Here is a 277,183-nt window from a genome sequence, read left to right as displayed (position 1 = left end):
AGCGGCTGAAACACTGAAGCGTAATTACCATCTGACTGGGAGGCTTCTCAAAGGATTGTTCGTTTTAAACACAACAAGATGTGCACATTCATCACGCAGTCATATCGGCAACATGGGAAAAACAAAGCAAAACGTTCTCATTACTGTCAGGGTCCACATGTTTGTTATCGTAAAAAAAAAAAAACTTGGGATGCTCACTCACAAAACAGATTTTTTTAGGTGCTGTAGACCCAGGCAAGACTCTTGAGTCACCAATCTAATGCTCTCAGTTTCATTTGGTGCTCACCTCTCTTCATGTAACATGCCGACTCGGACTTATGTGGTGGCGTTGCCAGCTTGTCACACCCATTACAAGATGCAAACTGAAACTCCACAGGATGCACCATCTTCACTTAAAGCAGGTTTGAAATGAGAATTTATGAAACAGAAACCCGTCGCGGTCTGTTTGATATGCCACTCATGCAGTATCAAAAGGTAGGTGTGCATTTTAAAACCATTAATGTGCTCCATTTTAGAGCTACTGTCTGAGAGTGTGACGGCCACTATAATCTTGGAATAGCCTCCAGCTGTTTTCACCATCATTAATGCTGAGTCATGTGGTGGTCAGGACAGTCTTTCTTTTAGACCGGCCTGCCTACCTAAAGACCGGTCATTATCTTAGAAAAAAGCAAGCAACTCTCATCTTTGTCGTTAGAGTGGTGGTATTTCACACACCATTTACAATCATTTCACTAAACAAAAGTTCCAGTTATGTGCTGGAGCCACTTGAGTTGGGACATTCCAGACGCCCGGTCCCTGACTGCAGCAGATAACGGATGAAAAGCAAACCATGATGTAGAGCCGAATGAGTTAGTTAACTGAAAATCTAAAGAACAAAGTTTCTCTGTTTTCTTTCTGTCCAAAAACCAGCTGGAAAGTGATGTGAGTGTGGTGTGTGCAGTGTCCGAGGTGTTTACTGGAGACGGGAGGCAGATGCGTCAGTCCAAGAGAAGTTGGGTCACTCCCAGCAACTTTCTGGATTCACTTTTCCTGCTTTGGTATGAGAAAGGAAAAATGTCTTTGTGCAAAAGAAAGAAAAATGATCCATCGCCTCACATTTTCTTGGGTTAGTCCAGGCCGCTGTAGATCATGGGTGAGATCATTAATAGTCCCTATATTTGTTTTAAGGAAACATGACCTAAACGGTTTTAGACAACCTCTTATCTGACGCCTGTTTTTGAGGCAAAATAATCCCATTTTGTCTCACAGTCAATCTCATTCAATCTTCCTGAGCTTGAATATTTGGACGTTCCTTTGTGCTTCCCCTGTTCCTACCTGCCAAGCAGCACACAGTGGTTTTTGCCCTCCTGTGAGGCTCTCCACGTGTCCTTCATACTGGTATTCTTGATAGCGTGCAGGTAGACACCGCAAACCAGGCCACAGCATACATGGATGTGCCATGGTTGAAGGACTGCAGTACTGCAGCTGTGTGGGGAGCAAACCTAGTGATGCTCCATGAAACAGTGTCATTCTTTTCGGAAGTCAAAGTTGACAAAGTTGTGAGAAAGTTCGTTGATCAAATCATGCCATTCTCACTCCTTCAAGTGACTTTTGCATCCTGTGTTGATACAGAAGTCAGCACACAACTGTGACAGATTAGGCCTGATCTCACCTGCAGTCTACATTTGGCCTGCTAACCTACTGACAGCCCTACTATACTGTATATACCAAGTGACATCTACTTTGAAGGAGTAATGAAGTAGTTTCTGATTGTCCTAACTTTCCCTTCACATTAGAGGGGCAAGTGTTTTCTCCCAACACCTACAGTATGCATCAACATGCAACATGGGAGGAATAATATCTGGAAATAATACTGTATCATGAAGCCTCATGAAATCTATCAGTAACTATTACTACAGTACTTGAAGCTATGACCAATGTTGAGGGTGTCTCTTCGTGTCTCCAATTGTTGCACTACAGCTAGTGAACTTCATCTTCATATTGAGATGATCCTTGTTCCCCCTATTTTGGAGTCTTAATACCTTGATAGACCTTATATATATATATATATATATATATATATATATATATATATATATATATATATATATATATATATATATATATATATATATATATATACTTTTTTTAAATTCACGAAATGAGAGATATATTATGATAGTCAATGCAAGTTAACATGAGGCTTATTTTCCATTAAAATGTGTGCTCTTATATCACTTGTTTGTGGATGCATGGTCCCAGACAATCTCTCTCAAGGCAGAACTCCCATTGCCTCTACCTGAAGCCTGATGTAGACATGAATTCCAGCTGCTCTGGCAACTAGAACCATCCACGTCCAGTCCCATGAAATGAACTTCTGGTTGGACTGAAGTTCAAACTCAGGCCTTCGTGGTTGAAAGAAGACGACATGAAAGTTGAAAGTTGGCTCAATGAGGGCAGATTCTGACAGCTCAGAATGCCTCTGTCGTGTATGACTGCAGTGCAATGTATAACCACAGACCTTTGTGGGAACACAACGCTTAGCACCTGGGCCAAAGCCTTCCAGCCACGACTTGCTTGTACAAGAATCCCATGGGAATCTGGCTGCCTCAGAGAAAGTGCTACTGGTCTGAAATGTGTTTGTAATCACTTTTAACGGAAGGGTTTTGATGTCAGGAATGAAGGCCCAGTTGTTTTGCATTGATTAAGACGTTTAAAAAACACACTTTTGATCACACATTGTCTTTATTCATCAAGCCATGCTTTTCAGTCATGATCCAGAAACTATAAAGAAGGGCCTTGTCAGGCTGCTATTGACGGCGCGGCAACGTGGCGTCATGCGGTGATAAGGCCTGTCTTTCTTGTCCAGCTGCGAGCATAAAGCGAGGCTTTGTAACCACAGCGATAATCAAAGCACACATTTTTGATCACATTATCGATAACATAGCGTCCGTTGCTCAGAACTTGTCCCCGCTAATGCACATGAAATCAGCGTAGCTGGAGGGAAGCGAAGTGGAGGACACGAGAGGAGGCTCAGATGGAGTTCATTACAGAGTTGGGAATGACAGTGGTCGAGGAGGGAGTTCACAGCAGGGTTCACCCAAAGCAAAGTTTGGCAGTCTGCTGTTAAGCTGCTGACCCCTTACAGCGGCATCAGATAAGCCGCTGAGGATGAACGACCCTTTCCAGTGGTGAAGTCGTCCCACTCCCAAACATTTCAGGACCACCACGGAGAGAAAACGAGACGGCGCAAGTGACGGATGCGTGTTAGTCACCGCTCACTCTCAATTAGCCTCAGAATTTCTGTTCCATTCTTCCACTTGCTGGATTCCAGTAAGTAAGCGGACAATACGCGATGCTAATTATGGGCAACTTTCTGGTTGTTTGCTCGTGGCCAGTTCAAGTTCCTCAAGTACATGATTCACCTTTCTGGCCGTTGTGTACTTGATGAATTTAATGTTCCACTTTGGAAGCCCACGACTGCAGTAGATGAAACTGTATCTGGAATGTGCCCGCACCATGTGATTAGAGGCGTTTGTTTGGCTGACTTTCCGCCAGGCCTGGGCCTCCACCACCTCATCACAGCAGCAACGGAGGCCATAATAATCAAAATCATTGCTCCCTTCCAAACCGGGAATAATGACCACCATGTTTTCACTGCGCAAAATTATTTTGGTTGTCAGAAAATATAGGTTTGACTATCACTATAATCTGAACTGAATCAAAAGTTTGGAGGGATTATTTGGATTGGAATTGGTTAGTTCCTTTGCCTTTTTTTGTTTTGTTTTTAGGCCTGGAGAAGTTGATCGTGCACGTATACTGAAGCCCTTTCACACAGGCTCAGGTGAAACTAAGATAAGCAAACGTACAGCTTGGCACAGGTGATGGTCAGATCCTCTCTGGTAACGGTTTAAACCTGTTTGGATGACACAAAATCATAACGCTCAATGATCTTTCTAAATGACTTTTAGTTGAAGACATGGGCGTCAGAGAACGTTCTTCAAGCTCCACCGCAAAAGAGAACATTTAATCATCCGCTCTGAAGCTCATTCTGCTGATAAAGTCCAGAGAGAGAAAGAGGGACCATATGTCACATCAGTTTTAAATTAGCTTCCTGTGTGTTTTATGAATCGATTTTAGTTTTGTTTTTTTTTAATTGGCTTACAAACCTCTTAATGGTCTTAGTCATCGTTATTTATCTGAAACATATTTTTTCTCATATCAGCCCTTGTAGACCTTCTGGTCCTGAAGTAACCGTCTCTTTGCAGTTCCGTACAAGCCGCCTGTAGCTATAGAGGTGGTCCCTTTCCAGTGGGAGCGGCTGCCTAAGGAGCTGATGTTTGAAATGCAAAACCGAAAAATCCTTTCAATTTTTATGGAAATGTGTTTTTTTTATTTGTGTCCTTCATTCTTGTGATTCTCAGCAATTATCTGTAAAAATAACTCAAAATGGATGAACAACAATTCAGTTCAACTACGCTTTTTTTAAGGAAATAATTTTGCCAATGTCCTTAATGACCATCATCATATAGCCGCAAACCATTTAAAATTTTGTCCCTCTCCTTGGAGGAATTGAGATCATTGCTAATAAAGATATTTGAAATGCTAATCGCAGAATTGAATTATGAATTTGAAAAAGATGCAGAGCATGATTGGGCACCTGGTCAAAAGTTTGTGTCAAGTTCCGTTTTGTACATGCTTTTCGTTTGTTGTGGTATTTCCTGTGTTTGTTCTCCCTTTCTTTTGCTTGACAGGTAATGACATCCTACTGGAACCATTCACCATGATCAGTGCACCTGTGAGCCTTTATAAGCTTCTTGGTTCTAGTCTCTGGTGTCACGTCGCTCATGCTCTTACGCTGGTAAACTTTTCTTGATGTCCTCGTATTCTCCCGTGTGTTGCCTGGCGCTTTTTTTTTTTACTATGAGTGTGTTTTTGAACATCTTCTGTTTCCTCCTCAGTTGTTCATCCAAGTTCCTCTTTGTGGTGACACCCTTGAATCCTCCTTCTTGGCCATCTTTGTTTTATTGCTTGTTTTATTGTTAAATTTCCTCTCACATCTCTGAGTTCACCTGTCCTCAGTCTCGACAAGCTTTTGGGTCCAGGCCTTTGAGGGCTCTTGAGTGCTTTTTCAAATCATGCTTGTTCTTAATTCTCATGAATTCATACTCATCTATCTCTTTTTATGAACGTAATTGTGTTATTGCTGTAAAATATTTTTAAAACCTTTTAATTACTCCATAAGTGTTCCTTCAAATAAGCCAGCCCTCACAGTGCTTGGTGGTGTTGGCATCCTCAGAAGGCAAAAGACTAAAATCCTTCAAAAACCAACAACATATCACAAGATACACGATTGTCTTTAAATGCCACAAAATAAAACCAAAGGTGCAATTCACTAAAAATAGGGTGCCGTATTAAATCCCAAGAAAATATGCACCAATGCGGTCAGGTGTATAACAGAAGAGTCAGAAGAGTCAAACTTAACCCCCACCCCACGGGGTGCTCTCCATACGGGCCCTGGCATCTGGTTGCTGATGAGGTTTTCGTCGTTGTGGTAATGAACATTATAAAAGTTCGGAGATGTAAGTGCACACGGAGTCTTCCCTGTCCCTTTTTCAACTGTTACGATTTATGCGTATTGCGTTTTATTTGTGGGAAAACTGTGTTGTGTACTGAGAACAATTTACAGGGCATCATTCAACCAATCGGGAGGAATCTCAACTATGTGGTGTAATGGTGGATGGAGAAGTGGCTCGGATTCAGACTCGCCTCAAACCTCATTTGCTCCTAGCTCTGCGCTGGTACTAACTTGATAACAATCTTTTTGCAGCCTGTTACACACAGACTTCGTCTCCTCTTGACTCTAGCTCATCAGACTTTCGGGCCCTGCGTGGGTTCCTCACCTCAACAATCTGCATCCACTTACCGTTGTTTGATGGTTTGATGGTTTGATGTTGGAGGCATTTTGCCCATGTCCAGGCTGTATATCGTATTTGTGCCTCAATGGTTGTTGCTGGTGATGCATTGGAAAGCTCTTCTACATGGTCAGGGTCAGATAAATATAAATCCAAATGACTTTGCCCATCTCTGTTGCCAGCCGGAGCTGTTCAACTGCTGCCAGTGCAACTTCGTCCAGACTCCTGCTTCTTGTCAAATGAAATCAGATACATCTTTACATCTGATTGTGTTGCATTTGTGTCCAACCCTGCATATTTGTCTGAGATACTTCTGAGCCAGTGTTGTTCAGTCTGGGTGGAGATGGCAGACGTGTGTTGACATTTCAGCGTTGTGTAACAGCACTGACCCTATTCTAGTCAGGGAAGGTGGCTCTGTTTTAGGCCGATGACCACTGAAGATAAGGGCCGCTACACAACAATGAAGGCCCGTTCGGCTGCCTCTGCCTTTGATTTGGAACTTGTGCCTCAAACCAGAGGTCAATGGAGCAATGGAAACGTAGCAACTGACCCTGTTGCTCTAGAATCAATCTTGAGTCACAGGGAAGAAAAGCCTCCAGATAAAGAGTAATGACCTACTTGGAGGGACTTATTTGCATCTCAGTGATATACAATCTTCATATCTTTACCTTCTTTGGTTAGTTAGACTTATATGTAGGTCTCCTGAAATAAAGTTTGGTTGATATAGAATATCAACAAACGTAAGAAATGAAATGTTGAGTAAATCACTTTAGTCAGTTTAACCACCGCTTGCAAGATGAACTGCTGTGGTGCCGAGTTCCAACAGTGTCCAGAACGCTGAATCCCCGCTGGAGTCACTCTGCGTGCCATCACACATTTTCCATATTTCTATCTCTTCGCTTCTCTCCTGACAGCCACCTAACAACAAAGGAATTTCTCCAGATGTGTCTATGGATGTGTGTTTGTCACGCTGCAGCTGTTGGCTCAGTCCTGCAACTTATCGCTGTGCGCGCGTGTCATGGTGTGTGTGAGCGTGTCAGTCAGCTGGTGTCCCAGGGTGAGGAAACACAATGGTGATCGGTGGGGGGAGTTAAAAGTTCACTTTCGGCATTCCATGACATATTACGCCTCAGAGCCTGGGGACTCGTGTTGTCTTCGGCCGAGTCGCACCGGTACCTTTAAATGAAAGTGTCAGTGAAAGCTGTTTATTTTGGACTGTCTGAATTGTACATTTTTTTAGGACTCTTTCACCACTAGATAGTGATGTTAAATAACTAGTTCATATACATGCACATATGTTTGTACCTCCATCTCTGTGGGGTCCGCTCATTGACATAATGCTTGCACAAGCCTCTCACAATAAATGTAACCATCCAAATGGGTAAAGTTGACCAGGACGACTTATTTTGAAGTCTTCATCCTCAAATTGGGGCTTGGAATTGTGGGGTCCAGCCTAAAGGTCCCCCTCAAGGCATAAGGTTCTCAGAAGGTCAAGAATTTGTCCCGACAAGTGAGAATAAACCAGCAACACTTCCACACACACAACCTTCCATAATGGAGCGTAAACAGAAAATGCTGTGCTGAAAATCTGGGAGCAACATCCTTCTTGATATCAACTCTCGCACCAGTATGCTCACTCACGTTCCTACCATGTGCCATTTGCTTCAGTCAGCAAAAACACCTGTATATGTTTTTGATTATCTGAACTGCACGTGTGGTTACAGGCATAACTAATGCTTAGCTAGTGATTTGCATTCATCGATTTGCTACAAGACTCCATTGTATGAAATGAGACGTTTAAATGAGAAGTTTAAAGCAGGAGGGGGGCACATAACAAATTGGTTCCAAAATAAATGGAGGTGTTATGCCAGATAAAATACAGACAAGCACTTGATCTTCTTCCCCACTGCCTCCATCTGTGTCAGAGGAAGAAGAGGGCCTTTGTGAGCTGTTTGTGTAACCCTGTAAACCAACATGGGAAGTCTGTGGGTTTCTCTCTCTGTGTGAGTGTCCTTCTACAGCGTGACCAATTCCTGGAAACACACCTACTTGTGGGGACCGTATGCATCTGTGGGCACCCTTTGCCGGCCCCCACAAGTTTAAGCCTCAATTTGAGGAGTGACACATCAAAAATAAGTAGATCATTGTCATTGAATTAAAGTTTGGTTTAGGTCCTGGTTAAGGTTTGCTATTTGTTTTGGGTGGTTTAGTTTAGGGTGAAACGTGTGTGTGCAGTCTTTTTCAGAGGATGAGAACACGAAACTGATGACAACCGAAGAACAGTAAAGCTCTTTATTCGTCTAAATAAAACGTAAAAAAAAACAAAGGATGTCATTCATTCATTTCATTTTTTTTTTTCAAGAATTCTCATACTCATCTCAGAATGTTATGGTGAAATCCCCTAGATGGGACCGTATTTCCTCAGACGGCGCCACAGTCAAATTACCTCAATGTCTGCTGACATCTACAGGACACACACGGCTACTACAATTATTATCAATGACAGCGACTGGTGTGGTAAGATTAATGGGTAATTTTTTTTTTTTTTTTGCATCGTAACTTGAACAAACAGAAGTAAGGAAACGTCAATTAAGAATGATTAACCATCAAACCATAATTTGACATTCATATTTTCCCATATCAATTGTTCTGTCTTACTTTTTACAAAGCCAAAACTGCGTTGTTGGGTCGCTGGGCTGAGCACGTGGACGCGTCTGTGGGTTTGATCCAACCACTCCAACGGCGTATGTTATTGCTCTGATGTAAACACAGATGGCAATGTTGGTATACAATTTTATGTATTTATGTTACATCCCCAGAGACACAGTTACGTTGTGGTCAGTGCTGCAGCCACGCAGCAGCAATTTGGGTTAGAATCCTTGAGTTGTGTGCAAATCTGAGTCCTGTCTGAGGTTTGTGAGGACTCCCTGTGCCTGCATGGCCTTCTTCTGGTTATAATGCTAGGCTTGAACAATATCGTCCACATGCATGCAGCATCTAATGATGTTGCTGGAGACAGTCTCTGCAAAAGTGTCAATCACAGCACCGTCATCTGGTTCTGCTGGACAGTTATCTGCGACTGTGGCCAGCGAGTGCATCAGCTGCTTCATGAGCTCCGGCTGCTGGGCATCAGCACCGGGGTTCTCCAGGTCTTTAGGGGTGGATGGAGGAGGTGAGGGTACAAATTCCTTTGCCAGGCCTCCCTTTAACTTCCTCACAAAGCTGTCTCTGCTCGTCTCCCGCTCATGCAGCAACGGAGTGCAAGGAGGGGCGTCGGGGTAGTCGAGGGAGCCAACAAGAGGAGGATCAGGCCTTGGCTGTGTCTTGCTCACATCCATTTTGGAGGAGCGGGAATGGCACTCTGCAGTGTGATCCCTTGTGTTTAGGGACTGGCAGGCTTCACTCAGGGACAGAGCGACCACAGCTGACGCGAGCTCATCTGCGAAGATCATCTGGTTCGCCCTGAATCTGGACACTGGATGGTTCCCTTCAGCCTCCATTATTTCACTTGCGAACCCTTGTATTATACTGTCAGTCAAAGCATGGGCAAACGCCTCAACAGTTATTATGTTGAGCATATAGTCTTGGTTTACATCAGCAGTGGACTCTGGCAGCCTTGCTTCCATGCTCTGTGTTGCGATGGATCTCTGCCAGGACAGAAAGAGTCACATGGATAAAGGGCAAAAGAAACAGAGAATCTATATTCAGAGCTGCTTCATACCACAGGATTCATGACAGTAGAGGGCAGTGAGATTAAATGTTTCTGGGCTCTGTAATTGGAGAATATGAGTTCGCTGGTCTGGTGGTCGTAGAGCATTTGACAGTCACCTCGCATATGTGCCACGACTTTGTGTGTTACACAAAATATTGGACTGGAAAAATTGAAAATTCAATTTAAACAAATGTAAATTTATGTACTTGGTTGGATGGTGGTGAATACAAAAATGGTATACTTTGCATAACATATCAGAGGATGATGCAGAGCTATGGAAAAGAGAAATTGAATAATATGAGGAAAGTTTCGCATCTGAAACTGCTTTGAGTGACACATAGATCTAATATGACTTAAAATTCAAGAGTGTCACATGTCCAAAAGAAGCACTCCAAATTTCATTGCGTGTATTGTCTGACAATCATAGCAGTCAGAAATGAAGAAGTTTCAACATCTAGAAATCCAATTACCTTATTGAAAACCGAGCTTTTCAAAGGATGTCATCATCACTGCAATGTAACTGCAAAAGCGCAGAATTGTTGAAATACGTCATATTTTGCAGTGTCATATTCTGAAGGATCTAATATGCCACCGATGCAAAGATATGTCCACAATAGGATGAATTTAATAAGATCTTCAGGGTGGGGTTACAGTTCCTGAGTCAATTTGGAGACCAAAGACAAGACATGAGACTGGCTGGTTTCAACAACTGGCCTTCTTCAAGAACAAAGCTAGGAATGAACCTCTGCTTCAGTCAAATATTGGATCAAAACTCAACATGAACTTACATGGTCCTAGAGTTGCTCCGTGGTGAAATGGCTGTGAATAAACACACGGAAATATAGTCTCATGTTTCTCACTTCCTGTGCAAGTGAAACTGACTGAAGCAGGAAGTGCATCAGCGTCAGTTTGTGCAGGTATTCACTCATTTCAGTGACAGATTAAGGCCAGTTGTGATATGTATACACACACATATACATATCCAGACCCAGATCTGAGTTGAGTTTTACAACACCAACTTGAAATGCTGTTTTTTCCCCCAAGATTTCTATCACAAACCGCTCACATCTGCTTTTTGTCTTGGATTTGGAGAGCTGGGTGGGGAGATGAAATAAAAGACTCATATTGAGATGATATCTCCTGAAAGACTTTATTAAAATCAAGATTGCTCTGTGTGAACTGTTGGAAGCTGCACTTGCTGCCGACTTCAAATAGTGTGGACAGAATGATGTAAATCCGTTAAATGGCCAAGTGTCCTGTGGCCCTTGTGATGGGCCTGAGGACACTTTCAAAGAGGATTTGGAACACAGACATGTTTTCAGGATGTTCTCTCAGAACATCTGCTGGACATGCAGCTGGATCCTTTGTGGTGCCATTGTGACTTGCTGGCAATGATGTCTTTCAATCTCATCATACCAATGTTTTTTATGATCTAGCTTTCTGGACTTGGGGCTCACTGCTAGTCATTGTTAAATCTGCTTTTATTATAATACATCATCTTGTATTTTCGAGAACAAGAGCCAAAACAGACTTTCCTTGACCAATACTTACCTCGCAAATGATATTGTTTTTCACATATTCACGAACAATCAAGTCAGTTTATGCGTTACATTGCAGCATGCAATTACTCTAGAGATATGAAGTAATGGAGTAGTCTTTCAGGGATTGCTTTGGTTTTTGGTGTTGGTTAATGTATTTGGGGATGTATGCCCGTCTAAACAATGAGCACAATGTCTTGCAGTTCATTTGACAAAGCTACAGTCATATAAACCCATTGAAATACATACATTGTATGTTACATTTAGCATGCAAATGACACATTTAAATTGTGATAGTACGACATTAACCACACCTGTCTAATCTGCAATCCTTATGAGAAGAAAACAAGGGCAATGTGTCCAAACATTCATATATAATCCGATCACTCCAGTCATCACAGTGTTTAGTAGTACACGGAGTTTCCCTTTTATTGCGTCAAACGACGCAAACTGAAGGGAAACGCCAATGAACGACCGAGCGACGCTTCAGTTTGAAAAGAGCACGCTGCTTTGTTGTTGGGGAGGAACATCAAAGCCGTCAAGTCACTTTTCTGTTGGATTTTAAAAACGTCTCACAAAACGCCTGAGCCGTTGATTAATATACCGAACAAATTCGGCGGGCGGGCTATCTTTTGTTCGCAAACATAAAACCAATCTAAAAAGTTATATTTTTATTTACAACACTCTACAGAGCATGTAAAGCAAAACGAAAGATTTTCAAACGCGAATGTGACCGTAAAAAAAGTTTAACCATTTGCTTTACTTGTAACTGGTGTGTGCTGGTATATAAATCAAACAACTCCGCAACAGCGGCATCCTGCGCTGCTCTCTGATTGGTCCGTGTGGCTCAAAATGGGACCAATGAGGTGGAGGCGCGACCCATTTGAAACTGAAGCGTGTATCGCTGGTGTCCAAGCGACCCTCTCGCGCGTGTCTCAGACGGAATATTTGCCTCCAACTTTGTGAACCGTCGTTCTTGTTTAATCGGTGGATCTAACCAAAATAAAGCAGGTAAGCGACCCATCCCGTTCTTTTATCGTACAGTCGGTTTTCACGTGTGACCCTCACGAGGATGCACCGTTGTAACTTGGCAACACGGATTCATTTAATACAGTACACTCTCCATCTCCTTTGGTAGATTTACTCTGAGTTGACAAAGCCATGCCTTTACCGAAGGGAAGGAAGGCTATTGCAGCCAGCCTGAGCAGACTGCCTAAACTGAACTCAGCCGAAACTCTGGTACGACTGCAACCGCGCTCGCATCGCTTTTATTCAGTTTTATAGATGTGTGTGTGTGTGCATGTGTGATGTTAACTCAACAGCCTTTGTTGCTGTTGCAGGAGGAAAGTGCACAAGTCAAACGGTCGACCTCGCCTTCGAATGGCGCCCCTAAGAAGAGGACTGCATTCATAGACATCACTAATGTAAGTTTGGATTTTGTGGAATTATTCATGTCAACTGCATGTACGTGTAGGCTAAATGTTTATAATATTTATACAATATTTATGTTTTAAAGTCGGTGGATAATATATGCTCTTTTTTGCTCATGAATTGTTGTTCTTAAACGACAATTCATGATTGTTCATGGCTCTTGCACAATGTGCTGCAGAAGAATACATTTACAATACAACTTTAAAGGTGGCTGAAAAAGTCAGAACACTTCAGTTGACTCAATTCAACGTTTCAAACTCAGCCTCGGCTTTGTTGTCTTCCAAGGTCAAAAGGGTCTTCAGTTAAATTTCACATTAGGAAGCTACAGGCTTTTGCATTGAGGGCCACATTTTGTCAGGCATGCTGTTTGTTGGTTTCTAAAAGCTGTAGTGTTAGGTGTGATGACTCCTGCAAGTGGCAGGGTGTTGTCCTGAGCTCATTGTCTTTCTGATCACTATGGAGGGGCTTTAACACTTGTAAATAGAGCCTTGTTTTCTATGAAAGTGATGTACATCATACATAACAATGTTCCCTGGGGCCGTAGGGAAACACTCAGTTGGTGCCTTCATGCTGTCTCTTAATGTTTTGAAGCGTATTAAAAAGGATAGACGTTTAATATTAAGCTGATATTTATCATACATATGATGTTTAGGTTTATTTTAGGCTGCTTGGATTAAATTCAAGATGTCATTTAACCTGCATTGCCATCTAATCCTGTGATTCGGACACAGATAAAATCTCTGGTCCCCTGCTGTGTTTAGGTTTTGTTTTTATCATGCTGATGTTTGCAGGCTCACAAAGTGCAGTTCAGCATTCCAGGCAAGAAGAAGGTGGGTGTGAAGAAGCAGTCGAGGAAGGCCAACTCCACTTCTGTGACGACGAAGAATCAGGAAAATCTTCAAAGGTAAGAGCTGCCAAAATTCTCTACTGATAATAGGAGATTGACTCCATCGTATGGGCCTTTCACACGATAGGTGGCATCCTTGTTGTTTTAGTTTAAACGCGAGTGGACTTGCAACATTCAGACATTCACAGTGCCAAAATAGCCCATGTCTTGTTGCTGAGATGTGGCGAGGCTACCATCACACCCTCTCTTGAACGTGCCCACCGTCGGCAGCTTGGTCGCTGGGTGTTAAAACCAGCCTTCAATTGCCATGTAAACCCTTTCATTTTATGAACGGACCCTTATTTAATGAACGTTACATGAAGTGAAATGGTTTTGTCTGAGTCAGTTGGCTCATTTTTATTGACGTTTCCCCTCTAAACAATGTCCACAGAAAACCTTTGACAGTACTAGTTCAACTTTCCAGATGTATTAAGATTGGATCGCCTTTATGAGACCCACAGTGGGGAAACTCAACCTGTCACATCAGCTGATGACAAAGACGGCAAACGCCAAAGCATCAGCATTTAAAAAAAAGTCACGAGCTATCAAACGACACACATAAATACCCATAAAGTCCAATGTAGCTGCAAATGGTAATTGGGTTGCTCTTCTCCACAGGTCTTCTTCTGTCAGCTCAGAGGAAACTCAGGAGCCAGAAACTGTTGAACAGTCCAGTGAGGCCCAGGAAGAGCCGCTGAAGGACGAGGTTGCTGTAGCAGAAGAACTCACAGCTCCCTCCACGCCCACTGCTCGCGAGGTGCCCTCCCACCTGAAGAAACAACCCGTGAGTTGAATCATGAGTCCTTAATGTCTGTGTAAGACCTTACGAGCGTTTGTTTTTTCTTTGTTCCGGAAGATTCCAGCTGAGTTTGACATCGACTCTGAGAACCAAGACGACTGTTTTCTCTGTCCGGAGTACGCAAAGGAAATATTTGACTATCTCAAAGAACGAGAAGTGAGCGGAAACAAAACGCAGGTTTATTTTGGAGCCGTGTCATCATTTCTTTCTCTGCTTTCTTCTGCAGGAAAAGTTCATCCTCAGTGACTACATGTCCCAACAGCCCACCTTGAACCCAGAGATGAGGGCGATTCTGATCGACTGGCTTGTTGAAGTTCAGGTGAGACTCATTTTATATATTTATTTTAAGCCACTTGCGTGAATTCATTTGAATTTTTTGTCTGACAAGATTTTTCTTATTGTATATTTAGGAGAACTTTGAGCTGTACCACGAGACTCTCTACATGGCTGTAAAAATGATAGACCACTTCCTGTCTAAGACCCCAATCCACAGGGAAATGCTGCAGCTCGTCGGCTCCACTGCGATGCTCATTGCCTCGAAGTTCGAGGTACAAAACTTGACACTGAAATAACAGACTGAAATGGTCTGGCAGTTGGAACCGTGATTGTATGCTTGCTGATTTATTTTCCTTCCAGGAGCGCAACCCTCCGTGTCTGGACGACTTTCTCTACATTTGTGACGATGCTTATAAGAGGGAGGAGCTCATCGCCATGGAGGCCAAGATCCTCCAGACACTGTCCTTTGACATCAACATTCCCGTCGCCTACTCCTTCCTTAGACGCTATGCCAAGGTTGGGCAGTCAAACATGGCCGTTTAACACATGCCTCCTTCAGTTATAACGTGTCTTCAAGTGAGCGCAGTCAGGGTTGGGTTCTCGGCAGGAGTTTTCATCTGTGCAGGGTGGTCTGGTGCCATCGCCCGACCCCCATCGATGTGTACAGTTACGACGTTAGTACGTAGTGAAGCCTGTGGGTGGTATTGTAATATAGTAGTGACAAATGAAGAGGATGGTGTCGTACTCCGCTTTTTGTTGTGGACAACAGCGGTGATACTTGAGCCTGTTTTGGGAGACCCACATCTCAGGGCGCTATAGTCTGTTCTAACGAAATATTTGAGCGTATTCTAGTGCATGTGGAAAACTTTATTATCAGCTCAATTTTTGCATGACACTAATCATTTAGCACCACAAGTGATGCATGTGTGTATATATAGATCTCTCTCTCGCACTCTCGCAGCCCTGACACGCTGTGGTACTTGTATGTGTTCTGAGTTAAAAGTGGGGATGAAGGCAGAAGGATGCTTTCAGACATCTGTCTGACTCGGAAATGCACAATTGGTTTTATTCAATCTTTTACATGCATGAAGAGGCACAAAACGCCCCAAATAACAAGAAGGAAATAGGAATTTTTGCACAATGTGGGACCTGTCACTCAACGTGTCTTGTGTCTACAGTGTTTAAATGCCGCGATGGACACGCTGACGCTCGCCCGCTTCTACTGTGAGATGAGCCTGATGGACATGGATCTGGTCATCGAAAGAGGCTCGCTGTTGGCATCAGCCTGCTTGCTGATGGCGATAGTTGCCAAAGACCTGGGAGGATGGGTATGTTATTTGACTGACAATATCTAAGCAAACTTTTTATGCCTTCCTGCTCAAGTGCTGCGGTTCCATGTCATAAATGTTAAATCCAATCTTCAGCTGTCAGCCGCCTCTGCCCTGGATGAAGCTGCAATTGGATTTGGCAGTCCATTATTTAGAGATGGCTTTTTGATTTATCCAGCAGGGATTCCAAATAATTTGATCAAAAATGACTTATATTAGCGGGTGGCATGCGTGTTGTCTGGAACTCGAGTTGACAGGGTTGGTATTTCATTGCTATTGTCGTTACACTCTCCCTAAGTATCCCCTCTGCTCGACTTTATATCAGTTTGTATTGAATTGCAGATGTTAAAGTGGCATAGTGTAGTTCATGAATATGTTTTTGGCGGCTCTGCCAGCAAAAGAGTAATTGCAAACTGTTAATGCTATCTTGGTTCCCATCCCACGTTTATCCCAGGGCAAAACGGCTAAAAAATGCAATCTCAAATTGCAATATACACTGTCGAGCATATAGTTGCAAAGGGAACTTTCCTCACCCAGTGAGGAAAGCCATGATCCAGCGACGCACAAGTTATGAGAACTGAATCTCACTCAAATCTGCAGCCGTCCTCACCCGGCCCGTCTCTTTACATGTCTGCAACTCGAGTTCCGCGAGCAACAGACATCAGTCATTGTGGTGTTTTAGGCCTGCTCTGTGAAAAACGTGCAGAAAAAAACTCTGATGCGTTATGTGCTATCCGTCTGTCCAGATTACAAGAGAGTTCATCTGTAAGAAGCAAATATTTTTCTGATGTGTGTGGTGTGGTGGCTCACATTTAAGCCATGGCAGGGCTTAAACCATCATTTATATGGAGCGAAAACCCTTTAGAGTTATCAAGACGAAGGTGCAGCAATCCAAACATGAGATCAAACGTCTGCTTGTACTTTTATTTCAAGTTGACAGTGAAGTCTGACGTCACAGCAAGAGACTAGTTATCTTATAGAAGTTGAAGAATGAATGCCAGGATGTTGAAATGCTGCCGATGACACAGCAGTCCAAACTGCTGTTAATACAGGCGAGTTCACCATAAAGTTCAAATGTTCTTGTACATTATTTCAGCTACTTGAGGCAAGAGAAAACAGAAATACTTGGGAGCATCAGGTTTCATACGTCATCAGTTACATCAACACCTGTATGTCAAGCTCAACATGGCAAATGACGTGCAGACAGCCGTCTCAATAGTGTCACTGGACAGATGAAGATGGTGAGGGAAAGGATGACTTTGAAAAGAGCTGGACCTTTTTCAATATTAATCCTGCCGTCTTGTGCTCCAGTCACCCATCCTGCAGTTCCACACCGGATACCAGCCGACAGATTTGATTCCAGTCGTCCGGAAGCTCCATAAGATGTTGTCTGCGCCCCCTGATTCAAAACTGAAGGCCATCAGAGGCAAATATTCTCACCGGTAAGGTGTTGGAGATCACACTTTGGGGTGGAAAATTCATGACCACCTCTAAATTTCACTTTCCAATATTCGATCTTTCAGGGTGTTTTTCGAGGTGGCTTCACTGCCGCTGGTGGACCTGGAGGTTTTGGAGAAGGTGTTGTCTCAGTGAAAGGCCTGGTCCTTTGTATGTGTATATATATGTGTTTATACATCTAATATTTATAAATATTTTGTCTGTCTTATCATGTTTTAAATGATTGTTGTGGATGTTGAGTGGGGCGTTGACATTTAGTTAAAATATTTTCAATTCAGTTTATTTTTATAGACACAGAACATTTTTCCAAGAAAAAAAGAAATGTTATTGGAATAATAGCGTTTATGCCGAGGATGGCTGCTGTTTTAGTTCTATGTCAGCACACATTTGAAGGCTCCATGATCTGGTCATCTGCATGGCACGTCGCACAATGTTTAGTCCAAATATGCGTAGGAGAACTGAGTTGCTGTGGCATTTTATCAGGTTCCGTTCTCTTAAAATAAAGATGTCTTTTATCAAAATCTCGCCCAATTGGTGACTGTTCTTTTTCTGCCGCTTGCCGATGTAATAACGTTGTGCAGTCACTAGAGGTCAGTAGTGTTTTCTCGCATTGTCCGGTTCGCGGGGCGGACTTGTTCATCCTCTTATTCAAATTGTCTGCGCAGTATAATGTGCTGGAGATTCATCTGACAAGATGAAACCACTTGCTATATATATATTGTAGATATGTTTTCACTGACAAGTTGGACAACAACGCACATCGTGTTAAGCCATTTTGCCCCGTACGATTTGACACAACCTGCTGAATGACAGTGAAAACGAATTGCAAGTAGCCAAAGAAATACAGTTGCTCCAGGTGAAACTGAGATGAAGGCTCGGAAGCAAGATGGCTCAGTTCAATATGATTTGTACACAATCCATATGTGCAATTCATACTGAATGCTGATGGAACCTGCACATCCGTACATCATTGCGCAGATATTTTGTGTTGCCCACATGCTTATTTCTCATGTACCATAATCATTACACTTGAACGTTTGTCATTTCTATTAAGAAACGGGATTTTTTTAGTTATATCTATCATCTTCTGTATGCTGGTTTTTTTTTTTTTTTTTTTTTAATTTATAAAACAATTTTGATGTGTTCATGATTGTACGCATTTTTGCACTTTCTGCTCCATGTAACCAAACTTTCTGTCTGCAAAGCGATCTTTAAGTTACGCCAACAATCGTTCTCAACATGTTTCAATTTAAGCTGCTGCAGTTTTGCCAACATGAAAAAGAACGTCCTGAAAGGGAAATGACAAAGATAAAATCTGCAACATGAAAGGTATCTTTGTGGTGAACCATTTCTTTCTAACAATTCAATTCACATCATGGTTTAAGGATGCCAATGAAACTCAAGGACGATCTTGGTTCATTTATAACAATACGATTTGATACGATTCAGTGGCCTGACATCGATTCAGTAGCTTTTGAGACAAAGTTTTAACTTGTGAAAGTGAAAGACTTGTGCAGCTCATCCTCCCTAGATTCCTGTTGTTTCTTATAAGGGAATAAAGTATAAATGAATTCTGGACACAACTCTGTCAACAAATGCATCTTAGTGCAACCAGGTTGGATGTGAATTCAAACTGAATCCATACTGTAATGTACTGCACTTTACTGTTTATGTGCAGCTCTCTGCATCTTCAACCTGAGTCTGCAGAGAGTCCCTTTGCTGAGGGAAAGCATCCAGCTCCAAATAGACCACGTCCCAGCACCCTCAACCACTACAGACTGATGGCGCTAAAGTGCCGTCTAATGAAGTCCATGGAGAGGCTGGTCCTGTTAGGTCTTCACTCCGTGGCCACTTTAACAATGGACCCACAGCGAACTGTGCTTTCGCCTATCCCGTTCATGCTTTCAGTTCCTCTCTGAGGAACCGGACCTTGCAATTGTTGGCTGTGTCAGTGAGGAGTACAGGGGTGCTATGAACTCCTTCGTCGAGTGGTGCGCGGATACACCCATTTCCAACTGTGGATATTGTCGTCCCGGACAATAAACTGAACTGTGCCAGAAGAACACTGAGGCTGTATACAAGAAGGGCCATATTCAACTCTTCTTTCCTGAGGAGGTTCTTGACATAACATGCGAGGTTAAGCCTCAATTTGAGGATAAAGACCTCAGAATCACTGGTCATTATAATTGGGTTTCAGTTTGGTTCACAGTCCTGGTTAAGGTGAGCCATTTGTTTTGGATGGCGAGGTTTAGGGTGAGAGGCTGGGGAAAGGGTTATGGCAATGTGAAACCTCACAATGTCCCCACAGGGGTACAAATACAAACATGCATGTGTGTGGGGTAGGAAATGATGAACTGATGAGGTTTCATGAAACAGTGTCCTTATTTTCAGGGTTCAGTAGGTGGCGCTCTTGGTTTAAAAGCCATGTGACATTTCATTAAAATGGCAGTTCAAGTTTTGAGAGAGTGCCATCTAGAGGGCTATGAAGATGTGGCCACTGCCTCTTCAGTCCATCAACAGCAGGAGGGTGACGTCTGCACGATGAGAGCCATGTTTGAGCAACAGTTCATCGACGCCTGAGAGTTGGTGCCTCAGCACAGAAGGTCAATTTATGAATGGTGACAATCCCCACATTTTGGCAGATCATCTCCACATTCTAATCCTACACTTGCAAATACAGAAGCTACTTTAAACAGCCAAGATGGAATGCTCCAAGGCTGCAGTGTTGAAGGCTTCCTCTTGACTGTCGAATTTAGAAAATGAGTGGAGGATTGGATGGAGAGAGGGGTTGTTGTGGAGGATTTAGTTTGACCACAGAACTCTCTCATCTGTGATGTCTAACCACTTGAAGCCAGGAGACTCCCTGCCTATGACTGCTGGTTCACTGGACCGGCGTGTTAACAAAATAAAAGTGTCATCCAATCTGTGCCGGACAAACACTCCCCCATTTGATGTACCTCTGATTCCATTCCACCTGTTATAGCAGCTCCAGGCTCTCTCAGGGGGACATTATGTGGTCGGGCTCTTGTTTACTGCCTAGATGATGAGCCGACTCTCGCTGACTTTGAGTGTCACCACATTTGTATTGATCGATAAACTCACCGGTGGAAATCTCTAAATCTCAAAGTGCTGCCAAAGTGGCTTGAGGTCTCGAAATCGATTTTTGTTTTCCATCTGCGTGAGCTCGGATGTGTTTGGCCAGGAGGGAAGAAGAGGCTGTTTTTTTTAGCTTCTTTTTTAAGAGGTTCTGTGCGCGCCATGCTGACCAGTGTTCAGTAGACATGCTTGGTTGATTTGACATCTGAACAGTAAAACAGAGATTAAGTTTTGTCATTGTGTTTTCCTTCGTGGTGTGTTTGTAATGTTTTCCTGTGACAGCAGACTACAGCAGTTCTGTTCTCTGCTGGCTGTGGACGCTATTCATGCTGCAGTGAATATATATATATATATTTATCTGGGGCCTCATTTAGCCTGCTCCTTCCTGCAGCACCGCAAAAAGTGTATGTTGTCATTGCATGGAATTTAGGCTTTGTGGTGAATAATCCTGATCGAAATTTAGGGAGTGCATTAATGACCTATTAAGTACTTGATAAATGTGTGTGTTGGCTGCAATTAGTCAGTTATGAATCATTATTAGTAGAAGCTGAGGCAGCTTGATGATATTCTGCCCCAGTATGTAACTAAGAGTTCACGCTAAACAACACTGAAATGACTGATCATAATATAATAATGTAGGGTATAATAATGGGGAAGGAGTTTATTATTATTATTATTATTATTATAGATTAAAAAAGTAAAACAATAGACAAATCGCACAACTTAAGATGGAACTCATGCATTACAAACAGCTAAGAAAAAATCTGTCTTATACGGGACTGTAGGCAAAATGACAAGTTTTTTTAAGTTGTTCACGACACTCTAACCAGTTATAAAGGCGACCACTTGTCCAATGTTTCCTCTTCCGTAATCATATCTTACATTCTCATGGAGTAGTTATGCATCATCAAAAGTTTTGAACGTTCACAGTTCAATGTTATAATCTTAATAAATTGAAGAATGATTTTAATCACCGAAAGAAGCTCAAACAAACCAAAAATGGACATGGACAACATTATACATAGGTAGCGCTCTCTAGTGGACACTTCAGCCAGTCCTTCAGTCAGGATCATCTCCCTTGAGTAACTCTCAACTGTTCCCAACTGGTGTGCTGAGCTCCTCTGTGATGCGTGAGCAGCAGGTTGTCCATATCTTTTCATCTTCACCTGGAGCAGCACAGCATTAAAAAAATGCACTTACTTGAAGCATGCTAAGATAGAAGAAGCCACTCATCTTTTTGATGATAACCATGACAGGTTAATAGGAATGTGTATAATTGCATGCAATGAGAGTGACCGAAACAAAGAAAAGAAGAGGCTGAAATTCCTCTTTTAATGGAGGGCTGGAATGACATAGGAACCTAATCATCGTCTAACATTACCTTCATTTCAAATGGCTACTGCCGTATAGTTTGGAGTCACTTCTACGGATCATATTAAAAGGAATATAAAATTCAATCTCTGACTTGCAGACCAACACACACAGAGACAGGTTTATATATCTATCTTTGTGGGGACCTCTCATCGCTGCAGTGCTTTTCCTGGCCTCTAATCCTAAACCTAACCATCCAAAACAAAGGGCTAAAATTAAACAGGACTCTGAACCAAAACTTAAACCCAATTATAATGACTTGTTTTTTGAATACGTCATCCTCAAACTGAGGCTTAACCTTGTGGTGAGGAGGTGGTTTCTCCAAAATTGGTCCTCACTTGCATAGATAAGCTTAAACACACACATACACACACACATGTTTGTGTTTCTATCCTTGTGTGGACACTGTGAGGTTTCTCATTTGCCGTAATGCTTTCCCCAGCCTCTCACTCTCAACCTAACAAATGACTAACCTTAACCAGGACCCTGAACCAAACTTAAACCTAATTATAATGACCCAGTTATTTTGAAGTTTTTGTCGTGAAAATTGAGGCTTAACCTCGTGGGGACCATCCAAATGTCCCCACAATGTCATGTGGTCCTCACAAGGACTGTGTTTTGCCAAGAATGGATCCCCACAAAGTCGGATTAACAAGCCCACGCTCACACACATTCCAGGAATTGTTCAGCCGGGCTACATTGTTGCAGAACTTGCGCTGGGATGCCTCTTGGTTCACTACCTTCTTGTTTACCTGTGCAGTCAGAGTAATTGATCGCCGGTGCAGCCAGTGCGTCAGGTCGGTGTCCATGTGTGCTTTCAGCTCACTGACAGCTAGGAATCTCAATAACTCTGTTTAAACAATGATGGGGAGATGGTGCCCACTGGGCTGAGCCAGTTGAGTGCAATCTCCATGCGAGCTATTGACCAGCGGGAGTCTAGGAAACAAGTCTTCAGTCTGTTCTGTCTGGTAATATGTTTTCAATCTAGACTCAAATGATTCCCAATGACAACCAGGTTTTACGGAGTGACATGCTTTGTTGAAGAATTAAAGACATTAAAAGAAAAACAGTGAATACATTCATACAATTATGAAACCTGTCTGTTCTTAGACCATGTACAATACTGTAGTTTCACTGTGGTATGTGAACTGCATTACTCTGCACACCCACTGATAATGCTGTGGATATGGTATGAGGGATTTGTTAAATGTATTTATTTTCCCTGCAGAAAGTTACAAAGGTGAACCAAAGTATGTGGAGGAGTTGGGAAAGTGGACTGTTGTGACCCATACTCAGGAACAAGTCAGCCTCCTGCGTTGCGTGTTGCCACACAGGTGTTTCAGTGGAGTAAAAAAGTGTAGCCTTCCAGGCGGGGAGAGCGTGAGGCCCAGGATGCTCTCTTCACTGAAGTACATTGGCTGTCAGTTGCTATTTATAACTCCATATGTGGCTGTCCTAATACTGACATCACCATGACTGAAATGCACCACTGTTAGTGGGGCTTTAAATAGCAATTGACACATTGAAACGTGGAACAAAAGGAGGACCAACCACTTTCCCATCAGTCAATACAAGTAACATCTGACTTACGACCTGCTCAACTTACGTCCACCTGTACAATCACGGCCAGCAGATGCGTTGTAGCAGCCCGGCAACGTGCACGACAGCTACGGCTGCACAGCATCTCACTCTCACACAGCGATCTACCACTACAGTTGTACCTATGTCCCTCGTGTCGGCTATTTTGAATGGCATTCGACTTACGCCCAATCTGATTTACCACCGGTTGGACGGAACGCATCCCGGTCGTAAGTCGGATGTTACTTGTGTACAACTTTGAGGGTAGCTTGGTTTCTGAAAAGGGTTTGCTTGGACTACAAGAGTAAACATGCATTTATCTGACTCAAACGGAGTGTTGTCCACTGTAGTAGTCTGGCTTGGTTTGATTTGGTTCACTCAAATGAAAGATGTGCACGATTCCTTTGTGCGATTCGCTTGTGACACATCCACAAGCCACTGCTGGTTGGACGGGAGAGAATATGCTGTCCCAACTCAATCAGAAGCCATTGATGTTTGCAGGTGTTACTGAACAGTCAACCATGAGCGTCCACTGGCTGCTTTATTTTAAATTTGACTGTGCTTGCTTTGACTGTCATTTATTCTTGGTCAGGCTCAACCTTCAACACCAACGCTGCCTATTACATCAGCACAGAGGTGTTAAACCTCAACTGTACTTGTAAAACATCTATAAGGTCTGTAAATGTAAGTTAGCATATTATTACCAGAAAAGACATTGTTCTTACTCAATAATGCTTTGAAAACAATTTAGGCCACCTCTCAGGAATTTCCCAATTAACTGCATTTAAAAACTACAGAGACAGTATCAAAACTTGAAGCAACTCAAATCAAGTACAATTGTGGAAAAAAAACTTTTTCGCATTTCAAAAAGTGTGGCTGCTTTTACAGACACAAATTAATAATAATCACATATTTTTTTGTTTATTTACAAGAACAACTAACAAAACCACGTTGTTTGCGGATATTAATAAAATGTAATACCTAATATTTTTATTATAAATAATAATTCTAGCCTGATTCGTTGCTCCTGCTCGTGGTCACAAGCTTCGTGCCGTGACTGATATATGTCGCTTCTACCATGTCGGTGGTGTGGAATTCAGTGTCTTGAACAATAAAGCTATCGCCTCCCTGCGTGACGGTTGAATATCACTGAAAGAGGCTCGGGAATCTTAATCCTGGAGCTGAAATGTTCTGCCTGTTAGAGATAAGCCAACACCAAAACAGAAATACTGCCCTGGCTGTGTTAAAAGCCAGCGAGCAACATGTCAAGCTGAGGTGGAATCATCGATTGTCAGGATGGGAATTCTTTCTGCCAGCAATAAAAACAAGATAAAGAAGCAAATTTTTTGTGTATATTGTTCCACATATTCACGCCAAGTTCATGGTAGCTATGGAAAAATTGGCAAGTGAGAATAGTGATCATGAATTAAAAGAGATGAAGATGAGCAATGGTGAGTTAGTGTTTGTGTGTATGGTATTGTACATGACATAAGTCATGTGGTAAGTTATACGACTTTGTCTTCAGGTTGGTGATAAATGATCCATCATAAGTGTAAATTTGTGAATGTTTTCATCACTATCCATGCAGCGTTCCAGCTTATACGCTCATGTAAAACCATCCTCAGCGAGCAGTTTAGAGTCAGACCGGCTGTTTCCTTTGTCCATGTTGGAGCCTAACATTCAGTTAAGTCAGCAGTGCAAGAAGAAGCCGTATGCTGCACAATGTGTGAACATCAATGGAAAGCCACACTCAGATGCTGGGACATGACACGCATTGTCAATTGCTCTGCTAATGAGCCAGAGATACTTCGGGCGGAACTTCATATATTTGGGCTCATAAATAGCTCTCGAGCTCAGTTTTGTCGATCCACAAATGCATCCCTAAGATGAGGAATGAAAGAGTGTTTTAAATGATCAGAACACTAAGAGCGATTTAAAGATTATGGGGAATCTAATGTAACATGAAAGTGCTTAAGAAAAAAATGTCAACAGCTCTATTCTTCTGTATCAAACAATGCCACGTGTTTGTGTTTAAAGGAAGTATGGAAGTACTCTGTTAGGGACTCTGTTGCACATTGTACTTTACATTCTATTTATTTATGTTTAAATGCCATCATGGTCATTTTTAGGCCTAAAATAACTTGAAACGGACAAATCTAATCAGGTGATTTTTTTGGTAAAATATCCTTCTATAACCCACCACAAAAAACCCCCCAAAAAACTGAAAAACATTGACTGTATTGAGGAAGTAATGGGTGCACCGCGATGTGACTCAGGATAACTGTATTTATGACCCTGTCCATGACAGTGAAGCACAAATAATTTGATGATACCTGATCGGACTTGACAAATGGCTGCGAATATGTAATGGAAAAACAAGCTGGATTCATGGCCTGCTCAGGAAAATAATGTGTGGAATTTTCCAGCAACCGAACACTACAGTTGGTTGGTTTTCATGATGTACCAGCAGAGAACACTTAAAGTCAACTTCAAGTGAACAAATGGACCAAGAGAAACCTAATTGGGTTCTGTCCGACTGTTCTGTCAGAGTGTAGCCTATTAAGTCGCCACTAAAATAAGATGTTCGCAGACAGACATGAGTGAATTATCATCTCCAGTCTTTTTCATACTTGCTCATTTTCCCAAGTAACATAATGTTGCATAATCTTCTAGCAAGGATAAAGAAGCAGAGAGAAGAGCAGACACACAGACGCAGAATAAGCCTCACCCCAGATAAAACAAAAGAGCCAGTGTAAATGTCTTTCTTCGAAATTCCAGTAGGGAAACAAGCTGTTTGCAAGCTTGGGCAAAGTACATTATTTTAAGTATTTGAATGGTGAAGAATGCTGTCACTGGTGGGCGATGGAGAGAATCTACTTTTCACAATTTGAAATGTTAAGATGAATTCATGCAAATGTCAGCCTTTTGTTGTGAAATGTCAAGTTTTAAGCTCAGAGTCAAGGAGAGCCTTTGCTGTAGTCCTTTCAAGAGCAACCATGTTGTTAGATTGAAAGGCTTTGGTGAGCATTTTAATAGAGATAGGAGCCGATGGACCAACTTCTGTTCTATGTCTTTTAATTTTGCTGTCAAGTTCTGTGACAGCAAGGAAGTGCGGCGGTGTCCAACACAAAGTGCAGAACCCAGTTAAAGTTGTGTTTTGCACTAACTCTAAACACTGAACTGAACAGTTTATCCCTAGCACCAGTCAATGCAGCAGAAATATCCTTGCACCCTTAACATATTGGAGGCAAAATGTATCTTCAAGAATGCTGTTCCACAAGACAAGACAGACTGTCCACAGTAACATTCATTGTTGACATTTAGAATTGTTTGCTTGTTTTCACTATTGACAGGCTGTAGAGGCTTCATGAAACAGTGTCGCACTAGATGGCTCTCTGATCTCGAACAACTAGGTTGTAATGAAACCTCATATCATTCTTAAACTGAGAGTGCCACCTACTGATAAAGCCTCACCAGGCCAACACTAGTGGCCACTATGAGGCCTGGAAGCTGAGATAACCTTGAGATATATTTCGGTTGGAAGTTTTGTTGCTTGTAAAAGTGCACTATGACTTTAAAAGGGGCTTCAATACAGTGCCAAATGGACTCGTGTTGCCTGGAGCGCCAATAGTTATTGTGGTTTGATGTTGAGTCAGTGTGTAAGAAGCTGATTAAAAAGTCTCCACCGTATGAGGACTACTTTGTCCTTACACACCTTGGCTGGAAATGTCCTGCATGGAGAAGGGGAATTCACTGGTTCCACTCACCACCATGTCCAAGATCCATGCTCTCCAATGGCGCTCTGAAGATGTCAGCCTGAGGAAGCAGTGACAGGAAGAGAAAGCTGTTCTCCAGACACTTTTAGAAAGCGTTTCAGAGAGGCCAAGCGAGGCCATTTGGCCAGTCCAGACGTTTGGCAAGATATTACTAAAGGGAACATTTAAGCTTCTGGCTGCTTTAAAGAAAAAGAGAAGAAAAGCTCTCATGTTAAGCAACCAATCAATGTGACAGACAGGCAGGGACTCTGCAATCACAACAGTTTGCTTCCGAGGGGCGTGAACGCAAACAGGCTGGAAGGAAACACTTGCAGAGGCAGAAGTGTTCTGTGCATACAAATATCCGGATTAATGAGGCTGTCAGTCAAGCAATAAAGATAATGCTGAAGTTGAGTGTAGGTCTGAGCCTTGAAGGATGCCCAACTTACCCTACTCTCAGTGCCATTAACATGAGAAGGCAGATGGAGTTTGTGTTGTAATAGCAGACGTTCCTGAGGCGTTGTCTCCTCATCTGCTGAAGCCGAGTAAATAAAGCCAAATTTGCTTGCAGTCCTGCGTGATGTATGTGTAGAGAACAAGATATCATTGACTATGAGATTTTAAAGCAAGAGTTCTACCAGATTAAAACTGAAAAACAATGTACAAAACTGCCAAAAACAGAAGAAAAGCTTGCATTATTAGTTAAATGGAACCAATATACTCTCCAAAACATGACAGAAGGTGAGTTCCTGTTGCTCTTATTTTCTTGCTAATGAACATTTCTACGAAGAGCCATTTCATTATTGGGCTTCCTGTAATTAGTTTAATTTTTCCACTGAGAAAGCGACTGTCGCATCGCTGAATATTACAGACTTTGCTGACATTGTAGGATTTAGTTCCTTTGAAGCAAATGTAATATATCTGGCTCTAATACATAATAGTCCCAAGACGTCCCAGTGGAACTCATCACCGGATGATACGTACGCGCATCTAAGTCGGTTTCTCCTCGACTCAACTCATTTCCATGGCCCCCAGTGAGTCTTAAAACATATATCCTTGGACAGTCCCTCTCATCTCCACAACTGCTCTGTGACTCTCCTCTCAGCAAGAGAGAAGCTGGCACTTGCACTTGCTTGCTGCAGCCACCATCATCTCATCTTAAGAGGCTGTACATGTGTGCACAATTTTTTATGTTATGGTATGTCATAGAACACGTGTGCAGCGTGTTATATTTTATTCACCTTGGATATCCAAAGTACTCTCTCAACGTCAGATGCAATCTCTCTAACTTACTTTATAATTTGCTCGGGTGCCTCTGTTGGACTTGTAATATTTATAAGAACCGACTCAAGTGGCTTTAAGCCATTGCTTGAATGCAAGCTAGAAAATAAGCTTCCCTTCTTTCCAAATACATGTAGTAGTGATGATCTTATGAGGTTCATGAAACATTTTCACTTTCAGAGCTCCAGAGAGTAGCGACATTTGCCCCACAAAGCTTCAACCCATCACGACCAAGAAGTATATTCTGGTTCTACTTCACTTTACTCACTTGAGTGTCACTCCAAATGCCAGGAAACTGACCTCTATTTGTGCACAGAAGTTTGGATGAAAGGGCATTGATTTAATATTTTCCCACCATCAGCTGTAATTTTGAATGTCACAGACTAACAAGTGCCATTAATTCAAGCTCAAGCTGTTATCAGTGACCGCCAAATGTGGATCACGCCTCCCCGCCTTCCTTCCATTCCAAATACAGAGAGCAATTACCTTACTGCGCTCACACAAAACCCAGACTCCATTGCAATTGAGTTGGGGGACAGTTTGTTAGTGGGATAAATAATTCAAAAAGACAGGCTGAAAATGGAGGCTGGAATGCACAATAACATTCTTCATTTGTGCGACTTCTTGTTTTGTTAATCAAAAAAACTTTGCAGAAATAATACTGTAATATTGCCAACAGAAGATGTCTGGCCTCTGAGCAGGCTGCCAGTCTGACTGCAAGTTCAGTGTCTAAATAATGTTTATGCTTCTGTTACACCTGCAATTTGCAATGCAATGTCCCCGTGACACCAGTGAGCTTGCAGTTAAAACATTGAACAACTATAGCGGTTCGTCTTGGACACACAAGAGGAGGCATCTGAAACACCACATGTGAGCATAGCATCAATAGCCTGGCTGCTCTTCGCATGGTTAAAGAGGTCGTCAATGTTATTGACCAGACACAAGTACAAGCTGAGTTAAATGAGCCGACAACTGCCACTGTGTGAATCCAAAGACGCCCTGCAGCAGAGAAAGTTCGACACATGGAGGCTGAGTGTGAATCACTGGGCTGAGACTATCGCCGTGGCTTTAATGCCGCTCTAGAACGCGTTTATTATTTATGTATTCATAACATCAATATATTCCTGGTGAATATTTTCATTCTTCTATCTTGAAGCAGATTTGCTGCTCACATAAAGGGATGTGTGGCTTTTCCAGGATGAGGGGACAGTGCTGCATTTCAAAGGCAGATTCAAAGAAACAAAATGTAGTGGCTTTTGTTTTCTTTATTTCTTTGGAGATTTTGTAAATCATTGAGGACGTTTGCTGATGCTAAAACATGTCCTCCTCCTCATTTGCCAGCTATCACCCGGTGGCGATAGCAGTCCTGCTCTGCCTCCTGTCCCCGTCGTGCTGTCAAATTACTTACGGTTTGTCAGAAGCAGTAAATTGTTTTCTGCTCTTGTTCACTGCCCTCTGCCTCTTGAAATAAAAGAGACTCTGCTTTTCCTGCTGCCCCCTTGTGTCCACATTCTGGCTCAGTGCTTTGTGATGAAGCGTCATGAAACAAAGTCTTCATTGTCAGATCTTGGGCGGTAGCACTTTGTTTGAAACGTGTATGGTATTTGTATATTTTGGCGGAATTGGCGATTGCAGATATGAAATAAAACAGAATCGTACAACAAGAAATGTACAACAATCCATTTTATTTAAAGTCATACAAAATCCATTAAATATATTAAATTAATATATATTCCTGTTGCTATTTCATGTACAAATTATTGCAAAAAAAACAAAAAACAAAACAAAATAAAACAAATCACAATAATTGAACATAAAATGTGTAGGGATCAAACAAATAAGCAGTATATTTAAATTGACTATGAATATTGCAAATAACTGTCAAAAATGAGGTGTAATATGTCGATCTACCTAAGGACAAGCTGCACATGTGAAACATTTATGTCTTGAATGCATAGCACAACTCTGCAGACTGACTCAAGGAGAATTCATCTGACATTGATCTGGAAGCTGCAGGTTTTGAGGCCTCAGGAACAACTGAAACATCATGTAGTTTTACCACCACATCAAATGGAAATAATAAAATAGTGGGGAAGACTTGTCTTGCTCCAACCGATTGCCAGTGGCACCTTTGACCGAAAGGGTCTCGTGCCTCGCTTCATTTGTAATTTTGAATCTGAAATATCACCATCTCAGTTTTTGTTTTTCATTGTAATCAGTGCGCTGTCATCTGTCAGACATATTTTTAGTTGTACTTGTTTAGATTGATACAGACAACTTAAAAAATCAAAACAATATCACACAATACACAAACATATTCATAGAACTCAAGTATTGCAATATTAGAGAGTATCAATATTTTCTTACACCGCTACTGTTCAGCATGTTCCAGTTACCATAGTCAGCAGTCGACCAGGCTTGCGGCAGCCATTGTGAGCGTGGTTGGCATTGTAGTTTGCATATACAGCATGAACATTTAAAGTGACTCAGCAGAAACACTTCTATATGCATGTGTGAAACAATAACTAAATAAAAATAGCCAGAAGTCAAACATACACAATAGAACAGGGACTCTACTCATTACTGACCCTGAGCAGCCATGTTGGACTGCACACTTGGGATGGTGAGAATTCACAAATTCACGAAGAAGGTAGCAAAGCTGGCGGCTTCCAGCTGCACAAACATGCTGCAGTGCAGCAGCAACTTTATTTAAAAACAGAAGAAAATGGTGTTCAACACAAAAATATATTGATAAGACGATTCATAGTAATATCTACTAAATAGTAATACTACTAAATAGCTACTATTTCTAAAGTAAAATAGTTTCAATTTCAGCGGCTATTGAGAGCAACCATTTAAAAACCTTTTATCTCTGAGGGACATCAGAGAGCTATAGGGAGTATGACTCATGGCTAACTATCGAGTATGTACAGTGTAATGAGCACAAAATAAATCTCAGGATTTAACAAAAGAAATCTGCAACCAACCTGATCTGAACACGACAAACAAGCTGTGGAGTCGTACATCTGTCTGAGAAGTCTGTGAAATAGTTGAAATCCAAAGGAGTTTAAATGCAATCATAGTTCCTCGCTTGTTTTTAGTCCAAGGGAGGAAAATGACTCAATAAAACTCTCAGCGCTTGACTGACTTCACTGACTCATGCCGCACTTCACCCGCCCTCCTTCGCACTCTGATCACATCTGGACTCAGCTCCATTAATATTCTCCTCCTGGTCCATTCGATTGTGATTGCGTCAAACAACCTCTGTCATTGCAGCTCGGCTCAAAAGCACAGCTTTCCTCGGATGCAAATGTAATCACTTATGAAAGTTTAACTTTTGATTATAAAAACGGAGTGTTTTTTACGTCTTTCTTAAGGCTTCATCTACAGGTCAAACTCATTTACTTCAAAGAACACTAACCAGCTGGGCATCAATGAAGTCAGACAAATAGTACCTCGGTCCTCGACCACAATCCGTTCCAGATGGCCGTTCGAGAAGCGATTTGTTCGAAATATGAATCGATTTTTCCCATGACAATGAATGGAAAAAGAAATAATGCGTTCCAAGCCTCAAAATAGTCTTTTGTAGGAGTGAATGTAGAGTGTCTGCTGCAGGTGCGCTGTTCGTTTATGTGTGTGGCCGCTGCATGTGGGAGGGGTTGCAGAGTGAGTGACGTCTCTCCAGAAGTGAAGAGGTGCCCGGTGCGTGTCCAGCTCTGAATGTGCGCTTCTGTGCAGTTTGGCTGTGACAAAGTCATAAATCTAGTAAGGCTCTGTCCCAGACTCGCCTCATCCCTGTCCCAGCTCCAGCCCACAACAGGACATCAAACCCTCGAGAGCAAGCACCTCCCCTGTGACACTCTACCACGCTCCAGTGCAGAGACAGGAAAGGTTTTACACCACAATATGAAGAACAAACAGTCAGTAAATGTAGCTAACAGGACACGTCTGCATACAGAGGCTGAGTTATAGACAATAAAAAAGCGTGTCAGTGGTCAGCTGATCGGTCCGGCTTTTTTTTGGGGGTGTTCGAGTTCTGGATTTTCTTTTGAAATCCAAAGAAAAAAAAATCTCGAAATTTTTGTTAGAATCCCAATTTTTTCGAAGACGTTCGAAAACCGAGGTACCACTGTATATGATCTGTTTGCTGAATTACCTGGTGGTAACCACAAAGGAGATAAAAAAATCTGTACTATATTTCTAGTGAAATGTGTTGAATTAGGTCAAATTTTGTTCCCATTTTTGTCTTCCACGTAAGGGCAACTTTAGTATTGGCTCCGGCAATTACAGCCATGATATCAATATTAGGATATTTCCGTGATATTGGTTTGTCTGCATTCAAAATAACTTTTTTGGATGGATTTTCAATGATTTTGAATGATTTAATTTTGTGATGTAGGAATTTTTCAAGGGACTTCTTAACACTGGGGACAATTTTCTCCATGTGTACCACTGGGCATTTGGATCCAGGATTCTCTTTTTTGAAAGATACTACGTCATTGGAGGATTGTGTTTTATTGCCATGTTTTCCACTTATTTTAGTCGCAACCAATCCAACAACACCGATTACATAACCTTCACCACTCGTTTCTAAGACGGTATGGTGTTTAAAAACAAACTCGCTGGAAACTTGCAGAAGAAAGGTCAATTGAAAAGAGCACGTAAACAAAAACAGTTATGAAGTGTAGAAGACTGCAATGAGCAGATGGTGTTTAATTGGAGGGGGTCATGTGACACATGCATGTATAAGGAAAAACATTCCTGTGGATAGTAAACTGCTAAATGTTAGACAATCGGGAGCATTTCCAGGGCTGTGCTGAAAGCTGTTAATGGATGAGATAGAAGAGACAGAAAGAAGAAGTATCGCATGGGTATTTTTAGAGTGTGGCCGATCACTGGAATAGTTGTGGCTGGAATGCAAATGCAGGACATTGGCCCTGGATGGTGGGTTAGTCTGGGCGACACCAGCGGAGGTGCTCTTATCAGCAGGCGGTGGGTGCGAACAGAGGCACACTGCCTGCATAGGCAAGGAAAGGAGTGGACTTGGCAATTATAAGATACAATCTTTTAGACTTCTGGTCACAATCGTTTGGCTTAGTAAGCACAGGCACGCTTCCACAAATGCATAATCAACCATGACAAAAAATGTAATTGGATTTGTCCAAACGAACCGTAGGTATGAGTAGTTATCATAAAGGTGGTTATCTTTTATGTTAGAACCTGAAAAGAAAACTTGTGTTCGTAATTCAAGCTTAAATGTTTCAGAACTCTGACCTCAAATGAATTCCGCCATTGTACATATCGACATTTTTGTGATCAATAACTGTTCATTGGCCTTCACTGTAGATCATGTGCATCACTTTTCGGTCCCGTTTAAACAACTGGATCCTCAAACCAATCGTGAACTTGCTACTATAACAGTCTGCTTTTAGACAGCAGTCTCACTGCTCGCCTGGGTTTTCTGGAGACGTCTGTGATCAGAAGCAACAGCAGTGTTCTGTCACGGGGAGTAAGAGTGTTTGTCTGCCAACTTCACTTTCACAGTACTCTATAAAATGACATATGTCTGCAAAAACTTTCTCTAAGAGTGGACAGCTTTGACATATCTCCCTTCCACTTAACGTCTCCATAGTGGAAGCAGCAGTTGGTTTTCTGGCTGGGATTACAGACACTGGCACTAGAATAAAGTGTATTTGCACATCCACTCGTAATTTTCTTTTTTAAATTTCAGGCAAAGTGGTGCAAATTTGAGTACAATGAACAAAACAATGCTTCATCATTTTTTAAAACGTTTTACTTTTTTTTTTCATGAATATCCAATAAAAAAAATGGTCACACCATAACAATTTACCCATTCATAAATAAATGACTTTATCGTCAGCAAAGTCCATCAAGAACAACCAAGATACATTGCAGCTATATTACTAATCTGTCAGATCAGATTGGAATTGAAAAATCAAAAATAATGTAATGTAAATCATCAGCTTTTTTATCATCATGTTGTATCAAGAATACAAATCTGATTTTAGCAATATGTTACTAGGCGAGCAGAATGACCTTCGTGAGCCTCTTATTCATACCATAAATATTACTACTATAACATTAGTGACACTGGTCACCAATTCCGCAAGGACTGACACTCACATTCTCTGCCACACATTTTGCAAATAGGATTTTTATATGTTCTATTTCACAACTATTATGTTGTATTTAATACTTTTGTTATATGAAGATGACTTTGATCTCACCATTCTGAGAGGATGTTGCTACATTTTTGCCTCACAGCTTTAGAAAATAGCTTACAAATATGGCGATTGATACAGAGAGTGGCCTTTGGTCGAGTCTTAGCTGCAGCACTGTATCTCACTGGATGCTTCAGAAGTATTCCCACTGTTTCTTTCATCTTGTTCGATAACAGGTGCACCTTTTATTCCAATGTAAATTACAAACTCTGATATAATGCATCACCTCCAGCCAACATTTCTTTCGTTAATTGCTTCTTTTAAATTCATCATTGGCTGTTGTTTTTGCTCATTACTGACAGGATGCAGAGCCACTGCAGCATGACGACGGTTAGCTACACACATCTGGAAGCCTCCTACGTTTCATTTACCAGAAGAAGCCTCAGGTAATAAAACCTGAGGAAAAAGAAGCGAACACAAATATACTTCTGGATACATTTGTTATTGACTTTTAGAGGCGAAGCGCAATCAGATTAAGCAAGTGGCAGGCTATTTCATGCCGATTCATGCCGCACCAATGAGAAAATGGAAACAGTTTTCTATATATCGGCTGCAAGCAAGGAATGAGCAGCTCAGAGTCATTTGCACAGGCAGTGGTGGAGGTGTCGACTGTTGGAGTCCAACGTCTGGCTTGAATGCTTGCAATGATTTTTGACACTGCTCAGTGAGAGGTTGTTGAAAATGATAAAACTTCCTGCTGACCACGTGTCCTTCACTCTTGTTTTGTATTTCTGCAGTGCCTCATCATTCAATAGTAATGTTTGCTGTTATGGTTTTAACACCTATAAAAGCAAGGGGCCAGCTGCTGTCTCTGTGCATCTGGGACAAGATTGATCGAACATTTAAAACTGTTATCTCTCCATCAGTCTTCAGTCTCAACTCGTATTTAGTAAAACCATTTCAGTCATCAATTATTCAAAAATCAGTGGACCCTGTAGGGTTAACACTGCCATGAGTAGCAGACATGAATTCTAAGTAGGACTTAGTTCAGCTAGAAACCCACATCTCTCTCCTCACTGCACTGTTGTTTACGTCCACGTTGCCAGCAGCCTGACACGTGAGCTGTGCACATGCTGAAAATGTGACATACAATGACAAAAGAATAGAGATTAAAAAAAATCTTTATTGTAAATCAACAGATAAAATATAATTCTTGACAAAGACAGACAGAAGAAAGATTGGACTTTAGAACTGATGATGCAAACTGGGTGCACATTTTCCTTGTTTGTGATGCAAGAGTTCAGACTCCAGCAACGTTGCCTTTGGTTAATCTCACTTGGCAGACATTGAGTAAACCAGTAAGTGAGTAACCAATGACTTGCTTCACTCTGCTCTTTACTAAGGGAAAGTAAAACGTCTGTGTGCTGAAATGGTTTTGTCCAGTCATTGTTTTAGCCTCGCACACAAGGCAAACCTTTCCTTCAGGTGTGTGCTCTTCTTCATGGTCTTCTTCGCAACCATGACCATAACACCCACGTCTTTAACACTGTGGCCGAGTGGATCAGCCTCTTCAAAGCTTTCACCAGAGCCTGCAGCTTAAAGACAAACCAGATCCAGATGGGTTGACGAAGAGGTTAAACAATCTGTTAGCAAATTTGTGTTGTGAAGTTGTTTGACATTTTTCCCTGACTAATGTTTCAATGTTTAATAAAATGCTTAACAGAGTCAAAATGTTGCATAAACAACTAGAAACTTGAACCTTGATCGAACGTTATGTTGGGAATTTACTTCGAAAAAAGCAATCTGACTGCTGACTACTCCCTTAAAAGTAGAAAGTTACTTTACTTATTGTTTGAAATTAATAGTAACTTAGTTTACAAGTTCTATTTAGCATCTGCAGACAACTTTGAGGTTGTTTTTGATTGATTTTTACCTTCATATCTAAGCTGGGAAACTGTTTCCCTGGGTATTTTTTTCTGCACAATCTCAATGTGAGTGTACAGTCAGTATTTTATTTTTCACATATTGTAGAAACACATTGGACTTTACAGGCAACAAACAACAAATCTGAGCATGAAAACAAAGTCAAAGTATTAACCTTTAGAATAAATTACAATGCAAAAGTCAAGACTCACTTTCACAAACTTCAACTAATTTAGATATCAATACAGGAAATGTCAATGGTTTTTAATTTAATATTTATTTTTTTGAAGAACTACTTTAAAAAAAAAACAAAAAAACATTCAAGGCAGTCCACTACAAGACACTGGTGTACAAAGCCTCAGTGTGTCACGTCTCCGATTGGCCACCTGGAGGCAGTAGCTACACTTCAGTGATTGCTGCTGTGACTCTGGAGTCTCTGCGCACCGTGGCACAGACAGGCTTTTTTTGCTTTCTTTCTTTAACTGGCCATTTCTGCGCATCCGTGGACCCTGTAGGGTTAACGCTGTCATGAGTAGCAGACATGAATTCTAAGTAGGAACTAGGTTCAGCTAGAAACCCACATCTCTCTCCTCACTCCACTGTTGTTTACGTCCACGTTGCCAGCAGCCTGACACATGAGCTGTCCACATCCTGAAAACGTGACTGACATGTCCTGCACATGACGTCAAGCCTGAAGACACAGTAGAAGAAGGCAAATATAAATATCTTGCTTCTGGAAAATAATAAAAATAGTAACGCACAGTCAGGTGTGTTGTGTGTATTTATAAGTAACGTGTTACTGGCATCACCGGGTTCACATTTTCAAACCAAAAAAAATGGAAGAGAACATTTGTTATTGCACCTGAGGTCCGAGCTCACACTGTTTGCTGCAGCTGAGCTCTGTGGCCTTTCATCTTCAGTATTTTTGGCCTCTCAAAGCCATTAACACTCAAGCAACTTTTAGCTGAGGCTATGTGCAATTTTGTTTATTTATGTCTGGCAATTTTCCCTCAATCCATTAACTCAAACATACACTTTGTGTCGTCTAGCTAGTGTTCTGTGTCTTCAGTCAACATGATATAGGTTGTGTGTGTGACTGATAACTGAGCAAGACTTTGCTCGCAGAAACAACACAGCTGAAAGTGATTCACATAAATTGACCAGAAACACCCACAAGAACTCCCACCAGCAGGTGCATCATGGAGATGGACCAGAAATGAAGACTGACAATATGACAAATGTATTCCAACTAACAAACAGAGTGGCAGGGTGACTCAGTCGTTGATGCATCATGGTGAGCTCTGCATCTATGTGTGCGTGTGATGCTAGTTTTCAAAGCCAGCAGTGGTTTCTGACCCTTGATCTGCTTATCTCCGATCAACCCCGAGTATTGCTTCCACAGCACGTGTACTGTAGTGAGCAGCTGCATGTGTGTGTGTGCATGTTTTAGATATCTGGGTTCCAGTCGTCACCTTTATATGTGGTGTCCTGATTTCCTTGTATGTATGACATGACAGTACTTTTTCTCTGCGATTACTGTCGTCTCAGTTTCTCTCAATTTACCAGTGCAATATCATCACAATTTTGTTCATGAATTCATTGTAGAAGTACACAGTGGTCGGCATCTCTCGATAATCATCAGCTTTGGACAACTTTTTCATGAAACCTCTCATAATTTTACAACCAAGAGAACAGTCTGATGGACATGGCATGACGTCATGAAGCGTCATCATGATGCTCCTTCAGGCCCATCGCAAAATCAAACCGAGTAAACAAATAAACAGTAAACTCAATTCACCGCTCAACTTACACACTACCTGAAGCTGTGGGTAGTGGTCGAAAGTAAAGAGGAATTTTCCCCCGCACCATGACTGCACTCCCCCATAGTGATGAGGTGAGGAGCTGTGTCATCTGGGGACAGACTCATAGTAGATCTGCTGCTCTTCTGCATTGAGAGAAGTCAGTTGAAGTGGCTAGGGTATCTTTACAGGCTGCCTCCTGGACGCTTCTCTGATGCTGTCCTGGGCCTGACCCAGTGCAGGTAAGAAGCAAAAAATGAATGACAAAAGAAATGAACAAAATCCTCCTCCCAAAACACTGCTGAACTGCCAAGCAAAAAGTGTGCAAATGATGCTGTCCTGCTCCAATGTTGCGTGCTATATTTGCTTCATGCCCATGTTGGTAACGTGGCCTCTCAGTTGTATACTCAGCCTTTTTGTAGCCCGTGTAACATGTATCCATGAGCAAGCTCTGTTTTTTGCATGCTTTCTGTTTCTTTCCTAGTTCCCTTCGTTCAGCCACGTGTGAGTCAGACCACCACCTGCTTGTTTGTTTGCTCTGATTCTTTATTTTCTGTGCTGTGCCATGGTTCTGACTTTATCTTCTGTTCTAGTTCATATATGATTGCCTTGCGTATTCTGATATGAGTCTACTTTCCGTTTTCAGAGTTCTTCCTCTGTACTGTTTGTCTCTTTCTCTCCTGGTTCGGTGATCCCCCGCTACTCCTTTCTGTCTTTGTTGCTGTATTTATTGTGCTAATAAACTGATAACATCCCTCCAGCAAACTTCACACACTTGGGTTCTGTTTCACTTGACTAGTCACAGGATAAATGAGGAAACCTGCAAACCACCGATCATTTATTTCAGCGATACAACAGTATATTGTTTTATGAAGTCACGATTTTGGGGCTTTTTTCTCCAGTCGATTTAACTGTCGTCATGTGACCTAAGTAATTGAAATTGAAGGTGAAATCTGTAAATTCAAACAAATCTACTAAACCAAAGTCTATTTGCAAGCTACCTTGCTCTTATCTGACATGGCCCTTTCATCCATATCTGTCTCAAACCTATTGTCTTTTTTGGTCAATGACAAACCAATGCTATTGAAAATATTGCAAAACTATAAACGGAGTGTCAAAGCCAATTGCTGAATGAAGGAATTCTGATTGTTGCCTAGGGGGACAACAACTGAAGCAAATTTTACAAAAAGATTTGTTGAATTATTGGCACGATCATTAAATTGACAGCTAATAAATCATGCTAATGTCACATGAAACCGAACAGAGCCGTGTGTGCTGTTTGTCACCAACATGTAATGTAGCATTGTGTAGTGCAGTGTATGGTTATCACCTACAAACCAAATACCATGTGTTTGTGGGAGATCTCATGGGCAGATAATGCAGCACAATAAAGTCTTACCGAGTCATTAGGGTAACCAGATCATTCTACAACTCATTCAACCAATATTTATGTCTCAGTTCCAATGTTTCTTATGATGCTGGAAAGCTTTTATTCCCCAGTGACTTGTCGTGTCGGTATCAGTATCAACAGAATAGACCAAGACATTGCACCGTACGACTGATGAAATATTTGCTTTTAAGTTTACATACACTGTCCTCACTTTCAGACTCCACGAGTCCTCCTTTAAACAACTGAGACACTTCAGCCCACAGGTTTGTCAAACTCTGATCTGCAAAACTCAAACAAAAGTTAACGTAGGTCGAGATTTCCCTTCAAACAATCGGTCCGTCTCTTCAAGGGAGACGGAAACAATGATTGTTCATGCAGAAAGTGAGCGCATTAAAAAAAAGATTAGTAGGATGCACCCACTCCCAAAAAAAGAAACTGAAGACACAAAACTGACATGTTATAAAATAAGATGAAATGTAAATCATCAAACAGCATTTAAAATTCCATTGTACATGTTTATTGGATCAACTGTAACAAAGGTGACTTGAACACTATAACCTTGTGTGTAATGGGTCTGAGTGCAGCTGTCCTGCAGAAAAAAAAGCAATATTGAACTTAAAGTTAAAGTGTTTAAATCATTTTCAACTTGTTTTTCTCACATCAGTCTTGTCTGCTCCTCGCCGTTGTACACCCTCTACATGCAGCGTGTGACACCGACAACATATCCGCTCACTCCAATGGTCCTCAACATTAATGTTGAGGACCATCACCGTGGGCAGTCCGTCAAGAAAAAGAGAGATGGAGGTTGGGGTTAGGTAAGGCATGGGATGGCGCTCCTTTCGTTCTACATGTAACAATGTGTCAGTAGCTATGTAAAGCCCCACAAACAGCTGTGTGTTTCAGTCACAGTGACTTCCTGACCACACTGCACTGTCAGTAAGAAGGACATCCACATACTGTATGGACTTATACAAAATAATGGAAACACCTTAAAGCTAAAAAACCTTTAAAGTGTTTCCATTATTTTGTCCAACCCCTGTATATAACAAGTGACAGCCAATGTGATTCAGTAAAAAAAGTTTCCAAACGAGCGATCCACATCTCCCGGTGTGAAACGTCACACGGAAAGCTCACGTTTTGAAGCGCAAAATCCTCTCTCAAAGGTAACAGGGAAACTGTTACACAGACACAGAGGTACACAGAACCAGCTCCAAATCTCCAAAATAAGTCAGGCTTTTCACTTTTTCACTTTTCAGGCATCATCCAAAGTGCAAGAGCGTTACAAACCACTTCACTGATCGACTTTCCACAAAAATCTTACTAGCATGATGTAACATTGGACGTTGAAACGACAGTAAAGTCTTTTGCCTCCATCGACTCCTTAATGTTATTTGCTGCTCACTTCAAATTCAAGTTTGATTATATATAATGGAAATACATTAACGTCCAAACAGACCCCTTCCTCCATTCAGCTATGGTGATGCAACAACCTCTTTCAGGCTTGACTTGTCATCAAATCCTTGGCTGAACCACTTTCATGTGTTAAAGCTCAAAATAGCAGCATGCTCATCGACCATATATATATATATATATGACTCATAAATAAAATGATTTTCAGACTGCTGTGAAAACCAGAAGTAGTAGAAGTAGTTCTGACTCTGGACAAAAGGTCAGTGAACCTCAGTGGAGTCCAAAGCAACGCAATGCCTGATATAATGAAATCAGAGCTGCTGTTGGGAACTACTTTTTGAAATGAATGGTAAAGTACCTCCCTGAACTCGGCTGTGGAGTGAAGGTCTGATGAGGCTTTGTGCAACAGAGACCCCATTTTCAGGAAATCACAAGCTGGTGCATTCTGTTTCACTGAAATGGTAGTTCAAATCTAAAGAGATTTCAGAGCAGAGAGTCGCATCTGAGGACACTGTTTCATGAAGCCTCATAAGCCCATTATTTTCTGCAGCTCCTCTCACATTATTCTAACCATGCTACCTGCTCATCTTTAGTACACCAGGCAGTTGTTTTTGTAGTCCATGATCTCTCACTGTTAGTTCATTGGTGCAAACCTTTAACACGTCACTGTCATCCCACCCATGTTTCACCTTTGCAGGTAGTCGAGGTCTTTCTCTCTGTCAGTGTCTCCTCCACTTCCACTCTGGTGATAAAGAATCGACTTTCTGCCCAGGCCTGACTCGCTCCTATGTACACCACACCCATTCAAACCTCCACTGTATCACTGGCCAGTATCAGACCTCGAGTTCTTCTATCTCAGACCTCTTCACCTCACGTAAAAGCCTTCAGCTCTAACAGATGAGAAGGCTGACTTTCTTTTGAGAAAAACGCCCCAAGATGACTCATTCGCATCAAAGATGGAGCTAAAATATCCGTCGACTGTCTTCTCTTAAATAACTCCATGTCTCAATTGATCCACCTGTGCTCCAGATCTCCAGGTAGCATCTCTGACTGTGGTCAGAAGACATGATTTTATACTTTAAATTCAGCCACACACAGATTGTATGTATGAAATCTGATGGGCCACACACACGTTGTGTCAGATGCTACTGAGAGGACAGCAGTGCACCCGAGGGTTGGGCCTCCCAGGAAGGGAACTCACTGGAGACAATGTGTGGATGCACTCAAGTGTAAATGAGAGATTGAGTTACCACCAAGACAGGAAGGCCGAGGATAAATGTGACGGTTTGGGCTCAAGAGCCAGAGCTCGTTCAAGTCAGCATTCACATGACTTTTCTTGAGAGGAAGTAACAATGACTTTTTGCAACACGGATGAATGAATGATGCTCTGAAAAGAGGGTACATTAACACCGGGTTTTTTGACAATGCTTCATCATGTGCTCATGCCACCTCAGCGAGGGAAAATTTCCTATTGAATAGGCTCATGTTAGTTTTGAAGAGATCACAGAGAGGCAAAAGGAGATGAGGAAGACAACAATGATGTTCATGGATGTCATGAAGGAGGACATGAAGAAGGACAGGTGTGAGGAGGAAGGATGATCTTGACAGGGTTAAGTGGAGGAGAGTTAGTTCGATATATAATGTAGAGGTCATAAAGGTTAATTGATGCATACCAAATGAATATCACAACAAAGTCACTCACAGGTGACGATAAAAGGTATATTTTGTATCACTGGCGCTTTGACACTCGTATAATCTAGTGTTAGAAAGAGGTGGTTTGAAGTGTCAGCCGTCTTTGACTCATGCAGACACAATTAATCGAATGAATCACAGACATAAATCTCATATGACAGAAAGTGTGTCCTTCACGGTAGCGCACCAATACATGACATCTCCTCTGGCTTGCCATTGACTTCAACGCCTGTTGCTTCTCAACAAACCTTCCTCCTTATGTTTTTGTCTTTGAGCGGATGCGTGATGGTTGCCGGTCTGGAATTGCTCAAACTACATCCTGTTCATGCGGCGGATGTCACCTTCCATTTGTCTTCTCCTGTGCTTCTCCTTGTTTTTGTCATTCGAGTTTATTGTGATGAAAATACGCACTGTTTGTCGTCCTCTCATGTGTTTAGTTCCTCTTGCCTCCAGCGATGATGACAATGAAATGAACCACACTCTAAATGAATGAAATCGGAGGTAAGCTGCAGCACTGCTGTTCCGAGTCAAAATATAAAGTATAAAAAAAATCAATCTAGACTACAAGACAAGAGCGTATTAAAAGCCATCCGATGTGAATATGAATGAGATACATCACATCCTGGTGCAGCAAATCATTTTTGTTTTTCCTCAAACTGGCTCCTCGCAGCAGCGTGGAATGTGACAGATTGTAATCATCCAAAGACATTTCCCACTTTGGGGAGATAAATCACAATGCAGTCCTAGCAGCAACCTGCCTTCTCGGTCTGCAGTGTGGGCGTGTCTGCAGGTCGGCAGCCTCACGAGGCGAGTGTGACTGGAATTTAGAGGCCTGTGGTGGAACACTGTTTTATCCCCCATTTAGCATAATCACCATCACCACGAGAATATTGCCAGTGAGACAGAGCGGAAGGCAGGTGAGGGAGAGCGGCAGTAAGGTTTGACATGAATGGCTTGGAATGTAATGATGGGCAGATGAAGCATCATGAAACAGTGTCCTTGCTTTCAGAGCTCTGTAGGTGGTCCTCTTGGTTTTAAAATCATCTGAGGTTTCCTTGAAATGGTTGTTCAGATCCAAAGATATTGAAGCAGAGGGTGCCATCTACTGCGCTCTGAAAATGAGGACACCCCTTCATGAGAGGCTCATAATCCCATCACTAGTAATCTGTTTTTCATAAAAGCAACAGCATCTGTCGAATTCTAAGAATGCTGTGGCTCTCTAGCAAATGAGTTCCTTACTCTACTGTCCAAGCAAACAACTTGCACTGCTCAAAGGCACACAAGTAGGTCCTGCCTGTTCATCTGTCTGTTCCAACACACCCTCACTCCCATGGTGTCTTATATTGACGTTGGGAAAGTGGACGACAAAGGCAGCCTTCGGTGTAGCATTTTGACACGTTTGGTTTCCAAATGAAGAACATTCCATCATAAAAAAGAATAGAGGTTGCAGTTAGGTAAGCAATGGGATGTTGTACCACTCATTCTATGTGAATCAAGATGTCTACTGCTAGTTAAAGCCTGTCAAACGGCCGTGCAACATATCACTAAGGAGAAAAGCAACATACAGAAAGGGCTTATAAATAGCAACTGATATCCAGTATGAGTCCCCTCCACCCTCCAAGTGCTTCTTCCTTGGGCTCTGCGTTGTGGGACTCCACTCTTATGCCGTGGGAGTGAGGATGTCTGTTCGCCAAGTAACACAGATGAACAGATTTCATTTTTTATGTTTAACGTTGGCAATGGAATAAAGACCATACTACATTTGCTATATTGCCGGTGCCCAAGACGACCATCTTTGAAGGATTTGTCACTGGAGCGTGAGCTACATGTCTGCTAACTTTCTCCTTTGTTCACAGCAGAGATCTTAGCAAGCTGACATGTTGCTATCTTCATGAGGAAGGGCATTATGTCTTCATGTGTTGCTAACATGGCTCACAAACAAACCGTATAAAATGGTTCATATTTCACGTTATATGTAATTCTCTGCTACTCTGAATAAAAGCTGTGAAGTCAGTCTGTTAATTACTCTACTTCTGGTTGTGTTTTTGTGTCTCTGAGTATTTGTTGCCTCTTTGCTCAAGTCTCTTTTGTTTATTTTAGAAATGTGGTCTTTTTCTCTTCGCATTTTCTGAAGGTAAAATAATCTCTAAAAGGACACAAACCCTGAGCACAATAAAACTGGTGTGTGTGTGCGTGTGCGTTTATATGAAGAGGGAGACTGAGCTCAAATCCAAATGCAGTTTGACACCAAATCATCTCTTGGGTCACTTGTGCTTCAGCACTCCGTTTTCTCTTCATTCAACCTTTGAGCTGAACATCAATCAGTTCATCCATTGTTAATAGAGTTTTTCTTCAGGCCAGTTCAAATCCACAGAAGCCCTCAAAGACACTGTTCCCATCTCTGGACATTCAGCTGCAGTGTGTGTGTGACAGGCTGCTGACACACTCGTATGCCAGCTCTCCTGACTAGAAAAGGGATGTTTATTGAAAAGACGACAAGAAGGCGGAGTTCATTGTTAGGTTCTGCGTCACATTTTTATCTCATTCCAGCATAAATCTTGACTTTTTAGTTTAAAGGAAAAAAATGAAAAAAACAAAAACAAAAACAGACTGATATAATAAGACTCAAATTTCCAATATTATTGAAAACTTTTTTATTATTATGATTATTGTTTTTATTTTAAAATCCTGAGATTGTTGCAAACAAATGCTTAGTTTATTTATGTCATTAATGCCTCTACAACAATGAGCAAATTAAAGAAGCAAAAATCAATATATCGCTCTCAGCAACAAAAAACATACACACCTACAAATGCTTTTTATTCTTCAACCACATGTTGATGTATGACTTGGATTAGAATACATATCTGGAAAAAAGGAAATTGCCAGTTTATGATAAAGCTTGTCTTTGAAGGTAGAAAAGGGGAAGCAGGCTGAAATGAACCGTTTTCCCTCCGTTCCACTTCGATCGCGATATAATAAGATTGTGTATGAGAAAAGTACTTCTGTTGCTGTACTCTCTTTTTTTTTCGCCACAGATCCGTTAATAAGCTCCTTCCATATATACCTCAATGTGAACCTCAGTGAATCTGAACACACACAGTCTCCAAATCCCCTGTATTTCCAACACACTTGTTTCACTGAAGCGGATCAATACATCAATCTTCATGTCTGCACACACCGTCTGTGTGCTTGATTGATTCCACAAGGATCTTAACAGCGTCTCTTGCCGGCGGCATGAGACACATTCACTGAAGTGTCTGATAGACAGACGCGCTGACAGAAGACTGGTGCTGCCATTTTTACATCAAGATGTGGCCATCGGTCTCCTCCCGTCACGCCGCGCTCATTCAGCTGATTCCTATGGATCAGTATGATGGGACACAAAATGGTGATGACATGCAATATTGATACACATATATCTCTTAACAACTGGATAAAAACCTCATGTGGCAACCTCATTTCACAACCACTTGTATCAAATGAGCTGGGATGTCTTCTGCAACGCACCATCTTTGATCTTAAATTCGTGGTACATCATTTCTATTCAGCTGATTTTTATTTTGACATTAAGTGTTAAATCAAATAAAACTTGTTGTAGGGGAGAAAGAAGCATGGAGATTTGACTGAGTGGCAACCCGATTTTTTTTTATTCAGCATAAAGTGAGGTCCACTCTAAAGACGAATGTGTCAAGCGCTAAGTAATGATTTGTGTTATTGAGGTTACAGCGGATTTTGTTGATATATTTCTAATACTAACAGCACCTCTGCTGGTTCACATGTTCCACTGTCCCCAGTTTGTATCTGTTAGGATGAAGGAAAGAAAACAAACATCACACCTACAGCCGTTTGTTTGCATCCCTGGTTCCGTCCATTCATAAGCCAGTCTCCATTCATCCTCATTTCAGGCCAGCAAATTGACATCTCACACCAAACAGGGTTTGAAAAAAGATACATTTTCATCTTCCCCTGTCTCCATCGAGTCCAAACTGTTCCCAGAAGAAAACAAGCCGTCTTCATTTTCATGCGTTTCTTCTACACTCTCCTCTTGGGCAAAACAATGACATTAAAGTTCACAGATCAGGACAAAACTTGCAGATTCATCGAGAGTCAAATATAATTCAGGCCAGGACGGAAACAAAAGCCACACAACATTGTGCCAAGAATTAAATATTTGACGAAATTGGCGCTAAAAGCTGGACTCCAGCTTCACTCTCTCAGCACTGGGTGATTCAGTGAATGTGTTTACCTTCATTTTTAAAGGTGAAATCAGAAAAAGATGGAGCTGAATCTGCAGAGTATTTTTTTTCAAATGAAGGAAGCCTTTAATAAGGCTTGTTGTCCTTTTTTTTTGACAGAATGTTTTAGCTTGATCTTAGGAGCATGCTGATCCATGATCCAAGTGCATATTATGCATAACTCTGCCTCAAGCTACAAGGGCTGTCAAAGATTTGGCACGTTGTTCTATTTGGCTCTGAATGAATTGTTTTGTCCGAGCCAATGATGACGAAAGCGGTGCCCAGTGTGTGTTTAATCTTTGGGCGCAGCGACAGTGCTACTTGTAGGAATGATTCACAGCCGGGTAAAAATAGCCTGAGCCAAAGAAAATTGTTAAAACTTGCAGTAATATTTCCCATGCAGTGCACTTGAGCCCCTGAATTCCTAACATCTACATGCACTTGGTTTGTGGCGTGAAACTCACCGTCTGCCTGCTGACGTTTGTAAGAAGGCAGTTTGTCCCAGCAAACAAGCAAGGTTTAATGCATGGGCAATTTCATTTGCCCTGTTATCAGAATTTACCGTTGTGTTTCAGAACATTCTCCTCCACGGGCCTTTTGCTGAGCAAGCAGACTAAATAAATGTTCACGTGCCTCCACTTCAATCTTACTCAGTTGCCAGCTGCTCTATTCGATTACGGCATGTGCAGAATGGTGGTTAGCTGCTGGCAAGTCTAATATATATGTTTTATTTATCCTTAAATTACTCAGTTTGGCCTAGAGTGTCACTGACTGGTTAAATCTGTGGCTGGAATAATTGTAACTATGGCGAACATCAATGCAGAAATTGTACTCATTTTTAATGTCATTGGTAAAGATGTTTCACACAAAAAATCATATTCATATTCAGGGACTTTATTGTATTGCTCTCTTAGGAGCCACAAAGCATCCAGGAGAGTGTCTTAAAATAATGTAAGCAGGACTGACCCAAGCAACCAGCAGTCTGAATCCAGCTTGTGGTTGCAGTTATTTAAAAAAAAAAAAAAAAAAAAAAAACACCAGTTGACACTCATGAATTGTAAACTTTCCATGTGTTGAGTGAAATGCATTCATGACATCAGGTTGACTGTGTGAAAACATGGTTATTAAAGGGTTTTCTTTCAAACATTTGTTTGATTCTGGGGGAAATTCAGTCTAGATCTTACATGAGAGACACAGGCAGCTTGAGTGAGAGTGGAGCTCGTCCTGTGCATTTGGAGTCCCAAACTGTTGAAGGATGTTTTAGTGTCAGAAAAATGAAAGTGTTTGTTTGCTGGGAGAAATGACGGTGGAGGGATGCATCATGGACAGGATGCAGGTGCACAACTGCCTGACTTGCAAGTTTGTCTTGATTTGGAACCAGCAGCAGCGTTTCGTATGAAAAACTGAGCACAGAGCAAGCAAGCTGGAGCCAAGCCAATATCGCACCGCTGGATCTAAGCTACTGAGGAAAGGATTATCAGTCTCTGACCGTTTAGCTGTTTATGATGAAGAACCCCAGAACCCTCGTGGTGCTACTTAACTGAACAAAACCACACGACTGACGATGCCATCAAATGTGGCCACCCTGAAGCATGTGCTTTCACTTTCTGTCTCTCACTTTAGGATTTTGGACTTTATAGTACGTAGCAGGTGTCCTGACAAATGAATGTCTTCAGAGTCAAGGTTTTCACAGCTTTCATTTCCGCTTGCTGTGACTTCATGGCTTTATCTTTCTGCGGGAAGGTTTTGGTTTCAACATTCAGTGGTTGCATTGATACACAGCGACTAACATCAAGTCCCCCACAGGCTGCAAGAGCTGAGAAGTAATATGAAAACTAGACCACCTACAGACTATGTCCAGATCATGACCGATAAAGATTTCTCTTCTAGTGCTCAAGCTTTTCCCTTTGATAGGCTGGCATGGGCAGATAATACATTTCAAGATCAATCTAGAAAATCCTTGTGTTGCCAGTCAGTGATGAAGGAGGGCAAGTTCTGTACTTTGAAGCTAACCTCGGAGATAAAAAAAAAACTAAAATAAGTCAATCAAAATTAATAATTAAAAAGTACAGTCATATTGGATTCTGTCTACATTTTTAAATGATATTCACACACTATGCAATGAATATGAGACGTGCAACAGTTTTGGAAGTTTTGGTCCCTGACTGAGTTTAACACCTGGCTCAGACTTTCATTAGTCTGGTAAAGTTCGGACTTTCAAAATGTATATATATGTAACATATATGCTATATGTAACTGCTTAGTCTTACTACTGGAGAAAAATATCTCGGACGACCGGGATAATGCAGGAAATGGCTCGTGTAACCGAATAGCTTGACTCGGACCGGACTGGGTGATGTCCAGCTACACAAGCTTAAGCTACGCAGTGGAAGTAAACAAACTCCGAGAGGGATCATGGTCTAATGGTGTCTAATAACGTTCCATACATACTTCAAGAAGTCATCTGTGTAACCAGATGTGCTGTGTGTGTGTTCCTCAGTATGAGCCCATGTTAGCGGTGAACACATAACAAACTGGTATCTACTGTGTTTTGTAACTCATGGCGATGCTGATATGCAGATGTGCAGATTTGTCGTTGACTTCCTTCACTCAGGTCATTTTTATCATTTGTTCTCACTGGAAGATTATCGATGTGATTTGTTGGTTTAGATGAGACAACGTCACCTCTATGTTAGCATGGTTGCTAAGTGAGTCGACGACGTTCAAAAGTGAGACTCGGCATCTATAATTTTGGTAAGACATAGACAACACAATATTCAGAACATACTAACCGGTTGGACAGAAGAGCTCACGGCGCCACTCCTTGTCACGGAGGTCAGCTACTCACAGCTCAATTGCCTCTCCACTGCATGTAAACTGGGAGAACATGACCCAATTGGACGCATCAAACTTATTTGAGCCATTGCTATTGTCGGGCAACTCTCTTCATGTAACTGCTGTCACTAAACATCAAATCCAGGAGAACAAAAATCTAAATAAGTGGAAGCAATGACATCAGAAAGAGACTCCATTGAGAACTCTTGGCTAATAATAAAATAGAAGGAGCACTACTGCATGCTGTTGCCTAATACAACTCTGAAGCAAGCCATTATTCTCACAAGAGTCAAGACAAGAGTCAGGTCAGGTCGTATGGGTTCATTTTGAGGAAGTCACCTGTTACTTCTATTTAGAAGTTTTCAGGTGGTGAAAATCCTGGTGTGCATGAGCGTTGGCCTACAAGAGGAGCTCGCTCAAGTGGCTGAAAAGGACATTGACAAATCTTGTTCCTGTGATCAAAAAAAAAAAGTATTGTGAATAATATATTAATATATATATTAATAATATATATTAATAATAATATATATACATTAATAATATATATATTAAACATATATATTAAACATATTATAAATATACAGTGGTACCTCGGTTTTCAAACGTCCCAGAATTCGAACAAATCAGAGTTCGAACAATTTTGAGATTTTTTTGCTATTGTGTATAACGCAGCCTCTGTATGCAGACGTGCCCCTGACTGTTTTTTCTTCATATTAAGGTGTAAAACCTTTCCTGTCTCCGCACTGGTACGTGGTAGAGTGTCACAGGGGAGCCTCCGAGACAGGAGCGCTCACTCCAGGGTTTGATGTCCTGTTGTCGGCTGGAGCTCGGACAGGGATGAGGCGAGTCTGGGACTGTGCAGTTTGGCTGTGACAGTTTGTCACAGCCAAACTGCACAGAAGCGCACATTCAGAGCTGGACACGCACCGGGCACCTCTTCACTTCTGGAGAGACGTCACTCACTCGGCAACCCCTCCCACATGCAGCGGCCACACACATAGAGGAACAGCGCAGACACTCTACATTCACTCCTACAAAAGCCTATTTGAAGGCTTGGAACGCATTCTTTCTTTTTTCATTCATTGCAATGGGAAAAATCGATTCAGATTTCGAACAAACCACTTCTCGAATGGCCGTCTGGGACAGATTGTGGTCGAGAACCGAGCTACCACTGTATCTATCACAGTGTTGGTGAAACATTGTCCAGCATACTGTGATAACTTGGCACTGTCTTTGCTCAAAATATTTTTGTCCAAGGTCTCAGGCTTCTCTTCTACTTTTCAAAGGTCATCAGGGCTGATTCATCTACTTGACAGATGGTTGAGCAGGAATCAGGTGCTGGAGGAGGCAGAAGCAGGTGCACTGGCTGATGGAGGGTTGCAACAGATGTAGTCATTCTTTTCTGTGACTTTGATATATTGTCCAAACATTCTATCCTGAACACAGTCATCCTGCTGCAATCCCTCTACAGCCATGTCATTTAGTACGAGACATCACAATAATATTTGTTCCTCTGTTTGTTGGATGATTATTAGCAGTAGTAGAGGTGGCAGCAGTGGTTTGATCAAACAGTAGTATCATTGTACAAATAAGAAGGTTCAAAGGTTTCTTGTTCTGTTTTGCTGATAACTAATAGCTCAAGCTGTTTCTACAGGTCCTTCATGATGATGCTGTGTTACTTTCAACCTGGAGTGAGAGACAGAAAACACATCACCAGATTCCTCTGAAATAGGCTGAAATCGACTCGGTGTTTCTATCTGGCCACCACATTAGCATAAATTAACTAAAAAGGGAAAACAAGTATAGACACTCATTGTGGAATAAGAATGTTATGGCACCTTGAACAATTTCACCCTGCACTTGACTAAATGCAGCACAGAAATCAATGGAGCACAGTTAATGGGCCGGCTCCGGTCTATTTTGACGTTCAAGGTCATGCGTTTGTGGGTGAGATAAGTGGCAATGGGAATAAAAGGACGGCCTGAAATGGGTCTTTAGGCGGCGTTTTTGTAGTGCGAGGATGGAGTTGGAAACCATTATTAGTAAGAAGATTTTATGTAACGCACTTAAATCATGATCCCGGCAGAGTTATGGACACAAACACTGTCAGACACATGCCGGGAGTGATCGCTGCACAAATCGCATTTACATTTATCAGTGCTTTTGAGACATTTTTCTTTGGTACTATTTTGTGGAAGATTTGTAGTTTAATTTATGAAACACATACATCTTCAGTTAAGTTATAACTGTATAAAGGAGTTATAAGAACTATCAAGACAACACAATTATTGTCATTTAGCAGGTGCTTTTATTTTATTTTATTTTATTTTATTTCAGCACTTTATTCCAAAGCACTTTCCTAGTTGGTGGGATCCCCACTGACCATGGCAATAAATTTGATTCTGATTCTGATTCTGATTTAATCTCATCCTTTAATTCACTGCAAGAACAAACCTCAACACATCTGTGGGTCATTTCAACTCATAATCGATAGTCTTCTTTCCAAGAAAGAGCCCAAACAATATGATTCTCCACCTTCAGCCTGGTAAAGCTGAATCCTGTCCCTGGCTGCTTGGTCACATGTTCATCCGATTTGCATCGTCTTTCACAGACACCACTGAAAGACTGAAGTTATGAGTGGCAAGTATCCGCTGAGAGAAGAACATTGGGGTCATTTGGGAAGCAAATGCGTCTTTGCGCGATGCTGAAGGCCACATTTCGCATCAGTGTGACATGCAAAAAGCCTCTTGACATCTGTCAATATATGATGCTTTAGGAGGGAGAACATATTGGAAAATATGGCAGCTTCTGGATTGAGGGAGACCAAAAAATCTGTGAAAATGTGAAAAATGAGATGATCTTCTCATAATGTAGAATAGGGACAAAAACCAAGGATGGCTTACGGCTGAGCATTGTTGAGAAAAGACATGGTTCTTGCTTTAAAACAGAGGGATGTATGTCAAATATATAGCATGCTTCAGTTTTGCTCCTCTTCCCTTGATTCCAGTTTTCTCAGACTTTGCCAGGCAGCCAACCGCATGAAAAATCTTTGGAATCCGGAAATTGCTTCGGCTAAAGCAGAGAGAGGAAAATACTGTTCTTCCCTTCAATGCACCATCCTCATTAAAGTGTGAGTTTACCGACATATGAATCTTCCTTTGCCATCAGGAACTCGATAGCCCTCAAAAAGGTTAATTTGATTTTGTCCCACTGTATTCATTCCAGAGGGGTATAAAAAGAATCTATAATGATTGAGTCTAATGTATCTGTGGGTACTTGACTGTAAAGGGCAGGAAAGGATTATGATGGAAAATAGGCAATAGGAAGGAAACTGGAGAAAACTGGGGGTGTGTGGAGGTGGAGGAGGACAAGATAAAGGCCCTGGCCGTTTGTTTTTTTTTTAAATCAACAGTTCCTTCATTCACATTTGTTGCAACAAGATTTATTTCATGCACTTTTTCTACAGCCTCTACAACAAGCAAACCCAGTCCACTGCTCACAGTACCTCTACTTTGCTTGCCACATGGTGTTAATTGTCTTTTTTTCAATGAAATATTCCACTTTGATATCACTATTTCAAACGGTTGTAGCTTGAAAATGATGAGATGATCCAAAGTTTGGGATGTAGTAACTTCACTCTCCAACATCCCTTGTCACTACGGCTGGGTGGGTGGTTTTCAAATCACTATTTACCCCAAAACATGCCCACAAATGTTGCTCAGTATGAAGTCACGGGTGCCGGCCATCTGCATGTGTGACGTGGGAATAGTATCAGGCCTCATATTTGCAACCTATTTAAATGCCGCACTGCTGTCCGTTGCCACTTTTTGCACATTAGAGGTGTAATGTGAGCTTTCGATCCTCTGCCTCGACTGTCGCGTCTCTGCTGCATATACCTCGTCTTCTTTCATCCGTGACCAACAGTAAATGTACACAGAAGGCAATGTGGATCGATTTTCCCCACTTGCATCAATGTAATTGGCTTGTCTTTTTTCTCATGTTTGGTCAGACATGGAGGACTGGCTCGAGCGTTCGGAGCTAATTAATGGCTAGTCATGGCGCCCCAGGTGAAACCAGTTGACGTGGTTCTGCTGTCGCCATTAATAAAGTGTATGTATCAGAAGGCTTCTGAATGACCTGGGTCAGATGTTTTGGGGTGCTCGCTCTCGACCCCTCCAAGACTGGAGCGCGCACTCCAGGGTTTGATGTACTGTTGTCGACTGGAGCTCGGACAGAGATGATGTGAGTCTCGGACAGAGCGTTACTTGGTTTATGTCTGTCACACTGTATCCAAGTTACAGTGTGGTGACACTGAGACTTCGCCATCGATCTCACCCACGTCTGGAGAAACTGCTAGGTATGATTCTGCCAACTTCATGGAACAAATGTCAGAATACAGAGGGGACTTTGCTGCCTGCAATAATTCTTTCATTTCCTGTCAGTGGAGTGCATCCTGAGCATGTCAGATGTCTCCATTGGTTTGGATTGGATCAGATCAGCGATCAACACATGATTTAACCCCTTGGGTGCATCATTTTTACAAGCCCAGCAGCAAATTATGGAGGCTGATATAGCTCCTACTCTAAGCAAGCAGATAGTGGACTTGTGTTATTTTAACCAACTGTTATTTTGAGCAACATTTGTGGGACTATCAATGTTTTGGAGTACAGACAGAATACTGAAAACCGAAGACATGGTGGCGGAGATGAGGGAGGATATATTACGTACTAAGCAGCGTGCAAGAGAACAAATTTGACTGACTCAGATCTGAAGAGGAATACTCACATTTTTGCACTTGTACAGTTCGGCAGACGGCAGCGCTGATTCCGTGTGTGGTGACACAGAGACAGTCCATCAGACTAGAAGGGCTTATGAGGCTTCATGAAACAGAGTTCTCTTTTCCTTTTTCTAGTCTTCGGATCCGAACAACCACCTCATTGAGACCTCATATGATATTTAGACAGAGAATGCCACCTGCGGAGCTCTGAAATTGAGGACACTTTCATGAAGTCTCATCAGCCCATCACTACTTAGCGCTCTTGCTTGTTGCCTGTCCTCACAAGGTTTAGAGGGTTACATTCTTTGTAAAAGTAGTTTATTATCATAGGGTATATGTTTGGTTCAGAGTCCTGGTTAATGTTAACCATTTGTTTTGGATGGTTAAGTTAAGGTACGTGTTTGAGTATGTGTTTGAATCTTCCCTTTACATCATTTTCGTCAAGCATGTCGTGTGTGTTTTTATGAGGAATGCTGCAGAGTGAAAATAAAGTTTGATTAATTCAATCGAGACATCCTCCTTGTAGCAGTTCTCAAACTATGACTTTGATGATTTTCCTCTGCTGTTTCCGGCATGGTGGTACCAATGCATCCCTGATGAATCAACACTTAGGGAAGATGGCTGTTTATTTCATTGTTGGTTTCCATTGGCAGCAGTTGTGCTCTGTCCTTAAATACTGATGACTTTTAGGTGCCGGTTGTGAGCCACGACAAGTCTGAGGTACGACATATGGGGTGGTGACAAGGTGAATTAATGCATCTATGCAGTTGCAGGGAATAAAGCTCAAGCTCCAATCAGTATGTCACAAATCTGCTGCTGGTGCAGTTCTAAAATGGCCCAGTTGCTGAAGCTGGGGTTTTCCAAATGAAGTCATAAAAGTCTGTACCTTAAATCTCTGAGGTGTTTTTCTAAAATACATGCATTAGTCAAAGTAATATAAAATCAGTTGTTACAAAATGAATAAAACTAAGCTTCTCTGTCTGCGTGCATTTTGTTTTTGTGGCATTTGTAAGCACAAGAAAGTAGAAAGCAGATGTTACTGAGTTGTTTGATCGATAAATGCTGTTCTGCACCAACGGCAAAAAGCAAACCGACACTGGCGTCAGGTCAGTTCGCTGAAAATCTATAAGCAAGCACCTTTTTACAGTCATTTGAATGGTCAGGAAATGAGAACAATCTCCAGGCGTGTTACGAAACTATAGCAGTAAAAGCCTGACCTTGCAAATTTTGTTTTGTCGTAGCGATTGAAAAATATTGATTCAGATAAATAAACATGACATTTAGAATCTAATGTTTGGGACCAGCACTATTTCTCAGCAGTCAACAGTTCAGACTGACAGTCTGTCAGCTTGAAGTCGTGTTGGCATTAACATGTGACTCAAAATTCCCCGTCGCACCTTGATAGTCACCCTGTATTTACATGATCCCTCCAGTTCCATCTCAGTCACCATCAATCCTTATAAATCCTGCTCTTCCACAATTGGCACCCACTTCCTGTGGTGCGTGTTCTACACACACCTGAACCAGTTCCACTTGAACACACACATACAGTAGCTTTCCTTCTTCAGTGGTGCATTCAAATTTGTTTCATTCTTTATAATGAAATTGTTTGCCATGGAGGCCATTGCAGACCTCTTTCTCCCTATTGTTACTTTTGATTTGGTTGAGTACTTGTTTTTGGTGTCACACAGCTCATTGGTAGGTGACACTGGTGATAAAATTAAAGGTACGGTTGCATATGGTTTCCTGCTTCTGTTTTATGCCATATAATCCATTTCAAAGCCCGACTGCAACCAACTAATTCAAAGCCATTAAAAACAAAAAGAAATACACCCTGTAAGTCTCAAAATAACAAGATAACAAGCAAAGAGTCTTTACTCATCCTATAATATACAGAAAGATATGACTTCAAACAAAATTCATCTTCATTGTTTTGACCCATTATTCTGACCTGTGAATGAGCAGTGAGAAGCAGCTGGTGGATTAATGCTGCACAGTGCTGGAGGTGTGGCTTCAGGGGAGAATCTGAAGAAAAGGGCAAAATACATTGAAACCACGTATTTTGTTTTGAAATAAAGGTCCGTTATATCACACTTACATAGTTCAAGTGCACAATTCATTTTGGTGATCATTTTGATTTACTGTTTTTTATGTCATGCTTACACTACAACATTAAATCTTTTTCCACTTATTCCAGGTTATTTTTTCTTTTCAGTATTAGACCAACGTAGGGAGGCTCTTTGTTGTCATCAGTTTTTTTTCCTTTTGTTTTTATTTATTTATTTATTTCTCATTTTTTGAGCCCTCATGAGAGCCACAACATATGATGTGGCCCCTGAGGAAATTTAACCGCCCACCCCTGACATAGACATATTAAATGAAATGCATTTGGTTAAATCTTAATAGATAACAAAAGCAACCAACAGGAACACAAAATGAGGATATATATCGGAGTTTGCTTCTACTCAAAAATCAAGGCTTCGGGAAGGCTTTGAACCCACACGAGTATAACTTGTGTTACCATGAAGGATTAGACCAAAAGAGCATGAAAACAATTCAGTAGTCGCCTCTTTGGAGAAAAGAGAATAGATGGAAAGTGGCAAAGCATCAGCTGGTCCAGTGAACCAGGGTTTCAGCAGGTGATGGTTCGGTGAGTCCAGCACTCTGGATTGTGAGGTTGAGGGGAGACAACACAGGTGCCAGTCTGAGAAAATAAACACAGCATAAAGACGGTGCATGCAAGAGCCTGTAAAGACGCATGGTTTGTGTAGTACCGGTTTCTGATTCAGTGAGATGAACCATCAAGTGCAGACTGGCCTCGCAAAGATCGACCACTTCTGTAAATCATGAGGACTCAGTGACGGGGCCACTTTGCTGATCACCCTGTCAAGCATCATTTGAAAAGGCTTAATTTATCATCAAGGCAATGGCAGCTGAAAGTCCGCTGGGCAGATACCAACAGATATTGGTGACATAGGCAGGAATTTAATTCACACAGCCATTATTAGTGGCTGCTGGAAAATTCAATTTAACCACTTATATTGCAAGGGCCACAATGCCCTGCAACAGTTGGTGGCTCTTACAACAGTGAACAGTTATCTGAAATTGCTAGTCCTGCTTTACTTCATTGTTTCGTCACATAATATGAACGCATCTATTATGTGACGTCGCAGCTCTGACACATTTCCTTTCAGAATAATAGCCTTTGCTCAGAGATGATCAACCACATGAAAGTCTTCATATTAACAACTATGGGAGTGTTATTTGCCCTTTCAAACACTGACTTTAATAATGGAGATGGGACACAGAATACCTGCAAGTTGGGAAACAAAACAAAACTAAACCCACCCGACCAAATCAAAGATGGATGCAGAGAAAGAGAAAGAAAAAGAAATGCATCCCATCATTTTCTTTTACCGCAGGCTGGTTTAACGGGTCAGCAGCCAGAGGAAACGGCCCAGTCTGTTGTTGATGCCAAGGAACAGCAGTCCACTCTGAACCCCTTCCAGATGACCAGTCCTCACCCAATGTCTCAGGGAGAGGACGAAAAGCATTAACTATTTGTATCTGCAATGTTCTCTGTTGATTATTAACATGTAAATTGCCAATCACTTATTGATTTATGGATTATTTACATCATTTATTATCTATATTTGTGTGACTATGCGATGTGGGACCGCTTTGTGTTTTATGTTTGCTGTTGTTCTGTGTGCGTCTTCGTTGTTTGCTGTCTGTCTTTGATATTTTCATACTCTTTGCTGATGCTGCTGTGGCCCGTTGTGACCCGTCCACACGCAGATGAATCCGGTTGTATCCGCCCCGCCTCTCTCATTGCTGGACCAGTGAGCAGACCAACTGAACAACTGTGTGGGGAAAGGCTTTCTCCGTCATCTGAGTGGGATATTGCGCCCGAAATGCGCCTGTAATATCAACATACTTGTACCAACACGACTCCCAGTCCACAGATTCCATAGCCTTCGTGGTCCGCAGTAAAAGCTCCACCTCATTGTTCGTCCACACCAAGAAGTCAGTCGCTGCTTTCACCATAGTTTCTGATGTTTGTTTACAGGGTGCTCGCTTTAAAGCACGTGCATTCTTCTGTGTTGAATGAGAGTGCGTTACAGCGCTTTACAGCGCCCCCTGTGGCTAGGCATATGTAACACTTCGCTTGAGCACCATAGCATCAGCGTATCTGTGTGGAGCCAGAAACGACTCCGCCATTACGGAGAACTAGCTTGAAAACGGCACAATGACTGGATTAGAAAATGTGCGGGTCCGCGTGGATGGGGTCTGAATTTTGTTCCCACTGTGGGACGAATAAAACACATCTCAATCTAAATCACAAACTTTGAGATTTGACTCAGATCTTTCCTGTGTTGGACAGAACCTGCACAGGACAATTCACTCTTTGCCACGTGAGAACAGGGCTCACAGACTTAGATGACACCATTTTTTGTGTCTAAAATCAGCTGCTCTTCTTCTCAAACCTTATTTTTCAACTGTATATGGTGCAGTTTATTCCACCCAGAATACTCAGTGTTGTGATCATGCCATTACGTGTTTTTCAGCATCAATAAATATTTGCATGACGTACAATCACGCAGAAGAAGATGTATCTGATGGAAGTTATTCAGAATCTCTTAAAACCCAACGACCGGTAAGCTACTTTCAACAACTAAAACATCTCTATTTTCAGTCGCTAACATGAGCCCTCTTCTCCTCCGCTGATCTCCTACTTCTCTCGCACTCCTCTTTACAGAAATAGCTGCATTTACTTTGAAGAGGTAGATGACACCACCTGCTCGGACGTCAAAATAGTCCACCGATACTTCTGACTTATGTAAGATGAGTTATTGCGGGCGACACTGAAGATAGGTCGCCATCGTCTTCGGCAGCAAACCATGCTGCAACTTCATCCTAATTCAATAATTTACTTTACTCGGATTAATGTTTAATACCTTTACCAGCCTCTTGCTCTGTAGCCTCAGCAAGCTACAGCTAACTGAAGTGAAGTTAAAGAGCAGGTGGCAGGAATATGAATGAGAAAACTGATGGAAGCGCTTGGAGCCATCAAAACGACACGCTCCAATGTCCAGAGGATGAACCAGCTTTGCTCATCACTCATCCTTAATAGCACCTCTTCATTGGTTTATGGCCTCCTTACCCGATTACATCCTCGTCTGTATATGGCGGACCACACAAACCCCTCCATTAACTTCCAATGCTCTCCTTCACGGAGCGTCCCTCCTGTCCTCAGACGACTTCACTGGCCATTGTCAAAGTGGTGTAAAGACATACTCCTCAGTGTGACACTGAAGTTGGACTCGGTATTACTACAATGAGTTCGTACCTGCTAAATATAGCACCTTATATAAATGATCACCAGTTATTATATATTCCAGCTGACATGAAAATGTCTTTTGCCATCGGGAAATGCTGTGGCTGACGGATCATGAGACTCAACTGAAAGGCTAATGCATGTCTCACAACTGTCCTATCGACCTTCTCTTTCACTCTAGCTTCTTATTTTTTGTTCTGATTCTTATTCTTATTCTTGTGGAATATCTATTCATAAGACTCAACGTGATCTGAAATAATAAACGTAATAGTTTTCATGAGAGAGCAGAGCAGTATTACTGTGTAATACTTACTGTGTAATAACACTGCAGCATTACACTGTAGTACTCTGTTTTAGTGGTCCGAGCACATAGCAGAGGTTCGTAAGATTGCAGGTTCATGGTCCTCGCAATACTTTGAAATTAAAGGCATTTTACCCAGAGTTCATCTGAAATATTCAACTAACAACAAGGTCAGCCAACTGACCTTACAAAAATTATTGTAATCTACATGGATGACAATGAGAAAAAGAAAATGGCTCCAGAAAGTGGAATTTTCTCCAAAAAGCTTCTGTCACAGCTTCAGATAAACCCTGACTGTGGCCTCTCTTCTTTGCCTTCTTTGACCTCTGTCCATTATCTACTTTATATACATAAGCTTAGTCGTTTTTAATACACAGACTCCCTGAACTGTTCCTCCTGCTTCGCTCTCATTTAAACACATCTCGGTTCTACTGACCTTCGCTCCTCTTCTCTCCAGCTTGTTCGTCCACATCTCACTCACAACTCACTACATCATTGGCTTATCATTCATGGAGACGACTCACTAGCGGTTTGTGTCTGCCCAGATATGCCAGCATGTATTTGTTTGTACATCTGCATGTGCACGCTCTTGCTAACATTCCAGTGTTTTAAGTGAGTGGAATTTCCTCAGTCCATCATCAGTTTCTATACTATTTGAATATAAATTCCACAAATATATATTTGAAATATACAGATTCACATACCACGGTTGTCCTGAATGACATTTTGTTTCGACCTGGACATACTGTGTATGATGTGAAGTAGTTTGAGGAGTCAGTTTTGAGGCTGACTCCTGCGCACACTACAAGATCCCCATCACATACACTTAGTGTTGATGGAGGGATGACATTTAAAAGGGCGCAAAGAAAAGAACAGGAAAGATTGGATGGAATCAGAGCAAGCAAAATCCATTTGGATACCACGATGGTGACCTGATGCTTGAGGGGGCATGACGCTTGGATGCTGGGGTAGAAATTGCAATTGCACCTTCAGAGAGAGTCTCAGTGTGACACAGCTCTTTTATTCACAATGCCACTGGATAACTTGAAAAGCCATTGTCCTGCAGTCTCATTATTTTAGTGCATTTCCCGCCTTTATTGAGTAGTCTGGGTACTTGTTTGTGCTTGTAATGATACAATTATTATAGTGCAGGCTAGGTCCTACGCTCCATTTTAAATTCACTTCTCGATAACAGTCAAGAAGGCCACTTAAGTTCACTGACAAGCTTATTAAGTTAATATTGAGGGAAAAGAAAAAAAAAGTTTTTAAAAAATAGCTAAAAGAAAACATTTTTCCAGTGTTAAAATATTCTCAAAATGCTTCTGTTCTTCAGTTTATATATTTTTTTAACAATGTTGCTCGCTGAAGCCCATCTCTATTATGATACCTGAAATCATATTTTACCAGCTCATCTTTACAAAACAGTTTGGACTGATTTTTTTTTAAAACCATCTCTTGTTTCCTGCAACAGAATCACATTCTTAAGGCTGGAGATGACTCCAAATTGCAGCGATCATGTTGTAAAGATTTCAGGAAAGGTAATTATCAGCCGAGCTTTGAAGTGCAGCATTATCCCAAACACTGGCCATCTCCATGTGGTCTCAAGGGAAGAGGAGCACTCACAAGCACTCGGCAGACACACACACACACACACAGACACAAGATATATTCAATTGTGCTCAACAGCTACTTGTTTTCATGACACAATGATGCTTTTATGAAGATTGACAAAGGCCTTTTACTACTCTAGTAGATGTTTACATTTTGAGGTTGAACACTTTGTATGTATTTATGTTATATTCAGGGGTGGGATTCAATTAAAAATATATTTTTTAATCTAGTTAATTAGAGAATTTGTGATGAATTAATCTCAATTAATGGCAGTTTAATGGTATAAGAATATTTGCCAGAAGAAGCCACATTTTTCAATTTGAATGAATTTGGTATATTACTGAATCAAATGATGGAGCCGTACATACATTTAAACAACAAAATATTGTTTATTTTGCATCAGTTTGACAATAGCACAATAAATCACGATGGTGGCTATATTCAAGTTTCTATATCACCTTATTTAAACTAAAGCTCTTTTAACGTCTTGAAAATATTTTTATAAGAATTTCAATTTATAAGAATTTCAAGTACATTCAGAGTAGTGGAAACCCTGGTCGTTGTGTAGTGAAAAACATCGCTGAACCAAAGCAAACGGAATCTTTTGTTTGCTTTGGTTCAGGGATTCCTCCATGTTTGTTGTTGTTGTTATCATCCTAGCTGCCACGTGTCTTGTGCATCAGTGTGATCAGTGGACCAGGAAGGCTCCGTGTTGTATGGAGAGCAAACTGTTAAATTAAATTAAATTAAATTTTGTTGTAGTTAATTAATTGTAATAATGTTGTAATTAATTGATCATAATTAACACATTAAAGTCCCACCACCAGTTACACCAGGAAGCACTTTAAAGCTTTTTTAACTTTAAGGTGTTTCCATTATGTTGTCCAACCCCTGTATATTATTTCCTCCACTACAGAGTTTATGTGAAAACTCTGTATGTTTTCAAAACTACAGGGACATTTGTGGTTGCGTACATTGTGTACATTACAAATTTAACTTTATGGAGGTTCGTCTTTACTGTGGGTAAATATTTTCCGGAGATATGTGAAAGAGTGTTTTTCACTGTGGAAGAGAGGCTCGTGGAATTATCTTTACATGTGTTGCATCAGGTAATTTGAAGCCCGATGTAATTTCTTCTTCACACAAGCAGGTGGTGGACAACTGTAACTTCATTGAGCAACATTTGCGGCGTGTTGCTAACATGGTGCGAGTGGAGTTATATATATGTATACATATTGTTGATCATCTTAAAACGGCAGGTGTTTCATTTTAATTGTAACCCGTTGCTATTCAAAGGAAACACACTGCCGCTCCAACCAAGTAAGGACACCAAGTCATCATGATGCAGCAATATAACACACAATTCTCTTTGAATATTTTATAAGAGGGTGATTGAGTGAGTAAATCCTAATATCCTCGGGTTATAATTTTCAGACTGCTGGAACTCTATGACGTCTCGAGGGCTCTAACCATCTGTGACAAAAGTGCCTTTCAAAAGTGCTTTCAAAGCGCAGGCTGACCTCAAGATGAGCGGGGAGCTTCAAATGAGCCACTTCCAGGACGAAGTCAAGAAACAGAGAAGTATGAGACCCATCCTGAATATAAGACACAGAACTATAAATAAATCAAACGGTAAAATGAGCAACATAAAAGCTGCACCAGAGCTAACAGCAGGGGTGTCACTGAACTGAGCGGGGCAAACGGAACTATTCTGGAATGTTACCCGTGTATTCCTGTCCCTCTTCTTCCTCATTCATTTTTAATATTTATTTCATCTGGAACGGTGAGCAGCTATGGACCTGTGCAGCATTGTGATGGAACATTGACAGGATGTTGCTGCACAGATGGAAGCGGATTTCTTTTTTTTTTTTGTCTTCGCTGAAAGGTAATTACATGATAGGAGTGTGGCGAATCAAAACCCTCCGTTTATTGAATGATAAGGAAGCATCTTGAAGTGACAGTGTGTGATAGTGTGTGCCTTTTTCTCTGCCAGTGAACCTTGTTTGAATATAAAAAAACATGCAAATTGCTTTGATGACATTAGAATGGTGGGTTGCATTTTAATGTGAAACTGTTGTCATGATGGACGTGGCCATCTTATTGACATATTGCTGGTGTTTCTTTGAGTCATGAACCAGAAAAAAAGTTGTGTAATGCCTGTTTCAGCACAAACCTCGGATTTCGATCGGAAACTCAGACGCATGCTGCTCATTGCTAATACGCTGCGTCTCCATTTTATAGTTCAAGTAAAGAGACTTCCTCAAGCATAACCTCTTGATTTCAAAATTGTTTGCACCATGTTGGGTGAATGACTTTAACTTTTATATTTTAAAAATATTGGTTTGCAGATATTTATGTTACATTAGACTTGGTTTCCAATTTCTGTTGTTTCAATTTGCCATGGTGCACGGAGCTCCAGGGGCCAAATAGCTTTACAATCGCTACAAAATAGGACGGAAGCTTTTATCGTCTTATGCTCCTGGTAGGTTCCTGTTTGGCATGTTTTCATCCCCGAGCTTTTTGGGCAGAAAGAGATGATGAATCCATCCCGTGCGTTTACTGTCGCGGCTTAATCATCATTTATTGCGTGCTGAATTTGCTGACTCATCAAAGCAAAGTGGCTTACATTAATCTGTTCCGCAGGTCTTGACAAACAATATTGAAATGCATGCCTGTAAAAGGCAATATTAAAAATTAGGAATGGGAGAAGTGGAGAAGTTTAAGTATCGCGGGGTGTTGTTCTCATGTGAGGGGATTAGGGATTTGGAGATTGGTCGGTGAATTTGGGCAGCAGGGGCAGTATTGCAATCCCTTTGCCGCACTGTTGTCCATAAGAGAGAGCTGAGCCAGGAGGCAAAGCTCTCGAAAAAACCGATCAATCTTCGTCCCGACCCTCACCTACGGTCATGAACTTTGGGTCATCGAGAGAGCAAGGTCCCGGATACAAGCGGCTGAAATGGGTTTTCTCCGAAGGGTGGCAGGCGTCTCCCTTAGATATAGAGTGAGAAGTTCTGTCACTCGGGAGAGGCTCGGAGTAGAGCCGCTGCTTCTACACATTGAGAGGAGTCAGCTGAGGTGGTTCGAGATGCCCTCTGGACGCCTCCCTTTGGAGGTGTTCCAGACACGTCCAGCTGGGAGGAGACCGAGGGGTCGACCCAGGACCAGGTGGAGGGATTAGATCTCTTCACTGGCCTGGGAACGTCTCGGGATCCCCCAGTCTGAGCTGGTGGATGTTGCTCGGGAGAATGGCGTTTGGCATGACCTCCTGAAGCTGCTGCCCCCACGACCTGGCAACAATGGATGGATGGATGGATGGATGGAGGAATGGGAGAATATATATATATACGGTGAGACAAATTAGAAATGTGGCCTGACAAAAGCCTCATTTGTGATTTTTATGGGTACAAGAGACTTGGCAACCCTGAGCTAACATGCTACATGTACTCGCCGCTGCTCAGTCTAGTGCTGGAGGACTGTAGACACTGGAATAACACCATCTGTACGATCAACGGTCGTCGGGGTGTAAAACTGTCGGGAAAGTATTTGTATATTAGTGGCTGAATCTGCACATTGGTATGTGATAACACAACCTCTCAATCACTGAAACAATTTTGCCCCAGCGGTTTTACTTTCACAAATGTCACAATTGCACCCGTGGTCACCACTTGGACCAAAGGTTTGCAGGAAACCATGATGGACGATCGACAACAAGTACAGAGAACAACATAAGTAGTACTTACAACACAAGTTTCCCACCGTCCAGTTGAGGATGTTGTTTGCTCCCTGTGGATGAAGGACAGTGAGGACTAGAACAGGCATTAAATCTACACTCAGTAAATAAAGTTGGTGAGAAACGTCGACTTGTTAAGATCAGGGCAGAGATGGAACAGATTTGCTTATTGTGTGCACAATTTTATATAGGAGATGAGTTCTACATGGTGTGTTCCCTGGTTTGAAGAGAAGAGACAAAAGCTGTAGTGTCATTTCAGAGCAGGACTTCTGTCAGGATCCAAATGAACTGAAGAGTTGAACCCAAATACACAACACGCGTATTTAAAACAAAGACCAGATGATCAGTCCGATAGACAAAGGCAGGGATGATGGGAGTGGAGACTCAGCTGTGGCTGGAGAGGGCGTGACTGCCTTGAAAAAAATAAACACGTAAAACAGAAAAAATCGATGCAGACAATCATCTATCCTCACCACACACAAAGAGGGGCTGAGCTCGGTGTCAACTATTGAATAAAGCACTCTGTGTCCTATCAATCAGGTGTGCACAATGACGCATCACTGGAACATGCGACCCAGAAACACAATTATGAATCAGATAGCAGGCAGTCAATTTGCAGATGTGTATGTGTCCTTTTGCATGAGCAAACCTTAAGGTTATCATCTCCGTCATCACACATGAGAAAATAGCTAATCCGTTCATTTGGGAGAACATCCTGACACAAATGGTTTTTCTGTATAAACCACATGAGGAAAATTGAAACAACTTCATTCGTAGTCAGAGAAGGCCACATCACCAGGGAGAGATGCAAATTTGTTGACTGGACATAAATTCTGGGAAATATACATCTGCATATTGGGATGCAATTGATTTGAATATTTTTAGTTCCCTCTATTGATGCTGTCAAGGTGCTGCGGATGAAAGAAGCTGCTCTGCCCCCAGTCAGTAAAGTGTATTTACCTGACTTGTGTGCACAGAGAGACAACGTGAGAGCTGAAAGTCTTTGCAAGCTGCGAGCGCTGTCTCACTTCGCTTGGCTACTTCTACACACAACTGCCTTTCAAGGTCCAAGGATATAACAGAGAGAAATGGCCACGCATGACCCCAACAATGATTATCTAGCAGCTCACGTGGACCTACACAATTGCAATATTCCAATCCTACATCTATTTTATCCCAATATTTAAATACCTTTTCCACCAGTGATGATCTTATGAGGCTTCATCAAACAGTGTCCTCATTCTCAGAGCCCACTAGATCAGTGTTTCTTAGCCATTAGAGCCATGGTTGGGCGCCTTCTAGAGGGACACTAAGAGTTTTTTGTTTTACAACTCTGGGCCGTGAGACGCACTGTTTTAATGCATTTGTCACATACGGTGGCAGCAGTGTGTCATTACATTTACTTGACAGAAGCAAATCTGTGATAGTTACCAAGTACGGAGAAGTTTTGAAAAGAAAAAATGATAAAGAAAGTGATGCCACCTTCACAAGAGTAAAAACTGTTCAAGAAAGCAACTATTGAAGCAGTTTTTAATTGTAATTCGAAAGTCCAATGGCGATGCTGTCATTTACACGTTACTTATATCTTCCTTATAAAATATATTATTTTATGATATTTAGACATCGTTTTATTATTTGTATTTGATTCCAAATTGTATTAATGAAATATAGTTTTATCAACAGTTTGCATCAACTGTATTATTTTTTTCTCTAGTAAATTTGATGAACATGGTTTGCACCTGGTTCTGCTGGTGGTTGGACTGTTTGATCACAAATCAATATCTCTGCAATGTTCACATGATTTTGGTTTGTTTGAGATTAAATATAGGTATTGAACACAAATAAAATCAAGAGTAGTGCATCAAGTCCCATTTGATCCGGGGAAGGTGGGCTCCCGAGATCAAAAATGTTAAAAACCCCTGCACTAGATGGCACTCTCTGCTCTAGAATCTTCAGATATGAACAACCATTTCAAGGAAACCTCAAGACATTTTTAAACCAGCAGCACTTCCTACTGAGCTCTGAATTTGGGGGCACTGCTTCATGAAGCCTCATGCGCTCACCACACCTTTTTTAGCACGTGAAATATCACTGATATCATTAATAGTCCAAAAACATATTTGAACAGCAGGTGGCAGCAGCACTGTGGCACATGCTTGCTCAACATTCCATAAACGGGGATGAAAGTTCGAGGAGCTGGGGCTGCAGTATCCTGGTCGGGAGGGATGAATACTTGTTAACAGAAACAGACAGTAATCTGGAACGCCACCAAAAGGTTCAATGGAAATCTGTCGACGCGGCAACAGTGACATGACCGCCTTGGTGGAGGTAATAACAGCCTGAAAACAAACACGTAAATGACGCATGAAGTCAAACAAATGGAAATTAAAAGCAATAATTCGCTAGTTTGGTTGCACCTGGACTGATGCGGCGCAAACCTTCTCCCCCATAAACCTTCTCCTCTCACAGGTGTCCAGATTGATGGCTCCAGATTGTCTGTGTGTTTGTGCCACCGGGAGGAACTGGCGACCTGTTCATGGCGTCCCCCACCAATTGCCCCATGCAGCTGTGATAAGCTCCTGCAACCTCCATCATTGGCAATTACCCCCGAGGCTTCTGCTGAGTGGCTTCATGAGTCCCAGAACTGCGTGCGAGTAAATGCTCCTCTTCACATCCACAACATGTTTCCTTGAATCATGCCAAGTTAGTGTCACCAGGGTTCTAACAGCTTCTGTAGCGGCCAAACAAACACGCCAGGAGAAGAAATAAGCACTTCTCTCTTTCATCACGAAACATGCTTTTATCTGGAGGGAGAGTCTCAGAACCTGGGACAGGGCCAGGGCCCGGGTCTTCACAGCCATGACCTTCTCTGTGGGCATAGCCGGTTACAGCACTTCTGGCGTCTGAAGACTGGTCGAAGCAGCAGACTCAGCAAGCTTCAGGTAGGTAAATTGTTAAAAGCAACGATTTGACGGCCAAGTGAAAAATAGAGCGGTTGGAAGTAAACAGGAAGTCGATACGAACCGGTTTGTGGTGCGAGAGAAGCCAGAATGAGCTTGTTGTGAAAGGGTTGGTGATGGCAGCTGAATAATAGTGGGAGGAAGATGAATGCAGACTGTTTCTCAACAGAAGAATGGAAAGGCTGTGAATGACATGCGGCAGGAAGCTGGTGGGCAGAAACAGGATTTGGGCTCCACTCAGCGTGCACGCCAAAGTGGATTGGGTAACGAGATACACGGAGACGTTCGTCGTGTGGAGAAGAATTGCACGGCTAGAGAAATCAATCAAACAGAAAATGTGTCTGCGTTGCAGAGCAGGTCGGAGTGTTCCACTGGCCTTTTTTTCATTGCTCTCTCTGAGAATTGTCTGATTTTTCAGAGAGCGAAGCACGAACTGCTGGTTTTCAGTGAATCAATTGGCACAAGGTGATCTGTCCAGTCCTGGCCAAACAAGTGCACTGCTGGTTCTGGTCGGGCGACGACTCACACTCCAATGTTGGCAGCCTACCTGATGTCGAGGATGCAAATGCAACCTCTTATTCTCTTTCAATACACGCTCATCTCTATATCTGCATTCAAACTGTCAAACAGCTTTCCGTGTCCGGTCCATTACAGGAGCGATGAAAAATATCAAGTGTCCCTCATTGAATTCCAAAAGATCAGAACTGTTACGCAACTTGCTTTCTTTTTTCAAATAAGGGTATAATTCCTCAAATAAAATTTGCTTCAATTTTTATATTTCTTGTTTTTTTTTTTGTTCTTTAATGTGATATAGGGAATTTTGAAGCTCTCACTGGAACTAGCAATGTGCTAGTTCCAGCGATTCTGGGGTTCAAATTCACTACCAGCTATTGTTGCTGGAGCATAGAAGAAGGTCAAAAAATGCCCGAGCTATGATATAATGTAAATATCTCATTCAAGAGGACTTTTAAAAATGCAAAGAGGAAGTGGCTGCGGTTTCGTGGAATCATCTTCCAGTAGTTGTAAGAGGTTCAAGTTCACTGAAAATGTAGTCATTTGAGTCTAAAGATAATTGTATACACGGTACAGTATAAGTGGGCATGCTCAGTCACATATTTTTATGATGCTTAATATAATTTCTTAACCCAGGTGAACACAGTTGGCTAACCACTAACTGACCCCAATGTGTTTGGGTTTCATCCAGGCACTCTGGTTTCCTCCCTCACTCCAAACATAATAACTGACGACTATAAATGGCCTTTGTGTGTGAGCGTTTCTCTCTTCATGAGCTTCTAATGGCCAGTGCCATTATGGCGTCCTGAGAACAGGAAATGAATGAATGAGAGTCAGAAGGTAAGGTGTATAGTCCACTGACTGATCTTACACTCCTGAAGTAAATTTATTTGTACTCGATTATGAAAATAAAAGACTTGTTCGGAAAGAACTGCTACATTTCCAGCTGCAAAACAGAACAGCTCAATACAATTGAGGGCAGGACTTCAGTGTGATCCAGCCAATGAAACTGTTAGATAACCCCAAATCCAACCATCTGCTTCCCTTCGAGACCAAATGAAAGCTAAAGAGGCTCCAACAAACCCTGGCCTGTTCCCAAGAGACGCATGTGCAGGGTTTCCATCCAACCCTGGTGAGAACGCAGATGTGCCACAGAGAGAAAGTCCAGGGCTTTTATTGTTCCTGATGTGTTGTGTGTGTGGGATTAAACCTGATTAAAGCCCAATATTCAGCTGTGTTTTGGATTTGGATTACCTGCAGCGTCCAACAGAAGAAGCAGCTCACTGAGGAGACCGACATCCTGCTTCTGGGGATATTATTGGATGGCGGGATCTGCTGTGTTTCAGGAACAAGAGAAAGCCAATGACTGACGGGGAAGGTAGGAAAGTTTCATTTAAGTTTGTTTTTGTTATGTACTACCACTAGCAAAGAGCTGGACACGCTGGCTGCTGTACCTGTCAATGATGATCAAAAGGTCCTGCTGCAATCTGCTTGTGTTTTCTCTGTGTGGAGAACAAGCCTCCCGCGGCATCCAAACTGTCACATTTTACGATTCGGGTGCTTTAAGTTGAAGTCATGAAATTCAGTGGCAAGCCAGGAGTGTTGATGCGTTTTAAGAAAATTAACGTTCATGACATGATGGGTGTTTTTTTTGGGGGGGAGGTGTTTTTTATTGGCAGAAGACTAATGTACCGGGACATTTACACTGATGTGTGGCCGTACTCTACACCACAATCTGACGGACAACCTTTCATTTTACTCAAAGAAAGTGGCCCTTAGGAAACGGTAGTAATTCCAGAATTCAACACATCTACATATGTTTTCTTCAGGGCTGTAGAACTGTCAGTCTTCGTCTTCATTTTTATGATCAAGGCTATTTTATGAGTTTCCGAACTAACAACAGTGAAGGGCACAAACCACAGTACATGAAATGATATCAGCGTGAGCGGAAATAAAAATGACAACAATTTCGATTGTGTGGCTGGAGTTCTCTGGCATCTTTTGGGGGTCTTTGCTATTCTGCTTCAGGGATGTTTGTGCTTCCCACTTTATTGGACTGCCACGGAACACGTGGCAGATTATGAAGCTTCCATCTGCATGTGGCAGAATGTTGCAAAACCAGCAGACCGTAAAATAACAAGGGAGAGAGTGAAAATGATTGAATCTGAAAGACTGAACCTGCGGAAACACTCAGTGCCTCAGAACACTGCGGATCCAAAATGCAACACAAGTTGCTTTGAAGTTAGCTTCAGAGTCAGTAGGTGGCATTCATTTTTTTAAAAAGGCCATTTTGTCGAGTGGCAAATCCATGACGACTGATGCCGTCTATAAAATTCATTAATGTGAATTATTTATCAGGACTGGGCTTTCATCCTCACAAAATGAGGTGTTATGTATAGCACTATTTGTTCAGTCATTGATGGTGGACGGGGTTAAAGAACTGACCAGGTTGCCTCAGCCAGCTCATTCATTTTAGTGTTAGAAGAAGGGCACGACTTACGTCTGGTCACAATGAGAATCATTGGACACATATGCAAGATGGAGGCGGATTACAAGTCTTTCAGTGACTGAATGAAACACACTTGCAGTCTCCTAAGACATGATGGAATACTTTCACTGTTAGACCTGGGCAAGCAATGCCTCCATATTATAGGTGAGAGGGGAGTTATTTTTGAAACCGTCATAGGCCAGTCACCCTTTCCTTCCCACTGGCACTCACTCAATGCCATTACAGCAAGAAAGTGATTCTGTGAAGAAACAAAACACAGTCATTTACAACTCTGAACTGCTACCTTTATTTCCATGATGGGACTGTAAGCACTTTTTTTTTTTTCTTAAGCCCATTTTCATTTAATGCTTTCCAGCGCCAGTCGTTTTTCAGTCACTGCAAGAGAGAGAAGCTGGTTTTTATTATACATTGATATTCTTGGCTGCAAATTGCATCTTGTTTAGATTTACCACCCGGTTATTGTTGTGCCTCTATTATGGCTGAAAACGAATCCAGCTTTCGTACTAAAATAACACTTTCAGCAGCTCTTTGAAGTAATAGGACCCTCGGCATGTAATGAGGTGTGTTGTTTGTGTGCCATTGGTTTTTGTGTAATAGATATTGGGCAATGACGTGGGAGAGAATCTTCTTTTAGTCATATTGCGCTGATCAGCTTCAACAATGAAAATCTCTTCATTCTCTGTTTATTCTTGAACTCTCTGTATCTTCCAAAGTCTCTGTATCTTAATGGGGCCCTACTTTGCACAACTTATAGGCTTTTAACGGGATAGTGGCCAAATGGAGCCCTGTAGTACGTTTCATTTGATAGAATACTAAAAACAGCATCTTAAACGCTTCATGTTGGTGGGAGGTTTACTGTTACACTTGTATTAGACCTCCTGTATTTTGTAGTTATTTGAAGGCTGAAGGTCCCAACATGGCAGACAAACTTTTCCAAGTGTTTGGTATGTTGTGTCATGGTAGATGTCATGGATCCCAGGGATTCTCCTTGTGACAACAGAAAAAGTGATTGATCCACACTGCTCTCACAACACGTTGAACACAGTGAGAGAGATTACTGACGATCGAGAAGGTTTTAATCAGTGAAGTTCAGATCCCGATGTCAGAAATGATCAATGAATAGTCTAGTGATCTTCAGACAGATCAGCGTCTTGCCTCTTTGCAGTCTGCATGCAGACTGCTGCGCTGCAGCGAGACCACAGCAGTGAAAATAGTTACTGTAGAGCCTGGCATTATTCATTTAAGCAAGTCTGTCTGACAATAAAATGAGATGTTTATCAGCCTAAATAAAGGCGTAAACACGGGTGTTATCAAACATCCGCACACAGCCCCGGACCGCTGCCATGCGCTGCGCAGTGGAGCGCAATTTTCCTGCAGCTCCCAGCTGCACACCTGTGTTCTGGGAGTTTGAGACAGCGATCAGATCCTTTACTGCCCGACATTTATCAGGTTTGTGTGGAGTCGCGCTGTACACGTAGTTTCCGGCGTCTAGCATCAAGTCGCCCAAGGCAAGAAGCTCACCACGTGCTCACCAAACAGCAAAAAGGTATGACCATAATAATTTTTTTTTTTTTTTTCTGGAAGTTTTTTTGTGCTTTTTTGTATACTACAGTTTGTGTGTCAAAAAGCTGATATACCTGTTAAGTGCTGCCAGTCACATGGTGAATAGGCTAGGGCTCATGTGTTCATGGGGTGATTTCAATCTTTTTTTTTTTTTTTGTTCGGGGGTGATGCCATCCCTCCATGTCTCACCTCAACTCGAGTACTAAATGTGCCTCAGCATCTCAGGATGGATTGATGTGTGTCAGGTTGATGCGTACAGACAACTTCACCACATTTGTCATTGAGACATGGCAGGAAAACATGCTCTCCACTCTGAACCAATCATAGACTCTTAGAGAGGCTGCGACAGAAAATCTATCAGAGTCAAGTTACTATTCACAGATTTGATTTGACACGAGACCAGAAGACTTTGATGGACCATAGTGCAGCAAACTAACAGATAGGAAGAAATGCTTGAATATTCAATGGCCGCAAACACTGAAATCACCCGAGAATGAGTGACACAGAATGGATAGCAATGGCAGGTACAAAAAAGAGCAGAAAGACAAAAAAAAGAAAGAAACAAAAAACTCAAGCCAACACAAAATGAATATATGTATTATATTTGCAATGATATTTGGATTATTAACATTACTTTTCATCAGGTAGCTGAAGAGGATTTTAAAACTCTAGTAAACCCAGTGCGTTGGAGACAGCTGTCATTCTGAATCCCGACTAAACACTTACCTCTTCCTACTCACTCTGCCAGTAACTTTGCTTTGTATCAATTTTCCTCCATTTTACCTGAATGTTGTTGATTCCACTGAAGTGTCCTTGAATTATTATAAAGGTTTATTATTGCTGTTTTTTGTTTAAAAGAGAGCAATATCAATGCACTTTTATTTACTCCTTAGCAAGTCAAGCCACAAACTATGAACAGGCTACATTCAAAAGGTCAGTAGAAAAAGTTATTCCACAAATGACTCATGTATATGCTATACATGTATGTGCCCAATGCACACTAGTAAACTTTGTCAAACTCGAACAGTTCATCTGGGGTATTTGTCGTATATTCTTAAAATGGATTGGTGATACACAGACAAAAATCCAGCCCTGCGCGTTTTGGTCCAGAGTGGCCCACTACATCCACAGCATCAACTGTGCCAGCTCAGCCCATTGATGCACACACAAATACACAAGCCTGTTACAGTGCCGCTGAACTGGACCATTTCCCTTTACTGTATATTCCAGAGCCTTGAATAGATAAATAACAGTATGTTAGCTCTATAAGCGAGAACAGAGAACCAACAGCATTGTGTGAAAGGCCCCCTCGATTATATTTTGTGCCTACTTTTTCTCTCGACTTAGTTTAAGGCTGTGTCCCATTTCTCTCCCTAACACTAGCACTCAACACTAGCACTTGGTTTTAAGTGCCCTCCACTATGAAGTGCCCTCCGATGAAGTGAAGTGATTGACGTCCCTAAGAATTGGGACGACACTTCATGACATCACACATAAAGACAGCGCATCACTGGCTGCCGTGCTGCGTTTTGTTTCTTGCATATTGAGTGTTGGGGACGTTTTGGAAATACCAGATCCAGTGTTTTCACGACTTCTTGCATTGGTGCTGATAATCTCACTTGGGTTGGTGAACCAACAGAGAAGAAATGGGCAGCCGAAGTTAGCTTCGCCGCTATGTTGCAGTGATGGATCTGTACGCAGTATGACGATGTTAATGTTAGCCTAGATGCAAGTTGACTGTTGTTTGTTAAGAAGAAATAAAAACATACTGTTTCCATACATGTTGAATTGTTCATGTTGTAGACCATTTGGTTGCTAACAAGTCAGCTCTGCAGCCCCTTCAGGTTGAAGAGATCATTTCAAGTGGTGAACGGCGAGTGCCCTCGGTCTTAGGAGTAGGACAAACTACACTTACACGTGAACGCACAAAACCGAGTGTTAGGGTCAAAAATGAGTGTTAGGGTAAGAAATGGGGCGCAGCCGTAGCCTGTATCGTTGTTGAAACAACAAAGGACGAATTAAAATTGCCAAATACCTCAAATGTAAATTTTTGGTTTTCCTTCAACTGTCTCTTTAACAAAAAAGGGTTTATTATTGGAAATATAGCTGGTTCTCTGCCAGACAGGGAATGTGGGCCAGAGTGAAATAAAGCCAAAGTAAATTGGATAAATTCTGTCAGAGAAACTAAGAGGGATTAAAACTCAAAACACGATCCCATACAATAGGATTCGACGACTGTAGACTGTCATTTCATCTCATAAGTCTGAGGTTCATATAATCACAAAACAGGCTTTCTACAAAGCCCCAATGGAATTAAAGTCGGGGATTTTGACCCTACCTTTGATCCTGCTTACACGTTACGAGCAAGATATGGTTCATCAGAGAGGAGTCACGTCATTGGTTGCCCAATGAAACTTGGGTTTGTGAATTTACTTTGAATTCACAACTTACTGAATTTGCTTTGCCTTCAAACAAATGCATGGGCATCATTGGGAAGTTGGTCTTTTGATTCGACAAGCTTTGTCACCTGTATTCAATTGAAATTCTGTAATAAAATAACGTAGGTTTGTTGTACAAACATTGCGAGATGTTTGTGGTCATTCCTGAGAGCCTTCAGATTTGTCCTACTCACATTGAAAATGGCTTCTAAATATAAACATAAAGCTGACCGTCAAAAGAAACAAGACACTTGTTCCACTCCTCCTTCGCTGTTATCACACCGAGAACAGAAGCCGACGATCAATAAACATTTTTCTCCACCACTCAAATGGCGGATAGAACGATAACACAACTTGGAAAACGACTTGAGAACCAGATGCTAGTGAAGATCCACATCCCATAGGAATCCTATAGTTTCCGTTGGCACAGGTGCCCGGGTCATCTTTGTAAATATACAAATTTTAAAATGACACTTATGGCTTGATGACGCCAATTGTCCATCATGGATTTTGTTTTGTATTTCAAAGATGCAGCACTCAACTCGCTTTCAAAACTCATGGTTATCCTCACATAACCGACTCTATATACATTTTAGGCAGCGATGGTTAGCACTGCTGCCTGTCCGGACCTTAACTGACGACGGATATATCTGTATAAATTCTGATATATGAGAATCAGCATCCAATTCATCTGCACACAACAATAACAAATTGTTCATTCAGTTTTCTGGCTGTGTGGGATCTCCCATCTGCTGTTCGACATGTGCAGCCTCTCTGTTCAGTTGCCTCAGTCTAACTGTGGGACACATAAAAACCTAATCCACTCAGCTGAATCCTCTGTGTTTGCCACAGCTGAGAACAGTTCCAACCAGTGCAGTCTTAATCTCCTTCCTTTGGTTCGTCCCATGATTGACTCTAACATCGATCGCACCTTTGCTCCTATTCTCCAATTCATCTCATACAACAACATACAACATACATCGAGCAAAAGCCCAAATTCTTCTCCCCTTGTTGACCACAGTGACTTCAGAAACAGCCCTATGCTCTGTGGTTCAAGAGTCAGTGTTGGGTGATCAGAAAGTTGCTCCACTAACTGCATCCTCCTGGTTAGACCTGTACTGTAGACACGCTGCTTCATGCGCTGTATTACTTCCATCACAGTTGACTTACACTCATGGAGCCGAACTGCAGTCACCATCAATGAGGAAGATCATTTTAGCTAAAAAAGTGTTGAAAAATCTGACCCTGTGATTTACATCATCAACTGATGTTGGCTTTATAGTGATCTGATTCTGAAGAAAATGTATTTGAATTATATTATTTTTAAATAACAACAACAACAACAACAACAACAATAACAATAATAATTGTTATTATTACTAGATCTCTCAATATCTGCGTGGACTTTTTGTTTCATCATTTTTATCCAATGGTGCCTCCAATTGGAAGCATAATGTTTTGGTTTGAGATGCTGCTCAAAGTGATTTTTCACATAGAATAATCCATGACCTTAAGATGTCCTACTGAGAAGACTGGGAGCTAAAATTAAAATGATGGCTCGGTAAACACAGGGCAAAGTGGGGGATTAAAAATAAGGAAATGGCAGTGAAATTGTTTCTTTGTGATTGAATTGCGAGTGAACTGGTTATGTGACGTGCAGGACCTATGACACCCCCATGATTTAAACCTGATGCAGGTCGCGGATACTAAGTGTCAACGATTTTCTGCTCAGCCTGGGTTACAAACCTCCATACCAATGCACAGTATAGGACAGGGAGGTGAAAAGTGCACAATAATATGTGAATCTTTCATAAATGTAAAATGAAAAGTTCTATAAATAACTTCTCCACAAGGTTTTGAGGGATGTTTGCTTGGCTGAACACAGTGTCTTTATATGAGATTACTCGTACTGCCATTATATTTTTCTCCATGATTTCTTTGATGCGCTGTGTGAGGCATAATGGAACATACAGTAAGGACATCAGCGCGTGTTCCACTGGACGGAGGGGGAAATATTCTTAGGTTCACCATGAAGAAAGGACACACGGGGAAGAAGAAGCAGGATTCAGGAAACTGAAGATTTTGCTCTCGGATGCTTCACAGACATCGATCGTGACGTCCCAGACTGATCTCACACAACACACTTAAGTACAAACAACATACCTCAGCTACAATGTAGCACTTGTTAAGCACAGACTGGCATGTGCGTAGGGGTAGCGACAAGCTTGCTGGAACCCACCAGGGCACTGAAATTGAATTTTTATTCTCCCTAAGACAATGAGAGTTGACAAGCTCCCCACTGGTTTTTAACAATTCAACACCGTAGTCTGCATCTGAATTCATCTATGTATCTGTGTGGGGAAGAATGTCCCCGAGTCTCCAGGAGAAACGGAGATGCAACAAGTAGAAGGGGCTGATGAGAAACAAGATTCATGGGAAGTTAAAGCAGACTAACAAGATTCTGGACATTTGATGATGCATCACATGGATGCTTATGCAAGTGTAGATATTTCTTTAGCTCCATTTGGATTATAATCTCATTACAGACTCCCAAACAGAGCCTGGAGGCTTACATTTATTTTTTTATCAAAACCTTGGAAATTACATGCCAAGCTCAAGGGCCATAGATTTATTTTAGTGAAGAACAATTCAATCATTTACCAATTTTTACGTTGAGTACATTTTACAACTCTTCTTTGCTGCTGTCAAAATGTGAACAGAATCGCAGGTTGGAGATTTGCAGATTAGTGACGGGCGATGCTCTGTTGTGGTTTACCAATGTTGTTTAACAGCTTAAAAATCACAACACCCACATTCTTAAATGAAAATATGAACAGCATAAAACAACATATATTATGTTTCTTTGAACATTTGCTTAGCAGTATTATTTTCAAAACAACTAAATACTCCTAACAGGAATGTAAATCTGACTAAGAAGAACAAGACCAGAAACAGATCATGTGAAGAAGTTTGACCGGACTAAGAAGGAGGGGAACATGCTGAATGAAGAGCATTAAAGAGCAACTAATGTACTGGTTTTAGTGTTTTTTTTTAATGATTTCGGACTTCGATTGAACACATCATATCTCTCTGCCCAAAACTCTCTATGATTTGAAAAATGTAAGTTATAAAATTTGACTCAGACCCACCGATCGAAAACTATTTGTTTCCCAGGAGATGCTGTGATTGGTCGGTAGGAAATCTGGCGGCTGCTCACTGCACTCCTAAATGTGTGTTATAAATTCCACAGTTGGAAGTTAAAATGACTCACAGCCAAAGCTGCGTTTCCTCATCAGTCCAAACAAGGTGCACACTTGGCGCACTTGGTTGTTTAGCGATGAAAATACGCAGAGCTCCTGCTTCAGTGGCCCGGAGGACAGTGACATCACTGTCCTCATGTTTCGGACTCAAACTCAAACCTATAACCATGCTATTAACTAGCATGTCGCTGCACCACGGTTTAAATGAGAGACACTACACAATCAGAAATGTGACATCTATTTGAAAGATGAAATCTCACATCATCAAGCGTATTAAAACAGAGTGGAAACAAACGCTTAACACATGATGGAGGTGGTCTTGAACATGGCGGTTATTCACGGAAAAATCCCCAACGAAACATATAATGACTGAAGTCTGTTGCTCGTGGAACTCAACATATGAAAAGACGGAGGGCTTGGATTGGAGATAGAGAACATTTTTGCTGTCACCAATTCAATAAGTGACATTTCCCTCTGTTTCTCTATCACATCTTCTTGGACTGTGTTCTTTTCCTATCAGGAGAGGAATAGCCACTGAAAAAATAAAACTTGGGCCCCATAAACTTTTACCAAGTATGCCTTTGCAGTCTTGCTTTCAATCACAGTTGAGATAACCAGAAATGATCAGCTGTCCGTTCCACTGTTATTCATCGTCACTTCAAGCTCATCTGCCATTTCCACTTTCAACTAAAAACAAAGTGATGGTCAGTGCTGGCGTATCCGTTTTCCCCTAAAATCCTGAATCCCAACTGGTGTCTATGGATTTGTCGAAACGTCTCCTCTGCCCATCCTGCGCCTGACTACCTGTCCATTTCTGTTTGGGCAGCTGCCTCTGACACTGATTCATGCTCTGACTCTCATAATTGCCGTCATATTCCTCTGCACTTCTTCTCCATTATTTATGAAGCTGAACCCCTCTCCCATATCGCACAGCAAGATTCACATCTGTCTCTCACCCTTATGTACTCCCTCCATCTGCTTCTTCGCCTGTGGCTTGGCTTTAAGCTCTGACGCTGACACACACACACACACGCACACACACACACACACGCACACACCTATTTATTTATGTCCTTATTTACAGACAGTTCCACTTAGTGGCACAGTTTTCTCCAGGGAGCATTGCATAATGCAAATTTCCTTCTTTAAAATAAAAAATCCATCATTGATGTTTTGAGCCCAATTTAAAATCAACAAATGATTTAACATATTTTATTGTATGTGAAAGTCAAAGACAGTTCATTGTGGGGCGTGTTAATTAATTTGAGCGCCGTCACACTGACAGGTCATTCATAAAACATCCGCAGACGTGGATTCAGGCTGGTGGAAGCCATTAAATATGATGTGCCTGTGCCTGCCCATCACTTACAGGGCTGTGTGTTTGGGTTACACTGAAATACACGTGTCCACACACCCCTGAGAAAAGCAACCCAGTCCAGGATTATTTCATTTAAAAATACTCCTTTCAGTATCTATGGGTTTTACTCTCTAGGGAGGGGCAGTGGCGCATGAAATTGGTTTCAGAGTAAGATGCAGTTACAGCTTCATATTTAGAATTTATGGGTACATGTTTATGTTTTTCAGGGCAATGTTTAAGGAAAGCATCGCCTCTTCCTGTGAGGATTACTGGACAACACGGTTATAAGTAAAAACCAATGCACAATAAATCACAACATCCATTTAAAAGTTGCATGCAATAAGACATTATCTCATCAGAGGCAGATTCTACGGTTGTAATCCCCCACAGAACAATGAACATTCAGAATGTTCTGCCCTGGTCCGTAACTTTGTTGGATCAAGTGACAGGAGGCCATTGTTTTAACCTTGTTTTGGGTTCTCACAGTGAAAACATCATCTTTTATTGTTTCAAAAAGCTGAGTCATGCACTGTAGAAAGAAACAACATTTCAGTTTTAGACATTTTAATAGGACTTTGGATCGGGATACTGTCAATGTCCTGCAGAGCGGGGTGTTGTGCCGCCTTGCTGCTCCAGATAAGCGAAGGAAAGAAGACGTGTTCCACACCAGCTGAGAGGCTGATTCAAGGGACATGAATCCACATTAGATTTGGATTATTGCACGTCCCCTATGTTGCATGCCAAGCTCAGACCTGGCTTCATGACCCTGTCATGAACCAGCCGAGCTGCAAGATCAGTGTGAAGAGAAATCAAACCTGTTTTCTCATGTGGAAATGATCTGATGTGATTATAACAATGTGATTATAACCTAATTACACAGCAGATGGCTGTAAATTGTATGTACGAGGTAATTAGAAAAGGTTTGGTTGAAAGCAATGCAGTGATAAAGTACAAAATGTAAGCTGGCAGCATCACATCATCACAAAGAATTATTTTGGTCACTGATCAACCAAAGATCATCACGTAAACATTAAAAAAAACCAAAACACTATTAATTCATGAACTCCCTAGATTCTTGCAGCTGTCTGTATCAACTTGTTTTCTATGTGTTTGAAGCACTGTAAGAAGTTTAGCCAACAAGAAAACATTTTCTTTCATGGATCGTTCTGATACTTTTTTTGTCAAATCATGTTTAGTCTATACAGACATAGGTGTCAAAGTCACTTGTGAAAAAGCTCTGTCAGGCCTGCTTGTTGGAATAAACTGGTGTCGCTGCCTCAAGCCAGTGAGGCGCTGAGGTTGAAGTCTGCAACATTCAGGGATCAGAGCCACCAGCGAAGTTCCGCATGTATTTTCTAAATAGCGGTAACATTTGGAGCAAGAGGTCATGCCCCATTAAAGATGTTTCATTAGTATCTTTATATACTGTATGCAAGGACACTCGTACACTTTACATATGACAACGTTGTTTATCTCAACTGCCTCAGGGTAGAAGCATAAAACTCAATCACTCAAGAGGCCAACATTTCAAACACAGTCGTGGACTGAATAAAGCCTTTATTATTGAGAGGGGTATCATTGTTTCACATGAACAGGTTGGACAAAACAGAATTCAAAATGAGTCCATCCATCTTCGCTCACAGATTCGAGCGCCAAATGTCCTGGCTCTCTCGGCTCTAAAATATCTGGATTAGAACAACCATTGCAATGGAAGTTTTCAATCACCACGCCACCTACTGAGCACTGTTTCATGAAGCCTCATCAAACCATCACTACCATTTTCCATTGCAGCTATGGTCGCAATGATTCTGTTAAAATGACTTTTTCTTTTTGAATGATGAATATTTTTTTCCCATAAAGTCTGGATTTTCTGAGATTTAGATAATGTAGTCTTCAAATCATCTACCCGAAGTATTCACCGGTGCCATCAGTAGTAGTAGATTTACTTAAATCCCTGTTCATGTATGCAAGCAGTGTGAGTTGTTTGGAGGTTTGCGTGGAGGGCAAAACTCTGACAAGTGTCATAAATAAGAAGCCCTCAGCTTGACAGCAACTGAGTGCCAAACATCGATCCTTACTGTGACAGTTGTCAGGTGCCAGCAGCTGCCAATGCCAGTTTTCAATTACCCTTAGTTTTGTTTCAACTTAAGAATTACACATGACTGATGGGAACTGAATAACACACCAGGGAGGTCACCTTCTGACTGTGTCTGCACGATTGCACATGTAGACTGCATGTACCTTGCAAATGTACTAAGTAAAAGCTAAAGTGTGACACGTCGAGCAGCGTGTGGTGAATATATTAATTTGCATCTTCTCCTCCAGGAAAATACTAAATTGCACGTAAATGCCATGATGTAACATTCATTAAAGCAAAGGTTTTAACTGGGACAAGTAAAGCATTGAGTCAGCAAACATTGTTTTAGTGCAAGCTGCAAACTGTTAATCGGCCCTGCAGTCTTCAGAATGAATAGTCAACGGAAGCTGTGGAGCTATGCTGCGGTGGAGAGAGGCTTTTCTCCAGATTATATCGATCCTTTTGTTGATCCAGACAGAGAAATGGTGTCGGAGCACTTGTGGGTGTCTTAGTTTGCTTGTGTTTGTGAAGCTCCAGTCGGTTACTGTTTGTCAATGCGTGTTGGATGGTGTTTGTGAAAAATTGTGGGTGAGTATTTCATTGTGCTGCTGCAAGGCCCAGCACTTGGCCAGAACGGTGAATCCATGAATAGAGAGAATGAAACAAATAATTACTTCACCGATTTGTCAGTCGATGAAGGCTTTTTGTGGCATTAATGGCTGGATGTATTGACGTCTGATTCACACTTTTTAAGGACCTTGAAAAATTCCATCGATATCTGGGGTTGAAAATTCCACCTTTCAAACTAAGCTTGAGAAGTTTTGCTCCTACCTGAACAGGAGAAAGTGAGAGAGGAGTTAAATGCAAACTGACATCTGAGCTTTCATGACTGTTTCATGTACGAGGAAGAAAACAATGTTCTAAACTGACTCGGTCAGACTTGCTGTTGAAGCGGAACTTAAGGCGCCCTGTGAAGAACATCAGCACCAAGTGGAACCGAAGAAGACACGTGACAGTTGGCTGATTGATTTGTGATGTTTCAACTTATAAACAGGATTTTTTTTGATACTTCAAAAGTTGAAAACCTCAAGTACATTTTTGGTAATGATGGGCAAATGAGACTTCATGAAACAGTGCCCTCAATTTCGTTGTGTTGTAGTCAAGACCATGTCCAGACCAGAGCTTACAGTGACCAATGGCCAATTTGTGATGGGCTTTTGAGGCTTCATGAAACAGTATTCTCATTTTCAGAGCCCCAAAATTTTTGGATTTGAATAACCATTAATGATGCCTCGCATCATTTTTAAACCAAGAGCGCCATGTCAGACAGAAACATGCTAGTCACCAATTTGTAATCTTTCAAAGCCATTTGGACAAATTTTTATTTTAGCAGCGCCCCATTTGTGTTTATTCTGCTTTTTTCATATTGTTAATGAGTCATCTTTTTTGATGCTGTGTGTTGGTGCCCTGCTTACTTCCACTCTTGGGCCTCCTCCATTGTCCAAGCCATCCCTGAAATACAACATCAAATGAACAATGTGAGTCAGGAAGACAGATGTGAGGCTGCCGTGGCGCACGTATGTGGGCTGCATTGCTTTTTCTGACCACCCAAGGGTAAACGCTGTCTGAAGTGCCAGGTTCCTGATGCTTTTAAGATGAAAACCCTCGAACAGACTGTGTTCAGAGCATCTGGAGTTCACAGCCGCGCTGCATGTGTTGTGCGTCCGTTTTGCAGTTATCTGCCAAACCATCGTTCACTTGCAGTAAGACAGCACAATGTGTCATTTTGAATTCATTTCAGACAAAAATAAATGCCTTTATGGAACATACATTTCTTGGAGGGCTTGTGGTTGAGGAACTGCGGTGCAGTGAACATCCTGTTACTGTGTTAGCCAAGTCTGACTGCTTGGGTAACAGCTCTGTTTGTCACCAGCAGGACTAAACCCACTTTTGTTCTATGTCTAAGAAAGAAGGTTTTATAAACCACAAGAAATAGAAACCTATTGCTTTTATATATATAGAGAGAAATATATATATATATATTTCTCTCTCTCTCTATATATATATATATACATATATATATATATATATATATATATTTTTTTTTTTTTTTTAAGGGTAGAAATGATGGATATCTGATGTAATGACCCCCTCATCATGTGATGATCTGTTTTAAAGTTGTTGCTTTGTAAATGTCCTTTTGCACTTGACTCTGCCTCCAGCTCTAAACCTGCCCATCTGCATATTAGATAGTGAGTCGTGCTGAAGGGACGTGTCTGTTTTGGATCAGAGCTGCTGGCAACTGATGATCGGAGTTGATGATTTGATCTACTGACTGAAGACAGACACTCACACACAGAAGTGAGTGATATATCAGTCATTTAACCAGTTTAAAACACCAAAGCATGCCTCATTGATTATGGTGCTAGATCCCAGCAGAGCAGAGGACATAAACACTGTCGCCTCCTCGCCCACGATTACAAGTATGTTGTGTGAGTCGCAGCGCTCCAGAAACGCTCTGATGTCTTCTATCCATGTTTCGCCGTGTTTTCTAATGGCAGGTGATCCTCATGGGAGCCGTTCAAAGACGTTGGGTAGAGGGTTTGACGGTGGAGTCCTTGACTCCTGACAACACGCAACGCTTAATGCTGCCTTTGGCAAAAGCATAGGACACAAATGTCCATGGAAGTGAGGACGTGTTGGAACTGACCACACTAAAAATCATGATTTCAACTCCTGTGGATGGGCTTATGTACATTTTGGAATCTAAATATATCAAAATATTCAGTGCCATAGGGGTTCAGTACCATTTTGATAGACACTTAAATCCGCAGAACAGGTGCCCTTTAAGCTGCCTACCATCCCATCTACAATATCGCAACTGCATGTGTTGCAATGCTTCATCTCCACCAATTAAACTCAACAGCTGCTTCACTTGCTGTAAGCACTGACTTTGTGCGACATGGTGTGCACGTGTGACATGTATTCACTTACTAAAGTCTAAACTTTTATCATGTGAAACAGTGCAAACTCTTGAAAAGATGACAAGACATTTAAGAATGTGTGCGAACGCATTACTTGACTCTGCTTCCACAAAATGAGCTTAAAAATAAACAAAAAATCGTGAATGAGTATTTCCACTGTTCTCCACTGCATCACCAGTGACAGGTCAATTACTCGGTGTGTTCACTACTCCTGCATTTCTTGATGATTCTGAAGTTTCCCCTGAAAGAAATCAATGAAGGCTTCTGGCCTCATCCCAGGCTGATTGAAATGAATAAATGAACGAGAGAGCGAGGAATCCTAAGGTTTAGAAAGGGTGTGAATTACAGGGCAAAGCTGACAGAGGGATTACCACAAGCTTATGCTCAGCTACATCTGGATAAGGTATGTCCAAGGCCGAAAACTCTCCTCCTTCATTTTCTTAATTCAACTTTTCAAGGCCTTTGAACCTTTATTTGACATGTATCTTGAATTTCTATGGAACTTTTTCTCCTTAAACTCAGACTGAAGACTCCTGCAGTAGGTTTACTATTGGATCCAAATTCTTAGCCCCATGTCATATTGTCTCAGGCTCACACTGCAGGACCTGCCATCAGAGCTTCTCTCATGATCCATAATATCTATCGGTGTCGCAGCTATCTTTGTTTCTTCCTCGAAAATGCCTGGTATCTTTGAAAGCACGGCTGAATGATAGTCAAACTGCCTGGCGGCTCCTCACGCAATTATCTCTCTCCACTTGACAAAACCAATACGTTCATATTTCCAGACAGTCTAAATCCATCTATATTATACAGTTGTAATGATTTCACTTCATAGCGACTTCTGCTATAGCATTTGCATAATTGAAGCCACTGCAAAAGGCTCGTCATTAAGGCATGTGGGAAAAGGTCTTCAGTCATTCCAATAAGAAGAAAATGCTTTCGCACTGCAAGTAACAGATGATGTCAGTGGAAACAGTATTTGCCATTGTTTACCTTGGCTTTCAATATATTAGCAAGCCGACTTGTTACCGTCCATCGAGTCCATTGTCACAGGAATATTCCTTCATCAGCTCCACCTGAGCTCGGCCTTCGATATATTTCTAGATACAGTGGTGCCTGGGTTTTCGAACGTCTTGGAATTCGAACAAAAATTTCTAGATATTTTTGCTTCGGATTTCGAACGAAAATCCACAGCTCGAACGCCCCCGAAAAACGTAATGCGCGCGGACCCATCAGCTGACCCATGGCGCGCTTTGTTATCGAGTGTAACGCAACCTCTGCATGCAGACGTGTCCTGTTAGCTACATCTACTGACTGTTTTTTCTTCATATTGAGGTGTAAAACCTTTCCTGTGTCCGCACTGGACCGTGGTAGAGTGTCACAGGGGAGGTGCTCGCTCTCCACACCTCCGAGACAGGAGCGCACACTCCAGGGTTTGATGTCCTGTTGTGGGCTGGAGCTGGGACAGGGATGAGGCGAGTCTGGGACAGAGCGTGACTTGATTTATGACTTTGTCACAGCCAAACTGCACAGAAGCGCACATTCAGAGCTGGACACGCACCGGGCACCTCTTCACTTCTGGAGAGACGTCACTCACTCGGCAACCCCTCCCACATGCAGCGGCCACACACACATGGGAAGATACATTAAAAACAATTTTTGTCATAAATTCGCTCATGGTTTCTGGTTATGTTAGGTCAGCAGAGAAGGCCTTGCTGGCCCTGACGGCCCGCCACTGAGATTGTAAAAGTGCAAATGCTAGTTACATGAAAATTAGAGGGAATCTGAGTGAATATGAACCCATTGACAGTGGCACCCTAAAAGGAGTGCTTCCCCATGGCTTAGTGCTAACCTGAGCTATTTATTTACATTTTGAATCGGCCATTGACGCGATGCCTGTAGCGTCAAGAAAGGCAATGGAGACACCAGGAAATTGAAATTGAATTGACAGTCTTCCAACTGCCAGCTGACAGCCTAATGCATCAAAAAGTAACAAAGGCTGACTTTTGCCCCGACCCTGGTATGCATAAGTCCATTGCGCTACTGTCAACATGTTAGGCCTATGGGCAGCATGACCCATGTTTCATTTCCTTGTTCTTTTCGCTCACACCTAAAGTATGTGCAAATTTGGTTGTTGAGAGTGCCACCTAGTGGGTTTTGAAAATAAGGACACTGTTTCATGAAGCCTCATCAGCCCATCACTGCCAGGGATATACCCACCACTAAAGTAATGTTCTTAGAAGAATGGAAGTCAGTGCTGGTACTGCAGTTCATGTTGTGCTATGAAGTCAGTGACTGCCCAACACAGAGTCTCGGTCAAATCCCACGGAAGATGGTCTTAAGAAGGAGTGGGAAGATACACATTTAGCCCACAGCAGGAAGCCATCATGGAAACCAGCAGAGCGTGCAGGAAGGAGAAGAATTATACACATTAACTGAGTGGCGAAGTGAATGAACTGAAGGTGTGACAGGAGAGATTGCAAAAGAACTGAAACAGAACAATGATTTGACACTGACCCATGGATCTATACGTATCATTGGTCTTGCTGTGTGGGTTCGCAAGTGTTACAATGTTTGGTCGCCGCTTGTTGTGGGGGCACAGTGTGTGTGTGCAGATAGCAGCATGAGTGTGATAAGAAGCCAGCAAATCGGAGTGCTGCAGAGCAATTATTCTGAATGACTCAACGGCGAGATAGAGACAAGGAGGGGCAACCGCAGGGAATGGAGGGAAAATGCTGAAGGTGAGACCAAAGAAAATACTCATCATGCAGCCTTGGTTACTACAAAGAGAATGCATATGCATCTGGAGAAAAGTCATTTGTATTCTCCACTAGTAACGCCATGACCTCCTGCACTACCTTCTTGGCTTCTGTTTTCAAGACCAGGAGTGTTTGTGTCTCTCCTTGTGTCTGTTTCGAAGTCCTGAATTTGTTTCTTTAGTGCAGACTCCTGAACTCCCCCGTCATTCTCACCTCTTCTCTCCTCTCAGTCAGAGCTCTGATAGGGAGGGGAATCAGACCGTGAAGAAGGAAGAGGCTGTGCGCAGAGCAGAGGGATGAAAAAAAAAAAAACCTTCACATTTTATAAAGCACATGCTGCCAGTGTCATGAATTTAAAAAAGCAATTTTATGCAAAGCACCTGGGTGCGTTCTTTTGATGAAATAAGTGATGCTCCTTCATATTGAGCACAACGGATGTGTGTCATTAGATGGATTTGTCAAGCCGCTCTTCTAGTGAATTCACTTTATACTTCTCACTGGTTTGAGCCAGATTGCAGTGGATGAATCACAGTTTACAATGTGGAAGTTATGCTCTCTCAACCTGGTGGGTCTCAGATAAGCGCAGGTTCCTTTCATAACTAAAATAAGTGCTTGACTGCATGAGTGACGCTTGCAGATATATTACTGTATGCAACGTTCTCCCTCATCATTTCTGTCGGTTTACTAGGCGCCAAGGGAGAGGTGTCAGTCAAAGTCATGAACTCAACCAGTCCACTGAAAAAAAAAACTTTTGTGGGTAAACAGCTTGTCAAACATGTAACTTGTTGCAGTGAAGCTGAATATTTTGAGTTAAAGGAGCACATCACTTCAATTCCATAATGAAATATGCTATTCCCCTACACCTTCCCAATGTTGCAATAACTTCAACAAAAAGCGTTTCACAAGGAAGCATCTCAAACCCCACACTACTTGACTTGACTTGGCTTGGCTTGATTTGACGCTCAGATTTGACAAGACGGTACACACTCACAAATGACACATGAGGAGAGGAGGAGATGCGACACACAAGGTGCACGCAGGAAGACACAACAACACTATCAAAATAAAACCAGAGTAGTCAACAGAACAAAACTAAAAAATCAAACTAAATATAACTGATGATGCTTGACATGGGATCCATATAGAAAATCACCAGTTTTTACTATGTTCAACCATACTTGGATCATGTAACTGGTCGTGTGACCTTATTTAAACAGGGAAAATGTGTAAGTGCTTGGTCGAATCTTACTCACTCCAGAAACAAGGAGCTAAATGAAAAATTTTGTTTAAGCGAAACTATAAGATCGGAGTTGGGAAATAAGTCTAACGTTCCCTCACGTCAAGTTTCCTTAAAACAGAGACATGAATTTATATACAGTGGTACCTCGGTTTTCGAACGTCCCGGAATTCGAACAAATCGGAATTCCAACAAAAATTGATATTTTTTTGCTTCGGCTATCGAACGAAAATCCAGAACTCAAACGCCTCAGAAAAAAGCTGGAAAAAAACATAAATGGCGCGGACCGATCAGCTGACTCATGACGCACTTTGTTATTGTGTGTAACGCAGCCTCTGTATGCAGATTTGTCCTGTTAGCTACATTTACTGACTGTTTTATCTTCATCTTGAGGTGTAAAACCTTTCCTGTCTCTGCACTGGACCGTGGTAGAGTGACACCTCGACACCTCCGAGGCTGGAGCGCGCACTCCAGGGTTTGATGTGCTGTTGTCAGCTGGAGCTGGGACAGGGATGAGGCGAGTCTGGGACAGAGCTAAGTTACTTGGTTTATGACTTTGTCACAGCCAAACTGCACAGAAGCGTACATTCACCTCTTCACTTCTGGAGAGACGTCACTCACTCGGCAACCCCTCCCACATGCAGCGGCCACACACATAGACGAACAGCACCTGCAGCAGACACTCTACATTCACTCCTACAAAAGCCTATTTCAAGGGTTGGATCGCATTATTTCTTTTTCCATTCATTGTAATGGGAAAAACTGATTCAGATTTCGAACAAATTTCTTTTCGAACGGCCGTCTGGAACAGGTTGTGGTCGAGAACCGAGGTACCACTGTATTGGTTTATTGTTTTTATACCTCTTTTGGCTATCAGGGGAATAGTTAGAGCATAGCTGGGTCTTTCAACAGCATAGGCATAGCATTACAGAGTGGGTATGTAAATAATGCTGAAACAAACAGTGAACCATGGTCACAGACAATGGGCTTATCAATAGCAGATTGGCAGTCCAACACCAGCAGCAGTCAACAGATAAGAGCAAAGCAACTAGCGAGGTCCAGCGGTCACAATCCAGACTTAAGAACACTGTGGCGAAGAATAACAATGCTGGAAACAAGGCCTGTGGCAAACTAGATAATCTGGCAGAGAAAGGGTGAGTTAATATGCAGAGCAGATTAGCTGGATTGACATCCAGTTGTGCAGCGTGGACGGGGATAATCAGATGAGGGAACTAGTCTGCGGAAGAGACACACAGAAATGTTGTGTCGGGACAGATTTGCACATTAGAGATTCTTCCCTGCATTTCCAGTTGATACAATATACAGTGTACACTGTGCTTCCTTTTGCATAGCCTGGCTGAAACTAGTCTTTGATGTCATCATACAACTGCAGCCGTCTCCATCACTTCCCTCCATGACTTGGCGCACATGCCAAGTTTGATAAAGCGCAGTCGCACACGTTTCATCTCCCCATTACTCACAGTAATGCAACAGTATTTCACAACAAACTGTCGAGGAATCCCTCCCCTCAAATGTACAGTCAGTGCTCTAATACAGTAGTTGGTTTAAATATGCAGGGAGAGTTCGCCTCCACTTAAACCCTAATGGCTGCAGATTTAGCTTGAAGGAGACAGGAACTGTGTTTAATATAGGACCAGAGTAAATACAATTGATGTCAGACAATAGCAATGGTGAATCGTTTTGGATTTCCTGATCTACATCACCTTTTCTTGGGTACACTTTTCTTGCATTTGAGCCTTTGCCTGCAAATAACGGGGTGGTTCCAAAAGCGGTTCAGGATTGTATTTTGTGGCCTTTCAAAGCTCAACACACAGTCCAGGAGGAAGCCCTGCGTTGCTTGGCAAGCTCCCTTTACAACATTGGACTTGTTCAGGTGCACTTGTGAAGCTCCATCCATAATTGGAACAAAATCCACCAACACACAAAACACCCCAAGGTGATCGGAGCTCTCACACTCCCCAAAATAGCACAATTACCATGGACAGTGTGTGTTGAGTTCCTTTGGTCCCTGGTTTTCCATTCTAACTCCATGTCTGCTGCAGTTGAGAGCAATTTCTTCTCCTCCAGTGAACACTCTTTACAAAGATGTTTTAGTGAACTGACTGTTGTCAATCAATTCAATTGGATTCAAACAAGTTAAAAGCCAATAGGAGAGCAGTCTCAGGTCAGGTGGTGACGTGGCGAGTAACAGTAGAGATACCTCACTACTCTACAGTTCATGTGCATCTGTCCCTTTTCTGAGTTCTCAGAGGTTCTACTGCACTATGGTGCATGTTAAATAATATGTTGTGTCAGTCCATCTGTGGCATTTTGCCTCACCATGATTTGAAATCATTTATTATCGTGAATGCACATTCTTCTTCTCAGCCATTTTTGTTCTTCCGCCGCGTTTTTCGTCACGCTACTCTTCCCAGAGCTTTCATCGTGGAGACGCAGGGTCCGACTGGAAATCCCCTGCTATTACTTTTCTCTAGAGAGTCTGCAAAAAGCTCAAAAGGCAGCAACACTCGTCCTCTGTCGCCCTAAGAGAAAGATCAGAGCCAAGTCGTATCGTTTGCCCAGAAATCGGGCTCAGAGGAGGAGAGATTTGGCAAAAATCGAAAAGTTAGAGTGAGCAGTCAGGCAGGCTAGAGTGGAGCAGGGGAGAAAAAAAAGAAGTTTTGTGTTTCTAAACTGCAGTTGTTGCCAAAGACTTGTCCTCTCTCGTAAAATGTGGTCAGAATTACTGTAGCGCCAAATTTGCGTGAGAGCCGCCGAAGCGCAGCAACCGCGACATTCGCCTCCATTGAAACTGCATTGAGGAGGAGAGGTTGCTGCGTGAAGATCGCTGCAAAGTTCCTCGTTTTTAACTCGCCATCCTGGCCAAACCGTAGACTGTAGACACAGGAAAATCAGATCAGTTAGAGACGAAAGCCTCACAATGTTTGGCTATCTGTTACGGTGTCCGAGATACGGCCGTTCGGGGAGTATGAAACTTGGTTGTCTGAAGCACAATGACAAGGCACTTTTCAGCTGAGGGAGGTGCAGTGTTGCATAGGCGACGGAGCTGCAGAGTAGGGGAAAGGTCACTGGGGTGCTCAGGCTGCACAGACACAATCCGGGCCGTATCTCGGCCATCTTTTGAGCTAGAGACACCGTTCAAAGCTTCAACTATAGCTGCAGGCCTCCACTGACAGCATGTGCATGGCAGTGGCGCACTGTGCATTCACAAGCTGTTTATTCATTAACAGCAGCGTCTAGTTATCTTTTACCGTTTCTTAACTGTTCCAAGAAATGGCAGCATTCACAAGATATCATTGTTTCACTCTCAAGAGAAAATTGTATTATATCGGCTTTTTGTGAGTTCAGTTGATTTAATGCAACAAGAGACCAAGGCTAAACCTCAAAGGTTTTCCTCTTATGAATCCCTCGTTTCTGAAAGGGGAGATACAGCGTGAAGCCTTCTGACTCAAAAATGAGCTTTTGTACTTGTCATTGTGAAGTCAGAGTACATTAAGAAGATATGAAGGTAAGAACAGAGAGGATAAATTTATCATCATCCATCGTGTGAGAAGAATGCGAGAGAAGCTTTGATCACTGTGTAGAGACGTCCAGTGGAGAATTGAGTCTGGAAACGAACAGGATTCGAAGGAGCAGCTGAAGTTTCTGCAACCCTAGTATATGTGATTCGATTCTGAGACTCTTCAAAAGAAGGACAGTGACCCCTCAGTATTTCATTTCTATAATTAGTTTGATCTTTCTTATATGGCAAACACTAAAAGTAAGCCAGAAGAAAAGCTAAAAAAGAAAACAAAGTTCCTAAAATTGCTGACTGTCTTTTTGTATGTCTCCTCTGGTCTCCTTGCCATCACCCTGATGGTTAAGGCCATTTATGCTTCCCTTTTACATAAAAAAATCTACCCGTCCTATTCAAATGATGTGACCATCACTGAGCACATGCTTTGGTGAGTTTTTTTGTTAATATTGGTATTGCTGCACACCAATATATCCAACAGGAGGTGGAGCCCAGAGTCAATCTTTGTGACAACAACAAACTCCAAAACCAACATGGCGTCTGTAGAAGAAGTATTGCATTACACCTGTCTAGATTTTATTTCCCACAATCATGCCTCTAGTACATCATCGTATTATCTTCTGGGGGTTGTCTGTGTGACTTTGAATCAAGTAAAACGTGTTGGTCAAAACTTGGTCAAGGTCAAAAAAGTATCAGCAAACCACCAATATTTGCCAGGGCTATGAATAATTTCAGGCTTCACTGCTTCACTGTATATATAGTGTATGTATTGAGGCGAGGCTGGCCTTCTGTGAACAGAGATGTATTGAAAAAGTTATGAACCAGTCATAGAAAGTCTTTGTTTTCTCATCCAGTGGGCTAGCAGGGGCTCAGCGGGGTAGTGATTAGTCTTGCAGCCTCACAGCGAGAGGGTTCCTAGTTTGATTAAAGCTTGAGGCAACTCTGGTGTGAACCCAGGTCCTTTATGTGTGAAGTTTGCATGTTCCCCTGTGCTTGCAAGGATTACCTTTGGGCACTCCAGCTTCCCGCCACTGTCCAAAAGCATACTGAGGTGAAATGGTGCTTCTCACTGATCCGCTGGTGTTTGAGTGTGTGGCTTGTGTGTGCGATTGTCTGACAACTGGTGATGCAATGGTGATCTGCCTCACTCAGTCAATCCAGATTTGGAATAAAATACATTTAAAATACACAGACAGTTTGTTCTAAAATGCTCTTTGATTGAAGTACCGTGGGTCAGTGGTACAGAGAGTACGGATGGTGAAAAGGAGATTGCGGGAAGGGTGGAATGATTGCAGACAACTGCAGTGATGTATGGTTTAGATACAGTAGCTCTGACAGAAACAAAGAGCTTTAAGTGGCAGAGTTGTGTTTATCAGAAGGACAGCATGTATAAAAAAGCATAAGGAGGCCAGACTCCGATGTCTCCAACACTGCACTGGTAAACACCATACACACTTGGAAGTTAAAATCTCTCACAGCCAAAGCCCCACTTCCTCGTCAGTACAAAGAAGCTCACGTGCACAGTCCTGCCCGTGCGCTTCATTGTTGACAGATGAAAATATGCAGACCTCCTGGACCGCAGAACTGGGACCTCACCAGAGCAGCTATAATAAACAAATAACCATGAAACAGCAAACAGCAGCGTCAATGCTCGAGTCCACTTCTGTGGTTAATATTGGTTAAATGACTGAGACATGGCTTGGTTCTCTCTCCTCCTCTCTCACTTCTGCGCCTGCCTGTGATGACAGACACATTGAAGCAAATCAGTGATCATTTCACTTATGGGAGTGCGTCGTGTTCATATGTACTCACACACAAGTGTTAGTAAAGATCATAACAATGTGAGCTGCCGAACTTAGCAGACACGTCTCTGCCATGGGATTAATGGGCTTCTCTTTCCCTAATCTTGCAAACTTTATAGAGCAATAAGCTCAAAACGGAGCATCATCATGATGCGGAGAGGAAGACGTCGACATTTGAAACATATGCATGAGTTGGGAAAGTTGGATTTGGACAGTAGTTGCTCTTTTGTCTCCAGAAACTGGTAACAGCACCTTCCCTCATAAACACTGAAATGTCCAAAATATATTTTTTAATTGATATTATTGATATATTTTTTTAATTCACTTTTACTTTTGCTGTACTAACATCCCACAAACATGGTGTTTGAACCACAAACTCCCACTACTGGTCATAAAGTGAGTCATGTAAATCATATTGCTTGTCTGACCTCTACGTCAGATCTGATCATGTCTACACGTTTAGATGTTCTTCACTATGACTGATCCAGTAGCTACAGTCTACACAGGTACTTTTCTCGCATTTTCAACTGAGTTCTTACACTGTGTTGCCCTGGAGATTTGTGATGAACCCCACTTTTACAATCGGAATTTCCCAACCACATCAGGTCACAGAGGATTTAACATTGACACGCTTCACCTAAATGCCACATTTCACAAGATTAAAACAGGTTTCATCTAACCATAACATTTTCAATCTCGTTCGATCGATGTGTGTCTCTAACTGAGTAAAAACATGGTGAGTAAAATGATACAATGAACACTATGTTTGCAATTTGCAATTAACAATGCAGGTACTGCTATTGCTGAATAAACTTGAAAGATGGTTGAAAAAGTGAAATAGTGTTATACATTATGCCTTACAGCGGCTCCTGATACATCTGTGTGAATTAGGACGTCGTCGTACACATGCAGCGTAGGACATCCTGCAATAGAAAAAAACTATGAGCTGTTTTATGTTGTCATTAATTTACATAATGTTTTATTATCATTATTAATAATAACAATAATATGTTTGATTTTTCACTCCCAACTAAATTATTATAATGTGAGTTTCTGAACCACCACCCGATAATCTAGTCTACTCTAAGTCTCTTAGTATAAGTCTAAGTCTAATGATCCCCTGATCTCAAAGGTCATGAAGGAATCCAAGTGTTTCACCAACTGTAGCAGTGGTGTGTGAATTCTCACTAGAACCTCAGGTAGAAATTCGATTCACTTTGTTTCTCCAGGATAAATGGGCACACAAAGGTCGATGTTCTGAAAACAGAATCGGGATCCACTTATGAACAGAACCAACCGATGCTGTCTTAACTGATAGCACTGCTGAGCACGCAAGGACCGATCTGTAAGTACACTGGTATTGTATCTTCCATTGAATTTTCCACCTTTTTTTTTCTATTTGAGAGCTAATAAGTGTGTAGTTACCAGCTATCTTCAGGCCCTCCAGCAAACGCCTCAGTGAAACATGCCATCAGTTTGAAAAACATTGCATAGAGAGTAAAAGCAGTCTAATCTAATCTAATGTAACTTAAGAAAGAGCCGAACCACCACATACATTCACAAAACTTTATTGACAAAACAGGTCTTCAGGGTGATGACATCGCTGTTGTTGTGACAATGTATGCGTATGACATTGAGCATGTGTTTGTGCTTGTCCTTGGCAAACTTTGATTTTCAGCGATGGGTATGCAGAAAGTGAGTGTGAGGATAAAGTGGATGATGTGGACTGAATTGAGGATCAACGGAGTGGCAACACAGCAGCGCACATTAACGTTTGATGATGATCCTCACGAAACAGATTCCATCAAAACCATGAGCACGAAGTATGTCAGTCATATATGAGGAATACAAATCTAATATTAAATGTGACTGATAATCTGTGTCAAACCTTTGGAAATGATGAGGCTAGTACGGTAATGGCACATATTCTAGCTGCACTGGGTCTGAGCACTTATTGACCTCTGGGTGGACAGAACAGTGTTTGGACTGCTTAAAGGATCACAGTATCCACTGCACTACATGCGAGTGATTTATGTAGAGTGTCAGGTCGGGTCATTGTGGTCAAAATGCTCCGTAAAGCCACGGGAAGACATAGCTGGTAATGATGTCAACTGCAAAGTGGTGAGTCATCAGGTTGTCGCTCTGCACTTGGCTCTCATTCCTCTGTTGGCTGGTTTTCTGCATCTGTCTTTTCTTCCTTCCTCCTCGGCCCAGCCCTTTGCGTGACGCATTTTAGACTTTCAAAAAAAATAAACAAATGGTGTATAGCGCAAGGATAACTTGGTGAGTGGGCAGAACGTCACTGAAATCGCTTGCATTCAGCAGTTCAAATGAAAAGGAGTGAGAGAGTCTGTCTCAGATTCTTGGCCACATTGGATTCGGTCACTTGGCTTTAAAATGACACTGTTCATTGACTGGGTAAATATCAATTCATCATTTTCAATACTGCCTCATAGCAGCAATCACACTCAGATTCTTGCTTTGTCATGTACATACGTGCATGTTACAGTTGTGAACCAGATCCACACAGTGCTGCTCACTGAACTAACCAACTAACACCATTTTTTTCCTCTTGTTTTTGGTCATTTTGGTCTCATAATCTCTGCTGGAGAGGGATGGGCTTATGAAGTGAAATGAAACATTGTCATCACATTCGGAGCTCAGCTGGTGGCGCTTTCAGTTTTTAAGTGATGTGAGGTGCCATTGAAATAGTTGTTCAAATCAAAGATTTTAGAGCAGATAGTTACATCTAGTGGGCTGAGAACAAAATAAGGACACTGTCCACAGTCCCATGGCATATATATATTGATGATGGAACACATTGGGTTTTCAATTGAAGCACATGTACCACCTTCCATAGCATATCCTGACACGGTAGGCAGTGTGTCAAGTGTAAAAGGACTGGCGTAAGATAATCCAATGAAATCCAGTGAAGAGAACGTCTGGGCTTTATACTCCACAAGGCTGGTGATAAAACACACACAGGGATTCGGCATCATGTAAATGCAAGGAGAAACAACTGAGGCTGTTAGCAGAAATTAGCTGTGATGCCCACATGACTTCATCTTTCATGCATCAAATATGGAGGGGCTTCCCTTGGGTAATTATTAGTGTGTTTTAGCTTGGTCTGACAAGCTTGCATGTCTGTTTCTAACATGGTAAGGTGATAGTTCAAAAGACAATCCGCACGCCTTCCTGGAAGTCACTCTGCATGTTAGAGATGTTTGCTGTGAAATATTCATGACGTTTACAGCCACGGAAAACCCGCTCGCATTTTGATGAGGCTCTCCGTTGCTAAGACGGAGGGTGGTAATGTCCTCTTCGGTGTTGCCGACTTGACAACTCCTTCTGAGATCATGTTTTGATGGCGATGCCAGGAGACACCCCTTGGTGGAACCCAGCAGTTGATTAGGAGCTGCTGGCTGCATGAGTGGCTTCAGATGGGAGAAGGCCCCGGAGACACTCTGTAGGCCAACAGTAATGACTCGACTTTGACCCGGGTGGCTGGCGGAGGTCAATGAGTAACACGGCATCATGTGCACTTCTCTGTTAAGTGAACACAAGTGCGCTACAGCAGTTGGGACCATCTGTAGGATCAGATGGAGAATCACCTCGCAAATCACTTTTGGAGAACACTGGGCATGAATTGCAAGTCATGCCGTGTCTTAACCTGACTGAGGAGTTCAGTAAGATAAGATAGAGTTTATTGATCTGACAAAGCAGAAATTCACTGTTACAAGAGCTCTTAACTTGTTAGCACAAAAACAGAAATAAGTAAATGTTTAGTGCGAACAGGTAGTCATCATAACATATTTACAATTGTACAATGTCGTGGGGTGGGGAGGTAAGTACATTGTACGATATCAGACTGGGTGTATAAATACAACACATGAGAGCTGCACTCAGTTGTCACACCATGGTTGTTCACTATGACACTTCTGGTGACACTTTACTTAAAGCTCTCATCTATATTGCATTATTAGTGCAGTCATATGGCATCATCATGCTTTTCTAAGACTTTATCAATGTTGTTAAAGTGGTAACTTATGACAAGGTTTGTTAAATATTATATTATATATATTATAAATTGTGTAGAGCCCCTATCCTGAACCCTTAACTTGACCACATAGTAAAATATTGTTACAGTACAAATAAAGTAAGATATTCTGCACCTTCTAGTACTTAAATACTACCTTATATACCTGCTGTTAAACTCTATAACTACACAATAACAATCACATTAAGCTGGCGTGAGGACAGATTCGTTTGAAGGCTTGGAAAAGTTGCAGAGTGAGCTACAGGTCGCATGTAACTCTTTTTGAACTGCCCATTTCAGCTGAATTAAATCTCATGCTAACATTGCAGTAGAAGCTAACCGAGTGTGTTGTGGTTATTTCCCCTTGCTTCAATTCCTCTTTCTGTGGGTGTGACAGTGAATCGCCCCTCGACTTCTGCCTTCTGTCTTCACTAGCGCTGCCGTCTTCGCGAGTGAGTCTTGGTCACATGACCTTCTATTGATTCCTCGCCGGATCACTGACACGCATGGTTCTTCTAATTGATTGTTTAATATATTGTATTGTGTTTATAGGTATAAATAAATGTAGCTGTTAACTGGTTCAAGCCTCACTGCTTCCCCTCGCTACGCACACTTGAGTCGGGTTCCGTTTCCAGACATTAACAACAAGACAGCAAGCTGCTAAGTGCTGCAAATAATTTAACAACACCAAAGCAACAAGATACATTAAATATGTAGCCATTAAACTTTGAATAAGACATCAATTGAAAGTTTTTCATGCAACAGCTGAAATTCAAGGGAATCAAGGGACTGTCATTGAGATTCTATTACAAAGTTTCCCACTTTGAAATTCCTTCCACAAACAGATCTCTGTGCTGTGACAGCAACACAAGCTCCCTGGAATCAGATTTAGACGTTATTATGAACTGCTGCTCCAGAGCTGTTTTTCATTTGTGGGCTTGTCAGTCCCCTGTTCCCTCGGAACAAGACGTGTACACAATGAATTAAAGGAGTGCAATCAAGGTCAGGATTTCCAGTGGGACGATACAACAGCGGTCGAAGTGACAGCAGAAAGGAGCCGACCGCTCCGTGAGATTTCCTTTGATACAGAATGCACTTAACTTTCTCTTACTTACAGTACTCACTTTACGTTTGTCAACTGCGTGACATTCATTATGATGGCAACCTAAAGCAGTCGAGACACCACTGCGGTCTAGAAGAGTGAGGATGTCGTGCTTAACATACTGTACAAAAAAGCAACTACAGTCAACGGCAGTCTGTGCTGCCCATTGGCTGAAGTCATAGGTGGAGCACAGGTACAGGTCTCACTGAAACAAGCATAGCTCTCTCCTGTTATCACTGACTTGTGTACTCATATCCACCCAATAGTTTTCAAACAAAGGGATCTGGTTAAAGAAACGCCTGCTGTTGTGTTAACATTTACTGGAAATGTTTTTTTTTTTCCTTCTTGTAGTCTTGTAGCTACAATTAATAAAAGGGACAAGCTGTTTCCAGCCGACATTCCTGTTCTGTTTATGGAAATTTGGTCCACAGTCTGAGTGTTTATCGGAAATCAGCAGCCTCATAAAAATAAAACTGAAATAGACAGAATATTTTTGCACTTATTAATAGACAGACATGTTTGAGGTCCAACTAAATCAAAGGATGGGGTCAGAAGCTTGCGAATGTTGAGTGCTGCAGGAGGGGTGGGAAAAAATGCTTGAACAAGCAAATGAGGTGATGCTATGTCAACATGATGGTATAATTTATTAAATGGTTTATGTGTCAATCTTCCAACAGGAAAGTCATTCGTCTGTGTGTTTGAATTCTTCCCCAAGCGCACACACACAGGCACACACTCTCACATGGAATATCAATATTAGTCCAGTAAATACTTCAGACTATAGCACCTCAACGATTGGAAAAACACTCACTCTCTGCCAAGGTCACAGGGAATCAGGCCACCAATGATCTTTGCTCTGAATCCTTTTCACTTCACAACTGTCAAAATCTTCAACTACTCTTTCACTATAATCATGAACAACATAGACATCAAGTCCAGAAGACAAGTTTGATATTTTCTTTGTATACTTTCCCAAACCATAACCACAAAAGGGCTTGGAGAATTGAAATGACTCAAAAAAAAAACAAACTTCAAATACAGATTACTCCCTTGCCGTTGACGGAGCATGTAGTCCACACCAGTGTCCATTTCCAGGTCTGTGTTCTTATACTGATCCCTGAGCTCTAGCTACGTATTGTGAATGTACCTTGTCAATCCATTCATTCTCTGTGACGTTAAAGAAGGGGACGTTGCAAGTTGTCACATTGAGCTGTCAGTTGAAGCACCTGTTTCTCTACACAATGGCCAGGGTTTCCACTACTCTGAATGTAATTGAAATTCTTATGAAATTGAAATTCTTATACAAATACTTTCAAAACATTAAAAGAGCTTTGGTTTAAATAAGGTGATATAAAAATTTGAATATAGCCACCATCGTCGTTTATTGTGCTATTGTCAAACTGATGCAAAATAAACGTTAAATGTATGTATGGCTCCATCATTTGATTCAGTAATATACCTAATTCATTCAAATTGAAAAACGTGGCTTCTTGTGGCAAATGTTCTTATACCATTAAACTGCGTCACTTGGTATATAAAGCCCCTCAAACAACCATGCATTTCTGTCACTGTGACTCGGAGCGCCATATAATGGGCTAATACTTATACTATGTTTGCATCATATATACGTAAGTGGCCTCCAATGTAATTCTTTGAAGAGGGCGTGTTCTCTCCCGATATCAATGTGTTAGACCATAGGAGTGAGAGTGGGTTGGCTGTATCTTCATTTGTTGCTGGAGCATTACTAGGCACATGACCTAAAATGTGTACTACAACATTTGAGGTCATTTTCGTTTGATTCCAGTGGATGCATGAACACCTGCTCGATTTTTGCTGAGAGTTGGCAGAAAGAAAGATCGGTTGGAAAAGGATGCATCATCATACGGATGCTCATTGAGCGTAAAGTTAGAGTTATCCCTAGTGATGGGCCGATGAGCTTTCATGAAACAGTGGCCTTATTGACACAGCCTCAAATGACAGTTAGTTTAGGTTGGTGATTCAGTTGTACGTTGTGTTTTTTTAAGTGAGGTATCCAGTTTTGCTGCTTGTTCTGAATGGCACTGAGAAAATCGTCAAATCTAAACAAAAAACACAATGATATACAGGACATAAGGGTTTCAAGAGTTTTCAGTGAATATTCTCCCAACATATTAACTAGTATTTTAGTTTATGTCTGTGGGATTCATGGTTGCTTGAAGCTATTTCAGCTGCTCTGCAGTTTCTGCTTCACCATCTCTGTTGTTCTGTTGATTCACCCATCCATGAATAGCTGTCAGGTGAAGGTGAAATGAAAACCACTGATCTGCTTTGCCTGTTGATGACTACATTTTGCAATAGTGCTTCTGGCAGGATGACAATCTGGTTATTTGTGGATTTTTTAACATGTATATGGTGGCGACAGTGATGATAATATCAAATAGATGATGAATAGCATGGGCACTCCATCACTTCCCTCTCCTCCACAAGTGTTTGCCATTAAAACAGCTGTGATAAAGCACCTCATTTATCCAAGGAAGTGGTTGGAAGAACATACATAGGAGCTGCTTCTCCAGAAGAATTATGTTTTCACACCATGTGAGGTTATAAAAAGACATTTGGCCTCTGCGTGAAAGTGTAATTTCCGCAGTTATAACAACACAATGACCTCTATTTCATAGTTGTCTGATAAACATCCAGACAAAACTAGATCTTATCATAGTCCCGACATCATATTCAGATTGTCCCTCTTCGGTCTGAAATTGCATTTACAACAACAACTGTATTGATCTCAACATGCGATCTAATGAGCGCCACCCACATCGGACAATTGTGGAGTCCATAACGCAGATAAGAATTACTAGCAGCACTAATAAGCTCCATCAAGAATCCACTGGCTCACAAGCCACCGCAGAAATCATACGTCTCATAAAAATCATTCACCGTGCTCTGCAGGCGTGTCGCCCTTTGTCCATGTCCGCCATCATTCCAATTGTATAAACACCCGTCTGGAATCATCTGACCGTCCACGCTGTCATTACCATAATTCCCTGTGACGCAATGAAACTAGCCACTCCACTTACATCGCGATAACATAATCCCATTCATTTATGCAGACACATTTCTTCTGCTTTACTCAAACACATGGTAAATGAAAAGTGAGTGGGTCTGAAACCTCTCAACAGCCAGCAACAGCAGGGAGTTTTATATAGCAGTGTTTGACAGGCTCATTTATGCGTATAACGTTACGTACGGGTCTGGATCCGGACAGAGCCTCCTGTCCGTGTTCTGCGTTTATTTCGTCCATATTTCTGCATGCTTACACAAATCTTACAGATACAGACCAAACGGATTTGGAGGAGGATATGACCTTTTTTTCCCAATTTTGGATTTTATCTTTTTTTTAAAAAAATTTTTACGAAGGATAATTTTGTATTGGAGATAGGGCGAGCTGCCTAGCAGTGGTGTATGATGGTTTGATTTGCGTGATTTCTGTTTACTACTACCATAAATGGTGCAACCATATGCCATTTTAAAAGCCCTTGGACAAAATCTGAAACCGTTAAGGGATCTTCCATGAGCTCTTATTATAGCCGCATAAAGCAAGGCTCCGTAAAATCTCATACCCTCAATTACACTGGAAGTTTTATGTTTTTCATAAGTCTTTCATGTCTTCTTATTTGAATAGTGAAGCCGTCAGTTACTGAATATGCATCTCTGGTTGGTCTGGTTCTCATTTTCTTTTAATATGCTCCAGACACTTGTGGAATATTTTTTCGGACTCATTTTCTACCCATTAAATGATGTATTTCTTCTATGCTGCTGAATCAAACACCGGAGAATATCAGATTTTGGAGTACAGGCAGCATCTGCGCTCAGATGATGTTATGAATTTCCATTGCGCAGTAGTCTCCATGTCACATTCTGGAACCTACATCAATGTCATAAAAAATCGTTTTGTTTTTTTTTTGGTAGTTTGTACAAGATGAAAGATAATCTTCAGCCTAAGCTCCTTTTGACTGTGTTTGATCTCAAACACAGCAAATTAAAATGTGAAGTACTTCGGTGGGGATTTCTAAGAGTTTACAGAAGAATTAGTGCCTTTGGATTTCAGCTGTTTAATGGCGTTTCATCCTTTCAACCTGGAAAGTTGATTAAAATCAACATTCCTCTGTGTTTTAGTGCCGTGTAATAAAATGAGAATAATGAGAACCATTGAAGGAATGAGTAAAAGTGTCGCCGTAAAAGTGAAAAGGTGCGTGAGAGTGTGTTCCTCAAGATCCATATTCTGGAACAGGATAATATAAATGTCGCAGACGTGAGGAGCCATCTACTCATGACTGATGGGATGCCTTTTTATTAACCCTGTGCACATCAGAAGAAATGTATCAGGTGGTAATTTAACGCTGCTCTGGTGACCCCAGAGCTGATGTGGAATGTATAATGGATGGATGCTATATGAAGGTCCATGAATGTCAGTGACTGATCCCAATGAGAGGAGAAGTTAAAATTTCCCGTTGTAAGAAGCAGATTAGCAAATAAATCTATGTTGAATAACAATGCAATTTCAACATGTTCAACAAGGAAGAAGCTCAGTCCGCAACCCTCATTTTGAAGGGAGGAAAATCAGCACTGTAAAATTCATCGATGCTTCAGACTCTTTTATAACAAGCGTGTCTTTTTATACTTGTGTTTTACCCAATATGAAGGTGGTTTTACTCAGATATGATGGGTTGGGGTTTAACACTTGAACAGCTATCAGTCCATCCAGTTGATGGTTCGCAGGTCCTCTACTTGCGTCCAAGCCCCAAATGAATGTGTGTGTGTCCATGAAACGAATTGCGTTGAGGTGTAGAAGTGATGAATGGACGGGACCACCAGCCTAATTTGCCTTACCTTGACTGCAAAACAGATTGATGGACCAGTCGATGAATGAACTGATGCGAGTTCATCAATCACGCCACACAAAATAAAGTGCCTTTTTTTGTGTACTTTAAAATACACTGTAATCCCGCCGCACCGTCGATTTTACTTGGATTATTATTGGCACTCTTGTTCTTGTATGGCAGTGTTGAATTTCATGACCAAATTCAGCAATGTCTAAGAGGAATCCATAACTCCGATAAACAACATGTGTATTTGTTTTACTCTAACAACATACACTTCCTGTTGGGTCTCAGATGAGGAGCTGCAGGGAATATCAGCCCTGACCGTAATGGCAGATTAGAGTATTGACAGCACAATTCACTCCAGATTTTCATGCGCAAGCCGCATGTTTTCGTGCACACGTGCTCAGCGCTGTGTTAACCAGATGTTTAGTTGGGCTCCTCTGGGACTACTCAAGAATTTCCTTGATAAATATTCACACTTCATAATCAAGTCTTTTCATGTGAAGGGAAATAAGGCAAAACATTCCGTCATCCGTGGCTGAATCCATTCGTATGCGTAAGATACGCTTCAATTCAAAGCATGATTTGATAGTATCTTGTCCTAGTTTGCCGCAGTGAGATAGCATTCCTGCAATTTCATACCAGCTCTGTGACCTACGGATATGTTGGCCTGCAATATTCGGCTGCAGAACCATCAATAACCGGTGACAAAATATGGCGGAGTGACTCATTCCACACTGCGATTGGAAGCTAGTGACCAAGTGAAAACAGTCAGAGCATCGGCCTCCGGATGAAATGTATTTGGGAGTCATTGCGTGTTGACATTGTAGCTTTGAGCAGAGATGCTGCAGAATGACATCTCATTGGACGCTCGTGCAATGAAGTTGTTTTTGCATTTTAATGCACTTAACAGCTTCAATATAGCTAAATTGGTGATGTCCAACATTCCACTAAACAAAAGTGAGACATGACATTTGATCACATGAAATATGGTGAATTCTGAAGGGGTCTAAAATGAACACATATTCGGGATAATCAGTTGCAAGCTCAAGCCGTTCAGAGGCCAAGAACATTTACAACCATCCATGTTTTCGACAGATTCAGGCACAGTGTGTCTCATTTGTTTGCTGTGATCACTTGCTTTCTGTATTTTATTTTTCCACTTTCTTTTTATCCAGCTTTGAGAATGCTTGGTGAATGATTGATTTTAATATCAGATAAATAAGTAGAACCATTCCGACATCACTTTTCACACTGAGCTCATCTAATACACAATATCACAACCCGCTACAAATAGAACGGTAGCACTTATATTCAACTCAGACTGTCACTGTTTTACATATATTTTTGGATTGACTTTTTGTAATAGCATGGCATCTCTTTTAACTCCAGAGACGGTTGCAGTGTAAGAGAGCTGGGGCTAACACAACACTCCATCTTGTTAATCACATTTCCTTTTCGTAGATGTACTCAAAAACCCGTGTCCTGAAACCTAAATGGCTCTGAACATGCTGTTCCAGTCTGACCTTGGCTGTGGGGAAATTGAATTATCCCTCTTTTTCTGTCTGAACTGACAGAATCATCCCGCATGGTTCGTTGGATAAAACATTGAATGGATGTTGTCATTTTGCTAAATCTGAATTTGACCTGGGCACAAGACAACTGAAAGACTGTGAAGGAATGGGGGAAAAAATATTTCCAGTAAGCCAAAAAAATATTTCCAGCCTTGCCAAACTGCTTCGCTGTCACCCACTTCAACAGCAGCTTCGAAATGCGGATGTTGTATCACTTTTATCGACTCGATAGTGAATATTGCAAGACTCCTTCACTGAACACTGCCTGACCAAGTCAACTAGTCGCACACATCACTAATGTTTTTCTTTCAGTTGGTACTTTACTTGCTATTGCTCACTTTCCAAGGATCCAAGGCATTTGGTTAAACAATGGCTTGCAGTTCAATAGCAAATGCATGCACAACGTAATACTATGATAATGTATAAAATGTGCAAGTCAACACTTGCGCTTGCAGAGACACTCACCAGGCCAGAGTCAATGTTTTGGTGAAGCTTCACATTATCATTCAGTCATTCATTCTCACAATTATTTTATGTCATTTCTGTATTTAGTTTACTGTGTCAGAATGAGAGAGAAGGGAAAGTGTTTTTTTTCCAAACAATAGAAAGACATTGCTTAAAATTGTGTTTGTCTCTTGAGACTTTCTATGATGTTCAGTCAAAGGATGCACATTGAGACCTCAGACGTGGCCATGACACTTTTGCCTTCGAGTTCCATTGTTCATTTTTTTAAGGTTGCCCTTAGTCACATTTATGGACACTACCTTTTCTATCATGCAGAGAAATGACTCCAATATTGGACCCAATTGAGGGAAAACAAGAGACAAGACTCCAACGGCATGTACCAAACAGCAAATGTACAGTCTATCCTATTTTTCAGAGTAAATCCATACCAGTTCTAATAAAGATAAAAGCAATCCATGCCTTATAAATAAGAGAAAATTCGACGTATAAGGACATTTTACCAAAAAGATCTATCTTATGACAGAAAACTCAGAAAAAGAAATTCACTTCGGACAAAAGCACAAGTCTCAAGAGGTTAAGTTAGAATCTAGAAGCGTTTTGGAGGTGATTGTATGAGTTTGAAGGTAATCCAGCGCCAAAAGACTAAGCCTTAGCTTTTGGATAATCACGTGGAAGAGAGCAAACGTGATCGGTTCTCCATCTCCAAGTGCTGATAAATTAGAGGCACAATTGAGTACAATCGAACAATGGACATCTCTGATGTCCAATTACTTTCACCTTGTTAATCGTAATATTTAATGAGCAATTTCATTTTTAATTGTCAGTCCTAAATACGGTCATAATCTCTGCTTCAGGACACCCACCCGAATGTAATTCTCGAGTCAAAATTGCAAATCTTGCATCATCCACTTTAACATGAGAAATAAGTGCTCTGGCTCTGTGTGGCTCCCTCTCACCTCAGTTTCTTCAGGTGGCTCATAAATATGAATCACCGATACCATGGAGCCATACTTATTGGAGCAGTGGCTGGCAAGGTGACATTCGAATGGACTTTGGTGACATGAATAGAGACATGGAAAATCCCCCTTTCCCGCTCACCCTCCTCCTCCTCATGACGGTTTGATAGTAGAAAGGCATGTGAGACGGTTCCCTCCGCTCATCCTGCTCTCTGCGGCCTCCAGCTCTGTCACAGGTGTGCATCGATGCAGAGACATTGTGAGCAGGTGGACATGACGGGTAGCCACAGAAAAAAAAATGTACCTCATAACATTTTTATTTCCATCCATGAGTTGGCAAATTATGGTTTGTAATTCAATAAACAGCATGTACTCACAGAAATCTATACTTCAAATTGACTTTTTTTCTGTACAGATAACCACATACCTGTATCTCTTCCAATGGGATGTAATGCATTCATTCACTTCCTTTCGCTTACATCACATTTTTACAACCACCCACACACTCAACCTATGGCATCTAAATGTGAGACTGTGGGAGGAAACCAGAGTGCCGAGAAGAAAGCAGTGCTTTGGCCTTAGAAGAGTACTACGCAATTATCTATCACCTAGCTGGCTGTTGGCTATTCCCACTGACAAAGGGATGTCTTTGGAAACATTTCAAATGGAGAGGAGGTTCAAGGCGAGGTGCCTGCTTGGGCAAGTTTCCAACTCCCTCACTCCATTGTGATTCTGGAGGTGGAAACAGTCATCAAAGATAATAATAGAGGCCTCTTTTAATTATGATATAAGCGTTTTGTGTCCCTTGTGGATGAGAAATAAATTGGAAAAAGTTGTGTTGAAGACTTTCTCTGCCCACAATTGCTGACCGCAGTGGCTCTGGTAACAGGTTAATTAATCCAGTGGTGCACCTCAGGAAAATGCGTCGCTGGTGTGACGGAGGTTACTGTGCTCTTTGAAAATTGGAGCTGGCAAAGCGAAAACCATGCTTGTAATTACATGAAATTGTTTTCTCATACTATCATCTTGTTGCTACTCGTTTTTGGAAAGTGGTTTTGCAGCCAAGTATGCTGAGTCATGCCTCTTTCACACGCTGAACACACATACACCAAGGAAGGAATGTGACTCGTCCCCAGCTTTGTTATACAGGACATTCACCTGCAAATTAAGAGAGAATTTAGTCTCTGATGCAGCTCTAACAGAGGATCATCTCTACAGTCGCAAATGTAACTTCCTAGTTACATAGCGATGCAATAAGTCTTGTAAATTACAACTGAGGTCAAGGTGATCTGTACATTAAATCTAGTCAATTCTTTCTCTTTGTGGCCTCCTGCTGCAGGCCATGGTTCAAAGGAAACTTCCTCTCTACGACAAAGCATCTAGTTTCTTCTAAAATTCTGCCACGGCTTCGACTTCCCCAATTTGACTCTCCTGACCCTCCTCCTCGGACCCACCAAACAGTGTATCGTTAAATAGGAAGTGAGAGCGGGTTCATGAATGACTTATGGCCACGCTGCTGTCTCACCTGACAGCGAAAACCCTCTTGTTACAGCATCACTTTGGTGACCGCGCAGCTTTGTGCTGTCTTTATGAGTCACTGCAAATACCCAAATGGACTCATCCGAAAGCTCCACCTCGCACACCGTCCTGCATTGACCCCTTCTCTCTGTGGAACCAATTTCCTGGAAAAATGCAACAGACCAGTGATGTTGAATTCAGTTCTTGCTTCTCTCTGTTCATGAGTCCAGTAGGGTTGGTTTGAGCAAGAAAATGTGTCTGCGGCAACTGTCACTGTTGAGGAGTTGAGCTCTGCTGTTCAGAAAACAGTTCTCTATCAAAAGCTGCCAAGTGTTTTTTTTTTCTTTTATCGAGCCCAAATGCTGGTTAGACAATTTACTGAATCGCCTCTGACTGTTTGCACCAGTCATGTTAATAGCATGTTGAGCTGCATTACCTCAGGTGAAATTTTACATGCTCCCATGCATCTGCTGGAAAAGTCGGGGATAAAACCTACCTTTCCATGTGGGGGTAAAAAGCTCCATTCATTTGAGTTGTTGCCAAACTGACTGTAACCAAGTCCAGTCTCTCACTACTCACACATATCCTCTTCATGCCTTCATTCACAGCATCCATGAACTGTAATAGTTAGTTGCCCACTATTATTTTAACCAAGCAAATCCATCTCTCATGTTCTTCGTCCAACATGTTCGAGCCCCTTTTCCATGTTGTAATTCCCTACTTCAAACACACTAGTGAATGAGAAGTGTGAAAATTCCTGAGTGACTATAGCTCCATTTGTTGCCTTGCCCAAGGAAGGCATCCCATCCTTTTGTGTTGAACTGACCAGGTTGGAAGTCACCCGCTGTCACGGGACGAAGGGAGCTAAAGCCACGTACAGAGGACGTGGTGTAGGACCCAAGTGCGAGTGGTTATAGGCACAGGAGGCAGGAGGGAATTATAAATAATATTTAATAATTAAACAAGAAAAAAACAACTGAAAGCGTCACCGAACCAGGAAAAAAGAGCGAACGCAGAATGTAAAATCAGAGTAACGAAACTAACAGACGTGCACAAACATGAGTAAAAAGTCAAAACAGAAAGCGTCACTGAACCGGGAGAAAACTAACTTAAATCACAGGGAACTAGATTTACAAAAGCACAAAGGACAGATAATCACAAAAGAAACCAGGGAGCACAAGGAAGCACGAAGAAACAAAACACTAACTCAAGGCAGCAGGGTTAAACAGAGTAACAAAAGAACTAGCAAGCGCACAGAATAAGAGACCGAAAACAAAGACAGCCAAGAGTTAAATGAACTAGCTAGCAAACAGAACTAAAAGCCGAACACAGGGAGAGACACGAGAACCAGGAGTTACCACAGGGGAACAGAAGGAGTCCAAAAATCACAGGAACCAGAGGACACGTCACAGGGAACTTTGGAAACCATGGGAGAAAATATATAACGGTCTAGCACATGTTGCTGGAGCCCAGGTGTTCTTGTAGACAAGTCATCAGAGGTTAATCGGCTCCAGCCGTGTGCCAAAGGAAAAAGGAAAAAGCAAAACCAGGACTCGGAGCCTGGAAGCGGAGCCATGACACCCGCAATGACATCAAGCCATTGCTTGCCTAGAAGTCATTTCCAACCTGCAGCCCTCGCCCGAGTTGAATTTTCGGATCACCTCACTGAGCGTCCGCTGGAGCCATCTGATGTTCTGGATGCTTCTGAGGACTCTTTGGTCAAAGCCATCTATTCTTGCAGCCACAATCTTATGTGAAGTATAAAAACATGAGTCATCAGAATATCCTGCTTTGTATCAGAACATACATAAGGCTTTTCACAAACTCTCCATGTCCTCAAATAAAGAGAGAAGTAAAAGAAATGCCTATGGTTCAATGTCAGGTAGGAACTCACCGTTTTCTAAAAGAACTCTACACAAACAGTCAGGGTGACATTCTCACATTAGCCACACATGACACCGTTTCTGTAATCACACATCGCCTTTGGCTCACCCAGAGTTCCCATAAAAAAATACACAAATCCTGAGATGAACCTGCCTCAGGGGGTCAGCGATGACAAGAGAATGAGATGATCTACTTTCACAGCAGAACTGAAAGCTTGGTCTTTTGTGAAGTGAGTTTGAAGCTGTTACAACACAGCACATGACTGTGTTTCCATGCTTCTTTCTCAACTGTGCACCTGGGATGTTACCTCTCCCCTTATCTTGGTTTAGTAAACAACACGATAAAGGCTCTCGCACACCATTGGCCTAGTCACAAAACCAAAACCTTCTTCACTTAATACTTTTTTTTGTTCATCCTAAAGTGTGTAAAAAAAAAAAAAAAAAAGACAGCAAGGTTCATCTGATATTTCATTTTAAATCGATCGACTTTTTATCTTCTTCTTGCGTTCACTAAGAGGTTTTTCAGGAGTTTGTCTACATGGAATTTGTACTGTATATTTATGTAATTTGTATTTTCCCCTACTATGTGATTATATCTTCCATCAATGACTACACCTCCTCCCAGGTCTATTACCTTGGCTTTTATACCCTGCAGCTGCAATAGTTTGACTGACTTTACTGCTAGCACTACTACTGCTGCTGCTACAGTAGGCGTGTCAAGGTTGTAATTTGCTATCTAAAGCCAGTCAGTGTGTTTTAGTCACAGTGACTTGCTACCGTGAGGAGGAGAGTCACGTAAAGGCTTATAAATAGCAACTGACATCCAATATGATTCAGAACCCGGCATGAAACTGTGTGAAAATGTGTGTGCAGTAAAGGCAGCAGCAATCTTAGAATTGCCAGCAATAGGGTTTAAGACAACACTTCAGAAGGCCGGGTCACTTCATTATCAATATTTTTGCATTGTTATATGGCAGATACGGTCAAAAATCCCAAATGCAGCCCAGGTACAATGTAAGCATTAAAAAAACACAAGCTCATATTCGTAGAGTGGTTTCATTCGTCCACGTGGGGCTTTGGTCATCGGATGAACGGCTGTTCATTCAAAGAGTATTTTGAAAATCTCCTGACTGAATTGTGTTATATCAATAATTGGATTAGCATCGGCATTTGTGTAAATACATTTGGTTCAAACTGAAATTGACCAACAAAATTTGGAGGAGATCAGAGATGATTGTGACCTCACTGGTTAAGAGTGTGAATAAAATGTAGTTAACAAACTTCATCTTCTGAGAATGATGTATTTAACATTTCACATTAGCGCTGCATTTAAAATGCCAATGAAAATTATTTATTTATTCATTCCTTCTAATCGAGAGTGCTGCAAAATATAGCAGAACAAAACATTTGGATGCTGAAAGACATTTTTTTTCCTTCAATGAACAGGCGGTGAAAAAAAAAAAAGATTCCAGTCAAAAGAAAGATTTGACGTGTCTGTGTGGGAGGCAGAGTAACTTTCTTTGCTGTGGCTAAAACCAAGGACACCCTTTATGAAAGAGAGGAGTCTCAGTAGAATCATCTTAAATGCACAACTACACACAGCACAGAGGAGACGTGTAGATTTGTATTAAAGTCACAGGGAACATCACTGAAGCTGAAAAGATGCGTGAGCTTGTGATGCAGTCACATACACTGCGCTGTACCTGGACACGTTCCTTAATACACAGTGGTTTATTACTTTGACTAAACAATGACTCCTCCAGGCATTAGTCTCCTTCTCAAGCCACCTTCCTCTTCATCCTCATCTCTGCCCTCTGCTCTCTCCCCTGCCTACACAAGGCTTTAATAAGATGTCATGGAGGAGAGAGCTTTTACTTCCTGCTCTTTGCTCTCTCTCTCTCTCTCTCTCTCTCTCTCTCTCTCCACATACAACTTTAAAAAATCGACTTTCTTCATTTGAGGGCTGCAAAAGGATGGTTAATACCCAAAAAAGTGTTTTATAAATAGTCCTCACACATTAATGCTGCTCTAAATCTTCATCATTTCATGGTTTGATTTTTACCAAGCCACAATTATTCATTCATTCATAGATAAATAAATTTTGGTATAATTATATCTGGTATAATATATAATTCATATAATGTTTTAGTTCATCGTTGCAAAAGTCAGTGATGTATTTATTTATTTTTTTTCTTGGGAAACATGGGGGCAGTGAACATCTATCTCATATTAAATCTATAATATAAACTTTAAAAAACAATAATAATAAATACATAAATTCGAAAAATGAACTCAAATAACCAAGAACACACGTGATGGAAGCTGAATGAAAACATGTTGGCAAAGTTTGTTGATGGTAAGAATCGTGAAGGCTGAATCTTCTTCTTGTCTCACCACTTAAAGTGGACCAAACCTGAGTGAGTGTCTTTAAAAAAATACATTTAATATTGTACCCCTGTTGAACACAGCAGTGCAGTGCATTTCTGTTTGATATGAAATAAGTACATCAGGAAATGGGCAGAAATAAGAAAGGCTCATCGAAAACTCTTCATTTCGCAGGAGCTCAAAGCTCAATAACCATTTGTCAGGAGAAAACCTTAAGTTCGTGCCAGTTTGAAGCCTCACAGGAGCTTGTCGCTCTTCTGTTTAACTCCATGTGACTGCACACACTGGTGTTAACCATGATCATAACAATATGAAACACTGTACCAACTAACTTGAATCACGCATTACGACTCTGATCTGCTGCTAATAAGGAGATGTTCCAAGCTGTCAAGTCTGACTGATATATTTGTAAACTGCAGCAACCAATTGCACTACAGTCATTAATATTGTTACTTTATTTAAATCTTTGTCAGTAAATACTGGCTTCATTCATGACTCCGTCCAGCAGGTAAGCAGGTGAGGTGGGACCCGCAGAAGCAGATCAAACGTTTGCCTGCTGGGTAAAATGACTGAAGTGGCTCCCTGCCTGTGAGGTTCAGAGAAGACATGGTCAGAGGATTGGAGGGGATAAGTACCCTGGCTTGAACAGAGATTGAATTTGCTTTCACTTGATCACTTAGTGCGTCCTCATGGTGCTTTGACACCCTACTTTTACCCCAGTGTCCAACACAGATGCCTTGAAATTCCAAGGTCAGTTCTTTATACTAAAAAAATGTGATGTTTAGCAAGCTGTAATATCCTTGAATTCAGGCTACAAACGGTTAAATGACTGATACTCTGCTCAATTGGACATTTTCTTTTCCGAGTTGAGTGACAGATATTTGGGTATAAGACATACACAATAGTCTGACTGAGCCTTCATATTTGTTCATATCAAGAATTGTCTATCTAGCGGCACTATAGTGCATAGAAGTTTAATTTGCTTGCTCACTGAAGCCATCCAAGTGAATGGCTGTCATAATCTCATAAACACATTGTTTTGTGACTGCACACATGCATTTTTAATGCTATTGCAGCTTTTGGAACAGGACTGTGATGTTAGCCGGACTGTCATTAAAGATTCATTACAATTTTAGCAATTGTGTTGCACCATTTATGAAAAACATATATCTTAAGTCTTTTTTCTCTGGAAAAAAAAGAAAACTTGCCGCTTGCGCTAGTGAAAATGTAGCTCACTGAAGCCGTGGAACGGAGGACCGTACCAAAGTTTATGTGTACCATTACATTTCTAGCTTAAAGGTAATGAAAACTAAAAGCTTGATGCTTGAAACGTTTTTCCAACCAGTGAAAAATGGAAAAAATGCCTGCAGGTTGCTGTCAATCTATGACAACCAGAGCTCTTATTCCTCATCAGAGCAAAAGAGGATTGATCTACAAGTAGTGTTTAATCATTCGCTCCATAGCTCTTCTCATGTTTCATCTGTTTCATCATGTTCATCATGTTTTTTTTCCAGTATACATATTTTTATACGCATATCTAGATACATTAAATAGGTGCAGCTCATAAAAACATATTCACTTTTATCACCAATGAGTAGAGAGATACTACAGTACATTGTTGTGAATACTGGAAGAAACGCAATGCTGGAAGACTTTAAATAAACAACCTGATGGAGCCCATGTGACCTTCCAGTATCGAATTGCTGTTCAGGTCGTCGATTGTCGTGAGGTCATTAAGTGCACTCCAAAGTAGTGATTTTGGATAACTCAAACTGGATCAATTTCCTCCAAATGCAATCCAATATGTTATGCTTCGTAACAATGAAGGAGGAAATACTACACAGGCACACGTGCTTTCAGCATCAACGCTGAAGGACTCATGCTCTGTTAAACTGCCAGATCTTTGTGATTTGGTCAGGAATAGCTCCATAAATAAATAATCCATTTTGGTGAAACAATGCCTCGACAGGGTTTCAGCGAAAATGAAGTGTCCTGCACCACTGGCTCGCTGAGAAAGTTAACTCCTCCGATTTCCTTTCTACATTTGAAGACTTTGCCAGTGTGATGCGACACAGTTTTTCAGCCCGTTTCAGGCATGTTCATGCTTCCATAAACCAGAATCACAAGAAGAGCTCATGACCACCTCACATCATGGCAAAGCTGATTTGCTTTGCCATGATGTGAGGTAAAGATCTTGAAGTACTGAACCCTACATTTAGTATTTTCACTGCAGAAGTTTGCTCATATCGGACCATTGCAGGATAGTGCCTTCGCTCAGGTTGGCGCATGGACGGATCCCAATATGTGTGGAACTAAGTGCTTTTATGTGCGTTCCTACATGGTCAGCAAAGCGCATGCACAAGACGGACTATTGCAGCCACAACAAATCACCAACTCGAGCTTGTATGTCCCTTGTGATGTAATGGAGTCATTTTGTAACAAGGCACACACTGAGCTGTTGATGTTTAAAGCCTCGCAACTGGCTGTACAACGCAGCCACTTCAGGAACTGGATCGTGATGTTTATTTCCAGACTGAAGCCGTGGCAACACAAAACAGAGGTTGCAAGTTTCAACTGCTCTTGCACAGTAGGAATCCTTGTAATGAGTTTAGAACTGTCCTCCACATGGAGTGTGTTTGGATACATCTACATAGGCGTATGAACCAAGGATGCACTGTAATGCACTGACGGCTGGCTTTGGCGTCACTCTGGAGCCACTTGAGAGTTGTCAATATTTGACACCTTAGAAGTGCGATTGTGCTGGAAAGACCACTTTACTGACGTACGGTAGGTGGAAAATTAAAATGAGACCAATAAAGAGTACAAAGGCAACCAGGGAGCGCAAACCTTCACGAAGCAGCTTGAATCCATCTGCAGCACAATCTCCTGATGACAAAGTATCCTTCAAAAAAACTTCAGGATCCATATGCCAATCTGGCACAAAGGCTGAAAATGGTCCTATCACCCAATGTTAAAGAATGGATTACATCAGAGGATATTAAGACGCGTAAATATACCATGAAACCTACTGAAATATTTCATTTCATATGCACTTAATTTGAACACAAGTCAAATAAGAGAATATGTTCAAGATAAAAAGGCAATTTATCTTCCCAATATACTTTTGAGGAAGAAGAAAAACACAAAAAAATGGCCAATTAAAAGAAGAAAATTATAGTCTTCAAACAAGCACATGGTATATTTAGTGCTGAAGTGCTGGTGGTGACTAAAAGAGAGGCTGATGTCAAAAGGGCCACGAAAATGCAGGCATCGGGCCGCATATGGCCCCTGGGCCGCACTTTGCCCAGGTCTGGATTAGATGAACACTGTCCTGGATCCAGACATTAGTTAGGATCAAAATTGTTTCATTGGTTCCTCATCCCAATTCACAAATTTCCTGAAAATTAAACTCCTTGGGAGTAATAATGAAATTTGACCTAAAAATTGATACTTGAGGCAGATACACAAGGAGATGTGGGGGTTCGATAAATGCACTTTGCAACTGCAGACAGAGGATGCCAGGAAAAATGTGGTGTTTGATTCACAGTGGCCAAAGTAGTTGTGTGGATGCAATAAAAAGCCAAACACAAGTTGTGCAAAAATATTGCATTGACATTTGCACAAGGACGTACAAATGCAAATTTAAATCTTTTTCTCCATCTTGTAGTCAGATGAAAGACTCCTCTTGCCCTTTTCATGAGACCCCGCCCTTCAGCTTTAGACACAACCAGTTCCACTTGCATTTCAAGCAAGCATCCAACAAGAGCTGCATCATTCTACCCTAACACTCATTTGGAAAAAAAAACAAATGTTTGTATTAGTCTTAGTGTACTGTCACTGTAAGCCACCCTCTTAAGCCTTTCATGAGAGCAAAACACCAGGATATGAAGTAGCGGATCTCTCCCGTGTCGTCTTCTCTCACGCCCTGCCACTAAGTGGATGAAGATGCTCACCTTTCATTTGAAATGCCTTGAAACTATGCGTGGGAATCGTCTTGCACCTCATGATTCGATCAGGATTCAGGGCCAATGATTTGGTTTTAAACCGATTATCGCAGTGTTTCACACTTCTTGATGTCTCGCTGTGACCATTTACCACCTGGTGATTTTAAATACAGGAATAATGTGAATCAATGTCATGAATTTGTCAATCTGTTATGAAACAGATGGAAATGTTTACACTATTCATCTATTCACAGAAGCTTGCGCGACTCTCATAACTCTAAATGTTGCTTACAATTCCCACATCCAAATGAGAGACTGTGTTTTCAAGTTTGTTCACATCAGAATCAGCCGTACCTGTGTCTGCTGTTGGAAACACGTTCACAGCAGTTCCACTAAGCTCACTGCAGGTAGTTCAACATTGTTTCAGGTGAGGTTTCTCAGTCTAATGAAAAACTGAGATGCGACATTAACATCAACTGTCTGCTAATCTTCGTTTATTGTGGAAGGTACAGCGTGGCAGGAAAGAGGTCTTACTTGTTTTAACCCAGACTTAGACTTAGACTTCCTTTAATTGTCATTGCACAATGAAACACAACAGAAAGACCTTGGCAACGGAATGTTGTTGCTTGGATTCCAGATCAAACAATAATAAAATACTAATAAGTGCAAACAAAGTGCAAGTAAGTAAAGTGCGAAACAGAAAACAGAATAACTGAATGATCAATACGTAAACTGCACCAACAAGCAAAAAACAGAAACATTGTAGCAGCTGAGGAGGTGATGGCACAATGCGGTAGTTCCATCCATTTAGTGTTTGCCAGTCTGATGGCCAGGGGGACATAACTCTTCCTGAATCAGGTTGTTCCGCAGCAGATACTACGGAACCTTCTGCCAGATGGCAGACAGGAGAACAGTCCATGCTGTGGGTGGGTGGGGTCTGAGAGGCGGCGACTATCCGCCAGGTCAAATAAAGTGTTACCAGGAGCCGAAGCAGCCACAGGCGTACAGGGTGCCGCCATCTTGGTTCTGTATGTTGCCCTCCCAACATTACACACGCCATTGGTTCATTTGCCTACATCAGCAGCTGAAGCGGTCTTTCTGACTTTGCTATAACCTTAAAGTTTAACCATACATAATGAACTTTTCAATCTATGTCATGATATTTATGAATGTATTTATGACTATGTATTTAGTCTATAAATTGTCGACTATTGAATCATATGGCAAAACAGTAAATAAATAAACAGTATTTCAAATTTGTATTTTATTATTATTATTATTATTATTATTATTAGCTATGTGGTAGTTTCCGGGTATTGCACTGTGTATTGTAGCATGTGATACAGTGGTGTAACAGCCCTGTCAGAAATACCAGTCCACCAGCCCCCAACCTTTTTCTCATTGAATCTGGACGTTTGACATAGCCACATGTTTTTGGCTTTAAAACTGTGAATTTTGCCAAAAGATGAGGGACTGTCAAGCCTGGTAACCTGTCTGACCGTTTGTGGCTGTAGTCATGTTTGTTTTTTAGAATCATTTGCAAACATTGGTTCGTTCAACAGATGAATAAATATATGATATACCATTAAAGGCGTGACGCGAAGTTTCCTCATGTACTGCACTCATGACAAAAACATACAAAAGGAGTCACAAGACGTGTGTGAGTGGAACATACATAATAGAGAGTTTGACATGACAATAAAAGACCTTTAGAGTGACTTCTCGGCATCTGAAATAAAAAGAAAACGAATCAGCTTTCACATCAATCCACTTGCGCAGTCTGAACACACAACTTCTTATTGGCTCAAGGGTTTGATCTTAAGGTTGCTTTCTAGGGTTGGCCTCACACCTACAGTGCCGTGAGATGAGGAAAGCCGGCGTCTGATGTTTCAAGAAACATGTTTCATTTGCTGCCGTGACGGGAAGGGAAATGTATTTTTATCAATATATGCAGGTGATGGTGGATGAACAGTGAGCAGAGTAGAAAAGCAAATCCTCTTTTCCAGGCTTATATTTTATTCATGCGTCAGATACCTATAAGCTGACACATCCTAAAATACGCTCAAGTATAATTAATTTGGAAGCTTATACAATTACTCGCCTCTGTTTGTATTGTTGGACAATCTCCACGGCCCGAATGCACAAAGATGGAGGACCTAACCATGTTGGTTGACCACATTGGTCTCCTGTTAAGACATCATGGACAATACCGATGACTGTATTTCCATTTCTCATCTAAACTAATCTAGTTTCTAAGGCAGCAGCTCCCAGGAGCATTGCTTGAAAAGATTAAATGTAGATGAAAAAAACGGAGGATTTCAACAGCAAACACTGATGACCAGTACTGGCTTTTGTGAGCTGTGGGAAGCTCTGATGAAATAACTGAGGCAGGGATGGCACTTTAGAAACGACACTATTAAGATAGTGGTTCTGAAGTGGGTAAACACACAGCAAATCACTGGACATATCCACGACATTCCTCTAAGCTATGAACGCAATAGAACAGCTGAACTGCTCCTAAAGCAATGAGGACTCCCCAAGCATCAATGCTGCTCAACTCAGCCAACGTTCATTGATCTATTCATTGCATTACATCCAAAAATTTGGTGAGGTTCTGACAGGCCCTTGCTTTCACAGCGGGTCACAGGTTCAGCGTGCAGCTCCTGAAACACATGAGCCATGGTGGAAGTGCTGGAAATACACACAGGTGAAAACATTGAGCTCTTTGATGTGAACAACATGCCAATAATGTAACAGTGAAAATGAAACAAAAAGGTGCAGCTGCCAGCAACTCTGTTTGTAGTCTGTGAATCAGGGGCTCAGCCTCTTGTCTCGCTAGGGGTGAACATTGAATTACACTTAGAGTTAAAGGCCAAACAAAATGGATATCCTCCTTTTATTGGAAATACAAGTCTAAACAGATTATGATATCAGTGTTCTTTTCAGCATCTGCTACCACGTCTTTCCTCAAGTTCCCTTTTACAGTATCCACTTCCAAAAAAAACAAAAACAAACAACCAGTTGAACGCTGTCATCTCTGTGGGTCGCTATCAGGGATGGGCAGATGAAGCTTCATAAAACACCGTCCTCATTTTCAGAGCTCAGTAGGTGGCGCTCTCGGTCTACAAAAGATCTGATTCTTCTGCTTGCAGTTCCGCGACGACTTACAGTAAGCGTGTACAACTCTTGTCTTGGCTGAGGAACATGCATTCACCTTTGATCAAGAGCCAACTACGGAGGCTCCCTGGATGGATTTTTTTTCTTCAAGACGCCGCGGTCTATGCAGCCACCATTTCACAGCGGACAGTTCCCCAACAGTCGCTACACTGAGAGTTCTGTGGAAAACCACTCAACCACCACATCACTTTTAAACCAAGAGCCCACCTACAGAGGACACTGTTTCCTGAAGCCACATCAGGCTTGTGGTTTCAATGTTACACCGACTTCCTAGTTGCAATGCTCTAACAAACATCTGCCTGAGATGACACATGAGTCCGTTTTGTTTTCATTAACAAGCAGGTTTGTTTAAGCTCCTCTATATTTTTTGATCAGTTGAAACCATCATGGTTTCAATTCAGTCTTTGCTGCATTTGAAAGTGTTTTGTTTATAAACTTTAAGCGGCTGAAAGGATGCATAAAATAATGAATAGATAAGAAGAAGGCCAGCGGCATATTTAACACAACGGTGGTGCTTTGAATTCTATACGCGCTGGTTTGAATGACCTGCAATGTGGCAGCCACAGTCAACTCGTGGTCGATGAAGCAAGTCAGTGTGCAGTCTCATTCGCTCTCGCTCTCTCTCTCTCTCTTCATCTCTCCTCCCTCCTCGTCTCATTCGGCCGCCTTTCGTCTCTCTTCGTTGTCCTCTGAGGTTTAAACTCACCTCATTGAATGTACGATTGTATTCGAACTCGCACTGGTTAATTCGTGTTTTGACAAAATAGCAGTTTTAGTTTGACGCGTCCTCGGCGCGCGCAACAGGACCGGAGGTGTTCCGCGCGCAACATCTGCTCTTCAGCTGGATTGGAACCCTCGTCGTGGTTCTCATCGCTCCAGGCGGCATCAAGTTTTTGGCATCTTCTGTGGCGACTCTCGTCCGTCCTTTTCCAAAGCATGACGCGGGGTTATCCCGATAACGTGAGGAGGATGTAGACACCGGAGGAGAAGGACGCACACTTGTGGGACAACGGAGGAACAATCGCGTGTCTTCATGGGTGAGTCGAGCTTTTGTTTCGACTGGAAAGCTGTTAATATTGAGGAGGGAACGTGAGACTTAGTGCGCGCTCATGCGTCTTTGAAAGAGGATCAATGACGCGGCGATGCGTTTGAGTTGGAGATGCGCTTGGTTCGCAAATACATTCATGAGCATATTCCATCGGAGTCGAAATGCCAAACTGAATCTGAATAACTTGGTGGGAAATGACGAAGTGCGACGGAGATAAACACGGAGGGTGGCTTTAGTTCTTAGATTGGGGTCTGCGCATTTACGCATCGCAACACCAGTCAGTCACAGCCGCCAGTGTATGTTACGCATCTTTATTTGTACTTACAAAGTCACAGAACATTTACATCACCACTGCAGACTCTGGCTGTGAGCTTGTCCGGTTAATTTAGTTGAGGGCAAAAAAATGCGCTTTCATTTTTGCAGCACATGGGTTTGACAGTGTGCGTGGTTGTTTGGATGTCCATCATGGAAGGGTGTGGCCGTTCCACTACCCATCATTGCTCTGCTGAGGTCTCATCCAAGCAGCAAAAGCCTGCACCAAATGAGCTGTGTGCGCCTGCGTGCGCCATTGTCAACCAGGGTCCAGTTCAGCCACATGTCTCCAGGGAGCGTTAGAGCAGGTCGGTTTAGACCTTCATCATCCCCTTCACAGAGAGGCTTCTTTTTCTGGAAACTCAGTCGCTGGGGCTCCTGTTTGCACGACACACCTTCGTAAAAGTTGCTTCATCAGTTGTACATCAAATTGTATTTTACTGCTCATATTCCATCTCCGTCTTAATCTACTTTGGAACTCTTGAATATTGTTGACCAGCAGCTCCCATAGAGACTTGGAGTCTGAATTGAGACAAAGAAACAATGGCATGCAGCAGTTTCAGCTATCGGTTTCACTGCTTCCTTGTCTTAATACTGCCATAATGCTGAAGTACTTCTGCTCACAGCGCGTCCAGCTGGTGAGCTCATCTGCACCTATCAGTGGTATCGTCCCTATTCCCAACGATACGATCACGGTTATCAAAATCTACATTTGCAATGAAAACAAATGTATTTGTCCAATATTTGAAAATGGCTGGTGGGATTTTTTGGTTCTATTAGAACCTCAATGTGGTGATACAGACTTGTCCCATCGAAGTAACAACTTCTACGATCAAGTAGCATGTCAGCATGTCGTAAATGCAAGGTCATTTCACAATTCAAAAAACATCTCAAATTGTCCGACCAGAAAAGCAGGCAGGCAGCGCATTCCTGTGCCACAAAAAAAAAAAAAAAAAAAACGCAAAATGTCAATGCTGACTTCACCATTGCAACATTATTGAGTACTTCATCAGTGAGCCATAAAATGCCAGGCATGAGGAGGGTGGAGTTTAATCCTGCTTCATCTGGTGAAAGACTGAGGGCACTGTGAGCCACTCTTCAGCCCATCTAAGGTGATTCAGAGTGACAAACACTCAATTTAGAATCTTTTTTTTTTTTTTTTGGAAGGAAGCTGCCGCACCTGGAGAGGACCTTTATGATTAGCAGAACACGGTGGTTCATGTAGAAGCGGCAATCTTCCTAAGATCTGATCATCAAACAGTAAAGCTGCATTTCGATTGTGCTTCATGAATGATTTCAAGACTACATCCATGTTCATCTCTCCGATGCACATTTGAATATGTGCTGGTCCATCACTCTGAACGCTCACTCTCGCGAGCTGCAGTCGTATCACCTTCAGCTCAGACCAGTTACTCTCATGTCTACCCTCTGAAGTCCAGATACGTCTTCAGTGAACGATGCTTCACCAGCAAGGACTTGTTTTTCTGCGACTGCAGCCTGCTTTGCTGTTTTACCATGGCATGGTGCTGACAGGAGTTTACTAGCGGGAGGCTATTTCATTTTTGTCAGAACTGATACACAAGACTGGTCTCCCAGTAGAGGCTATATTTTTGCAATGTTTATTTATTTATTCATCTGTTTTTAAACTGTAGAGTATGGAGATTGTCATTTCCATTTGTTCATACTGTTCAGGGGTGAAAAGCACATGCAGGGAACAATATGTTTTACCGATTAAGAGCCTTTGTGTTTGTCGTTCGCTGTGTGACGCCTATAGTTTTACATTTATTTAAACTCTGACTCATAAAATTAGCTGCCTCCAACTTCACTTTATAAAGGTCCTGCCAGGGAGACGGGTAAAAAGTGACAAGTTATGTTTAACATCATATGGAATAGTCCTGTGTAGATGATTGAAGAAGTCTTGGCTCTGACCACTAACACACACAGCTGAAGAAACAAACCATGGCTCGATGAACACGAACAATGCAATGTCTTCCCTGGGACTTTTTAAAGATCATAATGAATTTCTGCACACAAAAAGCAGAAAAGAGCCTTTCTGTGAAAATGTAACCATTTGCTCCAAAGAGGAAGTGATGCCACCAATGATGTGGAATACACATTTTCTAACTTCATTAGTCAGGAGACAGGAGCAGTGCCACAATATCGTTCTGGTATCTTTATGCCGTGCAACACAACCTGTTGCTATCACAAACTTCAGCAGGAAGAAGAACATTGCAAGGTAAGTTATGACTCAGATTTTCATCATCATCTGCTGTGCATAGAGTGTGGGCTTGTCGGGATGAGTGGAGCAGACTGACATGGGCATCTGAGATGTCAAGGCATCTACTGGAGTAGAAAGGAAGCCTTACAGGACAGTGGTTCACAGACATGAAGACGAGAAGCAGACTTACAAGTGCCAGAGCGGACGGTTCTCGGGTTTTCATTGGGCCGAGAAATTTTGCTTTATTTCAAATTAAAAATGTCTTTGGAATGTGCTTCTATTGAAGTTTTCCATTTATGTAGAAGCAATGCTTTTTCCTGAAAGAATGTTTAAACATGCCCCAAAGGTGCAAGTGTGCGCATTATTGTTCATGTTGACTCGCACCAAATTGTTTTCTGCATGAATCCATGCTGGCCTATGAAACTCTCACTCCACCTGAGTCATATCTGCCTTCCCACCATCAGTACAAATACTCATGTCCTCTTAAGTACACCCTGCGTGCACCCCCTGGTGTATTTTCCATTAGACGCAATGGCCGGGCGTGATTCAGTCGATCAACAGAAAAAGGATTTAATTTGGCTGAATTGCCTCAGTCTATCTGAGGCGAGAGGCACAAGATTGAAGTGACAGCCCATGCGGAACAGCAGCAGTCACCTCCACAGCCGCTCTGGCCCTGCAGACCTTAAAGCTGCAGGAGAGAGCATAAGGGCAGTGCTCGAGGGTCAGCGCACTCACTCCTAGGTTGGACGTACCATCCTCAAGTCCTCAATGTTCGTCTCATGGAGGTGTTGTTTACCCCCCAGGAATGAAAAGAGATTAAAACAAAGGTCCCTGTGGTCTTATTACATCGCTCCATTCGTGAGTTTGTGTGTGTTTGGGGGTTTAAAATGAGAAGCTGATGCTCAGTGAGCGCACCGCAGTTTGGTCATTATTTAACTGAAGCAAGCCGTATTTAACTTGAACGTAAAAGTCTTTGTAAATACCACCAAATACACAAACAGCTAAGGCACATTTTCTTTTCTTTCTTCCTTGTCCAACTCTTATTTATGCACAACCAGTCGAGCTCACAAATTAGATTACGGTGTCATGGGATGATGGACGTCCAATGTATGGAAAACACATGCAGGAAAATGAAAAATCTGAGGTCGCCACAGCGGGATGACGTGCTGAGCAATTAATGGTTCTCTTGACCTTTGGCTCTGTTAACCACCAACTGCCATTTTTCAATCTGGTAATTAATATTTCAAGGTCAACATTGACTGTGATAATCTACTCTAATCCCAGTTTTTCCACCCCCACTCATAGATAAATTCCTCCAGGCATTGTTTATGCTTAATCTCCCTTTTATTAGTTGTTTCCTCTGTGCTCACAGAGACACATTTGGCTGCATTAAATGCTCAGGATTCAGAGGTGCACACCTGAGGGATCGTTCTAAATGCAAAGATCATTTCATCACTCATTTCAATCTGGCAGTTTTTCTCAGTCGCTTTTCTATTTTATGACTCTGTTTAGACCTTCAGTTCAGCACCACCTTTTTTTTTCTCATATTATGAACGTAATCACATTTTCTGACAGAAAACAATTCATGACGTAAGCAATATCTGGAGCCCATTATTGCAAACAATCTAATGTATATGAACTATTTGATTTCACCAAGGAGGTTTTGTGATCATCAGCATTTGTGTGTATGTTAGTAAAATTACACCAAAACACTTTTTTTTCGTCACTAATCGTATCAAATGTTGGTGGTGTTCTGGATCCACTCATCATTAGAAGATTTGTCACTCTCTCTGGTACAGGAGGAGCCGCGACCCGTTCCGGAACGCTGCCGCCACCTGTCGCTAGAGAAGGTATCAAAATAAATGCCGGGTCATGGAATTTTAGGAGAAATATGGGTTCAAATGTTGGCCTCCATTATATGTGCACTGTCCCAGTTGGGGTTAAAGAATTGAATTTCTACCAAGAAGCCTGGCAAATTGGCATCTTGAGTCCTGAGGAGGCTGCCTCATCCATCCTGGTGAGGTGAAAGAGGATAGTGGTCACGAGAAAAAGAGCAAGTGGGAAAAATGTCTTGTCGCATTTGCGATGACATCCTGGAGAGACACAGTAGAACCTTAGCAGGAGGCCTCTTGGGCAGCTCATCAAGGAGGTCCACCACGAGAGCAGATTGAAAAAAAAGAAGGGATGTTCATTGTCATTCCAGCCAGCAAGCCTGGAGTGAAATTTGATATCGGCCAAGATAAAGCTACAGGAAAAGGATAGAAAAAGTCCATGTTGCCAAGGCCTCAGCATCTGGGGAGGGGCATGTCTGGAACTTTGCAGCCTCGACTGCTGCTTCCAAAAGCCAAACTTTGACAGCAGACGAAAAGGGATGGATGAATGAATCATACTAATCTTTATCACGAAGAGATTTACTTTTGTCACAAAGTAGTCATTTGTATTCTTGTGTCACAAACACCTCTGTGATAGAAAGTAAACATACTCATTTTCATGGGTATGACGGAGCAATATTGCAGCACCTGAGTACAAAGCAACAAAAGTAAATCTTTTGCTTTGGACAGTTCAGGTGACACAATTGAACAATACGTATATAAAAACAGAAATTGATGTTGTAACTGAATAAGACTAAGTCTAATAACAGTGTTAAAGCACGGGGGAGTTCCAATACCCGACATGTTACGATGTTTCAGTGTGCGGTGTTCTAATACACAGTCCAGGTGATTCAACAATTGAGCGTCTTTTTATATTCTTGTGTGACAAGGTGAAAATGACTTTCTTCATATCTTCCTCTGATTTCCCTCCTCATGAGATTTGCTCCTACACACTTCCCTGACTTGGATTACTATTTTGTAGAGGTCCTTCCATCAGCACTTCTGCCTCATCGTGGTACCAAACAAACTTCATGTTCTCTTCCTTGTTTTGGACAGGAAAAATGTAATCGTCATTACAGCATAAACTAGGAACAGGCTGGAGCTTGTGTTTCCATCCTCTTTAAATTATTATATTCCACTCACATACTCAGCCATTCACTGCCATTTGTGCTTGCAAAGCACATCCAAATAATACACTAAAAGCATCTGACTATATCTGAATGCTCAGAACAACAAATGGAATACATTAAATTTGGTAATATAATCCAAGTTGAATTCAGAATAATGCAGTCTCACACATCCAGATGATGGACACCAAGCTCACTGCACCAGAAGGAGATTAATATCTGTGATGGAAAAGCTGATGATCGATGATTTCAATCCAAAATTCCAGCATGGCTTAAAACCATTAGTTGATTTTTACCTAATGTATATGTATATGCAATATGACTGTATAGTCAGATTTAATGACAGATTTTAAACACGCTTTACCTCGTGATCTATTCTGCATTATTAGTACATTCATAAGATTAGAATGGGTGTAAAAGGCTCACAAAGAGGTTAATATTCAGAATCATGTTTGACAACTTGCTGTTGTTAAACACTCATGTTGGGAAAGGTGATTTTGCGCCCAATACTGACAACAACAGGCAGCCTTCAGTGTTGCATGTTGTTGCATTGGCAGTGCAACACGTAAAAAAAAGCTACGCTAAGGCAGTAGATGGCCTTCTTTTCTTATAACAGCATGTCAGTTGCTATTTAATGTCAAATGGCCGTGCGTCTAGTCACGGTCACTAAGTTATCTGGCCCGAATTATTCTTTTTGAATAGCGGAAGCACCTGTGTGTCAACGTGAAACATGGAAGGCTGACCTCTGCCTCAACATTGGGCACAAACCTGAACTTGTTGGTCATCAGTGTGTTACCCCTTAAGAATGACAATGGATTGACCTGAATTATATTCCTGTTTTACAACAGGAACACATCAAGACAGATAGAATTGCACATTGCAAATGACCTCAAATGGTTTCCAACAATGAGTTCTAGAATAGAGTTTGTCTTTGATTGTTGAAACCATACAGAATAAAACATTTGTGTGCCAAAGTACAACTGCTGACTCATTTGTTTACAATTGAAACTGGGCGCTTGAAAGATAGAATGAAATTAAACAAAGTAAACTAGACATTTGTTTTCTTTCTTTCTCATAGAAGCGCTCCAAAACAAAACAAAAACATGCCATTGTCCTTAGACTCTCTCCTTGAGCTCAGCACTGGTGGGGTTGCGAGGAGTGTTATAGCCTCTCATAAGGGCATTCGCTCACCTCTGTATTTTAGGCTGATGTGGTGAACTGTGCTTGCAGTGGTGCAGGTTCAAAATGCCGTGTCCTTACGGTTGTGCTATTTGTGCAGTCGACAGTATCATGCGTCATCATGAGAGGTTTTACTGAACAAAAGAACAATAGAACCAAGCAAGTGGCGTCTTGGTGGTGCATCCACATCAGGTATTTCACCTTCTTATGTGATCTAACACTTAATGCTGGCCTGTTAGCCCAGGAGAGTTGCTGGGTCTCCGGATGAAATCTTTCGTTTGTATGCCATTATGGTACAGCACGTCTTGTAAATCAATGTCAGTAGTATTTGCCAGGCCATGCTTCTGTTGTAATTACCGGTGTCCCTTTAGGCCTGTTCCCAGACATGTGTTTGACAGATTAGTGGCTCTTGATGGTGTCTAGAACAACTGAAACACTAACTCCCAGCACACCTCCACTTAAAATAAACACATCCCCTGGAGGGCGAAAGAGACGACTGCGAGTAGCTTTTCACAATGACGTATGTTTTTAGCTTGCCGCTGTCACATCGGCACACATGCACGGACTCAGGAATACACCCATGTGCCATGAAACCAGGCAACCATGGCGAGGTTTCATGCACCCTTGAACATATAGATGGTTAGATGTTGCTCCTGCTGTCAGTCTCTGGTATTCAGAGAAGCATACATAACATTTTTGTCACATGACACCAGCTGCATGTGTCCCGTGGGTTCATACTGAGTTCCTGTATAAACCCAAGGTGGGGTGATCGCTAGTTTACGTGTGGTGCGAAAGGGAGTGGTGCCTTGGCTTGAAGCAATTCCCAGACGTCATTTGCCAAAGGCTTAAAATGTAGATGAGCACATGTGCATACACACTCTCAACTCTTGGCATGGAAACCATATTTAATTCAGATGTGGGAGAAAATGTATGATTCCACATTATAAAATAATATAAAATAAAATACAGAAAAAAATAACAATTTCTTAAGATATGATTTGTTTAAAGTGCGGCTCAGTATTTTATTTTTTATTTGTAAACAAAGTAGAACATTTTGGAATTTTAAGTGCGTCGATAAAAACATTTAATTCTATTTTATTTTCTCTTGATTTAATAGCGAACTACACTTCATAACTGAAATGCATTCCATCCATTTAAGGAGAGGTCTGCTTTATTTGTTATTTTTTGCAACTTGGCTGCAACTATAGTGCCTGTTAAGTGTATGCACTCCTATCTTATTGACGTGCAACACAATGGACCTGTGGGATCAAGTTTCACTTTCATTCTTGGTGGCCCATAATGGCGTTATGGCTCAAGGTAGGCGGTAAATTATTCCTGAATCTTTCTCAATTCCCTGGCTCATTTGATTGTTTCCCATGCATCCACGGTTTGTGTCAGTTTCTTGCCAACATTGGAATGAAAGCTTGAAAAGAGTATTCATCTCATAGTCGGCCTGTTTGATCCCACGTCTTTTTGTGGTTGTTCTGAGTGTCAAAACATACCAACTGTTTATTTGTACCAAATGGTAAAATGTTTCTGTGGGATGAATGAGTAACACCTTTGAGATGCGCTTGCCAATCTCTGTTGCTGTTGCGTATTCCGTCCTCTGCCGTCCTCCTTCTCTGGAGCCCCTGGCTTTCTGTCTGTCAATCCTCTTCTGCATCCCCTTTTGAATTCACTCTTTCATTGTTCTTCTTCCACTCCTCCTTGCCAGCGGCAGCTGTGGCCAAAATTCTCTATTATTTCCGCTCATCCCGCTGTGGCGTTCTTTAGAAATGTGTGTTGCCGAGAAACCTGAGGGAAGTTACGTTAACGTGGAACAAATGGAGACTTCTGTGAATTTACTTTGATTCAAGAAAATCACATCTTTTTTCAGAGACTCATCACAATGCTGAATCATGAAACAGTGTAAGTAGCAAATGAAAAACAGCTGAAGTCTCTTGGACAAGAGCGTGGAAACGAATCACGTCCAACTTTTCTCCAAGGGTCAAAGTGACCGTTTATGCTCTTGACATTTGCGATCTCTCACACACACAGTGTATTGGTACACCCACTGTAGAGCAACACAACATACAGCAGTTTTAAAATATTTGCTTTTGGTGCCACCACTGGTTAAAGCTTATTAAACTTTGACTCCAGTCCCGCTCCCCCGTCGCACATGGTTATATGGTTATGAGGAAGGGCTGTAGTGAAACTAGGGCAACTGTAATCTGACATGGTAATATACACAACCAATCAACCATCTACTTGCAAAGAGAAGAAAAGTTTGGTCTCTTTGAAACTGTTTTTCCGGCCAGCGAGGAAAGCCTGGAACCAACAAGAGGCTGAACAAGTTAAAAGAAGGGTGATCGACTTGGATAATAACACTTTATTTATACTGTGCAGCACGTGTCAGATGACTGTTCACACTGTAGTTTATTGACAGAAGACATCTTCAACACAAAAACAGAACAAAGACAAAGGTGCTGCTTTTTTTCTGTCTAAACTTTGTTACATTATCACTCAACATTTTTCAATCAGGGGCGCAAAACATGTGTCATCAAAACAGTTACAGTGTTTTATTTCCACTTGACAGTGGAGGCAGACGTCATAGCAACACAGTTGTCTTCTTCAATATGTTCTAGAATGACTGCCGGGTATGATATTGGATATGTTGACACTGGGCGCGTCTCTCAGCAGCTCCGTGCAGGACCATGGAGACAGTTGAGATAGAAGATGTGACACCTGTGCAAACCAGACAATCCATCAACACAGTAAATGACACTGAACTTAAAATATTAATTTGTCGAATTGAAGGCCTCGCGGACATTACCGGCCAGTGTCGGAGTCAATTCGTTCAACAGGTTATATCTACACTATACTTTTGTAAACACAACAAAATGGCTAACATTACAGGAACACCTCCCCAACATGTGATAGCACATCAAAAACCTCACACAATGAATGATGTACAGGTCCGTAGTAACATGGCCATTTCAGCAACTGAGCCTTGAAGCTGTCCTTGGGTCACGCCAGGGTGTGAATGTACCTTAAATGTTCCCTCTGGTCTGGTCTCCTGATTGGTCGGTTTCATGTTTTCTCTTCTTCTACTGTTCAGTACAAACTCTTGCTTCAGCCATGATGAATGGGAGAAGCGCCGCCCCATTGATGCGAAAGTGTTCGGGTCTGAGGCCATGCGCTGGCTCGGCCCACTGTTATACTGTCTAGAGGTACTTTATATTAATAGCTATAGATCTATACTTTGACTGCTCAATGTGACACCAATTATCACAGAAAATGACCTCAAAAGTTACAGTGCTTCAATAGGTAGAATGCTAGTCTGGGTTGTTGACAGCACATCTGATCAAAACATCACCGTAAATATGGATCGACTAATTTCACCATGACAAATAACAATAATAACAAATATCTCACTGATCGCCTTCCTTAAATCTGAAACGCCTTTTGTCAAATGCTGTGACATCTGGATTGGACATCCAAATGGCCTATTTCTTCTGACACCTTCTGCTCTCTTTCCACCTCATCTCTCAGATAATCTTATGTTTCAAGAAACTGTGGGGCAGTGAAGTCCTCACTCACTTTCTGTCACACACGGCAACATAATTCTGTCTTTCACACACAGAAAGACAGACACATGCGCCAGCAGGCACACACATGACTGTCCAATATATATATATATATATATATATATATATATATATATATATATATATATATGCAGTGAAGGGGCTTTGGGATTTCCCAGTCGCACCACTGTTTGGCAGTTCGACACACTTGAATGCTCCTCCAGCCACATTAGCTACCAGGTTTAAAACGCTTTCATGGCAGTTTGTCAAGGTCATCGCGACTCAACACTTTCTTCATTTATCATAACTAAAATTCAGAGTCAATCTTAGATAAACGAATGATTACCTGTTTGGGTTAGTATTCCCAACAAAAGTGGAACACAGCCGACGTGAAAAACAGCCCTTATTCAGATTGGAACGAGAGCTCCATCACGACAGCTGAGGTGAGTCCATTCATCACAAGCGCTTAACCTTTGATGATGTTTCCCAGACCAATTTTTATCGTCTGAATTATTAGTCACGGAGCTGTTTAATCTTCCAACATATTAGGAGGTTAAATGGCCTTTCTCCTCTCGGCCCTTTCTCAATGCAGAAGGAGTTACTGAGGTGATAAATTCAAGCTTGTGTTTATGGAAAAATACAGCGTGGAAACAGGAAGAAGAGTGATTGCTCCACAGAGTATTGTGGTGGCTGGTGGCTTCGTGAAGCTGTCTGACAGCCAAGGGCTGCAGCATCTTGCTCTGTGTGACCGTGTTTTTGTAAAGTTTTCAATGTGATATTTTAATGTCCACACACTACTGACCTCATCTTTTCTGTTTATTATGTTGTTATTTATTTTAAAAACTATATTTTACCTTTGATAGCAAGTGATAAACTGACTAACTCAATTGATATGCTATTTTAAAACTAAGATATTATGGATTCAAACACACATTAAGAACATAAATCCAGATGAATATGTTGTTGGTTTTGTGGAACAATTAAATACTCACCCCTCATAAAAGGTTGTCCTAGTCCAATTCTGTCATGGTTCCTTTAAGTTATTTTGCAAAAAATGTTTCCTTCAGAAACTTCAGAGCACTGTGTTTATGTTCCCCTTTATTTCCATTGTTCTCCGCTCTCCGGTTAATGCAGATGCTGGCCCTTATAAGTCTGGCCCCCTTGAAGTTTCTGCCATAGAAAAGGCTGGTTTTGTTCGCCCCATTCCAAGGCAGCTTGAGATGCTGGTTCCTCTCTAGCTTGGGGCAACTTTAGAGCTCCTTGCATTGTGATGTCGCACACTCTCTCCGTGCTTGCTGGGTGGTAAATTGTCTGAAGGTGAATAGTTGCCTATGTGATGGACTGTCTGTGACCCCATGTAAGGAATAACAACAAGAAAATGAATGAACGGGTGAATTTCAATTCATGGAATGAAGCAGCTCCATGTCAGAGACATAAAGTGGCTCAATTACGTCTCAGACCAACTACCACTACTGGACAGCGTCTCACATGGACATCAATAATAAGGAGGTTGCTCTTCACTAGTAGACTTTTTTTTCCCAATATGTGAATGACATTTGCCCTGAGTGAAGTTCAAAATAAAGTTTTTTGTTTGTTTGTCTGGCTTTCTGCAACCAGATACTGCTGTGACTTAATCATTCTTATTTCTCCTTACGAATGGATGTGTATAATGGACATTGAGACCATGGAATTGAAAGGTGTTCTACTACGAAAAATGAAAAATGACTTTGATTCAAGAAAATCACAAATTTATTGCTGCTGAAGTTTTGCCCATGAATCGACCGTGTCAAGCAAATGGCTATTTGAATTTTTCTGAAAGAGATCACTCCACGAAATGAGGAAAAAGCACAGATGGTGAGGTCAAGCTGGAATGTGAGCGGATTCTGCAGGTCATAAATCAGAGATGGGATGATAAATACCAGAGAATGAATGAGATATTAGAGTATCTGTCAAGGTTATCTCGAAGTTGCTCTCAGTCTGACGTTGAATGATTGAACTCGACCACAGTGTCAGTATTGATCTGTGGGCTGGATAGACTGAGGAGAGTCAGTGGTGTTTCCTCAGATGAATGACTGGAACCATCTGGACTAATGTGCCCTAACTCCTTCATCAATCACAGAGACAAGCTTCACTGTTTCTTCATTGTGCTTTCTTACATACATTTGTTATGAGTCTGTGATCGGACACGGTCGTGTTGGGGTCCACTGTTCTGCTTAAAATATATGCTTCAGACAGTAACATGCAGAGAAAGATGAGGCTTCTCTTTCACCTGAGCATTTGTCTGACAGTTTCACACAGTGTTTTGTACAGCAGCCAAGAAGACTAGGTAATTATTACATATATTTTTATATTAATATATTTATATTTATATAGAACTTGTATTGTATTGTAACATTGATCAAGTGAAGTTGCGATGAGGTGCAGATGATCTGGATAAATGAAACGTGTGTTGACAGACTGTACTTGTCAATGTTATCACTCCGTCGTCTGTCTCGACCGTTTCTGTTGCAGTAACATCTGCTGCAGGTGTATCAGAAGAGCTGATCTCTTTAGTTAGCAGCTCAAAGGAGGGCAAGGAGATAGATAATGTTGTCTATTAAAACCTTCTGTTGTGACGTGGGTGTCGGCAGGAGTTCACAAACAGCTTTATATGCAGCCAAGACCCACCTTTGCACACATCGTCTTTCCAGTATGCCATAACTGCAATGCACTCCCTTTTGTAATAACAGATGCAATGAAATACCTCCACACCGCAGACATGTTAGACCATCACATGAGGCCACGCTTTTGATCTTTTTCGGGCATGTTGTTTTCTGTGTTTCTATTCATTTCACTTTCATGCGAATTACTGCATTCTTTTTGTGGAAAACTCCTAAAACACACTGTAGTGACCATGTGTGAAGGTGACCTTGAGCTGACTTGTGTTTTCCGTCACGTGACCTTTATTATGTGAGAGAGACATGGTTAATTTCCAGGTTTACTCTCTCTGACATTTGCATCCATAGAAGCTGAGTCAGTTTGTCAAAGTCACCTGATGTTTTCCGCTGTCAGAAGACAGTGGATGTGCTGTCACCTCAGTGAGCGGGGTGTATATGCATCGGCGTGTTATGTTGAGGTCCCTTTAAGAATTTAGTGGGCGTGGTTGAACTGACAGGTAGCATGAGAGCAGTGACCTGAAGTGTGTTGCAGTGAAGTCAGACTGTTTCTCATCCTGCAACATCTACTACATCTTTTTGCCAAACGCTGCATCCCTGGTATGTGCAATTCATGTTCTTGTTTCGTTGCAATTCATTATTTATAGATTGGAAATGTTTAGTGAAGTGTAACAAGTTGCAGTTCCTCTCTTAAAAAACTGTTATACATAGGTGATCTGCTAAGTTTTAAGAGGGAAGGTTGTTGTTGGTGTTTTCAACTTCATGGCATTTTCTGGTGGACAATGGATGACATGATCTCAGGTTGATGGGTTTGGCTGACTGCTAAACACTTTCAGTCTGTGCGTCGAGAACAGTGGAAGTGCATGTGAAGTGATCAACAGCATCCGTCTCTGAAGCCATGGTGAAGTCCCATCCAGGCACTCATCCGCCTTCTTTGGGCACCACTGCTCATTTCCAACAACACCTTCAGGGTCTTTCAGAACTTTGATAGGGAAGAGTGTGTGTGCGTCCCTCTTTTTTGGAGACTCCTGACAGTGATTTATGTGTCTTGCGCGCCGTGACATTTCCTGTGACATTCGTCTGTGTAGTTGTGACACCATGATGTGCACAGTTGAACACGCATGATGGGTTTAGACAAGCATCGATCGTAATACAACCGATGAGAGTGATGAAACACAACGGCAGGTTAACTATGCATCACGCTGCATCTTCACTCACCCCTCTCTGTCTCAATCTGGTGCCTGTGGTGTTGACGACCCCCCCCTCTGACTTGTAAGGTGTCACGTTAAAATTCAGCTTGTTTGTGTGTGTTGTTGAAATGCACTTGTTCGTGTTATCACACCGTATTCATTGGAAATTCTTTGGTGAGACAGAACCAGAGTGATTGAAATCGCTCCGAATCCTGTTTAACTCACATACGGTGACATTTGGAGCAGGAGGGGAATCAAAGATCAAAAAGCTTGGAGGCTGCCGTAAAAAAAAAAAGTCAAAGCAAGCGCACGTATACACACGTATATGCAAGCTTTAATGATCATGAGCCATCATATTACTGAGATCACATCACATAGTTTTACAGACATATTTACCCACATTCAAGTGCCGGTAGCATGTTCATTCACATCCTTCTGCTCTTGTTTTCAGCACCTATGCCAAGTGTTTTAACTGCATTTTCACAGAGCAGGTGGTCGGGGTCTCCGCCAAAAGTCACCTCTAAGCATGACATCACAATCTAGCTCCACTAACAGCGAGTGCATTACAGTCAGCTATTCTACTGTTGCTTCAGTCCAGCTGAGATCGGGTTTTTAAAATGCAGTGGGAGAGAAACTTACATATACGCTTCCTGGTTTATGTGGTAAGTGGCTTTAGCTTGACTAAGCTCAGACTGAATCTTAGCATGTGTAAACTTGTGCTGATGCCTGTGGCGAATACCCAATTGTCGCAGCAGTCATGCCGTTCCGCAGATGTGACCATATGGGTGTGAACCACCTTCCACAAATACAAAGAAACAAATACAAAGAAAAACAGACAGGAGAAGGTCATGGCCACATCACCTTGAAATATTGAATTTTATTCGGTTAACTGTATTTGTCAAATTAGCCAAAATTGTACTTGAGTAAAAGTACTCTTCTAAAACCTACTCAGAGTAATTACTTTCTGAATTGGAAGTTTTTACACGGATTCGATTCGACTCGCCTGCATGAAATAATCTCTGAAATAAAGATTCATTCATTCATTGATCAGCACTCATTCATGCATTCATTCATTCTCGGGTGAGCGAGGTGTAGAAAAAGTCACATTCAGTCAGTATGTTCTGTAAACAACAATAAATCAAGGATTTTGTTCATTAAAACAGCAACATCATTTTGGAACATCGCTACAACAGATGATTTATTTCACACCACATTGGGAACAACAGGCAAGTAACAACAGGCCCTTCACTTTCTGAACCTTTTGCACAGTTTCTGCATGACTTGCAGCGTTGACTTCTTTTAACCCCTATAATGTGATTATCTTCAGGCAAGAGTTTCAAACTGTCAAACTAGTTGAGTTGCCAAACTAACCTGGACACACTACAAGAAAGCAATTCTGGACCTCTGTAGTTTAACAAGTTGGTCATTTGTCACCATTGCCGTGTGCAGTTGAACATAGTTTCCTATCACATGTGTGTGTTCATCGATTGACAGTTGAACCGCAAGGACTCATCTCACAGCGCCACCACTCGTGATGGAGACAACATTACTTAATAAATGTATTCATTTTCTACTGTATGTAAATCAGGACAAGCCGCTCGGCGACTTCATGACTAAGTTGTTTTCCATTTGGCCCCATTGACTGACCACTGTCTCACCAAACACTCACTGTTGGTAACTACAGGTCTGATCTGAAATGAAGTGCTGTTAGCAAGAAGACAGAGCTATGGTTCATCTGAAAAGCAATTTGCTCCACCATACTGTTCAGATGGACGGTGAGTCAATTCAAGCATTTAATTCGTGGTACAAGTCTGAGCATTTGCTTTCTGTACAGTGGCGGTCAGAGAGGCTTGGATGGTAGATACCGGGGTCAAAGATCTTTGCCACATAATAAACTATCTAATTACTGTTAATAACTAGATGCAACAAACTACCACTTACATGCTTTGATTTTGGCTTCAATTATTCATGTATTTTTTCCAGTTTTTGTCATTTGTCTTTGCTTTCACAACCGCTTCACTGCTCCACCTGAAGACAGAGAGCGACATGAACTTAGGTCTCCTCCATGTGATGGAGATCATACAGAATATAGAAGTCATTTTCTGTTTAAGATGGTTTTATTGATTCAGGAGGCAAATGATTAAGAATCTCTCTACAATGACTGAAGAGCCATATGGAATCATCAGCATTTGGATGCGATCACACAGTGAAAGCCGTTCAAACACAGACAGAGAAATACTTGCCTTGCGCGTCGCAGACAGAAGACAAAACCAGCATTTTTGTAGTTACATGTTTGCTGTCGCCATTGAAAGGTTTGCTCTTTTACATCTGACCCACTTGCCATTTGTGATATTCACGTTTCATTTTTCTGTTCCTTGCCACCTTTATCAGAATTTTAGAGAGTATTTGAACCACATGCCTTTTTTAATTTTTAATTTTATTCTACTACTAAGTTGGTGTAGGAAATGTGTCCTTCTGGTGTGTTAGTAGGTGCAATGCTAATGTGTTATTACCTGCAATAAACAAACTGGCACTAATGAGAGAGCCTGGTGTGTAATTGTCTGATTTAGCTTGTTTTTGTTTATACATTTATTAGTCACTGAATGTGGGATGAAGACGACAACCAGAAGTGTGATGCGTGTTTGGCCGTATACGTCTAGAATGGCTGTTAATGACAGGTTATGGTGTTTCTGCTCTGCCATTATGAATGGATGCTTGTTATGATGGGGAACGCGTTGAGTTGGTCGATATATTTGAAGGAATGAAAGCAGAAGTGTCACGAACACACTTGTTGTGACAGTAAAACAAAAAAAGCTGGCTGCTGCTGTTAAATTATACGAGCTGCTAGCTCGCCTGTAAAGCGTCAGTTTTATGGACAGTTTGAAATTCTGTAATGAAGCCAAGTCTGTGTGTTAGTGTGAGACTGAAATGTGGATTAATTCCCTGCCACTGAATATTGATAGGCGATAAGACGTTTAAATAGGACCCACATTGACACAGACAACAGATAGCAACTTAATTCCAACAACATTGTCTGGTGTCGCATGAGAAATTAGACATTTACAAACAATAATTTCAAGTTAAAAGGAACTTTATTGAGTTCAACTTTATTGATACGATGGCAAAAGGAGTTTGAAGCCATAATGGCTGACATTTTCAGAGACAATGTTTACATCCAGTTTGCTTTTTACGTCTAGCATTTCTATACCAGAGCCAAGTTAGTATTCAGCATACAGCTTGCATCAAGGACGTTACAGCTCAATACACAAATGGAGGTGAGGACACCAAGTAAAGGTGACTGACTGAAGGTGTGTATTTGATCCAAAGAAAACTAAGAGACTGTTTGGAGTTTGTCACAATATAAGCATTTTCTGGATTTTCTGCGAATCGGGACAAAACAGTACCAATGACCGAACGCACACCCCTCTCCTTAAATGTCTTTAATTGATATCATTTTTATGTAGTTTTGTGTAAAGCATACTGTATATGCTTCCTGCAGTTATCGGTGGTTTGCAACCTGTGATGGGGTGAAAGCTTGCAGTGAACACATCGTCCTTTCTCGTGTATATGAGAAAAAAAAAGGAAAAACAAAACAAAAAAAAATAGTCTTTTAGAAAAATGGCTCGCTTTCATCGAGGCCCATTTATGCTCAGCATTCCATACGGATCCGTATACGGACGGAGTCGTCTGTCCGTGCTCGGCGTTCAAATCAAAACAGTCACAAAAAGTTGTAAATTCACAACAAATTGATACAACAGGTCTTGGGACAGCTGTTTTTTCAGGGGATTTCAATTATTATTTAGTTTGTTGACCGTCAATAGATCACTGTGTCCTTATCGGAGACAGTGTTTCCAGTTTTTCAGTGAAAGTAGGCAAAATCTCACATACTAATAACTTGAGTAACTTTACATCGTAATGGAATTTTTGCAATTTCAAGGCTAATGTTTGCAAAATGGCTGCCTTGTCATAATATTTACAGCAAATGACTGAGGACGACAAGGAAGAACTATTAACATGGGTTCATGCACCTTGCCCATGAGTCTCATTTGTTTTCAACTCGTCTCAAATGTCAGTCACTGAAGCATGCAGAGCAGCTTAAACAAGGCTTGTTTTTTAATTAAAAAAACCATGACAAGATGTTATCGCTGCATCACAAGTTAAGTGCACACTGCTGATCTGACAAACCTGACAAACCTGATGGTCCAACAATACTGTTAAGAGTACTCTGATGATACACGCTGGCGGTAAATGAACCTGGCTGCAAATAAAAATATAATCGCCTTGGCACAGGTTTACTGCTTCATCTCCACATGCAAGTCATGTGACGCTACTTAAACTCTTGGCTGAGACGGTTAAACCGCACTTCCTTATCTTTTAAGACAAATATTAGCCATGATAAAAGTCGCTCCGTGACGTCTGTTACCTCCATTCTTGCATCCTTAATCCCATAATGCTTCCTGGGTCACTTGAACAAGGCTTGTGATGTCAAGCTGCATGACGTCGCAGAGTGAACGGACCTGATGGTGGGTCTCATAGTTAGTAATGTATTATGTGGACTTATTTTTAAAACTACATTACTCTAATGTTCCATGGATGAACAGTTAAGATGTCTCTTAAAACATGAGATACAATATGTAGTCCTCTTTCACCGTGGGGGAATTTTGCCTCTAAAATGTGGAAGTGCTAATCCTTGTTGGGGAGAGTGAAAATGCATTCAGAATTATATATCTTAACTTCAATTTGGTGTAACTTGCTCTGGTAGTTTAACTACATCAAATAGCTAGATGGATTGTAATGAAATTAATATGGCCATCTAGGTCCTCTGAGAAACAGCAAACTTGGAGTGAACATTCCGTGCATGGGGAATGAGCTTTGCTGTTAGTGAAACACACCAATACTTTCCTGTCCAGTGGGAGTTGTCAACCTTTATACAAATTCTTTTCCAATGAATGAGGTGTATCTCTCCTCCTGGTACTTGTGTGTGAACTCATAACATGGTGGTGCAGGAGCACTTACACCCCAGTTGTCTTTTGGGAGTGTCACTGAAAAAGCATGGCCCTCAACAGCATTCAAATACAAGCATGTGTGGGGCTGAAGGAGTTAAGTCATATCAAGTGGTGCATGAGTGAGAGGGTGGTCTGAGATGAGCAGTGGGGAAGATTACGCCAGGCTTTGAATATTAAACTCTTTTTACAGATGTGTCACAGGGGCCGTTGCAGTCGGAGATGTGTGACACCTTCAGTGAAAGTGTAATGATCCGGTAACAGCTTGTTAATATCAGTTCAAGCAGTGCAAGCGGGAGATGTGTTAGAAGAGGAAGATGGAGAAAAGAGTTTCCATATTATTGAGGATTCACTCAGCGCTGCCACGGCTGTCGATAAATTATGAAATCTTCTGCCGGTCGGTTTGCATAATAATTCTGTTTTGATTGCAAAAATGGTGTCACAGGCAGGATCTTTGTCCTGCAAAAAATGAAAAATATCCCCCGTACTCAAGCGGGATTGAATTAAAATTGAGTGCTGCGTTACGGCAGGGAACATCGATATTGCCAAACATTTGCTCCTAGTACTGGTCAGAGATTACATTGAAGTCATTATTGAAGTGGATTAATTCCACTTGTTAATTAAAGAGGATGCTCTCCGAAGTTGTTGGGAGCCAAATGAACTCATATATTCCTCTTGTTTCTGCACTTCCTGCACTTTTAAATCTCGATCCAAGCTGTCAAATTTGGATTCAGACGCAGGGCTTTCCCTCTGCTGCTCCATGAATTCAGTACCTGACAGAGATGTCATCTCACTTTCCGCACTTACACTCAAAATTCTGCCCATACTGGCATTTTATTCCTGGCAGAAGTATTAGTTCCCGTTTTTTCTTAGTCAGGAAGATTGTTTTTAACTTGCAAAATGTTCACGGTGTCATTTAGAATACTGGGATATATACATTGAAAGTATTTTGGGGGTGAATTGCCAAATCCACTTGAAATGAATCGAATAAACGGCAGGGAGTTTCAATAAATATAAAAACTTGGGTGAGACTGCATAATTGCCACTTCTTCTAAGAATAGCTCTTGGCTCTTTCCACTCCTTGCATTAGAATCAGCTCTGCCGATCCGAACACACTTAATTCCAGCACACCTAACAGCCAGCTGTGTCTCCAGTGACTCTTGTCCTCGTTGTTGATTTAGGTGTCGTTGAAGGAAACATATCTCAACACTCTCCTATTTTGCTTTTTGTTAAGTTTGTTATTATAAGACCTTAAAGAGTTGGTGATGCAAAATGGCTGCTGCCATTGTTCTTCACACCAATTTGGTGGTTCCAAGGACGAACAGAAGTGACTCTAAGGGACACTGATGGTCAAACATGAGTGCTACGATTGGCATTGCTATTTTAAGAGGCATAAAGTACTGTTGGAATTAAATGTATATACAGGCTGCGCGTGTGTCTCTGCAGTCAATGCTGTACCTTTTCTTTCTGGTGATATGGTGCATTACCATTGGTGAACAGAAACTTCGCCAGTCATATTGTACATTTTTGAATATATATATATATATATATATATATATATATATATATATATATATATATATATATATATATATATATATATATATATTTTTTTTTTATGCCTGAATTTTATTTTCTACTTCCACTGAACTGAAATCCCTTTTACCTGAAATTCAGTGTACAACTGTTACCACGTATTACCCAATTAGATAAGTCATCGAGCTTGTTGTGTCTGCTGCAGCTGAGTGTTAGTGGTGGTAAAGACATCTGGGTTTTCCCTAGTGATTTTGCAGCACTGGGGCCACCTCCTGTAAGTAGGGATTTTGACCCCCTTTTCAGCTCTTTTTGTCAACATGAAGTGAAGTGTGACAGCAATGCCAGCGCTCCTTCATCGTCTGTCGAGCAGCACTCCATCTTTTAAGGTAGGCAGTTAAGGAGGACCAAGCAAAATGTGAAAGATTTGTCATCCATTCATCTGCTGCCCACAAACCTCCAGACACATTGAACCATAGGCTGGTAAAAAAAATCTTAGAGGAAAAACTTGTTGTCAAAGTTGAGAGGACATGTCCAGGATTCCATTTCCAAACTTCTTCTGAAAATATTTTCTTGTGTGGTGCACTGTCTAGCGGCACCTGGACCCTTCTTACATTCCCACCTCAAGAGCAGTTTTTTTCAGGAATCATGCCAAGATTTGTTCCAGAGGAGGGTGTGTCAGCTTCAAGCCTTGGTCAAGCCATGGAACATCGATGGATGGCACTGTGATTCTGATTGGAGTTTCACTAAGCGCCTTAAAACACACAAGCGTTGGAGAAAAAAGAAAAAAAAATGAAGGTAGCAGAGGCTAGAGGGATTTTAAAAAGTCTTCCTTATCCAGTACAGATGCCCTTCAGCTGCAAACAGACTGAATGTTACTGGAGAATGACAAAATGACAGGAAATACAGTAGGTGTTGAATGTGATTTGGTGTGTGTGTGAAAGCTGGAATGAATCAATAAGCTTAGTTTATATACAATATATAGTGTGACAACAGAGATGGAAGACAGCTCATGAAGGAAGTGAGTAATGTCATTGGGCTGAGAAATGACAGGAAGGGCGGGATGAGGCGCACGAAGGCTGCGTGGTGGGTGGGAATTACAATGAAGCAACAGCTATAGATAAATGAGCGAATGAACAGCTCAAGTGAAGAGGGGACGGACAGGTGGGGGGGATGAATGGAGGCCTGATGAGGTGGCGAGAAGGTGAAGGATTTGCTATTGGCAGAGAAGACGTGAGGCGAGGTCAGTCGCCTTCAGTGGGAAAATATTCAGAATGGTGTGCATTTTGGAATTCTGTACAACGGCAAAATTGACTTTGGAAGCGCGTCAGATGGAGTAGCAATGATGGAGGTATGTAGGAGGGAGGAAGAAATGTGCAAAATGTTGTTGTTGGATGATAAATGGCTTCATTCACTCTCAGTTCAGCGTCAGAGAATCTCGATTCAGCAAAGAGTGAAGCCTCTGGCAACCTCATTATCTGTCATTGTTTGGGAGTATGTTTTGAGGTCAAGTAACAAGGGTTTTTTGGCTAGTGATGGCTGCAGTGCAGCCAAAAGCAGAGATGAGCTCTGTCCTCTCTGTATGAGCGCACGAGTGGATGAACCCAGCTGTTGCAATGCTTGTTAAGGACTTTGTGCCATATGACTGGGCAGCGCTGTTCGGAAGGGACTATTCATATTCTGGCCATTTATCCACACAGATGCTACAAAAAAGACCTGACTTGTTGCAAAGCAATGGACCTCTGCGAGAACCTTGCCAGGCATGCACTGATGCGTTTCAAGTTCCCCGAATGCGGCTGGTCCGCAACTACTTCTGTCAATGATTTATTGCAAACATAATAGGAGGTGACTAATGCAGTGATCTGGTGAAAGCTGTCCTGCTGTGTAGTATTAAAAACAGGTTAGAAAACTTTGAGCAGATTGCTCGCAGATGCTATCAGTAGGAGAAGGTGCTTTTCTTATGGTCTTATGTCTATGGAAAAGTGGAATTGTTTGCTGAAATATTGAAATTATGGGTATGGTTCTCGCATGTGTTCTGTTTGGCTTGCATTATTGCGAGGCTGTCATAGATTTCAAGAAAAAAGGTTCCCACATCTGCAGATCAGCGTCATCGTGAGTGACACTGCTAATATCATGTTTGTTGTGTGTTCACCGCAGATGTCGACACATACCGAGCGCCACAGCTACATCACACTTACACCCTTCTCTATCGAATGTGCATATTTCCACGAGAGAAATCCCACGACTGCCAACATTGTTTCTCTCATTCATTCACATGCATGGCATCATGGACACTCTAGTCCTGAGTTATGCATGTGAAGTGACGATTTACAAGTCTTTTTAAATCGCAGTAATGATATATGTGTTACTGATTTTGACAAAGTAATTACTTACAGCACTTGTTACCACATGGTGATTATTTGCAATATTAAAGAAATTGAGAGTATGTACACATTTTATGTATAAAGATATTTTTATTTGGACTGATACCGAGGTTCTGGCCCAGGACATTCTAGTTTGGTACAGCACAACTCGGTATTCATTGTAGTTCCTTTTAAAAAGCACCACAAACTGTATTAAGATGTTTAGTCTCTCAATTGAATTTCCTTTTTAATTTTGCTGTAGGCATTATCACACTATTTTTCTCTAATAATCACAGGTTTTCAAACTGAAGAGAAAAGACAGTGAATAATGAGCTTTGCAGTGTGAGAATCAATGGACAGAAAACAGTTTGACCTCTCACCTTTCGGTGGTGAAGTAAAAATGAGTTGAGCCTCAGGGACCTGAAGGAAGGAAGATGTTGGTTCCTTGTTAGTCCCAGAGTTCTCCTCACTATTGAGTGTAAAGAGCAGAATGTTTCACCCCCGACACTACACTCCACTTTGATGCCCCAGTCTGAATCACCGTTCTCACTCTATTTGAAGTGCTGAAGTGGACAACGCTGGTGGCACACGATCAGAAGAAGGTGTGATGAACCAGTTATTTTCCCCCCTGCGGAGTCACACTATGTACAAGACCCCTGTTTCTCAGACTGGTCTTCATATGCGCATTCCACGAGTCAATAAGATCAAAGAAGCAGCTGTTGAATAATAGAGTTTTAGTACAATTTTCCTCAGTAGTGACTTATTTTCAGCAAGAGACTCAGAATTGATCAAAGACTGGGGATCTTGATGCTACTTATATCGTAGATTTTTAACCTGGAAATCCCAATTGAACTGATCTTATATATTTGAAGTCTGATGTTGAAGCTAGGAGGCGTCCCATTTCAATTATTCTATTTCTCTGTGCAAGTATCAGGCCCTTTGCTTTTTGCCGTAAAGCTGTCCACTTATCATATCTAAATCATATTTAGTATTTAAAGAATTCTTTAAAATAAGATCTTTTCAGGGTAGAGAATCAAAAGTTCAATAGTTTTCCATTATTGTAGTTGTGCATTGTAGCGACAGAATTAGGATCAGGATGTGATGCACTGGAAGGCATGAAAAAAGTCGGTGAAGATGGTGAAGATTTCAAGGCAAGACACCCTTCACTTCCTGCAGACTATAAAGGCTTAATAGGCTGGAATTTCACCATCAGCATAGGGGCCCTATTCTCGACCCGCAGGGAAACATTGCCTGGCAGACGTTTAAGGGGCTTTAAATAGCAATTGTCACGTTGTTAAATGTATAACGAAATGAGTGCCATCCCATTGCTTGCCTGACTTCAACCTCTGCCTTTTTTTACATGATCCACTATCCATGGCCTCAGGTGCTTCACTTGAAAGCTTAATGTGTCCACATGCAACACTGAAGGCTGCCTGTGTTGTCAGTATGGCAAGCCGAAGTCCATTTTCCCAACGTCAGTACATTACAGTGAGGCTGTTTATAAAGTATGGATGGCCCATTACATTGATGCATTACATAAACAGCTAGGTGGGCGTCCGCAAAACATGAGAAAATGGACACCCGATTCCCGACCGTAGCTTGGCCACCAGATTACGCTGGTATATGGCGTCCATTTCTTCATGTCGCCCTCCTAGCTAAAATCCTGCCGGACTGCAGTAGTTTCGGTCATTGACTACATCATACAAGTATGGCAGTGCCACAAACCTTCTCTGCCTGACTGCACATAGCGAACAAGACTGCTGATCCCAGTTCTCCAATCTTTCACCTCTCACCTTGTCTCTCACTCCCATGACACACCTCCCCACATACTTCTTTGCTTCTCATGACTTCCTCATAAAATACCACGTATCCTATTCAGGAACTCCGTATTGGGCTTTCCCCAGAAACACAAAGATACAGTGCAACTACTTGTGACCTTCTCTTTACTTCCCTGTCAACATCCTCAGCGCAAACAAAGGAGGAGCATCTGTGGTCCTTCTTCTTGGCAAGTTATTTCTCACTGACATCTTTGATTTGGCAACGATTCACCCTTTTCCATTATCCCGTACCGGTGTGCAGTGGAACGTCCCACCAGCAACGTACTGCACGTAGAATCATTGGCTTGGCTTTCTTCTCATTTAATAACCGCTATTATTAAAACAATAACATTAATTCAATCCCTCCCGCATTACTTAATCCATTCCCCAGAGCCAGAGAATAGCCACCTTCCTGACAGGAAGTGCTAACCCAACAGGTCTCCGCAGAACAATCAGCGACTAGAAACTATTGGTGGACCTTTGGGAGGAACGTTCCTGAAAACCAGTCTTCGGCCAGTCATTGTCCTGCATTCAAAAACAACAAGCAATGCTGTTGTTGTAGTTGACAGTGCCCTGGGAGAAGATGGAGAAGCCACATAGAGGTAGATAAAAATATGTGCAGGGGAATGGTGCAGATAGAGGTGGCGTGCACAGTACTGGTCGATCGCAGTGAAGGGGCAGTGCAGGGACATCACTGTACTGGGACTACTGCCGAGGGAGGCTGCTGAGAGAAGCTCTCAATGGCCGAAGTTGAAAGACTGCCAGGCCATGGTACTGGCAATGGGCTGATGAGGCTTCATGAAACACTGTGCTTATTTTCTGGGCGCTGTAGGTTTTGTTGTTCAGTGAAAAATGGTGCAAGGTTTCATTGAAGTGGTTGTTCAAATCCAGAGATTTTTAGAGCCGAGAGTGCCATCTGGTGGGCTTTGGAAATGAGGACACTGTTTCATGAAGCCTCATCAGCCCATTCATCCCTTTCTAGAGAATTTTTTTATGCTTTTGATGCTCTCGTTGACTACTTTCATGTTTCACATAAAATCTCTCTCAACTACACTCGCCCAAATAAGCATACAGTCTGAATTGGCCATATCAGCACAAACTTAGCTTTAATCTGTCCCAGATATATCACACACCCGGGGTTCCACCAGATGATGTCTACGGCCTTGTAATTCATTTTCAGAAAGAGTCGATTCAGTTAACTTTCCCTTTGTCCAAAACTTCTTAAAAACAAAGAAAAACAAAAAACACAGCCAGATAGAGCTCATCCGGGAAGATGAATTGACTGGTTAAGCATTTGCTTTCAACTGAAACAGATAACAGTGACTCATCTCACTGGCGCATTGTGGGGAGCAGAGTTAGACGGAGACATTTGGATGCACTTTTTAACAGAACCATTGACAGTTTTGCAGATAAACGGAAACACTCACTTAGTATAATGGTTGTTGACTGATTGGGGATCAATTGAAATTTGAATGCCTTAATTCCGCTAATGTACTTTCTTTTCCGGCAAATGGATGTTCCTGGAAGCCAAAAACGTCTTGGGCCATTATCTCTTCCGGCTGTAAGTTTTTTGAAGGGTGTCTTTTTTGTTTGTCTGTTTTACTGCCTCTGACGTACAGTCAGTTGTTGCAGTACAGCCTCTGTGTGACTTTGTGGGTTTATCGGCGTGGATGGTCGCAGTGGGGTTCAGGTTTTTCTGAAGGGGCTGACTGTAGCGTTGTAATGGATTCTGCAATGAACTGCTTGTATAGAAAATCACTTTTCTTCTGCCTCCTTTTTTTCACCCACGACCAGTTTATTGTTGAAAACCTTTCTCTTGGTTCAGTGTTCAGGGCCAACCTGAAGTTTGAGCAGGCAAAGCATCACCTTGAATTGAAAAGGAAAATTACATTGTGGTGGCATTTTTTTTTTTAAACTCAGCGGCATTCTTCTTTTCCTTTTGGCTTCTCTCTTCAGGGGTGGCCACAGTGACTTCCTCCATCTCACCCTGTCCTCTGCTTCCTCTTCTCTCAAACCTACGAACCTCATGCCCTCCTTCACCACCTCCATAAATCTCCTCTCCACCTTCTGTCTGGCAGTTCCAACCTCAACATCTTCCTACCAAAGTACTGGCTATCTCTCCTCTGTACATGTCCAAACCATCTCAATCTCTGACTTTGTCTCCTAAACACCTGACATGTGCTGTCCCTCTGATATACTGCTCCCTGATCCTATCCATCCTGGCATCAAAGACCATAGTTGACGCAAGTGATTGATGCTAAAAAGGCCCACAGTCGCATCATTTTGATATAAAATCTTTGAGTCAAACACATACGCTAGTGACTGGCACTGATCTTTGACACTTTAGATCAATTGGTTGTGGTGAGGCAGGTTTCAGACCATCTGATCCTGACTAACTCTGCCAGCCTTATCTGTCTTTTACCTTCTGGTACGTAGGCTAGACTTGAGACTCCCGAGGTCTTTCTCCTCGCCTACAAAATCGGAAGGCAGGCACAGACATACGGTACATTTACATGTTGGTATTAATGTTTTTGTTCCGTGTGCTGGCCCACACACACACACAGACTGCTATTTCACATTAAACAAAGACAGATCTTGCACGTATATACCTGCAAATAAGCTCGCACGGCTGTATATGTTGTGGCTGTGTAAATCGCGAGGTTCTGCTGTTTGGCAATTAGCCTTCTGACCCTTGCAGTCACATGGGAGTACTTGAACTTAAACACACACGCTCTTTCATTTTCTCAGACTTCGCATGGGGCTCGTGTTGCCTTTGCTTTTCATCTTCCTGCGCCTGCACGCAGGCAGTGTCACGGTGTCGTCATTCATGTTGAAAGGTTTGCTTTCATCCCATGCCATTGCCCTTGGACCTGGGAGAGTTGAGTTTTAAATGCTCTTCACACCAGCTGCAAGGTGCGCTGATGAATCTCTAATGTGATTAACATATGAAAACATTTCATCTATCTATCTATACATATACATATCTATACTGTAGATACGATAATATCGGTGACTGACAGGTCCATAGTGGGTGAGAAAGGTGAGTAATCGTTTTAGCTGCAAAGGAATTAAGAAATAAAATGATGGTTCCTCTAGAAAACCTCCTCTGTTTAATGGAATTTGTTTCTATTTACCATAATATAATGTATTCATTTTTGTACGATTATGGTAATTGAGATGTCCAAATTAATTACTCAGTCAGATGAATGTATTATTTAAAATATATTCTTTGTGAGCCAGTGAAAGACTCATTTTGCTCTCCAAGTTTGTCACTTTCTCTTTTTACTGTAGCTGAATTGGTTGTGGTCCTTTGTTCAACTTGGTTTACGGTAGCTCATGATGTATCACTGATAGAACAATTTAAAAGGCACACACACATAATGTAAAAATGTAAGCCGAGCAGATAAGTCACATGTTTTTTTATCCCTTTGTAGTCATCTCTTCTGCATAATTATAGTCTAGCAGTGACAGAAACACCTACAGTTTTGCTCCCTCAGCGTTGCCGGATACATCATCCACCTCCACGAAAGGTTAGTGCAATGGTACCAAATATGTGTTCAAGGTCTGGCTGATTAAAGTGCGTGTACGGAACGGTCCAGACGCTGTTGGCTGCAGGAAACAGACAGGCATCTTTCTATCCTTTCCAGAGGCCATTACATCTGAGAGCATTGCTTCACAGCGTGAATCTCCAGTACATTGATCCCCGTTCCTTCTGGCCCCAAGTATTAATGCCCTCAGTCCTGCAGTGTAGTTCATTGCATGGATTCACATGGATATCTACTGCTTCATCCGCTTATTCAATAGATTTTTCCTGACAACACAAAGACTGGGCTGGTTTTAGTGCTAAACCGTGAGGCGGTGCTCCTTTCACTCTCAACGTTTCACATAACTCAGTTTCACTGCTATTATGTAGTAACAACAATAGGATGCCCTCTGTTCTTTTGGAAATTGTTACAGTGCAGTACAGCAAATGTGCGAGATGACCTGTACATTCAAGTTGATTTTCTCTTTAGAATGTTTCATTGACTTCTTTTTTATGAGGTGAAACAGGGTACAGACAGAATTTTCCAAGGGACGGTTCCATTTTTGTAGTTCTTGTCACTCTTCCCATTTGTAGCCACAGGCCTGAACTCCATCTATTTTTGGCCATCGAATGTCTCTAGTTTTCCAAACAGAGTTCACTGAACTGGCTAGGTGTCTGTACTTTATACAAATGATATTTCAGGCTATTACTTAAAATTTACCAAACTAGCTTATTTCCACCGAACGTGGAGCTGAAGCAGAATTTTTTAATGTAAACTCATTGGCTGTCCATCAGTCAATTTCCACTCGCACTGTGCTGCTCTGATTCAAATACACAGGTGATTGCTTTTTCACACTCTCGGCAGCAGTAGCACTTTAATTTGGAGTAGAGAAGATCCCTCAGACGGGAAATCAGCCTGTGAAGAGTCTGGTGGATCCGAAAGGTTTTCGTTATAATATGCAATGTATTGACTTAGTAGAGTTAGTGGAGGATAAATATTATTTCATAAATTAGAAAAAGCGACCATGCAATTTCCCATTTATTGGCAAGGCCATAGCAGGCCGCTACAGTCTAATCTGTCCCATCATGGTCGCCACTTCTACTATCTTCTGAAGGCCAAGACCAAGACAAAGCACTGGAGAGTACGGTGGACTTGACTTCATGATCATTCGTTGATGTTCGAAATTTTAATGTCTCTGTCCAGATACAGCAGTAGTAGATGTTCATTTCAATTCCACATCAAACGTACCATAACACTCTTTCATCCCAACTTGATCTGAGGGATTGAAATGCAGCAGAGAGAAGAACAGTTCTTATAATTTCTGCCCCCTTTTTAAAGCATTTTATTTTCCCTGACCGACCGTCAGCTTCAGTTGTTTCTTAAAGATGTCAATGATGATTGTAGAGTGCTGTTAGTAAACCTAAGTGAAGGTTGTTAGATGCGGTAATAGCACAAATGCTTTTCACTTTAAGAATGTGACTGAATCATTTACAATTGTGTGCCATGTTGTTACACTTCTTTATCTGTTATTTGATTGATCTTCAGAAGGTGACTCTTGCTCTTGCTCATCTTGCTTTAGCCTGATTTGTCTCCTCAGGGATTCGGTCGATTTCCTCTGCACCATCTTGAACTCTCAGCTGAAAGAGAATGTCTGGCTGTGCCTTGCTTTCCAGTATTTTTTTTTTTTCTAATTTCCACTCACTTTCACTTGAGGTTTTTGGGGGTAATAGTGGTCGAAAGTAATCCTGATCTGATCACTGACGGTGACGTTTCCAGCCTGAGATGCCTCTGAGAACCTTGAATTTCACCACAATGGGTCGTGGACTTTCAACCATGGCCTGTGGCCAATCCACTGGGCCGAGTAGATAACAAAATTCCCCTTTGTATCCCACTGGTTTTCTGTGAAGGGCCTGAGATGACAGGCTTCCATGTCTCCTGGCACTGTGTATACCGTCATGTTCTTGGCTCTGGCTTTGGCTGCCAGGTGGGAGATTCTTTCCTCATACGTGGCTGCTGAGATTTTTGGTGGTCATATTGTTATGAACAACAGCATTCAGTGCTGTGACTCCCATTCTTTTGTCTTGTCTTGTCTGTGACGAGAGACCTTTTACAGATTCTGCCTTTCAAGTTCCTCCCTTGTTTACTGAATCTTGAAAGTGTGGTTATTTCCTGTTGTTGGCTCTGAAATTGATTGGAAAGTGCAGTCATCTTTGTCGCCATATTCTTTGTTTTTATATTTCTTCTTCCATTTCTGATGTACTCAGATAAACTTTGTTTGAAACAGGATTAATTAGTTTGCTCTCGCCTCCTGCATGGTTGTGTCAGACCTTCGTAGTTCTCAGTAATCTGCGCTGGAACGGATCAGCGATCAACACTCCCTCACCAAATAATCCTATCATGAGTTGTTGGTCTCTTGAAATGCAACAATAAGAACACAAGGGAAGAATCGCCGCGTGATTGAGTGTATGGGAAAACAACTATGTGCAGATCGAAGCCCCCAGTTCCATTCCACTCTGCAAACAGTCTTCAGGCTTCAGGGTACAGTTTCCTGTTCAGGAGCTGAACAGAACCCAAATGCTTTGGTGAATGATGGTGAAAAATGTTAAACAATGTTAAACTGACAATCCAATAAAAACAAAACAATCGAGGAGGAGGCCAAGCGGACAGCATCACCGAACTGGGAGATCAACAAAGGGAAAATCTGAAATCTGAAAATCTGAAAACAGAAACAAATACAGGATGATCAGAAACAACAAAGTTTGTTGCGAGGGCAAAAACAGAGTGAAGAAAGAGAAGACGATCGAAAAAGAAATGATCAGAAACACACACATACTCAAAAATAACCAGAGATAACCAACTGATTAGAAACACGGAAGTGAATGAATGAGCGAACGAGGAAAGCCAATTTACCAGTAATCAAAATCGGAATCGATTAAGCACACGTTACTGGAACCAAGGCACTTAAGAGAGCTCTGTTGATGATTTGTAGATTAGCTCCAGCCATGTGCCATTGCCGTAGAAACGCTCCGAAAACCAACGGGAGAGGGAAACAAATGAAAGTGATGGTATGATATAAAATCATGACAGTAGCCCGTGCTATTACAACCAGTCTACATTGTGCTAGCATGTACGCTCACATTTGTGATGTGAACCTGATATACAGTGGAACCTTGGTTTTCAAATGTCCCAGAATTCCAACATCGGAGTTCGAACAAATTTTTTTTTTTTGCTACGGATTTCGAACGAAAATCCCGAACTTGAACGCCCCCGAAAAAAGCCAGAAAAACGTGCGCGGACCGATCAGCTGACCCACGACACGCTTTGTTATTGTGTATAACGCAGCCTCTGTATGCAGACGTGTCCTGTTAGCTACATTTACTGACTGTTTTTTCTTCATATTGAGGTGTAAAACCTTTCCTGTGTCCGCACTGGACCGTGGCAGAGTGTCACAGGGGAGCTGCTCGCTCTCCACACTCCAGAGCTTGGACAGGGATGAGGCAAGTCTCAGACAGAGCGTTACTTGGTTTATGACTTTGTCACAGCCAAACTGCACAGAAGCGCACATTCAGAGCTGGACACGCACCGGGCACCTCTTCACTTCTGGAGAGACGTCACTCACTCGGCAACCCCTCCCACATGCAGCGGCCACACACATAGAGGAACAGCGCACCTGCAGCAGACACTCTACATTCACTCCTACAAAAGCCTATTTGAAGGCTTGGAACGCATTATTTCTTTTTCCATTCATTGTAATGGGAAAAATCGATTCACATTTCAAACAATTCGCTTCTCAAACGGCCGTCTGGAACAGATTGTGGTCGAGAACCGAGGTACCACTGTATTTTCAAAATGGTTTGCCCACATGACAAAGGCAGTTGTCTTGACTTGGAAATAGCTTGCTGGTGAATCACTGTGACACCAGTTGGCAGTGAAGCACCAGCACTTTCATCAAGGATACACAGTTGTTGGCTGCGAATCCAGAAAGAAAGATTTAACACTGAGCGTTTTTCAGTGATGATGTTTACGACAGTTTGAATAATGAAAGCCACCTGGTCCAAGCTCGTTCTACCCGCGTTCTACTGAGCACCTTGCAGGTAGCGCTAATAACCGCTGAAGAGTTGGCCATACCGTGAATGCCCCGTCCTTGACTGTCGCAGTAAAGTGATCGTTCCACTTCTCATCTCTCCAATTAGTCTGAAAGTGTTTCGCAGCTGGGGACGTGGAGGAAAATTTATCTCTTGGGCTGTCAAAGTGTACCGATTGTTAGAGGCAGCTGAGTGCACATGGCAGGAATGGGCACACCGTGCCATGTATAATTGTCATACAAGTTCTGTACGGAGATGTGTTTGGGAGTTTCAGCGGCAGCCATGTTCCCATTAGAAGCGCAAGGATAAAGCACAAAACATGTTTGTTTTTCTCGTTTCTTTTTGATGATTATTTCGAGGCCGTTTGGTGACATTCAGCTTGTAAATTTGTCTGCTTAAACACCTGATCCACTTAGTTTTCCAAATCTGATCTGAACTCGACAAAGATTGTACCCCTTTCCTTCTTTCCTTCACAGGTTCCTTTTAATACCTGTATTTACTGTGCAAATGTTTGATCTTGAGCTGCTTCCTGTGAATGACAAAGATGCATGTTTAGAATAGAAACTTATAAACCATACAAAGTTTAAAGAAGGTCAGCCTGATATTTATCATTGTTTTGTTTTCTCTGGTGATACAATTCAGTCAAGACGCCTGTTTGATGCAGGCCCATACTGCAGTGATGAGTCATGTTCTGGCTGCGCCTCCTGTGAGCGTTCACCTGCAAGTGGAAGAATTATCCCCCATTTGCGTCCTATCCTTTCTAGGCTCATGCGGAGGACTTGAGAGAGATGTCTTTTCAAAGTGTGCACTTTTTACACAGAGTGATTATAACAGATACTGTGGAGTGGATGGTCTTCTGCCATCTGTTCTTCAGCTCAGTACCAGATGGTGATGAATGAGCAAATGGCCTTGATAGCAGCAAAGAGGAAATGCACTATGCTGCTCTAAACGTGTTATGATGATGTAATTTTTGTAGTTATTACTGAACTTGATATGCTTCAATTATGTCTCATTTTCATGTACACGGTTGATATGTAATTTATTAGGAATTCAGTCTCTTTAAAAATGGGAAAAAATATTTTTTTGTTCAGCTAACTATTGTCCAACTGTTGTGTTACTTGCTCACTTGCGCTCCTCAGAAAACAGTGTGTTGAATCCTCCTCATTGTGCATGCTGTGTGCCTCATCTGAACCACACAGCGCCTGCAATGTGGAGGCCGAGACATGCCGAGACGTCGCACACAAAACCGTCTCATCAATGTTGGATATCTCAAGGACAAATTGCACAAACAAAAAATTGTGATTCCAGCTGGTGGAGAACAAACACCGACCTTCAACGACCACAAGTTGTCCAAAGTTTTAGATGTCACTTAACAATGTGGTCAGTTAGTGGTCATTCTTTCACCTTGTCTTTCGGGCTGCCTATTACTGTACAGTACAGAAGGGGCTTCTAGTGAGCGCTCTCAGGATAATGACCTGTTCAGGTTCCGCCTACATAGACAAGATGATGTTTCTGCTGTGCTGACAAAGAAAAAAATATCATCCACCTTGGCGGCCTCAAACAGAGCAATGCGCTGTATTTAAAGGTTGAAGTTTGTTATTCATGTAAAACCAAGAAGACAGTATGACTCATTGTACCATAATGATGATCCTTTTCTGCCTCTCTGCCAGATGACATGCATTACCCTCGCATCCTTTCTCATTCAGTCGATCATCTGCAGACAATGTCTGCTGTTTTTACTTTTATTTCTCCAGTTCATTCAGCTCAGTTGGGTGCATGCTACAGTAATTAGCAGTGAGTCTGGTTATTAGCCTGTGGCTAATAGGAGAAACAAAGATTGTGGGGAAGCACAGGCGAGACCTGTAGTCCACATTTGTGTGTCTCTGTTGGGTGTGGTGCCGCCATGATGTATCCATGTTGTAGAGGGGAGGGAGAAAGTTGTTTCCACTGGCATATCATTCTTTATCCATGTAAAATGTCTCCTTTCCAGTGTGACCTGAATCCATTTTCTGTGGCCTCCGATTCTGGCATTGCACCATCCATCTGAGGGAAGACTTCAACAGTATTAATCTGATATTTTCATCCACTTATTTGGATCACTGGCAGGGCGGGAATGCAGCCAATTTCTTCAGACTTTTGTGTGGGAAACGTCAGACGTATTGGTGATATGAGATTTTGTTCTTTTCAGAATGAATGGAGTGTTCCAACACAGTTGTCACGCACAAAATCACCATTCACTCAGTGATTTTGACTTTTCCTTTACATTTTTCCACTTTTCAACTAACTGCATCAGTAAACCACCGAAATAGTTTTAGCTGATGAACAGCCATGTCGAGGACATATTTTCTCCAAGGAACCCTGTGTCTCCCCCGGAGCATTTTTTTGCAGTTGAAGGGAGTTGCTCTGAGTCTTTCTTTGCTTCGGGATAAACACTGTGACTCCCTCGTGTAGTCTAGTGACAACCGCAGTTGGGTTGCTCCAAGGGTTCCTGAGCACATTGCTGTCATGGGAACATTTCCCTTTTTACTTCTCTCTCCAGATTAGAATCTAACATCTAAGCCAAGTTTTCAACAAGTTGTTCTTAGAAACAGATGCTTTCATTAGTCAAATCTTCCTCATTTCTCGTTTCTGTTTCCAGATTTTTTGCTGACCGACATTAATCTGGTGATGTGTTACTGAAATGAAACCTATTGCCTTGACTGTGGTTCTGATGAGCAAGTGACAAGTGGGCGACTCAGTTCTAATTCCAGTTGACCATGTATTTCACAGTGACTAGAGAAACAATGACAAACAGGACGGGGACAGTTTGCCGGCGTGGACGGAGAGGACCTGCACCAAATGCATCCTCAGACCACACATGTACTGTATCTTGTATCTTGTGGCTGTTGGTTAAAGTCAACATGCATGGCTTTGGGTCAGAACACCCTTCTGGACTGGTCACAAACCTCTTCATTCCTGCACCTCCACTCAGAGTGCTGTGTTGCTGCTTCTCTAACTAGACACTAAGTCTTGCTTTTTGTTGTGGCCAGTTGAAAGTTGATTTAGTCCAACCCTCACAATCGCCTGACTCCGTTTCCACTGTAGGTGGCCCATGGGGAAATTAAATGGAGACCCCGGCAGTTTTCATGTTATGACCTGCTGTTTGAAGCTGTAAAGCACCACAAAGACGGAGCTGGCCGCACTAATCGTTCCCCTCAGACAGGGAATGTTTGGCAAAGGAAGAGGGCAGAGTGTTTTGATCCGGCGCCATAGTAAGTAGAAAGGTGAAATTTGAAGTGACAAAATCAGGAGGGAGTTTTTATTACAAATTGAGTTGGTTCTCCAAACTCAAAGGTTACACTTGCAGTCTGCCCTGGTTATATTGACGTGTGGGTTATTTATCCTCCTTTCAAACCTTCATCACATTACATTCTATCTCTTCTTCTTGCTTGAATCTTAGAGGCATTTTCTTTCAGGCTTCTCTTCAGGACTTAAAATGTAACGTATGCATATTTAAGTTTTTGTGACTTTTGTCCTCTTCTTTAGATCATGATGAATCATGATTTTCACTTCATGAAAAAACGTGATACTGAATGTAGATTTGAGCCATTAAAGGATTCCAGGGGAGTTTGACTTTAGTCTTTAGTTTTATTTTTGTCCTTTTTCCCCATGGTCTTGGCTGTTCACTTTGGAATTAAAAAAAAGAAATTCTGGCAGACTTGCTGTTCCAAAATGCCCGATTCTGTGCTTTGGGAAATTCCTTTTGGGAAGCCATTTAACAGCCAGCGGAATGTAAAACTGATGTATGAGCTGCTCCCATCAGCGATGGCAAATGTGTTAGTTAATTGAAGATTAAAACATTCACAAATCACACCTTTTTATTCCCTTCCCTATAACGGTACGTCGTCGTTCCACTGCCTTTTCCACTCGCCGTCTTTCTAGCAATGAATACTGAATCAGTCGGAGACAGACGGTGCGTGGGGTCTCCCCGTGGGAGGGATAAAACACACCCAAACTTATGCACACTTCCTCACAGGCATATGCTGGGGAAGGAAACCCTCTGTCACTCCGCACAAACACACGCATGCACCAGGGCGGTGGGGATTTTCACGGCCATACAGTCTGACAGCATAATTCTCCTTATCCGTAATCTGCAGTCACGGGTTTCTAATGGCTTCTTCAAACTCGAGTTAAACCAGTGGGGATGCCGAGAAAATGGAAAAAAGCACATGATTAAGAAAAGACGGAGGAGCGCGGCGGAGCGGAACCACCACACATTTCAATTACACAGAGGTCTTTGATCAAAATGATCATGGATGCACAAATGTATCATCCACAATCATCAGTCAGCCACTTCCATTAGATGTCTTTGTCTTTCTAGCCATCGCAGTATCTTGGCTTTCATCTCTCTGATGGTGTTTTTCAACTTCTGCTGCGTAAGCCTCAAATACCCAAAACAGCAGAATAAAGAATCACTCCCCAGCATTAACAGATAACACTGCCAAACCAGTGTTGAGCTGATTTACTTATATGCACCATAACACATGTTTATGAGGGGCTGTACAGGACAAATAATAATTCCTGACCTCTCACACTCATACATACCTGCTTTCACGCATCAATATGCATGTGGGACAATATATGTGTGTGAGAGATCAAGAATTAATTTTGTCCTGTACAGCCCCCTCATACATGTTTGCTCAGCTAAAAGACATGCAAAGCTGTTTAGTTTGCCTCTTTCACAGGGCACAGTGTTGTGTATGCCCCAGCTACTTCTTTTTCTGTAATTGACATGGAATTTTTGGCTTTCGACTACATGTTTCCTGGGATTGGGAACGTCAATTAAAGAATTTGTAATGTGCCATCAAGCCACTTACTATTTGCTAGTGATGGGCTGATGAGGCTTCATGAAACAGTGTCCACCTTTTCCGAGCTGCTGTCGGCTTCATTGAAATTGGTTCTTGAAATCCAGAGATTTCAGAGCAGAAATGAGGACACTGACGCATGAAGCCTTGTTTGCCCGTTTCATTAAACTTCAAATTAACCAAAACTGTGTGCTGATAAATAAACAAATAAATGTCTACATTTTCAGCCAAGTGTATAAATTTAGAAATGCGTCAGGGCTTCATACTGAGACTGACCTCAAGTATGTTTTACATTCAATTCAGAAAACGGCACCTACACTTTAAATAGCTCACATAAGAGCAAGAGGAAACTATGGAGCTTCTTTCTTAGTTCATTTTAAGTCCCATTGGCCACACAAATATTGTTGAATGCCAAAACATATGTGATGTAGTAATGGCAGGGGGTGTAATGGAGAGGAAAATGTCGGTTTTGTATTGCCACTCTCGGCTGAGAAGAGATGAGGCGATAAGGTCTTGCAGACAGAAGTTTTATTTCTTCTTATTTGCTAGGTATACAAATGTGCCAGTGAGAATATATGGCAGGAAGGCAAACAGTGTCCCTAGCTGGTGGAGGTGATAAGGCAGGTCAGCAAGTAAAGAATGATTTATTCCTCGAAATGATTTTCTTTATGGCTGTTATTTACAGCTATGATTCCACGATGAAGCTTGTCTTCCACTCAAAGGATGAGTCACAGCTTTTCGTAATTTTCGCATTCCAGGCTGTGAAGGTGACACGGGGCGAGATGCAGCGATAAACATGCCAGACCGATTGTGCAGCAGAAAAGAATGGCAAACCAAACTTGGAGGACGACTTTTGGCAATGGAGCTGAGAGGGAGTGGATGGAACAAATGGAGGGAGGGTTGACTGGCGAAAGATTTACGAGAAGCAGGAGATTAAGCGCAGAAAAATGGAAAACCAGGAATTAAACACCGCCAGGCGGAGCAGAGGAGAGAGATTTAGGGGTGTCAGCTGTAGAGGAAAGTGACACGTAAATAAGAAAGGGATTAAGAGTTGAAAGAGTGAGGTGCTGCTGACGACCAGGCGGGGTGATTTACTTTGGTTTTTTGGGCAGGAACGTCTAAGACAAATACGTACAGATGTTGCCTGTGGTTTTACAATTTTCCCTCTGCCAAATTTAGCAGATGGAGGTATAGAATGGCACAGACAGTAAAGAGTAGGAGAACAGAAAATGAATGGATGAATGGCTGACATTCACGTCCTACTGGTAGACAGCTACCAGTAGGACGGTCCAAATTAATGTTCTTGTGAAATACCAAACGGCTAATCTCTTGCTAAAGACAACTTTTCTTTGACTTTTTTTTAAAGATTAATGGTTTGCATGACCTTTCATGTCTTCTTCCTTTTCTTTTTCTTATGGAATTTCCTGGACGTGGTTACCACAGCTTGTCAGTCCCCCTTCACCTATGCAACCGCCCTCTTCATATATTCTGTTATAACATGCATTTTATAATTCCACATTGGGCGTATTATTTTCTTGTTTGATATGGATTTTCACTGATGCAGCCGAATACCGATACCAGTATCGCTACTCGTTCAGTCACTGACTTATTTCGCTGTACTGGTACTAGTACTCGCTGGTGACAGCACCCAATAGTGTTCCCTTGTTGCCCTTGCCTTTTCTCATGTGACAAATATACTCCTCAACTCGCATCACGGTGACGGGGCTAGATTTGCTTGTAATCTGCAACGGTTCTATTTTTCCTGTCTTTCTGACATGAAATCAGCCCGTGAAAGGTGATGTGAATAGGATGCTATTCACATTTCTCTCTGAAAGAGAGATCCATCAGTGCATCTGCACGGATGAGATTGCAGACGTACCGTCTCAGATCAGCTGATTTCTCACCTGCTCCAGCTCTGATGCGAGAGACGCACCACAGATACGTGAACGTGCCTAATTCAAGAAAACACTCAATAAGTTAGTTTGCCATCCGATGATGTTATTTATTATAAGCTTTTCTACCGCGTGCTAACCTGCGGTTACATTATGGTGCTGCTACTTCCTTCCATTATGGTGCTTCAACTATCACAACCCCTACGATAATCGAGCAAACAGTATATACGCACACCAGTAGGCAGTAACAGGACATACAGTAGATTGGCCAGGCTAAACCTCACATGTTCAGAGTGAAATCTGTGGCAATGGTGTTATGTTCGTCCATGACACCACTGCTGACAAAAAACATAATTAAAAATGGTTGTTATGATTCGATAAAGTACTTGTATCGGTACTCTGTATCGACAAGTACTGAATTGTGTGCAATACTGTATGAACAAGCAAACATCACACTGCATCACATTCACGAACCTTAGTGGTTGTTTTGCTCTTTGTCTTTTGCCCAGTGCTTCCAATTCTATCTTGTTCTCTGGCTCTCCTTGCTACATCTCTGACTTATAATATTTGGTGGTGTGTAAATACTGATGACCGTAAACAAGATCGCAGTGATTCTCCTAGCAATTTCATCCACAATTCAACCAAGCACGAGAGGAGGTGCTGGATGTATATTTTACCCCTCTGAGCCAGGTCTGTGAAAGACTTCAGTGCACTAGACTTGATTTATGTCTGTCCACTGTGCGTGCAGGAGAGGAGATGACTGAGGCGGGTGAAGGAGAGGAGAGATGCCTGGCCTGCCCAGCGCCTGGATGATTGTTTTGCAGAATCAATACTTTGTCTCATAACTTTTGATTGTGTGCATTCTTTCTGTTGCAGTCCATTTCTCTCTTGTTTTTGTCTGATTATTGAACAGAGTACTCCTTAAAACATTTCAATCATATTTGACTGAGTTTATCAGTTATGTTAAGGAGCATCATTTCAGGCGCTTGCAATACTTTAGCCTTTGGGGAACGTGCGAAAATCCATTGGGTTGAGAGGCTTCATGAAACAGTGTCCACATTTCTGGCGCTCACTAGATGGCACTCTGCTCTAAAATCGATGGCTTTGAACAACCTATTGTTTGAAACCTCACAACATTTTTAAACTGAGATTGCCACCTACCTGCCCCTAAAAATGAGCAAACTGAAGTAACTGAAAGGTCCATCACAGATTAATCTGGTCAAAGCCCGAATGGTTTACTTGCACAGCACAACACTGGGCTTCATTCGCTGGAGCCAATTACCCATTGTTCACTCTGGATTTTAATGGCGCAATAATGGGCTTGGAGGCGGGCGGGAAGAGATGCAAGGGATGATGGCAAAGAGGAGCCGGAGACAGAAGAGGAGAGACAGGAATATTAATGGAATGTCTGTCACACTTGAGCTGCATGCCAATCTGAACTCCAATGGAGTTCTCGCGCGTGTCTTTGAGCACAGGTCTGCAGCAAGTCTTCTATGTTTGGAAATATATTTTTGTTCAAATCTATTTTAAAACGATATAGAGTATCATTTCAGGAGTCACAAGCGCTTCTGGATTTTACCTTTTTTTTATTTTAGCTCTGAACATATGTAGCTCACCAGGACACTTTCCAGGGAACCCAGGGGACACCCTGGAAAGGTTGACAGCCACTAGCTGGGACCGCACAGACAGGAGGTCGCTCACTAACATAGAAAGTAATCTTCATGAAATACTGGGATGCCTTTTTCAGTGGCTTTGTCTCTTGGAACCAGTCACATTGACATCGAACCCACGGATGTCTCCAGCTGAATGAGTCGAAGGGTGATATATGGAGAGTGGGGGTGACTGTCTCCCAGTGGAGTTATTGTTTTACACGTCACATTAACGCTGCTTTGTCTAACACGGTGCCTCTTTTTTTAATAGCCTTGCCTTGACATCACCTTTCAGACCATATTCTCTAGAGTGACACACGTGTTCATGTAAAATGCCATTTGCACAGCACAAAGGCAGCTGCAATTAAACGATTCAACACAGCTCAGCGTCACTGGTAAACACTTCTTATTCTTCATTTAGCCGCAACAAGTACAATTACTAGCCACATAATGAGGCACCTTGGTGTGTCTTGGCAAAAACATGTCATTAAGATTCACTCCTCTGATTGCTCTATTCTTTTCTTCTTCTTCTTTTTTTTCTGGTGCACTGCTATGAGCTCTCTTTCAGGAGAAAAAGTCAGAGAGGCTAGATTGAGACAGTTTGGACATGTACAGAGGAGAGATAGCCAGTACATTGGTAGGAAGATGTTGAGGTTGGAACTGCCAGGCAGAAGGTGGAGAGGAGATTTATGGATGTGGCGATGGAGGACATGAGGTTTGTAGGTTTGAGAGAAGAGGAAGCAGAGGACAGGGTGAGATGGAGCAGGATGATGATCCTCTGTGGCCCCCCCTGAAGAGAGAAGCCAAAAGGAAAAGAAGAAGACTGCTATGAGCTCTCTTTCTGAATAAAAGATCAGTGTTTGGCTCTGAACATTCACCCAACTATATCGTCAACTCTTCCTTAAAGGTTCACAACTCTTGAGACAGTGATTTGTATCACCCCTAACATGATAGATGTAGGAAGGAATGCCTTTAGTGACACCACTGCGACATAAGAATCGTTTATCTTTTTGAACGTGTGGAGAGTAACTGAGCCCCACAGGGATTGAGGGGTGGTTTGTTTAGTCATAAAAATGATCATCTTGACAGTTGCTGACCTTTTGCAGCGTGTTCCAACAAATGAGCCATGTTGAGTTGGGATGTTTAAGCAATAAGGAACATCAGACCTTTGTACAGCGATGCATCAAAGTCAAGGAGCTGTGTATAACCACGTAGATTTCAAAATGCAAACATATAGTATGCTAGTTGTTTAATTTGAAGATGCCCTGTTGGATGCAACTTTTTCAAATACTGCTGAGAAAAGAAATTACCTTTCATCCTCATCTATTTCGTTACCTCAGTGGGGACCACCATGGCTGACCTGCGCGGAAGTTCGGGTTGACGTTCTGTGACTTGGTGGGTTCTGGCACCGGTGGAAGATGTCTACCATCGTAGCAACAGAAACTCTTTGACATGTTAAAGGAAGGCAGAATGTGGAAAATGTGAATCAGAACATGACAATGGATTTTAAAGGCTTCAAAATATTTTTTGAAATACTATACATTGCATATAATTAAGGGGTTCATGTAGTTGTGCTAAAGCTTTTGGTTTGAACCAAATCATCTGAGATGATGGACTTAAGAAGGGGCTGCTCTGATCAAGATTTTTGCTCACCACCGATCACCGATACAGATCACATGGATTGACTATGAATTTGTGATCAAAACGATGAGACCATCTGTGTACATGATGTGGAAAAATGAACCATTAAATACTTTTTAGTGAAGACACGTTTTTATATACTTCTTAAAGGAGGAAAATTTTAGAAAAAACATGCAGAATTAAGCAATTTTGAATTCAATTCAGTTTGGTGAATCTGTACTTTGCTATGTCCGTAACGTACTAGTAGCTAGTAGTGGGACTCCGAGACAGTGAGCACTGCATTTATGAAAGTTTCCACTCTGGACGTTTTCAAAAGTTACAGATTCAGGTGTCTAACGAACGCTGAACCCATTTCCAAAATGGTAACAAATTTGGACGGCGTTCCAAATGTCATGCTTGGACCAGCAGATGTTGGTACTGTAAGCTTCACTTACAGGCTGCTGCTGAGGAATTAGTGGTCTTTCATGAGCGTGGAAAACTCTCCGTTCTCGGGCAAGTGCTAGTGCTTTAAAAGGCACATTATTTTTGGAGAGTCGAAGCCTTTTAATGTGCTTTTATTTCAACAGCATTGTCCCAAGCATGTGCTGCAGGATACAAACTTCACATGACAGATTGAAAGAACCCCCACAGCAGACATGCTGCTGTGAGCAGGGATTAGGGAGGAGTGGAGGCATCGCAACCTGCTGGGTTTCATCACAGCACCGGCTGTCACATGTGATCGGCAATGACAGTTAGTGATCAGTGAATGCCGATCAAACAGGGCATCCCTACTTTAAACCAATGGGAAATCAAACTAATTCAGGTAAGGAGAACTGCCAGTAGCTGCGACTGTAACTGGTTAAACCCAATTGATATCCCTGATGAAACAGAGGGTTTCAGAAAATACCATTCAAGTGTATTATATGCATACCGCTCTAAATTTGACACACTCAAAAACATTGATAAATACATTTAAATGAATAATAATAATAAAAGTTCCAACCTGCCAAACTGCTCCTTGTTCTAAAAAAACAATGCAATATCGAGGACTCATCACAACTGGTTGGTGATGAGTCTTATTTACACACTCCTTGGAAGTATCAGCTGACTATTTTTCGAACTGTATGTGCATATCAATTTTACTTTAAGTTAGTCGGCAGCAGGCTAAGGATGGGCTTGGCTGAGGTGAGAAGGTCATGATGGTTGCTAAACCCAGTCGATATAATTGCTCTCACTTGAAGGAGAGAGCAGTCAGTCAATAATTAAGCCTGTACAACGATCGCAATAAGTGCTTCGACGGATATTTACGTGGGTATGAAATCAGTACTTGCCTTGCTCATTCTTTGCGTTCTGCTTTTAACCATCACTAAGTATTTTCATGTCCAACAATTTGCCAAATGAAATGAATAAATGAAAACCTGATACATTTATCTCGTATATCGAAGCAGTTTGGTTGGTATTGATCTGTGGTTGTGGCTGCTAATATTTTCCCTCTCATTTTCTGGGCGCATGAGTGCGTGTACTCTGCGTGGGGGATGCTGCATAAAAGGCCATTACGTATGGATATAAAATTGATTTAGCGTTTATCACCTTAAGTCTTTAAAAAGATGAGTCATCTGCAAAGAGAGCCAGCACTCAATGCTCAGCTACTTCACTGCAAAATAATATTTTCACTTTTGTTTGGTGTTTCAATGTTGTGTGCCTGCCACCCAAGTGATATTGGCAGCATCTGTTTTCCTGCCCACTCCTTTTCCTCTTGCCTTTCAGCCCAGGGATACAATCTATCCCACATCCCACCTGATGCAGAATCCACCAAACTCTCTGCTCTTACCTCGCTGTATCATCGACCGTCTACTTCTGCCTCTGTACTTTTCTCAGGCAATTATTTGTGTCCTCTTTCAGACCGTCCACAGTTTTTGTGGAAGCATGGACTCTTCTGATGCAAACAAAAACTATATATTTTCAGTGTTTTGGGAAAGAGGTCAGAGCAAATGGGTTCTCGAGTAAGCTCGAAGAGTGATCTCCAGATCTCCTTGATCTCCAGATTTTACTGTGGAAAGTACGTAAGTAAGAACGATGGATTGCAGCGCTTCGAGTGATCGTGCATTTCACTCACAGGACCAACTTGAAGTTGTGATGAGAGCTCTTCCGTGCCCCCCACACTCGTCCTAACTTGTCCCCTCCTTTTGGAACGTCACATGGAGGGGATACATTTTACTCCACTGAAGCACCTGTCCTTCAACAACACACTCCAGCGACTATCTTCAAGAGACTCAAGAGACCTTTGTTGACGCAGAAATCATTCATTAGGCTTTGAAGCACATGTTCCACTTTCAGCAGCATATTCTGACATTGTGGGTACCTCGTTGCATAAAAGACAGACAGAGGTTTGAGTTCAGGTGATCCATATAGAATTGCTTTCCTTTCTTTATGGATATCATTTTGTCTTGTCTGGCAAATACTCTAAAGCACTATATATATATATATATATATATATATATATATATATATATATATATATATATATATATATATATATATAAAACATCCGACTTACGACCGGGATCGGTTCCGACAAACCGGTTGTAAGTCATACTGGACGTAAGCCGAATTCCATTCAAAATAGCCGACGCAAGGTACCACTGTGGTGGTAGATCCCTGTGTGAGAGTGAGATGCTGGGATACTGTGCTGCCGTAACTGTTGTATGCGGTGCCAGCTGTCTGCCATAATTGTACGTGTTGCCAGGCTGCTACGTGCTGCGGTGCCAGACATTGAATAAAATGGAAACTCTCATGATTTGATTCGATTCTGATTTTGGGGCCACAATTCGACGATTCGATGAAGGTTAAAACTCCTTCATGAATGCACATTATCCACTGGCAAGTGAATAAAATATCTTCAGAGGTGTATAAATGTCTGCTGATGAGTTGATTCTGGTTTGGTGCAACATCAAATGAAAGCAATGATCAGTACATATCAGCCAATCAGGGCGCGTCATTTTGAAGACTGCGTAGTTGGACAGACATATACTTTGCAAACAACCCGATGACAGACATCACATTTTGCAGATATACATGTTATTTCATTTGGAAAAAACCTATCTACTGGACGTGACAGCTTCATTCCGTGGCAGGTCAGACACATTTGGGAAGCAGACAGGCTTGGTACCTACGACAGGAATGGGGGTGACAGTTCTGTGTCAGTGGTCTCCTAGTGACACCTCACAATACGAGCTGTGTTGCCAAAGCGCTTGATCTAAGTTTTGCAATGCTTGCACACTTTGTGCCTCGTGTCCAGCTCGGTGTTTCCACGTGTTTGGTGAAACCCAAAGTGAGGCCACACTCAAGCTTTTATCAAAGATGCCACAGGTTGGGGCGGCTGTTCTGCCTCCAGCACAACACAGGACACAAAAGTCTCTTGTAAATAGTGAAAATGCATCTGAAAATAAGTGAGACCTTGGGAGTTTTGTCAATCATGCCCCTTTCACACTGGAATTGCACGAGATTGTTTATATATTTATTTATTTTCAAGGCAGTTTGAGCTGCCTTCAAGCAACATTTGGACTTGTTTACACTGCCAAAAACTCATGTTCTCATTCTGTTGAGATGAAGCCTGGCAGTGTTCTATTGGTCCTTTTCCGAGTGTGCTCTAATCATGTAGTGAACGTGTATACATTGTGTTGACAGGAGAGCCCATACACATGCTAGTAAAATGATCATTACAATGGATCTTGGTGCAGTTTGTTATTGCTGGGTGTGTTGTGGACTCCCTATGTTTGTACGACACCTATTTTGAAGATCGATACAGCACACACAAGCTGGACTTTTCCTGCAGTATCAAACTGACTTTTGTGATGTTTCTGAATCTGACCCTACACATTAAGAAGAAAGAGAGATAAATACAGTATGAAGGTAAAATGGGTGCAAAATGGAATTGTTGTCAAATAGGGAGATGCCGATAAAGTATGCGTAACTATACATTTGAAGTCAGAGTTCTTCTCCGCGGTCTGCGGAACAAAACATTGTGATTGTCTAGAGCAATCACAATGTTTTGTGATTCTGATTATAGAATCACAAAACATTCTGATTCTGATTATACACATCCAAGGTGATGTGTATAATCACCTTGGATGTGTATAATCTGATTATACACATCATAAGTTCCTGAAAGCCATACAGTCTCATAAAATATGCATCTTATATATTTGCATAATACATGCAACCTTAACCTGAACTCTTCTGCATTCTATAATTAAATAATGTCACCTGTAAATCATTTACAGATCATTTTAATGTGAAACCAACAGATGCCTGACGTGACAAAATAAGTGTGTTGCCTCGGAACTTTGCAGAGATCCAGACAGTGCTGTTTGGGAGCGATTGGAAAGAGGAAACTAAGTACGCTTCCCAGCTGAGTCTCAAAGTGCTCATGGTTTTAAATGGCCTCAATCAGGCTCATTGACTGCTTTCAATCCCAAAAGGAACATGTCTAACTTTGACTGCAGCAGGAGAGGAAATTAGCTCATCTGCAAACTTTATTTGGCTGCACTCACTCTGCTAGCCAGACACTTTCCCAGCACAAGCCAAAGTTCTTTATCACCGACTTCAAACGGAAAAGCCAGCCACCTTTCATCTGTGGACAATGGTCCGTCATCCGTGTGACTCCACACAGACTCATTGAACTGGCCTACATTTACTACACAGACCATTCACGAGCAGGACATCAGTAAACATTACAAAACAAAATAATAATAGTTATCAATTCACAATCAATTCCCTTAGGGAAGTGTCTGCCCAGTCCTCCTCACTCTGCTCAGTGCCAGACTGCACTGCTTGCCATGGTCAAACATTCCGTATCGGCTTCCTGCCTGACTTTTGATCCTGATCTTCACCACCTGTCTTGCTTGCGTTTTCCTTTTGCCCCCTGGACAGACTGGCCTCCTGCCCCCTGTATTGGATGTGTCTTCTCCTCCATGGAACCACCTTGCATTTTAAGGCAGTTTCCACTAAATGACTGATATCTTTATTGAGTCTTTCAGCATTGTATTTGTGATGCATTTAGGTTCACTTGAAGATCCAGTTAATTTGTGTTGCTTACACTTCCAGAGATGCAATGAAATCAACAGTGGCAGCTAAAATCTCTTCTCCATTCTGTCTGAAAAAAACCTGCCAAGAAAAAAATGTAGCAAAGTCAGTTGAGTGAAAGGTTTGTTTGTTTATTGCTTCACAAAATTCCCCGCCAAATTTGGGTCCTGTTACAGGGGACACATCACCAGGGATGGTCCAGCTCCGGTTGTTGGTCGAGTGCAAGCTGCGTCACTTCCCTACTATCAACTCATGTATTTGGCTTTTTTTTGTCTCCATTATTCCTTCTTTAGTCTTCCAATTCAGCCTGAAAAATGTTGCAGAACACGATTCATTAACCTTGTCATTATTCCCAGAGTGTAAAACAAAACAGCCACAGATGATGTGTGTTCATTTTCACACATGAATACTTCAGTCAGACATAATGCACACTTCGAGATTGTGACAAAACTTTTTCCGTTGACGTGTATATGGCATTTGTGTCAATCTCAAGATCCCAGATCTGAGGTCCTGATGGTCTGCGCCCGATACGTTCTTGAAATGCTCACGCTTGAAATGAAATTCTTAGCTGCAAAGCTAAGCTTGTAGCTAAGACACCTAGCATCCCGTGACACGTCAGTGTTTCCGCTGAAGCAAGTACTTGACAGGTTAACAACAAGCACAGATTAAAAATCAATAATGAATTACTTAACATTCTGGAGAAGAACAATATGTCGATGGAAGGTAATAGCATGTGTATTTGGGATTCTAGATGAATTTATGTTGTTGCAGAGAAACCTGATCACACAGTGGTTATAGCATCGATTCAGAGGTGCTTTCAGTTTGGCGCCTTGAGCGAACCATTAGTTCAGTGCTGCGTGGCGTTGAGAGCGTTGCTGAAGATGTCTGCGCTGCTGTTTCACACTTATTGCTCAGCACCAGTTAACCGAGAAGACAAACCTTTCTCAAATCTATGAGCTAGTTGTTTGGCATCTGTGAAAAACTAAGGGAGGCCCTGAATTTATTTGTGAATTGCAGTCCTTCAACTCAAAGGCATCAATCCCTCACTGACTTGTCACGAAAAACTCCAGTCATTGATAAAAGAAATGAGTCAGTGGGGAAATAGATGGGAGGAGGGCATTCTATTTTTCTGTATTTTTTTTTTATTTAAGTTTTGTTATTATATCATCCAGGGACACATTGAGTGTCACAACACCTAAGCACTATGCACCCATTGCTTCATCTCACTAGTGCTGAAGTTAAGACCATGTCAGGACCAGAGCATGCACAGACCAACCTCAATACTGAAGTGCAAGTCTATTAGTAGTCATATCTACTCACATATTTATTTACTACCGCAAAAGAAATGACATTTTTTCCACGATAAATGAATAATTTAAATACTTTCATATTTTAATTACTGCACTGCAATTCTTCTCTTCCAGACGACCACCAACTGGCACACCCACTGAAGCAGACATGCACGCAATAGGAAGGAGACAGATTCTGACCACAATATCTTTTGGCCATGGTGAGTAGTACTTCCTCATCCACTTAAGGATTTAACTCAACGCAAGGCAAAACGTTCTCCTTCAGATGACGGGGTTATGAGTGTCAGCTTTTGAGGTTAAACACCCGTAAGTCGTTTCCCCACTACACCAAGTCCCTTGAATTGGTCAGTTCATGGCTCAGATCCTTGAAGAGAATGTTTTCTTTCGGTATGTTTACGCCAACCTTGCACCGTGGCAACACCTGTCCCTGAGCATCAGATGCACACACATTCTCCACCTTGAGTCAAGTGTTGACCTGGCCTTCTTGTTGTCTGAAATTTAAGTCACGTCCCAAACATCCTCCTCTTCGGCCTTCATTATATTTGCCCCTTACACCAACTCCTACGTACAGTTACAGGTGTCTGTAGTGGAGGAAAGGTGCTCAACGTTGAGTTGCTATATAAACACAATTGCATTTATCCCATGCAAATATACCTTATTTAGGAGATGCTTTTGTCCAAAGCAAACGCTATTTCTCCAATGAGGTATTGCATATAAAGTTAGGTAATTTCCCTCTGTTTAGAATGAAAATTTAAAAAGCCAGCTGTGTTTTCTCTCCTGAATCACTCCCCATCAAAGTGATATCCTATTTCCCAGCCTCGTAGCGGTTCAATACATCAGTTTTATGGACTCCAGCGCATTAACCAGATTGGATAAAATGTATTTCCAACTCGTCGGACTACAATCAATGTGTATGTGTGTGTGTGTGTGTGTTTAGGGTGAGAGGCCGGGGAAAGCATTATGGCAATGAGATGTCCCCACAGGGATAAAGACACAACAGTGCATGTGCTTGTGTGAGTGCGTGTGTGTGCTTCCGTCCTTATATAGCTGTACCTGTGAGGACCAGTTCTTGGAAACACACCTCTTTGTGGAGAACGTTTGCTATTTGTGAGGACCTTTTGCTGATCACCACGGGGTTAAGTCACAATTTGAGGATTAAAAACTTCAAAATAACTGGGTCATTAAAGTTGAATTTAATTTGATTCAGAGTCCTGGTTAAGGTCAACCATTTGTTTTAAATGGTTGGTGTGTGTTATCTGATTCCATATTTGTAATACGTAATGTCACATGATTATACTTTTGAATCTTGTAATACTGATGGAGCAAAATGAAGTTACATTTAACATACTTTTGTCTCCTGTCCTGTATGAAATGATGTAGACTAGGATTAAATAAATAAATGATAAGAATATTAGCCACATATTAGCCTGTTATTACTCATTCTAAAGTACTGATTTGCGTCTTGTTTAGCCCTGGAATGATTGGCAGAAGTACAACAGTAAATAAGCATGTAAGTTTATGTATAGTTTATTAATAGCTAATGTGTGTTCCCCAATCTGAAAGTGTTTTCAATGTGCTCTCTGAAGGAATTTAGTTGCACACCCCTGCATTAAACTGACAACTCCTGACATGGTGAAAGTATATCTGCCGTCACTGGTTTGGTCTTGCAAAAGTGTGAGAGTAAAAACATTACTTCTATGTCCTCTCCCATTTTCTTCGTCTTCTTTTGTGGATGTTTTCCAATGCACCTCCAATGGTGCGCAGAAATGTGAGTTCCCATCTGGAAAACAAGTATTTTTCGACCTCACTTTATTTTTCCACCTTGGTGGCTTCCACTTGAATCTCTAGTAACTGCCTGTCCACACGTCGGTTGTTTATCTCTGCACTTATCTCCTTGGCTTGAGTGGAGACACCCAGGTTCCTCTGGAGCTGCTGAAACCGTGGCGTTCCATTGAGTGAACCTGTAGAATTTGAAGCCGGAGCTTCATTATAAAGTGAATTAAAATGCGCCCCCCATGATTAAAGCCCATCACGGTGGCGTGGAAGACGGATAATGAACAGCCATGGTTTCATCGACAGCCATTTCAGACTTGGCACTTGAGTCAGTTCGATCCTTATCCGGGACTGGTCTGCCAGCCGTCTCCCGCTCACTAACTCTCTGCTGATGATGAGACATGATGTACTGCATCCATCTGGCTTTGATGACTTTGCCTGTATCGATTCCCACTGCACGCGCACGCAAACACACACGCGCTGGAAGCGAGCGTGTTCTCTCTCAGGGCAGAGGAGAGAAAGGTCACGTCTCTCTAGTTAATTAGTCTCATTTTGGCTGCAGGTCTATTGCGGCTTTCCTTTATGCATTCTTGCTCACTGCCTTCGTAGCCCAGATGCCTCTTTATTTTTTCCTCCCAACACTATCTCTTGATTCCTTTTTTTTTGTTTCGCAGCTTTCAATCTAATTGGAAAATGATCTCATATTAAGGGAGCTTGAGATGACTCACGTCTCTCCATTTCATCTATAGACTCAAAGCACAGTGTCTTTTTTCAAATGTAAGGACTGATGACGGACGTCCACCACTTTTGCTTTGCTCATGCTGCGAACAGCACATGTACAAGTGAGAAGGGCCTTCATGCGTCATGTAAATATTTGGAGTGTTTCTATGTAAGTAGAATCATTTATTGTGATGATGCATGTTGTAATTATTATTATTGTTATGCATCAGTAAAAACATTTTTGACAGTGAGATTTTTTTTCTTTAGCGTTCGCTCTTGAGGTGAGATTACTTCATGCCCGTGCAGCTAAAATAGGTTCATTATTAAAGGAATGAGATGAAGAAAATGAATGAATCAATCTTCATATAACTCCCACGGCGTCCTATTGAAATATTTTTATGCTGTTCAAAGCGGGGCCTTGATTTAATAATCACTGCAGCCACAAAAGAAACTTTATAAAGAAATGAGGCTTTAATCTTGAGTCAGCTATTATTTGAAATTGAAAGCGTTCAGAGGAGGTTGTGTTTGTAGAGAGCCAGAAGTAGACCCACTTTGATTTGAGTTGCGTTGTAGATTTACTGAAACAAATAAAGATAATGACTGCAACGTTACAGATTATTAACTCGGACTATCCGAAGTAGAAAGGGACGAGGAAGACAACCATTGAGATGGGCGGCAATATAAAGAGGATTGTCGTGACAGGGAGGAGGGTTCGCTGTGGGAACACATGAAAAGTAAACGTGTTTTATTTTCACTTTGGAGATATCTAACTGCCACCTTCTTTATGTGGTTATCATTTAACCTTTGCTTCTACATTGACTTTGAATATAGCAATGCAGATTTTTTCTGTTTTTTTTTTAAATGTAATTTCTTCAGCATCCACAGCATCGAGTGTATGAGTATTCTAAGTTGTTTTCCATTGTCTCTGATAATGACTATAATCAACGGGAGTTCATTCTCCTTTCTTTCCTTCTTTCTCCTCGTCCCCACTCACCACAGTCATCTCAACTAAGGTGGCTCTGTTCTAAGCATCCATCTTGTGTGATTCTTCTTGTGACAATGCTCCCACAGAAGAGTGGAAGCCATAAGAACGGCAAATGCATTATGTTTTTTGTGAATAAGACTGCAGAGATCCGCTGAAAATAGAAGGAAAAGACATCGAGTACTACACTGTTTAGGAGGGACCATCTTTTTGACAGTATCCATGCTGATGATGATGATGATAACAGCCCTTCGGGAGATGCTTGATGGACACGAGTGCTTCAGTTCTACCGCACAAAAGTACAATGAATACTCCAAAATAATTGTTCTCACTCACTGGTGAATAATAAAACACAAAATAAAATGTATCCTAAAACAGTTCGGAAGTATGGCCACCTGATTGGTCCAGCAAGTCATGAGGTTTCCATTAGCGATGGATGATGAGGCTTCATGAAACAGTGCCCTTGTTTCCTGTGGCCACTAGATGGCACTCTCTGCTCTAAAATATTTGGATTATAGTAACCATTCCATATGAAACCTCACATATTTTTTCGATCAAGAGCACCACTGAGCTGAGAAAATGAGGACACTGTTTCATGAAGCCTTATGAGACCAACAGTAGTTTCAATCAAAGTGAAATCCCAGATTTCACTTTCAATGGTTTTAAATTTCATTTGCCATTATATTTTTCAGTGGTGTTGCGTTTTCCAGAATTCATTGTTTCATGTCGACTGCAGTTTCTTTGCAAAAAAAAAACACTGTCAAATGAAATATAGATGCACCACTTTTTGCCAACCCAAAATTTCCCAGCACTAACTGAGTTGACTTTCATTCCTCTCACTGAGGTGTAAATGCAGACAAGGCCTTGTCTAAGGGCAGCAAAAGTTCATATTGCTAATTAATTTGAATCATGCAGCACTGCGATCCTGCAATTTCGCCAAAATAAAAGCAGGCAATGGTATAAATAGTGTGGATGACCGCGGGATACACAGATGACTATTCATGATCGTGTGCCCGCGAGCTGCTCGCACCCACATTAGCTTTCCTTACAGCCACTCTGTTGGTGAGCAGACGGCAGATGTGTCCCCACATGCTGCATGAGTTGTGAGTTCTTTGATAGATTGCTTGTGGATCAAACACTTGGATTTGGTTTCGATGAACAAAGCAAACTAATTCGTACTTTATTCCAATTGAAAGTTGCATGACTCTTGTTAATGTGATCTTGGTGGGCCATAAAGACGAAATGATGTTTTCTTGAGTTCATCTCAGTAAAACACAGCTCAGTTCATGTTTGGGCTCAGACACAGTCACTGGACATGAGAACACATTTCTTAGAAATGTAGCAAATGAAGCATATTTTGGACCACCTCCATGTTACTGGTGCTGCACAACACTGTGTGAGCTCAAATCTTGTAATATTAGAAGGAAACCCAGCCTGCATGGGGCCTGTTTGACATCCATAAGTTCAACCAATAGCCATGTACCCTCAGGCTGGTTTCATTATGGTATGCAAATGTACTGCTAATGACATAGAAAAAAATATGACGGGCTTTGTAATTACAATTTACTTACAGTGCTAACATACTCTCCATTGTCCCTCTTGTACAGTATGGTGCTCAGAAGCAAGGGTTTCAGTCTTTATATGCTCAACTTATAGAGCAGGGTTTGGGAACCTATGGCTCTTTGCACCCTGTCACTGCCTGATCTGTTCCGTCTGCCCGATGTGGTCTGGAAATTCCATCGCTGCAACCGAAAATTGGTACCACGCTGCTCAACTTAGCCAAACCTGATGTGGAGCCGAAGATAACTACATGTGCGAGTGTCACGTTATCTTGTACGCACAAGTGCTTCTCGTATAATACTGTCAGCATGCTGCCACAGTCGAGTCTGTCGCTGCCTGATCTGGTGCGTCGCCACATAAACCTTGTTCAGTGAAAGTGTATAAAGGGGCAGAAGAGCTCACCCCTGCTCCTTTTAAATCAATGCGCAATAAATGTAGGGATTAACCGGTTTATCCACAGAGTTTGGCTGCTATCAATCTTACATAAATCACCATATCATGCGTCGTCACTCTCAACAACAAGCTCAGTTACGGTGACTTCCCATGATGCTCTGCAGCCAGGTCAACCAATCACAGGCGTTGATACTGTGACATGGACTTCTACAGGCAAAAGCTTCATGCTTCAAGATTAAGGCCCATCACATTAGTCCAATGAAATTACAGGCACTTTATTGCCATCCTGTGCATCTATCTCGACTTCCTCTTCTCCCCACTTCTCCTCTGTTGCCGGAGCACCAAGCTGCTCAGATTACCAGCTGTGGAGTCATATTGTAGCGATCACCCACAGTGATGAGTTGGCTGGAGTGTAAAGCATCATAGGAGCTGTTCAGGTCACACTTTATTGTTGAGAGTACTGGGACTGCAAACAGCCAAACTTCAAGTTGAACTGATGTCTGAGAAGTTGCCAGCTGCTTGTCACTGTAATTCCTTGCATCCCATCATCGTTTTTAACATTGTTTACTCGACGGCATGGATTGACCTGTTTCCCAAGAGGCGTCCACTGCAATTCAGAGTCTGATTATATTCCAAAAATCGTGGTTTTCCTTGTTCATTTAGTTGTATTCAGTGTGAATAATGTGTGGCTCTCAAGGAATTGCATTTTAAAATATGCAGGTTTGAGCTTTGATAAAAAAAAGCCAGAAACATTCTCCTCCTAATTCTTCATTTTTCTCTGTTTCTCATGATGTGCAAGGTCTCTGGAATCTTGAATAGGTGACTCACTAGAGTACCTTATTGAGCATATCCTTCGTGATGGCTTTGGAGTTAAAGTAAACAACCACTTAGCTCCTCACTGTTTGTCCAGAAAAATAATCCACTTATTTATACCTTTTATTTTTGGCCTCCATGAGCCTGTGTGTAGTTCACTGTGTCAAAGAGACCTGCAGGGCTGTATAAGGCTAAAATGTGTATTCACCGTCTCGTTCAAAAACCAAGCACACAAGCAGAAGCGTATATGAGCACAAATTCCTTGTAGAGTCATTGCTGCCTCCACAGAGCGCTGGCATTTTTCAGTAGCAGCTGCGCTACCTTCAGTGTCTCTTCCAAAAGAAGAATTCTGTCACATTTGTTTGTAAGTCTCCGACATTCAATTACTCTTCAGAGAGAAAACAGACAAAGATGTCAGCAGAAGGTTTATGGCTGGAGAAATGAGGCTTTTAATCTGCCGATTTGCTTGGAAAGCTGTCAGGAGTGTATAGACGTCTGTGAAGTTTTTGGTTTCTTAAGGTTTTTGGTGGGTGGATTCCTGTGTGGGCGACATCTGCCAGTTCATTTATTTAACAATGGTATGATCAAGAAATCTGGTTCCTGGTGTTGAAGTTGAAGTTTGAATTAATTGTTGAGAGAGTTTTCCCCACATTTTACTGACATCCAGTCATGATCAAAAGGGGAGTGCATTGCCTCTTATGCAAATAGAAATGCATAAGAGGTGAACAAAGTTTGGAAAAGGGATTGGAAACAATACTATATCCAGTATAACAATACACCTGTATTTATTTTTATTTATTTATTTATTTTATTTTATTTTATTTTTGAGGGGGGGAGTAACCCCTAGTTCCTGAATATTGTGCATAGAGTAGTACTGTAGGTGCTTTGCACTAGAACATAAAACATTATTTACTCATCGGATGCATGGTATAATTCTTTTTTGAGTAAAAGTACAAGATATATATTGTGGTTATTTACACAAAAGTGAATGAATTCGACAGAAAAATAAGAGCCTTCTTTTGCAGTTCTTTCCTCTCCCATACAGCCAAAACCATGTTGTTTCGTCTCTCAAGGCAAACGTTGGCCACAGTAAAACATGATGTTGAAGCCTGTCAATGGCACAGTTTACAGTGCACTGCGTCATCAATCCCATGATCCTTTGCGGATCACATGAGCAAGCTTTCAGTCCTAGTTAAGTAAGGATGACGATAAGCAAACAGAACACCTAGTCTAAGCACGTATTATTATTTTTTTAAGTCAAATAGTATATGTTAGGGTGTCGTTTCATCTTGCTTACATCATACAAAACTTTTAAACTCTTAACACATGAGACTTTTCAATTTGGTCTTCTGTTGGTCCTGTTTTTGCTGGAAAAACAAATAAAAGATCAAGGTCAAATAAGACATTCCTCCTTGCTCTCAGCTCTTCCCCTCCTTCTACGCCATCACCTTATCTGCTGTCCTCACTGATGTGACTTGTGACAAGACCCAGCACAATAAAACTGTGCACGTCATTGCCGCTGACAAGCGTCTCCGACACGAACACCCTCTGGTGTGTGTGCGTGTGGCGGGTGCATGCATGCATGCCTGGCAGTAATAAGGAGGCGGATTGAAGGTGAAGGATCTCATGTCGTCGTGCTCGTCACCAGGTTGTTCTCTCCGGCTCAGTGGGAGCACCCTCGGATTGAGGAGGATTATGAAAGGGGGAGCGCATGATTGACGGGTTTATGATGCTCCGGAATAAGACTCACAAGGTCTTGCAGCATGTTTCCATCCATCACGGAGACAGACCTTGATATAAGTTGCACAATCCCTGATGTCTGCCTCCGTCTGCTACTAATTCATCGGATTTCAGGTAGGTTTTAGGGACAACATACGTCAGGGTTTGTTGAAGAAGCGTTTAAGTTTCTGACAATAAAACACTTATTTATTTCAAAGCATCACACTGACATGTGCTTATCAACACAGCCACAACATCATTCGATTAGAATAATTCTTTCTTCGTGCAACTGTTTTTTTTTTTGTTCCAGACCTCTTCCTCCTTTGTCTCTCGCTTCCTGTCTTTTGCTCAACAAGCAGGCACTTCCATTGAATTTACCACTATTGCTTCCACATCAATCTTTCCCACCAGCATGCGCTCATCAGTGTCTCGGTTGTCATTTGATTCTGTCATTTTTGGCTCGTCTTTTGTGTTGGGTGCTTTTCATTTCTCCGTGATCATCTGACCAGCACCAGTCAGTTTGGCCACTTTTTGGGCTCAGTAGACATGATGCTATCTGCCTCACTTTGAAAACAATTTCTGCGATGTACCACTTGTGTTGCTTTTTAATTTTTGTTGTCTAAAAAGTGACAACAAAATTCTGTATTTCTCTTCAGTCAAGTGGTGTTTGAATTTTCCGCATATGATTAACGTAAGAAAAGAAGAGTCACTGACATCAAGTCAACAAAGGCTTAACTGGAAGGAAGAAATACTGTGGTTTCATTCCGTGAATATAAAAAAAAATCTATAAAATGTATTGTCCTGTGACAAAGTGGCTGAGAGTCACCCATTTGTCTCAGTTAAAGTTGTTGTATGCTTGCTTAGTTGATTTAATTCCATCTTTAACCTGGATCATGAGTTCAAACTATCCCAGGTCATGTTTGAGTTGCATCCTCTGGTGTATCAAAAATCGACACAAAGGAGATTGGTTATGTTAAAGCACGTTTATTGGTTCAATTAAATGTCAGTTCTTTAGGAATTATTTCATATTTGTTAAGCATGTTGGTTGTGTTACTCACTACGAGACCTTCAGGTAAAAGGAGGACGTGGCGGCTCACTTCCTGGTTTTATCACCTTGGTGATGTCATTAGTGACATCATGGAAAGTTTCAACTGTGGGGGAGGCCAAGGTAGGGAAGTGTTTTGTTTTGTTTTATTATCTATGATGGAGTGATGGAGCGAGGTTGAGCGTGATGTGGCAGATCGTGTTCAAAGTACGCTGAGCAGTGGACTTTGTTTCTTACGGCAGAAATGAGTTATGGTAGTTGGTGGTATTTGGGGAGGCCAGAGAGGGGAGGCTGCAGTGTGCAGAGGTGTGCACAAGTGTGTAAGAATAATTTCTGTTGAAATTATTTCAGTCTTTTCAGTTACGCTGAGTTAACTGTTGACTTTCTTGGCAATCCATGTTTTTTCTTTTATTTTTTCCTGGCTATTTTTTTGCATCCTGGAGCAGCTTAATACATTTCTTTGGTGAGCAAGAAAAGTGTCTCCAGCGTCTGCCTCCTACACCTACTCTGGTCTGGATTACCACATGTCCATGTACAGTAAAAGTAATAGTAGTAAAAGCGGAGGAATTTGCTACCAATATCACTGTAGGTTTGTCAGTGGATTATTGTCACTCTGAAAGCAATGACTGGTGCGTGTCGGAAGGTGAAGATGAACTGGATGCTATACTCTCTTAAGAAGGATCAACAGTAATAATTCTATTGTATATTATATATTATATATTATATTGTATGTATTGGTAAACTAAAGGACTTCTCTGTTGCCGCAATCATAAGTTGCTGTTTGTTTACATTTGAAAACCATGGGGTTTGCAGTCGGATTCAGAACCTGTTCAGAATACCCACCAAAAGGTTCCTGCACAGCACTGGAATGATCGCTGCTGAGTGCCGACAACACTGATCATTACCTCTTGTCACCCATGTCTTACGACGCTCTGCATCTTTTGGGGAGAACAGGCTAATATGCTCAGACTACCTCACCCTGCCGCATTCAACAGTTCAGCATCTCTTCTCAGATGCTGAAGCTGGGGAGCTTGTTTACCTGCACCTACTGTAATGGATGCGTCAACAAGAGCTGACTCCGACTGTGATGTTACTACATTTCCGGTTCTCACTTTTTGCAGCAGTGCGCTAAATTTCAATTCAGTTTTAACACTTATTAAGCATTTTAATTCAATCGAACCAACTTTGGGGACAGTAAATGATCATGTCTTACTATCTATGCATAGTTCCACAGCCTTGTCACTTTTTTCTGTGTGTCAAGTAATATTGACTCCAATGCAATTGTCAATAAGGAGTTAAGGAATAGCAGCCATGGGTCCATGAGTAATTGACGTGATGGAGGGATGCAGCCCGGGTTCCAGCTACTGAGGACAATAAATGATTTAAACATGTTTTTAAAAAAATACATTGATATGAAAGAATCACAGAATTGATTTAGCTTTTTCAACATTCACAAACAACATGTTCACTTGAAACAGAACAGTCATTTGAGAATAAAAACACGCACAAAGGATGAAATGAAGAACAAATCTCCCTTTACACAGTTATCAGCACCGTGGTCTCTACTTCACATTTTTCAGAGCTGCCGTGGTCAGGTTTACTCAGCTGTGGTTTTATCCAGACCTCTACACCTCACTGTTGAACCCAAAGTATTAGTGTCGCATTAACAATGCAGAGCAACTCTGCGGCTCAACTCTGATCAATGAGAGTGGTTCCACCTGATGCTCCGCTCTGGAGTGATTCTGGTGTCGCTGGCTGCGAAGGGAGTTGGCTTGGTGGAGCAGAGGGGTCATTGTGGCATATTTTATAGCGGGATGTATCATTCAGCAGAGCGGGGACCATCTCTGACATCTAACCTGACGTGTTGCATCGCAAAGAGCTGTTCATCTGTCCATGTAGCAGTGACAGAAATCATTTGAAAGCGTGAGAACAACACCTGTAACATGGTCTCCTCATCTGAAAAAGGCTTTATTAAACTAGATTCACTGAGGGTCAAGCCAGCAGACGCTCTGGCCGCTGCTGTGAGAAAAATGCATGCTTGAGACACAAAGGACATCAAGTGATTTTCCACTTGAATTTGATTATACGTGAAGTTTATGGCTCCATTTTCATCCCACTTACAATCACTTCATTGGAGCTGGCAGAGTGCTGGCCATGTGGACAGTGAACCGCTATTTTAATATCGGACTAGAACATAGAGTAAATAGGAAGCAGAGGCAATCTGACACTAAAATGCCTGGTGTGTCAGGACCATATTTTGGGAGTTTCTTTGAGCTTCTTTGCTGTAGGAGCAACTGACTTCCACCTTCGTGGCGCGTTGGTGAGTCCAAGCTCATTGAGAATAACTCACCTGCGAAATCCCAGCAGCACAAATCACTCATCTGACACACAATTATTCTTTTTCCCGTATGATCAAGGCAAAAGGTGAGAATGTTTCTTGACATGCAGGGAAGAAATTTGGCTCATCGTGGCAAGGCCTTCAAATATAAAGTGCAGCAGACATTTTGGGAGGCGTCAGACCTGGTTTAGTGGTGTTAAACGCTTGGGTTATTGTTGACATCTTTGTTAATGTTTGGATATTTAGCACTGTCTCTTCGCCTGTTAACTAAAACACTTGCTAGTGATGGGCTGATGAGGCTTCATGAAATAGTGTCCTCATCTTCAGGACTCAGTAGGGGGCGCTGTTGGTGTAAAATGATGTGAAAATGGTGGAATGTGGGTCACAAATGGTGAAGGTCATATCATGAGGGAATAATGGCTCTTGAGATGAACACACTTTGAGCCATGTCAAGCGCTGCACACCCTATAGAATAAGCACACTGCTTGATGTTTCTGGAAGCAGATGTACATAGACCTTGTTTCACTTCAACTTATGCACGGCGTTTTTGCTGCAGTCACACTGGGAGTGTATGATTTAATCAAACAAAACTGTATCCAAACCATTTGCAAGTCAATTTAGTTCAGTCATCAGACGAATCACACCACAGGGGCTCCACACCAGCTATCAGTCCAATGTTTTCATGTTTTCACTCGTCATGATGTTTCAGCTGAGACGTTTGGCAAAACAAATCTCTACTAAAGTAAACAAAATGTGAAAAAGAACAAAATAACAACGCACGATTTAACTTAGTTATGCAACATGCTAACAGCTGAAATAGCATTAGCAACACTAGGACTTATTAAAAACTGTGTTGTTATTTTCCTATATTGAAAGCAAAGTTGTCAATAGCCGTTTCATCCTTAAGTTTCAGACGTGGACCACACATTCAGAATGCTGATCCAAATGTGCTAAAGTATGTAGGATTACCTCACAAACAATTCATTAGAATTTTAGCACAGTGGCTTGACGTGAAATGAACAAATCCAGTGGGGTGGAGTGAAAATAGTGTGCTCATGTCAGACCCAGGGCCTCTCACTCACTGTTATGAAGCATGAGCACAGTGCTAATTATTGGTTGTCCAAAAGCTCTGCGCACATCTCGTGTCAAAGCAAACACTGTCGACCACACTCCACCGAACAAAGCCAACTCTGTTTGCCTTGATAAACTGTTGACCCGCGGGTGTCAGTGTGACAAATGAAATGTATATTCAGGCCTTTATGACATCAAAACACCAAGAGTGACGCTATCTTAATTGCACATTACAGCCGCTCTCTGTGTTTTATTTAGAGTAAATAACACAACGGCAAACGCCATCCATCACCAAACTCCTGCCGCCTGACCTCAGGGGCAAAACACACTACGGCCATAATTGATTTGTCTACATTTTTTAATCACCGTTGGACTCCAGCTATACCTCCTCAGCTCTCCCTCCTCAGTCATCTGGAAGTGCGTGACAGCTTTAATAAACATGGTGAAGAGGGCACATTCCTCTCTGTCATTCATGACCACTCCAACCGTCTCTTTGGCTCTTCCATCTCTTGGATCCATCTCAAATATTTACTCAAATTATTTTCAAAGGAAACTTGGCGCTTCAATGGAATACAAAGTTGTTTAGCGCTGTAGTCACGACATTCAACCAGATTGATTGTTTTGGGGTTTCTTTACTTTGACTCACTACATTTCTAAATCAGGATGAACTCATTTATCTGAAGAACAGGTTAAGATTTTTTGAGAGAGAGATTTGTCTCACACTGAGGAATCACAACAAGAGGAACATAAATACAACAACTCCTTTGTCTTTTGAGTTTTTCCATCAGGGGTCAGCCTGTCCGAGTCACAGCCGTCCTCTTCATGTCCTCCTTTATCACATCCTTGATCCTCAGTGACTGTGTTCCTCCCCGTTGTCCATCCAACCTGTCCACTGTCTCTCTTCTCCTCATGTCAGAGCCATCTGAGTCTGACCTGTCTGTCTTCCTAGTCACTCCCAATGAAACCTGAGCATCTTGATATCTGTATCTTGTCTTCACGTCAGATCTGCTGTGTCTAAACAATACATCTCCTCCCACACCTCCCTTGATCTCTATCCATCACTCTGGAAGCAGTGGAAAAAAAAGTTTTTATGACCCTCCATGCATTCTACTGTGTACTTATGGCAGGACTAGTAAATATTCATTTGATGGTTTAATGGTCTGTTTGTTGTTGACTTTGATTCTGACAATGTGGAGTTTTGTTATTTTATTTTTATGTTATTTTTCTTATTAAAAAACTGTAATTTGTGTTTGTTTGTGTCTATATAATGCAGCCACACCATTTGAAACACAAGGTTTTTCCTAATATTTGAGATGGTGTCAAACTTTTTTCCAACCCGAACTTGGGAACTCATCTGTTTTCAAAGCCTTGCCTTCACCGACCCTCCTCACTCTTACATTCACACACAAATATTTGGTATATTCTACTGCCCTTCTCTCTAGCTTGTACCTCCACCTCTGCAGCATCTCCTCCAACTCATCATTACTCCCACCAGAGATCACTGTATCATCAGCAAGCATCATCGTCCACAGACACTGCTTCCTAACCTTGTCTTTCAGTCTGTCCGTCACTATAACAAGGATCAGGGGCAAGACAGCTGTGCGCTGATGTAATCCTACTCTCTCCTTGAATCCCTGACAGCTACAGCACAACTGTCACATACTTCTCACCTCATACAGTCCCAATCTTGTTATAGTCTTTCTCAAAATCCGTAAAGGCTGTTTCTCCCTCTGACCTTTTCTAACAGCGTTGTCAGTGCAAGCATTGGACTGCGCTCCTCTTTCTCGGCATGAAACCGTCCTGCAGTGACTCATCACTGCATGGGGGTAATAATAATAAACATTTTTATGACATTATTTAGCACTGATGTTGAATATATTTCTTTGTTTGTTATTCAAACAACTACAAATGTATCCTGAGTTCCTCAACTTCAAATGTCAACCATGAATTTGAAGAACTTGACCCAGGTTTCAAAGGTGAATGAGAGGTAAAAGTGAAGGGGGAGATTTTCCTTTATGGGTGCTTGCAACCTTCACTATTATAAAAGGCACTTTTGCAGCCAAAAGCCAATGAACGGAAATAAAAACAATAACAGCAAGCAAGATTAATGCAGTTGTAGTCGTAAAAAAAAAACCCAACAGCAGGTGCTTGGTGAAAGAAAGTCTGCTGTTAAAATGATACTTTACATTGTTTTTAAATGACCAGTGTTTCCTGCCACTTGCTCTCTTACTGACTCTCAGCTTTGAGTGTTTTGTTTTGTTTGTCTGTTTGTAGTTTTGCCCTCAACCCACCCATTTCCAGTTTCATATGCTTTAACACGCTAAAACCATGTTGCTGATGTCAAAATCTAAACAGATAAGTGAGTCTACTATTACGTCGATGTTGGAGTTGCAGTGCTCTGACTGATTGAAAAGGCTTCACCTCAACCAGCCGCCTTTTTCATTTCATGGTGCATTACTTCCCTTCTCCACTCTCCTCCCCTGGATGTGTGTAGCGCTGCTCTGCCTGTTTACAACTCGGCGGAATTGCTCATTTTTATCTCTGATTGAAGTAAATAAAGAGAATTCGTCAGTCAGCCCGCCTCAGATGTGGATTTGCAATCAGTATTTGACCAGACAAGACGTAATCCGGTCAGCCTGGCGTCGGCCGGGTCGCGTCTTGTATTGTTTTTCGTGCCAATGAAGGCCAATTTAATTAAATCTACCGAGATGCGGTGATAAGGTGTGTGGCTGACAAACAAAGCAATCACAGTAAGAGAGAAAATATAAGGGAACAAGGGGAAGATCCAAATTCAGGAGTATAAAACTTCAAATCATCCACGGCAGTAAGAGAGGTGAGAGTCGAGTGCTCTCCTGAATGTGACCGTGCCATCACACATGCACCAGAGGAAGTGTCCCTTTGCCCAGTCCACTACACCACCTGCCTCTCCTCTAAGAAGAACTTTACAGTTCCTCTTGCCCCACCCTCAAAACAATCCATCTCCACAGAATGCAAAACGCCAACCTGTGTCTTGTCGTTCCAAAGCAAAACAAGGCCGTCACAGAAAAACCTGAAAGCTGCCAAGAGACGCTAAAGGATGTCTAGTAGTAGGAAATTCAATTCAACTAAATTAAATAAACCCAGCCATAGGGTATCTACAGACGGGCAAAATACAGTATGAAAACAAGTAGTTTCACTAACGTTTTCAAACTATTGTGCCACTTGCCATTTTCCTGATGTGTTGTTTACTTCCGCCTGAACGCTAACAGTGTTGAGTGCCCTCCCACTTAAGTACCCCCATTTATAAATGTGTACTGGTTCAAAAGAAAGCATCACAGTTCTGAGAATCCAGAACGACAAAGTGTTTCTCAGGTCGAAGTCAACAACACATGGGCAAAAGAAGTCGCACAGCTACTCTGAAAGTGTTTACTGAAGATCTTATCGTCAACTAAACATGTGATGACTGTGTATATCCATAGACTGATGTTTTCTTTAATGTTCTTTCTTCAACACATTGAGGATTATCTCCACAGCGTGCCACAACCACTGCTTTTCTGCAGTGTTTGTTCCCCTCGACTACTGTCTGCAAATCATCCTCACCTGACTGTAGTGATGGGCTGATGAGGCTTCATGAAGCAGTGTCTTCCTTCCGGAGCTCAGTAGGTGGTGCTCTGGATTGACAAAAATATTTGAGGTTTCGTTGGAATTGTTGTTAGAATCCAAATATTTTAGAGCAAAGAGTGTAGCCACAGAAAATAAGCACACTGTTTCGTGAAGCCTTATCAGCCCGTCACTACTCATAAGACTCAAAAGCAAAATAAAGTAGAGGCTTATTTAGACACTTGGATATCGGCACACTGTCATGACAGCAGTGAGGAAGATTCCGTGAGTGACGCGGACGTAGGGAAGCTTGTGTGAATAAGACTATTACACAGTGTACAGCAGAAAAATGGCTTCAGACTTGACGTTTGAATATCCACTAAGTCGTCACTCATCATTATGGCTCTTGAACGTTGCTATTGTATTTCCATCCTTTTGATGTGTGGCAGGTGACATGAGGATCATGGGTCAAGTGGTGTCGAGGGCAATCAGAGGGGTCTTACTGGTCAAAGACCTCCAGGAGACCAATTACTATTGATGGATGGAGTTGAACAATGGTGATGGGGGGAAGAGGACGAAATGGTTATTGAAGGGGCAGCGTGAAGGACAATGAGTGACGCAAGGAAAACATGACCAATGGTTGTATTTCAGGCTTTCATAGGTGACACGTTTCTGGAAAGACTTAAAGCTGCTAAAATAGGTGAAAAGGGACTTGAGCACTTTGACACGTAATAAAAGCTGACAAATGAACTGAAGCAGCTGAGAAACACAAAGTGAAGGCTTAAATGAAAATGAGTCGGTTTAAGAGGCCGCAGACACAGAAAATGAAAATGGCTGAGTAAAGAGCTTTGAACTCTTGCACAGTAATGTGAGATGACAGCTGTGCTTTATTAAATTTGAGATTTAATCCAAGCAATAAGAGTCAGAATGGAGGCTGAAGTGAGTTTAGAAGAGGATGAGAGGGAGGGAAATAAATGAGGTAAATAATGGATAAGATGAATAAGATATGGAGGCAAAATGTTCGGCAGCTGCTGTCACTGTAATCCTGACTTTTTAACGTCAACATCTATAAGTAAAGTGAAGCTCTGACCCCAACCAAGTGGATGTACCCGGCACATCTTTCTTGGTGAAAGAACAGAGACCAAACTGTGCTGAATTTATAGTGTGTGACAATGATATATGTACTACGGCTCTCATTTATAGATGATGCTGTTCATATTGGTAGAAGACATGATACGGTAGAAGACAATATGTCTTGGTAGAAGACATATTGTTTAGTGTCACACATCTCTCTTAACTATGTAACGAAAAAAAAAGACAAGCTTCTTAAAAGACTGTGACATGTTTCAGGCTCTTTCTCCCCTGCGAAAGCGAACTTGACTCACTCTAAAACAGCTCACAGGAAGGGTCAGTAAAGATGTCAAGAGCAGAAACACAAACTCTAACTAGAGTAGCTGGATGAGCGTTTGGCAGCAACTTGTATTCATGTGAATAATGAGGGCAGAGAAGGCAAAAGGATGGCTGTTTTTGAAGCATGTTAATAAAATCTGAAAACTCTCAGCGACAGAACTGCCCATGCCAGTATACAGAGACTCAATTCATATCACAATTGTGATTTACTATCTTAAACAACCAGATAAAAAAGCACAATAAACAACACAAACAAACGAGTGATTGAGAGCCTCCATTTTTACAAACTAATATCCAACTACTTTCTCCGCAGTTTTCATTGACTTCATGAATGGTGTTATTCCAATATCTACAATCCTCCAGAGCTATACTGAGAAGCAGAGAGTAGAGATCACTAACAATATTTGGTGGTTGACAATAGAAGTCTGTCATGACTGTTAAACTTGTGTGTTTGATCGGCTGCTCTGTTGAGCAGGAGACAAGCTTCAGCTCAGCTTCCCAACTGGAAACTAATATGACGTTGCCTCTTGCCACAGTCTTTATGTGGGCAAAAATATCTGGGCAGAAATACCAATATTTAATATTATAAAAAAAACTGTGATATTTTTGAGAGTCTATATTCCCCCAGCCTTAGGTTGACTAGTGCTGGTGAATTAAAACATTTTTGCCTTCATGCTGAGCCACAAATTGGACAAATGATGGCAAAAGCAATATTTGTAATCAGAATAGTAATGTAATTCATTCTTGATATTTTGAATAATAGTGTTCGTTTTTTTTTTGCTTTGTATTTGTTTTAATTGATTCTAAATCTTTATAGAAAGCCAGGAAATACAGCAAAATCTGTCATCTGTAATGACAGGTTTTGGCCCAATACAGTACTGTTGACATCCCGAGACTAAAATAAAGAAATCATAGGCGCAATTTGAGTTCATCTGAGACTTTAAACAGCCAGCTTCCTCTTGCTCATTCATGAACTCTCTCTGAGGAGAGGGCAGGTAAACAAAGACAGGAAAAAAAAACAGAAACCTGAAAATGCGGGTGGTGGAGATATAAATAAACTGAGCAGGAGAAGATGTGTCACGCTCCCTGGAGTGTCTGGTTCTCTGCTCTTCTACTCCAGTTTAGATTAACTATAAGACAGTCAGAGACGGATGGAATGAGGGAGGTTGAAGGCGAGCGAGAGAGAGGAGGGTCGCGCTGACCACTCAGGGGCGAAGATCACCTTGACAGTCTTTCAAGCCGTGATGTCAGCAGCTCCTCTCCTCTGATTCCTCTGCATTTCTCTGCGCATATTTCCAGTGCGTATGACTGTCCAATCCCCATGAGAGCCGCCAGTGCATTCAATTCATGCCAAGCACAATATACAGAAAAAGGCAGACACTCTGGTAGATGGAAACACGGGTAAAAAAAAACACCTTCAGCATGTTGACGGGCAACACCTTGTCTTTAGGAAATCACCACTTTACTACTGTCTCAATATTTAGCACAAAGCCTCTTGTTAGTCAGGAAAGCCGCAGTAAAACTACTGTAACTGTAGGTGTAAAATGCAATACTTTTTACTCAGGAAAACCAGCGGAGGAATACCTCCAGCAAACCAAGCAGGAACAACCAAAGCCGGAATGTCATTTGTAATGAATGAATGAGACTGGTGACGGAGAGAACGTGAAAGGGATGAAATGAGAGTCAGAACAAACAGTCATTGATATTCAACACATGCACCCACACAAAAGCCAATAGAGGCATACTTTGCCACTAAACAACAGCCGTTACCTAGAGGGGGGTGTTTCTGCCACATTTTGAGGCGCTTCACTACTGATCTGTCCCTAAAAGATGAATGTGTTTGACGGTAATCCCACCAAGATTGGCACACATACAAACACACGCATGTAATCTGTGCTCAGACCTCAGGGAGGAGGATCACTGATCATCTCAGAGCGTAGTGTGATCACCACACAGAGAAAATATCTTGCTTCTGCTGGGTTCTCAGAAGAGGCCGCCGTTCACGCTTACTTTTATTTAGATGTCCTTATTGCTCCCCCGGAATTTGTCGTACGGTTAATAGGGCATTTATGGATCAAAGCCTGAAAGCATAATTCCTTTACTTAATTGCTTTTGATTCTATCAGGTATTAAACTGATAGCATCTGATTGCTTCATCCTCAGGTGAGATTGTTCACTTCTAAATTAGTCCCTAAAACAACACTGGCCAACCTCGACAGTTGAGGGGGGGAGTGGCAACATTCTCTTTCAGTTGTTGATGTGACAGTCCTTGAAAATGGCCGACGTGCAGCTTTAAACCCTGAAAACATTGCTAATACCTACCATGAAGGTCACCCAACTCTATTTTTAAGGTTCCCTTATCCACTTATGGTCGACTGTTATTGCCAATAAAAAAGGGACAGAAGATGTGGACTTCATTAAAATGTAGTTTAGTGGTGTTATTCTAGCGCTTAAGTCAAGCGGCAGTGACGAACTCTGCAACTGTAGAAATTCTTCATTGTTTTGTGGTCTGAACAATTAGCATTTATTTTTCACAGATTTTAGACTACTTTTTAAAAATATTTTTATTTTTAATGTTACTGTTGTTACAACCTTTTTTAAATTTTATTATTATGTATATTCTGTATTATTTATGTTATTGTTTTGGTTAAATGTTTCATTTAAAAAGCGTCTATTATACAGTTTTATACATATATTTGACTTGTTTAAATATTTCATTTAAAAAGCGTCTATTATAAAGTTGTATACATATTTTTGACTTGTTTATTTTTGTCTTCAGAGTAAAAGAAAGATACTCCAGAGGAGTGGTCAAATTTTGGTGTCAAAATTCTGGTGAGAAGACCCATATGGACACACTCAAACATGTGGATCCATTGTAAAGAGAGGCTGCTATCAATAGTTTTAGTTGACATTATTTCCCATTTTCAGTCACCCCAACTGTAGATAAATAAGTAAAACAAGTAAATAAATACTTGGTGCAAGAGATGTTAGTAAGTAGATGTACACCAACGTGAATGCAGATATTTGTCTGTCTGAGAGACAAGTACTTACTGCTTACTCTGATGCCACTTAATATTGCAAAAATGTTTCAAATACAGTGTCATGTGCAAAGAACCTAGTGTCGACAATGACTCCCTTACTGCGTAGGAGACTTGCTTAGTTTTTCTCAAAGACATACATTAGAAAAGCATTAGCGGCTCTAATCAATGACTGCCATGAGGCTGGAGCAGCAGCCACGCTGCATACAGATGAGGGTGATGTCATCAGCGCCAGCCAGTAGGAGCCAGGCGTAGCATGCGATCACGCTCAACAGCTGGTAAATGGTGATAGCGTCGCTGATTCGCTTTGGACTAAACAGGGTTTCAAGGAGAAAGTGTTCACATCAAGGAGAAAGAGTGCTACGCTGGAAGTGCTCACTGGCTGTGTGTGTGTGTGTGACCGTGCGTAGGTTCTCACATGACCACATTACCCAAAGACATTATGGCTAGGTTGTGAATCGTCTGCCCCCCTGGTCTTACAGCCAAAACATAAATCTGGGTAGTAATACTAACAGAGGATGAACAGGACTTCTGCCTGGAAACACATGTTGTATATTGTAACTCAAATGAATTGCAGTGCACACGAGAGCACAAGAGCTTTTATCCTTGTGGTGTTTTGAGAAAAAAGAAACCTTTCTTACGACTGTTTCTGCAGGACAGAGACTGAGTATATTTTCGTGGGTCCACATTCTCTGGTGATGCCGATGGTGCTGCCGAATAAAAGCCGCCCAAGGACGTCTCACCTTGCGTTGATGAGAGGTTATGTATTCTGAGATGTGCGTCATCTGTCCATTACACAAAATGTTGCCGTTTTATGTTGTTCAGAATCATTGAGCTTGAGATGGCTGTTTGAGCCACGCCTGCTGTTGAATACGTGACGTTCCCGAAAGATAATTGTGACTACCTTGGTCAAGGAGATGCGTTCGGTGTCGTCTGTCTGCGTTACACTCAATCTGGGATGTCATTTGTCTGCAGAAAAGTCCTTTACAATTGTATTTTTTTTTTGGTCAAAAAGGTTAGGGATCACAGACATGAGAGGATTTTTTATTTACACTCATTCTGTTCACATTTGAAATCAACATTATTCACTGCTTTCACTTCAGTGTTTGTTTGGCTTGGTTCTGGAGATGACTGTCGTCCATTTGGATGCAATTGTCAAGTGAGTCTTCATGAACTTTAGCGTGTCTTTTTTCGTGACATGAAATGTGGTTCACCGCGGTGATTGCTGCTGCAGTTTGCTGATGCTGTCTCTGAAAGCAATTCCAAGATAATCATCCTCTTGTGCAGCGGCCCTGCCTCTTTTGCAACCCAGTGTCCACAAAATGCCAACCCCCTTTGTATCAGCAATTCCTGTGGAATTCCAACTCGGTTTGGTTGCCTTTCTGTACCTGCAATGTGACAGTCAGCTTGAGAACGCTTCCTAATGTTGACAACATTTGTCTGCTTGATCTTCAGGGCCACATCTGAAAGCTGTTGGGAGTTTAAATGGTCGCCTTTTCTATCACAAACACTGGGGCTGTGCCAGTTCTAATGTGTATATGATCTTTATCGAAGTCTTCATGAGGTTGGTCTCTTTCTGTGTCTGTGACACTGGCCCTGCTTCCTCTAAAATGTAATGTATCATCCAGTGGGTCAGCAGATCTATGCTGTGTGGCATGTGCAACTCTGCATATCACAGACAGAACCACAACAATAGAGGACCATGGATTGTCATGATGCAGGACTTGGTACCAAGGCTTTCAGGGCACAAGAAGCCAGCAGTGATGTCACCCCGAATCTCCTCAAACAAGAGGCTGCCGATGGGGAATACTTCTCCACCATCACTAGCACTGTAGTGGACTGATCACCCAGGCTGTCCAGGCCGCACGGCATGATGGGAGCTGCTTTTATTTCTCTAAAATAAGATTTTTATAATAGAGTTGTACAGCGTAGATCTATTTGCAGTAAAACGTAGTTCTGAAGGATCTTGTTTGATTGTCCGACATAAAGGGCCATCGGGGACATATAGTGTCTCCATCAAGCCCCAATAACTGCTTCGATTTCATATCCTTCCCCAGGAGAATATTAGCAATCACTCACACACAGGCTTCTATGAAGACGAAGTGACAGCCACAGTTTTGCCACCTGAGTTGTAGGAAAGAAGCTGTTGAGTAATTAGTTGTGCCTCTTCAGTTGCTAAACTGCTTTCAACTCTCTGTGGTGCCTTTTATGTTGTTTGCCTCAGAGAAAGGTGGGTGACCTTGTTTTTGTTGCATAAGACCGAGAGGATTTTCTATAAGGGTCTTATATTGTGAATTGTGACAGGAGGAGTGTGTGAAGGCATGTGTTGGGAAACCATCTGTGCCATCAACATGAATGCTTGGATCACTGTGAAATCATCAGTGGTGACACAGAAACACAGCTTCATAAAGCGAGATTAAACAGCACAGAACCAGCTGGAGTCTGATGCAGGAGACGCTATTTGTTCTTATTGTTGTCTTTACTGCCTTATTTACAGTCCAACTTGGAACAAGTAGTATCTGTTCAATATCTATTTTGGCTTACAGTCCAACAATTCTGCATAGGCAGATGGTTTAATTCCGGGATTTATTTTCTTTTTAAGTTCTTAAGTCTTATTTATTTGCGTCATCTGGATCTGAACATCATTTAAGGATCTGTTATGATTCATTTTAATGGGTGTTGGATTAAATGAGGAAAAAAGAAAGTTGAACAGCCAACCATCTTTTTCCGTCTTGAAATGTTTCTGTTTCATTGTTCAGTGAAAATGTGTGACAAGAATTACCTTCATTAACATGCATGACTGGTCAATCATTTGACTGTCAGCAAACGCAGAGAGGATGATGAACGTGCATCAGATCGAGAGAGAAGCCTTTCCCGTAATTGACGTCCATTATGTTGACACATCTCCTGCGTGTAATTTATGTCAGTGGTCTTCTCTCTAGCAGACATGTTGAATATTTCATTTGGCTTCAATTCTGCACAGTTAGGCGTTTTCAACCGGCGGAAGCACCTGTCCATGTGGACCTAGCATTCAATAACAGCACGTTTTGCGCAAATACTACTAGTTTGGCTGATTTTATTCACGCTTTTTTTTTCATTTATACTGCACTTTAGGTGGAGTTTAACTCTCTGTCGTATTCATCTGTTAGGTAATGCAAATATAATAAAAAGGTTAGAGCTAGCTCAAAACCACAAAAATAATTTTATATATTTTGTGATGAAATGTTATTTTAAATGAATTTGGTAGAACAAAATAAAATCATTTTTGTATTAATTTACATTAGATTTGCATAAATATATTGTATACATATATAAATATCGGGAAAAAAAGATCCAGGTCAGAATGTTTTTTTTTTTGCAAATAGTATTTTTGTTATGAGACAACACATTAAGCACCAGCATCATATCACCATCGAGGCTGGAAAGTGAACAACCAGAGCAAAGGGGATGCAAAATAGATTGATTGTGTAACGACTGTTAAACACATTGTTGTGAGGTTTCTTCTGCTGCCAGGATCATATGAGAAGAAAATCAGATGAAGCAGGATTAGGGGATGAAGGAGGATTTAATGGCTAAATGTAAGAGCCATTGTGATAAAAGCCACCCTTGACACTTTAGAGTGCAGGGCGTCAGCCAGTAAAGACGGTGTGAGCACATGGGTGAGGGGTGACTGCTCATCGTTCGCATGCTTGTCAGGACTGAAAAAAACCCACTGCAAATATTGTGCCCAACCGCATTTTGAGAGAACCAGGAACTCTGACAAAGGATTCTCAGATGAACTCATGGTGATGCATGTATGGGAACGGCCTAACTGTAGTCAGTTCAAGCCTGTTGCGGAGATGCCTCTGGCCCTCGAGGTCGGTGCTTGTGGCAACCCTGGAATTGAGGAATCCTTCTGCGTAGAGTTTTTATGACTGCCCCGGGATTGTGCCACTTTCTCCCAGATACTCACGGAGTTTTTTTCCTGTGAAAAAAAAACCCTGCAGATGCGATGTAGCGGTCCTGGGTGTTCCCTGTTTCTTGTTTCAAGTAGCTGGGATAGGCTCGGACCCTTTTTGACCCTGTGAAGGGAATAAGTGGGAGAAAATGAATTGGGAGCTCACATTGATCAGGAAATTCAGTTCTTTTATGACAGGCAACCTACTGAAAAAAAAAAACTGGGGGAGCTATATATTTGTTAGAATTTTCATTTAACTTTATTAGACATGCTACTGTGTCTACAGTAGATATTTTTTATCAACATTATATATTTTTCAACAGTAACATGTCTCTGGAAAACAGTTTAAAACTATAGTGACAGGCATTTATAAGTGAGATATTTGGGATTGTATTGTTCCAAATTTTGACACCAGTATTGTCACTTTGGCTGAAAATGATAAATATTTTTTAGTCTCCTTGAGCATGGTTACATGATGTCCCAGAAAACCGAAGTTTCAGGCTAAGTTCGGAATTTTAAAATGCATCTAAACAGCTTAGTCCGACTACTGGAGAGAAACCGGAAGTTCTTTTATTCGGACAACACAACCAGGATTATGTGGTTAATAGCTCGACTAAGCTAGCATGTAGCCGAGCAGCTGGACTATGACTGGACTGGCTGAGGTGTGGCTGCCCAAGCCTCACCTACGCAGCGGAAGTAAACATACAGCTCCTAAGTCTAATGACATTACATGCGATCACGAAGTTGTGTGTGCAATTTGAGGCTGCCGTGGTCAGTCTTTGTCGATGTCGATGGTGAGCACATAATGAACCTGGTTTCAGTCACGTTGCAAAGATGCTTGTTCTGATCATTTGCGCTCACAAGATTAGAAAATTCCATCAGCCAAGAAGACAACATTACCTCCCTGACTAACTTAGCAACCATGCTAATGGTTAGGGCTCATGCCTGTTGTCGCTGCCTGATGCGGTCTGCCGGAAGTTCCAGGACTGGAACTGGACGTTAGAAACACGCATGCGCAAGTTCTACGAATTGTGCTTATTCATTATATCTTGAAAATTTGTGTGTTTTTTGAATAGTTGTCAAAATGGTCTATATTTAACAGTAAAATCTGGAAATGATAAGTTTTTACACGCATGTGTAAGTACAATCTGATCTGTCTGCCTGATGTGGTCCACTGGAAATGATGGTGCTGGAGCAGGAAGTTACCGTCAAACTGGTTTACGGTCAACAAGCATTACTTTGGTTTATTTCTTTGTCTCAGCCGAACTGCACAGACCCTATCCCCAACCCTAAATCTAGATTGTAGAAGTAAAAAATTAAAAAAGTTACAAAAAAAAAAACGTAATCGCCAGTGCACAATATAACCATGGCCGCATGCGCTTACCAGTAAACGTCAGTTGGTAAAACGTGCAACTTTCTGTTCCAGTCACGGAATTTCCGGCGGACCACATCAGGCAGTGACACCGGTGATCAAAACCTCCTAGTTTAATCCAGGATGACATTCAGCTCCATGTGTTCTTCCTCTACTGTCTGTGCCACACCGCCAGCCCCTGTCATGGAGGTGACATTACAGTAATTCAGCTCTGTTTCTGCGGCATGTAAACCAGGAGAACTATCAGACTCGGCAGGTAATTATTGCCTTAGTTGGGCTACTCTCTGCATGTCATTGAGTCAGTATAAAAATGTATAGCTGTGGAAGCCCTAATGCTTTGGGAAACCTTGTGTATTGGGACCATTTAAACCCATCTGTGATGCGTCATGTTCCTGTGTCAGGGTCATGAAGAGTGTAAGCTGGGATCATGGCATTGGATAGTCCGATCAACTAGCCGATTTTACAAGGAAACAACAGTAAGAGAAGATGCTTTGGGGAAAAATGGTGGGAAAAAAGAACACTGAGTCTGAAGCTTTGTGAAACTATGTGTTCGTCAGAAGTTTCTGCATACTGCATTTACTTTTTCATTCGCAAGGGACTGTCTCTTCTCTTCACAGGCAGCACACAGTACTTTTGGGAATATTTATTAACTATGTACGACATGGGGAACACTTTGCTACATCACATGTTTTTACTGCAGTCTTTTAGCATAATGCTCCTTGGTCCTGGTGTCTTAAATTAAAAGCAGTACAACACATCCATGTGCACATGCATACGGAGGATTTTATTCACAATGATCGACAGAGTAGCAGTGCATTAAGAGCATTACCAAGTCCACGCTCACAAATTTAGACGTAGACGAACACATTAAGCACCTAAGCCCTGCTCACCACTATACACCATCTGGTGTTCTGTACATCATCCGGATGGGAACATACTGTATTTACATTGCAGTGCAGAAAAGTGAACATGCTGTGTGGATGTTCAGTCAAGTCCTTGTTGACACAATATGAGCAGATCTTGTCTAATTTTGTCGAAAGATTTTGGGCCGCACACTTTTTTTTTTCATTAGTCCTCCAGAGATGGAGTATGTAGACAACAGTCATTATAATATTATGGTGTTACTCACACAGATAATTAAATGATCTATTCCCCCACATATAAAATATCCATTGCTCACCTCTGTTATTGCACCTTGGCTGAAATTACATCTCCTGTATCCCCTGTAGGAGGAAGTCTGCTTTTATTACTGAAGTTTATTATCCGTAAGGTTAGTCACAACACCTCGTAGTGTCCAAAGAACTGCCGCCTTCATTTGTTTTAAACCAGCAGATAAGAAAAACTGTGAAAGCTTAAACACTCAGGCGGTGTTTCATTCCGTGTTAGATGAATTATTTTGAATGAAAGGGAAACTGTAAATTGAATAACAGGGAAGACAAAGCTCCCTCAGCAGGGACAAGGTGGGGAAGGGGAAGGGAGAGGGTGCAGCTAAGGGAAGCATCAAATTAATTCGTATTCGATTCTGTTTCAGTCTTTTGTTATGGGAATTGAGAATCCTTTGAAAAAGCCTGTTATTTGTAATTGGTGCGCCCTCAAAATTGCGGTAAAATTTGACCATGATTATTTGATAAAATTATTTTTAAAGTATTTGTTCATAAATGTTCAGCAGCTGGGGAAAAGATTAAGGAGCCACGATATTTGAGGAACAAACTGATGTAAAACACGTCTAATATCATTATAACTGACTTTACAGATCACGACAAAATTAAATAACTGCACATACCGTTCAGTTCTCTGCTGAAACCCTGTCCATTGTTTCATCCAAAGTTGATACATTTCCGTTTGGTTGATTCCAAGATGGAGTTTATCTGCTATTGTCGACAGGATGTCGCCATTGGCCACTGTCATGACTGCTAATCCAAGAGCACATGATTCTGAACTCAGAGGACTCGAACAAGCGAGGTTAACAGTTAACCAAGTTTCATACAAATAACACAAATAATACACGAACAATAAGGAGAACAGAAGTCGATGACACCAGAAGCGGAGCACAACACACGAAGGAGAGGGAAAAACCTAAAACAGAAAACAGGCGTGAGATACACAGCGCTGCAAACAGGGACAACAGAAAACTATGCAGTCGGATATAACTCTGACGAGGTTAATACAAAACTAACTCGGTAGAGGTGAAAACAAAACTCTAACCGAGGAAATAACTAGCACACAGGCTGAACTACAGTAGCGAGTAACACAAACACTCGAGGAAGCTAACAAGGAGCTAATGACAGGGAGCAAGCGATAGGAGAGCTAGATAGAGTGAGGAGAGAGAAAAAGGTGACAGAACGAGGAGATGAACACAGAGCAAAACGGAGAGATAAACAGGCTCACAAGCGAACGGAGCAATCGAGCGAGAACGTACCACGAGAACAAAAGATGATCATTTGGCAGCACATGCTGGTTCTCCAGGTGTATAAATCTCTGCACTCAGTGGAATGACAGGACCAGCTGTGCTGCCATGAAGCTGGAGAAAGCAAACAGGAAAACATGAACCGGAACACAGGAAGTGACGCAGTAAAAGCACGAACCATGACAGACACCATTTGTTGTGTCTTCTTGCTTGAGTGCTATTCTAAATCTAAATGGTTTGTTTGCCAGTTAATGAAAGTTTGTTTGTTTAAAGCTTGTTTGTTAATAAATCATTATTCCAACTGTCTCGGTAGAATCAGTTAGGAGGGAATCTACAGTATAACAAACCCAAGTATCAACTTAAATCATTGTCATCCACTGCTTCACTCCAAAATGGCCTTTATTGTGGTTCAGCAACAGTTGCATCTCTTGCAATAGTTAAAAGAGAAAAAAGTTGAAATGAAAATATATTCTTGATTTGACATGTTCAATATTAGCAAAAATCCAGTGATAGTTGGGTGTTGTTTTTGTTGTAGAGATTGCAGTGTCTGGTTTTAGTTTGGTGCCTCTGTGATCGAGGCTGACACCTCAGCATTACACCATTCAACTCCAATTGGGCCAGGCGCATTTTCCTATGCATATTTGTACAACCTGCCAGTGAACAGTAGCAATGCACTGGAATAATATCTGCCACTTCCAAATTCAATATCTGACAGTGGTAGGGTCACGTGTCAATTGCACATAACAACACTTGATTAATGCCGGGCCAAATACTTTCTAGTCTCCAGCAACTGGGCTGGACATAAATCAAAGGAAAGCACTTTCTATTACCGTGTGTGGAGGGTTAAATTCCTCTCTGTCCCCTTCTCACACCAGAGTAGAGCCAGAGCACCTTGTGTTGTGCTATGGAGGCGCTGTTGACACATGGGCTTCACTTTAATAGAATTTTTGACAGCAGCACAAAGAGAAACACACTATAACAAAAGTCCCTTGCCTTTCACCCTGCATCACTGTAACAGCTTGTGTCAAAATGTGTCACCCAAATCTGAATAATATCCCTGTTCTGTTAAAGAAGCCGCAAACAAGATTACAGGCTCAAGAAACTTCCTAAGCATTGTGTCGGTTTCACCTCAAAGCATTTCATAATGTCTGTTTAGACTCTGAAACGTGTGTCAAACTCACAGACCAGCTCAACTTTACACGGCCTGCAAGAGCTTTAAATACTGTCGGGTGGCTTTAAATTCAGTGCTAATCTAAAGTTCACCAAAAACTAGATCACCTGCGATGCATGTTGGCATCACGACCCACGTCCCCATTCTGTCAATGTCAACATAAAAAGAAACTGGAGACTGACTTTCTCTTCTTTTATTCCCCTCATCAATGTATGAACATCATGTTCAGCAAATGATTGTTGACCCCTGAGTTTGACATCCTGGCTGCTGCTGACAACATGCTTATTTATTATGATTATTTATTGTTCTTTATTTATCACTCATCAACACACCATGATGCTGATTCGATTTTGTCGTGTCATTTGCCCTTTTGTTAAATGAGGGCAGTGTTTATTCATTATCTTTCTGCAGACACATTTTTCTCTCCGACAAAAATGATTGACATCGAGCTCTCCTTCCAAATGAAAACACAGTTTGAGAAAAAGGCATGATCCTCTAGAGACGTGGGGAAGAAGTGTAAAAAGAACAAGTCGTTTGGGGAAATTTACATCTCCACCGGACCCTCAGGCGTTGAGGGCCATTAAAAGGTTTATCTACATGCTGCTGATTATTTCCCCAAGCATTTAATACTATTTGATTTCCAGTGCTAAAGCCCTTGTGACCTTATTGTGGAGACTTTGACAGACATTCGCCTCACATTCCTTCTCGTGGTTCTTTTCATTTGTACAACTCTTCCAAGGTGCCTTGAGACGTCCCCTTCCCATTCATTTTCTCAGCATCTCATCCCTCTTCGTGGCCTCTCTTCACTCAGTTTTCTTTTGACGATGCATATGGCTTTTCCTCCCTATTGTTTTTTGTCCTCCCACGATCTCAGAATATGTTTCTCTTTTGTTATATTGAGGTTCCTAACATCGACACTCTCTTCAGCTCTGTTGATCACTTCAGACTTTCCCATCTCATTGTGGTGCCCAGAGGTGCCGCTTTGTACCCAGCTGGGTGTAAAATCTTGAGTCCCTGGGATGATTTTAGGTGCCCCCTGTATGGAACTCCACTGTGTATCGGCGTAACACTGCGATCTGTTGATATCGGATGTCACAAGCTGCTTGCTCACGTCGAAGGCTGAACACACGTATGGATCTGCATACGCGCGACACTATATGTTCTTGGAAACCATTGTGGAATTGAGCGCACACACAGATGGAGGGATTATGTTGTATCACATTAGCAGAGCAGCTCTGAGCTAATGTGTGATACTTTCACATGTAGAGAATAAACTTACAGCATAATCAGCCATCTGTCCGCTTCATGCTTTTTCACCGCTTCACCCTTTACATCCCTTATTCCTCCCCTCTTTATATAGTTGACCAGTGCCACTGCGGTTTGGAGTCAGTCATGTGTAGTAGCTCCATAGCAGTTCAACTGTGAAGATCAGGAGATGTGTTGTGGACCATGGCTGCAATTTGTGAATGGAAATGTATCTCCAGTGGTAAATAGATCTTAAAATACGCAAGTCTGAGGTGTGGTGCATCAATGGGTTTGTGTTTACATCAAGTGTCTTGACTTAAAGCTTTTGTGTGCGTATCACATTGCAGAAATCCTACAGTTGAATAGAATCAGCAAATGTGCATTTGAAATTGATCGAGTGTATATCGCAGTATACAATGTCTGAACGGTTAGAAAGATCTGGATTCATGCTGCTCCTCTTGTGGGCCCTTTACGCTGCAAAGACAAGAAAAGAATTTCTGCTAAAGCCATGAAAATATTTGGAGTCTGTAGGGACTGCAGCTCTTTGATGTTCACCTGTAGTGACTGCTGTGCTATACTCATGCATTTCGCCTTGCAGCCATTCTGACTTGACCACCCTGTTCCAAAACCTTGCGTTGGTGATGATGCCAGCTGCTGGCTTTCCAAGTGTCACTCCCCAGCAGCCGACCTTTTAACCCTGCAGCCACACATCAGTGATGAGTTCTGCATATTCAGTTCAACCACTGTCACATCATGACACTTACTTTTATTATCTGTGCTATTGTACAGATGGGTTGATGAGGCTTCATGAAACAGTGTCCTTATTTTCAGTAGATGGCACTCTCTGCCATCTAAAATCTTTGGATTTGCACAACCTATTGTATGAAAACTCACGCACCTCCTGATCCCTGAAATGAGGATACTTTTTCTTGAGGCCTCATCAGCCCATCACTACTGCAAAAAAAAAGTCCTTCTACTTCTTCTGCTTGAACATTTCATCAAGACAATGCTGCCTCTGGATCTGTTCGCTTTGCTTCACAAATCTCTCTTGCATTATTTGCTCTCTCTGATCATTACTTACACAAGACAGCCTCTTTATTTTATTAGCTTTCAGTTTTGGACGCCATTCTTTCGTATAGTAAACAGCATAAAAACCTTAGAATGAGTCAGCAGTTTCATTCATTATTTTGGATGGATGAGACCCACTTTGTCACGCTTCATTTTAACTTCATCATTCAGGACTCCAAAAAACACTGGGCTGCTTTATGACCACCATCTGTTGTAGAAGTTTATATCTATACCACGCTAATATTTAACTTGTACCGCAGATGGTGTTGAGAAAGCAGCCCAGTGTGTTTTTGTAGAAGTTTATCCACATTTCAGGCTGCTCGATATTAAAGAAACGGCTAAAGTGGCTTTAAAAAATATTTATCCTTTCTCAAACTGATTCATAAAGTTAACAAATACATATTTGCTTTGCGTCCTCTGCTGGAACAGTGTGTAGTATACTGTGCATTATCGTTATTTATTAGCGACTTGTGCTGCCTGCATTCTTGGTTGAGCTAAAATAAACATGTAATGTGAAATGTTTCTCCGCAGGCTACACTGTGTCCTTTTTCTAAGTTTCCTTACAAATGCAACTCCAGCATGTCATGCCTCACGTTCCTCCCCCCTTTTGACCAATCAGGCGTGACTTAACCTGTTGTGACTTCAGCTAACAAACCAAGGGCACATTTACAGCTCCCATTCCATCGTTCTTTTTCATGTTAGCTGCCAGCATCTTTCGCGTATATAGTTTACTAAATTCTCTGCGTTAATTTAAATTCCACTGAACTTCAGCATATAAGTTTGAACCTTTACTGATCATTTTTATCTCTTATGATGATAAACACGGCCTGAAATAAAAACAATGTCAATGTTAAGACGCAATGGACTCATATTTGTGATTCTGATGGCCTCATACTTCCACTCCTGAGTCTCATCCGGTTTCTGTATTTTGACAGTATTTGTGGTTTTCATTCATCATCACAATCCCTCCATCATGTTTCCATCTGCGAGGTCTGTTAAGAGGCCTCGTGGCTTAGTGGCAATGCTGATGAAAGTGACCTGCTGTGACAGAACAACACAATCCATTCCTTCAACCCGAGCTAGCATCACTTGTCTCTGTCCCGAGGACTGATTTACATGGTGACCTGTGTTGAGTCCCGTCACCCTGATGAACAGGGATGGGATGTCATTGTGGGGGTTTACCAAGGTTGATCCTAGATGAATTGGTCGGAGCATCCTTTACGATCACGGCGGCGGAAAAATAACCAGTCATTATGTTGTGGTTAATGGTTGCTGTATCATTACGTACCACCTATCTGTTTTGGTCCTGCCAGTGAGTCTTCAGTGGTGCCTCATCCAAGCCTTTTCACCTGAAGGTGGTTCAGGTCCAATGTTATTTCTTGAAGAGACGTTCATTATCCTGAAGGACACCGCCACCTTTCATGCCTGTGAGACACCTCAGCTGTTCTCAGTTCATCTGTTCTACTCAGTCGAATCACCAGTTACGGCTGCCTGAAATTATGGGGGAAATGTACCATGTCCTGAGATCCGTCATGCATCATCCAAACACAACAGACATCAGCAGACAGAATTCTAGCTTGGTATGGAAGTACACTGTAATTTTTATATGTAGATGACTGTATGCTGTATCAACGCTGTTGTTTTTCTTAATGTCAAGTGCAAATTACTACATCCAAACTTCAACAGGCAGCAGATGAGTTTTCCACCGTGTGTTGAGGTCGAAAATAGTGATGTTTTTTTTAACAGTCTTACTACTCATGTGTCAGTGCAGAAGATTGCAGCGTGTGTTTATTAAGTAAGAGTCCTGGTGTTGGATTTGAGAGCTGAAGATTAATGTTCCATTCAGCTGTGTTATGGCTGCTGAATGTTTGTGCGTGTGTGTGTTATGTGCGAGTGTGTCTGTGGGTGGGTGTATGGGAGTCAGTGTGGTTTCCTGCGTTTTCATCTTAAATGGATCTCAAAACAGCACCAATAGCCAGACATGCTTTTTCCCTGCAGGCAGATGGATGATGCTGATCTCTGGCACTGGAGGTGTGGAGTGACAGATGACGGACGGATTGATTCAACAAGAAACAACTGGAAAGGAAATACTGCTTGTATCAGCCCGCTGCTATCCTGAAGAGTAGCAGAGTGCGGGGACATCCAGTTGGAGGTTTAAGGAAGTAAGTGACCAGGCACGATCCAACATTTTTCTTCCTTATTGCAGCATCTCTTTGTATTGATTTGTTGCTTTGCTACCGTCTACTATTTGTGTCCACTTTCTCTCTTCACGTTTTCTTCATCAGGGTTTAATACTTTTATCGACCTCAGTGACTCAAAAACACTGCCTTCTCTTTTCGTGTTTTGATTTTATCGAGAAGCACTCCCTTCACTTCACGCTTTCATTTCTCAAAACTTCTAGTCTGTGAACACATTCATCTTCTCTTTTCTCTGCCCGTCACATGCCCAATAGGGGGTGATAAAGAAGAAAATAGAAATGTCCCTGTGCCTGCTCATGTGATAACAAGAAGGTGCTCCTAATATCAACATTTTATTTTGAAAGGCTCAGCTTTCCAAATCAGTTACATCATCCCACCTCATGAATTCAATCTCACAGTTCTCGTCCTCCTCCATATTTACCCCACTGTTTCCTATGAGGCCGCTGCCATCACTGGCAAGACCTCCCTCTTTAAAAAACACAATCGATGATGGACTCAAGGCCTCATTGTCGGAGCCCACTAGATGGCTCTCTCTGTTCTACAATGTTTGGATTTCAAACACCATTCAAATGGAAACTCACATCCTTTTTGTATCGATAAATAAAGTGTAAAGTTCGAACCAACGAAAGTAAAAAAATGAATGCAGATGTTTGTAAATCCAATAATAATAATCATTTTATTGATACTTTTTGTGACCATTTTATGAGCACCTGCATCCCAAAATGTCTGTGTTTCCTTTTGCTTATCAGCAGCAAAGAGGCCCAGGTGAAGCCACCTTTTTGTTGCCTTGCCACCAAGCAGAGGTGTAATAGAAGTCTGCTGAAAATGCAAATCAGGTTCCAGCAAAGGGCAGAGACCTTAACAGGCTAATACCCAGATTCTGAAAGTAGCTCTGGGGAGTCACATGTCTCTCAACAGCAGCAAACAACAAATTACATGATAAAATGTAAAGGGAAAAACAGATTGTAAAATCCTTCGATCTATTCATTGTCTACTCTTCATTCCTCCCTGTACCATGTCTGGAGCCAAACCTTGGATACAGTGACCCTCTGCACGCCGGCGGTTTTTTCTTGACTTGAACTTGAACATGGATGACTAGGACAAAAATGTTTGAGCACTGGAGGATACTTGGTGTAACTGAGCGTGTTAGCAGCATTAGTTTGAAGCCGTACAAGTGAATGAGAAAACCCAGGACACCTTCCAAATGTATTTGCTTGTTCCTTGTCCTAATATCAATAGTTTTCTGAAAACCACAAACGGTCACGTTACTAGTGAGTGACAGACAAACATGACCTTTCAGTTAAGTTTTCATTGCATAACTCATTGATGATTGCACAGATCCACATTTTCCTTATTTTGCAAACAAAGCCTGGGAGCTGTGTCGATTTAAGTGAAGTGTGTATACAGTTTCTCCACTCAGTTTCACATGCTAATGAACGAAATACTTTGAACAGACTTGTGCTCCCCAACGCAATGAGTCATCTAGTAGCCGGTGGCGTCTCGAAACCCACCACGACACAAGAGGTAATTTAATTGCATCAATAATTTGTGGGGGAAACACATAAAAACCACACAGCCAACTATAATGCAAAGCAAGACAGAGCAATAAAAGAAAGCCAAAGCCAGCGAAGAAGTGGTGTGATATTTGCTGTAGGAGCCATTTGTGATGAGGGTTTTAGGGTGGTGGGGGGTCATTTGCTTTAAATGGGTTGTTGTTCTTGAGATTCACATCCATTTTGTGCAGCAATCAATATGAAACTCATGTTGTGCAGCAGAAATGCTGTTTTGGTTAAAAGACTTTCAAGTCTCCTGTGAGTCAGTCGAAGTGAATGAGATGTTGGCTCTGAAAAAGGCTTTGGTGCAGTCAAAAGTCTCACTCAATGACTTTGGTGCAGAGACATGAACTGATACATTACAGCCCTCAAAAAGGACCTCGCTTGTCGACCCTTACTTATGCATATTTTTCAATTGTTTCAGGTTAAAAGTTATTTATTTATCAAGTTCTCCCCGCCTGAAATCTGAAGGTTACGAGTGCGAAGCCCATTTGTTGGGCTCAACTCTGCCTCTCCAGTGCCGCTTTGAACCCACCATATTCGATCTGGCCGTGCTGCACAGGCACGTCTGCTTCGCATCAGATCAGAGGTGTGATTCAAGTTAGTTAATTCAGCGTTTCACATTGTGATGATCTTAAAAAATGTGTCGTGTGTGCGCATGAACAACACTCACTCACAGCGCTGCACATAGGTGACATGATCTCCGATGTACTGTGTTCATCATCACAGGCGGAATTGACAAAGAAAAGCGAGGTTTTTATTGATCTTGGTGGCAGATTCCAGCAACTCAAGCACCATTTAGTCTCCAGAGAGCAAGGGACTATCTCACAGGCAGTTAAAATAACAATAATAATAATTTAAAATTGAATGTAATAACCAACTTATTATGTTTGATTTTGTTTTGTTTTTTTGTTTGTTGTTACACCGGTAATTATTGTGAAAACTCAGCAATGAGACAAGTTTGAGAGTAATATTATTTATCATCCTTTGTTCATGGTGATGTCAGAAGTGTGTACCGAACCAGTGGAGGCTCTTCAGGTCATACAGTGCCCTTGGGGTAGCTTGTGGTTGCTAATAGGTTCATGACCCCTGGCCTAGAGCGTTCAGGAGTTGCTTAGGTGATGTCATGTGCTTCTTTTCTGGTCCTCCAAAGTTGTCAAAATCAATGTTGAAGAATGCTTTCCAACAGTAAACGTGCACGTTTGAACAGAGGAAGGAAGTGGGGCTTTGGCTGCAAGTGATTTTAACTTACAACTGTTCTGTCCCATGGAGTTTAATGGAGCCTTTCCTCCAGCCTGATTTCAGTGGCTGTTTTCAATGGACAGGACTTGTGCACAAATTTTAATATAAATATTTCAAATCAGATAGAGGTCCATGCAAAAACACCCCACTGCTGTTTTCAATCGGGCCCAATGTGTTTTTTATCATTAGTCCTCTTCAGAGTTAACATGGTACATGGTTAGCAAGAATGCATTGAAGTGAAAAAGTGAAAAGAGATAATGGGTATGAATATCTTTAGAAATACCTGTAAGAGACGAACATGCAGATGTGCAGACACTTGGAAGGAGTTGAGAGAAAAATGCAGGTGTCCTTCCAACTCCCTCAGTGTTTCATCTCACGGAGCAACGGCAGCTTAAACAAATAGAAGCGAGGCGGCAGTTTGTCTCAAGGTGCTCATTAGCCTGGAGAAGCTTTGTTGACAACATCTGTGCTTCAACTGGGCATTGGTTTTAAGGCAAAGCCTTATTTGTGCATTTTGAGTTGACTTGCATTGTGTTAGAATTAGTGTAGTTTATCCTTTATTTGCAGCATTTTAAGTGGATCTGCCATGAAATAGGAAGTCACGCCATTATTTAATGGCTTTTGTGGGCTGCACTAAGTCACTTATATCTCCGGTTCATCATGTTAACTGACTTGACATTGGTTATCAACTGTCATGTTGCACACCTGAACTGTTGGATATCGTGATAAAATCGCTGTCAGCGATGAGATCTTGGACTGAGGACTCTTCAAAGATAGAGACTGGTGTTCTGCGAGTAAAAAGAGACTTTGAATAGAGACTGAACGGATCAGTTCTGATTGCCTTTATTTGAACATTGAAGCAAAGCCTGAAACTGTGAATTATCATGACAACAACATGGTTGTGAGCCACTAAATTGGGTATTGTCAGGGGTGTTGCTGGTATCGTCCTTTAAAGATGGAGGAACTTGGAGGAAAGGCAGCAGAGAGTCATGTCAATATTTTGCCTGTGATAGCAATAATAATTCAGTATGGCATTGACAAGTGTAGGGTAATAGAATCTGAGATATTGATGGTGTTTGCTTTATCAGTCTCAGGTGAGTCTTAAACAGTGTTTATTATAAGCATGTAATTGTCTTGCATCGCGCTTACTTTCCTTTCCCTGCGCTCTCTCTGTACTACGCTGGCTCTCTTTGCTCTCTCTTTCTCTCCTCTTCCTCTACACTCCTCGTGTGATGTATTGCTGCTTTATCAGACTGGCTAAATGGTTTGCCGCTGGTGATGTTTAGTTTCCTGTGAACTTTGCTGATTCTTTCCCAACAGGAGAAGATAGCAGGCGAGCTGGTGTCGCGAAGATAAACACACAAGCTCATCCTAATCTTATACAAAGTGTGGCCTCACGCAGCCCTTGGAATGACATTCTCATTTCTTCATCATTTATCATATAAAAAGTCAAGTATTTTTTCGGTCTTTATTTTCCATCTTTAGCAATTTAATGTATTTTTTTTCTTCCCCCATATCATGAAATCTTCAATTAAATAGATTTTTCACGACAAAACTTCATTTTAACAGCATTCTGTGTCCCTAAAAATGAATGAACAAAAAGCTTTTGTCTGTTGTGTCTCCTCTCATTTCTGAGCCTTGTGACAGCTTTGCAAGAAAAATCCTGTCAAGATATCTGCCACTTTAAAAAATAATTGTCAGTCATGTTGAGAATCTTTAAAGGAAATGTAGGTATGTAAAATAAATGACATATAACCGGAATGTCATGGTGTTATTATACTTTTCCCCGACTTTCACCTTGTTTTACAATATTTTTGCCTCAACCCTTTCGTTTAATTTAAGACCCCTTTTTTGTCCCTTCTTTCTTTTGGCTCCTCACAGAACTGTATAATGTGGTCCCTTAAGAAATGTAATTGCCATCCCCAGGCTTAGAGGGTTTGTGTGAGAGCATCTGCAGGGACGCCACAAGACGGAGAGAGATTTAAAAACGGAGAACATCTGTGTGCCGGTAGATGCTGGCTTCAGTTCGTCTGCTCAGCGAAGCCCATTCCGCTTTAGAAACGCTGCAGTCTTTGGATTAACATCATATTTTTAAACAGATTTTGACTATAATAAACTATCAATAATGATAATAGGGTCTCAATCCCTATGTCATGGGTTTTTATTTTGATATGTTCCTTTGATCTTGACTATCAGGCACTCCATCAGATCACTGTTCTAAGCTGCGTCTGGATATTTGTGATCAGTCAATGTTGTTGTTCGGATTTGCTTGGAAAATATTACCTGTGGCAAGCAGAATCTCCTTTAAATTGAGTCAAACATTACAGGCGTAAATCAAATATTTATCACACAGCTCTACCTCCACACATTTGGCAATTTATACCACCAAATGTCAGGCTGTGGCGCACTCCAGGAATGTTCTTGGAGGACATGACGTGCTCATGCAGCCCGAAGCAATAAATATCACTGGGTTTTAATTCCAGCGCAGGAAGCAGTGAAGAGAAACACTGCGTGTTGACACACCACCGGGAAGGATTATTTTATCCTGCCAGATATTAAAGACCGCATCAGCAATTCAATTTCAGCCGGGGATGTTCTTGCTTTGTGACTTAACATGTATGTACAAGAACAAATAAGCAGCGCTGTCATTTATTTAATAGCCAAACTGCAGGCACACTCTGTGGGAAGGTCTGCTTCATTTACCCCGTGAAAACCTGCGCCTGTTCTGGGGGGTAATGAGAGTATCACTATCGATAAACGTTAGCCATCTACTGATCCAGTCGATGGCTATCTAATTACTGGGCACCTCTGAGTTGAGGGTTCAATAGCCAAGCTTCTAACCTCTTCTTTGGTGCCTTCAGTTTCGAGTTCCCCACCTTGGACAGGCTTAAAAATGGCTCCCAGTTTTAGCTCTCATTAAGACTCTCTCCTGTCACCTCTGCACTCTGGATCTACAGTATGTGTTCTCACTCACCACATAATGTAGCGGCTGTGGTTGCAGCCAATTACAGTGAGGCTTCTGTCTTCGCAGCCTTTTCCTTTTTCTTGACACATACAGGCTCCTGCGCTTGCAAACGTTGGTATTTTCACAAAGTTCATTGGGTTCTGTGGTACAATTGAGCCAAATCTTCTGTTTAGAATTGCACTGCAGACTGTATGAGCCATATTAGAAATGTTTTACAACCTCTTGCTGACCAGTTAACATGAATCTTGTCGTGCCATTTCTTTAAAATTGCTTTCCTTCTTTAACAACTTTCTTACCATCATTTTCCAGCCTGTAAACCTTTCCTGTGCTTCTTTCCTTTCCTCATGCCCAGCATATTTATTCATAACATACATCTGCCAAACTACATCAACATCAAAGAGCTCTCTGCAAGGAGGACCACAGAGACTTCTTTGATTCCATAACAACAATGTTATGGGACGACTCTGGTTCCAACTTTGGTTAAAGCATAACTAACCTATTATTCCTATATATTCCTCCTAATTTTCTCTCTTTCTCTTTTGCAGATATTTTGCTTCAACACCCTGGGGAGCTGCTACACGGATGAAATTTGAAAGAATGAAGTAATGAAGACCCACAATAAAGCAGGAGCCAGAACTTATGACTACACTTAAATTTAATAATGGAGGGATGAGCTTAATATCTGGGATCCCAACAGTTTCAGTGTGGCCAGGAGGTGAATGAAGGCTGGGACAACAGGGATATTTTGCATCTGGACCTCAGAGACACAGCAAGGATGCTTACTGGGGCCAGTGATTTGAGCCAGAGTTCACGGTAGACCCAGACTTTGGTATTGTTATTACGTCCGCCAAAATAACCCCAACACGACTGAACTATTTCCGGTGCTCCTAAATGCTGACATAACCTTGTCCCGACCAACCTGTGACAGGTGAGGGGTCCAATTGCGGTATGGGCGGTCCAGGGAGAGCTCTTCTGGGTGGATTCGGGACCACCACTGCATCTATGGTGGTGGGCGGTCGGATGGCCTGGCCCAGCAACATCTCCATGGCGTTCAACCAAAGCTACGCCAGAGGTCTCGGGCTTGGAAGCAGCAGTGGGATGCCAGGTGTGGCTGCCATGAGTGCAGGCGTGGACAATTACACCCAGGAGACTGTGAGTCGAGCTGTGATCAAGGAGAAGAACTGGCCTGCTCTGCTGATACTGGTTATCATCGCGCTGACCGTTGGAGGGAACATCTTGGTGATTTTGGCTGTGTCGCTGGAGAAGAAGCTCCAGAATGCGACCAACTTCTTCCTGCGCTCGCTGGCTGTGGCAGACATGCTTGTTGGCATCCTGGTCATGCCTATCTCCCTCATCAACATTCTCTATGGTGAGTTTTCTCTTGCAAATACAGGTCTCCAGCAAAGCGACCTGATCCGTGGATGTACTTTGAATTAACTTGTCCAGCACTTATTGATCCAGTTTTAATTTCATTTTCCCAGGGGATGACATTATACTCTCAAATATATTGATGTGATATTTGTGGAAAAACTTAAAGTTTATACAAACAAAAAAGGCAAATACATGTGATGGTTTATCAGCATTTTTATGTTGGTATTTGATTTGAAAAATAAATAAATGAAAAATATTCTCAAACAAGATTATGATATTTGTTAAATCATGTCATGTTATCGAGTGGCAAACATATATTTTTTTAAAAGCTGGTAAATGTGTCTGGCTGTACTAGAGATGGCTGAAAACATCTCAGCACACAAGTTTAGAATGGAGCAAAAATAATTGCCGTCCTTCAAGATATTTAATCTAAATAAACAAATGAGGTGTGAGGAATATTCATAAGAATGTCTGCATTAGTCATGAAGAGACATAATAATTAGGAGAATGTAATAAAAAAAAGGAAATAAAGACAAACTGAAATTGAAAAATGAATCAAATTCTGTGGCAGTGCCATGTATTAAAATGTATTCAAACTCAAATAATGAACCAAAGAGGTCTCCAGCACAGACCTCTGCAGAGGAGCTAATGTCCTCCCATAATATGACTTTCTTGCAATGTTATTGTTTTCATTTTTCATTGGCCGTTGGTCTCCAATGAGATGCAGAGTCCTGCACTCAAGTGCTCTCAGAACATTCCTGAGCAGACAAGCCCCTAGCAGTATTTTTAGCAACCGTTAATAACAAAAACGTCAACAAACAGAGAACTTTTATTCAGCGTGAAAGTGTCACAGCGACTGTGTGGTGGATTTATTATCGTTTGAGACAGACATTCAGAATCTTGAGACGCACTGAACATTTGGATAACACACCGTATACTACAGTGCATTTCCAACCCTGAAGCTTGTTATGTTTGTGCTCAGCACATTGTCAATGCAGTTTTAGATTCCTCTCATTATCTGCTAAGAAATAGCTTTTCACGTTGTTCTCAAGTTAGTATAACCAGTCAGTGGAAATAGCTTTAAAAAAAATAGGCATCTTTACCGACATTGTTCCCACTGGCTCATTTGGTCAGACGACCTTTTCATATGCAAGACTTAATGTAATTAAATTTACTCTCTCTGGAACAATAACGTTGACCTGCTCTCAGTTTTAAAGCACATCATGTTCATTTAAATATTGAACAGTTGTGTAGTTGTTATTAACAACGTGTAAATATGAAATGTATGGAAACGTTTTATTGAATTGCATTAATTTAGAGAATGGATCATAACTGAATTCATCTACACAGAAATGAAAATAATGTGAAACGCAGATAAAAGGGAAGAAGCTTTGCTTTTTGTACGAAATTAATTAACATCCAGAATAAATCCCAATTATTTAAATTAGCATTGAGCAACGGATTGATTCATTTATTTTGGGGTGTGACACGACAATGTAGATGCACTGTACATGACACTTTTGACATTGTCTCCAATTCAGCTCTTTTCTTGATCGGTGTGATGGAACCGTAAAACATGTAACATCAGGAGAAGGGATGCACCGATACCAGTTTTTTTCCCAAAACAAGTAGTGTACAAGTACTTGCATTTGAGTACTCACCAATAGAGATACCAAGTACTTGCTCCATCACACATAAAGTTACCCTGACGTTTGTATTTCTTCTCATATATTTCTCAGTATGTTTTTCTTGTTCATCGATGACAGTCACAAGTTTGACTGACATTCAAATACTGGTATTGGTTTTGTGGAATCTGTGGCCATTCTATGAGTATGAGTATTAATACCCAATACTGGTATCAGTGCATCCTCAATCAGGAGAATCAGGAGTTTTGATGACATGAAGTAGGATTTATTGGATATATAATGAAAAGATAGAAACATGTGGAAAAGACAGATGACGTCCTCAAACAGTTGTATTTTATTATTGTCTCTTCTTGAGGAAACAAGGTAAGATATCATGTTCCGTTGCCTCTGTAGGCTTATTTTTGTCTTACATTTGTAAAGAATGTCACACCATGAAAGCAAGAGGGAAAATAAGCAGATCTTTTCTTCCTCGTCCCGACAGAAGAATGTAAACAACATGGAGAGATAGACGACAGTTGTCTCTGTCGGGCTTTTTGTCACCTTAAAAAAAACCTTTGCAACTCATCCAAGATTTAAAGTTCCAAGTAGCTGAGTAGTCGGTCGACTAGTTTTAAATAGAGCACCTAGCTTGTCGAACCGTGTGACGACTTTGTTGCGTTTGTGTTTGGTGTCAGACATTTACATGCCACAGATATAAGTCAGAGTGACTCCAGTGATGACTATCTACTTACAATTTGACACTCTTTGACTTATTATACGCATTCGTATGAGTGCTTTGTGGACTCCAGCAGCTTGGACGTCCTTCAAGGAGACTCATGCCGTGAATAATCCGAAAGATAGCCATATGGAAATGCTGACTTTTCTTTTTTGGAGTTCTACACTGATGTCCACATCATCTGAAGCAGAGGCAAGATGCATGACACGGACTGTCTCCTTCTATTCCTCACTGAAAGTAAGATGGAAGTCGGTCAAGTGGTTGATACACAACTTGCTACGTGTCTCACCTTGTTTCACTAAGATGCAATTCGAAAATATATAAGTCTAAAGGAGAGGTGTGTCAGCATGCGAAGGGAAGAAGAAAAGAATAAAACACAACACAATGCATTACAATACACTTTTTAAAAAGAGAGTTATGTTATTGACCGATAAACCCTGCTGTCTACTTTATTAGGGCTATTTGAGTTGAAACCTATTCCAACCTTTTAAAATCGTATCTTTACAAATGTGTGTTTCTGTCGGTTTGCCAGAGATGCATCTGCAGCCTTCACTTGCTGCACTGCCCAGGAAACTGGCAGGACAGCAAGTGGCAGTTGTGTTGACAGGAGTGGATGGTTAGCACCAGGTGGGCAGATGTGGCTTTGCTGTTCCAAACACATCTGTGAGCCACCTGAAAAATAGCAGCAGGATCAAAGTAGACTGCTCATGCCCAGTAGGCTAATTGAACCTGAATGAAATTCATATTAAAACAACAGGAAATAACACATTTATTTCTGTGTTATGTGAGCCAGGTTTGTTCTCCCCTGATCATCCCTGCTCAGGTTGAGGCAGTTGAAGTGGAAGCCACTTGCCACTCTGCAGGAATCACCGCTGGCCTCTCTGGGTGTTCCCAGCTGAGCCCAAGACATTATCTCCAGCATCGCTCCACCAGGGCGTCTCCCCAGTCAGACATGCACTGAGCACCTCAGCATAGATGAGTCCAGCAGGCTTCCTGATAAGATGCCTGAACACTACGACTGGAGGCGTCTTCAGAGAATGTTTCCTGGACACCAACTGCTCTACTTTTGCTGCTACATACAAAACATACAAACAATAATCCGGCACAGTTTTAGGATAGCCAGCTCCCAATTATCTCATGAGATTGTTCTGTCAAGTCATCCTGCAATTCATGGTGAGGACGAATTTGTCCAACCAATCTCCGAAAATGCTCGGCCAATGATTGTAAATGTGGTCAAAATCAGTGGGGAAAGCCGAATTGTGACGTGGAGCGGACGAGACAATGAAGAAGCGAGGCGTCTGAGAAGGAAGGAAGCAAAGGGGCGAGTTCTGATGGTCACTCATTTGATTACAATCATTGTAAATCACTAGCTTTTAACCCTGAGGAGCAACTCCCACGCACAGCTGCCGCCGTCTTCACTCGGTCTTTTTTTCAATTTGGTGTCCGGGGGGCACACACGCAATTGTTATTTTCATTCCCCAAGCAGTGCATGTGTTTCTGTCATTTAGTTATGATGATTTTTTTCAGTTAACAAACAGCCAGCTCCTTAATCTTGTTTTCCAATTCTTGCAATTCTTGCTTCTTATCACGTGTGAGATTCATGATTTTTGGTCGACAAGCTTCTCGGATCCGTCGTGGACCAAACCTTGTGTGTGTGTGGCATACCGCGTGGAGATTATTGGGGCGCACGTCACATGTTAAAATCAACGCCAGATTTTGTTAACTTCAGAGTGACATCCTCTACAGATGACAACATCCTGTGTGCATGCTCAGCTTTAGAGAAACTAATGAATACAATGAACATTTCATATCGCACAAGAACAGATACTCATTTTTTTACTTACAGCAACCTCTCTCTCTCTCTCTCTCTCTCTATATATATATATATATATATATATATATATATATATATATATGAAAAAAATGTATTAAACATTTGTATGGTAGCAGCTGTGGAGGTCATGTTCCCCTATATATCAATGTACTAAATCAAAGTCACTCAAAATAATGATAAAAATAATAACAAAAGAGATTTAGACAGGAGGATTGTGTTGCATAAGGACAAAAATGTAATATCCCTGAATGAGAAGTGTCTTGACACATGCTAGAATTAAAAAAAAGAGTTATTGTAAGTTGCACAACATATGACAGCCACACTGGTCACTATTTTACACCTCCGTCTGTACCGTCAAGTAATGAAAGCTTGACTACGCTAAATTACATGGCATGGGTGAAAAAGAAGTCTTAGGAAAAGGTTAGGTGACGTCCTTCCATGAGAAATGGGTGTCAGAGACTGTACTGTGCTGCGTGTGCTGGAGATGTTATCCTGGCCACCACCAAGAACCTTGACCATGAAGCTTCTTTACAAAGCACCTCACAGCTAAAGTATAAAGACCGAAGACTCCACTTCATTTCTGTCCTTGCCACTGAAGTTCTCAAAAAGCAGAAGTACTAAATGAAACAAGAAATGCTGCCAAGACACTTCAACACATCATCTGAGAAATACAGTTTTATCAAGAGGATACAGGACAAAAAAACGTAGGCGTGACTCGCAGGAGGCGTGCGATGAATACTATGTTAAACTAGTGTCAATGTGACGCTTTTTGTTCCTCCATTTTGTTTTATGGAAGTAATTAACAACATGATAAACTAGTGTTGGTTTATCTTCAAGTGTTATTTATTTCTTAAATGAGAACCAAGTACCTCATAAAGTGTACAGGACTGATACAACACTATCCAGTGACCCCAATCAGTGACTGCCCTCTAATACTGATATTCAGGCAGCCTCCCACACAAACATGAACATACAAACACAAGCACTGCACACAAGCTGTTTCTCCTTTTAGAGGAATTATCTGATACTTACAATGAGTGAATAGTTCTATCCTTACTTTGGCTGGCTGAGTGTCTCATTTGCACTACTGCAACACTGGGGGGAACATTTTCCAATATAAGTTATCTTGAAAGCTGACACAGCGGGAAGTACAGCACAGATAAGGTTCAGTGAATTATAATGCTTTTTTTTGTTGTGGTTCTTATCCTTTTGCATATTCTAGTAGCTTCCTGAGGTGAAATGCAGCCTCACTGTTGTTTCTTGGGGAAAATATTTCATTTCCAGCTGCATTTAGTGAGGAAATTCAGATTTTTCTCTGTGCACTTATATATAATTTACAAATACAAGTCAAACAAATGTAGAAGAGGACATAGGTCTGTAACCACTTTAAAGAGTGTTTTTTCCCCCTCTTTTTATGATTTAAAATGTTATAGAAGCTGAATTTCACAAGTTCAGTTTCTGTTCAAAGTCTTCTACACGATTACTGGCTGACAAAAAAGCTACACTATTAGATCTAGTGGAAAGCTATTCCATATCTTTCATCTACCGGGAGCTAAAATTGCATCCCACTGAACCCACTTTTGCCACCTCTGCTGCTGTTTTATGCTCTTGAAAGTAAAACTTCTCTTGCAGGATCCAGTCTGTGAACTAATGTGTTGGCTCTGCTTGCTTTGTTCACTTTAAATCATTCCCAGCTCCACCGGGAATCACTGGATGTTACCTTTGCCCCCCGCTCACAGTGTGGGGAGAAAGAGCACCAAGATAGCTTTCACCCTCAGGGATAAACAGAACCTCACATCGCTCGAGCCGGCCATTTTTAAATTGAGTCTGGCTCTGGTTAAACAGATGTTATTGGAGCCGTATGACTTCAATACTCACTTATAAAGGAAATTGCAGGGCGTTTCAAAAAGTTATCATCCATGAGAGTATGTTTTTTTTATTGTTTATCGTATTATTCTTTCCATTTCAGAGCAAATCAGAAGTTTTGGAAATGGAATACCCAGCCCTGTATTAATGTGAACAGAATCACTTATTAATTCATTCAATTCATCATTGTGACCAGCGCTTTAATCCAACTGTAGCCTCCATCTAATTTCTCCAGGGATGTTATATATCTAGTCCGTGTAAAGTGCAGCATCCTTTAATGTAATTTCATTCATTAAAGTTTTGTCAAGCGCTTCACGCCGCTTCAGGCTTCACACCCCGCCGACCTTGATAACTTGTTGTCTCAGCCCAGCCTTTGTTGAAAAGATTAAGAAGGTTGGCGCCACTGCCTTCACTGCCACATGGAAACTCACTCACTCATAATGAAAATAATCATTGGAAGAAATATGAAGCATTAATTAAGGAATTAGCCACAGCAATTTCCATTCAGGCTCAAGAGCAGGAAGACTCATGCAGGTTATCCCCCAAGGCTTTGGGCCTCCTCTTGAAGGCGTGATGTGAACCACCTCATCGGCGAAGCTGTGGATCACCCATTGATTCTTTCTCTCGGTCGACGCGCTGGCAGGTTTATCTGTTGGAAGATCAAAGGGTTGAGCTGAACTTTTGAGGGTGAACTGACAGTATTCACCTATGGTGGGAACTGGCACAGAACTCTTAACTGGGGTGTCTCAAAATCATTGTTGGCACTCTGTCAAGGTGCCTTTAAAACCTCGTATCATCTCTCCTACAGGTAGTGGTGGGTGATGAGACTTCATCAAACGGTGTCCTCATATTCAGAGCACACACTCTTCATGCAAAAATGACGTGTGGTTTTAGAATCCAAAGAGTTTAGAGCGGAGAATGAGAAGACTGTATCATGAAGCCTCATAATGCGATCACCACCAACAGGTTTTAGGTGGTGAGAATGTGGACCAGCAAACTGTTCTGTAGGGCTAGAACAGGGATTGCTTACATTGGCATTAAAAAAAATATTGCCTGAAAAAAAGAATATAGGCATTGAAAAACAGAATATTGGCTGAAACATTTTTGTATTGAAGTTGAAAACTACAATGGTATTAAAATTAAAAATAAGCATATATTTGTATATTTACAATATTCTTTTTTTCAATGCCAATATTCTGTTTTTCAGTCAATATTCTTTTTTTCAGCCGATATATATATTTTTTTCAATGCCAATGTAAGGTGTCCCTGTTCTAGCCCCCGTGCAGAGAGCCACGACAGACAGGAGACCCAGCATCTCAGTGTTGATAGATAATATCAAGTTCCTGGGTCGACACGTTGCATTTCATCTCGCTTGGTTGAAGAAAGCTGAAAAGTGCTGAGGTTTCGCTCTTGAACCTCTACTGAGTCAGAATATAGGGCACTGTCTGGTGAGGATGAGAGCAGCCCAGAGGATGCTGGACTCCCATCTCCCTGGACATGGACTTGATACATGCTGGCCAATGGCGGATTCCTCACACTTGATGTTTATTCTGCTTCTTTCAAGCAGACAAACACTAACACACACCAAACCGACATACTGACAGTTCCCTTCAAACCTCCTCGTGTGCACTCACAGGTGTATAATCCTGAGATGCATGCAAGCTCAAATCACTCCGCCCCCACGACAAGTCTGGCACTTCAAAGTGTGCGCTGCTTTCATGTGTACGAGTACCACCTGTGTGTACCTGTGTTCTGTATTTGCAAGCCGAGCGCTACCTCTCAATATATTCATTATATTTTTGTAATGACAACGAATGAACACAAAAACAAACAAGCGAGACGATGTACACAATATGACCGTTTATTCATTGTGATATCAACTTGTTTGTCGCTCTGCTTCATCCCAAAAATGTCTGCATTGAAAGCTAATTCTGACATGTCTTCCTCATCTTGTTCCTGCAGACTACTCCTGGCCGTTCCCTAATGCCTTGTGTCCTATTTGGATCTACCTGGATGTGTTGTTTTCCACCGCATCCATCATGCACCTCTGCGCTATCTCACTGGACCGATACGTCGCCATTCGTAATCCCATAGAGCACAGCCGCTTCAACTCCAGAACCAAAGCTATGATGAAGATCGCCGCAGTCTGGACAATATCTATAGGTAGGAGATTCGCTTTGACGGGTGGATGGACTACTATCCTTGATGATCACCGAAATACACCAGAAAGGCAATATTCATGTGTCTGCACTTAAATTTAGTAATGTTTTTTATCACCTAAAAAACATTTTTTTATTCATCTTTTTCTCTTTGATTTTGACATCACATTCAATATACTGCTGTCCACTTCATTCAAAATCATCCACTCAATGAGTTTTTATTTTTTTTGTTCATCAAGCTCTGTCAATGATTTTAATGTAAACATCAATATCACATAGCCATGTATAGGGCGACTTGGTAGCCAAGTCATTCTTGTCTATAAACACTATGTACAGGAAGTGGACAAAATAATGGAAACACCTTAAAGCTTTTTTTAGCTTTCCATTATTTTGTCCAATTTTTTAACTTTAAGGTGCTTTTTTTAGCTTTAAGGTGTTTCCATTATTTTGTCCAACCCCTGTACTTTTTGATATAATCAGGGAGCATCTGGAGTATATTTCTTAATCTCAGTCTCAGAGGAACCAAACCATTTATTACACCATAAAGCTGGAGCGTTTTGGCCGTTTTATAAGTGCAAGGGATGCTATGAGAAGTGGAATTTGGAGTTTGCTTTGTGTTATAAGATTAGAGGCTCAATAAAAGGACGAGCCAGAACAATAACATCCCTCTCTATGCCATAAAACGTCTCAAAAAAGGTAACAAAAAAGGAATTAAGAAGGTTCACTGGTTGCCGTCGCAGTGTTGTCATTGTTTACGAACATGGTCGAGACTTTCTGTTCTCTCCCACTAATAAACCAAGTCACCATTCTATATCTGGTCATTGTCATCTTAGTCATATAAATGTGTACGTACTGTCATTCTTCCCCGAAGCCACAAATAGTCAGCAAGTTACTTTCTGTCCAACCCCTTGGCAAATTCTCAAAAGTAGCTTTGGCACATCAACTGACTTTTTCAAACGATCTTTGAGCCTTTGCCAAGTCTTGTTTGCATTGGATCTGATTAGGTCGACACATATTGTACCACTGAACTCAGAGGAATAAAAATGTACAATTAAGGTCCTCAGCATTTCCGGAGGACATAACTCACAGGGTTGAAACAATGAGCTTGACCAGCCAGTGCTACCACTCTATGTCTTATGTGGGTGTTTATGATAGACGCTTTCACAGGGACAGTAAGGCCTGACATGTTGTCATAATGGCTCAGGGGACCAGACTCAAGTGTTAGATTCATTGTCAATGTATACAGGAAACTCGGACCAACCAGAGTAAGGTTAAAAATAATGTAATGAACAAACAAAAACTCAAACAATAATCAAACAAGGATGTCACCAAAACCCAGTGCAACTAAACAAACACACGTGGATGGGGGAAAGCCCGAAAACAAAAATAGGTGACTCAAACTCCAGCCTAAAAATGGGGAGAACTACAACGCACTCTGTAAAACACACAAGGCCCAAAGAACAGAAAATATTCGGTAACAGTATCAACATAGTGTCATTGTGTCAAAACGCTTTATGATGCCTCACTTACCCATCACTACACAAGAATACTACATGGGAGGGAGAACTTTACTAGAAGACGCAAAGTAACCATCTGGAACCATGGTGTAGAAATCAGGAAGGTTTGATTGTGGAATTGGTCCCAGCTGTGTGAAAACACACAACCAGGGAACAATAAAATAAAAGCAATACAAATCAATAATGTTTACGTCTTGGTCGTGTGCAGAAGCCGTGTGGCGTGATTTCACCGACAGGCTGCTAAAGGCGTTATGTAGCAGGCCTTGTTCAATTAAAAACGTTCATCAATTACGTACGATGCCAATTTACAGCAAGGAAAATGCCCCGCTGATTCAGATCATTTTAGTAAAATGTGCCAATTTTAGATCCAGAGGTTAAATGAGGACAGTCTTGAATTATGGGTCGTCCTCAGGAATTCAACTGGAGATGTGTTTTCATGATGGTGCGTCATCAGGTACTTGAGAAGATGAGCTCATTGTGTGACTGATGTCATCACTTGCCACTTGTTTAGGACTCAAAGTTCCCCCCCTTCATCCTGCCTGAGATTTATTAAAATTGCTCAGTGAATTCAAAACCCAGCAAGGACTTGCTGAAGGTTGTTTGTCATCAACATTTCCACAGTGTTAGTGGCTCAAAGGATGATGGCAACAGATAACTCATCTCCCGGTGTTGTAAGACTTGCTGATACACAACAGAGTGTGAAACAAAAACACAGCCCCGCCCGATCCGGGACCAATTCTGTTGCAGTCATGTTTTATTAAAAAGCTTAAAATTGTTTGGCGCTTGATTTATTTTGCCCTTCCAGTTAAGTTATGCTGTCGAGCCTGTGGATATAGCCGCTATTGAAAGAGGAGCGTTAAGTCTTATGATATGTTATTGCTGTTTTGGAAGTCACAACCTCATTGCCGGTACAAAACTTTTCTCTCAGCACCCAGAACTTGCTCACCACATGTTTTGGCAAGTTCCTTCTAGAGGGATACAGCCACTGGGAAGTTCATGACAGAGATAGATATTTGACTTTTGTTGATGTCTCCTTTCGCTTTTTGATTTTAGCTAATCTTATAATTTGTTGTGCTTTTTTTTTTTTTTAAACTGAACGTGGTTTCACATAATTTCTCACCTGCACCGATTGTACTGTAGTCCGTCCAGCACTTCTCAGGGTGTCGAGTCAGGGGCAGAAGGAACCACAGAAGCGGTGGGATGCAAGCACGGTTTATTCCACATCAGCATAACATGGTCTCATCGCTTGGCATCCAATTGTTCAAAGTACAAACACAGTAAATAGAGACTGGATCAAGGGACAAGACCGTTTGGGAGCTCCAGACAAAACAGACATTCCTGTCTTCTCCCCAAGGACTTTGGAATTTGGATCGTGGATATCTGTTCAACATTCCATTGGTACTGAGAAACAAGTTTTCATTTAACTAACCGCTGCCCATGTCTCTAGTGACACAGTACGACATGTGGATGGGACAGAAGTTTCTGAATCACGATATGTTTTGGAAGAACAAAGAGGTCCTCTTATATATCACCAGTCAGATAACAGTGGCAGCACAAATCTGAAAACTCTCTTTCTTTTCACTGAAGAACGTATTTATACATTGCATCCTGCATTGAGAATACATTTAAAAATATGATCCAAAGTCTCTCAGATCCTCTCCTCACGGTGGAACAGACTCAGATGTGTAATATGGCCACTTGGAAAAGCGACTTGTCAACCGGTGTGCGTGAACCAGGATATTAACAGCATGTCATTTGAGAAGCACAGTGATAGAAAATTGAAAGAAAACATCACACTTTATTGTCATCCTGCGATGTGTAAATGAGATGCTAATGGCACAAAGAATGTGGCTTAAAACGCTTTGACAAAGATGTGAATGTGTAGGCAAGAGACGGTTGAAAAAACACAAAGTTCAAAGTGCCCAATATAAATGATGTGGGGCAGCTAAGAAGATCAACAGAAATGGGTTTCAAAAACTGCAGTTTTCACATTTCATATTTTTGCATGGCTACATGCAAAAATGGTCTACAACCAATACAAGCATTTATTCAGTACAAAATCATCAAGAGCGAACATTAGGGGACTCATAGGTTGTGGCCTTCGTGAAACAGTGTGCTTAATTTTCAGAGTTCAGTAGGTGGCGCTCTCGGTTGAAAAGTGATGTTTCATTGAAAGGGTTGTTCACATCCAAAGATTTCAGAGAAGAGAGTGCCATCTAGTGGGCAATGAAAATGAGGACACTGTTTCATGAAGCCTCATAAGCCCTTCACTGGTCTGAACTTGTATGTGGATTGTCCAGAGGTCTTTCAACATGGTCTTCAAAGGGCAAGGGGGAGAGAGAGATTTTATATAGAGTTTTTAACATTAAAATATTAAAAACAGTGGGAAAAAAACGTTTTATATTTTCTACTGTGAAAATTGGCATGTCCCATGCGCCAGGTCGATCACACCAGTTGAAGTCTATTGCTATCTAGCGATACTGAATGGTTCTGAGAAATGGTGACTACAGTCCAGCATATACAGCCAATTCTGCTGTCAACGATGATACATAATGCAGAGCAGCATTGATCATAAACTCAGTTACAGTGATCTGAACAGTTCCCATGATGCTCTGCACTCCAGTCAACCAATCCCTGTGGTTGATAGCTACAACGTGGTTCCGCCTTCACAGCCAGTCAGCTGAGCAGCACAGTGGGAAGAAGAAGATGTAGGAATATGGATAAAAACAGGACATTTTAGCACATAACTGTCAATAAAACGCCTGTAATGTCATTGGTCTGATGTGACAAGGCTCAATCTACCCCGCAAAATTCCATAATTTAGTGATCAAAGGTGCAAGATGGACTAGAGTAACAGAGCTGAAGCAAATTCAATGGCAATTACTTTGGTGGAATGATGATTTTTTTACCAACTGCATATTGTATCCCTCTCATTCGATCACACTATTGGTAGAACTTGGAAAACAAGACGACACGGCCTCAGCTGGACAGTCCATCCGCACAAGCACACGCACTCGCACACGTTCTTCATTTCCCATCTTGAGATATGACCATGAGGACTTTGGGGTCCATACCAGACCGAGCTGGATCCCTGTAAAACTCTGCCGCCTCTCACTAAATTTAGCATTATTTTCAAGGCTCCCACGCTTGACAGGGCAGACTGACCTTAGTGAGCTTGTTTCAAACTTGTGTTATGTTAAATCATTCAGCATTCACTATTTGACATCGTGACTGTCATCAAAAACATTTTGAATCATAATAAGAGGCATAAATGAGGTGTTTTGATAGAATCAATTGTACTTGAATTAAATATTAATAAAACATAAATTAAAATGCTAAATATAGGATGAAATCAACCTGTCCAGGGTGTATTCCTGCCTCTCGCTCAAAGACCGCTGGGATAGCCTCCTGCACTCCATGCAACCCTGAACAGGACTCTGCGCTGGTGTGAAGTCACACATGAATCGCATGCCTAGCACATGTAACAAATAAAGAGAAGCATTAGAAAACCTGGAACTGACAGGTCAGTGAATGTATCGTCACTGTTTAGACAATAGAAGTTGTGTGTACATTTGAAATGACTGTGGTCCAGCTTTGCATACAAACATTCAGGTCAATTACTTCTGTCTGGAGCTCGCGTTCAGCATCTAATACACCATCAACACAGCAGCTGACACCAATAAATCTGTCCCCACCGCATCGCTTACAAATCCTCCTTCAGAATTCTGTCGTTGCTCATTGTTATTCACAGATTTCAGCAATTACATCAGTACAGCATGACTCCTCCGTCAATGCTCGAATGAAACGGTTTGCACAGAACACCATTAAAATAAAAAAGTAATTACACGATAACTACTTAATGTATAGAAATTGGTGGAACGTTCTACCTCTTGCATCATTTATGTATGGGAGATCTTGGAAACATAATGACTGTGTTAAACCTTCTTCGCTCTTGATGCCTCCAGCATGCAAGTGCTTCTGGTTCCCTCTTTCTTGTTGGTTCTTCAGAACCTGGCCCTTTCTAAGAAAAAGAAATGTTGTGGAATTCTTTGACCCTCTGTCTCTCTGACCGGGGAGTGTGATAGAGGCTTAGCTGTGATCAATGCTAAAGGATTAGCAACAAAACCCTACACATAAAATCTGCATATCCTTTAAATCCCTCTCTGTGTTGCAGCGATGCCCCCAGTGTGACTTTGATGAAAGACGTCCTGAACACAGAAAACCGAGAAAATGAGTGTGGGCTGAAAGTCAGAAATGACCCGAGGTGCCTCATCAATAATCTGTGGGTGGCTCAACACCCCCATCTAAATTGTAAACATTAACCTTAACACGTGGGAAGTATCATTTATTTAGCTTTAAAATGAATAGTTAGCAAGTGCACTCATCTATGGTCTTCTTTGAATTGAATTAGTGTTTACAAATGTTCACCAGCCGGCCTTTGTTCATGAACCCAAGTCAGAGACCAAGTAGAGACTCTGAGGGGCCTAGACTATGTCTGCGGCCGAGAACCAGGCACGCGTACAGATGTTTGCTGCATTCAAAGCAAAAAGTGTTATTGTTATTGACTCCCTTTGTTCTAAAATTTGACAATATAAATATAAACAATATAAAAAATCACTGAAATAACCAAATTCAATGTGTCTATTGTGACAAAATATGTTGTCCACATCACTTTATGAAAACTTTAGAGGTAGTTCACAGTCTTTTAAATTTAATAAATTTTAATGTGAGCTCGTACAAAATGTCAAACAAAATAACTTTGCTTTTTAACAACCAAAATATATCAGGCAATCCAAAGGGATCATCATAAAACGTATTAATATATTTTTCATCGTGCTCCTGAGGATTATCAAAAGAACTTGCCCTCTCGGTAACCAAAGTGCTTTTTTTTTTTTTCAAATGAATTTTTGAATGAAGAAACAAAAGGGGCACTTTTCACATGCAGGAAAAAAGGGCATGGGACCTTGCTATGGGTCTATCTGTGCATGTCCCTGCTGAGACCAGACTGATAGAGATCACAGAAGCATCCATTTGCCATATTGAAAATTACTTTTTTTTCTTTTTGTGGGTGAATTCAATTCACGTCTTGTGTCAGTTTCTTCAATATGATTTCTGAGTGTCGGGGCAGCATGACTCTAATCTGGGGGGGGGGAAATCTGTTGACATTTTATTAGTGAAATGTACAACATAAGCACTCTGAAACAATGTCTTGTGGTGATCTGCAAATAAACTGGGTGCAATTTAACACGTGAATTTTACATATTTTTTTCTTCTAAATCACAGTGTTTATGGTCACGACCAGTCTTGACAAATGGTCCTGACACTACCTCGAAAAAGACCATAGAAATGTGGTCTTCAGTAGGTACTACAACACTGCAGTATGAGGCTATTCAACTTCTCGATACCAGAGTATGTTGGTCTCTCTGTCTGAAGTTCTGAAAGTCTTTTGTTGAAATTTTCTGGAAATAATGGGACCAAGTGGTAAGATTATTGTAATAACTGTCTAATTCCTGTTTCCAAGGTGTTGAAGGATTCTACTGTGACTTGAATTACATCTGCAGCCACTGCTCACCCCTCTCACTACGCTCAGAATTAGCTAGTAAAAAGACATTTTAAAAACTCAACTTGATAAAACTCAGCGTGCAATCGAATCAGTCAAATAAAACAACCCCTTTTGACTGCAGCGACACTTTTGATTGGTGAGTCAGAGTTTGGCACTTTGCTGGTACAGGTCATAAATAATCCATACAATATCCACAGCTAGATAACAACACCGTTCTTCAATAACCTCTTCGATGGTATGCTGTGTTTCATGCAGGGTGGTGAAATGAGCTCCTTGGCAGGTTGATGTGCTCTTCCACTGCTTTTCTGGTTTTGATTCCCACTGTTTTTTTGGGGGTTTTTTTGGGCGACACCACATTGATTCAGACTCCATACTTTGGAGTTATTCTGTCACCTAAATCATCCTAAAGTCGACTGTTCTCTCATAGATGGTCATGCGATATCATTCAGTGCTTACTTTTGCAGAAACGTCTGTAATTGACTCTCATATTACGAGTCTCCAGTCAGTGATATCTGGGGTCAATTAAAACGGTTCCACTGAAGCGTCTTTTAATGATTCGTTTGGTTATTTGTCTGTGACCTGCCTGACAGAAAATTGCATCTCATGCTGGATTTTGGAGAAAAGACATCTTCGATCAGCTATGATTGCTTTTGCAATAATGTCCCCGGCTGGAGGAGACTGGAGTTAATAACATGTCAGGCTCAACAGTTGAGGCGAAATGCTTTTTAAATGACATTCACCACGGCAATAAATATCATCAATTTCATGACGTCTTCATGTCATCATGAAGTCTGTGTGTTGTGACACAAATCATCACCGCATGACCAGAAAGAGTCTTCTGACTGGACTGAGCTCATTGATACTAAATCTAATGCCATCTCTTCCTAGGGGTGTCCATGCCTATCCCAGTCATCGGCCTCCACAATGAGGACAAGGTCTTTGTGAATGGCAGCTGTGCCCTTAATGAGGAGCGCTTCATGCTGATTGGCTCCTTCGTGGCCTTCTTCATCCCACTGGTTATTATGGTGGTGACATATTGTCTCACTATCCAGGTGTGTGTGTGTGTGTGTGTGTTCCTAAAAGACTGTTGGGAGCATTCAAGGCCTATGTACTAAAAGTATAAAAGCCTTCGTTTATACTTCATGTAAAGCTCTCATCATTCATAAGGCGCCAAGATACATTTACTAGGCTTAATAGAGGATGTCTTGAATGTTTAGAATCATGAACGAGTACCGTATTTTCCGGACTATAGACCGCACTGGATTGTTAGCCGCACCACTAAATTTATAAACGAAAATAGATCTTGTTCATACATAAGCCTCACCTGTCTATAAGGCACAGGTTCAGTGGTGCTGTGTGCGCTGTGGACAGGTCAGTGGTGCACCGGCTGTAAAACGCTTTTCAAAACTAGTTTTGAAAACGGGGTCCAGCATGGAGAGTGAGGAAATAGTGGAAACAAGCTGCAGAATATGGAGAGTCGTGACTTGCCCACGTTGCCCTCGCAATAAACAAGGTGCAGCTGTCCGGCCAAAACCCAACTCACTTGCATTCACGTCGGACTTTTGAGGCAAACGCACTTTGTCTTGAGACAACGTCTTACATCTTTTATTCACATTAAAGCCCTAAAAATGCACTGTTTTCGCCCACGTGCCCTTTAGTACAGACACCACTGTCGGTCTCAGAGGCTGCTTCTCGATTCCAGCCCTCAAGGAAATCGACCCTGTTGACGGAACTGTGGACACGCAGGTGAACACAGCGCGTTTGAGTGCTTTATGGGTAAATGAAAAGCCTCTGATTTCATCTGATTTCAGCCTGTAAAAATCCATATATCAGCCGCGCTGTTGTATAAGCCGCATGGCTCAGACCACGAGAAAAAAGTTGCAGCTTATAGTCCGGAAATTATGGTACTTACAACAAGCTTTCTAAAGTATAACTAAAATAACTTTGAATACTGTTTGACTATCAATACTATGTAACCATGTCATAAGTCACCATACATGTCAATGAACAACAGTTTCTCTAAAGTCATTATGGTGTCTTATGAATGCAAAAATAATGCATTATAGATGAGCGCTTTAGTAAAGTGTTGCCAAGCTTTCTCTGTTCAGATGATTTAGTAGATAGAAGTGAATATTATTTTTCATGTTTTTACATCTTTGCATGTGTGTAGCAGCACTCATCTCTCTCTATGTACGAGCTTCTTTAGAGTGTGAATATTCCTCTTCAGAATCTGAGATAGTCATATTCACTCTCCAGGTCTCTGTTGTGTCTCAAAGGGCGATTTTCAATCTGACTTCTCCAAACTTTGCTAAAAACAGGCTCAGATTGAATGTGCATCTGCTTATGTTAAGTGGTAACTACATCAGGCTTGAGGTTTGCAGCTTGGCTTGTTTCAATGCTGCAATGGGGTTAATATTCTATCTATCTATCTATCTATATATATATATATATATATATATGGAGAGAGAGAGGGAGAGAGAGAGAGAGAGATTTAAATTTGTGATGTCGGTTTCAGAAACCGATAAATAAAAGTTTGGTCCAGTGGCAATGAATTTAGCTCCTCGGCACAATATGTTCACACAAAGAGTGTTTGAATCATTACATTGATTTTATTAGACTGGCTGTGTTTGCAGCTCATCACCAGCATGACCCTCTTTCACCTCTTTCATTGTTCCTGTCTGACCTTCTGCCCTCCAGGTGCTCCAGAGACAGGCCACCGTCTTCCTGCACGAGGCGAAGAATTCCTCCCAGCAGCCGTTACAATCACCAGCAAAGACAAACACACTGCAACCTCCTCCGACCAGCTTCCACATTCCTCAAATCAACACTCTAGCGCCTCCAGAAGGTTTGTCTGGACCCTGAATTGATTCAACCCGAGCTGCATTTTTGTTGCTATCATTAGGTTTCATTTTTTGCCAAGATAAAGTATTTAAACATTTTCTGTCTATTGAAATTGGAGGGGGTGAGAAGTATATTTCCTCTGTCTTATTTTTCCTAGAGAGCAAATCCTTACATTGTATTTCAGCATGATCATGGTATTTCATGTTTCATTTTTCTTTCACTGAAATGGGAAAAAGTTGGCAGCAAACTTAAGTCGTCAATTGTTTTATCAACTGAGTTATGGGTGGTTCACCATGTCTGTGTCCAACGTGCTTGTCACAAGTCCAAGCCAAGTCTGAGCTTTTAACGGTGAGATAAATTGCTCGATGAGGCAGTCACTCATCCTCCTACCTTATCGTCTGTTATTGCAGCTAAAGTGTGCGTGGCAGTATCTCAGCTCACGTCTGGCGCTGACTGTTAATGCTTTGTGAAATTTTGCAGCACCGCCATTATTTTGGAGAGTGTGTTTGAGGCTTCATTATCTTCCTTTGTCTGACCTTGTGATTCCATTGTAAGACAGCTCATGTTCCCTGCCCCACAGAGTTAAGCCTGCCTCCGCCTCAGACTCGGCGAAACACCTTGAGCTGTCTCAAAGGGGCCGGCCCAAGTTTTCTCCTCAGCACGTCCACGTCGGACAGCATAAGCATCATTCCGGGCTCAGAGACGGCATCACAACTGAGCTCCCCAGCCACAGGACAGGGCCGCAGCGACTCCTCGGGTTGCCATGGGCGACGCGGGATGATGCAGGCTATAAAGAATGAGAGGCGTGCCTCCAAGGTGAGAGTCAAGTAAAAAGATCAGCACTGAAAGTCTTTCAAAACCTCCTGGTGGTCTTAGAAACAGCCCTGTAAGCCATTGATGCAGGTGGCACAAAAGCACTTGGATGTTGCCATGGAGATACTGCGGTTGTTTGCTCGATTACTTTTTATCAGAACGCAATCCAGCCTTGGTACAAAAAATGTTCAGTATACAGCGATTGCCTCTATTCCTTACAGTCATTGAGGTATTTTTTAAGAATATTGTGTTGCTGTTACAAGATAATGTGAAACATACAGTTTGGGACAAACGTTTCCATTGTGCTGGTTCTACAGAGCAGCAGTGGTGTGCTTACGAAGCTTCATGAAACAGTGTCCTCGTGCCCACTAGATGGCACTCACTTCTCTAAAACGTTTGGAATTCAATAACCACTTCAATGAAACCTCACATCATTTTTAAACCAAGGGCGTCACCTACTGAGCTTTAAAAACAAGGACACTGTTTCATGAAGTGTCATCACCCCATCACCATGATGAAGATGTCTATATAACAGAGCGTCAGTTTTTGAAACAAAAAAAAACTTCCTCCACTGGATGTCAACAGTTCATCCGGTTTAAACTGCACAACTGTGGCTCACAGTTTCAGAAGCAGAGGGGCAGATAAACTGCACCTGTTTGATTTTACCTGTGTGCGGAGTGCAGACTGATGGCTTGTGTGGGATCTGCTATGAATCCATGCACAATCTAAAACTGATTCCCACTAAATCAGAGAATCAGCGCATTGTAACACTGAGACCTGAAGTGCTTATTACGTTCTCCAAAGAGTAACAGCTCCGTGCTCCGACAACCATGCATCATATCAGAGTCATTTCAGAGTTCAGCAGAGAGAAGGCCACAAATCCATCTCTGCGTGAAGCAAGAACGGATCAGAGTCCAAGGCTGCTTTAAATTTCCAGTCTGACCATGACACCTTAATCCGCGTTTCCTCTAAACAGGTGCTTCAAAAAGGTCAAATATGAGGTTACAAGAGAGTACTGGATGTTGTGTCATCTGGATAAGACTCAACAAGAGAATACAGTAGTTTGTTCTTCTGTCTTTTTTTGTGGCAGGTGTTACTTTAACCCGAGTTAATATTGCCATTCATGTCACATTAGAGAGACACAATTGTACAAGTATTAGAATTGTGAAAAGAGACCACAACTTCTGAATACATATTTCAAGTGTCTTCTATTTACAAGGTCTCATTGTGTGTCCCTTTGTAAAAATGTTTGGTCTTCATATTGGAAATAAACATTTCACTGAACAGTCAATCAATTTTATTAAAAATATTCAACATTATCTAACCATCTTTATATTTTTTTTATGAATTTAACGCAGGTAAATTTAGATGGTTTGGACGCGTGGAGAAAAGAGATGGGGTGGACCATCAGGTCCAAGGAGAAGAGTAGGTCTCCCAATGGGGTTTGAGGATGTGATGATGGAGAACATTATTACTTCACTTCTTGCAAGTATTATTTTCATCACCCCCGACTCATTTAGTCTACTATTTCCTGCTGCGCCCCTATCCCAGCTTCCTGTGGAATGGTGGGGAAAGCTTGTGCCTATCTATGCTGGTCAGGTGCACATGAGGCAAGGTGTGACAAATGTCCTGGGTCCTGGGTTGAGAAGCAGGTTCCACTCTAATTTTAAACTTGAGATGGAAGACAACCAGGAGGGTTGAACAAATCTGAAAACTCTACTGATCACATTAACCATTTTTGACCTCTCGGTCTAAGTCATGAAACTTCAGACTTAGACTTAGAAGCATCAGAAAATAATCATTACAATAAGAAATGGTGACGCCGTTGCACGAGACTGGTCAGTTTTCTAAGAAATTAACTTGTAAGAAAATGTTTCCATTCATTATTCACATGACTTCTTTTCTCATTGACAGGTATTGGGAATCGTCTTCTTCCTGTTCCTCATCATGTGGTGTCCCTTCTTCATCACCAACGTCACCTTTGTCCTGTGCCGCGGCTCGTGTGACGAGTCACTGCTCAATGACCTGCTCAACGTTTTTGTCTGGGTGGGCTACATCTCATCCGGAGTCAACCCTCTGGTCTACACCCTGTTCAACAAGACCTACAGGAGAGCCTTCTCCAGCTACATCAGGTGTCAGTACAAAGTGGGCGCCAACGCGGCTGGACAGAGCTGTAAAACCCTCCTGGTCCCTCAGCCGTGCCAGTCACACAGCGTGACACCTCTTCTGATGGACAGTCACAGGAAGGGAGATGTGGATCGCAACAGTAACTGTCGCAACGGTGGTCGCGGAAATAACGGCAGGCTGTCAGTGGACCCAGAGGACACGACGGACGACGGCACACAAATCGTATTCTCACACAGCCTGTCGGAATTCCACAATATTGGAATGCTGTCAGAAACAGAGCCGGAAACAGAGATGGAGCAAGAGCTGTCACTCATAAGCTACAGCTCTGCATCCCGAGAACTCACCAGCAGCGTGTGACACTCTTGCCGTTCGTCTGTAACCTGCATAACCTGGACACGCTGGGGCTTGACAACGGGTGTCGCTGGTCTTGACGCAAACTGGCTGTGGGTTTGTCGAAGAGCATTGCATTCCACAGACAAGAGCACTGGTGTGTTCAGATGGCAGTGAGCAAATGAGTGGATGTAACCTCTGATGTCAAAATGTGGGAGAGAAACCAAAAAAAGAAATTGTATTTTGAGAAACGGAAGGCCTTTCGATGCACTGAAGCAGGTAACGGGGATCAAATTCTGACATGAAGCCTTCAGAGTCTGAATGCAGTCTGAGCTTTATGTGAAGATGATCCACAGAAAGCAAACCAAACCAAATCTTTTTTGTTTGTTTCTTTTGAGGTTGTTGTTGACCTTTACAATGGAGTCCCAGCATGTATAATCGAACTACTCCTCGGTCAGGAGCGGGATTCTCTCATGATGGTTGTCAACACTTGTATGAGGTGCTTAAAGAATGTACAGACTTCTGGTCACTGTTGGAGTCACAGTGCCATCTGGTGGTCACAAGAGGAAATGAGCTAAACCGTTGCACAGGCGTGAATCTTTTTCACCATATGTCAGGCTCCCCAAATTCAAATTTGTACGACATGAAGATGGGATATGTTTTTGATACGAAGCTGCACAAGTGTCACTCTCACTTTTTAGCATCATCACTTTGTCAAGCAGCAATAGGGTCTTCCTTAGACACGATCTAGTCACTCACAAATGTACTTACAATCGATGCACATGTGTTACTGAGCCAAAGGCTTCAATGCATGTTGTTATGTACATTTGATAGTAACCTGGGTGAGCGCAGGTTGTTTGTCATTGCATACTTGATAGACAATAGACAATTTTTCTGAAGCGTTTAATATTATCAACGTGAACTCACCCAGAGCTTTCTAAATTCTGTCTCATACTTACCTACTGGAATGCATTTAGACTTTGCCCAAAATACCAGCTTATATTCTGTCACCCATCGATGCTAGAAGGAGGGATGGACAGCATCTACAGTCGGAAACACAGAATAAGTGCTCGATATCTCGACATAGCCGGAATAAAACCAGAGAACTACTGGCTTGTACTACAAGTCCAGCCCCTCATCGCTGCACCGTACTCTCATATTTTGTGTCTCGTAATGTACAACAGGTGAGCTAGTTGCAGAAAGATTCTCTGCACCCTCTGTTATGAAGTTGGTCTCCATGACTTTGATTTGGCACTCTAGCTAGGATAATGCCGATTTCTGTTATATTACATGTAACTGTTGCTGCTGCTGACCAAATCTAATTCATATTAGGTTCTGTTTCTCATCAGTAACATCAAAAATACGAGAGGCACAATCAGCGAATCAAAAGAGCCATTCAGTCCCACAAGAATCTATACTTTTTGATTCATTGATAACATTCCAGCAAAAAAAATGTTGTCAAGTGAGTCAAAATCAGACCTCTGTGTTCCAGTATTTCCTCTCCAGGCATGACTGCGGTGACTACTCTCATCTGAATGTACAACTCTTTTTTTTTTCAGCCATAATCTATGTTCAGGGTCAGAAGTCGAGAGTGGACAAGGGAGTCTCTATAAGTGAATGCACCTCTGTATAATTGATGCCCTTTTTGTATGCTACAGAAATATATGCTGACCATTTCTCTCCACAGTGAGAGGTTTTATGAGCTAAAGTTGGCAGAACCAAAATGAGGTTTGCCTAGAAATATCCACCTGCATGTTTGAAGTCTACTGAGACCCACTTTGCCTTGATTTTCTTTCTTTTTTGAAATTTTGTGTTCTTGTTTTTGATACATATCCAGCAAAAAGGTGCAAGATGCAAGGAAGGCGTGTGATCAACACAATGCACACAGCACTCGGCAAGCTGTCAACTGTCTATTTTTTGCGAAATGCAGACAGAATACGCAGGAAAATGTGTGACAACAGTGTTAACTTGGAATGGATCTCAGTCGATCAATCAGGTGAGCAAACAAAGAGCTAAGCCGGGACGGCCAATGAAATATGTTGCAATATTATAACTGTATGTTACGTGTGTACCAGTGTGTCTACCAGCACTGGCTGAAATTACTATTTGAGATCGACTTCTCTGTGTTCTATCAATACTACAGTGGATTGAATGGAAGAAGTTTCCCACCTCGTCATTGTGACAGATGAAAGCAATCACTCTGAAAAACGATCTGGACTGATTTCAAGTAGTAATTCGATCCAGGTCTGGTGTGTAGAAAAGTAGCTGGAGCTGTTTATTGACCGAATGGTTACTCTCCCCTGAGAGAGATATATTTTTTATTCTTGCTTCTTTTATCCTCACATTGTTATGTCTGTCCAATCATACAAACAGACACTTCAAACTACTTTATTTTGCTTTTGCTTTTGCCATAAAATTGGACATAATCTCAAATATTGTCATGAACATTTGTGGAAAAATATCTTTGCGTTTCAAAAGGTGTGGACGCACCCTACAGACAAGTTGTTTTTTGTTTTTTGTTTTGTTTTTGGTTCTTGTTTACAAGAAAAGCAACCACAACTAAATCCTTGACAGTTTCACTGTGTCAGTTCTCAACATGGTCCGTGTCAAAGTGAAACTCAAACTGATTAAATAAATAAATATGCCATCACGTCCTCAAACTGATGTGCCTGTAGGACACAGTAGAATGCATGGGGAGTCGAAAACACGGCATCGTAATTCACATTAACTTGTATAAAAGACAGCAAGAACTCCATAAGGCTTCTATTGGTTTCTTAAATTAAAGTACGCAACAAGAATAAACGCCCAAAGACAACTAAAACATGCAATAAAAGCATTTGATGTAAAGAAGACGATGCCTCCACCACCCCACTTTATTCTAAGTTTGGTAAACCCTTCAGTCAACAAACAGCTCTGATGATAGTTTGTCCTGCAGATTGTCAAGTTTAGCAAATCTCACTTCATAAACTTCAGCAGCTTGTTTCCTTTTTCTCATCATCAGATGAGCCAGATTTATCTTGCTCTTGTATGACTCAGCGGTTGAGGGGATTTTTTTTATGTTATGTAACCATTTTCTGTTACGCGGTGGCTGTTTATTTAATTTTTTTCAATATGATTTTATTGTGAATGTTTGTCTTTAAAACATATTCTTGATTTCATACACTTATTAGGCCATAATCCACATGTGTGTCTTCTGTGTGATACAGCTATTTATTTATTAAAAAAAATATTATTCTAATGTTTGACTGTATTACTTTTTTAATCATGTTTATATTATACTGTTGTTCCATTTTAGCTCAGTTGTCTATTATCTATTTTACTCCAAGCTTTAGATGCTTATTGAACGCGTTCAGTCAAACTTTCTTTTGCTTGTTCATTTTGACTTGGTGCATTTTCTATCCTTGATGAACACATTCAGCAAAGACACTGTTGCTTGTTACGTACTTTCACGTAAATATAGTACCCAATCATGATGACTTTGGAACAGGTACCTTGAAAATAAATAAATAAATAAACTAAAGAATCAAAAACAAGTAAACTGATCAGCACCATGGACAGCGACATCGTCATTGACGTTTCCACGTCGTCTTGTTTGTAACTGTAAAGCAACATCCCCGCCGAGTGGTGAGACGTGTAATAGCAGGGGATGGCGACATAATCCGCAAAGGTTAATCTGTCAGATATAGATGGTCTGAGCCTGCTGGAGACAGGCGGTTGCGTCTAAGCACTGACACATTCTTGTTCCTCTCTTGGTTGCTCCAAATGTCTAATTATTACTCGTTCGCTTTAGATGAAAGGAATTCTGTCAAAACAAATGTGCATTCATAGTATCAATGACACGATTATCCTAAAACCCGCAGTTACAAGGAACCTACGAGCGTTTCTGCTGAATTCGGCCATCATCGGCATGGTCCGCAACGCATGCGCACATGCGCGACTGAGCCGCATCTCCGCGGTCTGTCACTGTGATCAAGCAAATTCTGTTAGTGACCGGATACTACAGTAGCGATGGGAACAACCACTTCAAATATAACTATACGTTATATACGCTCGTTCAAGAATTACAGAACGGGCGTATATAAATAACGCAAATCAATGTAAATAATAATACGAGTTCGTAGTTACAAGCGTTTATATATTATTGACATTTATTTTAGGGTGGTCGTATTATTTTGTACTAAAACCGGAAGCAGTACCGGACGCTTTCACGCGACTTGACGCTGTCAGGTCGACGGCCGCTGCCTTGGAAACCGTCGAAATCCAGTCAGAGCACGCAGCCTGGTAGCGATTGGGGACCCAGATTTCCTCACTTCAAAGGCTTCCGCTCTTCACCTCCTCCTCCTCCTCCTCCTCTTCAGCTCGCACCATCCACCCCTGCATCCATCCTTCCACCCATCCTTTGCCCTGCGCGCGGCGAAACATGGACGACTGAAATGAGTGGAGGTGTCGGAGCAGCCTTTTAAATCCGAGCGAGCAGCAGCAGCGGAAGAAGAAGCAGCAGCGTCGGGAGGAGCCGCAGCCGGTAAATCACTCGCAAATGCTACATAAGACGACACTGTTAGCCTTATTTATGTGCGGGCGCGATGCTAAACGCCAGCGCTCGTGTTCCCTCCATGTTTCCTCTGCCCGAGGCTGGTCAGGTGAGTCTCCTGCAACAAAATGTCACCAGTTGGTGTCGCAGGATTTGGCAGGTGTCGATAGATAGATGTCAGGCTTGACATATTACACGCCCTGTGTCAATAACAAGCCGAGAAATGAGGGGAACTGCAACAATCCCCGCTGTTTCTGGTGGGAGAATGAGTGGCCTAGTCAGAGCACTGAGGCCAGTAGTGGTGATGTCACCGTTTAATTTTGTGGATCCCTTCGTTATCAGCGTGCGATCTGGCGATGGTCACCTGCGCATGGATGCACTACTACACGTGTACAGGACTCAGACAACAGGGTCCAGCTCTTACCTGAGTGGTGATGGCTTTGTTATCCAAATGTTGTGGTCTGGGATGTCTTTGTAGGCTGCTTTCATATTGTTATTCAGTGGAGTTTTACCACCAAAATGCCACAATTTCACCTAGGCTTCAAAGAATTGCGTGTTTAAATTCAATACAATGCAAATAAATGCTACCTCCTCAACAGAGATGGGTTGACCAGCAAGAGCTGGGCCTGCTGCCGCTGGAGCGGCATTCTGTCACAGGTGAACACTGCCCTGCTTCTTCAGGTCAAATGGATTAGTTTAAGAGATGTGAATGGTGTCTTGGAAGAATATAGTTAGAATATAGTTGACTGTCCCGTTTTTCGAGGCTGCTTCATCCCCGAAACTACTGTATTAATAGAGAATTTTAATTCAGATTGTGAGTGTCCCGGTGGTTCTGGAATGGAGTGTTGTATCACACAGTTTCACAGAGGCCTTTTTTTTTGTCAGCACCACACCTTTGCCTTTCTATATTAAAGAGTAGTGGCCTTATGGTAGAGTGATACGGAAGTTACTGCGATGCACGGTGAAATACTCTGCTTTGAGTTGAGAGTCATTGCTAAAATGTGAAGGTTGATTGGATTTTTTTTTTTTTTTTTTAACTGAAAAAAATGTTGAAAAGTGGCAATGACGCCTGACGTTAGACTCAGTTGCACGTGTGCAGTAAGATGTTGGAAGATGATGGTACTCTTGTAGAGGCTGAACAGCCTTCGGAATTTCATAAACTTGAAATAAACAGTCTGGGAAAATAAATAAACATGCATCTCAAACTGTTTGATCGAACATGATTCGTTCCTACTGCTGCCCCCGTCTCAAGAAAACAGTTAGTGCCTTGCTTGTACAGTAATCATGGGCCCTCAGTGAGGCCACAGCAAAACTACAAAAGAAATTACTAGATCTTAAAAACCTATGAAATATACTGTAGAATATTTCCTTCATATCTATACATCTATTATATCTGTCTTTATTTCCTTTTTAATAGTTTTGTTGCTAATATATTTTGCACTTCCAATATTTATGATTTGTTTTGGCAGTCTGTAAATGAAAAGCATATCAAAATCATATATGATCAAATAAAATGTTCAGCTTTTAAGGTCACGGCACCACTCACCTTTTTCCTGTTGTCTTCTTGTTTTGCATGATCATTTATCATGTTAAATTCAAGTCTCTTTTTCTGTCTCTTGGCCCAACAGCCCCTCACATGTTGAAGATGTGGCCCCTTAGGAAATTCAAGAAGCTGGCCCTCCTCCCTGGGCATACATGGTGTTGTGTTTAGGTTGTGATGGTGTTTCAGTGGGAAGCAGAGTTGTGTTTAGACAAGCTTGCACTGATTTCTTACATAAGCAAATTATAGCATTGACGTGCTCTAATGTCCCAGTGGAGATTTAAGGCAACAGAAATGGATAAGCACAGACACATACGCACATAATTGTGCATCTTTTTAGTATAACGCTTTACAGCTGGGATCAAGCTGAGAGCTAAATATAGCCTGCTGCTCCACAGTTTAATAAAACTGTGTGAAAATGACAATGTGCAACTTGGTTATTGTCTCACCGAGGAGCCAAAACTGTTGATTTACACAAACATTATTGGAAAGAATAACCAGAACAAGAGCACTTGTGTTGGTTCTGCGAACTGATATGAAACTGAATCAACAAGACATGAACTCTTCAGCTGCCCTTACAAGAGACTTGTACTATAGGATTTCAAAGAATGGCATGAAGGAGTTGAACAAATGCGGATTCAGAGCGGTTTCTGTTGTCTCCTCACAAGTAAGAGAGAGATCGAACTCCTCATTCGAACGGCTCCAAGGTGTCATCAGCCAGCCCAAGTTTCACACTCCTTTGCTTAACGCCTTCTACTGCAAAACCCCTCAGAGGCCAGACCTTCGCCCACCATCTCTGCTCCATCTAAACTGACGTATAAAATAGACATGTATGTATCATTATGAATATTTATTTGGAGATGTCTGGATTATTTTCTTCAGGATTCATTTTTGAATTTATTTATATATGTATAGTGTTATGTAGGGCATTACATGCATATCTACTAACTGAGTCCATTCTGTACATTGTTACGCCAAAACCAAATGAAGGTCAATATGGAATAGTTAGCATTCTTCCCACAAGGTTGGTGTTTTTCATCGCTGCGATTAGTTGACAAACGCCTCCTCTTTCTCTAAATCAGTGCAATGAATAGCTGCCAAGTCTAAAAGAGCACTCCATCTTAGTTGTCCTGCCTGGTTTGTGTTGCTAAGAGATTGATGTCTCCTTGTTGTTCCTGTGCTGAGACAGAAGATGATTAGGATTCCAGGGATGAGCGCTGTGTTTCTCAGGAGTCTGTATTTCACCAGACCCCCACTATCCCAGCATGTCGTGATGTATCATCTCCAGACCCCACAAGGTGCACGCGCTCTACATCTGACCTTCTTTACAGGTCAGATCTGTTGAATCTCATCGTTTTTCATGCTAAGGGCAGCACTTTTTTCACTTTCGACGGTGTATTTGCTACTTTCTCTCGCACTTCAGACAGTGTTGTAGCCACTCAGGGATGTTCTTCAGCTCTGTTCGCTCTCAGTGAGTGAGTGAGCTGAATGGACCCATGCTTTCAAATTTGTAACTGCAGCGCCACAGTCTTAACAGTTTAAGTTGTGAAGGCACGATTATGTTTCCACTGTCCCAACACCTGCTACAGCCATCAAGCTTTCTGTTCCGTGTGTAACATCATGATTGTAACACTCTAGAAATGTGTTTCATTAGATTTTGTCAGTCTCTTTGGTTTCACGTTTTTAATTACACTTTTTTTCAAATTAACACAGATTAAACATAGTTGTCTTTTTGCAAATTGTTGTGTTGTTATATATTATATATAACTTCGAAATTAATTCACAACCCCTTTGTACATCAAATGAAACTATTTCCGGTATAGTGTTCCATCAAATACAAACACACTCGGCTGGTGCTCCTTCCCTCGCCACACAGCTTTGAAGGCAAGTCTCTTTAGTCTTTAATCTATTAATCTATTTCATTTCCTGCTACATTTTCACACCTTGGACTGATTAGAAAATTGATGACTCAGCTGCTTTTTTCCAATTCCATCCTTTGCGCCAGCGATCAATGCGGCTCATTGCTCACCACCCAACAACGTTCGTGGTGGTGTTTAACATGTAGGTTGACGCGGGCGGTTTTGTGCACGGGGATATTGATCTGACACCAGCCGGTGCTCTCCAGTGTGTGTGAGCTGTAGTTATCGACAACTGTAATCGCTTTGTTGCGTTTCGGGATGAGATCAAAGGTCATGCTCTGGGTTTTTTGCTATATAGGGATTTCTTACTTCTCAGAAGGATAAGTTCTCAGGTCTGTTTTTCAAATCCCCTGAGTAGTAGTAGTCGTAGTAGTGTGTAACTGATTAACACTCTTGACTTATTCACCTGAAAGAAGACACAGTTGATAATCTATTATGAATTTTTACATTGACTTTTGGAAAGCCATTGGAGCATGAATGATTAGCTCAAGTCAGTGCTACAACCTTAACTTGAATCTGGGCCATTTGTGACACATCACATCACACGCTAATGTGATCCATTCCTCCCTTCCCTCAGCATAGACATCACCCCTGATGCTGGTGTCCACCTAGCCTCCCCAGCAGACCCAGTTCAGTGTGTGTGTGTGTGTGGTCACATGGCTTTGCCGGATGACTTGTTGCAATCGTGCTGAGGCCGGCACATTTAATTGTGAGAGACGGGCTCGCTAAAGGGGCACGAGGGGGATTCTCACAACACACACGAACAGAAGCAAACACTGAATGAATGCATCTCACAGAACTCTCATCGCTTCCGCACTGACTAGTTTACTGGCCACTTTGCTGAAGCAGAAGTAAAATGCCAACATAACATCTTTGGTTCAATTTGATTTAATACAATTTCACTTAGATTTTTGGTCATCTCAAACAACAACACTGAGAAGAAAGCATGCCAACGTGTCCCTGTAATAGTGCTATTTGTTGACTGTGGCTGAAATCACAGGTCCTGTGACAACATCTGTGAGAGTGGTTGACTTTCATGGATTTGATCCATGACTGACACATCGCTGTACTGCTCCTAACACGTATTTACGTCAAAAGTGAATCAATTATTAAGGACTATTTTAAAATGAGAATCATTCCTTCTGTTTGTGATCACCTCATTACCCAGCCAAAAATGTTTTCCCTGAAACCATGGCAACACTGCCGACCCAGCTTCCGTTCCACCCTGTTCAGAAAACAAGGGAGGAAATTATAGTAAGCAAGAGGCAGACATTAAATCTCTTGTCTCGCCTGTTTTGCATAATTTGTTTTGGGGAGGCAGAGGCAGAGGGGGGAAGTGGAACAGTAATTGTGATAATTTCGTTCAAGGGCTGCTAACCCGAATCATCAGCAAACGCTGGCATCAAAGCGAGTCAGGCTAGAGGCGGGTGAGGACGAGGGAGTTCAGGACGGAGGAGGAATGAGGAATTGAGGGTTTATATGACGCTCCAAAAACTGCTGGTGTTGTGAAAGTGAACCGTGATGTAAGGTGATGAAATTAAATAATGCATTCTGTCATGGGAATCACTGAGTCTGGTTTGGAATTGAAGCAAGTAGAAAGCTTCCTCGTAATAAAACAGTATTACTGTTTTTTTATTACAGTTTTATAAAACAGAATAGTTTCGTGTTTCTGGAGCTAAATTTTCCATTCAGTATTACTGAATGTTAGAATACAATATAATAAATAAACAGATAAAACTGGTCTTGTTGAAAATTCAACTCCCATTTGATATGTTTCACCAGTGCCTCAATCTGATCTGATGCAGTTGGGCATTGATGGTCTAGCATTCTTTTTAGAATAATCTGAAACTTGACTGGTTGTGTCATTTTTATCTTGTGAAAGAACTCCCCCCTTTAACACAGTGGATAACAGTCCGAGCGAAAACAATGCTTGCACCTATTTACTATCAACAAAATTTTTTTGTGTAAACCATGTATATTGTATCCAAACTGGAACTTGACCTGACACACATAAATGTGACAAGTTGCAGTAAAAAGTTTAAAAATCACTCTTCAGTATCAAATAAACCCTACTTTCGTAAATAGTTTGTGAAAATAAATCAATGTGCTGAATAAGTCTAGGTATTTGAAGCCATCAACCTGTTGTTCTGTGTTTACTTGGTTTCCCTTTAAAGCTAAATATATTTCGACTTAACGTTCAATTAATGGCTATTCAACGTGAGCTGGCCAAAGTGGGGAGTGAGCACTTGCCTTTCTCACCACAGACTGAGACAGACTTAACTTGGTGTTGCGCCGCAGTCGGGTGTGTGGCTGTGTTTATTTGTGTGTGCTTAAGCAGAGCAGCCGGAGCAGTAATAGCATTAGCATTAGTGCGTCTCAGGCCCCCTGCTGGACTGCACGGTTGCTTCCTGGTGTAATTCATATCAGATGCCATGTTGAGCCTTATTATGAGTATGACCGAAACGCTGAGAGAGTTAATACATGGATTTCAAGGAAGTCCATAGAGAAATATGTTGGTGCTACCGTCTGAGATCACTGTGTGTTTTACTAAATTAGTCATTCTTGTAATAACCATCATTGAATGTCCCAGACTGCCTTCCTTGGGGATAGAGTGAGAAATTTGGCAGTGCAGTAACACAAGCTTAGCGGTTGTAGATGTGAGGTTTTGCAGTTTCCGCTATTCCAACAGATTCTGTGGTGGTGAATCATTCTGTCCTGTTTTTTAAATTCTGCCTGTAATTTCCTCAAGTGTAAGAGTCCATGTCAGTCAGGCCCTCACATGCATACATGCTTAAGATCAATGCTCCCTTTGCTTGCATGCCTTCATAAACGTTCTGTTTCAATGTGTTCAATGTAGTTTGAGTCACATTATTTTGGTGGTGGCCTTGTGTAACCCTGAAGAGGTGCTAATTGACCAAATTTAATGTTTAAGTCATTGTTGACAATCTGCAGTAAGAAAAGACATGGCTGAGGTTACATGACCATCGCGATCCAAAGATTCATGATCGATCCAAAAGATTGAAAGTGAAGTGAATGTCGATGAGATGTCGACTGGTCGACTCTGAAAATAATCATTAGTTGCATCCCGAGTCTTTCCAGCCTATATTTTGTCTCGCGGTAGAGAAACACATTCCTAATTCTGTTACCCAGAGATCTGTTGCACAGAGATCTAGTTGCCCTAAATCAGATTTCCCAAAATCCCTGAACCATTCTGACTGCTGCTCTTTAAGCATAGACAAATGCTTTGTATTGAAAGTCCGAGTCTGATCTCATTATTGATCAGAAATGGCTCTAGTTTGGAGATCTTTATTCATGAATATCAGTGGATTGATTGGTCATCTGAATACTTCTTGCTGAGAAGAAGAGCAGGATTTCGTTTCGCCTCTTGGCCTCGGGGTGAACCTCAAATCTTGTGACAAGTCTTGTTAGGGCTGCTCTTTGCAAGACAGTCTGACAGCCAACTTTTTGGCTTATTCTGTTTACACCCTGACAATGTCAAGCATACTTTAAGTGACACATGCAGTTGATGGATTCTCAGTCCTCTGAGTTTAATATTAACTGGGTTCTTGGATCAAGTCTGCCTCTTTATCCCTCTCTTGTCAAAAGCATCAGGGATTTGTATAGTTTTATGTCAGTGCTCGATAGGCAAACTCTCCAATGCCTCTTCAGTTATTTAAGCAGCTCAGGCGTACATATTACAATAACTCTGTCACGAAGGTTCACAATTCAATGTATTTGTTTAAACCACAATTTGTGACCCTCAGAAGTCCAAATGTGTCAGGAATGTTCCCCTTCCCTGACCTGAATGTGCATGTGTGAGGAGAGAAAGTGCCTGAGGCACGGCGTGTGTGTATGTGTGCACATGTGTGTGAATCAGAGACCCTGATGATTTAATGCAGCCAGCCTCACAAAACCGGGTTAAATGTCTGCAGCATCACAGCCAGCACCAGCGTCCTCACGCTCCAAGACAGGGAGGGCCCGTCGGAAAGGAAAGATTTAATAGTGAACTCACAGTGAGGTGGCAAAGAGTGAGAGAGTGAGAGTGAAAATACAGACAGGCTTATTACAGAGTGGGAGGCGCCAGAGTGTGTTGAGTCCACAGTGGATATTTGTTTATGATTGAAGAGCAGTGGTGTAGTTTTTATTTACATCGTGCTGGCTCAACCATGAATGCAGCGACGCATTAAATGAAACTTAATCTCACACTCATATTGGGAAAGCAAATGATCTGCGATTGTTTGTGTAACTAAATGTCAGAACACTAAACAGTGTTTTGTGAGACGGAGTTGCAATGCACGGCGGCTTCTTGTCCTGAGACAAGATGAATAGTTCAAAAGCTGCCGTGTTATTGGAAAGAAACTTGACAGCAGTCATCATCAGGCCTGGTCGACACACTGGTCAGTGATTTAGGCCAAGAGATGTTCTTTTATGGGGGTCGTATATTGGAGGTTTTTACTTGTGGATGTGAAGGAAGGCAATTTCATGGCGTTGTTCTATTATTTATAAGTATTTTAAAATGTTTCCTCTTACATCATTAAGCAACATTGGACATTGGACTGGCGCAAGGATGAGTCTTACAATATTTGTTTTTGTTTGACAACATAATGCAAAAATATTTATTTCAATTGCACATTAAACATACATAGAACAGCAACACATTCATCATCAACTTGAGCTGAGGGATCGAAAAAAAGCAAAGAGAGTGACAGTCCTTATAATTTCTGTCCCTTTTCTCGTATTTTTTTTTTCCCCGGCGGGTTTAGGTGTCTCTGTAAGTAATTCCTGTAAGTAATCTCGAGTGTAGATTGATGGATGATGATGATGCTGATCACTTTAATGTGTATGAATCATAAATGTTACATTTTCTTGACCATTCTTTATGACTTTCAAATGACCATCCACCTACGTTCACTTTTCATGGGCATTTTGAGATTATTTGTTGGGATTTATTATGTCAATTTGTTGGACAAGAAATGCTGTCACTGGTCGTGAAAATAGACCTCATTGTGGTATTTATTTATTCATTTATTTATGTGTGCCAGTGTAATGTATGCTTACATAGAATTCTAACTTTCTGCACTTCAGGCTCTCTCTGCAGCCCGATGAGCCCACTGGTGTTGAGTTGTGCTGGTTGTTACCAGCTGTTTGGTGCAGTCGAGTGCTGATATATTTCATTTTTTAATCTTGTGACAAGCCATAAACAAAGTATTTTGGGAATAACCAAGTGTTTTATAACCATCTCTCAGAAGTTCATGATTGAATGTTACATAACACCATTACTGATCTCACTTTCTTTTGTTGTGTTCTCATTAGACTGTAATGATTTGCATTTACATCAAAACAGCATGATGTCTAGTACTGTGTTGAGTACAACATGAATGATGGAATAAAAGAATCTCCTTGTCTAAATGTGGCTTCTAAATTTTTCAAGATAAAAAATTTTTTACAAGCACGTTTCAGTAGCGTTTTTTGTTGGGACCTTTTCTTGAGTGAGCACTTGTTATTTGCATCAATATATACACAATGAACTTGCACACAATCCAACACACAAAAGTCCCTGAAACTCATGGCACAATGTCTTGTGAAGTTTCCTCCCTTGTGTGTTGTGCTTTACACCTTCATCTCCTGCTTCCTCATCAAAAAGAACTCTGCTGTGAAGTGACAGTAATGGAAGGCGGCCGAACTTCATATTTCATAATTTAAGTATAATCCCTTCCTGTTAAAGACATTGTTCTAAATCAAGGTTCTGCCTGAGGCTTTATATAGCATCACAACTTGTTTTTGTCCGGTTTATATCTTTATTCTTATGAAGACCACTCATTGGAATAAAGTGTCCCCAGGCCTCTAAAACCTAACCATCCAAAAAAAGTATAATTACCTTGTCATTTGGATGTTTTCACTGTCAAAACCTCACCACAATGTCCCCACAAGATCAGTGTCAAAGATTGGACCAATAAGAATATAAGGTACATTTCATTGACTTACAAATCGTTAACTTTAACCAAGACTTGTAACCAACCAAACAAACATAATTATAATGAGTTTTAATGCTCAAATTGAGGCTTAACCTTGTGGGTCCCCACAAGAAAAGTGTCCCCACAAGTAGGTGTGTCTCCAAGAATAAGTCCTCAGAAGTTAGCTAAACCAAGTACACACACACACACATATATATACACAAAAAACAGTTAATGTAACGGAAAGTGTCATTGAAAGATGAACAGCTGTTTCCCTCAGTCTCTCATCTCTCCATTGTTTCCACAGGGGTAGACCGTCATGCCGTTGGTGAAGAGGAACATCGAGCCCAGGCACTTGTGCCGCGGGGCGCTGCCTGATGGTGTGACCAGCGAGCTGGAGTGTGTGACTAACAGCACTCTGGCAGCCATCATAAAGCAGCTTGGGGGCCTCAGTGAGTATTTTCATTTACTGCTTCCAATTTATGAAAGTATATCTAGTCATCATTTTTACCAGCTGTCTTGCTGAGAGCATATTTAGTGCAACAGGTGAACTGTAGGAGGGAGAAGTGTCTTCATTTTTCTTTTGTTTTTCCTGCTAACCTTGTGAAATTAGCTACTTTCTGCGCCTCTACCCCCCATAGTACATTTTAACTTGTCTCCCTGAGAGACATCTGATCATTTGATTTGAGCATGTACTTAAAATACTTTTAAGTAATGTCTCGTTTGGAGTAGTAAGATGCAATATAATGGTACATATTTATAGCATTGGATGCTATCCTTTCAGGTCGACATGCGGAGGACATTTTCGGCGAGCTCTTCAATGAAGCCAACAGCTTCTACCTGAGGATGAGCAGCCTGCAGGAGAGAGTGGATCAGCTCGCTGTCAAAGTCACTCAGCTGGACTCCACTGTGGAAGAAGGTATCTTCCTTTCATGGTGTTGCTCTCATGGCTCCCTGTGCTTGCTTGGCTTTTGAGTGTATTTGAAATATTTCAAGACATTTAGCTTGGTTATACAAGTGTCAAATGTGCTTTGAGTTTGTGCGTTGAGCCCCTACATCTCTGCCAGTAATGTACGGCCGTGTGTCTCTCAGGGCTTTTCCCCTTAAACTACCTTGCAGCAGTTTATAGCCTCACTGATGGTTTATTTATGAGACTTCTGTGCAGCTCTAACCACACTGCCTGTGTAAATTATGAGACTTGTCTGCTACCACCGTGTTAACTGTGTCTGATTTAAACCAAACCAGTCACATGTTCATCCCTGTGTCTTCACGAGCCTGACCTCCTCTTGCCCTTCACTTTCAGTTGCATACAACACTTGTGCTGTATGCTCTGTTTTTGAGGCCCTTGAGGCGTTTCAGTATTGATGGGCTGGTTGGGCCTCATGAATCAGAGTTCTCATATTCGGAGCTCAGTTGGTGGCGCTGTTGGTTTAAAAATGATGAGAGGTTTCTTCCAACAGAATAGTATCCTGGTAATAAGGTGATTATCTTTCTTTTTTTGCATTATATTTATTTATTTTTGCATTTTAATTGATTGTTTGTTATTGGTTCTTGGTAGCTGACTTTACTCCCTTTGTGAACTTGCCAGCTGGTTGAAGATCATTCCTCCAAAGAAACGGTCAAACCAACCGTAACCGTTTTTCATGTCGTATTTCAAAACAAAGTATTATTATATTATTATTTTAGTTTTATTATTTTAGCACATGCTGCTGTGATCACTTAGGCTTATATAGTCATCAGAACTCAATGTTGAACTTGCAAATAAATATAATAATAGTGATAATAAGTGTCCCTTGCAGAACACTATTCAAGTGCTTTACAGACAGACCAAGACATTACACGTAGACACGTACATGTGCATTGTTCACGGCCAGAGACATGAATGTGGTTGAATAACAGCAAATACGGAAGCAGGACAATAGCATGTAAATGCAAGGTGGGCAAACTAAACTTTTCTGGACTGTGTAGACTTCAGGGAGACAGAGTCTTTGAGCTCCTTCAGCTGGAACATTATGGGTGAACTTCGTTACCGGCAACACTTCAAACTCCTTTCACGCTATTTTCACTGCATTGCATTTATTTCTCCCTCCCTCATGTCTTCTCAAGGCATTTCTCCAAAGCCGTCTCCTCTTCCTCCCCTCCTCTTCATCCCCGTCTCTGATACTGCCGAGTCATTCTGCAGCACTGAGACTTAAATAAAGAAGCACAGATGAAAAGCTCAGCAATCCTCTTCCTTTTCATTCATTTATTCACCCTCCTCCTCTCCTTCTCAACATCCTCTCCCGTCATAGACACACACACTCATACTGGATCTGTCTCCAACTGAACACAACCAGCTGTCTTTCTGTCGTCTTCATCAATCGCCTTTAGTTTACTCATTTTTGATGTAAAATAATAACTCCTCATAAAAGCACTGTAGGAGGGATGAAGAATATAATAATAATAATAATATTAACTGTCCCTTGCAGAACACTGCTCTCAAAATGCTTTACAGATAGAACAAGAAGAAGTAAAGTAGGAAGGTTTTTGATTCTGCCTGCTTAAGAGAACTACAGTAGATTACAGGGGAAATGCTGTAATAGTCAGAACATGTCGTGAGTATGTCATATAATGAAGCTAAAAACGATTAAATAAATAATAAAGATTAAATAAGTGCATTTCTGACTGTGATGGGACGTGTGAGAGACAAGGAAGATTAAATGAATAGTTAATAACCTTCCACTGGGAGAGATGAGGCGTGTGCGCGAGTGTGATAGAAGTCAAGAGCTTTCTTTGAAGACGTCTGCGAATGAGCATTCATTAGCCGCTGGTTTTCTGGAATCCTTGGACAGTGATCAAAGCTGAGGAGGCTGGGCAGGCCTGCAGAACAAAAGCAACCAAGACAAACATCAATTGTCAAACAATGACGTCGGCTTCCGACTTTGAGAGCAGAACTTTCTCCTCGCTGTCTGTTTGTGAAGACCCATAAGTGCTGCAGTAATCCTGACGTGTGGATAAAGTCAGCTTGAACTGCATTTGAACAGCTTTATATAGAGAATTTAAAAACAAGGTGTAGGCAAACTGATGTCCCAAGTCGCTGTGACTGTTTTATTTCACCTCGAGTTCTGTCAAGTTACACGAGAAGGTCAAGACAGTACAGGCCTCCCAAGGCTTCTAGAGGTTTTCAGCTCAGCCGTGTGTAAGACGTAATCATGAACTGTGTGAAGCCATGATCCTGCAGAGCATCTTCTGCCTCTGTGACAGTGATTAACTGTCAAATGCTAGAACCATGTTGGACTTAAGCTCCCTTACTGTGTCTTTTGACATAGTGACTGGCGCCGCCAGTTTCGTCATGCACTTGGAGGACTTGTGAATATAGTCCCGTCCCTGGAGAACAGGAGGTGATAGGAAGTACAGTGCAACAAGCAGTCCTTTATCTGAGCTGAGCTCCCTCAAGGTCACAGGATTCCGAGTGAACTTGTGTCAGATCTGTGTGCAGTTTGTACGTTCTCCAAGTGCAGAGGCCTCTAAATCATCTGCCAGTGGTCTGTTAAAATGTGACCTGAGCTTGACTTGTGACCTAACCCGGGTGTCCTCTGCCCACTTCAAATGCCATGGGTTCCAGCCCTCCAAAAGTCATTGATGTAGGGTCAAATAAATATCCATTAAAAACAGATAAATTGAGTGAATAATGTTTGTTCATAAATGACAATAGCACAAAGAGGAGCTTTCTACCGTTTATTCCCTTAAATCATGTGAGTCTTCATCTAAGGAAGAGATTTATGCCTCAAAGTGTTTATTAGATCAAAGACATTCCTGCATGGACGCTGTTTGTTTAACTCGGCATAGAAACTAATTTAGTGGCATAAACAAAACAGAGGCTAAATGAGGTGATGACATCACAGCAGCGTGTGATCGGGAACATTTTTCAGCATTTTCATGGCCGGAATGAGGATTGTGGCTACAATCTCTGGTGCCATTGTGTTGTACAGACGATGTGTATAGTGGCGGAATAGCGGCACTAAAAGCTTGAATTCAAATGTAGACTTTTTTATTTATGTACGCACATCTGGGTGTCATTTGGACACACAAAACACACCTGCACACCATTAATCCAAGGTTAATACGTGTTATTTGTGTTGCCTCCGAGTGTGGAACCCTGCCCTGCCACACAGATGGTGGGAGGGCAGGGGTCCACAGGAACAAGCTGTACGCAGCCATGAGCCACAAATAGATATGTATGGCTTGTTTTGTTTCTGTATTTCAGCCTGGCGAGGCGAGACTTAGTGGTTGACCACGATAGATAGAAATGAATGGGAGTGGAATTATGTGCTACAAGTCAATTGTAAGTCATGTAAGCGCTGGTATGAATATGTATGACACTTCATATTAGAACTGTGAATCACATACAACATGAATCAGTCAGATGTCTCCAACCACTATTCCACTTGGGAGTTTTGGGTTTGCCACAGTTCAAATGAGTGCATCTTCAGTGGTCCTCTTATGGCAGTTACTGTACTTGATAAGTCAAGACAGCATTGTGCAGTAGGGTAAGCAGATTAATACAACCACACACAACTTTATAAACAGTACAGGCTCTGGTGAAAACATATGTCACATGTCAGGGTTTAACCTCATTGTGTATTCTTAACTGTGCGTATGTGTGTATCTTTAAGAGCCATCTGTTCAGTGCTGCGGCTCTTGAGTTACACCACAGTGATGCTAAACCTCCCACGGGATTGACACACACAACTCTTGCCTTGCACTCACTTGTCCTCCTCCTGTGCTGAACACAACTGTCTCCTTGAATGAGATCATGGTTGTACACACAAATATAATGCACCGTGAATGTGCTATTATGTGAGCTATTACACTGTTTGTGTCACAGTTGGGTGCATTCGAAATGTGATGTTTATGAACTATTGTGAGTATAACTATTACTATGCATTCATAGAACTCAACATATTTTTATAGTAAAACACAATTCTCACAGTCCTTTCACTCTCATTGATTTTTATTGTTACCACGTGTGCTGGGAGCATCATATCAACATGTTCCCAGCACACCTTTCAACAAAATCTCGCTTGTTGAGGCAAATTAAAAATATGTGCTGCAAACAAGTCGGCCTTTGCTTAGAGTAAAAACAGTCAAATATAACCTTGATGCTGTGAAAACTCTCCTGCTAACATTTAATTAAAAGCAGATCACTGTGTGTGTTTTGTGAGGAACAAATTTTGAGTACCCTTGAGTACAATTGCTGAGCTGTTGTTCCACATGAATATATATTTTTTAAACACGATTTACTTGACCCTCTAATGGAAAGAAATAGGGATTGCAAAACACAGCATCATAACTAGTAGTCGGCGACAGGGAGGTGCACAACTGTCACCAGAAGAACCTCATTACATAAAGATCTGTCCATAACTTTTTGCCGTAACTTTTGGTTTAGCCCTTTATTTGGGAACCAGTTTGAAAAACTCAACTTTTTAACCTTTTTCAATGTCACATGCTGGTATTATGCGCTGTGTTTTGAAGTTGTTTTTTGAGACCCATATGCTACTACAGTGTAGGTGTCCCTTAATCCTGGGGAGAACCTGGCAGACAAAAGAAGCCTCCAGACTTTTGGAAATTCTTCTTGTCTTCCTGTCAGTTCTTCTGAAGAATATAACTAAATAACTTGAAGTGATCAGTGCAGACTTGAAAGGTTTTACTTATCTGGGTTTTTTTTTTGTTTCAGTCTCTCTTCAGGACATCAACATGAGGAAGGCCTTCAAAAGCAGCACCATCCAGGATCAGCAGGTGGTGTCGAGGACATCTGTCCCTAACCCAGTGGTGGAGATGTACCATCGCTGCGACAAACCTCCCCCTCTCAACATCCTCAGCCCCTACAGGTCGGTGTACTTGGACTGTACATGAGTTCAAGAATCCTTCTTGATCTTCAAACCTGACTCCTGGCGTTTCATGTCCAGGGATGACAAGAAAGATGCGCTGAAGTTCTACACAGACCCGTCGTACTTCTTCAACCTCTGGAAAGAGAAGATGCTGCAGGCCACTGAAGACAAGCGCAAAGAAAAGAGGCGACAAAAGGTGCGGATTTTACTTCGGTGTTAATGAAGGCGCATGGATGGTGGCGTGGACGATTGATAACTCATTCTCAGCCTTAATTTTCAAATTTATTTCCCAGCAGCGTTGTTGTGTTCTTGATAGCTGTTCAGTTTTGCTTTGGTCCCCATTGAGCTTCGCTGTGTCGATCATGCAGCAGGAGTCGGACAGCCAAGTGAATCATCCAGGTTGTTTTGATCATAGCTGGAACTGACATTTATTTTTTAACAACGTTGTGTAACCAGTTTATTCTGTGAGTGTTGCACCACCCTCTAGCTCTTGTAGTTGCTAAACTCTCCCACATACTGTGTAGTATATTGGGGCTAAATCAGGAGAGAAAAGCTGATATTCATGAGGAGAATTATCAGTCACAGACTGACATCGAGCCATTCTGGTGAACCATTTTTATTTTGCTGAACCTGTAACTACAGCTCCAAACGCTGATTCAGTTTGTGTATTCAGGGACGTAGCCTCCAACCAAGCTATAAATGAAGATCAATATGTCGTACAATATTTCAATTTTCTTCACTCTTCGACCTGAGAAATACATTTGGCCCTGAAATCAGTTGACGGTGCCAGATTCCCCTCAGTTCAGTTCGATTGTGATGCTGACAGATGAGTGTTTGATGTGGGCAAACGTTCAGGGGTCCCAAAACTCTAAATTCCTCAGAGTGAAGCAGTGGACGTCTCCTGCTGCATGTCTCTGCTACGCTTTGTCAATATTTGTGTTGGATATAATGCTTTTTTTATCTTCCCTCCTGCCATCCTTAAAACCCCCCTCAGAAATACAGCTGTATCACAATCACAGGTTTGAGTCCCTGAAGAGAGCCCCCTGTTGGTGGAGGGGTCTTCGGCTTAAGAGCAGATGTTCCCCCCCGACCCCCTCTCCCTCCCCACTCCTCTTCTTCTGCTCAGTTTAACGCTCCAGCTTGTCTCTCTCCCATGTTTCCGTAGGGCTGTCCGGCCCACCCTGACAGGCCCCACTCCAGACAGGCCCCACCCAGGAGCCCCCTGTCCATCTCTGTAAGACAACCCTGACCTATGCCTCCCCCCTCCCTATTCCCACTGCAGTTCACTTAAACACACACCTTTACTTGACAGTAGTAGCACCATTAAAGACAATGCTCAAGAAAGCGACACAAACAAAGACACGTGATGTTGGTGTGTTTGTTTGCTTGCCCCCTCCCCTCACTCCCTCCCTCAGTCTTTGCTTTTGTGTTTGCAGTCCATTGTTGTTAGCATCCTGACATCCTTCATAGTATCGTAGTGCTGACTAGACTAGTGTGGCGTGGTGTGTGTGTGCGCGTGTGTGAACTCACTCATGATGAAGGATGGGGTTTCTCTCTATCTCACGTGCAGCAGGACTCGTTTTAAGTACTGACAAACTTTCTCTCCGCTCTTCTATCCGTTCCTCTGTTCATCTGTGTCTTTCAGGAGCAACAAAGGCAGGTGGAGGATCCCAGCAGGGAGGTGAAGAAGGTCAGTGAAAACATGCTCACATTAAACTCTTGTCTATCACTCCATGTTTGGCTGGCACTCCTCACACCTGCCCATGGACCGGCGCCACACTCAGGGCTGTTTAAGCCCCCCCATTCATTCATTTATAACAGGCAGAACTGTTCTTCACTCTTTTTCAATCTCTGTATCATGTAAGAAGGCAAAGCTATTGACTGGATTGTATGCAATGTATCAATTAAGAGGCCATGTGAGATCATAGTTATACAAATGGCATATAACTTTTCATGCAACACATTTAGACTGTATCAGAGGAGATTGAAATAAGCATTCATTCATTCATTTTTTAAGCCAGAGACACCTGGTTAGGTCTGAAATTGAGGACACTGCTTCATGACGTCACGTTGCTCTGTGGTCCCAGGTGGTGCACTGTGACCTTCTGATCTCTTGATAGTCCTTAAATGGCGTGTCATGTCTTTTGAACACACTCTGCCCAAATGTCCATGTATGTGTTTTAGTGTTGTAGTCGAGACCACTGAGTTGGACGACCAACTTAATGCCCTTGTATTGCAATTATATTATATATAATAATATATATTATTATTATATTTATTGGTGGTGGGAATTTAACAAGTTTATTATGATTAATTAATTACAACGTGTTAAAATATGAATTTAATTTAATATAACAGTTTTCTGTCCAGACAACAGGGAACCTTTGTAAGTGCAGGAGTTCCTGCTCCACTGATCACACTGATGCACAAGACACGTGGCAGCTAGAATGAGAACAACAACAACAACAAACATGGAAAAACATCCCTGAACAAAAGCAAACAGATGCTTTTGTTCAGGGATGTTTTTCTCTACACAATGACCAGGGTTTCCACTACACCCACTACTTATAACATTGAAATTCTTATACAATTCTTATATAAATATTTTCAAGACTGCATTGACCCTGCACATGGCGAATAGGTCAACATTGGGGAAAAAAAGTATTAGTCTGTAAAAGTAAAAGTCTTAGTCATTGCGCTGAGAGGCCTTCGTATGAGAAAGTCTCAGGAGGTTAAAAGTGGATTAATAGTTTTGAAATATGTAAATGGATAGACATGGACATGTTTCAGAACAACTGAAAGAATGAAATACTGATGAATAATAAATAACACCGCTAAATTTAAACACTAGTCCACCATTAAATATTGAATGCTGGTGGGTATCTGAGGGACGTCTTCTCAAAAATGAGGAGAAATGGGTCCGGAGTTGTAAAGATCCACTGGGTCGTGAGTTCACCATCCTCGCAGGACTTGAGCTGAGAGTTTTCCCTCTTCTGCCCCAAATAAGACAGTCTTGTGTAGGACCTTGTTGGAGATCTGGGAGGACCACAGGGGCTACAAGGAAGTGAATGTAGATGATCTTAACTTCTGCCCGGGTTATATAACTCATTGACTGTAAGATAGTTGATGAAAATGATCTGAAGAGGAAAGAGTGTATTATATAACAAGAGAATTGAATGTGCACAGAGAGTGAGAAAAAAAAAAGGTTTGTCAGTGAGCTTGCTCTTAATTAAGCAAGTCCTTGTTTCTCAGTTAGTTTCAATTTTTCACCCGACTGGAGTCATCAGTTTCCAGACCCCCCATCTGTCACGTTGTTTTGAATGGATTTTTTTGGGGGGGGAGGTTCATGATGATCTCTGTTGACCAAAACAGGTGCGAAAAGCCAGGAACCGACGTCAGGAGTGGAACGTTCTTGCCTACGACAAAGAGTTCAGACCTGATGCGCGCCTCACCCCCTCCCCCTACCACGGCATGTCGTCAGAGGGCTCTCTGTCACCTGACAGCAGGTACCAACTCCAGCATGTCAGCCATTTTACGCCCTTTTTTACCGCTGAAAACTCAAACTCTCCAGCAGCTGCGGGTTAACGAGGAGTTGCATGTAAGATGAGGTTACACCGCCCTCTTCTGGAGATGGGGGAGAACTGCACCCCTGATGTCATTGCATGCATCCTCATGCGTCTGCTGTCGTGTATTCTGTGTGCCTTAACCAGCCTCTTACTCAGGTCAATGGCGTCAGACTCCTATCCTGCCAGTCCCAACCATCCCTCCGGCCAGGCTGTCAACGCGGGGCACGCTGACCATCATGCCCGGGACCACCTCAGTGCAGCAGCTCAGACTCAGTCACTGGACCGGGTTCTTCGGCCAAGTAACCAGGGTCAAGCTGGAGGGGCAGCAGGGGCTGGGAGACACGTGGCCTCCCTGGGCAGGCAACCGTCGGGACACGGAGTCCAAGCTGGCGGAGACCCCACGGTCAATGGGCCACGGCAGCAGTCGGTTAAAGATTACCGGGGTGGACACGGGTGGGTTTTGAGTTTTGTTTGTTTGTTTGCTGCTCTCTGTGTTTTAAATGCCTTTCTAAAAACTCTCTTCTGCAGCGGGCAGCCTTCCACCATACCAGAGTACTACATCCCACCTGCCCCGCCACCGCCTCCCCCAACCATCCCGTCTGCTCAGACTGCATTCGACGCCGCTGCTAACCCACCTGCCGGTGCTGCCTCTGCTGTCCCCCCGACCTCCTCCGCTCTGTCCCGTCCCTACTCACCGTCTCCCCCTCCGCCGCCCGCCAACTACGTCCCCTCGCCCTCTCACCCTCCTTCAGGTGCCCCCCCCGCTGCTCCTCCACCCCCTCCGCCGGGCGGCCCTGCGGGTCACCTCGCTCACCCGTCTCCTCCACACGCCACAGTGGGTCAGTCCGCTGCAGACGCGGCACCTCCGGCCAGGAAGATGTTGGGGATGATCCCCATGAGCGACGCCCGCTCCGACCTGCTGGCAGCCATACGCAGAGGTTTGTGTGTGGAACTGTGTGGAGTCCCAATCCAGCTTGCCTCACTCGCCTGTCTCCCGCTCAGGTATCCAGCTGAGGAAGGTCCAGGAGCAGAGGGAGCAGGAGGCCAAGCGGGAGCCGGTGGGTAATGACGTGGCCACTATCCTGTCGCGCCGCATCGCCGTGGAGTACAGCGAGTCCGACGACGACTCTGAGCTGGACGAGAACGAGTGGTCCGACTAAAAAAAAGAAAAAAATGTTTCGAGCAACTGGAGAGATGAGACGACTCGGCTTGGTGGGTGGTGGCGACCGGACGTGAAGGGGAGAACCGTGGTGATGTTTGTCTGTTTTACTAAAGATTCACCACCATTAACAAGATTTCAACATGAGCACTTGTGCAGCGACAGCTCACTATAGTGGTTAGCTCACCCGCTAACCATGGCACCGCCATCCCAGAAAGATGTGTCCAACCCACTCCTGGTGCACACCATCATATCAACACTGCTGCTACTGTGTGGAAAAGTCATCTGGCAGCTTCTCCCTCATTTCTTGTTTGAGAGACACCAGTTGTAGCTGTGGGTGGAGCCCTGCTGAGTGATGGTGTGTTTACAAAACACTGATATAGCACAAGAAGAAGTAGTGCAATCTTTAACTTGTCTGCCAAATGTTTTCAGATTTTGAGAGATATTGAAAGGAGTTTAAAAAAAAAAGATCAGGGAACTGAATATTTATCCTGTGAGGAAACTCATCTGTTTACAACAGTCGCACCTTTCCATGGGGAGCTACACTTCTGAGGAACCCGCTGGTCATTACAACCGCTGCAAGTCAAAGGTCATTCACCATATCTACACATGTGCATCAATTGTCTAAGAAGCACCATGTTTTTTATGTTTGTTTTTCAAAATTCAGCAGTGAATATCTGTTTTATTTCACTGGTTGGTGATCAAACGTCCAAGGCCTACAAACTGTGTTAAGTCTATGACTTGTAGAGGACCTAACCCAGACCATCATACGTGTACAATGTGACTTTTAAGTTTCCCCTTGCAAATTCTGGAAGAGGTGCAAGTGACCGAATGTTGACCGTCAGACAGACTGCTCTCTGTCAGATGTTGTAATGACCACAAGGGCAGACAAAGTGGCTGTAGTTGTGACCCTCATATGTACTTGTTCATGTGTATCGTTCTCCAGCTTTCAAGGGAAAGGGGGGAGTTTTTGGTGAAACTGTGACGCCACCCACTGAGATTTGAGAGCCAGCAGTGCTGCGGCAAGTTCCCGCTTCTTCTGCCATTCTGTTTTCTTAACGCTAACATTTCAGCCAGTGACTGTGCTGTGATATTTGGTCTTATATAAACGCTTCGCCACAACTTGGACGCACTCACACAGCTAGTCTACCCGGCTCCGGGTCAAAGGTCACTCGCTCTCATTGACCCCGGATCAGCCCTGCTGTCTGAGTGAGCCCCGGGACGCTGCATACATACGTGCAACAGTAATATTAACTATACTCTCTCTCTCTCCTTTGGTTTAGGTTCGGCTCGGTCGGCTGTAGTGTTTTATAATGTGGTTTCTTTTCTTGAAAATGTGCTGCAGTGCGTTGTTCGCTTTTTTTATTTTAGGGTTTTCTACTTTAAAGTCAGGACTGAGACACAGAACCAGAGGGAATCAACCCAAATCTAGTTGTTCAACTTGAATAGCATTTAAAGATCAGCCTTTAATAACAGTTGTGCAGGGAACCAAGTTCCAGATTTTGTTTTTTTACTTCAGAAAGGTTTTTAGCAAATCCAGCAGTGAGATTTCGACATATCTTTGTGTTGGCTCGGCCGTGAGATCATCTTCGTATAAGGCTTTTTTTTAACCAGGGAAATAATGTCAAACTGATTTGAAAAAAATATATATATATCAGTGAAAAAAGAAGCCAATCGGCTCGTGCACTGTGGACAACGCTCACACATTATTATTGTTTGGAAGGACTGAGGGGGACACATCATGCAAAGCCTCCTGAGGGTGGCAGTAGAGATCATTTGACACTATCAGCAGATGGTAAACACAAGTGGCACAAATCAAATGGTTCCATTGATACAGTATTTCTGCCCGACTGATGCAACCCATGTTGGTCCTTCTGACTCAACAGCTTCAAGTCTGTGATTTATAAACTGTACTCTCCACAGTGCACTGCAGCGCTTCATACTGTAGTCATCAGCATAAAAAAAGACTTGATGTCAACCTTTGAAAAGTATCCCCCAGATAATATCCGATTTTAACTTTTCATTTGGTGTCTGATGATCAGAGGGAATGACACTTTACATTTTGGTTAGGTTTGTAAATAACGTCTGAGACACAGCCTTCTCGTGTGGAGTGAGATTTGGGGCAAACACATTTGAAATTTGTGACAGCTTCAGTGTCGAATTCTTCAAGCATACGAAGAGCAAACCTCCGATCCCTTTGTTTCTCTCTTTTGATTTTAAAAGCCGTGGCTACATTGAAGCATCAGAGTCTACGAATGTAACGTTTGACTGTAAACACTTGAATTATGTCAGATTTGCCAAAATACCTGCAACAACAACACAAAAAAAACTTTTCTACGATCAACATTGAAGAATGCCTCCCTCTGAAACAAAGATTTAGCTCATCATGGTGTAGCTATGGCAACCAGCTTGTATCGATACTTTATTATGTGATTCAATCGTGAGACATGTTGTATAGATCGTTGGTCAAGCAGCTTGTAAAGTCAATCATTTGGGGTGAAACAAAAGAAAACTGTGTGTTGCACACTGAAACCAACTGTAAGCAAGTATGCATGTAACTATAGACAATAAATGGTGAACTTGGTGTCCACGTAACCGTGTGTCTGTGGGTTCTTTGATTCAATACTGGTTGATGATGCTCAGTAGGTGGCACTCTCTGTTCAAATCATGTGAGGTTTCATTGGAAAAAAAGGGTTGTTCCTGAGTTTAAAGCAAGGAGTGCCATGTAATGGGCTGTAAAATTGAAGACACTGTTTCATGAAGCCTCATCAGCCCATCACTGGACGAATGCCATATTATTTTTTTTATTTTCATTTTTATTTTTACTATTAATATGTTTTTGACTGCATGTTATTCCAAAGCACTTTCCTAGTCAGCGGGATCCCCACTGACCATGGCAATAAATCTGAATCAGATTCTACTGAGCTATGAAAAAGAGAATACTATTAAAAGTCTGGTTCATTTCACTAGATCAAAGCGAAAGATGAAAGCTTAAGGCCTTCCACGACGACACAGTTCTGGTTCTTTTCGGTTTTCTCCATGCTTTCCATTGCACCCACCAACGTTCATACGAGTCTACTCACTAAAAAGTGTCACTCAGACGGAAGTTGACAACACACCAGCAAAATGATATTCCGACATTTATCATTTATTCACATAAGCGTCCAAACGCTATTGATGATGAGGAGACTATCATACGTCGGGCGTATCAGAGTGTGTTGTATCAGCTAAGTGTTGCCGACATGACTGTTGTCTCAGGTCATGCAGTTGTCTGTCTACAACTAGGGACATAGGTGCTCTCACTACATTTTGTCAGTTCCAGTCATGAAGCAGTTTTCCATACTGTTTTCCCTACCTTATGTTATGGAGCTGTCCCGGTGAGAAGGGGCTCGTGGGAGACCAAATTTCCCTGACCTTTATTTTGGCTGGGCTTCCTCCTTGTGGTGTGCACTGGCTTCTGTCGGTGCAGGTGATGCAGGATAGGAGAGCGGAGGAGCACAGATGGTGACTCAGCAGAGGCAGACACAGACCTGCAACGGTTGATGAGTAACAGTAATCGGCTGCATGTCACACTAAAGAGAGGTTTTGTGTCATTGACTTGAAGTACTTCCACTGCGTCTAAATTTAGTCTCCAGCTCATTTAGGAAAGGACCCGCTTGGAGATATGCTTTATCTGACTGACGTACACGGTGAGTCATGCAGTCTTCAAGAGAGCAGACTAGAAAAGTGCTTCGTCTGCAGGAGAGGCACAAAACTTCACTTTCAGAAAGTGTGAGGACATTTGTTTTACCTGTGCTGTTTTCCCACTTTCTTGGATGTTTAACAGGACTTCATGTTTCAAACACCGACCCTCTGTGTTTCCAACGCATCTCCACAAGAAACTGAAATGATCCAGACTGTTTTTAAAAGTGCGATTTGAGTGAGAGGTTTGTAACACGCCCAACACTTTGTGGAGTCAACAGACGTTTCATCACTCCAAGTACATGGTCACTTGTGTTGCTATAGAAACAGGAGCTGGAGTTAGAAGCTCGCCCATCATCACTTCTGCTGTCACTCATTTGCCATACTTGCACCATTTTGCAGTGAGCAGCTTCATATGAGGGTGCAGTTGTGAAGTGAAAAGCAAGTGGCTTGCGACTCACGAGGGGTTGGGAATTTCATCTTGGAGCTCTGGGTTCTAGTGGGCCCTGAAGAATGAGGACAGTGTATCATGAAGCCTCATAAACTCCAGTAAACTAGAGATGTAAAGTAGGACACCCCCCTCTCTTTTCATCCCCCAACAATATTCATGTCACCACACCTTCACCATATGAACTGGTCGCCGAGTCACTTCGTGCCCAGGGTTTATCTGAAATTGAGGGCGAAACCTCGGTAATAACAGCGGCAGCAACACGGGCACGTCAGATTGACGAGCTGATATCTCGTTTCCACACAGAGGTGCCGCGTACGCGTCAGCGCGGTGACTCAGGAAACACGCAGAGGGAACGCATCCTCTCCCTGCGTGCGTTATTGGAGTGAGCACCAGGGTGAGCAAGGCGGCATCGAGCAGATGGGGAGAACGATGAGCTCGATCAAGTGGCCAGCGGGGAGCGATACAGATGAAGCAGGCCGAAATGAAGCTGGCTTGTTTTGCTCATGACGTCAATGCATCGCCTATCTGCTCCACCCACCTCTGTCCACACGGTGGCGCTCTTCGCTCAGGTGGTTGATGATGAGGCGAGTCTTGCTTGAATTCATGTCACTGGAAATGATTCTTCAGCCATCGAAAGTACTTTCCTTAAGATGTATGAAAACCGGCCTGATTTACACCCACTATCCAGTGTTTTTTCTCTTTTATGGTACATTTTGATCATCGAATAGTGAGGCTTAATAGGGTATCAGCATCAACATTTTTTTTTTACTTTTTATGCCAAAGAGAGTCAAAAGTCAACATGAAATGATACTGAATATTTCTGTGAAAAATGTCTTGGAGTCACACATTAAAATAACTGATAAGAGGCTCTAATTGCCACAGAGTTCAGCAAAGTTTCTAAAAAAAAATAAATAAAACAAAATAAAAAACTGCACAGCAGATGGTTTAAACTCATTTTTTCGTCAGGATAAACGCAAATGCCTGCACCTCTACCTGTGTTTTATCGTTCATGTCTTTTGCAACGACCCAGATTTTCCGTCTTCCGTTCCATCCGGAACAAGAAAAGAAAAACCTGCCTGCAGGTTTCAAATACACGTACATGCAGGCACAGTACATTGATCAGAAACTCAATCTGTGACAAGGAACATCCTGGTCCAAGTGGTGACTAAAACGTCTCCCACCGCTGGAACACCAACATCATGTAACGTCCAGGCAATCGAGGTCACATGATTTTCATTGTGTTGCTGGGGTCTGCAAGGAGGCGCTTTAGCCCGACAACATTTGGTAGTGCCAGCAATCCATGGCACTCATTTTCTGAGTTTGTCATCTATAACAGTGGTGCCCAACGCGTGGGCCAGGGACCTGTACCGGTCCATGGATCATTTGGTACCGGGCCGCACAAGAAATAATAATTTATTTCCATTTTGTGTATGACCTGAGTCTGAAGGATCTTTTATTTTGAAAAACCTTTCATTCCGAAAAATTATCTCGGTTAAGCCTTGGTCACTTGAGAGCCAAACTTTCACCCACAAGCTTGCAAAATGTATAAGAAACAGTTGTTTCATTGCGAAGGGTAAAAGGGTCAGTGAAGAGTTTTTAACAAACAATACCAGGAGTGGTACTTGAAACATGGATTTATTACGGCCGTCTACCATCACACCCAGATGGGACCGTCTCGTTGCAGAGAAACAAGCTCAGGGCTCCCATCGATTTAACAATATGGTGAGTTAAAATCTTTATATTCGGTATTGTGGTGTATCTATATGACATTTCTGAAGGCCTGTTTAATCGTTACCATAGCGACCGGAGTCCACGAGTGTTAGGGCACTGATCGAGAGGAGGAGAGTTTGTGAGATTTGTGGGCACACAAACATGCAGAGGCCTTATATGACGGGTCAAAGGGGTCAAATTTATACCCCCCGGGCCACAGTGATAAAAAGGTTGGGGGCCACTGATCTATATTATTTGGGGTGATGAACACTAGACACCAGAGATTGTGTCTTTCATTATGATGCTGGTGGTCTAGAGCTAGAGAAACAGGGAGAACTGGTCTGTAGTGATGGGCTGAGGAGGCTTCATGAACCAGTGTCCTCATTGTCAGAGCTCAGTAGGAGGCGCTCTCGATTTAAAAAAAAAGATGAGAGGTTTGGTTGAAATGGTTGTTCAAATCCAAAGACTTTAGTGTCAATAATGCCATCTAGTGGGCTCTGAGAATGACTTCATGAAGCCTTGTGAGCCCATCACTACAGAGTAGTGCCCTTCAACTCTCTGTCAGGACCATTGAGCAAGATCTGGAAAGCGCAAATGTTCAGGTTCTATCCCCAGTCAGGCACGATATAAGTGACTCCAGACGACTAGCTTGAGCGATGATGTTCATTGGACGGTATAAAAGTGACTTGCTGTAGGGTTGGTTTTTTTTACTGCATTTCTATTGACTCACTCACTTAATGTCAATGCATTTTACGAGTTTTACTCCAGCCACCTCTTGTCCTCTTGGATTCTCCCTCTCACTGCGACTGATGTCCATTGCCCTTGTGTTACGCAAGAAGAGCAATTTAATAATTCATTGTTTTATATCAACTCCTAGGCTTTCCTTAACACTTCGGTGACCTGTGATATTGACTCACACACACACACACACACAATCCTCCCACACAGATCACACAATGTCAGGAAAACACCCACAACCACGTTCAACCAAACACTCACAGAAACATAACAACTTTTCATATTTTTTTTTTGTTCTTTGTTGTTTATTTGGCAAATTTGTCCCATTTTTTTCTTTTATGTTTTTAAATCTGCTCACATATTTACAATAGTAAAAATAAATCTTTCTTTTCAAGGTTGTACATTCGACATTTACAAGTGCAATGTGTAACGTCCATCTCGATAAAGTGCATTTTAATCATTACCCAGCATCTCACAACATAAGAGAACACGAGCACAGAACAAAAATCATTGTTAAGGACACCGTATCAGGTCTCTGACATCACAGTTTCATGACCCATTCACAGCCTCATCTAGAGGTTGCTCAACCCGTGACACCTGCTACGCTCTGGACCCACATATTGATGAAGAAACAGAATTGCTGAAGGCCATACCTGGTCCAAATATTAGCTCTATGATGGTTTTAATTCGTGATTGACAATCTCTGGCAGCCTTGAGGAAGTCACCTTCTACAATCACTGGCATGGTTGGCTTGTCTTGCAGGTTCTCTGCAGCATCCGCCCATAACCCTGCACTTGTGCTCATAAATGAATGTTTAAAAAAATAGTTATGAATGATAGAGGTAGAAACTATAAAATGATTGACGTGTGCTTGTGCAAAAAAAAGGTCTGAACTGGTCTAATAGTAGATGGCAATATACTTTGAAATTGCTGGATATGCATGTTATTGCCATTCATATTTTTTCAAAAACGCACAACTGACCCACAATCATGGCATCTGAGTCTAGGACTTGATATGACTGTGGATGGCGTGTGCAGAACTTCTACCGAATGGCTGAGGACAAAAAAAAAAAGAGTCTGGTGCAAAGAGGCAAAGAGGACAAGAAAACCAAGGCATGTGTTGCAGTGCACACGAGAGAAAGATGTGGCGTGACACAAGGAGGGGGAGTTTTGAAAATGAAGCAGAGGGAGGAATGTCTTTGAAACGTCCTGCTCTCTTAGGCACGACTCAGACAAAATGACGTCACCGGTAACCTGACTCAGTGACGTACAACACAGCCCACACACCCACACGCTGCACAGCCCCCCCCCTCCCATCAAACACATAGTTCTTTTAGGAAAGCAGATTATGACGCTGCCTGGTGTTACAGTAAAGGATGTCACCGTCACCGACCATTTCTCTTCTGATAAACATGCAGGAACACAAATATAAGACACTAGAAAGTCAGAAAAGTATGGCACTTTTTAAAACCTTTGATCCCTTCTCCTCCACAAATCATCAGGAAGAACACAGAAGAGCAAAATACACACGCAAACACACAAACTCACACCAGCAATCACGTCCTACAACTCATGCCCTGATGAACATTACAAAAATATACATTTCTGTACAGCACTGCGTAAGAAAATAACTCACTTGTACAGATATTTTGTCTTTTTTTTTCAGATTACAGTGGCTGAGATCGTGTTTATAGAGTGAGTAATGGTTCATTACAATTGGCTATGATCTCTGGGACACACACACACACACACACAGCGCTCCACTCCTGCCCCAGGAACAGTTGACTGAGCTGTGGCATATTCACAGATGAGTGTTATTAATCGCTAAAACCTTGACTGCACATGGAAATGCCAGATGGGAAAGTGATGGAACATTTACACTCTGTGAACGCGGGAGACTTCACAGGTGACAGAGCACGAACAGATTGTGTTTTTAGTCATCTTTCTGCTTTCAGCTGAACTCGGACCAGAGAGAGAGTCTGTAATGGTTGAGGTGAAAATTCCCCAAAAGGCAAATCTCATCTCAAATGTATCACTTATTGAGTTGTGGAGTAAAACTCAGAAGCTTGTTTTTTAGGACAATTTGGATAATGTGCAGAATACAGCTGTCAGAATGGTAATTACACAAGTATTAAGCCTGTGACTCCACATGTGAAAATAAATGAACGGTTCCTAGCACGACGCCGTTTGTCTTCATAAAACCGCCGGCTGTGATAAAAGTGTCCCTGTTGCTGAATTGCTTTCCAACTGTTATACACGTTCATATAGCAGCAACTACTGGAAACTTTGTCAGTGTGTTGTTTATTACTCTCTTCCAGCCATGACCTTATGTCTTGACCACAAAACAGGAAACGAAACAGACTAAGAGCTCTGAACTGATGCATTCTGTAGTTGCTTTCACCTTCACTGCCTCCACTTTAATTGATCAATAGCAGACAGCATTAGCCTGGCACCTGACTAACGCTACGGGGTCAGAATGACTTGGATCGAACGACTGAGTGGAGGTGATTTCCTATGCAAATACATGTGTCGCCATGCTTCCTCAATGCCTGATATCTTCCGTCATGACTGGCAGGAGGCGTATGAGCAATAGCTGCAGAGATCGTGTTTTCACGTGAGACTCCTCTGCAGCCGTTTGTTCCTTGCACTAAATCTGGCATCTCCAAACACGTGCCACTTTGCAAATGTCACACATCATTGTGCACACAGGAGAACTGTGTGCCAGTCGCCTCTGCATTAGATTCCAGCGTGAAATGGATTCATTTAGCTCTCGGCGTTTGATTAGTTTTGCCTGACGCTGCTGGTGATTCATGACCCCACGCAGAGCAGCAGCACTTCACCGAGCATGCCAGAAATAGGGATGAACTCCATCCAGATTTGGATAATAAACTGGAAGCACTGTCCCTTGTAAGGGAAGCACGTCTTTGTTTACACCTGGCAGTTCATCAACAGGGCACAGGAAGAAGAAGAAGAAGAAGAAGAAGTGAGAGAGGGAAGTGGGAAACCAGATCAGACTTTCTCATGTGAATATCCCAACATATGGCTGGTAATATCAGTCATGCTCTGAGCACATCTGGAACTCTCTTGAAAATGTAAGTAGAGCACCCGCTTACTTTTAGATGTCCTACTTTAATGCAAGTTGACCTTTTATTCAGGGTGCTGGCTTCCTACGCCGACCCCCCCTCTTTCTTCTTCCCTTCTAACCACAGCAAACAGTTGGTTGTTATTGCCGAGAGATTTTCTTAGTAAGGCCATGAAAGTTCAAACTCACTAGGGGTTTGTTTGATTTTTCAGTTCCAACCTGCATTTTTGTGACCTCATTTTCCCAAAGCTAGAGCTGTTTACTGCATGATGAACAGCTCATCTGAATGGTCTGCACGCCAAAAAAAAGGAAAGGCTCTGACTGTTTGAAAGTCATCCTCGATGGCTTAATGTTATAACTATACCCCCGCAACTCTAGTGTCTGTGTTAACCAACCATAAAAGGCAATGTACGTGTCGGAAAATCATCGCGTGAGCCCAGACTACGCATAAGCGTCCTCAGCAATTGGACATGAAACTCTTGCCGTGGCATGGTTTAGTACAGGTGAAACGTATCAACCATCCCAAAGGAATGTAGCGTCTGTTCACTTCATCTTTCTCCAAGGGTTTTGGAGAGCAGCTAGTATTACTGAAGACGCTTTAAGTTTGAGTTGAGAACGTTGGTGAATTCTTCTTATCTGCATAAGAGCAATTCTCAGCACCACTGTCAAGGAACGCTGTTAACATTACACTGAATTTTAGTAACAAGACGTCCTTTCAGTGGGGAAATAACTTCATCTTGATTAGGTGTGAGGGACTTGACCTGAGGTTGTGCTAAAGCACGTCTCGGCTGACGTTTCTATTTCACGCCGCGTCACCTCACCCCGCTTGTTTCTCATTAACCCACCAGCCTTCAGGGCCTTTTTCTTTTTTAAAAGCTTTGTGTGTGATGGCAGGTCTGCGTGTGTGTTTGCAGTGGAACTCTAGCTACTGACAACACGAACATAGACTGTGTGGCGTCACGTATACACATTTGAGTATTCAATTCCTGAGTGCCCAGGATTATGTAAGTATGGGAAACAGTATCCTGTACATGAAAACAGAACCCAATCAGACACAGTTTTGGCAGAACTATTCGACTGCAGCTAAGAAAATGCTTGTCGGAAAAATATCCCGTCGATACAGATTGCACTCTGCTCAAGGTAATGGGTAATCAATTGTACAAAGAGGTTTGAATGTCTCTAAATATAGAAATCTGCTACTCTGCCGATGCAGATCCCATGCCCACTATTCTACACAATACTAGGGCAATGAAGAGTGGCTCTTCGTGGAGCCGCATTCTTCCGACATGTAGAACTTTCCTGAGAGGACACCAACATGTGCGCACAACTGATGGGACGTCTCAGTTTGCTGATGTGAATTAACAAACAGGAGAGTATCTTGGGATAATGTGTGATTTGACTCTCTTGTTGGCATGGAAAACGTGACAACACAGCAGTTATATTTCCAGCCACAAGGTCCCCATAAGGATTTTGAACTGAACAAAGGCTTTTCCAATCGTCAAATATAGGAAAATGGACTGAAAGCGGAAGCTCGAAAAATAGAAAAGCAGTAAATTAATGACTTTTCAGCCGACGCACTGTAATTGTATTTGCCACTGCTTAGGTGTTTGATCCAGTATGAATTCCCTGGCATCAATGACATTGCGGGGTCAATAACCATTACAAAGTTAGTGTTTTTCTTCAGTGATCAAAGCAAAGCGCATTCCCAAAGCAGCTTAACTGCAGCGCTGTCCTTGGTGCTGTATTCCACTGTGCTTCACAGTCACAGCACAGTGGCTGGAAATCAGGCTTTCTTAAAGCACGTTTCATTCAATCAAGGACAGACAATACCTTTGCCATTTCCCTGTAGGGGGGTTTCATGATATAAACGACACGAGTCTCATGTGCTTTCAATTGTGCGTCTAGCTTTGGGAAAATCAATAATTGTGCTTTTGGCAGAACTAAAAGTGATTATGACGGTTCAGTTTCATCCACTTCTAGACACCTATATGTCACATTCTTTTCAACCTCCATACAAACAGAACACGATCAAAGCACATAAACAATAAACGTGTTTCACTGGGACAGATTTAGCTCATTGAAAGGGTATTATTGTGTATATTTAGCTCATCTTTGTCTATTTTAGGATTCTTTCACGCTGCAATTGCATAACGGTGTAGTAGTATCAGGCTCTGTGCACGTTCAGGACAAATACCGCCACAGCAGTTCAACCTCCGTCACCGCTACTACTGCCACTTGTAGTGGAAAAAGTAGACACTCCCAGCAACTATCACCACGAGCTCGGAGGTTACCTTTGTCAGGGGATTTTGCAGTTGGTTTCAAACCATCAACGTCAGTGTGCTGATATTCTTTGAGCAATAGCCTGGACGTGATCTTCTTCAGGAACTTTTTGTCTGGCTCCACCACCAGTCACCGTTATCTTTGGCACCCCAACCCTGTTATGAGAAGGGAGATCGGAGCATCCTCCGAACCGTTCTGCTCGCTCTTCTTCCCCGTGTTGTCTTCTTCTCCAACAATACCGATTCAAAGTGAGACGTCGACAGAGCTAGTCTTAATTGCTACACGTCGCTGGAGGTCCTGGGTCTGAAGGAGAGGTTGGAGGGGACACATCCACAGCATGCCATCCAGAGTGACTTTTGGATGTCTGGGTTTCGAAACGCATAGATGATGGGGTTGATGACCGACCAGCAGGTGGCCGGGAGGACTGTGGCGTACGTGTAGATGACAGGGTAGCTGTAGTCGGCCACAATGGAGTACATGGCAAACGGGAGCCAGCACGCCCCAAAGGCACACAGGATGGCCGAGAGCGTGGAGACACCTTTGGTGGTGGAGATGGCCACAAACTGGTGCTGCACTGCGATTTGCTGGGCATGGCGAAAGGCGATTTTGCAGATTTGTAGATACAGCTGCATCATGAGAGCAAAGACTAGGAGGAAGGTGACAGCCAGCGCCACGGCATTGTTTTTGGTGACGGGACGACAGATGCTGCATGTAGACTCATCCTCTAGACAGTTCCAGCCCAGCGCTGGCAGCAAGCCCAGAGTGAAGCATGACACCCAGATGAAGACCACCATTACGTACGTGAAAGTCACCGTCCTCTCAGTGTGATAGGTCAGCGCGTTGTACAGCGACAAGTAGCGGTCCACCGTGATAGCCAGGATATTGAGGACGGACGCAGAAAACGATGAGATGAGCAGGCCGACAGACAGCAGTGTCACAAACTCCACAGAGCTGTCGATCAGGTAGGTGAAGACAAAGTTCAAAATGAGGCCCAGGCCAGCCATCAGATCTGCGACGGCGAGGGATCCGATCAAGATAAACATCGGTGCACGAAGAGTTGGCGTGTAGAACAGCACGGCGATCACTAGAGCGTTCTCGCAAGAGATGAGCGTTCCCGTCACACACAGCGCAATGTCCCAGGGGCTGACCTCTTGCACCGCCAGAGCAGTGGTTGCAGGCTTCAGATCAGGGGTCAGAGTTCGTACGACTGGTTCTGAAGAGGAGTTGGACAGTTCCTCGGAGAGGTTCCATGAAGTGGGGGAGTCCACAGGGTCTAGGGGGGAGGAAAAGTTGAAGCTGCTCCCAGCGCCGCCACCCATGGCTGCTGCTGCGGCGAAGGTGAGAATCATTGCTACTGGAAGAAAAGAGGAAGGAAGGAGGAAGAAATAAGCAAAGCAGTTAAAAGGTTAAAGCAAAAAGAGATTCAAATGAGGTGTTGAGGTGAAACAAAGTGTCCTAATTTCAGGGGGAAAAAAGCACTGAAGTAGATAGCAAGAACCCATTAAGTGACAGGCAGCAGAGGATAGAGGCAGAAACTGGAAATGAAATCCTGCCAATAAGGAAATAGGAGCCCTTCCAGTCTGTTAGAGGAACCCCTCTCTCTTATTCACTCATTCATCCTCCCCAGTCAGTCATTGATGGAAACAGTCGCGCACTTGACACACGTTTTACATCACCAATGGCGCAACACAGTAAGCTGCGTGGACGCGCACTCACGATTCGGACCACACTCCACAAACACCAACAGCAACGCTTCCATTTTGGCTCGTGGGCGACGTGACTTCAGGCACACACGCGATGACACACTTCACCCATAACACCAGAGAGTTTGTTCCCCTTTTGCCACAGTAAAGAAGCAGTCACTTGCGCACCCGTTCTATTTATAGCGCGTCTCTAAAAATGGTGTGTGACCTCCTCGGGCACGGTCGATGCCGTCCTGCTCACCGGCCGCGTGGCGTGCGTGGCCGCGTGCCCGGCTATGCATCGACAGGAGCCACGTACACAGATGAGAGAGAATCATCCAGCGGAGGGCTAATTTTAGCTCAGCCAGCCAAAATGGAAGCGAGCGCGCCAAAACGATGTGGAGCTCCATTCACAAAAAAGCCATCCTCGCGCACGCCCCCTCCCCTCACAGCCCTCCCACCCGCTCCTCTCCAGCCCTTTCATGTGAGGGAGAAGGTCACCACCAAACCGTGCGCAGACGGGTTCCAGTCCCCGACCACTGACCGGTAAATGACGCTCGCCAACGGTGAGATAAGACGGAGAAGTACCTGGCTGAGTCGCATTCAGCTGCAGCGGCGCAGTCCGTGACAGAGGCGAAGGAGGAGGGGGTGGAAGAGGGACCACGCCACGGAGAGGCTGGCGCGTCTCCCGCTGCTTCTCCTCTCGTGCTGCAGGCTCCTCGCTCTCGTCCTCCCGTCCGCGGTTTCAGGTGTCGCTCCGGCCGCTGTTCTCCGGACGTTCCTCGGTTGGCATGGTTATTAGCCTTCTGTCGGCTGCTGCGGGCTCGCGCTGCATCCTCGGCCCCTCATTGGACTCCCGTGTCATTCTCGCGCTCTGACGTCACAAGTCTCCGCTCCTCCAGTCCCCGTCATCATGGCTGGTGTGAATCACTGGAACATTCACCTGCAGCGGAGGATGCGATCGCTTCAGTGGGCGTCTACGTTATTGTTGTTGTCCGCACGGACTGATATTAACATATATATACTCGCACACAAAGCACAAAACGTAGTTCCCTCTGCTGCATATGCACATTTGCCTTATTAACGGCGCTAAACTAAATATGTAAAAACTTTTCAGGGAAAAATCACGAGGAGATTCTGTGCCACAGAACTATCCTTCTTTCTTCAGTCACCAAGTTGTTGCTGTAGTGCTCTTTCTTCATTTCAGTGAAGTCATAGATACCAGATTCATGACCTACAGATTTTTGGATAGGAACAAAGGGAAACTACCGATGTGAAAAACAATAGGGCCCGTAACACTAAGTGACTCAATCCTACATTTTTCTGCTCAGTTTAATATGCTCATGCCACAAACTGTCTTTAAGGTATCCTGTTATCATTCTCATGCCACTCACAAGTGTTTGGGAGTAAATTGCAGTGAGGCTTCGCACTCTCTCTTACAAAAAAGAAAATTGAAGTCAGCGTCAACTTGGCAATGGACTCCAGCTTCGAGACAATCGGCATGGCTTGATCTTGAGGAGAGAAAATTGCCACTGGTAAGTTGTCAGACTTCTGCTCAATTGCTGATTGATCGGTGATCAACACAATTTAAAGTGAGTTCAGTCTGTTCTAAGACTAACTTGAGTCACACATTCTCCAACTGCTGTCACTGGCACATCATCCCATTCACTGGCGCACTGAAATGTGCCAGAATGAATGAGTAGTACAGAATGATTCATAAGCCTCTCCAAGGTTAAAAGGTGTTAAATCAATGTGGCTGTGTCAGTCGTGTGTTGGCTTGAGATTGTGAACTTTTGTCTCCATGAGCAGTCAGCTAGGACGCAGACGTGCTTGATCCTCCCCTGACCAATCACAACAGAAGATGCGGTCGGGGTTAGAGATCAAAACCGTATGTTCAGAAGATTTGCTCTATGCATCATCAGAAATGTATTTTATTGGGTGAATGGGGATCGATGACAGACACGATGTCGACAGTTGTTAGTGCATATTTAATGTGAAATGAAACATCAAACTATAAAACAGTGTTGTTGGGTTTTCTTTACATAACAGAAATGTATCCTACTTTTTGTTAGATTGTGTGTTTCAAAATGATACAACGATTTAAAAAGATGTTTCTTTAAGCCTCTTGAGACCCATGCGTATGTTGGGGAGTACAGTGGTACCTCGGTTCTCGACCACAATCCGTTCCAGACGGCCGTTTGAGAAGCGATTTGTTCGAAATCTGAATCGATTTTTCCCATTACAATGAATGGAAAAAGAAATAATGCGTTCCAAGCCTTAAAATAGGCTTTTGTAGGAGTGAATGTTGAGTGTCTGCGCTGTTCGTCTATGTGTGTGGCCGCTGCATGTGGGAGGGGTTGCTGAGTGAGTGACGTCTCTCCAGAAGTGAAGAGGTGCCCGGTGCGTGTCCAGCTCTGAATGTGCGCTTCTGTGCAGTTTGGCTGTGACAAAGTCATAAATCTAGTAACGCTCTGTCCCAGAACTCGCCTCATCCCTGTCCCAGCTCCAGCCAACAACAGGACATCAAACCCTGGAGTGCGCGCTCCAACCTCAGAGGTGTCGAGGTGTCACTCTACCACGGTCCAGTGCAGAGACAGGAAAGGTTTTATACCTCAGTATGAAGAAAAAACAGTCAGTAAATGTAGCTAACGGGACACGTCTGCATACAGAGGCTGCGTTATACACAATATCAAGGCGCGTCATGGGTCAGCTGATCGGTCCGCGCACTCTATGTTTTTTCTGGCTTTTTTCGGGGGCGTTCAAGTTCCGGATTTTCGTTTGAAATCCGAAGCAAAAACATCTCGAAATTTTTGTTCGAACTCTGATTTGTTGGAATTCCGGGACATTCGAAAACCGAGGATCCACTGTATTTTTTTTCTTTTCTCAGTGCTGGTGTCATGTACTGGTTCCAGTTTGGTTTCCTTTGCAGGGTCTCTTCCCTGCCCCTCCATTTTATATCTTCTGCCTTCACAGGTAATAGCTAGCACTTGGAAGCAACAGCCAGTCAACCTAGCTGTGGCACCACTTGAGCTCCACTGTGTCAAATCGACCCCTTTCAGCATTGGTAAATTGGCCTCTCTGTTACATTGTGATTATTTCTGGTGCGTGAGCATTCTTTGTATTTTTTGGGCACCAGTATTGACTGCTATTTGTCCTTCAATCTTTCTCCATTGTTCTCTCTCTCAGCAATGCATGTGTCCTGACCTCCTCAAGCTTGTTTATTTAATCCCTGATTTTCTGTGTTTTCTGTTTCAGATTTCCTCCCTCATCTCTGTTCATGATATTTCCTCCCGGTTCGGTGACGCCCGTGGTTCCCCTTCTTTTGTGTATGACTGTACCTGGTTTATCCTTACATGTGGGGACCAATTCTTGACCTCATTGTGTCTTTGAGGAGACCATTTGGCTGGACCCCACAATTCCTAGCCTCAATGAAGACTTCAGAATAGTCATTATAATTAGGTGCAAGTTTGGTCCTAGTTAAGGTTAGCCATTTGTTTTGGATGTTTAAGGTTAGGGTGAGGTGCCTGTGCCCTTTTAGGGTGAGGTGCCTGTGCACCATCATTAATATTTTCATGTTTTGTTCGGTTTTTTTTTTTAGAACTGTTGCAACTGTTGAAGAATGAAGTAGATGGGTCTCATGAGGATATGGGTAAGAGTCCACACTGGGAGGAGAAGACAGCTTCAGGGAGAATCAGTATGGTTTCATGCTGAGAGGGAGCACCATATAGGGAATGTCCTCGCTGAGGATATTGAGAGACCTGTCATGAAGCATGGTTTGCAGACACTAGATCTGACCGTGAGGTACAAGATTAAGAACCAGTATATCAGAGGTGCAGTTCATGCATAAACAAAGTTTGGGAGACGACACTCAGGAAGTTTAGACTGGTGAGGAGGAGTGGCAGGGAACAAGTTGGATAAAGAACCATAGAAATGTAGATACATGTTTCAGGCAAAAGAACATGAGGAAGACATGTATTGAGTTTCATAGATGTGACAATGGAGGACATGAAGAAAGAGTATGAGTATCGGGGATGATGAAGAATGGGAAACGTGGAGGAGGCTGACCTGCTGTGGCAAACACTTACGGAGAGTGGAGTTTGCAAGAATAATCAGATCTATCACTCTCATTATTGATGATGCGTGATGATGCACCGCTCTGTCTCTCACTCTGGTTACGCAACCTGGCAGGCGGCAGATGTGGAGCCACCACTGCACCACTTAGTGCCACGTGTGCGAGCACCGGCCATCGCTCTTCTTGTGCAGAAGCATGTACAGATTCACGAAGACACCTGCTCTGCTCACATAACTGCTGCCCTCCATTTGTGACCCACATATGACGGCTAAATAAGCTCAGTGTATTGGTTTACTCTCTCCATGTGTAAACTCAAAGTGCATTTAGAACATACTAAATAGTGGGCGCTCGAATATAACTGATTCCTTCATCAATCATCGCTACACACTTGCTTTTCTAGCTGCCGTGGCAGAACACGTCGCACCCCGCAGCTAGAGCCCAGACGATGCATACACAAATGATGGCCATGCAGAAATGACTCTAGTGGATAGTGTGCTGTATAGATGATTTAAACATTTCAGAGTCTAACTGAACATGTCAAGGCTTATTACGGGGATAATTTATTGTTTAGTAAATAACTAAAGATTAAAAAAAGAGTAAATTATTGTTAAGCGTATTATGAATGTTGTTTGTTTGCAGTGATGTTTATTGTATGTTATAATATATACATCCATGTAAAAACCAACATAAGCCTGTGGCGTGCCATGTAGGATACACCAGAGACACATTAGCTTCACAAGTAGAACGCCAAGATGCATTGCTTCTTGTACTTTAATGAACATTACAATCAACTTCCATAAGTGTAAAAATATGTTAATATAATATCTCTAAGGTCCACTGGTTAAACATGACATTCATTGTTGAAGATTTGACCCTCACAACCTTGATCTCAACCTTGACATTTTCTTTTGCCACATTCAACTCCAGCCAAAAGATTCATCACATTTGATTTATTTATATATTTATGTTATTGCTGTCACTCAGCACTTCAAAACAAATGAATAAATTTATTGATTTTCCTCATTTTTAAAAAGCAAGTCGATACATATCCCCCCCACCAGGTTTGCATGTGACCCCATGTTGGATTACTTTATTTTCCTGCACTCCTCTGACAAATAACAATTCATAGTAAAGGGTGTATTTAACAACACACGTTTTCTTCTTTCAGAGTTTCTAAGATTAGAGATGGACTCAAAGGAAAATGTTACATTCCGACTTGCTAAATCATGCATGTGAGGGGAGCAATGAGTTGTCTGAGTGATTCCTTAAATCTCAGGATCAGCAGCAGCACAAAGCTGGCTCGCTTCCACCTCTGACATGAGACACAAGTGAAAGTTGTTGGTGTCTGTCTCCAGATCAGTGTCTTTATCACACCATTCACAGCAGGAAACTCCGGAGCAGACTGGCACACGCTACTGTCTATCTTTGTCTCTCTTTTCATCTCCCCTCAAATGCTTTGAGCCCTCCAGTCATTCCTGAGCCCATGAGCTACGCTATAGATGGACCTCTCCTTTCCTTTGAACCCAAACGTGTGCGCGCACACACGCGACCCACCTCTTTGCAGGAAAGAGGTTTTCCTTATGTATGAATCATCCCACTCTAGAGGAATACAAATGGAATGTGTGTGTGTGTGTGTGTGTGTTTTCATTGACGACTTCATTCATCTTCCGGCAAGGCACTATGGGAAATGGATGGTTGTTACATCATCTTGCTACTTTAGTATGCTTTGGAGCAGACGGTGGTGTCTTGTTGCCCTCGCTCCCACCTTCATCTCCGCCATCTGAAGTTCACATGCAGGCTGGTCTTTTTTCTGATGATGGAAGGTGCTGGTGTCAGATTAGATGACATCACCGATGCATTTCCAGTACAGCGCTCTGTCCCCTCCTGTTGTCCTGCTCATATCTCCTCCAGCTCCAAAGTCAGGAAAGGACAGATGTTTAACGGTTGCGCAACAAAATCCAGGGCAGCGAGGTGCTCCAATGAGCTAATGATCTAGCTCTGCCTTACTTTTCTTACAGTGAGCAACACTGCATTATTGAGGATCTATAGTAGATAGGTTCATAGCTGGCCCCTGGAGTGGATGACTAATACTACACCCTCACGCCAGCCTCTCTCACTCTCACACCCACGTGCACTCCCACACTCAGGGTC

General features: G+C 41.9%; 5 protein-coding genes across 11 annotated transcripts; 3 read left to right on the top strand and 2 right to left on the bottom strand.

The window, feature by feature from the left end:
- Positions 1–8,301: 8,301 nt before the first annotated feature.
- On the bottom strand, positions 8,302–10,472 carry si:dkey-171c9.3 (uncharacterized). The gene is made up of 2 exons (XM_053860795.1): positions 10,395–10,472; positions 8,302–9,541 (listed from the first exon to the last, which is right to left on the bottom strand). Exon 2 carries the CDS (start codon positions 9,518–9,520, stop codon positions 8,855–8,857), a length of 666 nt encoding a protein of 221 aa, XP_053716770.1. The 5' UTR covers positions 9,521–9,541; positions 10,395–10,472; the 3' UTR covers positions 8,302–8,854.
- Positions 10,473–12,032: 1,560 nt separating this feature from the next.
- ccnb3 (cyclin B3) lies at positions 12,033–17,812 on the top strand. 2 transcript variants are annotated; one of them, XR_008414192.1, is made up of 13 exons: positions 12,033–12,155; positions 12,283–12,383; positions 12,485–12,568; positions 13,367–13,479; positions 14,080–14,245; positions 14,318–14,416; positions 14,487–14,579; positions 14,671–14,808; positions 14,897–15,052; positions 15,715–15,864; positions 16,961–17,105; positions 17,176–17,306; positions 17,388–17,400. XR_008414192.1 is itself a non-coding variant. In XM_053860283.1 (12 exons), exons 2-12 carry the CDS (start codon positions 12,306–12,308, stop codon positions 17,455–17,457), a joined length of 1,278 nt encoding a protein of 425 aa, XP_053716258.1. In that variant the 5' UTR covers positions 12,033–12,155; positions 12,283–12,305; the 3' UTR covers positions 17,458–17,812. The 2 variants fall into 2 exon arrangements, 1 of the variants encoding a protein (XP_053716258.1); XM_053860283.1 differs by lacking the exon at positions 16,961–17,105 and having other exon boundaries at positions 17,388–17,812.
- Positions 17,813–121,134: 103,322 nt separating this feature from the next.
- htr2cl1 (5-hydroxytryptamine (serotonin) receptor 2C, G protein-coupled-like 1) lies at positions 121,135–235,998 on the top strand. Of its 4 annotated transcripts, none has more exons than XM_053860932.1 (10): positions 121,135–121,565; positions 170,533–170,618; positions 190,600–190,652; positions 204,057–204,220; positions 210,562–211,385; positions 219,411–219,611; positions 227,576–227,739; positions 229,385–229,532; positions 230,109–230,344; positions 232,256–235,998. In XM_053860932.1, exons 5-10 carry the CDS (start codon positions 210,965–210,967, stop codon positions 232,823–232,825), a joined length of 1,740 nt encoding a protein of 579 aa, XP_053716907.1. In that variant the 5' UTR covers positions 121,135–121,565; positions 170,533–170,618; positions 190,600–190,652; positions 204,057–204,220; positions 210,562–210,964; the 3' UTR covers positions 232,826–235,998. The 4 variants fall into 4 exon arrangements, with proteins under 4 accessions (XP_053716907.1, XP_053716906.1, XP_053716909.1 ...); XM_053860935.1 differs by lacking the exon at positions 121,135–121,565 and adding an exon at positions 135,044–135,103; XM_053860931.1 differs by lacking the exon at positions 190,600–190,652.
- Positions 235,999–236,997: 999 nt separating this feature from the next.
- On the top strand, positions 236,998–259,937 carry zgc:109889 (uncharacterized protein LOC553542 homolog). Of its 2 annotated transcripts, XM_053859803.1 has the most exons (11): positions 236,998–237,320; positions 247,050–247,194; positions 247,527–247,661; positions 252,459–252,612; positions 252,691–252,808; positions 253,778–253,846; positions 254,258–254,302; positions 255,985–256,118; positions 256,335–256,631; positions 256,707–257,116; positions 257,181–259,937. In XM_053859803.1, exons 2-11 carry the CDS (start codon positions 247,062–247,064, stop codon positions 257,336–257,338), a joined length of 1,653 nt encoding a protein of 550 aa, XP_053715778.1. In that variant the 5' UTR covers positions 236,998–237,320; positions 247,050–247,061; the 3' UTR covers positions 257,339–259,937. The 2 variants fall into 2 exon arrangements, with proteins under 2 accessions (XP_053715778.1, XP_053715779.1); XM_053859804.1 differs by lacking the exon at positions 253,778–253,846 and having other exon boundaries at positions 237,000–237,320.
- A 3,695-nt stretch (positions 259,938–263,632) lies between these two features.
- On the bottom strand, positions 263,633–271,798 carry gpr185b (G protein-coupled receptor 185 b). Of its 2 annotated transcripts, none has more exons than XM_053861060.1 (2): positions 271,549–271,798; positions 263,633–270,632 (listed from the first exon to the last, which is right to left on the bottom strand). In XM_053861060.1, exon 2 carries the CDS (start codon positions 270,625–270,627, stop codon positions 269,557–269,559), a length of 1,071 nt encoding a protein of 356 aa, XP_053717035.1. In that variant the 5' UTR covers positions 270,628–270,632; positions 271,549–271,798; the 3' UTR covers positions 263,633–269,556. The 2 variants fall into 2 exon arrangements, with proteins under 2 accessions (XP_053717035.1, XP_053717033.1); XM_053861058.1 differs by having other exon boundaries at positions 263,633–270,629.
- Between the last annotated feature and the right edge of the window lie 5,385 nt (positions 271,799–277,183).

This window comes from Synchiropus splendidus, chromosome 3, assembly GCF_027744825.2.
Source record: "Synchiropus splendidus isolate RoL2022-P1 chromosome 3, RoL_Sspl_1.0, whole genome shotgun sequence".
Taxonomy (NCBI): domain Eukaryota; kingdom Metazoa; phylum Chordata; class Actinopteri; order Syngnathiformes; family Callionymidae; genus Synchiropus; species Synchiropus splendidus.
This window is presented reverse-complemented; position numbering and strand designations above follow the sequence as displayed.

What these genes read in the sequence shown, in the direction of transcription:
- si:dkey-171c9.3 (XM_053860795.1), bottom strand. Translation starts at nt 9,520, where the DNA reads ATGGAAGCAAGGCTGCCAGAGTCCACTGCTGATGTAAACCAAGACTAT.
- ccnb3 (XM_053860283.1), top strand. Translation starts at nt 12,306, where the DNA reads ATGCCTTTACCGAAGGGAAGGAAGGCTATTGCAGCCAGCCTGAGCAGA. An exon ending in CCCACCTGAAGAAACAACCC is followed by an intron (nt 14,246 to 14,317) that starts GTGAGTTGAATC and finishes TTGTTCCGGAAG; the next exon opens with ATTCCAGCTGAGTTTGACAT. An exon ending in ACTGGCTTGTTGAAGTTCAG is followed by an intron (nt 14,580 to 14,670) that starts GTGAGACTCATT and finishes TTGTATATTTAG; the next exon opens with GAGAACTTTGAGCTGTACCA.
- gpr185b (XM_053861060.1), bottom strand. Translation starts at nt 270,627, where the DNA reads ATGATTCTCACCTTCGCCGCAGCAGCAGCCATGGGTGGCGGCGCTGGG.
- zgc:109889 (XM_053859803.1), top strand. Translation starts at nt 247,062, where the DNA reads ATGCCGTTGGTGAAGAGGAACATCGAGCCCAGGCACTTGTGCCGCGGG. An exon ending in GGAGCCCCCTGTCCATCTCT is followed by an intron (nt 253,847 to 254,257) that starts GTAAGACAACCC and finishes TGTGTCTTTCAG; the next exon opens with GAGCAACAAAGGCAGGTGGA. An exon ending in TCTCTGTCACCTGACAGCAG is followed by an intron (nt 256,119 to 256,334) that starts GTACCAACTCCA and finishes CCTCTTACTCAG; the next exon opens with GTCAATGGCGTCAGACTCCT.
- htr2cl1 (XM_053860931.1), top strand. Translation starts at nt 210,965, where the DNA reads ATGGGCGGTCCAGGGAGAGCTCTTCTGGGTGGATTCGGGACCACCACT. An exon ending in AGTCTGGACAATATCTATAG is followed by an intron (nt 219,612 to 227,575) that starts GTAGGAGATTCG and finishes ATCTCTTCCTAG; the next exon opens with GGGTGTCCATGCCTATCCCA. An exon ending in CATATTGTCTCACTATCCAG is followed by an intron (nt 227,740 to 229,384) that starts GTGTGTGTGTGT and finishes TCTGCCCTCCAG; the next exon opens with GTGCTCCAGAGACAGGCCAC.